Raw genomic sequence first — 276,066 nt, 5'->3', positions numbered from 1 at the left:
TATCGACACTGCTAGCGTTCGCCTGAAATCACCGCACAATCACACATTATAACAGCGCTTTTAACAATTAATCTATACTATACTAAAATATGCACAATATACTAGAAATTATCTTAATGAAAAACACTAAAGGAACAACAATCAAGTAAAAAAGTGACAAGGGGCTGGATATCCGATGTTAGCTTAGCACAACGACGCACTAACATATACAAACTAAAATAGGGCCTCAGCAGATAAATTCGGTGATATCGGTGACATTTTTATTTCAAACATCCTGTATTGACACCGAGTGAATTCAATTAAATATAAATAAAACAAAGATTTTAACAACCTCGCTACAAGACGCCATCTTCAGGCTCGTTTTGTTTTTCAGAGGATAACACGGAAGCTTGACGTATTTACCGGAAATGACGACGCCCATTTGCAGGAAATGACGATTGGGGGAAAAACAGGCGATTTTATAATTTACTTACTTTTACTACAAATTCAGTAGATTTCCATAAACAGTTGTCCTTTATAGATTAAACTCTGATTACTGTACGTAATAATATTTCTGACTCAGCTTTATGGAGAATTCGAATTCTATACTTTTTCAGTTAACTCTGTGGCTTGGACCAGAATTAGATGCTTTCAAAGTATACAGGCATCAGGGACAGGGCTCGAATTTGGTTTTGTGGTGTCCCCCTTTGTCCAACAGCTCTTTCTTGTAATCCTGCCTACTGTTTTGATAATGACGACAACCTATTTTCCCCCCTCATCATCAGTCTGCCAAAACACTACATTTCAAATACCACATTAATGATCCATTCATGGCTTCTTTTTTTTTTTTTTTAACCAAATTCACCTGTCCCATAAAGGCATGTCTTTGGACTGTGGGAGAAAGCTGGGGTCCCCGGAAAGAATCCCACAAGCGTGAAAGGACAGTGCTACTTAAAAGGGCCCAGTAAACATAATAGACAGTATTTAAGAAGCCTTTGTCTCTCCCTTCAGATATGGAGGGGGTGTGTTGTCATTTGTTTAATCCAACAGCTATTTCATATTTTCTGTTTTACAACTCAGCTGATTGTATTTTAAGATAAGGAGTTACGGTTCTAACAACAGTTTTTTTTTTAGCTCCTCTTTAGTTGTTTAACTGATATTATCAGTCTCATGGTTTGACTCACAGGTTTCTTGAATCATTTGCTTCAGGAGTTAGTGTCTGATCTCCAGACAAAACTCTACTGGTTGTCCTGGGTTGCTGGTACAAATAAACTCTGGAAGTCCCTCCCGGAAGGCTCATAGTCAAAGACATCTTTGAATTAAACTCCTAAAAACAAGCCCCCCCCCTGCCCCCCCCCCCCCCCCCCCCCCCCCCCCCCCCCCACACACACACACACACACACATATACAAGAAAAAATTATTCATAACTTTGGACTGGAAATTAATAAAGCCCAATAAATAATTTTGGACTGCAAATCAGTCAAAAATGGAGGTTAATTTATTGAAAGTTTATTGAAATAACCGGACGTTGCAGTGACGTGTATCAGAAAATTGCCCCATGAATCATCTTTTCTGAGGTTAATAGATATAAGGTATATAAAATTTGCTCGGTTAATGAGGTTTCATTATGGGCTAATTGCAAGGCAGCTAATGTTTTACGCTCATATTTTGGCAAACCTTTTAAAAGTAGACCACATTAGATCCTTCCTTGGAAAACTATTGTTAAACTAATGATAACCTGGGGAACAACGCTCTGCATGGATAGAGGGACCGTCCCAGGGCTTTTCCAGTCGTTCCCTGGGCCCAAAATTCCCTGGAGAATTACAATTTCTTCGACACCGCCATCACTGAAACATACACAACTCAAAGCCCAGTGAGGCTGCAGATTTTGGGGCACAATGGTGCCTCTGCACTGAAATTATCACCAATGTTTTTCTTGGCACAAAATACAACAATCAACCAAATGTTGGAGCATCTACCAGGACCATCAAATATGATTCTACGTTGTGATCAGAGGACATCAGTAAACACTTTCAAGAGCCATTTCGACATGTTTGACTTGCCAAAATGGATATGTTTGATTGCATTACACTAATAGAGCTCTTTTGGAGGATGTAATTAAATGGAGTTTATAGTCTTAGATTAAAGCATCCTCTAGATCACAGGCAATGTTAATGGAGTGATGCATTTTCTCTACAAACCAGATGGGAGCACATCACAAGAGAGCAAAGCACCAAGAGCTCCAGTAATGGGTATGCTCCTAATATGCTATGCAAACAAACATCTCGGTCATAAAAGATGAGTAAGAAAGAAGATGCCTTTGTCTCAGCACTGCGTCCATTTGTTGTGCTTTTCCAGCGTCGATATCAAAATATTAATGTCCAAATCTTTTCAAAAGCAACTTTAGACACATGCAGCCGGCCCCAGCCCCAAATCTGGCCAGATGACAGTGCCACACGGGACACGGCGGAGGCTGTTTTGACACAAATCTGAAACACAATCCGACTGCGTGACAGGCAGCGCGAGCATCCCGGCAGGGCGGTCGAGTCCGCTGCAGCCTGGTGTGGATCTCACGTGTCGAGTCCAATGAAAACGTGCCGTCAACAGACACTCCTCAGATATTTTTATACCGTGTGTACTTTTCCAGTTGGGAGGAAAAAAAAAATCAGACCTGATTTGGAGTAATCCTATACAGTATCTTTAAATACAGGACAGTTGCATGCATGCCCCCCCACTCAGTGGGATTTGTGCTGTGAGAAAAATGCTATATTGTTGCACACACACACACACACACACACACACACACACACACACACATGGGCTGTGTTGTCTTTATCTTAATAGGAGTTCCTTTTGATAGGGCACGGGGGCAGGGCCCCTGGCTGCGCAAGCAGCTGCCGCACATCTGGAAGTTAATGTAAACATCATGGCCAATAAAATCATTCCATTTCCTTAATTACTATTCCTGTCATTTCCGCACAAAGCGAAAAAGTTAATTCAGGGCCAACTCAAACAGGCGTCTACAATATGGGGAGCGACTCCCGACGCGTCGCCACCCCGACTACAGGCCGCTGTCACTGAGCTGGAACCGCAGGCTCCCGCCTCACTCTGCCAACGTGCGTCTGTGGACCCGTGTGTGTCCGCGGAACACGGGATGGCGCCGCGTTTTCCGTCTCAAGCAAATGTTCCCAGCGGTGTGCTGTACAATTATGACACACAAATCCCATCCGATTCCATTTCCCCTCTGCGTTCCCGCTCTCCTGCTCATTATCTGCCACTTTTTTCCCTCTGCAACTTCATTTATACTTGATGCTGTTAATGTAGGTGGATGGTTGAACAGCATTCAGTGTTTAGTGTGTCATGCAGCTATACATGCTCTAAACACTTTCATTTCCCATAGTATCATATGTCACAAAGCGCTTTTTCAACTGTGAAATCCAAAAAGCTTGTCCTGGTGTAAGGCACACCCAAAGGGCATGAATGGACAGACTGAAGCTATTGGGATGGAAATCTTTGTGCAAAGCCCCACACCAAAAGCATCTTTGTGTCAACACAAATGCCAGTGTATGTACAGTTATTGAGCCTGACTGACAGAATTATCGCCGTCCCCCCAGTGGGTCAAATGCATCGCGTGCTGCATCGTGATTTGCCACAGTCCTGGCCTCTTTGATTCCGTTCGCAGGCCAAGAAAGGAAGAGGATTTGGTGAGTGAAGCGAGACATCTACTTACACGAAAGAAGCCAGCATGCACTCAAATACCACCGGTTTTTTAGTCAATGCGTTTGCTCTACCGCACACACACAAAAGTCCCAATTAAAGGCCATTATGGCTTTTCTACTAGCAGCAACCACAGGCAGAGCAGCTCCCAGCCCATACATTGCGGGCACGCAGATGTCTCCCGTGTCGTCGTCCAAAGGAACTCCGACTCATCCGCAAACTTTAGAATCATAATTACTGATGAAGATTAAAGTGCCACAACAATAAAAACTGGATGCAATAAAGATGTTTGAGCAATTTCCAGGAACGGGGCCAAATGGGACTATCAGAGGTAAGTGTTTGGCTCACTGCTAGACGGACACAAGTGAAGCTGAGGCGACCCGGTTTGACCACAAGGGGGCGACATTTCCCCGACGGCGCGGCAGAAATATCAAATGTTAAAAAAAAGAGAGAAGCGTTTAGGCGTGGTGTTTCTGTTTCCCACAGACACATTCGCCTCCCGTTTTGAGTTCACACCACAGATGAAAGAACTGTGCTCTGTTTGGGGCTCTGAAGCATCCATTCACCACCTCACCCGCACACAAGTTCAATGCAAGTGTCTTCCCTTGAGCGGGGCACAAAAATGTCACGCCGTTCCGCTTCCCTTCCTGTTTCCCGGTGACCTTATTGAGAAAGTAAAGTTCTTACTTGGCCAAACAATATGCTCTTGTAGGGGGGTGTGATAAGCAGTGGCCAGTCAACAGCCTCTGGACATGCAGCTGTGGAGGCGAACAGCCATCCCTATCTGTCCCTGGCCAGGCACGCAAAATCAGCTGCTTCCCATGTAACACACACACACACACGCACACACGCACACCTCTTTCCCACCTAATTCTGTAGCCTGAGAACCAACAATCTGTTTAGAGCACCAACTGCAGCGGCTCTTTCATCTCACTGTCAAAGAAGCAGATGATCAAATTCCAAATCTGTCGATGAACCGGAGGAATATCGAAAAGCAATGTCATCACCACCAGCATGTGAACTGTCAAAAAAAAGAGGTCTTTCTTTGTGATAAGTGCATTTTATTCTCCAAGCTATTTAGGGATTAAAGGGTCTCTTTTATATAACGGACATTCCTTGTGAGGAAGAAACGCAGTAGTTTTTTTTTTCCCAAAGGGAATTAATAGATGTGTTCTCTAGTAGGATGTCAGATGTTCATGACTGTGATCAACAAATATTAACAAGACATTTACAGTTCAGAACAGCACAGTTGAGAAGTGGTTAGCACAGCCGCAGGAAGGTTTGCCCTTTGATTAGAGCTCTGAACTTTTATTTGGCGTTTGCATGTTCTGTAAGGGATTCCTCCAAATTCTCCAGTTTCTTCTCATGGTGCAAAGGAAAAAAACATTCACATTAGGTTGACTGGATGACTTATAATACAGTAAAATTATAGAATGTGCGTTTATAAGCTAAAATTAATGAATAACAGCATCCGCATTGATATTTTTAACTGTTCTAATAATGTAATCTATTATATACACATTTGTTTTTACACTTCCTGTTTTACTACTATATTACAAAGGTTTTTATGTGGTCATAAATCTGGTCCCCTGTGATTTTTTTTTGGTTACATTTGCATGTGATGGATGAGGCAAACGGGGAAAGTGAGGAGGACAGCGACGTGGCAGAAGACCAGACCCTGATCACCAAATATAACCAAGGACAAAAGGAATCGCTGGAGTCAAGAAGCTGAAAAAAAGATTTCCTCAAAGTGTAAAAATTTCCAGTCTGGTATTGGCGCTATCTGGCCTGTCAAGTTAAAAGGGGTCTGCGGGCGACTCGCCGTTTCAAAACCAGACACACGTGTGAAAGCGGCAAACAGGACACGGAAAGGAATGTCGGATATTCCAGAAGCGGGGAACTGTCTCAGCGAACTGCCAGACAATCCGCTGTGAAGTGGAGTTGTGTGTGAATGAACGAGGTGTTTTCCTTAATGTGGGCTATAATCTGAGCCTCACGGGAGGAGAAGAAGCAGAACTTTGGAAAAGATTCAGCACTAATTCGGATCTGAGGTCCATTTTAGAGGCTTTTACGTGCAGGGGAAGAGAAACAAAGTCACGCAATACATAAAAATCTATGCAGACGCACTGTGCAGAGGCTAAAGAATAAGAAAAGAAAGCATTAGCCACACGTAAACAGAGTGTAAAGAAACCAGATATGGCCAATCCTAAAGGTAATATACAGATAGAATGCGTTTAGCAGAGTCCATTAAAGCCAAAAGTCTCTGAGGGAACGGTTCTAGCCAGACGTGGGACTTTGATGGAGGTAGCTAAGACACTAACGCCAGGTTAGCCTTTCACTCTGAGTAATGGACCAGGGTGTTTCTAGAGTCTCATGGTCCCTCACGAGGCCCCGCTGAGCCCCCATGATGAAGTTAGCCGGAGCTGCACTAGCGCAGAGAGAGCGAGCCGTGCCCGTCTCCTGTTGCCCGTGGAATGTAATTTTGGATCATGTTGCAGTGGAAACACAACGGACGCAGGACGAATCTATCGAATTCAGCTCGGACGTCACAATAATATTGGGTCTTGTTTATAAACACACATTTCGGATGCTTCACCATCCAATGGCGAGATGCACTCCCGAGCTGCCGCTGCTGCTGGCAACGCAACTCTAGAATGAACCCTTCCACCGAATAAATATTTGCTATTTTCTATAACTTGGTTCTAAATAAGATCTGACTAGATGCTTTTATTATCATGGTTTTAATGTGAAGATTTGTCAGGACAAATATAGATGACAAATGCAAGAGTCTGAGGAAGATGTGGAGAATTTCCCCTTCTTCCCAGTCGCTCGACACCCCCCCCCCAGATACCCCCCACCCCCCCCCCCCCCCCATCCCCCCCCCCCCCCTCCCGCCCCCCCCCCCCGACCCCCCCCTACCCCCCCCCCCCCACCCGTCTTGTCCTCGGCCTTTAAACAGCTCTCGGTTTGCACCATCAAGTCCAACGCGATCCTTGTATAATGCCATCATTGCTGCACGCCAAACCATACAGAATGATGTCACTTCCACCCTCGGTCATGGTGGTTTGGGTTTGGCCACTGGTGCATGTGACAATTTGTGCCTCCCCCCCCCCCCACACACACACCCTCTCTCAGTTTCACAGAAACTATGCCTCAGCGATGCCTCTTAGTCTCATTCCCCGAAGGCCCCTTTGACTAGGCCCTTATTTTTGTGTTTACTTCCACTCAAATAGCCGACTCCAAACATTTCCTTCGCTGCTGTCTCTTGCTCAGTCATTATCCCGTAGATGTGGCCACATGCGTCAGGAAAGAAAAGAGACAACTAGAGCATATGGAAATGTATGAAACCCGGGGTGCCCGCTGGATCTAACCCACTCTGGACTGGGAGGGAATTCAGGGATGATGACAAGGGTGGATTGAATCCACAGGCGGCCTCTCATCATTGTTCACCTACAAGCCAGAACGGAGCCAGAAAAGGTGAGCAAAGAACCAAAACCTCCACAGGTGAGGGAGACAAAGACAGGTGGAAGCCATCAAGGCAGCAGACTGACAGGAAACGCCTGAAACACAAAACGTAACAAAACAGATGAAGCCAAACGCAAACGTGGAGGAAACTGAACTCAGGAGACAAACTAGAACCATTTACACAGAACCCCAACCATGAAAGAGAAGAGAGCAGAACCTGGACCCTGTCATCAGTGTCCAAAGTCCGGTTCTCAACACTGCAGGCTTAACGTGCACCCGCCCGCCTTGGGAAAAAAAAAAGAGCCCGATTGATTCATGGCGGTCCTTCGGTGGAAGTTACACGCATGACAGACGCGTCAGTATCTGTCACTGATGGAAAGCAGGCGAGTTGTTGCCGCACGTCTGAAATTCAACCATGATTGAAGGCAGACTGAATTTCATAGAGAACCCCCCCCCCCATCCTGCTTTACAGTTGAATGCAATAGCTTCAGCGGCGGCTTCGGTTCTGTTCTGAAGCGGTGGGTCTTTGCCAGTCAGCATGGTTACTATAAAAACCAATCATTCCAATTTCCTTGTATCTTATTTCATTCGTCTGCTTCAGTCACGGCCAACGGGAGGCGCCGATGCTAACCCACGAAGGGGGCCGTCCTCTGCTGGCACCGAGGTCTCAGAACTACTGGATTTAATGGCTCCGCGCCGGAGTCCAAGCGATTAGAGCTCATGGTGGAAAAGCTGCTCGCCCTTTTGATCTCCGCATCCAGGGAAACGGACCGGAGGGCGAGGACGGAGACGAATCACCTGCGGTTTGAGGAATCATTTAGAACGGAGCGGCTTTCCCAACTGATAGGGGGAGAGAAGGGTTTGATCTCTGTTGGATGTTTCTCCGAGCATGTGCGTGTTTGTGCGCTTGGGTTTCCCAGAAGATTAATTGACACGATTTCCTAGAGGTGCAACAGTAACGTCACGTGAGCGCCCGCCCCAGCAACATGTGGACAGTGGCGATAGCTACACTGCCTGGCACCGCGGCAGAAATACGGCCTCCGTCTGCTCCATTAATTAACAGTCGGTCAGACAGGAAACCAGAGCCAGCACTCCAGTCCAGTCAAACCTAATTTTTCATTATTTACCGTATCACTTCCAGACCGATGATCATCAATACTGTGGAAACCAAGCAGCGGGCGGACCGACGGTTTGAAGTGTGTGTAACGCTTTGCTGTTGAAATATTGCCCTGTGGTGCGTGTTGTTAGCGATACCCCCTGGGGGCTGTCACAGCACGACATAAAAAAGGCGGCCTTGTGCCGCCACACATTCAGGCGCAACAGTAATGAACCTCAGAGACTTTAAGAAGGGGGGGCGAACGCGGGTGTTTTATGATCAGGCAGTGCCAGGGACGACGCAAATAATCACCAGACACAGAGGAGCAGGTAGTTTCACTTAACCTCTGCTCGGGGGCCAAGCACGGGGCTAACTGGAAACATGTGGCGGGAGTAGGCATGAGACAGGAGCAGAGGGAGGCTGGTAACTCTTTTTAACAGTCCTGCCAATTAACAATCCTTCACACTGCCGGGAGGGAAGACGTTAAACCCACCGAATGATCCTCTCGTCTCCCAGTAGCTTCCACATTAGCCGGCACATGCAGGCTAGCATCAGATTACTCCGACTGCACAGCAAGTGTTAGCACACAAAAGACTGGAGGAAGTCAGAAACTTAGGTTGGGGCCACTGGCGTACCTGCATGGTCAAATGGAGGAGAAAGTGGACTGTGGTTTGCTGTTTACTGGATGTCTGTGGCCTGTGGCTTTGTCTCTCTCCCATTAGTGTGTTTGCTGTTGTGCGCGTGCCGACTGGCCCTGCAGTAAATGCTCCTTATGGTCGGCCACTCTCGAGGCCACTGCAGCCGCAGGAAACCTCGGGGAGGATGCAGGATGGATGAGGCGTGCACATCGCGGGCGAGTGAGGAAAAAAGTGTCAGGCCACGCCTTTTTCCGATGTATAAGTTACGATGCAGGACAGGCGGCCACATATCCCGCAATCTCGCGCCGGAAATGTGTCAACCTGCTTGAAATAATTTACGCCCAGCAGTAGCCGCGGCGGCGGAATGCACGGGCGTCCTCTGTGGTGGCAACCATCTGATTCCGGTTGCACGGCGGAGGTTAGCGTCTCCTCGGGCCGCTATCGGGTTCCTCCATGTGGTTCCGCTTAGTCCGCCTCCAGTTAAAGTCCGCAGACAGCCTGGACGGAGATAGAGCGGGCGCGGCGCGAGGAAAAGAGTCCGTGAGCGGAAACGCAGCAGGCACATCGTGGAACACACCTCATTGTGAGTGACTGTGCCCTGCGGCCTCTTCGGTGCCCGAGTGAGTTAAAGTGTCGCTGGCTACTGAGCATTCCCGGCTCCTTCTCTTCTACGGGATGATAAGACGGAGTGAGGAAAGGTCACAGTTGTTGTCTGGGCTGGATTAATGTCAAGATTAACGTATGATCTCGACAAAGAAAGGAGGTGACGCTGAGCTGCAGCCTAATAAGACAGAAGAGAGCAATAGGAATATTGGCTGGTCTGTCTGCCTGGGCAACCCTGTCCTCCCTTCCAAGGTCCCTCCAACCTTCACCCCCCCCCCCCCCATCCCCCCATCACCGCCGCCATTATGCAGTCTATCAAAGCATATTTTTATTGACGAGACCTGACAGTGGTACAGTTCCAGTATGGGCTGGGACATCTGATATGTGCTCCCCCCCACCCACAAAAATAACAAAGAAAAGAGAAATATTGCTAATCTCCCCCCTCCACGCTCTCAGTTGTGAGACTCTATTCCATAAGAGCGCTCCCTAATTTCTCTTTCCAGTCATGGAATATGATAATTTTCTTATTTGCAAGAAACATCAATTGCTCAAGGCGGACACATAATCATTGGGGAGGAAAGGAGAAGCTACCTGTGTAATGCGCTTAAAAGGCTAACCCATTTAGCCGCAGGCGCTGTTTGAAAATGAGAAAGTGCTGATGGTCAAAATCAATTCTCTCTGTGTCCAAATTACTCCCTGCCTGGCTTAGAATTTCACCTAAATGGCCAAACCTTAAAGCACTGATACTAATTCTATCAAATTAGAGCCTGGTCATATAGTTGAAGCTATTGCTAATGCTATTTTGCTGTATTTATTGATGTAGTGAGATGACTAGGAGGGAGCGGAGGGGTCCGTTAGTGCATTTGTGCTTGTGTGCGTGGCCCCTCTCAATGTGAGCGCTGTGCACGCAGGCAGCAGGTTCTAACGCGGCGGAGGACATTTGTTGCTCAAAGGTTCCCAAATCACAGACATCACGAGGACGGTGCACGAGGCCCGTGCTATCGCAACACAAAGGGGGCTATATCTTTCAACGCCTATGATAGGATAACAATCTTCGTTTCTGTCCAGCCCTCTAAAGTGCTCTGAATGGCGAAGCCTTCAGAAATTTCACAGCATTTATGCGTTAGCGCGAGCATGAACGGCTCGGCTGGCACACTGGATCCATTTATCTGAAATTGCTGTGAAATTGCACACTTTCTGCCAGAAAATGGAAAGCGTGTTAGAAGATTTTATAAAAAGAAAAAAGAAAATTTAAAAAAAGCTGTGCGTTCAAATGCCTATTATGTTTTTTTTTTTTTTTAAGTAGCTTGGGAATTAATTTTACTTGGCAAATGAACAACGGGGGAACACAGCGACTGCGTTTCCCCCGTTACGGGAGCTCTCCGGGGTCTACCCTCGTACGTGAGGAACCTCCTCATCCCTCACTGGTTCCATCCTAGATTCTTCTGATTGAGACTTTTGACAGACGCGCTGCAGCGACGTTGCTCCGTGCTGAGCTTCCGTCACCCTCCGCTCTCTCGACCCGCTCTGATGAGATGCTGCAGGGTTCAAATAAACTCCCCATCCTCCAGCGGATCTCTGCTTCATCTTTTCCATCTACCAATCCAGTGTTGTGAGAGTTATTTCCAAGGAAAAACATTAACAGATCTTATGAATTCCATTAAACCAACCTTTTTTTTTTGTTTTCATATGTTATATAATACCTTTTATGCAGACTGTATAATTACAAGATATTAAAAGAAGGTTGAACAGACTGGGAGGCCTTTGACCACCGAGCTTCATGCACTTTAATCAATTTCAAATTTGATATATAACACTGCATCCTGTGGCGTCATCGTAAATTACTGGTTACATATGAACACGGATTAATTTGAAGACACCACAATCAAGACTACGATCTTTAACTTTCTCTCTGGAAGGGAAAAGAGGTGGAGCGTCACTGGCTAAGCGACCAGCAAATCTGTTAATGTTTTACAAGTCATTTCTCCTTTCTCGAAGTCGGATTTGGGAGACTCGACTCCAATAAGCTTTGAAAGCAAAAGGTTGAAATCCGTTAAAACCGCACTGTAACATGCAATTTACCTATGACTATACTTTTCTTGGACCTGCTTGAAAAGAGCCTGGATGGAGCTTTAGACTTGCCGGGGCAGCCCTGGCGGACTTGGCTCTGCTGCGAGCGGCTTAGAGGGGGCTCTGCCCAGGACTATAGATCTGCGGATTCAGGGTTAGGTTGACTTGCGGCTGTGGCCGGTCCACCTGGACCTCGCCACATCATAAACAACAGCGGCGCGTCAGCTCTGCCTCTGCATCAGCGTCGCCCCCACGGAGCCGCAGAGACCTATTAAAACCCAGGAGACAGCTCCGAGGTCAGCCTTCAGAAAAGTCGGGTCCCTGCTGCTGAACAGGACAGCACAGATATCTGCAGAGGGAGAGGTGAACCGGGTGTCATCGCGGGCCTCCCATTTAATGATACCGACCATTACGGCCTCCTTCTGCTCTAAGGAACGACATCATCCGGGCATCTTTGCTCAGGCACGGTTTAGGCAGCCGACCAGGGTCCTGAAGTCAGAAAGCCAAATCAGAGAATATCTACACATGAACCCTCCCGATTCATCGGTTCTTCTGCAGCTCTAACACGTCTAGAGGAGTCACGGCCCTAAAAGCCGTCGCTTGTTTGACCTCGACCTTGAGAAAAGACCCGTGCTGAAGTTGATGCCGACACTGAAGGAAGCAGGAACCTCACATAAGAATTATTTGTGTGGAGCGAATGCATCGGTACTGTATATCTTTAGCCTGACGGACTCATCCGCTTGGATCACGACTCAGCCCTAATAACCTTTGTCAGTTCCTCAGGCGTGAAGAAGGTATATTGTAACCATTTGGGCAGAAACGGGCCGGCTTTCCCGATATTGCCTCAAACACACAGAGGGGAGAAGGAGGGGAGGCGTGGAATAAAGTGACACTAATGGAACACTGATGACAAAACAAGGCGCGCACGGGGACCACTTTCTGGCGTTTTCAATTCTTAATGCCATCGCCTCGGGTTTCAGCACGTCTCGGGACGAGGCAGCTGCTTTTGCGCCGGGACGGATCTGGCACGTGGATTAGGATTTCTTTCGCGAGGAAATGGTCACGTGATTTACTGTTGCCGAAGAGGCGCTACAGGTGTCGGCGCGGGAGGAGGGGGGGATTGGATGACCGAAACGTCGTCTCTTTGGAACCGCACCGCGCTTCTCGCCCCGCTCCGGAATCAGCCCTGTCGTGACTGGGCCGAGAGAACGGTGCGTCACCCTATACTTTGAAAACACACTTTGATGGCAATTAAATATTAATACGGGGGAATCATAGCCTGAGAGCTGTATCCACATTACATGGATGCATGCAAATCGCTCCAATCAGTGAGCCAACTGAAATAGCATCTGGAGAGCTGTATAAATAAGACTATGGGAATATTTAATACTATTAATATGGATTAAACCAACTGGTGAGGGAAAAATAATATTAAACTGGGAAGGAATTAATCCAACGGAGAACATTTTGTTTTCATTCGCACGCGTGATGCGTCTTCAACGGCTGATGAAAACAAAAGCGTTTGTTCGTCCGAGCGAATGAAAACGGTGTTTATCTTGGTTAAACGCGTACGCGTGCGTTTCTGTTTAAGAGTCGTCCGCCGTTGCTCAGGGCTTCGCCGTCCCTCCGTAGTCCAAAATCAGCCTGGTTTCCTCCCCATAGGAAAACATCCCTCTTTCCTTATTGCCTGCGTCTGTCAGCGATTCTGTGTGGGCCCCGACTCAACTCAGCCTGTCGCCAAAAATATCCCCACATGGCTCCTCTGAATGGGACAGGCCACATCGACCGCAGGCACACCGCCTTAAAAACACAGCGAAGCTGAGCTGCCCTCAGTCATTCATTAGCAATAACCAGATGCAGCGACCATCAGAGAGGAACGAACCCACGCAGGAGACGCTCGCACGCGCGAGGTGATGCAACGCTAATAAGCCTCCATCTTGCTGGGAAACAATGGCGGTCTGTGAAACCACTTCAGATCTCCAGTGTGTGATAATCAGTTATGTGCCCAGAAATACAGACCTAATCTCGCGTTGTATAAATATTTTGCGGCGTCGGTGGCGTGGGAGAAATTTGTCACAAATCAAAAACCTGTCTTTGGGATATTATCCATACGCCTGGGGCTGCTTCTCCCAGACAACCATCGTCTCTTCTCGGTGCCTCCCCCCATCTCCGAGACAGAAGGCCTTTCGTTACTGCGGCATTGTTTGGTGATGACACGGGTTTGTTTTTCTACGTCTGCATTCCTGTCCCGCTCTTCGCCCGGCCCGCTCCCACGGTGCCAACTGGAACGTTAGGCGGCTGCGCGATGTGTGGGCATTGCTACCAACGCATTCCTCAAATACGCCAACAGGCGGAACAGGCCCGGGCCAAAATCGCACAGTCAGAGCGCGTGTCTGTGTGTGGTACCGATGGGGTGGGGTGGGGGGGGGGGGGTCTAATCCCTGCGCTATATTTGCAGATCCGTGTGTTTTCACGGCAAATGAGGTTGTATAGATTTATTCTGTGTTTATAGGTAGCCGAGAAAGCATGCCGCGTATTTGTGCGCGCCCCCCCTCGCCCTCACCGGTGCGAGCATGCAAGTGTGTGTGTGTGTGTGTGTGTGTGTGTGTGCATGTGTAAACAGCTGGCAAGCCTTGCTGTGGTGCTGTGTAAACACAAACGAAGGTATTCTGGCTGAGGTTCCGAGGCGGGCGGGGCAGACGCAGGGTGGCGGCGGTGTCGGGGCTGAATGAGGCATTTAGCGCTGACAGTTAAAAATATTCTGAACAGGATAAGAAATGCTGTTGCAGAACGACCCCAAGCAAACACGCACGGACACACACATCCATCCACTTCACCTGCCCACTTTAAGGACGACTTGAGCCTCACATGCTTGAACCTACGTTGTAAGTGAGCGCAGCACTGGGCGGCGTTGCCGACCGATCGGGGGTTCGAATCCCCTGGTGCGCAGGGTATTTTCTGCGTGGACTTTGCATGCTCTCGCCGTGTCTGGGGGCTTTGGCTTCTCACCACGGTCCAAAAACTGCCTGTGGGCGGGGCCATCTCGCTGCTTCACATCCTCACTGGAGGATAAATGCAAGTGAAATGGCAGCATTCTCTCACCTCAGCCTGGCAACACGCATCACTACTGCCGCGACCGTGGGGTCAGGGTGTAACTCTCGTTGAGGCGGGTGGGGCTATTGTGCAGCCCGATGCTGCAATAATGCGCGTCTGCACTTGTTTTATTACGAGCAGTTGACAGATGAATGGTTGTAGATCCAGCAACCTGCTGGGAGGGAAAAGCGTGTGTTTTTTTCCTCCACTACCAGCTCGTCATGCATCTGAGCTTCAATCTGGGCTCTTCATGGTTGACGTGTGTGGGGTCGCCATCAGAGGTGACCATCGTCCTGTTTTAAGTGGTGAAGTGATTAAAAGCATCCAACATCATTTGATCTGGGTCATACGCAGCTACCTTTTCCATATTTACGCCATATATATTTACTGCTACTGCAAAGTTGTGCTCCACTACATTTTTATTGCCCTGTCTTTATTTTATAACTTGCTTTATGGGCTAAAACCTATTTAAGTGATTTTTTTTTGTTTTTCTGCAAAATATAAATAGTGTAGGAGCCACCAAATAAAATGTGTGTGTCTTTTAAAGCTTTATAATCAGAATTATAGATCTTTTAATTACTTTGTAGCTCTTTGGTCACTTTATACATTGAGAACAGCTGCAAAAGTCTCAGAAGCCAAATTAAAACTGAGCAGTTTCCCATCGGCTGCTTATAGATTTCGACTGAAATAATGGCTTAATTTCACTGGTTTAGTGTGGCCATTAAATCCCTTCAGCCAGAGGCAAATGGAGAGTTGTTTGCTGTTTATCGGGCTGAAAAGCTTCCTTGCACTCGTTTAAATGATATCATTACTGTAATATAGGTGTTTACGATAGGTGTGGGGCTTATTTAGAGTTAATACAACGTTCTCTTTTCTTTGCAACGACGGATGCTGTTTGACATAAGTGCTTTTTGTTTGTTCTGTTTGGTCTCAAGTGTGAGGGGAAGACCATTAACTTCAGACAAACATTTTTACCAGCGGTTTGTGAAAGCCTCCTCACAAACAACCAGAAGAAAAGCACTGATGGATGCCGCCTTACTGGTCCCAGCATCATTTCAAAACAGATTTTCACCTGTAAATGCAGGGAATTTAGATGAAAATGAGGATTACGTGTAGGTATAAGACGATGCCGCTGCTGTTAAAAGGCTCCAGTGTCCAAACCGAATATGTGTTTTTATATTAAATTGGATAATTTTGCCCCTTGGGGTTCCTAGGCTGAAAAAAAAAAAGTAATTTAAAAATCTCAGCAGGACCGCTTCAAACATCTTCAGGACAGGACCCACGTTGTTTGGCGGCATGCCTGAATGTAGCCCTGACCCCAGACTAGGCCCACAAACAAGATGTAATCTGTTTTAAGTGTCATATAATTACCAAACTACACAAGTTTTAATATATTTTTTGTGTAAATAACAGATGGAACCTGCAGTAAAAGAGGTAAACATGCAAAAGTATGTCTATAATGTTAAATGGAAGAGAGCGAGAGATGGAAAGGGAGGGAGGGGAACACACAATCAGAACATCTGACTGTGTGCCTTCATTAATTTGGTTAATAAAACACATCCACTTGTGTTTTACTGTTGATGGCGATGTGCAGAGGCAGGGAACTGATTTGCTTCTTCTTGGATAGAGGAGTGAAAGTTAGAGTGAAAAAAGGAGTAGGAAGAAGTCAATTTTCTGTCGTCCACACTCTGAGCTGTCCATGAGGGTTATGGACCCACCTATAGACTCCTCATTACTCTGGATCCTCATGCCGGTGCTGACTGGCCGAGGTCGATATGGGAAATACGCTTTACTTCACAGATTATCAAATGAGATGATGATTTACGCTATTATTCTCCTTGCTAATGACAATAACCCCCCCAGGATGACATAGTTTGTCTGCATCAGTGCTGGGACTTGACCTCTAGGGTCAGGAGTGCTCCATTCTCAGGCTTTGGAAGAAAAATTGCTGCTTTTTATTTTCTATTAATCCTCACTCAAATATCAAACTGTTGCTTCCCTCCATCCATTAGATTCGTTTACAGCAAATTGTCCAATATTGTGCTGAATTATGACAAAGCGGTAGCAGAGACCCTCAGCTCAGAGGCAGCCGTGCGCCTCCTTGGAGACCGAATGTTATCGTGCCAGATTTGAGGCCTTGCAACAATTTCAGTGAGCGCCAGAATGAAGCATAAAATTGCCTTGAGTCATCAGATTCCTATTAGGGAAAATGTTTGTGGAATGACTGGCAGCAGCACAAGAACCACTTTCAAATGGCCAGAAAAAGATGAAGGAGGAAAAAGCGACCGAGGCATCAGGTCCGTTCCAAGTTTAATCTGACTGTCAACATTGTTAGGCAGTGATCCGGAGCCGCACAGCAACACAACGTGCACACCGTGCTTTTCAGCAGGGGCGCAAGGTGATGGCAGCAGCCCAACTGCGCTTCGATGGACAGTTCGGAACACCCGTGCTTTTATGTTGCTTGTTCGATAATGTGGAATTAACGTTTCTTTTTTGGCTCCCTTCACATGCTCTTCTCTTCCTGAGTATTGACTCGGCTCCAAAATGTGCATTTCATTTGCAGCCTTGACCTGGGGAGCACATCATAATTTCCCCCCTAAAAAAAGTTCACTCCTCGTTAGAAGTGAGAAAAGTGATGGAGCAAAGAGGGAGCGATCAAGATAAATGGGACGCGGGGCGTAGCGCGAGACACGAGGAGCGCTTTCGGCCGATCCGAATCGAATGACAGGCGTTGGGACAAAAATGTGAAAACTTAATGGGTCTGGCCTCTGAAGTGGGCCTCCATGGTAAAATGAAAAGTCTGTGGAGCTGGCTGCTTTGATGGATGAAGCGTCGCGCTCGCCGGGCTGTGACAGGTTCTGGGAACGGGCCGTAGCCGTCTCCAGACCTGATAAAGATATAAGAGGGTCGCTGTTGTTCGCCTCACTCCTGAGGTGACGAGAAGAGTTCTAAATTGTGGCCGATTTTCTCATTTTCTTCATTTAAACAAAATATCTGGAGTAAAGATTTCATGCAAACCTGAATGTGGTGGAAAGGACATTTTCCATAGGATGCTTTAAATTCCCACGGGAGGGTGACGTGGATCAGGGGTCTTGTTAGGCAGCTGTGGGACCACTACAGCCTGAATTCCCCCCATCATTGAAAACTTCTATCTAAAAAGCAAGCTGGATTATAATGGACACTGACCCAGTTTGGAGACGGTTGCCATTGGGCCGTTTAGTATTTCAACTTGAGAGGTGCATCGTTCTGATTGGGGGGGAGGACCGTTCAGTGAAACTACCAGTAAACCACAAAACTGAACTGGCCCAGTGTTGAAAACTCCCTGCTAGTCACACAATACACGCCAGAAGCCTTTGAACCATAAACATTCCAAGTGCAAAATGAACCCCCCCATACCCCTTATAATGCGGTTCATATATTCCATAATGCATTTATTCCAGGCAGCTGGGTTTTCTGTCCTACCCGGCAGAAAACGCTTCCTCCAAGGAACGCGGTGAAAGCAACGTCTTCCTGGTAGGAAAGAAAAACTGGCTCCTCTGTGGCCCTCGAGGACTGGATTTAGGGACCCCTGCTCTATATAGTGAGCAGGGATTAGGGAGCGAGGGTGTGCTTGGAGACACAGCCCTTATCTACAGTCACATGGGGTCAGGTCGAGATCATTTGGCAGTATTTTGGAAATGCAGTGATAATCACGCCTCTGTCAGATCATTCTCTCTAGAGAATTCCCGAATCAATACGTTGGTGTGTTGAAACAGCCTAAAACATTTGTGGCGATATCAGAAAAGGTGTGATCTTTCTGGTTGGGTGATGATTGATCCAGATACCTGAGAATGGATCATTCGCCTCTTAATAAATGGAAGACATAATATGTTAAATAAGGTCTTAAAGAGTCCGTCAGACCTTGTTTTTGACTCCCCCTTTCTGCTGATTTGTTTATCGTCTTTACACAACTGTCCAGTTGGTAAAGTCTAAATCAATGGCGTTCGCTTCACCTCAGACAGCCTTCATGGTGGCTGTGATTGATCCACAGGATCAGTTGAACCTCCTCAGGATAGATACCGTATTTTCACGACTATAAGGCGCACCTAAAAGCCTAGAATTTTCTAAAAAATCTACGGTGCGCCTTTTAACCCGGAGCGCCTTTTGTATGGATTACGGTAATATTGGTTAATCGCGGCTACCGTAGTCAGTAGGCGTGGCTCCTCCAAAATGGCTCCTTGCAAGAGACACGCTTACGACGCAGAGTTCAAACTGAAGGCTATCAGTCACGCAGTTGAACACGGAAATAGAGCAGCGGCAAGAGAATTTAACGTGAACGAATCAATCGTGCGGAAGTGGAGGAAGCAACAAGACGACCTGCGCCAGGTAAAGAAGACTCAACGGAGCTTCCGAGGAAACAAAGCAAGAAGTGGATTAACAAAGGAACTGCAGCCGCTAGATATTTGTGTCAACAGGGCATTCATACAAGGCTGGTCATACTGTGAATATGGACATTACCGTTTGAACAACGTTGTTATATTGCTATCGCTTTGCACTACTTCGAGAGTTCGAGTTACCGTATATTGTGTTTGCACTAACGTTTGATTTACCGCAACGGTACTACGTGATAAAAATGTTCCACTATCCACTTAACTAAAAATGTTGCACTGCCTGTTATAACTCGCTGTTATTAAACGAACGCGTGTTACGCGAAAACACTACGTCACTCGGGAAAAATAATAAAACAGCTGTTTATTCATTGAGAGTGGAGTTGTGAAACGCCGGTTTGTATTCTATTAATAAAGTTTGACTGACGTATCTGACTGTTTTATTGACATTCCTTTTAGCGCAGCTCGATCTAGTGAATGCGTCATGAAACCACAGGCACTACGCAGTTTCTATGCTATGCGCCTTATAACACGGTGCACCCTGTGTATGAAAATATTTCTAAAATAGGCTGTTAATTGAAGGTGCGCCCTATAATACCGTGCGCCTTATGGTTGTGAAAATACGGTACATTGATTTGGCCCCCAAACGCTGTACTCTGGTTTTAGTGGAGCGGTTTTGTGGTGGATTTGAACTCTCATTAACGCCTTTGCAAGTCTCGCCTTTTCCAAACGTGCTTCGGCGTGACCAGGACAGAAAACTGCGTCCTGGCGAAGGTCGAAAGCTCTTCAGCGCCTCGTGGATGCAGACACACAGAGGCGAAGACACATCGATCCCCACAGGCTGGTGTTCATTACAGATTCCTGTTAGGATCCATCCACCTCATTGATTTAAACATCTCCTCTGATTAGGCAATTGAAGGGAACATTTCAACGTGGCGATGGGCTTGGTCAGGGAGACGTGCCCCAGAGGAGAGCCAAAATAAATAAATAAAAGAGACAGGAGGAAAAAGGTCAGATATGTGAGACGTCAGTCTTCTTTGTCACTGTGGTTCACCTGTAAAAACATCTCACGTCTCACTCTCAAAAAGTCAGTGTTCTCGATGGAGGCTGTCAATCGACGTTAAGGTTAGTTGCATTCATGGTTTAACTTCTTCTACAATGAAACTGGAAGACACTGGGCAGATATTCACTCATTTCTTTGGTATCACAGTTGTGTAATGGCACCTTTACTAATAATTTAACAAAACAGGTTAAGGCAGTAATAACAGGTGGAAGCTTCACTTTCTTCAGCCTCAAACATTTTGAAATGATTAAAAATTGCCGTGTTTGAATAATTGAAAGCAATGCAACGGCGTTGAGAATGGCTGCTAAGCTACTGATAAACAACCTCTGCTGGCGAAGGTGGGGGGATAGAAAATGGTGATTTATGCAGACTCCCAAAACAAAGCGAGAACAATTGCTGTGTGTCTACATTGGTCCAAAACAAAGGATCTGCGGGATATACAAAGCAGCAGAACACGTTCTGCTCAATGATTTCCAAGCCAGAGGACAGAGCGCAGACACGCAGCCTGTCTCTGACGACATAGAGCAAATGCAGCGACCTGGAACCGCTTCTAAACACACAGCTTATACAGCAGTAGTGGATCCAGTCGCAGTTGCAGAGGAAAACGGTCCAGACGTCCTCGGTCGCCTATGTCAACAACAACACACCTCAGCTCAGGCTCATCCCCGTCGCTGCTACTGCCCTGACAGAGAATGAAAGAGCCAAAATGGGCTCAAGGTCCAGAACGCTTTATTCGAAGCTCGCCTTTGGCGTTCCCCTTGCATTGAGACTCTGTCTGACGCGTTCTGGTCCCCTTGCTGTTTCTCCTCAGAAGGATAAAGCAGCAGTTGAAGAAGTAGCCCACCCTTGGGGTTGAAAGCGTGTAGCCCATCCAACCCTGAAAGCTGTTTTCACTCAAAACATTGTCAGCGTGCCCAAACATGTCAGAGGAAGTTATTTGTAACATGAGGGATCGGCAACTATCCTTTAGATCTGTCATCGGGCTCTGGAGGGGAAGCTGGTCCCCCACTGGCTGCACGCCTCCACCAGCCAATCACAACGTGGGGGAGAATAAATAATTAATAAGAGGCTTTGTCCCTCAAAAGACACCAGTCACGCCAGTGGTTGGGTACAGCGACACCAGTGTTTCCAGTAGTACTTGTCAGCTTTGAAACCAACATCAACCAAAAATGTTAACGCAGTGTTACGTAATCTATAACAAAGTGAACAACAACAATAATAATAAAGCAGGATATCATCTGCGTAGCAGTAGAATTGTTCGTTATATGATTGGAAAATACTGTCCAGTGGAATTGGCTAGATAATGAAGGGACCGATCACTGAACCCTGGGGAACACACAAGCGGGAGTGGTTGTGATTTCACTGATCACATTGATCTTAATTCTCAACATTTAGACCTTATACATTATCCACTGGAAGTATAAAAGCAGCAAAGCAGTTACTCTTTACTATTGTTTGTGTCGGAGCAGTGCTTTACTTTCGGGACTTTCTAGGAGTCACACTGCATCCTTTCTCTGGGTGTAAAAACAAACTTTATTAAAAGATCACAGGCGCGGAGGCAGACAATAAAAAGGATCATCAATCAGCGGCCGAGCTGTCATGGCATGCATGGCACGGTGGGAGGCGTCTTTGGAAATGCATCACAGAAAATGACTCATGCCTTTTTCCAAATTTGTCGGGTGCAATTCCCTCGCGCCGCCTCCTCCCTCATCAGGAAGTTCACATCAGTGGAAGAAACAGTCAGAGGCTGATTGCTGAGAGTGTCAACACAGAAATTAAGACAAACACGCAAATGCTGCTCAGCAGACATGCCAGAACTCGCACAGAGGAAAACAAAAAGAACCCACAAACCACACGCAGGCAAATGTATGTAATTAATAAGAAAATTTACCAGAAAAAGAAATACACGCACACTTTTGCCCTGTCACGATAGCACACACGTGCCAAAAAGAGCTCCATTCATGAAAGCTGCACCCACTCAATTGTAACCATTATTTAACATATGTGGCTAATTTGTCCCTGGCAATTTCCCTCACGGTTGGGCACTGGTCTACAGAGAGGGATAAAACCATCACATGACCTGTCCTGGCCTGACCATTAGAGCCACAAACACACAAGATAAATGTTGCCACTTTAGCCAATCGGGCCTCCCATCCTGCTCCCATCAACACAATAATACCATTACCGGAGCTCCTCCTGAGGGCGGACATGCTAACAGCAACGCCGCCTTGCATGTGTGAACCATCTGATTTCGGGCCGGAGCTCATTAACAGAATCAAGACGGCTCCATCAGAGGCGGTGGTGGGAAGGCTACAAAGAAAAGAGTGAGTACCTTCCCGTAGATTTCCGTTTGAGATTTGCAAGAGGGCAGATTGACAAATGCATAAAAGTGCACACAAACACTGGGCTCCGTGGGTATCGGCTGCTGCATGGGTGTTAGAGGGGCGCCACTGTGGTCACTCTGGGCTGTCTGGGAACATAAAGTGGCCTTCTCACGGTTCCCCTCGAGCCTGGGTGGTCTGACTGGTGTTGGTTTGTGGACAGGGACGGATATACACTTGTGCCGCGAAGGTGAGTTGAGCGAATGCGTGTGGTTGCGAAGGGTGCCAGCGCGGGCCAGAGGGTGCCCACACATGGAGGGCCACTTGACCATCTTAATAAAGACACGATCGCCGACCATGCGGAGCAAATATTTTGACAGAGACCGGCAGACGATGCGGCGTCTCCTCTCTTTAATTGGGTCACGTCTGATGTTAGACCGGACTCAATGCAGGATCCCCAGACAGGACCCGGGCCGACCTCAGCCAATTTTAGCGTCAATCGGCCGCCGCCAAAAACCCCCACCCTGCCCCGCCTCCACGATGACTTACACTAACATTCGCTAACACAGAACCATCAGACAGTGGAGCAACGAGGACAGCAGACCTTGGGTTTCTAAGATGTGGCCAAAATGAGAAAAATAAACATTTTTTCCCTTCCAATGAGATTTCAACAGGCAGATATACCGCCCGTCACCCTTCCAGCTACATTGAAAAAAGTGTCATTCTTCCTCTCTCTCTCTCTCCAGCTCACTCGCTCATCAGTGCCAGGCTATTTTGGTTTCTGAAAATATTTCCTAAGGCCTGAAGAGCTGCTTTTATATATCTGTCGCCGTTGCTGTTTGAGAAGGTCAGCTGAAAAGGGCCATTCAGGGGCTGGAATCAAAGAATCAAAGTGTGCTGACCAAGAGAAAATGGTTCTCTTTTGAGGGTGAGGGCCACCGCAGGAAAAAAAAAAAAGTGACTTCGCTGTCCATTAACTTAATCGCAGAGTTGTTGTTCAAATAAAACAATCCAAAACCAGCACGAGGAGCCGTTCACGATGATTCCGCGTGGCCAGTTTGCTTAAAAATGGAGGATCTGATCCTTTGCTTTGAGGATTCAGGGTGGCTGCTAAGGCAGGCTGAGGTTTGCCGATTGCGTTGGCGCCGACCCGCGTGAATTTGAGTGTCTATTTTCGCCCGATATGACGACCGTGAGTCCAGTATCCAGTTTTGTTTTAACTCGGTGGCGTGTTTACATTGTCTGTCTGTCATTTGGTTTCAGGAAGGTAGCCTGCAGCCAGTCGATCTGGGACTTTCCAGTGAAAACAGTTGCCCGCTGTGGTTGGAAATAACACAAAATCCGAGGGCCGACTTTGAAGGTTTAAGTTGCGGGCTGCAAAACTTAAAACAAAAAGCTGGAAGACGCGAAAAAAAATCCCAAAAACCCTCCGTGGAGTTTAGACGCACTGTTAATTCTGTGTATTTGCCGCTGTAAGCAATGCTTTTTCAAATGAAAGGATAATGTGACCCGCTGTTCATACGAACCTTGTGGGGACGCTTCTTCACCGATACATGTTTAATTTACATGTGTGCAGACCACTGAAACTTCCTCAGCCCGCCTGTCACCACGAAACTCTTAATACTGACAAGATGCTTTGATGTTTATACGTTACCCCTCTGCCTCATCGTTGTCTGCAGGCGGCGTTAAGGGAGCACATTTATTATTGATTAGGCCATTTCCAAATGTCCTTATCGAGTAATAAACAGTCGTTGGTAGACAGTCGGTGCATTAGTGTCAGCAGGAGCACCAGGCGAACAACAGAGGCCTATCAGTCACAATCACTCCCAACCTGGTGAGACTGATTATAGGTGATTATTAACTGCACTGATTACTGCCAGGGGGAGCCAAGTGTGCAGGAGAGCAACCGTTGAGCTGGATAAGATGGGACATTTACGGCTCCCCCGCACTACTGAACACATGCTCCACATACTTCTGGACACTTATTGTCACGACGTGCTGCTTCGGCTCCTCTGTTTTTCTGCCAGACAAACTAGTTTAATATCTAATTCAGCAGGGTTTTCGGCTGCGATCGCCAGAAAAACGCCGGCTTTCCGTTTGTTAAGTAAAACTACTGCAGCCGCCAAAGTAACCCTAAACGCCAATCTTCAGAGAGCTGACAGCCTTTGGAAGTCATGTGGGTAACCGTCCTTGTCCCCACAGACACACACACACACAGACACACACCCAAACACACACACACCCGCTAAACTAATCATTATACCCATCCTGCCCTCAGCTCAAGAGTCCTTGGGTCCACAGAAGATACTTAGTTGTGGTTGAAGAAGCACTTAGGTCCACTCAGCACTCTGCCCAATATGATGCCGTCCTGGTGGGGGAGATCTTTTTTATGAACTTCCTACAATCATCCATCAGCCCGCTAAAAAGAAATGGGTGGGTAGGGTGGCCGCAGTCTCTAACCTCAAGAACGGCCTAATGTAAGGAGCCTTTCCAAGCCGGCCCCACGGCCACTGTTGCGTAAGAAGTGATGCCATTAATTATGAATGCTCCATTGGGTTTAATATTTAATGGTGGCGACATGTAATTTACACTTACACCAGAGAAATCACTGGGTACAGACCAAAATAAACAAGTGTGTTTGTTCCAAAGGGTGCAGAGGGGTGTTATCTGAACCCTTTCCGGTGAACTCTGATTTCACTAATCTTTCCCAATAAATCAGTAGATGGGGTCTTGATTTGATTCCTATTGGTTATGGTTTGGAACAGACCAATTTTAATGCATAATTAATCGGCATGAACAATATAAAACAGAAAGAAACGAACCAGAACCCATCATTTCTAAACAAATCATTTAGAAATGTATTATTGCAAAGGCTAAAAAATACCCAAATGTGAAAAGAAGAAGAAAAAACTGCAAGAAATCACAGTTTTGACACTCTGGGATGTGTCATACAGGTTGCATGGTTATTTTATGACTGCAGAGGCTTCAGCGTGCTGCTCAGACTCCAGCCTGTTTATTCCTGGCTACTCAGCCACGTTGTGGCAGTAACGGGCGTTTAAACGAGGTGGTGAACCTTCAGTCGCCGCCGTTTGAGGGTTACAGACGATGCAAACATATGTTGTGAATTCGGGCAGCGGCACACAACTCCAACAGACTGGGGTGACCTCTGACCTCCGTAACACCTCCTAATTTGTCCCGAGGAGAAGTTAAACGATGCTTAATGGGGCGAGGGCCGTTAAAGTGAGGCTGCTGGAACTAGTTGGTGCAGGTAGGTGTGGAGTTAGAGAGCAAAACGCGACATCAAGACAACATTATCGCTATGATACCTTTAGATCTGGATCCAGAATGTATGTCGTAATTAATTAATTAAGAGTTCTCTTAATTATTTAATCTTGAATTTAACTAAAATGTGATAAAATAAATGAAGGGCTGCTACATAAGAACTCACATGTCAGGGCATAGAAAATGTGAGATAGGTATAAAGTTAAAACTTGAAATCTTTGCTTATACAGACCAGGATGAAGAACCTGCATGAATAATGCGCATGAGGCGTGTGCACGGCTGATCTTAACCTGTTTTGAGCAGAAAATGCTGATAGTTCAGAAGGGAATAACACAATTTTACTTGGTGAAAAGGATGAACGAGACCAGGAACCCACGTCTCTAATGATCATACGACTCTTCCTGAAGTTCACCTCTCTTGCACCCAGACAAACCACACCACATGCTTCCAGGGGTAGTGTGCTTACCACTGATAAACATTCTTCAAACTGTGGTGGAAACTCTTTTTTTCTCGTTCTTTTCTGAGCTGCCTCTGACGCACCTTTGTCAGACAAAAGCTCCTGACTATGACGAGTGGGACTCCAGCTCCGGAGGCCAGTTTAACAGCTCGCGCCACTGGGGGGCGCTGTTTCCACCTGGCATCGCACAGAGTGCTCTTTGTAGGTACTTGTCATACTACAGCAGATTTCTTTCAGCTAAAGATACATATCAGAAATCCTCATTGCATTTAAAAAATACCTTCCGAAGCTTCATGAAAGAAGCAAAGGTTGCAAAAAACAGTCCCTCAAGAAGCTCAATGCGTGGTCTTTTCATTAGAAGATGACAGTTTTAATTCTTCCTACACTGTTGTAAGGGCGGGGTGCAGACGGACACCGGAACAATCAGGAGCGCTTTTCCTTTTCAGGATGAATGTGGAGCGGAGCACTGTGCTCTACAAAAGGAAGAACACCACGCAGATGCCACACAGCGTGAAGCCTTCTGTACCACAGGCTCGCAGCGATGTTTTTCTATTTCATATTTTTCTTTCCTTCTCAGGCAAACGGCAGGAGGATTGCCTATATTGGCGTGCTACTGGGTTTGAGTTGTTTCAAATTAAATAGCTGGGCCTCAACACCTCCACCCCTTCCAGCCACAATGTCACAAACACTTACATTCTTAGTGGAGGGGGGGGGGGCACACTGTGCAGTGGAAGTTGATGGCGATAACATGCAAAAACTGACTCAGCTGCAGATGCACAGCAGATCTGCTGACTCATAGATTTGGAGATATTATAAAAATGTTACAAGCGGCACTGAAGAAACTGAGGTCTTCTGAAAAGATGGCGGCAGAATTATGTTTTATCTGGAGAAAATTTTAAACACACATGAAACACAAAATGCTGTATATGATCGAAACCACTTTTTGAATGTATAGTATTTATATACATCGCAAACATAAATTTCCAAATTAAGTTTAGTAATTTGCTACAATGCCTGCAGAAGCCCTCGCTTCACTGGAGGTGGGCAGATGTTCAAGTTTTTCTTGACGCTCCACCCAGAAAGCCACTTTTATGGTCCTGTTTACTAGCTGGGGCTTCCAGAGATCTTTATCCAGCCCGCCTTTGATTTGCCAGAGCTCTCATCCCACATCCCATATGCAACGGCAGAGACACGGGCCTTTCAAGATGCACAAAATAGAAATCTGGCAGTCATTTTACAGTCACATTTTTTGGTATCCCCCCCTTCAAACCCTTCATTTTATTCCTTCATACCCCCACCCCTCCCCTGATTCCCCGTTTCTCCACATTTCCACATATAATTATGGAGGCTCCCTGCAGATGTTCCTCCCCCCCCACAATGCACAATTTAGGAGATAAGTCATAATGTCATGTGACAAACCAGGCGACAGACAAATCATTCTGGTTTTACGATGAGAGGGAGGAAAAAAAAAAGAAAAGAAATAAAATGGCAAGAATTTCACTGCCCCGAAAGGCACAGCAATTTCCACAGTAAAGTCCTAGCTGGGAAAATGTCCCTCTTGAGTCCAGACCGTGGTATTTTTACAGGTCATCAAGCGCTGAAACTTGGTGAGATGTTGCACATCAGACCAACAAATCAACCCTGACACCGTCGGCATACTAGTGGCACCAATTCCTTAATTATTGACCGTTCAGTTTCCTCATAAATTCTCTTTCATGATAATTTAAGTTTCTATTTAAGAATCTATGATTCCTTTTTAATCAGGGCACAATTGAAAATGCTTGCATCGACAGCAGGAATGGTGGCTTCAGTTTTGAAATGGTAATTGCATCTTTAGTAACTTGTATGATTGCTGTATGAGCTGCTTCTTGTCTTTCTGCCCTTTCCCCTGCTCTCCTCCCCCCCACATGAACCAAGTCCAGCTCAAGGAGCGTTTCCTTGCCTGTGTTGCTTGTTTGGGGGTCAGGCTCTGTGAAACTCTTCTGAGACAATCTGGGGAAAAAAAACTATAACAAAACAGCAAAAAGACTATTTTCCTGCCCGATGAAGGTTGTTGAATAAGAACAGGGTCAAAAAAAAAAAGCAAAGTCAACACAGGCGCATACATTTATAGTAGATCTGTTTCAAGGTTGACCACCGGACAGGGTACAATTATCCTGCGTTGACACAAAAACACATGAGCTGTAACATTCCTCCATTGTTAAGACTGAACTCTGCGGGTAGTCAAGACAAAGTCATTGCAAAGCAGGGCCAAGATAAACCAAACCTGTTCAGACGAGCCCAGAACACCCAATCGCAACGGGCCACTGCCAGGCACGTCACATGACTAGGGTCAACAGGAAGTCTCAGAAAAGGAGAAATAAACAGAGCCCTTGGCAGCCCAGGACACGAGTGAGTGAGTCTTCCTCTCACATCGCCAATATTATTTTATTTGCTGTTCATCATGCCAGAAGCAGCTGTTATATCCCAGCTCGTCAGACAGGCAACCCTCAGGTGTGCTGGCTCAGCGACGTGGTCCAGAACCAGAGAGCAACGTTCGTACAGCTCTATTAATATACAGCAGGGAGCGGATTTGGGCAAGATGTTCTCTCTACGGAGCAATTCGTTAACCACCGTGGTGCAGGTGAGAGGTGCGATTTGGCTCCAGGCGGGTGTGGGGGTGGTGGTTCTGCGTGGTAGCAAGAGGCAGGAAGCTCCAACTGAGGCTGAGAGGTCTGAGGGGGTCAGCAAGTCTATATAACAGTTTCTGAGAGAGAGCAATGTTTAACTGAAACATAGTGCCCCTCGCTCGTAATCCTGCTGTGGTTTCCTTCCTCGGTTTCTTGGCTCGAAGCCCCTCAACACACACACACCCCCGCACACAGCCCACTCTCTCCCTCAATCTCTTTTTCTTTTGTGGTATAAAAGAGACGATGCTCATGCGGCTCTGGCTGGGGTCCGGGCTCTGCTGCTCCATGGGAGGAGATGTGGTTTCTCCAGCTGCTCTAAATCCTGCGATGAAGGTCTGTGCATGAGGCTATGCTTAATTTGCGTGATCGAACCTGCGATATACCCTCTCGCTGCCGCCCTCCACCACAAAATATCCTTATATCGATCAATTTAGTGTGTAAGTACTGTACATTTGAGGATACACTTTTTGGGGGGTGAATATTCTTATCGTATTATCTCTACAGCCCATTTCTATGTCTTTCTTTATATATTTCTCATTGGGGAAAAGAGTCAAGTAGATGGGGCCTGAAAAATAGATCTGCAGACACCCCGAAGTCACTATTTAGAGGCACTTGACCAGAAACCTCAGCACAATAATCAGGACAAATGATCTTCACATTTTAAAGGCTTCAGAGATGAAGCTTATTAGTGGACTCAAAAAGTCTCATGAAAAACTCAGCAGAAGCAGCCTGAGGACGCCTTGTGCTATATTCAGGCAATAATTAACCTTGGACTTCTTTCACTGTCAAAACAATGGTTCTTTCCAACCAGCCTGATGGTGTAATTGAACTTAAATAGAACTCTGGATGCTGAGAGACCAACTACACATTATTAGCGAAGGAAAAAGTGCAGACAATTGGAGCCGTTTCAAATAAATGAGGATCCCTTCATGCCCAAATACTGTACAAACCTCATTTACATCGCCCACGCTAAACACTGCCTACTGGACTGATGAAAACATTACGTAAGAGTGGTGTTCTGGTAGGTTAGGAAGTCTGGCTGGGATCCATATGGTTTCTGAAGGCCCTGATTTTTCTCTGTACATTAGCCAGGATATTAAAGGAAATACAGGCCACCGCAAACTCCACTGCTGTGGTTTGCCATCAGCCGGAGCAAATCTGAGTTTCAGTGGCACGGTCGCTACCCGGTCCTGACATGTGGACCGTGTGCGTGTGTGTTGTGGGGAGTGCGGGGGAGTCAGCAGGACAACTGCATGACCACTGTGTTCCACTCACTGTGGCCTGTCAGCAGTTAATTACTACATAATGCTCTCATTACACAACAGTCCAGGACACAAAGAAGCAGGCAGATGAAAAGGATCCCCACCTCCCATGAGCACCCCCCCCAACACACACACACATACACACATACGTGCTTCTATCGTTGTAAAGACTTTAACAGACGTAAGACACTCCTCAAGTCTCAACCCTCAGTCCTTATGTTGTGTGTTGCAACCCTAACCCAAAATGTCCTCACGTCTTTCCTTTTAAGTGACATTTGTACTCACTGTGCAGCATGCATGTAGCAACTACACACCCACCACATGTGTTACGCACACATTAACCAGGGCCATTATATTTTAGCCTTACAGGGTTTGTCATCTTAATTGATTCAGCCTTGACCATTCACCTTAACCCTAACGAGTCAAAAAAGACAGACTAGTCCTTTATGATATTTCCTACCAAGTAAACATGGTGACCAGAAGAACATTTTGGAGGTATGAGTAGAAACTCTTTCCTCCAGTCAGAAACGTTTCCCATCTCAGCACTGTGCTGTTTTATTTCAGCGAATACCACCCAGCGGGAGAAATGTGCCCGTGAAAACGTTCACATTCATTAACCGACAACTGTGTGAGCATCCATATTTATTAGGTGAATATATATGTGTGTGCATGTCTGAGGGGGACTGTCTTTTAATATAGTTAAGCTGTTGAAAAACCCCAACGTCTCTGTTGAAGTCTTGCACACACACACTTTTTTTTACCCCTTCATCCAACATCTCACCAGAGCCATTTATCAGAGCAGAACAGGGGCAACGTGTGTGTTTTAAGTCTTTTTGGAGCCACAAACAAATCAAGCGGGGCTCCCCACTCGAACGGCGGTCACATAACGGTTTACTCAGGCGCTGTGTGAGAGCATGTTTCAGCGGGAACGGCTTCTGATTGAATACATCCATACGTAGCGAGGGAGAAAAAGGGGAGCTTGTCAAACTTTTGGCACTTCTTCATATGTCATAGTTTTCAGAAGTAGCAGTGCTGGTTCTCGGATTTAAGAGCAGGTGTTGGATCCCTGCAGTTTTATTTTGAACTTGTTTTATTGGCCTAAATGTGATATTTCAGTTTCTAATAACTATGTACACACCACAACTCATCTTCATCATCAGAAGAGGATATTTCAACTGTATAAGTTTAAAGCTGTTTTAGATTTTCCACTGCTTTAAGGTTTTTTCTTAAAGTGCAACTCAAGGCACGGATTCAGCCATCATTCCCAGTAATAATTACTGGGTATTAGTGTCATAATGCGGCTGTAATTTAATGCACCGTTGGATATTTCTACATCGCTTGTCAGAACATCAGCGGTATAAAGATATTCATGCAATGACACATTTTAACCAAGTTCTTAATACGAACCCAAGCCCAGGTACGACCATTTCAACACATCGATACAGGCAAAACCAAACTGTTGAAAGGGAATAACTGGAGCAGAACCGGAGCATGGCTTCATCCTAATTGGCCGGTGTTACCAAATCGCTTCGTTGAAGCGTGACAAAAAAAAAGGAAAAACTCCGCAAGACAACACTTGACTTTGCAACATTGAGGTTCAATCTCTTGTCCATTTTGGAGAACCTCCAGGTTAATAAGTGGACTGGTCCATCATGGCTCAGAAGCGGTAGGGCCCTGGGCTTTACCACAGAAGTGTGACGTGACTTCCTTTTGAACTGGAGGACAAGTAATCGATAGCATCAGCTGCCACCCTGCAGCTAACAGGAGACGTCTTTGTTGCCGCGCGACCTTCCTCTTCTGTCACAGACCCGACCGGTGCCGACCGTGACCGCAAGGGCAACGGTGAGGACCCATTTACAATCTGAGGGTGCGCGGCCCTCACAAAAGCTCTGGTCAGTGGGAAATGCTGAAACAGACGGCGCGGGGGACTGAACCTTCTGCTCCGCGGTCGCGCTACAGCTGGGTAAGTTGCGCTGAAAACTTGACCTTCACCTCTGGACCTGATCGTGCCTTTGGAAGATGGGGATGGGGGCCGTGCCCTGCACTCACTCCTGTCGTTCTATTGGTAATGGCATTGATTACTGCTCCCGGACACCATCACATGTTAGCCATTGTGTGTTAGCGAGTCTTACAGTCAAAACAAACACATTTCCTGCATTAATGAGGGCAGTGTGGACGTCGTACAGCTCTGTTGAGTATTTTGAATGACTCATACTGATGTAAAAGATATAGTCCCCCTGGTCCCTACGCCACCTCAGCTCCATTTCGCACCCCCTCCCTTGTGAAGGACAAAGGGGCTTTTAGGGCTCTGATGAAGATGCAGTTGGAGTCACGGGGTGATGGCTTCTCTGTAGCTCAGCTCAATTACTGCTGTCATTAAGCGCCGCGTTGAAGAGGTAGCATAAAGTGACACTAACAGCCCATGTTGTCATTCGTCGTAAGTGCTTTTTGAATCCTCAAAAGCTGATGAGCCTCGTCGATCTAGAATGGCACCTCCAATGACACCTTCAGTTTGTTTTTGAAATACATGAGATAGAAACTACTTCTATTAAGCCAGCTGAATCACCAACAAGGCCCAGGCCACAAAACAAGCTTACTTGAATATTTTGTGGCTCTTTTAAAGCTCTGCACGTTGGAATTATTTGATAATGCCCACTTGTTGAACGGTGTATGAGAGATACACTTGTTGATAATTTCCATGATGGGAGTTTGTCTAAATACAGTTCAGTCCAGGACAGTGTGACTTGTGTCCATCCTGATGATGGGCTGTAATTTGAAATGAAGTGTATACTCATACGTAGGCCTGGTCCCGCAGGAACACTAGTGCACATTAGGAATGGGCTGTAGCTCAGAGTACATGAATATTTAAGGACACACTGGGACTCTTCCATTTGACACCCCGGGAAGGGGGGGGGGGGGAGAGACGCAGGCCCCAGTACATCCTCGCTCCTGCACTTTCACCAGTCCTGACCTTTGCCACCTCTGGGTGCTTCCATTCTCCTTTTTCCTACTTTATTTTTTCGCAGATATCGGACGGTTTCTCCCGCCGTCTCGTGTTTCTGCGGTTTCTCAGAGCTCAGAAGCCGCTGTTGGAGTTGAAGGGCCCAGGCCTTGTCTTTTGTCTGTCTGGTCCTGCCAGCAGGCTGCCAGCGTGTGGAGGAGATTGAGATGCGGTGGATGATGCAGCAGCTGGTTCTTCTTTTGCTCTAATCACTCCCAGAGAATCAACAGTGGTTTGATTTGAGTTTTTACAGCCCGGCCGTATTTTTCACATCAGTGATGTGGATGTCTTCTGAAACCTTCCCCCTATGCACTTGATCAAATTTGCACCATATGCCTTTGAAGGGAGATGAACCAACTGGCAGGCGTGCTTCTTTTTAACTCTCTGACCCAGCGTAAGTGGTTTGATCAGACCCCCGTCCCGATGGGGCGAACTCCCCAATCCTGAGACCATATTATGTTCCCAAAATTGCCTGACTGAAGATAATGAAGGCCGATTATTGTTTCTTTCTTTTCTTTTTTTTTTTCCTCTGGGGAGGAGCAGCCTTCACATGCAGAAGCAGGAGGAATCAGGGACCTGACCGAGGACGTGCTCACCAGACCGATGCTACCAAAATCAACATCCAGGAGTCGAAATATGCAGATATGGACATCAAAGGAAAGGCCACATCCATCTAATCACCTTAGACTTAATGGCCGTTACTCTACACGTGCTGATTCTCCCTGGCCTCTGTAGCCAAAAGGGATTAAAAGTGGTTTATTTCACCTTGAATTACCACTGTGCGCGACATGCAGTGTAATCCATATTGAAAGATTTCTGGGAAGAGTTTGGCCAAATGGGGAAATGAAAGGGAAAAAAGAGGACGGTGGACTGATTGCTGAAATGAAAGCCGCGTCCCCCCCTTCCACCACCCCATATCTTTATCCCAATGAAATCCTTCCCTCTTTACGAAGCAGAGCCAATCAATGCCCTTATCAACTGTCTCATCAGGTCGACTGGCTAAATTAGTCCTTAGAAATTCACAGAGCGATGCACAGTTTGTGTAATCAAGCAAAAATCAACGTCTAGGAAACAAGAGTAGCCAGTTGGAGAATGAGTGGCAGAGTTCACCGGAGAAATGACCGTTGACACGAGCAAGAAACAGAGGAAGCCTGAAGCGCAGCCAAATGACAGGAAGGGCAGCGAAGTAAAGCTTTTAACGCACCAGGCAGGTGGCGTTCAGGGTCGTCCAGAGCCGTCGGATTTTCCAAATGTTGATTGTTGAAGATATTTTAAGAAAACATCGCTACAACGTTGGGAGAAGTGAGAGGAAAGCAAATGCGTTAGCAAGTTTAGGCTAATAAGAAATATTAGAAATCTGAAATCTACATTTTTTCTTCTTTGACTGCCGTGACTGAACTTAATACAGTATATACAAGTACTTACAGCATTATAATCCAGTGGTAATAAGTCCAGTGGTATTATGTATTGTAAATACGGTTGAAAAAACCATGAATGTTACATGTTTTAGTCTACGCGCGTTCTCTCGGGATCAGCTTCACTGTCTTCACTGGTTGTCATGGAGCGATTTTTACAACTGGACAATTGTTGTTTTTTTTTGCTTATATGCACACGAACATCTTGTGACTGGAATCCATGCTGACGTATTACATGTTGAGTTAAGGGCCTTGTGGGAGAGTTGAATGTTTTAGTGGGAGAACAGCAGCAGCAGCGGGCTGATCGCGAGGACAAATACTTCTGTATGGTTTGGCTTTTCTACTCTGCCAGAGATGATATCATTAGATGTCTGTTTTTCGTATATGTGACTTAAGAGTACATAAATCTATCTATTCGTACGGAGTAGAACAAGTACAAATACTGCCATGTGCGAGTGTAGTTAACCATCCAGCTCTTCTGACTGCAGCGGGGCTGGGAATCATTAATGATCACTATTGAACAGTGAAGAAAACAAAACAGACACGCACGTGTGCCCGTTTATGTACGTGAGCAGAGAGCAGCTTCACTATACTGCATGCAGCACGCCTATCAGCCGGCCATCACTATTGATTTATTAATGCTAGAGAATGCTGCTGCGCTAATTGAATTGAGATCCAGGAAGTCAGTTAATGTAGCTGACAGCGATACAGGAATTTAATCTCCCCAGTGCACAGAATTATGACTCTTCCCTATCTTCGCTGTCAGATGGATAAATAGTAAATCAATCTTTCCTACAATGCTCCCCACTCTGAGCTCGTGCTGGATGGATCATAACATTCACTCTCTTGTCTTAAGCCATCAACAGTCACTGCTCAGGCTGTTCAATCGGTTCCTTGTCTCAACCCTTCAAAAATAAATCAAAAGTTGCTGCTGCAGCAAAAGATTTAGTGTTTTTGAAGCCCCGTGATGATAAATCCTGCAAGACAATCCACCCGCTATGACCAAATGACCTCCAGCAGTTTCCAGACAACTAGTCGGGACAATCGCTTTTAAGCAAACCCTTCTAAATGCACTTCCTAAAGTCCATTTGGGTTCAGCTGGTCCTGCTCCATCACTCTCCACCGCAGCACGCCCTTGAAAGACTGTTGACATCAGCGATTTCTTCGCGTTGGACCACCGCAGCGACGACAAACCTCTGGACGCGCGTCTCCAACATCAGATCCTTACTGCAGCCTTGGTTTAATGTATATGTGTTTGCACAGCTGCTGTTTAGCTGCCGTATGGAGGTAAAACAGAGCTGTCTGAGCCTCTGACAGCACCGTCAGGTGGACTGTCCAGAGGAGCCGAGATACAGACTCTGGCAGGGCGAGCGAGGCAAGGGCACGAGGCCAAACCACTACAGTGAACTCCAAAGAACCACCACCCAGCCAGCCAAGGTGTGTGGGCCCGGGGTCTGGGATCAGATGACCCTGGATAGTCGGTGTGTAGATATTACGCACGCTACAATATACATTCTGCGTGACAAGCCGACAAAAGAAGCAAGTCAGCAACTGGGATCACACATTACATGCTTGAGATAGATTTGAGGACAGATATAGTGCTCTGAATTACAAGTCAGATTTTAAAATATATTTCTATTTGCAAGAGAAGGAAAGATAAACAGGAACAAGGAAAGAGGAGATGGGGATGAATACATTTATAATCTAAAGCGAGTGGCTGGGTCTGGATAGAAAAAAAAACATTCCTCTGCTTTTTCTGCTTCTCTTTTCAGTGGTTAATGGATACATGACTTATATACAGTATACTTATTTTAGTCCCTTTAATCATGAGATTTTATCGCATCTTCTGCCAAGACCTTCCACCAGTTACTGGCCATGGCTGCCAAAAGAAATGAATGAAAATATATGGAGAAACCAAATATTGTGGAGCCATGGAACAGAAGTCAAAACCAATCTGTTTTTTCCCCACTCGAAGAGCTCAACTATGAAAGCAACACCTACGTGGTACCAGGTATTTAGTTCACACTACATGGGGATTACACACAGTATTGGGGAGTTGGCGTGGTTACTATTACAGAATAATGCCTTATGTATAAGCTATGTAAAGGTAAAACAAATCAGCCTGTCAGCATTTTAACTTGCGTGGCTTAAGAGACAATCTCATTAATCTTTTCTTTTTGACATAGCTTGATCTCTATAAGCTGCAGATGAATGCCACTTAGCAAAGTTCTCATAAACCGGTTTGAGGACTCAAATAAATGAGGAAACACAGGCCAAAGGGTAAACATCCCCAGGGTTTAAAACCACTGCAATGATCGGAGGTGTCAACCATTAGATGTGCCCTTAATGGATGGAAGGGCAGCAGAGTGGATGAGTGGCGCTGGTCAGATCTGATACGTGAAGCGGTTGCATTAGCTGGGGCCAAGGCTGCGGCCGATGGAGCTTTCAGGCCTGAAGAGTAGTACTTAATGCTGGAGGAGAGTGGGGGACCTTTCTGCCCACAACGGCCTACCCTGTGCCCCCTGGAAAACCACAGCTGACCACCAGGGCAGCAGCAAATGAAACCAAGGAAACCACTGGCTAGGCGAGAGCAGCCAACACCTAGGCGGAAAGAAACAAAGACTCCAGCCTTCTGGCGGCTTGGTGGTTGCAGCTGATGGAGGTATTAAGATATTAATTGCTTTTTGACTTGATTTTGTTAAGGGAGGAGGGCAGGCCTGCGGCTTCTTACACAATGGCGAGTAATGGTGGATGGGCCTGACAGGGCAGAAAAGGCCCAGGATGCTTCCGTTCTACATCAGGAAAGGCTCCAGGTTTTACTGCACGCTTGACAATTATATCACAAACAACCCAATATAGATTAAATGATGAATTAGGAAATCAGGCAGCAATGAAACTGGTTTTTAATTAATTTGATGGTGCAAAACAGGGTGAAACAGGCTCAGTGATAAATGAGCACTCCTTGCTGTTGGAAGCCGACACACCTCTAAGACGTCACCGTTCCTTAAATACCAAAGAGCCCTTTTGTGCGTCAACTGGATGTGCAACCTGTGCACGCGACAGCAGACGTAAACAGCAGCGCTGACGCAAGGTCGTGGCCTCACACACATGCTCAAAGAGGCCAACGTTGCAGTGGGAGAAATGAATCACCACCGTTGGTGATTCGGGCCACAGAACCTATACTTATGGGCTGCTGCGTTGGTGAAACTGTACTCCACTGTATGTGTGCACGGGAGTGTCCGGTGCATGAGCGTGAACGCTGCAGGCAGCTGCCTGGGGGAGGGCCAGGACCATTACCATCAGCATCTCTGTGGATCAGAGAGAAGCCTCCAGTAATCCTGGCCTCTCTCCAGGCACACCCCAATTAAGATTAATCCTTCCCTTTTTCCTCTTAGCAGCAGCACAAGAGGGAACATTTTGTGTGTGCGTGTGTGTGTGTGTGTGTGTGTGTGGCAATAACTGACAATTAGCCAACTTTGCATTGAGGTTGTGATTCCCCCCTTTAAAACCACGAGGAGACCACTAGGATGTGGGACTGTGGGATAGCTTGTGCACGCGCGCGCGTGCACACAGACGTACACACACATGAAGGGTAACAAATTGACCAAAGTGGTTGCGATATAAACAACTGTTTGACCAGTAGCCACATAATTGGCTGTAAAGACTTCGCACCATCTCTCCACAAAACTTCATCACCACAGAATTCATCACCGTGGAGACAAACTGTTACTATCATATGCGTCCAGCACACACCCTCTGAAAACAAAATAATAATATACACACATACAGTGGGTTCGCACGGACGTTGACGTCCTCTTCTCTGGTCGCTCCGAAGAATGATTACGGCTTTCGTTCAGTTTGACGGATGAGCAGCAAACAGGAGAGGTGCTACTGCTGAGCGCAGATTAAACATCTGCAGGGCCAAATCCAGCGGCAGGGTCACAGTGCAGGCACTTAGCACTGACAGAAACTACACCCCGGTGTATTCGGAGGCCAGTGGGCTTGGACCCAGAACCGCGGAAAACCAGAAATCTGCAGTGTGTTGCGAGACCCACTGGCTGACAGCGGATGGGTGCAGGATTGGCGGTGCGTGTGTGGGCCAGCAGACATGCTGACAAAGGCACTGATGAACGGCTCACGAATCACACGTGAATATTCAGTTGAAAAAAGTGCTGATCCGAGGAGAGGCGTGTTATATGTTATGTGACATGTGGTTGCGGCTCACGTTATTTTATTTTTTTTACTCCTCTTGGGACGCGTTAGAGGTGATTCGCTTGATTGGCTGAACTGTGGCGGCTATCTCAACCGAACGCTTTGACACAGGAAGATTTTTTTAACCAAATATCTGAAAAATACGTGCTGTTTATGCATCAAGTGATGCTACCGCTCAGCTCACGAGGATGTTTACATCCACTTCAGAAACGCTTCAGTTATTTGCAGAAGAACCTTAAAAAAACAGCAATTTTCCCCTCTAAGCTATTATTGTATTTCCCCCATAATAAAAAAAAAAAAAAAAAAAAAAAGTCAGCGAGTGCAAAATGTCCCCAACAGGCAGCTGCAAGCTTCAACTAAAGCGTCAAAATCATTTCCAGACCGCGCCGCTCTGGATCAAGGGGGACGAGAGGCGTGGCGAGAGGAAACCGAGGCAAAAAGAAATTAATTGCAAATGTATCGAGGTGGGGGTGAGGTAGAGGGGAAGGAGTTGGGCTTTGTGTTGACTCTGGGTGACATGACCAGTAAGCTGACATGATGTGTGTGTGTGTGTGTGTGTGTGTGTGTGTGTGTGTTGGGGGGGGGGGGTCACTCAGGTTTGGCTGAATTGTGGGTAGAATAAGAGAATAAGAATGAGAGAGTCCTGTTCGAGGACATCTGAAAGCTCAGGAAGCTCTGTTGATCTTAAGAAAGCTGGCTGGGAGGCGGAAAGCGAAGAGGGTGGGGGCCAGCGAGCGGGGGAGGGAGAGTGGTTTGATTTGGGCTGTAACTGTGACAATGATAAACGGCCGGTGGAAATCAGTTATGGAGATCAGAAAAAACACCTGCCCTGCCGTGCCTGAGCGCCGCACAACTCAAACAAGATGCGGTAGCAGGAAGCACAGCGGCATGGCAGCTCAGGGATGGGGGGGGGGTTGTGGGGGTGGATTGTGGGGGTGGACCTCTGCTACTGCCTCCTCTCCCTTTGGCTTTGGAGCTGCAAAGCCACAAATACATGGAAGAGTTTTTTTTTTTTCAAGAGCAAATGAGGAGCAGGCGTTTTTACAGGACTCATGCTGCAACAAGAAGAGTCAAAACACCATTTATCTGTCCTGGGGGGGGGGTTCCTGCCTCTCACCCCAGTCTCCAGTGATCAATGTGTGATCAGACACGATGCATAGATCCGTCTGTATAAAAGGTTTCAGTACAGATCAGCATCTCCATAATTAAAAAATAAATAAATAAACAATCTTCTGCTGTAATGCATCTGGTAACATTACTGTATGTGAGTCTTCCTAAGTTTTCAGATGAGTAATAATTTATGAATGAACGCGGGTAAACATTTAGCCAAATGCTGCAAAGAGCTGCTCCTGGAGCCTGCACGTCCTCCCGTGTTCCTCGTCCCAGACGTAACTCAATTAGCGCTTGACGGCAAATAATTTTCCGCGTTCGAAAAAAAAAAAGTTTTATGTGGATTTGGGCCTGAAAGTGACTCACAGTGGCGCTCCAATGGGAAAGAGACAGGGAGGAAAACAGTGAATGAAAACAAATATTTGGTGTCAGATGACTCGACAGGAAACACCAGATTCACAAATTTAATAGAACGATTGATGCCTCTGATGCATCAACAGCCTTTAACGTTTACCTCTGACTGCCTGGTAGTCTGCATATTACATCCTGTGTATTTAACCAGCCGGTCGCTGATCGACGGAATTGCCAAAGGTGTTTAAGGTCCAAACAGCATCCCGCCCCCCCCCCTGCCTGCAGCAGACAGACCTCCCCCCAGACCTGCCAAAGTGAATTTACCTGGCTAAATGAATTACGGGGTGATAAACGATACTTTGGCAGCAGTGCAGTAAACTGCTGACGGAAGCCAAATGCTAATGTGATTTCTCAAGAAGTTTATAAGCTGTAAGTGCTGCGATGAAATGACTGTCTCCACTGGACGGGATAAACACCAGGCCGGAGGGCTTCGCAGACGGATCCACCACTGGGAGGTCAGAGGAGAGGAAATGGTTAACGCCGTCTTGCTGTTTTGGTTGTGTGGGGAAGGGGGGGGGGTACAGTATCAGACTATTTAGCAGCTCAAGAGTGCTGAGGAAGGCATTTCTTATGAATAAACATTTTTTGGTTTAACCTCTTCATTTTCACAGGGGAGGTCGCATATCAGAGGAAACTAGAGCCTAAAAATATCTCCCCGCGCTTCTTCCAGACTCAACCCGACCTCCGTGGCTGGACACACACACACACACACACGCAGGCGATTTCCTCTGCACACACTCCATATCAGTGTAATGCTGTGGGAGGCTGAAGTGGCCTTTGTGGACCGAGCTGGATATCTGCGTCCAGCCTGGCAGCCTCTCACAGCTCCGACTGCCGCCATGCTCCCTCAGCCCCGAGCGCGGGCTGCCAGGCGGCCCGCCGAACCGTCCTCCCCTGAACCCCTGCCAAGCTCCTGACGCCACCCTGGGTGGTCCCGCTTCATGCGGCTCTGGCAGGGCCCAGACTCGCTTGGGCCCCCCCACCTCCCACTCCCTTCTGTGGCTCCCTCGGCAGCCGCAAACAGCCTCGCTGTGTTCCCAATGTGGAGCTCCACTGAGAACCAGTCAGTGTTGCAAGTTATATTTTTACCATGAGGGAGGATGTGGACGTACTGTATTTTTGAGGTTTTTGGAAAAGGGAAAAGTGAGAAAAGAATGTCGGTAGGCAGAGACATTTATATTTAGTCTGCGTATGAATTTGGGCCTATATATTTGCGTGCATTTTTTTTCAGCTTGAAGTGTTACTGATGGTTGACTAAATGTGAAGCAAAGAGCCCTTCTTGTTTTAATCACATCAAGCTGAGACTCTGCCTCTGAGGGTTTGTATGTTTCGGTCCTGTTATTACCCAACTCTCATAAAAAACAAGCAAAAAAAAAAAAAAAATCTAACCCATCAGGACGCGGGACTGAAATTATCCGGCGCTGGGGCAGGATGGCAGCGACGAGGAGGAACGCGACGGTCAGATTACACGACGAAGATTCTCTTCTGTTACTGATATCGCAGCGGCAAATCAAGGCAGCCCGAGTCAGATCGGAGGATCCCTGCTTAAGGAGGGATGTTGGGAGATCTGGAGGTAATTGTGCCACGCTAATATGCTCCCTTCGTTTGGGAATCTGGGCCCGGATCTGGACGAAGAACAGAAAGTAACAATTATCATCACATGCCAAATTTCATTCAGATCATATAAACAGATCCAGACTGTGGATCCGTGTGCATCAGCCAGTTCTTCCTCTTTGTGAATTTTTACATTTTTTTTTCATTTTCTTTATTTATACATCATTGAGCGGTAAATTATCCAACGTCATGACGCACATTGATTAAATACGGCATGTTACGGTGATTCTTGTCTCCACCTGGACTGAAATAACAAAATTTTGGGAATAAATCTGTAAAAAAAAACAACAACTAAAGTAGAATCATGTAGGTCAACAGTTGTAAAGAGAGGACAAACAGAGAACAAATCCATATGACAACATATTACCCAGTTGGATTTACAGTGGGTTTTTCATTGTTTGTTGTCTTACAGAACTTTTCTGAGGGAAAAACTACTTTGCATCAACTAAAGAGTGTTTTTCCAGTAGTCTCACCCTACTAGTGTTTATTATAAGACTAGTCGACCTGTGGAACTATACAGGGAAATAAAGGATGGATTAATACATCTCATTATAAACTCATGAGAAGTTCACAATATTTGTGGGACTGTTGGATTAAAATATGAAACTACTGATTCCTTTGGTGCTTGGACACGACAATGGATAATTCTAACAATCAGAGCACGTCATCAAGTGTGTGGCTGAAGTCTGGGGCGATGAAAAGAGAGGGTGCTGGTGGAGCTCGTCAAGGTGGGACGACAGAGGGTGACTAGTATCTCTCTCCCCTTTGACCTAAACACGAGCATTACAAGCCTTCGGGGACCCTAATGGACCCAAACACACAATGGGCAAAGCCGAGTCCACACAAATCAGCGCCACCGCCAAATGACACAGTAGAGTGTTGGAAACGTCTTAATTTGCCATGTTAGACATGAACAGAGCTCTTCGCTGGGCTCAAAGGACTCATTTTTTCTCCAGTGTTTTGAGCAAGCTGATTAGAGAAAGGCAACCAGACAAACGGCGTATTTACAAGAAGCGAGCCCTGTCCGCTTTAAGAAAATACGCTCGCTGTCTAAAGTGTGAACAACTGCCCCGCTCTGAACCCAGATGCAACGCAGATGTGCCGAGCAGACTTCGAGCCACATTTGAGGTCCAACAAACACGAAAAGCTGCGCCGCTGTTATTTTGGACCCTGGCTGTCCGTTCTGTCAGCGCCTGGAGTGGCCGGACAGCTGCCGCGGCGGCCGCGTGCTCTGAGTGGATCGCTCGGGCCTGCGGCATGAATAATACATGCTGTTTATGAGTGTATGTTTTCCATCTGACCCCTGGGTCCACAGTGAAATTACAGCGGGCCTCTTAAGGGGCTGCAGCAGGGCAGACAGGGAGAGTGTCAGAGACAGATGAAGCTCGTCCCAGGGAGGCGACGGGTCATTCACTGCCCAGGGATCCCCCATCAGCCATCAGTGACATATCCAATCAGGGCTTATAATGTTTTACACAGAAACATTCTCTGCTGGTGGGCAACACAACACAGCGAGAGCCTTTAACCCAGGGAGCCCAGCGAGCAGCGTAAAGAAAGTATCGGAATACTGGAGGAATCAGGTAGGAGTGACGCTGCACTGCCGGGGAAAACCTGCTGACTGACCCTGATAGAAGGGAATGAACAGAAAGCCGATTAATGAACAGGCTGCCAGGGCCCCTGCCTTTGGGTTTAGCCTCCATTCCACTCATGGCAATTAGGCGAGGCAGCCGTCAGAGGTGGCGGGCCTCCAAACTAACACATCTAATCCAAGTGGAAGCCTCCCTCTAACACTGTCACTAATGCCCCAGACGTTGGAGAATGTTTTATGGACAGTCTGTGGCTACTGACAGTTTTCTCACGTGCCGGGCGGGGTGGGTGGGGGGGGGTGGGGGCGTCAATTCTGGGGATCGAAAGCAGAAGAGGAAGAGTGGTCACAGACGTCAGTCGGGGTGTTAAACCCCCCCCCCCCCCGGTTCTGTCGTCTGTCCGAGACTTGTACTTTCGTCTACAGTAAATGTTGCTTGGTGCAGTACCACTAGGTGGCGTGGTCACTTTGGTCACATGGAAATCATACATGATGACAACTGCTGATGAGTAAGGCAGAGATAAAAAATGCTGACGCGGCGCAAAAACCCAAAGACAGAGCGTGAACTCTTGGAGTCACCTCCCTGAGTCGGCGCTAATTATTTTTTTTTGTCTACACCTGAAAAAGATATCGCCGCCAGGACCGATTAGGAGCACCTCCATCGGCAAAAATGATGTCAACGTTTGAGAAAAACCAAAACCCCAGCGCGTCCCCGCGTGAGCACATCTGCGAGCGTGTGTGTGATCACAGTTTTAGCCTGCTGAATAATTCAGCATCTCCCCAGTGCCAACACTGACATTAACTGAGGGGAACCATTAAAGATCCGGGAGGAGAACATGACACGGCCTTCTCGCCCGCAGCTGTTCCCTCCCGCTTCCCGGGGGTGCGGCGCCCTCTATGCGCAGGGGCCACTAAGCCCTCGTCGCGAGCTGACTGAGCCGCTGCAGGAAACGAGTCGTGGGTGTGGGTCAGAGGTTAGCCAAGCAGAGGCACGGCCCACAGCGTTATCGCACTTGTAACACTTAGAAAACGCTTCGACAAAAGGTAAACAGGTTCCACGCTCACGGAGGACCACGCAGAGGCGAACTTTGTGATTTTTAAACGCATTTCTAAAAAATGATTTCCCATATTTGAACATTTTCATTTTACCTAATGAGTAAAATTGAAATAAGCACGGGTATTATTTGAGTGGTAAATCATTCAGGGCGGAGCATTTGCAGCAGTCTATGGATGATACGCATCATATGCTTCCCCTACGCAGACATATGACTGTTGCACGGTCATGTGGAACTCCTCAGAGGGAGCCCAGGGCAGCCTGCGCAGTTAAAACAATTTGCTCACATTTGAGGTCCCTCTTGGCGGCAAATCCGATCAAGCCAGAACTGCGATAACCCTTCGTCCAACAGCACGATAACGTAAGAACCGAACTAAAGTCGCTGACTCAAGCCGATTTCCTGCTGAGTTTTCACATGTACGCAAATGATATATAGGTTTCAAAAGAATGCATCTGACTGGAGTTGATATTTATTTGAATATTTTAGTAAAGAAGTCCAAAGGGAAAACCCAGATTTTAGTTTCCAGGTGCCAAAGGTCACTCCCAGGCCTCAGTGCTGACAGGTCAGAGTCGTGTTGGCCAATCAAACATCAGACAGACGCTTTCAATGTTACGGCACACTGGTATTTTTACTCCACCTCCATTTCCTTTGCCATAGTTGTGGTTGTCATATTGTAAAAAGCTTCTCTAAGGGGTCATTCTGGTATCATTCCCGACTGATGGCTGGGGGGTCAGAGGGTCAGCCGGGTTCAGTGAACGGCAGCTGTCATGTGACTGATGATCAGTGTCCACCGGAGAGGTGTAGATGGGTCTCCAGGAGGCGGCGGACTGTGTGGTTTGCTGGGAGGTGAATGATGGGCTGGGAGTGGTCTGGCCCTGGCTCTCAGGCTGCAGTGGTAGCCCAGAGCACTGAGAACTAGTGGGCATTATCATTTGTTAAGTGCCCTTTCGCCTCTGGTCAGGAACACTTAACATGGCCTGTGGTCACTAAATGCTGCTGGACTGCCGGTAGCAAGGTAAAATATTCATTGTCACGGAGTGGTGGTTTTCCTCTGCAACAATGTTAAAAGCTAGGTTTGGTTTTGAGCTTTAACCAGGGCCCTAAAACCAGGCGGCCAGAATCAGCCTTTTACTGGACACTGTAATGGTCCTCAACATGATCCGTGGACCCGACCACAAAATCACAGGCAGTAAAAAAATCAAAACTAAACTAAACAACCACACTCTGGATGGAGGATCTGTAAATTGTAGAGCAAATCTGGCACGAGCTGTAATCAAGAAAAGTAACATTTCTAAAGAAATCCGCTGTTTGCAAGGACCAAATATGCTAGCAGCTAGCAAACGATATGGTATCATTTTTGTTTTAAGAATGTAGTATAGGCACCACAAATGGGAAATCTAAACTCCAAATGTCCACGATACGTGTAGTTATCTACTTTTGTTTCCATTCATGGCAAGCGAGTGAGTCACCTGTGGAACATTTTCTGTTGCTGCAAGTGACATTCAAGTGTGGGGTCCCAGCTTCGAGAACAGGGGACTTTCCAGAAGACCCTTGCAGCATGCCCCCCCCCTTTAAGCAAACCACATGACATTTATCACCACGTCAACACACTGAAAGAACTGAGGAAGTTTAGTTTTCTCCTGCCGGCTCGTTCTGCATGTTGTGGTCACTGCCTGCAGCATCGCTGCCTGTCAAGTCAGAGCAGTTGAACAGATTTAGCATTTGTCCTTGTTTTTAATGGGGTCGACAGAGGAGTTTGCACCTGTGGCGAGTCTGGCATTTAGCAGCCCATAAACTCCTTCTTCTCTCCTTCACCGCCCGACTCCCCATCTCTCCGACTCAACCGTGCACTTAAAGCTGCACCCCAGCTCCCATCAGGTGTTTGCTTCCGCGCAATCTGCTGCTGGTTTCATCTCCGTTCCAGTTTGGCTGCAGCCGACGGTGTCTCAGCACCACAGAACCTAGTTAGAGGCGAGGGTGGTTTCTCCCCCGGCAGCCTCAGACCGACTGCCGCTCCGGCTTTCAGTCGGGGGTGAGGCCTTGAGGGTTGCGGGGTTCTGGCTGAGGAAAGTCCTGCCCCCAAGGGTGCTTGGCGGCATGCTTGGTCAACCTAAGCGCAGCTTACAGGAGGCTTGAGGCCAAGCAGAAGCCAGGCTGTGGCAGGTGTGGCTATGGGATGTGAGGGGAAGCAGCCGCACGCACAGACACATGCACTGGGGAAATGTGCTACACCGAGCAGCGGTGCATAATATGGCAAACTGATCATCGGAATTCATGTCATATAACTGGAATTTCTTTTGATGAGGGATGAGGATAAATAAAAATGGTGCTGCCGAACTAAAAGTCTGCGGCCTGCTGGCGTGAAGGTAAAGTGAAAGAGAAGCTGATCTCATGTCTGCAGAAGGAATAAAAAGGAGAAGTGCAGACATCAAGATGAAATTTCACCGCTGTTGTAAGATTTTCTTTCCCACAGACATCAGACATGAGCCAGACAGGCACGAGGTCTCATACGAGCAGCTACTGAGAATATTTCCGCCATGTTTACATCACGTATATATCTGTCGGCGGTGGTAAAAAAAACCCAACCCAAACACTTTGAAAACCCTCAGCGTGGTGTTAAATCTTTTAAGCACCTCTCTGAGGGGCCACACAGCTGATATAAACCCAAATCCAACTCTTAATAAAAATAAAAACTAGTGAACCTGCTTGGTAGCAGGACGCTCATATCCAAACGCAGCCTCCTACAGCGGCGGAATGTCAGACGTCAGAAACTGTGACGTCAGACGGAAAATTGCCTGACCTTTGCGAGAATGACATCGGACGTGGTTAACATATATGATTAAAAGGGAAGCAGGATGCAGGCGCAGCCCGAGCTTGTCCCTGAGACAATGTCTGCGCCTGATATGTGCGCTAACCTGCCAGGCCGATTCCTGCCCCCGTCCACATGTTGGATGCGGGTCAGACAGACGTGGTGTCACCGCCACCCTCACAGAAGATGACATTCCCACACGGGCTGCCTGTCGGAGCAGCGCATGGGCCGAGTCATGGTATTTCTCATGAAACCACGGTGATGGACATCAAACAGGCGCTAACTTCCTCAGCGCGCTGCCTCACTTCCGTCTTCTGCATGTGAGGACCTGAGGTTGCCATGGTTCCCGGGCCAGCATTTGCGTGCGAGCAGCTTAGACAGCCGTCTGGGGTTTCACACACGCATAACAGGAAGACAGTACTCGTACTTCTCAACCGTTTCTCACTTCTGCCTTCTAGATATAGGGAAGGCTGTGAAGTTGTGCAGACACAACACACACTTATGGTGAATAAAGTTGCCGCCCTGACCAAACAGAAATCTCTAAATTTTAGCAATTTTCCCCTTTCGAATAGAATCCACTTATTGTGTCAATGTCGAAGTTCTTGGTCTGCGATTGCGACGTCACACAGGACTGATTAATGCTTTGTCAAATATGGCGGCACGTAAAGGTTTGACGTTGTATTTAAAAACAAACCTGTAACCATTAACAGGGAATCACGTCTGACAGCCGTTCGTCACGAGTCATTAAAGACAATAATAACGCCACTCTAGGGGGTTCTACGGAGCCTTCGGGTTTAGCAACATCACCGGATTACGTGTGTGGGTGTGAAAGCACGTCCAATTTTCCTCATTTGCATCATGGAAACACACACCTAATAACTAAGGCCGCCATGACAACGAGGGCTAAACAAGCTGAGTCATACCTGTCCCCACAGCTTTACATTGAAGACCCAAAGCTATTAACTAGAGGAGAGAATTTTATTTAGACGTTGCCAGTCAGACAGTCACTCACACACTCCACTCCCAGCGACCCAATTAACATGGTTTAGCTGAATGAAGGGAGAAACCCAAGTGAGGAGAAGACCCCATGTGAAAAGGCCCAGGTATCCACGGTAGCCACCAAGGAGTCGACGGTCTGTCGGTGTAGTTTTGTGCTTCCGTTGCCAGTGTTGGTGACCAAGTACAAGTGTTAAGCAACCATATGCTCAGCGCTCAGATGCTCAGTGGCTGTGGGAAAGTAGCAGATCTGGTGCATGGTTGAGAGTTTCTCAAAGTAGAGTCTGCAAGCCACTACAGAGGCAAGCTATATTGTAAACTCATAGCGGAACCCGTCTGCGGCCAGAGCCGTGCCAAAGCAAGCCTTCCTCGTGCCAGCAGCTCTCTGATTTCACTCAAGTATCCAAGGCAGGCCTGCAATCTACATACAACCAGCAAACCTAAATTTCATTCACACACCACGGGAGGAAGGGGTGGGGTGAAATCCCATCATGAATATTTGATGCTACGGCTTATTTGGACAAAAGGGTCAAGTTTCCAGTGATGAATATTTGGGATTTACATGCATACTCTTCCTGTCATGTGTTGCCTCATCCTAAACCTGCTGCAGCAGTTACAGGAGAGACGGACTGAAACGACCCTGCAGAGGCTTATTTTAACGGATGATGGTGACCAAAAAACTCGCTGGTAAATGTGGCAATATTGCGAGATGTCGTGAGGTTAATGCTGCAGTGGAAAAACATGCATGGGTTTTGTGGAAACCACTGCTCAAAAGTGAGCTCATGGCCTCTTTACTGTCGTACGTGACTTTTATTAAGGTCATTCTCTGTCTTTGGATAAAATGAACAATTTACATTTACATTTACACACAAGTTATATGAGGACAAAATCACTGTTTTTGATACATTCATATTCATATTCTTGGTGACTCATGCAGGCAGCACATGGTGGTTTGTGTGAGGGTGCAGCTCCAAGCGTTTCAGATGCTGAGATGACTCAACTTAGCAGAAACTAGCCAACACGTCTGGGTAAAAAAGGCACGGCTAACCAGCACCATGGGAATGTGGCAGAATATGTCCTGTTCTGTGGCAACATCTGCCTCAGTCCTGCATGTTGTCAGCGAGAACCTGGTTGAATATACACAGATCAAAGTTATTTGTGCCATATAATAATAATAATAGTAGAGAGAAACCACTGCGTGCAGCACGCACAACTGTTGACACGTCCGAGTTAGTAATATCAGGGATTAAATCACTTCTGTTCTGTCACTGATGTATCACAACCACAATGCATTGTTTTATTAAGTGATCTGTCTTCTTACCACATGATAAACCAGATATTTAGACAGTGTTTTGCGTCTTGGTTCAAGTTTTATCATACCACACCCTGGTTGTGTGCCCACAGACCAGTAGTACCGCTTCAAGCCCGTAGGCCGCAGTGATGTTTACCCTGGTCATGTGACACTCTGCCACCACGAGCAACGTGCCAAGCCTGCGGAGAATGGCAGAACACTATCTACTCCCACTCCAACCATTGTTACCCTTTGTAGTGAGGCCGCAATAAACTCCACATGTGGGTTGGAATGGGAGGCCTTTGAAAAAGCGTTTTGGTGCCTTCTGTCCGCTTCTGCATTTCTAAGGCGCATTTTAATGTGAAAAGGGCACGTGGACAGTAAGAAAATTTTTAAAAAAAATCGCTATCTGCACATTTAGGGTCCCAAGGAACGCCAGGAAAAGCATCACGCTATAAGATTGAAACAAACTGCACCAAATACGCGTTCAGATGCACTGAAGTAGCACTGGAGCGGAAGCCAAAGTCCCCCGAGCCTTGTCACGAAACACTGGCAGCCATGTAGAACAGCATTTATACTCACGCTGTATAGACACACACACACACACACACACACACACACACACACACACACACACACACACACACACGTACAAATAAAGAGAGATAGAGATACAGAAAGCAAGCAAGCCACCAACCACAACCACAAAGCCCCACAGCAAGCACCTGGCTGTACCCGCTCCCAGACAGCCCGAACACACACACACACACACACACACACCACACACACACACACATACACACACGCACACACACACACACACACACACACACACATCCATGCACATTCATTTTTCCTTTCTAAGGAATGAGATGCACAAAGCCCCTGCTTCTATCAACACCTTTGCCATGCACGGTATGCCAGCGGAGCCATGCACGGAGCGCAGTGTGTGTCAGCGTGCATCGATGCAGGTCTCTTCAGTTATTATACAGCCGTGCAGCATCTAGGCCTATTTAGAGAAATAAGCGTGGGAAACAACGTCAGCAGCACTGCACAGTACTTTTACTCTACTTTCATCCTTAATAAAAGGGGACACACACGACACAAAACAGCTTGATCTAAAAGTTGCATCAAGTCCTGTACATTTACCTATACTGGTTTTGGATTTGCAGCCTACATTACTTTTTAACTCTAAAAGGAGTTTGACAAAGTTGACTCAAACGTGGGTCAAACCGTCTGACACAGATTCGTCCCAGGATGGTCCCAGGATGTTCTCTGACACGTCAGGCTTCGTGAGGGAAACTGGCCTTCAGGTTGCAGGCGATCTGCCAGTGAGTCGCCTCAGTGCAGAATACCTTTACTGATGTGCACCCCTGGAGCCCCCCCACTCACTCAGCCTGCCAGCCAGTCTAGGGGGCCTGGGATGCATTAGAGGCCGAGGGAGAGGCCACCCGGTGTGGCCTTGGTTAGGAGAGGCGCACTCCTTATTCATACACACACACGGGCGCGCACACACACATACACACACGCACAAAGGAAACACTGTACGTCTCCCCGAGAATAAAAGCCAGCCCGCGATCATAGATCAGACATATGTAGCGTCTGCAGAATCTGGTTCCTGACCCGCCAGCACAGAGGGATTCAGCTGCACGCACACACAGACACACACACACACACACACACACACACACACACACGCACACACACACACACACACACACACACACCACACACACACACACCACACACACCACACACACACACACACATACATGGAAACTAAGCAGGAAGGACTGCAATTGATGACAGAGAGCAATGATCTCTGATATTAAAGACTGAACAAGATGGACAGTGAGGTAGAGATACCGGCTCACGTGTGTGTGTGTGTGTGTGTGTGTGTGTGCGTGCAGCAGAGTTTAGACTGCAATACAGGCCATCATGAGTGCCCCGTGTTTCCATCACCTCATCAAGCATCCTAATGGTCATCACTCCTATTTGTCAGAGAGGGAGAGACAAATGAAAGAGACGCAGCGGCGAAGGAGAAAGTGAGAATGACATTCTGGAGGAAAAATGGAGTGCGCTATTATGTTACTGACTTTCAAAAGACCATAGCGAGCTTACGCACATGTGCCTACATTTACCATTACGTGCACACACACGCAAGCACCCCCTCCAGCCCACCCAACCAATTTTTTTATTCTGTGTCAGTAAAAACCCACCAAAGGACTGAAATGTGTGTACTGCAATATGAAAGCAGGTCACTGCTGCAGGCGCACACACACACACACACACACGCACATACACCAACAAAAAAAGAGATGATTAAATCAATAAAAATCCTGAACTGATAATTGTGATGCTTTTGTTCCTATCTGCTTTATCTTATAATGTTCGACAATCTCTCAGCAACAGCAAGCTCATTTTATTGATCCGAAAAGAAAGACTTTTGACTGGTTTTCAAATAATTCGGGTACTTTGTGAGACCCGCATCACTGACTCTCATGCAAAAAGCGTTTTGCGCACACGAGGTGCACCGACTGTTTGATGCAACAATGCGATACTGCTCTCACGCAGGCAGTGTCTGTATAAACCACTGTGCAACTGCTGTAGAGGAACATCCTGCCCCCACACAGAAGGCCTGCATGCTTACAGGCTCGTCTGTCACATCCAAAACCCACGTCTGAACCACAGGAAGCACGTTTGTGCACTCACGTAGACACCAATGCACAGATGCACACACACATAGGTAATAAAACATGGCTGAAATAGCTGCGTTACTTTCTAAATGCAACTCAGCACATCGACATCCTCGACTGTACTCGACATATGCAGACGCACTCATGCGTGCTGTTTCTGAGACGTTACGCTAAAATACAAAAAACACGCAGCAAAATCTCACAACATCCGTGTCAGCTGAAAAAAAAAAAACTGACGATGCACCGAGGCCAGTGGGATCCGTTGGATTTGTGGCATGACCACGGTCTGCTCTATTCTGGTCGGGCTTGGCTGGGTTTTGTGCGTGTGTGTGTTTGTGTGCATGCTTAGCTTTGGGGCATTTGGGGTAACTGAGGTCTCGGGTTTACGGGTTCTTTTATGTGAGGCTGCACTTCACCCTCCAGCTGCTCCGAATCCATGATGTGGTGCCTGCACGTACCTCAACAACGAGTGCAAATTCACCACATTGGTGAAGACGAGCAGTTCAGAAAACACGAGGACAAAACACGAAACACGACACGATGGAGAGGACGGTGCTCAGACAGAGCGCTGCGCTTAAACTCTCGCTTGACATGTATGTTCTGCAGCATTTACCAACATTTACAGCACCAATTTCCACTTAAATATAACCAACACACAGACACACAACTGCTGTGTAATCCTGTTCGCCTCGGGGTAAATCCTGCCGGTAGGATTGTAAAGAACTGAAATCTATTTTAATTCCTTATAAGGAGATGAAATCAGCCATGAATTGTAGAATAAGGTCCATGGAAAGTTCTTCACAGAGGTGAGGAGCTTCTGGAAAGGAGCTCAGCAGATTTACAAAGCATAAAGTGGATAGATTTGTCCTTAAGTGCCGCGGCAGGTGCGTGAGCTACAGTTTAACACTGAGGCTGATGAGCGAGCAGCAATGTTAATCTGCCGCCTTATTTGTGTTCACACAGATGTCGCCATTCATCGCTGGTGACACTGCTCACCGCTGCGTGACTTCCTCCATAAATATCCCGACTGGAGCGGCGCCGATTCTACTGTAGCAGACCGTTGCAGACTCTCTTGTCTCGCTCCCACCACAGTTTACTGCTGCGATGCATCGCTCCTGAGCAGCCCTGCGATACGGTCTAGTCAGTGTGTGGCGACAGAGCACGCTCCCCTCCTCTCTGTGTGGTTTCCACAGTCAAGTCTCCATGTCTGCTGGAGCCAATAAATAAATAATGGGCCTGGTGATCACTTCCAACCATGATACTTCGAGCTAAAACCGCTGAATCTGGGAGTGCCTCGCTTACAATGACAACAACAGGATAGAAACACACCAACAAAAACACCCAACAATGAAGATTACAGCGTACATGCTCGTTAAAAACAAATACTTAGCTTTATTAATTCCATAATCACATATTTATTAGATTATCTTGTTTGTTTTTTAATCACCTCATGGGAAACTTTTCTTATAGTCTGGGCTCTTAACTCCAGAACCAAATGTAGACTTCACCATTGGCGGACAACATCATCAATCATTGGCTTGAGCGCCGTAATGTGATTAAAATAAAACGGTCGACGGTATGAGGTGTGAGTGAGCTGGTAGGACGCCGGAGTCGGCGCACGCGGCCCAAAAACGGGCTCGGATGGCCTATCCGAGAAGCAGGCATTACCACGGTGTTTGATGCAATGACGGCCACTTCATTATAAAAGCCTCCTCAAGTCCCACGCTGCATTCCACGTTTATAGGGAACATATGGAGAAGCCTGCAATTTTTAGACCACAAAATAAGCCCCTTTGCAGCTGGACGCACGACCGCACTGGGTCCTTTTTGCCTCGCGAGCCACACCCGAGAGGCGTAGGACCACTGACAGTGATTAAACCACCACAGTTTTCTCAGCAAAACAGAAGTTATATTAAGCTTAAATACAGGGGCTTGATAAACAAGGCCTGGGCAGGGGAAAAAAGAATGGACTGAACGAAGGCCACAATAATCTTCAGACTATTTTCCCCTCACGGTCATGGGCAATGCAAAGCAATGAGATACATTTCAAAACACGGAGCAGATGTTTACCTAGACAAAGAAGAAAAAAAAACACAAGACCGAGGGAAAAGGGCCTCGAATGTCTTCAAATGTCACGTTTGCGCAGCGCTATGGCGGAGTCAATTCCTGTTCTTGCACAATGCCGTGGGACGGTCTTACATTTATTTGAGTTTTCTCTATTCCTCATTGAAAATTCAGGGGAAACGTCTGGCCGCAACTAGCCAAAAAAAAGTAAATCATAAATAGGGAAACTGACAATAACCTTAAAAATGTTCTCAAAAAAAAGGCAAACACAAATAAATATCTTGAAAACGAGACATATTCATTACCAGACGGCACACAAACAGGCACGTAATGATTTGAAAGCGAAACAAAAGAGCTTAAGCGGAGCTTGAGAACAGGCCCTGGATGTTGCCGCCGCACCGAGTGTTGACACGAGGGAAACTCTGCAGCAAATGACTCACTGTTTTATCATAAGTCAGCACAAACGCTCAGCCACTGCGTCCCTGGCCCGTGCAACAGAACCACCTCATGCTCAGCAGAGAGAACCCCATCTGTAATCTGTCCCTGGGCTGGCAGGGCAGAGCGAGGCCATGTCGGGAGGCAGCCGAGGTGTCAGAAGAGGAAGCCTCGCTGTGCGTGAGGTTAAGTCGGAGGCCTGTAGCGGCTGCGTGGACACACTGATAAAAGCCCTGGGGCCGTGGCTGCGGCCTCAGTGTTCGGCCACACTTGCCGACACGCCGTGTCATTTAGGCCATGCTGCCGCCTAACTCAACGGCAACTGCTCATTTACAGGGCAGTGCGGGCTACCAGGAAGAACGGCACAGCTCCCGCTCTCTTACACACACACACACACACACATACACACACACTGGTCATAGCATGGCACTGTACAGTATATACACATACAAACACACTGTGGTCCATGAAGCAGTTTGTCCAGCAATTAGCGCAGGACACCGTGAGCCGGCATTCACACACAGGACTTTCTCACACTCACACACCCACACAGACACACACACACACATTCTTTTCTTATCAAGACTATATGAGTGATTTCCTGTTTCGTTTTGTTTTACTGAGAAGAGCAAACAACGAGCAAACATCGTCAGTGAATCACATTTTTCAGCTACCGTTTAAGGAGAAAAGGAACCCAGAAAATAAAAAAGTGCAAAAACCACATTTAGGTTGTGTTCGCTGTAGGAGGCTTTTGGGTCAGAATAAAAGGCCAAACAAAATCCTAAATCAATTGGTCACACATGTATAAGGTGGACATAGAGAAAGGCAAAATTGCACAGGAAATGGAGGCTGAGTCGACAGAATGGAGAAAAGAATGACTTCTAATAAGACTATGATTATGATACTATCAAGTGGTAAGCGAGGGTGGATGTTTTGCAGGCATAAAACCACCAATTCATACAAACACAGATGTGCTGTGAGTCAGACAAATGTAAAAGGACATCCGCAGAGTCAGGAACAACATGCACAATGCTGTTCAGCAGTTACACTGATACGTCGGTGCCTCCTTGGCAACGCTTAAAGTTGCAGTGCTCTTCCATTTCCTCCTCCTCAACAGCTCTATTCATTTGATTGTGTTTGGATTTAAGGGTTCCAACGCCTCTTCAGCTCTACAGATCCTTCAAAGCTCCCTGCAAACCTCAGCCACAACAATTTAATGGGCTTCTGCACGGGTTTCACCCCAGAAGGAAGACGGAATGCTTCCAAAAGTTGTGGGCAACAAAGTGAAAATTGAGAGCGAAGATGGAGGGTCAGGAGGAGAGATTCAGAGAAACAACGATCAAGTAAAGAGAAGGCAAAGATGATAGCTGGAGAAGGGAGGAGAAGAAGGTGGGAGGGAGAGGCCCAGTGACCTCACTTGACATGTGACGTGGGTTCGACCACTCAGAGGAGTGTGTTTCTGTGTGGAGAATGGCGAGGAGGATGCAGATACACTGTGGCTTTTAGCTTCTTACTAACACTAATGCTCTGGTGAGGCAACCGCCATCGTGCAGAAGAAACATACAAAGACACAGCAGACTAGCCGGCTAACCTCGTCTCCCCGAGTGACAAAGGACCACAAACCCAGGCTGACTTACACCTCCCAGGCCCCCCTTTCATCTCCTGCCCCGGTGAGTTCCCCGCAACACCTGCAGACACCAGTTCTACCGCTGCAAATGCTCTCAACTGCTCTTTCTCTCCTCTCCTTTCTCTCAAATGTCTCCTGGTGGCTGCCGCGCTCGGTGCAGGCTTGTGGCTCTGGATTCCTGTGGTGGTCACAAACCGATTCTCGGTTGCGCGCCATCTCTGAGCTCAAGAAGTTCTCATCCCCTCCGCTCTCCTTGCTTTTGACTTTTGCCTTTCTCCTCTGCTCCCCGAACAACGCGTAGCCTGACTGAAGCGAGGGGCTCGGCACCACTTGGGCTTCCGTGTCATGGCATCCAACAGCATCTTTGACTCCCTCTCCAGCTACAGCAACAGTCTGCTCAGAGGTGAGTAAAGATATGCCTCTACCACCATACCAACGCCACCACCGGTTCGGGTTGTTTTTAGTTATGTGTGTGGATTGTTCTGACAAAATTGTCCACCGTTGTGACCGTTGGTGGGTTCTGGTTTTGCTCTGATGCGTAGGGAGACGTACCCTGTGTTGTCTGCAGGGTCGATGGAGTAGCACTATAGTGGAATAACCACAGACCTTCATTATCAAGTGAATCCTTACGCTCTCACTGTGAGAATACGAGCTCAGAGGGTCCATGTGACTTAGCTCTTCCTGGAACACAGCAATACAATAAAAGGTACATATTAGTACCTCTCATACTGCTTCAGGAGGTACTTTTGGTCGGTGTGGTGAGGTGAGTGCACTATAGTTGGCGGTGCAGGACACAACCCTCAATATAGAAGCCATTTGTTGCCATGGCAATTCCAATCAGACGGCTTTTACTGGCAAATAATGGGGCTCTTTGAGCAGAGATGAGTCGAAACTTTTGCCTCATTTTGATTTTAACAGTTTTGTTGAAGTGGAGAAAATACAAAACCATCGACTTGTATTTCCCGAATAGCTGCCGCTCTGTTGGCTGGACTCGGCTGTTTGCGCTGGTTTTAACGCAACCGCCAAAACGACCACCAGAAAAAGCAGCCGAGAAAAACAACCCCCCCCCCCCAATTAAGGCCTTGTTGCTGCGCTAATACGATGCAGCCACTAGGAGAAGCACTTCCAGCTCCTAATTGTTTGCAGAGGATTTCTTAACATCTCTGGAGCCTCGCTCGCAGACGTCCGAACACACACTTCGTACATCTGTCTCTCACATGAGAACAATCCTTCGATATCCTGAGTGCAACCGCAGCGACAAGGGATGATGTTCCAGTGTTCTCACAACTTCGACATACACCCAGGCATTTATTGTTTCATTCTGACAAGGCTAACCCTCCTTTTTTCCATCACCGCTGGGTCTGGGTCTGCATCCCTTTATCTCTTCACTGCCTACAGATCAGTGTCAGAGACGGCAGGCTTAACGCACGCCATTTATAAGGCCTGCGAGAGGTTTCAACCTCCAAACCAATGCGCTTTTGTGCGCCTGATTTTGATTTAAAAAGTGATGGGATAGGAAAGAGCAGGTCTGGGAAGAGGGAGAGAAAGAGGGAGGAAGGGAGAGAGAGAGAGAAAACAAGCAGTTAAAGCTGTAATCATCCATTGGAAATCATTAGTGAATATACAATATCCTTCACAATTCATTCTGTCGGGAGACTGAAACCGAACTACCGGGGAACAAAGACCAGCAGTCATTAAATCCTCCAGTTCAATTTGAAGGCATTTCAAATTAGGACTACCTCATGTAAGAAAAATACCCCAGTGGTTCATTTAACAACTTGCATTACACAGGCAGAGCAATTTGGCAAGATATCCATTTTCGACTCAAATCAAACCTAAATTAAGAGGAACGGTTACAGAAAATCAGAAAGACTGCTGAATGTCTGGGCCTCGGAGCTCTGGCTAAATTAGCGTGGCTGCTCTGTTCTTGGTTCGATGGGGGAAAAATACCTGGCAACTGGGCCCTCAACGGCAGACCTGTGGGCTTCAGGGCGGGGCACTAGATCTACAAGCACCTTGTCTTTGGTGAAGCTTCCTCTGGTCACAGGGGGCAGTTTAGAGAGGAAGTTTCAAAACATGTGGAAATACTACATTTAGCATGGCAAGTTGGGCAAAAAGAACCTCCACCACTGGTAGACCTGTGTCCTGAGGTGACCTCCCCACCCCAACACTAGAGAGAGATGTTGATCATAGCCTAGCCTAGCCACACAGTATCTTATTCCGTGCACAACAATTTGGGTTTCCAGACTATGTTGATAGCATGTGATCACATGTGATCGGCAGCATCAGATACTCATTGCATGAGAAGTGAGAGAAGGTCTTACCTCAGAAACCTCAGTCCTCCAGACAGAAACATACAGGTAGTGCATGTGACATGTGCAGCTGTCCTTCCTGTGGTGTGTGAGTGCACGTAGTCGGAAAAAGAAAGACAGAGAAAAATAGATGCAGAAGTTTGTTAATCTGATGGACTCTGGGTTTCTTGCTTTTGTAGGTTATAACCAAACTGGGGCTAAATCTGTTAGCACTCAGTGTTTCAGAGACGGCTTTTGAATCAGAAATCTCCGCCGAAGCGCCAGACTTTCCCCCGTGAGGCCCAATCATGTCGCCTGTACAGACTGATGGGATTCTGACGTATTGGCAGGCTTTACGTCAGCTAGGCAACCTGGTTTATAGCAGCTGCGGTGGGAGCCCGGGTGATGATGGTGGGTCATATTCTTGGCTCAGTTTCTGTCACCGCAGTTTCCCTCCAGTGGGACGAAACCAGGAAGTTCACAGCGGGCTGTTTTACGCAGGGGTCCGTCTTTTTCAGAGCCCTTCGTTCCCTTTGTGGCTCAGGAAAAGAGCGCCGGTTTATTAGGGTGGGAATGGATTTACATGTTTGCCTTATTGCGCTCCATGAATGGAAGCGAGAGCCTGCGTGTGAGAAAGCACGGCGCCGCCGCACAGTTGTAGCCGGGTTATTTTGGAGGATTTCGGAGGAGGTGGTCTTTAAATACATCAAAATAAGTCATTAACAGTTGATAGATGTCAAGGCAAATTTTAAACGCGGAACCACAGAGAAATAAAATGGTGTCGTGCAGTAGCTCCCAGAGAGAGCGAGGCTATAAATTTGAGTGAGCACACGGCAGGCCCCTGGTGAATTTATTAACAACAAAGTCATATGGTAAAGATATTTTTCCTCCTCTGTTGAATGAACTTGTTCGATTGGAGCCGATTCAAAATCTCGCCGAGTGTGAGGCCCCCCGAGCGACGCCAAAACAGGGAGCCTGGGTCTGAAATCTGTAACCAGATATTAAGAGTTCCAATATTCAAAAGCGAAAGCAAATAATAGAAAACTTATGACAGGCGCGGAGCAGCACAATCCTGTCTCCAATTTAACTGAATATAATATCTATTTATAAAACTCTGGAGGCATGCTGGAGAGGAGGAATGCTCTGGACTTGATTAGGGCTGTAAACGATTCGAACGTACTTATTTACTTTTTGGTTCGTCTCACCGCTTTTACCGTCTGTCAACAGGACTTTATGGGGAACACTCTCAGGGGTTGTCTGCGAGACGGCTTCCAGGTAGCGTGTGCGCGGAGTTGTGCTGATTATGCGGTCGACTAATCCCAAACCTGCCCCCGCCCTGGGATGCTTTTGGTTCCAACCACGCCGCTCCGCGTCGCATCGGTCAAGGTTGAACTCGTGTTAAGTGCAGTCGTAAATACAATTTTCTGGTGGTCGGCGTGCAACCACAGGGGCCAGATTCTTTACAGCCCATCTTTAAAATATGGATTCATGCAGGGCAGCTTTCTCTGAGGTGAGAGCAAGGTTGTCGTGAAGAAGGTCGTCAGGCTGAGCAGCCTCTGACGAGCAGAAGGCGCAAACGTCTGCGTTAACGATGGCACACGAATGTGTCAAATGATGTAAGAGGATGGTTTAATGTATGCAGCAGTTCAAGTGAAAGAGGAACATAGTACATGAGAAATTAAAATGACTTCTCGTCAATTGTTTTGAAATTGAAAAACTAGAAAAAAGAATCTTACGTCCGTGCCGTGTTTGTTACTGTTACACTGAGATTTGAAATAATCCCTTCAACTCCAAATAAACAGCTTCACATCCCCTCAGACCCACTGTAATTCTGAATTAAATAATAAAGAGGTATTCGATGGCAGGGTTGCGCAACTGTGTCTAAAACATCATCTGAAGCCACAGAGTCGCCGTGCTCAGAACCATGCTCATGCGTTATCATCCTGCGTTTAGTCTTTGGGTCATAAATGCAACGTGCAATGTCATTAAAAGTGCACGGAGGGAGAAATGATTCATTTTCAAAATTCAACTAACGCCTCTCAGGGGTAGGTTGCTTTCGTTCCCGCCTGCTGTGAGCTGAACCTGACACAGATGTACGTAGGGACCCCTCCCCATCATGTGAAACAACATCCTTTCTATAGAACTGTGCAGGAAAGGCAAAGAAACCCGCCTGTGAATGAGCACGACTGCCGTGCACTTTTGTTTTTAACATTACACTTGCTTTGGAACCCACAAATGGCTTTAATGGGTGGGCACTGAGCTGGTTGGCAGCACATAAAGTGACTCCAACTTATGGAAATCCCACATGTTCAGGAGCATATCAGCAAAGGACTTTTTTCCCCTGCTTTTTTATAAGATTGGGCACCAACAGAAGGTTTTATTTTATCATATGTGAAAGCTTACCAAAGATCAGAGGAACTCATTCTGTCTCCACCAAAGGATTAAAAGAAATTTTGATATATAAAAGGGGGAAAAAAATCCTCCAGACTCTCTTCATGTCATTATGTACAGCTTTAATCATGCAAAAAACATCCTTATAACCTCTTCCTCTTCCCATAAGAAATATAAAAAAACTTAATTATGGTGAAGGGAAAAATGCAGATAATGATATGTTTGAGAGGCTGAAGGCTATGAAATGTTTTCAGATTCTCAGTTTTCTCCATTTTTTCCCATTCAACTTGTTTACATACAGCTAATTGCTGTTGCTGCAATAAAACATGTTTTGGGGCTGCTTCTTCACTCTGCTCATCCATTAACTTCAACCACAGGGGTTTCATTTTTGAGGAAGCTACATTGGAAAAAAATAAAAGACTTTATCTTTGGGGGTGGGGGGGTGTAAGAAATTCTACTGTGCCTTTCCACGTTGGAGGAAATGTCCCAAAATCTTAAATTTAAGGTAAAACATTAAAACAAACCAGCATTCTGTCACGCCCCTCTTAATGCCAATGCCAGCAAGCTAAACTAGAACATTCTTTAAACTTCATGTGTAAACTAAGTGCTACCTTATGTCTGCTGTGAGTTTGTTGGGACGTTATTTTACAATCCGCTGACCACATTGTTACTTTTAGAAATAAATGCATTCAGGTGTCCAAGTGGGCTGTAGTCACGTCCCATAAGTAAATATCCAATTCGTTTTTTTCTACATGGGATTCTAATCTAGATTAGCTGTTCGAATTTGACACGTGTCCATGGAAACGGGTATATTTTAAACTTCAGGTGGCTGAACAGCAAAACCAGTATGTAGCTTTGTGGCCAAAGCTGGTACTGCAACCTCATCACTGCGGAGCGTGTATCCCTCCGCCTCCCCCAGAGTCGAGGTCGCCAATTACATTGCAGAAACGTTTAGATTTGACCGATGCACCGTGTCAACTTCGTTTCATAATGCCATAATGATCGTGTCAATGCTGGAACGTTTTCAGCATTATGCCGGAGAAACGGGCTCTGGTAATTCCTTGCTAATGTTAGCAATGACGAGTGGCCGTTTTTATTTCTGAAACAGCTGATTGCTGTTCAAATCGATGAGCGACCTGCTAGTGTACTATAAACAAGCATGCATAAAGTTACATGGAGAATATTTGAAGTGTCTGTCCCTACATGAATTCGAATTAAATTATCCAAAGCAGAATCTTACCTGTCAAGGAGAAGATTGGATCGCTGAGGGGGCGGGGCTACACACCTGGAATGTCGTTTTCAGCGATATAAGTACATACGGGCCATTTTATGATTACTTTAAATACATTTCTTACCTATGATTCTCTTCATTGCCATTTCAGGAGAAAAATATCATTTAGAAAGGACGTTTGGGGAAATATGGTCAAACAAAATCTCTTGCACGGTCTGTAAAATGTGACATATTGTGTTGCTGAGGTTTCTCCTGCCCACATTCCTCATGACTGCATGACATCTGCAGTTACGGATGTGAACCCTCAAATCTTTAATAAGTCACAATCGTGGCTGAATGGTTGAACGTGGAATTTTGCCCTGGAAACAGTGAGCAACATGACGGAAACTGTGGTGCGGCTAATTAGTGCAGCTCCCCAGTTGAAGGCGTCTCTTTATTGTGCAGTTGCAAAGTTGTGAGAATAATAATAGCAATAATAATAATAACAAAAGTAAACAGCATAGCATGAGTTATAGCAGAACAGAAGCATTTCTCTTTGAGGGGTTTTTGAGGTCATTTCATCACTCCTCAGGGTAGTCTGAGTCAGAGAAGACCGGTGGATGTCAACATGATGACCGTGACGTTTTCCCACTCGAAATGCTGTCTGACCTCACTGTAATAACTGGACTAACGTATGGTTTACCCAAGCCAGTATGACCTGACAGTGACAACACAGAGAAGGACTTCACTGAGACCAGTGAAATGGCAGTCTCCTTCATGATCGTATCTACTGATAATGGGTTATTATATTTAAAGTGGTATTTTAAAGATTTCGGTGTGCTTGAACTTACAGTCGCTCGGGGGGAAAAAAACTACAATTGTGGTTGTTTTGTTGATTTTAGTTCCAGAAAATCCTCAAGAAGGACCTGGAAAGAGATTTTGGTTTGTTACAGAACAGAAGCTCAAAAGAGCTTCACCTTTCTGCTGGAGGGCTGTTTTAGCATAATAGCTTGTCATTCTAATGCTGCCGCACCGGCAGAAAGATGTTTGTGTTAGAAGCGCTTAAAGGATTTGAACACACGTTTCACCCTTTAATTAAGTTGATGACATAAGTCGCAGACAGCGGGCCAGTCATTCTGCCAGTATGAAGTTTGATTAGTCTAATCACCGGGCTCCGGGCTACTGATTGGGTTTACAAACGCTCCTTGTCATCGTTGTGTCATTAGCTTGTCGTTAGCTGCGGCTGTGTTGACGTGGAGCAGCGACGCGCTGCCCCTAAACACAGCAATCAGGGGATTAGTGTGCAGTTACGGCAAAGCCTCAATGGACGCTTGAGCCTCTGAGTCAAAGAGGAGAAGGTCCGGCGTTATTATGCGAATTCAATGCGGCCTGCGCGCTCAGTGTACGTGGGCACCACCACTTCTGATTAGCAACGCCGGTAATAGGAGGAAATATTCAGTTGGACATGTGGATTTCCAACCTTTTTCCAACCTCTCTCTTTTTCTGGGCTCCGAATAAACCAAGCCTTTGGCCAAGTCAGCGAGAAACTGAAATAGGTTTTGAACTCCAATTGGGTTTGTTTAATCTCAAACTGGGACTCCAGCCTGCAGACTTCACAGACACAGCTGGATGCAGCAGAGCGACTCTGGAGTCGCCGCAGAGACACTCGGTGACATTTGGAGGTGATTTATTTGCTTTTTGACCTAACTTTAAATCGACGGGAATGACAATAATCACTTACTGTGCAAAAAAAATTGGATTAATGAAGAGTGACAGTATGTTTCTAATTTGTCTCCTGGGAGTTGCCACGCCCTTATTTCCATAAGTTGAAGGAGTCTAAGCTGCGAGGACCAGCCAAATACTCTCCACAAGTTGTCTCCTCTGAAGAGGAAAGTAGCGAGGACGTTTGACAGGAAACCAGTGCTGGATTCCTGCTTAAATCGAGCTGCATTCTGTGGTGAGTCAAATGGTGCTTGTGAGTCTGAATTCCCTCTGAAGAGGGAAATAATGCAAATTCAATCTTTGGGCACACTTTGAAGTCCATTTGCCGACGTACGAGTGTGCCAGAGCCTGGAATGAACCCTGCTGAAAGAGAGCCTGAAAGGACTGATAGCAACAAAGACTGGTGACGATAAATACACGTCAGTGTTGTCTGTCCGCCAAAGTGCTCGTACTGTTAGCTAATCATGGCACTTTCAAACACAGAAAGCACGCTTTAGGCAAGTTTGCCTCCAGAAATGTCACTATGAAGACGAGTGAGTGTACGAGTGTAAAAACTACTTATCTGGCACTGCGCCAGCACCCCCCCCCCCCCCCCCCCCCTTAATTTTATGGTTAGCATTCATGCCATTCATATCATACGCTACATTCCTGCCCAGTCATTTTAGGCAACGATGCCCTGGACTTCAAAAACTAAAAACATGCAGCTTATGTTGCAGAGAGGAATGAACAACAGCATTCCAAGTGCGACCACATTAAAGCTTCCCCTCACCACGGGGTCGCAGACCATCCCGATTGCCTCTCATCAGCCTGAGATCCGAGACCGACACTTTACCTGCGTAATCTAATTTCTCTGTGCAACTCCCCTGGACTCAGCGTGGTTCTACTTTCGAGAGGGCACAGACGCACGGCAAGCACAAAGGGACATTGTCTGCTGGCGCAAATGTGGTTTACAGCCTCCGTTGAAGGCACCGCGGTTGATGGAAGCCATGCACACTTCCTAATATTCAACTCACATGCAATTTCCAGAGGAGGAAAAAAAAAGCTGTGGGCTGGTTTTGCCCGTGTACGAGTGATATGTCTCACAGTGAGTTTACTGAGCCACCAGGCTCGGGCAGCCCCCTGCCCCCCCCCCCCCACCAGGCTCTGGTGGCACTACTATATTTGAGTGGGATCTAGAGTAGCAGGCTGCGTTGCCAGTCAAACGTGTTTTGGCTGTCAGACTGAACGGCTTCCAGCTCTGCCATTCGCCTCCTCTCCTCGTCAGTAGGAGCTGTTTGATCTGACAGAGAGGCTCCATTAGAGACACGGGGAAGTTCAGCTGCTGGGAGGTTGGATGACCTCAACAGTCAGAGTAACAGCCCAGAACGGAAAAAAAGGTTTGCACACACAGTCTGGTTACAATCTTGGTGTCTGTGCATCTATAAATGTCCCTGACTATTATATGTCCTTATACTAGGTAGGTGGTTACATGAGGAAGAGTATAAAAGTGACTGACGTACTAAAACTGTCGAAACTGAAGACGCTGAAGGCTGGAACACGGCTGCCATGCGCTGGCGGCATGATTTATGAACCAGATTCATGATGGAAGCAGTGGTTTAATGGCTCCACTGAAGCCCACTGGCCACCGCGCTGGTGTCGCTCGATGAATTTGCATCACCGGTTCAACCGCTGACTCCATCAATCAGGCGGAACACTGACAATCTGATTCTCCTGGAGGAACAAACACGGTTGAAATGAGGCTCAGGGCAGCGAGCTGCTGTGGATGTGGTGAAAGTCTGGCATGATCTGCACGTGGCAGCTGGGCCTAGGTGAGCTCCTGGCATCAGGGGGCTTTGCGGCAGTTAAACTGTCACACGCGGGATCAGTAAATCTGTTGCAGAAGGTAAATGCAGCACAAGAGCCGCGCAGGTGTGCGCGCATGTGTTCCCCAGTCGCGAGCTTGTCAAAATGTTAGCGCTGCTCGTCGGTGCGTCTTTGTCTCTCGGCTCCTCTTAGCGAGACACATTTGGCAGAGTCAAAGTGAGTCAGGATACGCTTGTGTGTGTGTGTGTGTGTGTGTGTGTGTGTGTGAGGGGTGGGGGTGCTGTCACTTTGGCAACGCAGCTCCACATATTGCAGTGATTACCACAGCGGAAAAATGTTTTTCTGCAACATGCAATTACTACAGATTACAGATTGCCATCCTTGCATCAGAAGCTTTCGCTGGTAGAGAAGAAACAGCACATTTGTGTATGTGTGTTGTCACACGCAAATAGATGGAGAGACAGACACAAAGACAAAGAAAGATGAGAAATGATTATAGCTCACACTATAAACCGCAACTGAGACCCAAAAAAAAAAAAAATGGGGGAGTTGATGTATTTATGGGACTCATTTGGATTTAAAAGTTACGCTAACTTCAAGGAGTAAATAAAGACCCTGGAAAAGAACACAATCTGTCCCTCAGCGAGTTGGCGAAAAGTATTTTGTCCGTCATCGGCGAGACTATGAAAATCCTACATCATCAAGAAATGCGCAAGTGGCCAGAAGGAGTCGTGGCGTTTCAGACCGCTGCAGGTTACAAATCGCCACAAGTATTAAAAAGCTTCCTTCAGGTCACACAAGACAATGTAGCCCAGCGGCGGTGCCCCACAGCAAGGCAGGGCCCGATTCACTCACCCACCAGATCAAAACTCCAACCAAAGTGCTCCTATAATAGCTCCGAGGCCCTTTGGTGCGCTTCCCGTTCAATGCTACTTTTAGTGGGTTTTCTGAAGAATAAACAGGCCCGGGAACCACATCACAGGGTGCTGACTGTCATCGTTGGGTGAGTGTACCCGATGGATGATGTGAGGGCGGTGCGCCCGTGACACAGGGGGTTGTGTGGCGTTTCCCCCCTGGGACTGCCACGGGTGTGGTGTGTGCCATTGAATTGCCACTGGAAGGGGCAGGAGGGGAGCCTGACCACGTTTAACCCTAACGTGCTGATCCGAGTGGCTCCTGCACCTTATTGTGAAAGGGGAGTTCTCTTTTCTAGGTATTAGGAGGAGGAATATGCTGGGAGGCGACACGCTAAATTCTGTTTTAATTTTTCGTTTTTTAAAAAAGGGAACATATTTGATCCTTTAAGGTTATGTTAAAGATGTTTATCTCTTCTTCGGGTCAAGCAATTAAATATAAGCTGTTTGGCCGCGTTAAATAAAATACGACCCTATCTGCGGAGGTATATAAAATTACAAAGCTTTCAGACTCATTTTTTCTCCATTTTCAAGCAGAGTATAAACACCTAGATATTGAGCCACAACTGCTCATAAGGCCTTATGAATATAGGCTATTAATTACGCATAAACAGACACACGGCTTCCCAGGTAAGTTGAGTGCAATTGTAGTAGAAAGCTGCAGATAAAAAACAAGAGACAAGACCATTAAGAGCTGAAACCGACCTTAAATATACAAGCACATTCCTGCGACCCCTAAAACTAACACAGACAGTGCTGGCGGAGGAGAAAAACAACATGAATTTATACCACCAAAATAAACCAATGTGTTTCCTATTTTCTCGTATGAACATCAAAATGGACAAAAAATGACCACCAATTGTGATGTGCTGACATATTATGTAATCAGAATTTGAGAGAGAATCGGCCATCAGAGCAGCGGCAGCCTGAAACCCAAACAGTCTGGACCCACTGGCTGTTGTTTAAAAGCCCCCCAATGCACACACACACACACACACACACACACACACACGTGTATATAAACACTCCAGCGCTGGGAGATGATTGGCCTTTGAGGGGACCATCGCAAATGGATTGGGCGGCTTACATCATGCGCCGAAGTCTAATCACAGACACTTTTGTCATATTGAGGAGGAAAAAAACTTCCATTTCGGAGCAGGCGAGGCCTCAAAAGAGAGAGAGAGAGAGAGAGAGGGGAGGGTAAACAAGCCCCGCGTTCCACAGCCGCCACAGAATTCATCATTCACAGAAAAAAAAAAAAATACCCCAAGACCCAACGTAGAGCTAATTTAATCCAAGAGGAATAAAACTCCATCTCACAGAAGTCGTCCATTCAGGACACTCATATTTCCACTCCGGAGAAACCTCCGGCTGAAACTCGAGCAGACACTTTTCGGAAGGAATGCATTCAGCGGGTTGAGGGCCAAAGCTCGCCCTGTAATTTGTGAATGTACAGAGATGTGTGACCGCCGCAGCTCCTCTAAAGATAGAAATCTTTGTCTTATGTCATCGCCGAACCTCAAACTATTTCTAATTGCCCCCATATCCCCCATTTCCAAATGAATAGCTACCTATCCAAAGGCTTATGTGTGCATGTCTGAAAATAGCCCCAGAGTTTACACAAGCAGAGAGATCATACTGGGTAAAAACCTAAAAGGATCTTCTCATATCTGAGAGTGTCCCCGTCTTCAAAGACACTTTAAAGTGGCAACGGAGGCTGTGTGGGTGGCACTGGCAGTCAGAGGGGGTCTATACAGCCCAAAGGCGTCCTGCGTCCTCTGCTAATGGGGATCAGGAGGAGTCTTTTTCACATAAAAATGCAAAGTGAGTGGATTTTCCTTCATTTGGAGGAAGATTGCGCTGCAATGAAAAGGCTTCATAGCAACCCAGGAGGAAAAAAGGTTATTTGTTGACCAACCACGAGTGAAACCAGGATGGATCCTGGGTGCTGTCACATTTCAGCGCTAAGGGTCTCACGGGCGGAGGCCTGGTGGAGGTGGGTCCGAGGTTCCTCCTGCTGTCCAGTAATTTCAGGTGGAAGCCCCCCAGATCATTAAAAAGCAGTGGGAGCCACGGCTGCTGGCTGAAACCGTAGAAACTGCCTGTTGAACTGCAGAGGTCTAAATGTGACAGGCGCCCAGAGCTCATATTAAAGGCTGAGTGGGGAATGGTTGGTGTGTGTGGTCACGTATTAATAATGAACTGGGGGGACAATGCCAGTGACTAAAATATCACTGGTATTGTCAGTCCCAGTTGAGCTGTCCGTCCCATAGCAGCAGCCTGATGGTCCCACTGACCAGGTGGAATCTTTTTAAACAATTAGGGTGAATTATTGCTGCTTAGATTTCTGCTCATTTATTATTTTATTTTAAGTTTCTGCTGAAGTTATTTTACTAAAGTTTTTTAAAATAATTCGTACAGAATGTAATGATAATTTAACTGTACATTTGTATGTTTGTAATTTTTTTACATGCTTATGTTGGTGTAATGAGTTGAAATTATTTGAGTGTTTATTTTTGTTTTTACTTTTAGAAATTGAGTAAATATTCTATTTAAATATATTTATTATTAAGGTGATGAACGTCTGAAAATGATTAAAATCGTGACAAATAAACATGTAAAATGATATCATTTAAAATTACACAACTAAGTCTGTGATGATGTCGGGAATTGTAATATTATTATTTTAAAATCATTTATTTTATTCGCTGTTTCTCTCTGATTTGCCGGAGAAACAAACAGTCAAACCAGGCGCCTGGCATAGGTGAGCATTATTTAGTCTCAATGTCCAAAATAAATCACTTTATTATTATTAAAAAAGAAATAGACACTGACATTACTTTCAAATTACGTTTCACAAAAGCCCAAATCGACTCTTTCAAAAGCCCGTCATCTTACATGCATCAATAAAAGCTAAATCACTCGCTAATCAAAAACATGTGCTGACAATAATTTTACAGATGTAAAGAGTTTAAATAGAATCCGTCCAGTGAGACACCGACGATGCTCGCTGGCATTTCCTCAGCAGTTATTTATAGGTGTCCAAACAGAAGACACAAAATAAACCAGTAAATTCCCTAAATGTGAGGCTTTGGTGCGACGACAGATGTGACTTTATTAAACGAGTAAACGTCTGCGCTTTGATAATAACTCAATTTGGAGCCTTGGTAAATATTTTGGCAGTCTGGCGGGAGCGGAGAGGGAAACAGACATAAAAGTCACAGTCGATTTTTGAAATTAAATTATCCAAATTAGGAAGCCATTCAGTCATCCGGCAACAGATAAAAGTCTCTTTTGCTCTGCAGATGTGAAATGTCCGCCTCTGCCTGTCTGGAGTGACGGATTGAAAAGGCAAATGCGCCAACTAGCGTCGGAAGGCTGCGGCGTGTCTGCAGGATGCTTCACCAACCTTCAATATTTCAGATTTTCTGATGAGTTCAGCCTCCTACGCGCACGGCGGCGGGTCAGCCCCCCCTTCTGATGTGGAAGAAACACTTTCTTGTCTCCTAGAATCGTTTCATTAATTCAGAAAAGCCAGTTAATCTGTCACATGCCCGCAATTTCATTTTATAGGCCCAGTGCTATTTAGGAACTGCGGCTGTGGCGCAGAAAAAAACAGGTTTTGAAAATAAATAAAATGAAACGGCGGGGTTTTTGAGAATCATTATTACGCCGTGAAACAATTAACAACAGGTTGAAAAGCGCCTGTGGTGCGACATGATCACTGGGATTAAAATGAGGTGCACTTTCTAAATGTCTATACTGAATCAACTATACCTTTATTGTTAAATCGCCTCTCTCGTAGTGAGGGAACTATTCCATTCACCGCCTTTCAAATTAAATTAAACATTTATAAACGTTTATTCGCAGCCAGTCGCGTTTAAAGTGCATTAACGTATCGCAACGTGAAAAAAGAAAACACAAAAAAGGGGCCTTTTTTTTTTTTATTAAAACAACTTCCCCCCCCAAAAAAAACGTATAGTTCCGTCCGTCACTTAATCTGACTCCGTATGTTCCTGTGAGCATATAGAGCAGATCTGAATCCATAATTCAGCTCTTGTGTGACAACCGTGGAGCGGAGCCGAACAGCGAGGCGCGCAGCGTGATTGGTCCGCGGGAAGCCCAGCCCAGCGCGGCCATTGGCGGAGAGCGTCTCCACACTCCCAACCACAAAACACTAAAATGACTCGGGTAAAATAATATCGCGGCACTCTGCACCGAGTTCAGCTTCGCGGTTCCTTCTTGCGCCATAAGGATAAGTTGAAAGGAAACTCCTGAGCAGGAGCGACGGGACAGCTCGTATTTTTAAATGAATATCGACGGCAGGATCGGATCGGAGCAGCTTTTACGCACGGACAGGAGAGCGGTGTGCTCCGAGTTTAGCTCGTCTGTATTCATTCTGCTTTGAGACTTTTACGCTTTAGTCTTTTGTAAGACATTTGAAGTCGAATCTGACAAAAGTTTGACTTTTTTCCTGTTCATTTTTTTAAGTCCACCGAATAACAGAACTGTGCGTCGCGGCTGGATTAACTGTTCGCTGATCATCTGACGAACTAAGTTTTTAATTTTTAAATTTTTTTTTTAAAAAGATTGATTGACTGACTTCGAGTGAGAACTTGAGTAGTTTGTGGTGCTGAACCGTGTCAAATGACAAGTTCAGCATCGAGTTTGGGGACTGCAAGCAATTCTGCTGAAGTTATTGAAGCGTAAAGAGCCTCCACATGTTCCCTGGTACAGAGGAACCCAGAGTCGTCTGAGTTCGGTGTTTCTCGCCTCCATCCTTACGCTCACGCTGTGGACCCCTGAGCCCTTCCGCGCCCGGAGGAAACAGACCTGCTCGTCTGATCCAACCCATCCAGGTGGCTCTAACCCAAACTGTTGTGATGCATATTCCCGTAGAGCCGCCCACGACCAGACGGTTCACGCCGCCCTCCACGTCCTTCCCCTGTAGTAAGATTGGAGACAGCAACGGGGCAATGGCCACCCCGGGTCCCTTAAGGTCAAGACCGGACACCAGGAACATGGTAGACGTCCTGGCGGACCACGCCGGCGAGCTGGTCCGGACAGACAGCCCAAACTTCCTCTGCTCCGTCCTCCCGTCTCACTGGAGGTGCAACAAAACGCTCCCCGTGGCTTTCAAGGCAAGACACATGGCTTCTAATTACGCGGTGTTAGATTTTAATGACGCACAATGTGGTTTTTCTAATTCTGTAAAATGTAGAACAGCAGACTAAAAAAAAAAAACAACCTCTCATAGTGTTTGTCAAGAGTCGTTTATTTAGACTGATATTTTGTTAATTTATATTAGCTTTGTTTCAATATATTTCATTTGTATGATCCGAAAGATAACACCTCCAATCATCATGGAGAAAATCCGCACTGCTAAATCTATAACAACAATATATAACAAAACCACGTTTTGATATTTTTTCCCCGGAGTTTCGGTTTGTTATATTTGGATTTATTGACCTTTCTGTTAGGCCTAAAAGAAAACAGAGCGCCAATTAAACAATAAGAGCTGTGTTAGGATTCACTGTCGGTTGTCACTAATGGTTCGGTGATGGTTTATTTTAGACATGTTGGATAAACTGACCAACCTGCTTTAATATTAACGGATCCGGATGCGGTTGCGCGCGCGTCGCCTATGCGCATGCATGTGTCTCGGTGACCCAAAGTTACCGCCCGCTCTCCGTGTGCAGGTCGTGGCTCTTGGGGATGTGCCCGACGGGACTCTGGTCACGGTGATGGCCGGAAACGACGAGAACTACTCGGCCGAGCTGAGGAACGCCTCGGCCGTGATGAAGAACCAGGTGGCCCGCTTCAACGACCTGCGCTTCGTGGGCAGGAGTGGACGAGGTGAACACACACACACACACACACACACACACACACACACGCACGCGCGCGCACACACACACACACACACACACACACACACACCACACACGCACGCACGCACACACAGCGACTGAGCCTGCTGACAGTGCGTTATTTTCTTATGCGTATGGGGGGAAATAATTTGAAAATGAAATGTTTTACTTTGCTTGCGAGGATGGTAAAATCTATATTTAAAACTCTCTTTTTTTAACCTCTTATGCGCGAGTTCCCACAATCTAAACTGCTGTTTATGGCTGTCCTGTTCAAGTGGCTGCGTCCCGATGTGACTGGGATTTTTATTACCCAGGAGTATCACCCCGGTAAAAAAAAGAATAATAATAATAATAATGGCAATTGTGACGTTAATATTTGATTTCTAAAATCATGCATTTTTATTCTCTCGTCATCGAACCGGAGTGAAATATTGCTGTTACCAAGGCCGTTGAACTGTGGCGTATTTTACTGCGTAGATATTTTTAAAAATCAAATCCTCTCGGCTTGCAGGTATAAATCGTCCAAAAGAGACATTAATCAGAAGTAAAGCACAATTTAAAAATCATCCAGAGAGGAATTTCTGTCCTCCCTGTCGGAGCTTTTGTTGTGGATCTCTTTTTTTTCCTCCAGTTTTAATAAATATAATAGTCACGTGGTGGAAAATCAGCCCTCGGCTTTTAAAATGAAACGTAGACTAGTGGGATTAATTTCTACCCTGACTTGCACCCACGAAGTATCTATTTGACAAGATGAGAGGGGGGTGGCGGTCGCAGAAGAGGCGCGAGGCCGCTGTGATGCTACCCCCCCAACCACCATCACCATCACCATCACCCCGCCCGCGCACGAAGCTAGACGCACATGGAAGCAAGAGCCCGTCGCACAAAACCCGCAGTGTAAAGCTTTTAGGACAATCTGGAAGACATTCCCTCAATAATCTAAATCATGCACGCTGTCGGGCCATCAACAGAGGTGGTCTCAGCCGCTTTTGTTTCCTCTAATTCAGGGGGTGGGGGTTGGGGGGGGGGGGCAGTAATCGAAGCTGAACTAACGGTGTATTGTTGCGAAGTACGAGCGAAGAGATTATAATGCGCACATAATTCAAAAAAGACTTGTTTGAAAAAAGTGCACATGCGCGTGTCCCTGACGGAGCTGCTCTGTGCGCTGCAGGAAAGAGCTTCACTCTGACCATCACCGTGTTCACGGGGCCGCCGCAGGTCGCCACCTACCACCGCGCCATCAAAGTCACCGTGGATGGACCCCGAGAGCCACGCAGTGAGTACCCACCCAACCAGCCACACGCGCGCGCGCGCGCGCGCGGCCCTGGTTACGCGAGGGCGCGGAGGTGTTAATGTTCTCACAAGCGCACCTGCCTCTGAAACTGGTGGGCGGCACATATGAAAATGAAACAGACAAGATACATTTATGAGTTTAAAAAAAAAGGTTGAGAAGAGATAATTTGTTCTTGTGATACGCTAAAGCTCCTTCTTAAAAAAACAACAACTTTGTGGGATGGAGCGTCAATGTTGCACTGGCACTGCTTTTAATTTCGGAATTGTGATCTTGGTGTGTGTAGGAGGGCGGTGGGGGTGTTAAAGGAAAATGGAAAAACAGAAGGCTTAAACCGTGACCACAATAGTGGCATCTTGAGTAAGACCCGAGGCCGCAAGAGCCCGCCTCCTCGTCACCTTCTGCCCACCCCCGACCGTCCTCAGCTCTGCCCAGAGAAACAGAGGATCTCCACCTGCTGGCCACAAAAGTGGCGCCGTACCTTAACAGAAAGTGAGGCCCAAGACGCGTAGAGCTGGGCCGCGGCTGAGGACTGAAGGTGGGAAGCCATGGCTCCGGGGTTGCAGCTCCTGTGTGAAGTAGGAATATTTGGGACAGGGAGGATTTAACCCAGTCAAAACAGACCGCGGTGGAGGGGAAAGGGAAAGTCAGGGCAAGTGCTTGCATGAGGTGGGACACATGGCTGGCAGAGAGGAAACTGAGGGGCACCGCGCAAGGGGGCAGAACCACCCCCCCACCCTCCCCACCTGCCTGAACACTATTTTCAGAGCATTAAAGAGAACAGAGTCTGCAATGGAGGAGGAGACTAGATAATAATAAACACTGCGTGTGTGTGTGTGTGCGCGCATGGTTTCAATTTGATCGGGTGTAGTTAAAGAAGAAGGGGGAAAAAAAAGACCTGATGTGTCTCCGGGGGTTAAAGTATTCTCGTGCGTGTCTGCGTGCGCCCCAGCTGGAAATAATGGTGTACATTAAGGTTGTCTCCTGCCTGTCTGTCAACGCGTCGCGGCTACAGCCGGGGCGTCAGAGTGGCCGCGCTACTTTTACACCCACGCTGGGTGCTATAATGTGACACTGTTTAATATAGGGCGACAGGAATTTAGGGGGGCCAATAAAGTGTAGCATGGTGTGAGAGGGAATTCATAAAATGAGAAAATAAACCCCTCACAAAGGCTGTCGCTGCTAATGCATTTAGATGGCATTTTTAGGTACCAGGACCTGCAAGCAGGGGTTGTTTGCTCTGAACTGCCGGTGTGGTCTCATAGCTATAATGTGAATAAAAGACCCTGCAGTTAGACGCAGATGATCAAAGAGCTGTTTGGAGCTAATACAATAAGCTATTTGTGTTGCTGCACATGTAAATTCATCATTAGAAGGGCTGATTGAGATAAAACGATTACTCATATTTAAACAAGAGACAGATTTTAAGATCACAAAGATCATTCTTGTCCCAGGACGCAGGAACAAGCTCTGGCCTTCAGATGTTATTAGCGCCATAAAAGTAATCTGATTCTTTTGGAACCGCACGGCATCGCGTCAGAGGGACGTCTTTTGTCAACAAACTAAATTAGCAGCCTCTTTTCATAACTCATCTCAGGGATGTCAACACTGCTCTGATTCTTGTTTTTTAATAACTGGTGCCCCATGTCGGTCTAAACGTCGCGCTGGGCAGCCTCTGCCAGGGCGCCGTTCACCTGCCTGCTGCCTCGGCGCGGCTTTACGAGCTGTTTGAGAGGGAGCCTGCGTTTGTGTGGCTGTCGGTGGGTGTGCAGCGGGAGCTGGGAAGGACTGCAGAGGCTTTAATCAATGTTGACTGATCCAGTCAGGAGAACCTGAAAGACAGGGCTGCAGCGGTGCCTTGCCAGTGGCACTAATTCACCCAGAACACCTCTTTAAAACTTTAAATATACATATGAGCGTAGATTTACACACACAGTACGCACACGTGGGCATGCACATAGTGTTTTGAATTCTGAGCAGACAGCAGGCTGCATGTTCAGTTCAGTATTTTTGTCTTCTGTGCTGCTGGTTTCCTCATCTCACATCCGACGTTCATCAACAAACGTACACAGCCCCCCCCCACCCACCCTTGCGCTATCTGTCATATTATATAATCACACTTGGAATCACAAATGCTGCAGCTGAAACTTCTCTGTGTGCACGGGTGTCAAGCTAAGAAGTGAGCACCCGCAGCTGACAGGCCGACAAGGTTAGAATGTCAACGTGCACGTGCGCGCTGCTGCCGGTGCCCCGTGTTTCACCACCTTTTTGCTCCCCAACTTACACACGACAATAGCCGCTGTGTTCCTGTCCGAGGGGTCGTGGGACAAGAGAGAACTCTGCTTTTCAGACCGCAACTTTATGCGTTGAGAGGCTTTTATAGGGTTCACGGCATTTGAAGTTGGACTTTGGGACAGTCAGCGCTGGAGTTTGTGCGGTTCCGTCGCTTGATGACACCCCAGGGATGATGGCTGCGCCTCACCTGCTAGCATAACTCCAGGGTGTACATGCAGCTCACGCGTTTTTAAAGCCACAGGCCCTCCAAAATCTCACTGCTGCCGTGTTTTGTTGTCTCTGTTTACACTGCTGGGGTGTGTTCAGGCAGCTCCCGGAGGAGAATGGCAGGGATTGGGGGGGGAGTCCGAGACAGCGGGAGGTGCAAGTTGGAGTTGGCAGATTGATTCTATTTGCATTTGGCACACAGACTGTACAAAGTATGCAAATAGACACACAATGGGGTTTGCTGTGTTATTTTTCCAGTGATAGTGCAGTTTCTCTAGAAAGTCAACAAAACCAAGCACGCACGCGCTTCTGTGCGTATGAGTGCGTGCGTGCGTGCACAGTTCGTGCACCTGCCAGGTGTGTCCATCTCTTTAAGTTGGCCCAGTGAGCCACGCCCATGCTCCACAAATCACATGAAAGGCTCTCCCTCGCCGAGAGTTGGTCTCTCAAAGGCAACTTTGATGTTTGTAACTGGAGATGGGTGTATTTGAAGCAGGGCCTACAGGTGTATGAGTGCCAGGAGGGGGGGGGGGGGGCAGTGGCACGTCTGATGATGGGTGGTTTCCTGAATGCTATAACCAGCCGTGACTCCCACATGTAAATCCCGGAGACATGGAGGCCTGCGCCTGCACACAGGCTCCCTCTATCACATTCACACTGAGACAGTGTTCAGCGTCCGCCAACTCATGACCAACAAATGTATTATTTGCTAACGTTGATATACAGTTTGGAGAAGCCGCGCTCCGTGGCGTACCTCTTCCCCGGGGTCACTCCAGATGCGTCACGATTAGCCTCCATGATTAAGTGTAGACAAATATTGGCCAACTGATAAATCCTCTGGAATGCAGCAGGTTTGGATGGATTTCAGCACGTCGGGATAAAACATTCGCTGCGTTCTGAGGTTTGAGGCTTGTGATGGGTGGCACATAAGGAGAGTTGCCTCCAGTAGTCAGGCAGGATGTCGGCTTATTACAGCAGGCCAATCACGCTGCAGGACTTTTTGGGGGGGACGAGATCTTTATTCTGTTTTAACGTCCGATACTGTTGCTGAGCGTGGAAGCGCTGACATAAAAGTATCTGTAATATTCAATATCAAATGATGTTGTGGGAGAGTAAATAAAGGACCGACATGAAATCTTGTTGACCACTGTTGCCACCTTAACCACATCTAGAAGCTTTGAGGCCAACTCCCTTTTGAGGTTTATACAAACACTCGCAGACACACACACGCACACACAGCTGCTGGTAATCCTGCACAGGCTTTTGTACTTATAGACTCCTCTGTGAAAGCGACGCTAATTATTCAGCTACCTCGACTAAACCGGATCGGAAATTTCCAGCTCTTTCATTCGCCCGCTGCCCTGCGTGCATTTATTTTTGCAGCATCAATGCACAAGTTTCTTAAGGAAAAATAAAGAAACATTGTCTCAAATGTTCAAATGGGGTAGTGTCTCCTCCTCGGGCCAGTGGATGACTGCTGGAGACAAACACAATGTCCTCGGGGTGAAACGCCTTTTCTTTTCCATGCTGACAAAATAAAAAAAAAACCCATTTTTGCCAACGCTATACAAAATGAGAGGCCGCGGACAGCGCGTTTAATTCCTCGTGATGATGCAAGAAGAAGTCATTTTCTCAGAAGCAGCGTCATTCCCTCCCACACTATCTCCACCTTGAAACATCGGTCAAGTGTCCTTCCTGTTTACCCTCCTCGGGAAGTAAAATGCCCACCTCTGTGTATGTCTTCCTTATTTGCTCTGACCCCTTACAGCAGGGAGCCATTACGACCTTTCAGCTGTAATTCAATAAAAGTTCCGTTCTGCATTTAGAAAAATAAATGGCCCATGAGACATGGAATATTTTGTACCCTGCTGCATTAAAGCCCTAAACTGGTTTCTATGTTAGGGCAGCAGGGATGAAGGCATGGGGGGGGGCTGGTTTGTGGGAAGAAGACACCTGCTGGTTACTGGAAAAGACATGGTGCACCACCACCCTGCGGTTTTTGGATATTTATTTCTTTAGGCCTTAACGGTTAGGAACAGTGAGCAAATAATAGGTGTAGCGAAATCTTTCTTTTGCTTCCAGGAGCTGAGAAGGTTGTAATCCTCTGGGTAAACACAGGGGGAAACCATGGCTCTCCAAAATAGTTTGGCAACATCACAGACTAGGAAAGATCAACTATTGCAAGGCTGAAACCACTGCAGAGGTGTACGAAGCGGATACCCTCTGAGAAAGCACAGAAAACGCCCAAGAACATTCATGCATCGCATACTTGGCCCACCTGGAATATTAATCATCGTTCTGCAGAACTGTGCATTCAAACACATGTCCGTTGCACTGTGTTTTGCTCAGCTTAGCACGCACAGAGGTGTGAATGCAGAGCCGTTTGACACATCTGCTGGTGTCGCATTGATGTATGTGACAGCGACAGCTCGCCTTCCTTTCCCACAGCTGTGCTCTGCTCAGAACAACCTGACTACCGCGTACACATGAACAATAAAGCCATTCACCATCGGGGCTAAAATAGCACGCTAGGGGCGACTTCTTGCACTAGCGTGATCTGTGACTGGGGGCGAGTGGCTCCTCTGTGCCCCGTGAGGCAACGGCACCAAAGCGTACGCCGCATGTGGAGGTCGGGCGCGAGCAGCTACAAACACTCAGCCAACGACGACACAAAAGAGGGATGATTGCTTTCAAGGCCTGGGCGCATTGTTGGAGAATCCGGGTGCGCTGGGCCTTACTTTGTTACCCCTTCAGTCTCCTTGCTTGCCTCAACCTGCTTAACTGTAGGGGTTGCCTTTGTGTGGCTTCTGTCACACACTAACTCACATACACGTGCGCACACGCACGCGCACGAAGCAGTCTCTATTCCTTATCAGAAAAGGAAGGCTGCACTCGTTGGTCACATCTCATATAGCAACTTCTGCTGTTTTTAAATATACAAGAGGGGGTTGTCGTGTTCATGTCCCTAGAGACAGCAATGCATTTGCGCAAAGGAACAGATAACTAACCCCCCCCAGCTGAGGTCTAAGAAACCCAAGTACACGTCTCACTCATGCCAAAACATTTGCCAGGTTTCAACTTAAGCCCTCCGTGTAAATAAAGTTTGAGTAAGATAAAGGAAAAATATAGCCTCTCTTTCAAACTTCAAGATACTGCATCAACTCATTGATTAAATTTTAAAAAAAAACATTTGCCAAATGTCTGCATGTGGCTAGTATCTCCTCTTTTAGGCTCAGACTAAGCAGCCACAATTACCAGTCAAGGGTAAAACCCACATCCTTCAGGGTCAGCCTCAAAACAAGAACTCTGATTTGCCCCACAGTAAATACCCAACTGGTATCCCTGGCAAACAAACACGCGGCTGCAGAGATGCGTTGAATGAAACAGGAAGTGTGAGGGGAAAAGGTGTGGTGGGATCAACAGAAATATATGGTGGGTGGGGGGTTCGTGTCAGGGGAGGGAGGAAGAGGAAGACAGGTGTGCACAACTTTGCTCAACAGATGTTGAAAGCTCCTCGGTATCTGTTGAGGATGAGCGGAAGTGTGCTGGCAGGCATGCGACACCCGCTGTAGCACGTGTCTAACTGTTGCTCTGCATCGTCTCTACAAGCCACTAATGGTTTCTGTTCTGCTCCCAAACTTTTCAGTACCTAACTTTTGCTACATTAATAACTGGAGCGGCGGGCAGGTGCGGTCCAAATCGCACTGCTGTTTTGACTCCTGAACCGCAAAATTCTGTCATCACAGTTTACTTCCTTTTGTATCCGCACTGCCGACTATTTTGCCTGTAATCCTATGGCGGACATGACACCGCCTGCATAGTTTTTAGGGCGACACCTGCATTCCACATCAATGCTGGCCTGTTATCAGGGGTCTACCAAGTCCATTTATATGTTGAATGCAAATATTTGCACTACTAATATATTCAGCGTGGAGTAGAACCGTTGCCAAAGCACGTATTGGCCTTTGCTGTCCAGATAGGATTTCACTTTGCCCCTGAAAAAGCACCCAGCCCTTCACTAAAGAGAGCTTATGTTCAATGCGTCTGCTTCGGATGGGAACATGTGTTTCTTTCTCTCAACGGAGACAAAAAAAAAAAGGGAGAGCAAAATGGTGAAATACAGGGATGAAGCAAGGAAACAAGTCGGACTGGGTGATCGCTCTGCTGCAGCGCCGGCGTTCAAGGCCTGGCTGTCACCTTGCTGAGCAAACACTGTCTCTGTGTTGAACTGATAGAGGCTTTGTGGAGGCAGAGCTGGGTAGGAGTGTGTTGTTCGTGTGGTCTGGAGCACTGAGTGCAGTCTCAGGAAAGTTAACTTCACACTTCACCTACGCGTCAACTTGTCTCGGTGTGCTTCAGAACACGAGCGCCATACGAGTGAAGTGTCACCTCGCATTAGACAGAGGCGCGGATAAAACATCAGGAAATAACGACACAGGCATGCACGCACACAACCAGGACACACACCCATTTCTTCAAAACACGGCAATCGCTTATCAGTAGACTCTTAATACCAGACATTTTATATCAAGCGTTTTATTTGCTCTTCATACACTTCCATAATGATTGGAGATGCTACTCTGAGAGGAGCCTAGTAAATCTGGAGCCCTTAGCATCAATTCTCAGCTCAGGGTGTGTATTGAGTGCTGCAGTTTTAGGCCTCATGTGTGCATTGGCCCCCATCTCCCAGCTCTATCTTGTGGTTATGATATCATAGACAGAAAAACAAGGGCATTCTTTCCTAAGTGCACCCTGACACATTAAATATTCATCCAACCACAGAAACCTTTTTGAAATGGGGCCAGTATGGTGTGCCTGCACCCCTCCGGCCCTCGGACCTGCAGAGTAGAAGTCAAATGTTGGCGGTTGGCACAGGAAAACTGTGGCTACAGGTCAAAGAGGGAGCGTTAAAGTGGGGCTTAACTGGGCAGTCCAGGTCTGACATGTATAAAGGCTCCATAAGAATCCCGGTATGTTTGAAATCCTTCAAATAAGTCTCACGGCACACTGATGCCCATTTAAACACGGCAAAAAAGTAGAAAGCACGTGTCAGTCTGCTCCTCCTGAGGTTTTTTTTTTAATTATCTGAGAAGAAAATCATAGAACTGAGCAGGGGAGTTGAAGCGTTATGAAGTGTCTCCCTGTTGATTAGTGGTGTTAACAGCAACTGTGGGTTAATAAGCTCCAGGCCTCGGCTTAACGCAACCTCTGCTCCCCCCAAAATCATCCTCACGCTCCTGCGAACAGTGTGTCAAATCCAGTGTGTGTCCCTGCCAACTGGACCTGGGCCACATCTCAACTGATCACATTCTGAATGATGGTTTTATCCCTAAAGAGCCAGCTAATTTCATCTTAGTCCACCAGCGGCCACTGAAAGGCGGTGATCTTTTTTTTCATGTGTCACAATTCGACCCACAGAAAGCACCAGGATGTCTCTTTTCCCTGTCCTCAGACATTTGAGGTGGTGTTAATCTCTTAATAAGTACACCAGGACACAAATAAGAGCTATATTTGGATTGCTTCCTCTGGACACCCCCCAAACTGTCCTAGTACAGAGAGTAGCCACAGTGTCTGCATATGTGTGTGTGTATGTGTGTGTGTCTGTGGTTCATAGACAGCACTTCATTCCTTCCGTGTCATTTTAAAGAGTGCGGATAAAAAAGATATCACAGAGTGTAGCGTACGTCCCCGCGTGTGTCCACCCAGGACATGTTTCCGAGTAACGGCACGGAGCAAAAAAAAAACGGTGAGTGTGTGGAATCTCTGTCTCACACACACACACACACACACACACACACACACACACACACACACACAGGGTTCTTTTCCTTTGACGCCCAACATCTTGATGCTCCCAAACAGCTGGAGAGCAGCAAAAAGAACCGAAGCAGAACTCAGACAGATTAGTCACTGCCGAGTCTTTAGTTCCCTGCAGAGGCGGCGGAGTTAGTTTTAATCAGCGGCTGTGAACAAAAGTGTTCAGTATTAAAATCCAAGTTGTGCCAGCTGGGGCGCGTGCATATTTGTGAGGACCGCCGCTGTCAAATACTCCTTAATAATTTGGAGAACAGAGGGGAGGAGGTGGGCACAAACAAATGGACGGAGCGGTAAACGAGAGAGAACTTTACCCATGGGTCAGCCTCCGAGGGAAGATATATTGCCCATGGGTCAGTGGATAGAAAGGACGGGCAAAATCCATATTGGTCGGTCTGCCTTGCCCCCTTTATATAGTGATAAAATATTCAAATCCAGCCATTACTTCACATTAGGCCACTCTGTCGAGATGCCAGGGAGAAAACCACAGAATGTATACATGCAGGTTTGCACACAGTTTTGGAGCATTGATAGTTACATTAAAAATCCCTTTCTCCCATTAGGCGTAGCCCTCATCCGGACTCATGTCTGACATTTAAGGTGTGTTCACACGCAAGAGCCCAAGCACATGTGTGCTGTGCGTGCACGTGCGTGCGTGCGTTAAATGAGTATTGTCTACATTAAAGGAATGATCAGAGGTCTCCCTAAACGGGACATCAAAGTGATATGGGCGCCGAGTGTGGTGGTTAGTCTTCCAGGTCTGGATGAAAGAGATGCGCCAGATACACTCGACTTACTTAAGAGTTAACGCACAACCACACACAACCACACAAACACGCGCGCCCACTCACCCCCACACACTTTTTTGACTGTCGAAAAAGGCACCCTCTTTCATTTTTACCCGTTATAATAGAAACTGATGACTGTGTCGTCTGTAGGCCTCGTCTGGGTGTTTTCTTCTGACTAAGCACCGTGTCAGTCGGACCTGAATGTGTGTGTGGGTGTGTGTTTGTCAGGATGGCCCGAGCTGTTATAACTTTCTCAGTGTGCTACTCGGGGTGAGCAACATTAGCCTCAACAGACGTAAGCATGCCTTGTGTACTGAGTCAGAGGTTATTATTTCATACAGTTTCAGGGGGAGAAAAAACAGAATTCCTCAAGCTATCATTTTTAGCCACTATTGTTATCCGTGTTATCTGCGGGTGACGTGGAAGCAGGTGCAGCTTGGGTAACACTTAGTGTCTAGCCAATGTATTTCAAGGTCTGCAACCATTTTGAAAATATTTTTGTGTTTGGAAGTGGAAAACATTTTGATGATCCTCCTCTCTTTAATTTCCTCCCCTCGTGTGTTTGTCGAGTCGGAGCTTGCGTTCGAATTCAAGCTTTAGCTCCTTACACCCATGGGAGGAGGAAAGGTTTGTTGCCCCTACTGTCGCTGTCCTTGTAGAACTCTGGAAATAGCCAGCGCTCCTTCTGAACTGTGCTCTTCATGTCACTGTTTCAGGACACAGAGTCAAGGTTGAAGATTCCCAGAAGATGCAGTTCTCCGACCGGCTGTCTGAGATCGAGCGCTACCAGCGAAGCATGCGTATAGGTACAGCGAACAATAACCCCAGGCCCATCCACCAAGCTCACCTCAGCACCACGCAAGGTGAGCTGAAACATGGCACCACCATTGTCTCACATCACCAAATCACCCCTTGTCTTGTGAAATGTAACTTTTATTTAACTCGAGGGTAAGTTCTACCATAAACCTGCTACATACCACACACCTGGAGTTACACCAGGCGAAACTTAACATATTTTGTCCTTGGGTGCACCGTATCAGGAGGTCTTCAACTCCTGCGATGGGGGTTGAGTCTGTGGTCAGGGGGCATTGCGAGTGCTGCCAGCCGAGCTCGGCCTGGGCGCCGAAGCTGGCCTCCGCTCTCTGCAGCCTCAGGAATGTAACACGCACCTGTTACCTTGGCAATCACGTCACAGTCAGACTGGCCGAATGTGCGAAGGTGGGGAGGACAGAGGGGTTGTGGGAGCTGAGACTGGTGTGTGTGTGTGTGTACGCTGTGGATGTGTGGGAGATGACTGTAGAGAGGATAACTGTTCGCTCTCTGTTATATCTTGGAGGCTCATTCACTGGCCGCCATGTCTGGTTGTACGCAGACTAAACACACACAGGCACACGTTTAAACACACAAACACACACCGTGCCATCTCTTACCCACTCAGTAGTTCTAGTGCCAAGTCATGAATCTCATTACCTTTGTATCAGCATGTTGTTGTGTACAGGAGAGCTTGTTTGGGAGCTGAGGTCCGTGTGGGTGGAAACCTATATCAGCGCCTATCGCAGCCATTCACCGCGTTTGGCCTTGTGCTCAGCTTAAACAGCGCTGACTCACCAGTATGGGCCTATCTAAGAGCTGACTACGGAGAACACGGGGTATTCTACCCCACTCCCCCATGTCCTTACTTGCTGTTTATATTGATTTTGCTCTATTGCACAGGCAGTACTGGGTAGAAAACATGTCAGCCATTTTAGGAGCCCCGCTGAGCCGTTACGCTGGAGAAACGTTACGATTCCGACAGTTCAGGTGCGCAGACCTGGTTCAGACAGGAGTCGAAAAGCAGCTTTTTGCTCCGCTCTTGTCTGATTTGTGCAGGATTAGGGCAGGAATTAAAGCGTCATAGGCCTGTCAGGCTTCAAAAGGCGGTGTTGCTACACACATGTACAGCACTCTGTACGCAGACGCAATACATTACCATCGTTTGGAGCTGTCAGACGGCAAAGGCCTTAAAGCCGCCAGTGGCCGCGGGCCATCGGAAATGCCAGAGTGCGAGTGAGGCAGACGAGGAAAAGACTGTTAAAACCACACACCTTAATCTGTGGTATTACCATCATGATGGCAACCCACAGGGGAAGAGCAGCAAAATAATTAAAAAACGGGGAAGAGACATGGGAGGCGGTCTGGGTCTTTGAGTATCAGACTGGAATTTTTTTTCTTTTTAACTGCGGCAGCGCTGCTGTAGAACACCGAGGATTAAAAACAGTCGCGAACAAAATTAGACTTGCAGTAAAAACCCCTTCAGAGACACGGGGTGTTTACATATCAACAGGACACATATCTCTGCTCTTGGCAGCGCTTCCATGCACACTTGCATACGGCAGATTTGGCCCATTTGTTTGAGAATTGCTGGGTGATAGATTGCCCATCAACAGGCTGTGATTAAAGGGATTACCGTCCCCGTGTTTCAAAAGATGTTTTTCATGTCGCCGGGTTAAAACCCCGCATTTGCCTCTGGAAGGCGACCGAATAAGAGAAGAGTGTCATCTCCTCCAAAAGCCTCCCTGCTTCATTCTGTCTCTGAGCTATGAAACACCGTCTCAGTTGTCTTGTCAACAGACGTCTGCTCGCAGCTATCGTGGATGGCTCGCACGCGCAAACACGCGCACGATTGCGCCACAGGTAGGCCCTAAAATATGAAACACACAAACAGCTCGGCACTAGTGTTGCAAGTGTTGTGTTGGTATCCCAGACAGACGGGGTAATTAAGAGCTCATTACAGTGCATGCAGTGACAGGATTCCAGCACTCTGGCAGACGCTGCGTTCACTGCTTGTTTTTGTTCTTCTGTGGTCACAGGTAAGCCTTCTAGACATGTGGAATGATTCTCAGCCAGGGTGGAGGGTGTGTGTGTGTGTGTGTGTGTGTGTGTGTGTGTGTGTGTGTGTGCATGTGGTTGAAAATGTGTGGTTCAACCAGTGCAGTCGGGCAAATCTGATACTCAGACAATCAAGTACAAAATTGTTTTTTTGGTTTGCAAAACCTCAAGTGAGGTACATGTGTATACTGTATATGTCTGTGGGTGGTAGGACTTTTTTTCCTTTCTCTGACACAGAATATCGTTCATCCTTTAACGTCAGCGATGCTTAACTGGCCAAATGGGCACAGCTCTTTGCTCCACGAAGGAGATTCCACTAAAAGTTGGTTAAAAAACAAGTCAGGACCCTTTCAACCGGAGACGCGCTTCAACAGTCAGGCGGAGGAAAACGGTAACACGGCAGGGATTTCACCAATTAGAATAGAATCGCCGTGTCCGTTTTGAGGTGGTATCGCTTAGCGTGTTATTTCTTCCAGCACCTGTGAGTTCCTCTCTGAAGATGAGTATCAGATACCAGCGTAACGTTCCACCATCAAATCCAGCTTTGATAGAGCGCCCGGAAGGCTGTGTGCATGTGTGTATGGCTGACATTTAACAGAGCACATTTTTGATAATTACACCAGCAATAAATAAAAAAAAGACTCACTGCCATGCAAGTTAGTATCTCTGATCTTGTACAACATGTTTGGAGCTGTGGCCCTGTGGAAAGAACTCGACTCAGGAGACTGCAGTGCCCCTCCTGCCTCGTCCACAGTGACCACACTGTTTACTCCACATAAACAAGCCGGCCGGACCCCCAGGTTGGAAGCGGCACCCTGCCACTGCCACAGATGGGAGGCTGACACTAATTCGCACGTCCAGAATGACACCGTCAGCCAATTAGAGCAGAGAGCAAAAGGGGAAATTAGCGCCGTCAGGTCCTGCAGGCAGATAGCCGTCCTGTCGGGCTTCAATGCCGAATTGTGCCAAACCCCAGCAGGAAGTTAATACGTCCAAAACGACCAGAAACCTGGAATCGTCCTTTGGACATGCTGTTTTACTTCCACCCTGCTCTACTTGCATAATATGTCAATGGCTGCCATGTAGTTTATTTGTTAGCGTGGCCGAAAGCTTCAGTTGTGGTTACAATTTTTATGCGACCATGAGATGAATAATTCAAGCTGAAAAATATTACTGTTCGGTAACAGCAAAATCTTTTGAAGCCACTTCCTGGTTATGAAAAAACAGGAGAACGAAAAGAGAAGTGAGAGCAAGGAGGAAAAAAAACAGGCTCGACTGTTTGTGTAAGTTATAATTTCACATCAGAGTCTGGGCTGAGTTTTACATTTCAGCAATTACAGAAACTACATGTGTGCCATGAACAGTCTCTATTGAGTCTGGGGGAAGAGGCGCGGGCGGGAGGACGACCAGCTCTCAAAAAGAACACGGGATTTTTTAGCCCATGTGTTTGTTTTCACTCATGTTATAAGTGAGGGCTCAAAAGACATATCAAATGTCCCACATAGCTGAGCCAAGGCCGTGTTCTTCCTCTCCAACACACTCTCTTTCTCTCTCCTTCCCTCGCTGGCGTCTTTCTTTCGCTCTCGCTTGCTCTTTCACATTCTCTCTCTCCGCTGCGACGCCTAAGGCCTAAGCGAAACAGGAAGCCAGCACAAGGACCGGCATTCACTGTGTCTCAATGACACGCTTCATTACGGCGGGCGCATTACATGTCTCAGAGGCGCTGCTGGATCCGGAGTCACGAGGATGGATGCCATTTTGGCTCCAGCGTCTCCTCAGCCACCCCTTTCATCTACACTTGCACTTCAAAGGCAGCGCCCGTGTTTATTTGCGTCCTTCTCAAAACTACACTGGCACCACCCCAAAGCCACTTGTTTGTGACGCAGTCGCTTCTTCCTCCCAATTTGGTTCCTGTCGCCCCCCCCCCCATCCTTAGCTCCACCCATGGGCTTGGCCTTCTTATTAACAGGGGTAATCTGTGCCTCTCATATTGATGTTGTCTGCTGGCCAATCAAAATATTTGAAGGAAATGTTTATTTTCTTGAGCGAATCGCAGCAGCTGCTTGGAAGCTTTTCTGAATAAGGCCATTTATGCGTAAGAATTTGCCATTGTGAGCCGTAGTGCTGGACTCTTGGTGGCTGAGTGCTGATTTGGGCCTTTTAGAAGGAAGTGGAGCGGCTCCAGGGGAAGCAGAGATCTTACACATACTGAGCCCAATGTGGCCATAGGTGAACACCCAACACCACCTCCTGCTCTGCTTCTGGCATCCTTCGAAAGTCCTAATTGGCCCGACAGGCGGTTAGGAGTTTACTATATTGTGGTATCTGAGCAGTGGAGGGCAGAGTCAGAGTGACACCTCGCAGCTGACTGCGTCTGTAAAGGGAAAAGTTGGTTGTATTACACGCAGGTTTCTCATGACTGAAGATATTTATGCAGCTTCATTGGATGAAGGTCTCGCTCAGGAGCGTGTTGACTTGTCTCCACTCCAGCCCCACAAAATCCTGTGTGCATGCAGACATGGAACAGCTGCGTGGTCGCCAATCCAGAGCAGTCACCCCTTCTTTGTGTCACCCCTCCTGCAGCCCTCCGTCGCCGCGTGCAAATGCAGGGTCCCACGAATTGTGCCAGCAGCTTCTCAATTCCACTTCCTGACAGCATGGCTGGACAGGCCTGGGACTTCACAAGTCTCCAGCACCTCGCCTGGAAGACCCAAAAATATCTCCCATGTACCCACCAAGCATGTTTTCTAAACCGAGTCCCACTCTGGTGTGAAAACCAGCCTGCCTTTTCCCGGTATTCACCGTGCAGTCAAGCAGGGGCCAGACTGGGGCAGGAAGACATCTGCAAATGGCCGTTTTGACGAGTCCGTCATGAGCAGTTTGAATCCCGCTAGAGATTCCTTAAATCAGACGTTTTGCTTCCTCGTTCGTGAAAACGAGCTCCCACTTACTGGGATTGTGAAATTAACCTGTTGACATCCTGTCTGTTACAACAGCCCTGTGGCAGGAGCAAATGGACACCCCCAGTTTGAAGACATGCAAGGTGGAGGAAGACCTCAGACCCTGGCCAGGTGAGCTCCTCCTTCGCTTCACGTCACATTTGGCCCTCAATCAACGACTGACACGCTCAAGAACATTGTCTCTCTCCAGAGCTTAAATACTAAAGAAAGGCATCAGGTTCAGCCTGTTGCCACGACGCCTTCTTAAGAAAATTGTTCTCAGTGTTTGCGTTGTTGGCACATTAGAAGTGCAATCCAGGTAAGAGGCACGTTTACTCAGGCTAATCAGCACGTGAAGCGATGAGGGGGGGAACATAAATACCAGGCCCAAGTAAAAGGTCACGGAATCATTAAAAAAAATTTAATTAACAGATAATAGGTTTTTTTTTTTAAAAAGTGACGAAGGTGGGTGACTTGTTATTGTGACAACTACAGCGTCTAACTTTTTGCCCGTAGGGCTGTTCTACACCCTGCAACATTCCCAGGAAGCCAACACCCTGCCTGCCTATTTATTCCCCCTTCCACATGCCTTTTCATTAGTATTTGTTTTATTTTACTTTTTATTTATTTTGGGGTAATTTGGGTCTTGGCTGTGTCACAACCCCCGCCCCCTCGAATTCCAGTCCACGCCATTTCCGTAAGCCATTACACTGCAACACACATGCTGAATCATCCCCTCACTTAACTAAAAAAGAATTTTAGACTGTTTTGCAAGACCCGAACATCCCACTTCAATGTGGGAGACAAATTCCATTTTTTCACATTGACCCATGTAACGTGCATATTCGTCTACAGGTCACGCACAATTTAAGAAACGACAATAAGAGACATTTACTTAAACAAACCTATGGATCGCGTCACCTTGGGTGTCGGGGCATTAGGAAAATCACAGGTTTTCTGTCATCACAACCCTCCACCGGCGCTGCTTGTGTCGCCTGTCAAAAGTCGGAGAGCATGCAAAAATTGCCCGCGCTGACCTGGTGGTGTGTATAACGTGGACGGGGCTTTGAGGCGGTTGAGCGTGGCGCCACAGCAGAGAGGTGATTATCATTTGCATCGGACATGATGCTGCAGCCCCCGATGCCTTGCCGCTTAAATAAACAGCTGGAGATCATTTGTGTTCATTTGGGTCTCCTATTCTCCGGCCCGTGCAGCAGCGGCAACAGCCGGCGCTCCGCTCTGGCACCATGCTGCTCCGTCTCCCCGTTATCCGCATTACTCACGCTTACACACAAAAGATTCACAAGTAAGGTCTCCCCTGGAGGAATTAGATCAGGATGAGAGAACTCTGGTGCACTTAGCGTGATGAGCCAGGATGTTTTATCTTATTCTCTTGCCTCCGCTCATTTGCCTGAGACACCATTCCCTGGGCGCTGCCGTCACAGTTTGCATCAAGCTTGTGTAAACATTTCACAGGTGAGCACTTGGATTTGCATCTCTCCATTGCTGATCACCACAAGTGTGTGTAAACGCAGACATGCGTGCGCACAGGCCGGCGCACACACAGACAGCATGAGATCACAGTCGGAGTCGCGACCGCCATGAACTTACTCCCGTGCTAACAAGCAAAGTCAGTTTCTCCTCTACCCAAATGAGGCAAACCTCCGTCGTATCTGGGTTACACGCTTGACTGTGGACTAGTGGACTTCTTGAGCCTGAGCAGGGAGGAGGACTCCACCCTCGCCGTTGCCGAATGTGTGGCGCCAGGCTCGAAATGTAGAGGAGGAAAAAGAGGGCTGGAACACTGTGTTCTCTATAAAAGCCCCGATTCCGAAACTCCTGGGAACATCACAGACAGCAGGCTGTGCCAGCTGGCCCTCTGGGGTCCATCCCCTCTCCTGTCCCTGCAATTTAGTCAACACGTTTCAGATGAGCCTAATGGAGATCATGTGTGGTTTTGGGCCACAGAGGTTACAAACAGCTACTACAAGGCTCAGTCAGAAGGCCCCCACTGTCGACGCGGCCCAGGTTACGTTCGCAATGCTACATCTAGAAAGAATTCTGAAGATAGTAACTTTAAATTTGGACATTTACTGCCCCGGTAAAGAAAAGTAAATGCTGGGACTGTGCAACACGTTTGAGAGAATTCTAAGACAGTCAGAAGCTTTCGTCTCCCTCTTGCGCAACAGCCCCATCCTCCAGAGGGAGCCGCCGTGCTGCAGCGACTGGGAGGCGGGAACACACTCCTCCTGGCTCCCGGCCAGCAGCTTGATACTGCACAAGTCCATTAAGGTGTTGTGATAAGTGTCCGGGCCAGTTTCCCCTGACGGAATGCAGGAGTCGATCCCGACCGCAGTTTAGCCAACACGTTTCCACCAACTCCAATTAACCAGAGCTGACATGCGGGTGGGCTGCAGCAATGAGCGCCATCGCGGCCCCCCCCCCCCACCCCCCCCGTCCTCGGGCTCAGCCTAAAATCTAAATTTAGTGCAGACAAAGAGAGATGAAGGAACAGACGGTACAGAAAGAGACAGACAGGGGTGAAAGAGAGACAGGGAGAGGGCTTTCTGGGAGGCCAGTCGGAATTAGTAGGCCGACTCCACATCACCCGAATTAACAGCAGCTGAAGGACTGGATTTTCCTCGTGTGAAATCAGATATGCAGACTGACTGCAGTGAGTCTGGAAAAAGACCCACCGCCGCCGCCACCAAGCTCCCTCATCCGAAAAAAAAAGCGAAGAGGAAATTCAACAGCAGAGATGTGCAGTTTGAAGAAAAAGCAAGAGGGGCCGTGGAAATCGCAAAGGATCCGTTTCTTTTGTGGATGAGAATGGACCCCGTTCTCCAGACATGAGGAAAAGACATTTCAACGAGATCGTGGCACGCAAGTTTGGCATTCTGCCTCCCTCGGGGCTGTGACGTGCAAGCGCTTGCTGTTTCACAAATACAAGCTCCCTTTTCTCCGCCATCCAAATCCACATTTTACACTTGCAGTCATGAGGGCACGATGGACCCGTGAAAGCCGCATGCGGACAAACAATCACGGACAGACGATTCTGTCGGCGTACAGATGAGGACAGATTGAGGGAAATGAGCATCTGTATCAGGACCATGGAACGCTCCCTCCAGCTTCATAAGAGCGTTTCCAGGATCAACCACCTCAAGGGTTATCCTGATCCTGCAACGTTTTCCTCTTATCACTGTTCATTTATCTGCTTTGGTGTCAATATAACTGAGTTAAGGGACATAAATGTCCGCAGAATGGTCCCGAACAACCGCAGAGGTTTGGAAGGAGCCACATCTCAGACTCAGGATGTGAGATCTGCCAAAAATACTCCTTAGTTAACTGAGAGGGGCAATGTGGTGTTTGACTTAGGGAGCTAAGAAAGTTGGTGACAGTAGGGGCCCCAGATCTCGGAGAAGCAGGCCGCCAAGTCAAATCCGTGAGCGATATTTTTATTTCCCTTTTGTCAGCTGAATAAATGGGAACATGTCAGTGAAATTGAAATCCTAGCAGCTGGGGCTCGCGGCGCTCCGTTACTCTACCTGTGAGCTTACACTCAGCAGTGGACTCTGACAGCTCCTGCACTGCCAGACGCATTAGTCCGCTGGATACCCAAGCTGAAACATTCGCCTTCTCCCCCTTTTGTTTTTTTCTCCCTTCCTTCCTTCATTTCATTTCCTTCCCCGCGTGTCTCCGATGGCGAGCGTCTGTCGCCGAGGCGTGATTTACGACGGGCCGCGTGTGGGCGCAACGAGCCGCCCGCGTTTTGACAAAGACTGACAGTGCAGCCTTTTCATTCCTCTGCATCGACACAATACTGTACCCCGGTCTCCCTCTGCAAGAGTGGGGGGTGGGGGTGGGGGTGGGGGTGGGGGTGGGGGTTCATAATGTGGGTCTTGTGCACGGGGCTGTGGGCTGACATGCTGTCAGTGTTTGATGACTGTTATTAAGCCAAAAATGTCTCAGTTCATTACCTGAGTAGGAGCTGCATGTCACAAGAAATCTGAGCTTAGAATCGGGGGAGTTCGCCTTTTTTTTTTGTTATCGTAGAACGTGAGAATTTTCTGAGTCTCAAATAAAACTCAACGTTCTGTTTTGTTCAAACAGGAACTACAGATCTCTTCCAGCAGAGGACCCCCTTCCCGTCTCTGTCGCCGCTGACGGACCCCCGGTTCTCAGACCCTCGCATGCACTACCCTGGTGCCTTCCCCTACTCCACCAACACCTCCAGCACCGGCATCAGCGGCCTCAGCATGTCGGCCTCGTCCAGATACCACACCTACCTGCCGCCGCCCTACACTAACAACCAGACGCAGAACTTCCAGTCCAACTCTTACCTGTATTACGGCACGGGCTCCGGCTCCTACCAGTTCTCCATGGTGGCCCCGGGGAACACCGGGGGGGAGCGCTCCCCCACCCGCCTTCTGTCCTGTTCAGGGGCCACGGGCACCGGAGGAGCAAACAGCTTGATGAATCCAGGCCTGAACGCCCAGAGCGAGGGCGTGGAGGCCGACGGCAGCCACAGCAACTCCCCCACGGCCATGAACGCCTCGGGGCGCCTGGACGAATCCGTCTGGAGGCCTTATTGACTGGCAGAGAGGTAGAAAATCAAAGGTTACAGCAGGAACATCACATCTGATTAAGAACAACCAAAAAATACTGAACACCAGAGAAAAAAAAGGCGAGAGAGAAAAGCTGCATGTTTGTCTATTATTTCTCAATCGCTCATTTCCAAAATTGAGTTTTGCGAACTTCCTGAAGACTTTGTTGCATTATACATCTGGAGAAACCCCCTGCACTGTGTTGAAACTCTTTAAAAAGAGAGAGAGAGAGAGAAAAAAGCCATAAATATGTCGAGATTATCGTCAGCTTAAAGTGTAAATAGTCCAGAGAATCCAAAGTCAGAGATCATTAAAGACAAAGACGGGAGCGACACCAACACTGGACAGTCTAACCCGACTGACCAGGCGGATCAACTCGCCGGGAGGGTGGAGCGACCGGACCTCCAGTGGCTCCGACATCCTTCCCAGACATGTAGCAATCCGGTCGAGGGTTCGTTTCCCAGTTTCTTGTTTTGTTTGTTTGCTTAAAAAAAAAAACAACGAACTTGTCGGTCGACGTCAGCAGTTGCGTCCAGGGCGGGTTGACAGCATCTGCGGGACTTATTTTGTCTAATTTATTATCTGAACGGACACATTGGCGTTAGATATGTGCAGTGGACGCAGAACAACTCCGATCAAACCTTCCCCACCGCACTGGCATCCAGCTCCGGCAGGACGACGGCTGATATTTAAAGGAATGTAAAGAGGCTGTTTATTTCTTTTGTTTTAATGTCCTGTTCTGTTGTTTTTCCCCCCTTAGATTTCTTCTTTTTTTAAGCCTGGAAAAGATAAAACAACCTTCCTGGTCTGATATTTTTGAACTGGATGACACACTTTACTTTTGATATTTATTTGAGCCAAAGTTGTGAAGAAATATGAGCATCTATCTGAAATTCTTAAGTATTTCTCTTTAGCTTTGCCTTTTATATGCAAACAGTGTACCGTAATTTTTTTGTTGTTAAGTATAAATTTGGAATCTGTGTAATATATTGCAACTAAATTATAAGAGAAAAAAAATCCAAAAACATTTAATGTAATTATTTTCTCTTCCAATGTAGCTTTGATGCACTAAAAACCTTTATTCCTTATGAACCACATTCAGCAGATTCTGGTGAAATTTTGTATCTAGGCCTTAAAAAACAACATTTTAACTGTTTCCAAACTGCCTTCCTGCACCAAATAAGCCATTTGCTTAATTTTTTTTGCACTATCTTTTGACTTACTTTTTCGGTTCATGTGTTTAGCTGAAGCTCTGCTGGGATTTTAAGTGCTTTTTAAAAAAGTGTCCTTAACAAGAAAAGTGATTTTAGAAGCAGACATTCCCCGTGTCCCGAGACCCCCCCCCCCACCCCCTCACACACACAGCTACACTTGATCCCACCTTCCCTGGAGGAAGAAGGGTATGAGGATGAAGGGATAGGAGGAGGTGGGGTCAGGCTGGTATCTTCTTACCAACACCAAAGACAATAAAGCAGAAAGCAGCCCCTGCTGTGCACGTATCCCATTGTTCTAAATAATCAGCAGATGCTTTGAAGCCTTAATGGTTCTTGACCTCTTTCCCCCCCCTGATCTGATTAAATAATCTGTACCTGAGGTGATCAGGTCACCTGGATATCTAGACCAAAAAAAAAAAAAAGATCAGGTGATGCATTCAGGAGTCTTCAGTTGCTGTCCAACTGAGATTTAGCCTTTCCAAACAGTTTTTCGTCTGCAGCTCAGGTACAAATAAGCTTTTTTCTAAGAGTTTCACAGCGTTAAGACAAATGCCCTCTGCCTTACTGCCTCTCCTCTGGAAACCTTACGGGGACTTTATTATGGGCAAAAACCATGCAGCTAGAAGCCACGCATGTAAGCGTATTTGTGTGGTTCCTTAAGAAACCAAAGATGTCCACCGATGCCTGTAATACTGTCTGGATATCAGCGACGACACACTCCTCATCGTCGTTATGCAAAAGAAAGTGACATGTTACTATTGTACATTGGATCTAAAAAGCACAATGTTACTGTTGTTTCCGTCCTCCTATACAACATATTAATCTCTGCTCCTTCCATTTCTTTTTGCTCAAAGCATGTACATCTGAAACTGATGTTTATTTAAAGATCTCATCTACGTATGTAATGGTACTGTTAATGCTTCCATACTGAGTGCTTGTAAAGTTTGCTGATAATGTAGTTTTTATTCATTTTAATTAAAAAACATGTGTCTCAACATTGTCCTCCCAACTGTTTCTGAGTTGCGTCTGAGATATTTCCTGGCATCCTTCAGCACCCAGTTATCTCCTCTAACCACTATCCTCTAACGTTAATGAGACTCTCATATTCGATCGCCTTTTCTCATGGGTTTGAAAAATGCCTGTCAACACGGAATCCAGCGCCGCCTCGGCAGCGCGTGCGTTAGTGCGCGTCAGCAAGTCGTCACTTGCAGGAGGGGGAAAAAAAGAAAACAATACAGCAGAAGTTTGGAATGCTGCCTGCCTCTTTTACCTGCCATGTTATTGTTAATTTATGCAGCGCTGATGGCATCACTGCACCCCATCACGATTACACCCTTTTGATGTCGCCCGGTGGTCTGGGTTCAGGCGCCTGTAACGGGGTCAACCTGAAACAAAACGCCGAGAACCCCTCCGTCCTCGCACTTCAAAATGATGCCACGTGTTGCTTTCAATCTTCAGCCTTCCCCCCACCTTCTTCTGGGTTATTCTTTTATTGCCCCGGTTCATCCTCTCCTGCTTCCTCCTGTGTGGCTGCTGCTGTGGGGGCAGCGTTGGCAGCACAACAAAGCCTCAGGACGCACACACACACACACACACACGCCTGGGTACACACTGCATTCAATTAAGTCTGCGCTCTCAAAGCATTTCCCCACACGCACCGAAGGAGGCTTTCTCTCTCTCTCTCTCTCTCTCTCTCTCTCTCTCTCTCACACACACACACACACACACACACACACACACACACACACACACACGATCCCGTGCTGACAGATCTCACGCCGACCTCCACCCAGACAGCCACTTCACAGTGAACGGGTGACAGATCTGCGCCGTCTTAAACACCGCCAACTATTTATTCCAGGTCTCACCCCAGTTGCTCCCCCCCACTCCCACTTCCACCTCCACCCCCCTACCCCCCCCACCCAACGGCTCAGGAAGCACAAAGAGAAAATGATAAGCTTTCAATTAGAGCAGGCTCAGGGGAATTTTCCAGCTGTCTTCACATGCTCTGTGAGAGCCGACCGTCCCGTCCACATGTGTGGAGCAGAGGAGCTCTCATCTGGAGCCCCCTCTGTCATGGAGATACATAAGCCGCTCTTTCTCTTCGCCTCCACCCCGGTTCCGCTCTCCGTGCTCTTCTTCCTGAAATTGGCCAAGGAGGGGGGACGTTTTCTCTGCTGTTGGTCTGGATGTAATATAGTCAAAGGCACAATGAGTTGTTTATAAGATTGCACTTTTAAGAGGATGTCAAAAAAAAAAAAGAATTGCAAAGGGTTTTCTTTTTAAAAAAAAGTGATATGCGAAAAACTAAATCCCTGTTTATGAGTTCAAATTTAGAGGCACTCAGAGGGAGAGAGAGAGATCCTGGAGAAAACAAGAAAAAAAGAGGGGGAGGATTGTTTGGAAAGCGTAGGGACTTGTTTAAACACTGTAATTTCTCACAAGCACTGTATCCATTATTGCTTGTGGTACCTGCGTCCCAAACCCACTGAGCCCTCCTCTGACCCCTCTGCTCTCAAACCCGTGAGAAGGAGCGACCCAGAAACCGCCTGGTTTGGGTGCCTGGTATGTCCTAAACCAGATCGGTGGTGGGAACAGAGGCTGCCGTCCAAAATCAGGGTTCCCACAGATTGACCGAGAAACACAGGGGCCAAGGGCTAAGAAACCGCCAGAGTTGTGATGCAACCGTTCTCACACTGACAACTGGCCGCCGCCGCCGTAGCAACCGGGGAACAGAGAGACGGAGGGAGACAGCGGGCTCTCCCGGTTTGAAGGGATCACCAGCAAAGGTAGTTTCTCATCCATGGTGGGTCTACAGAGACCACTCTGGGATGCCGTACAGCGGGCGACTCCCGGTTCCCACAGTGGAGCACCTCTCAACGGGACTCCGTTCCCGCCAAGGCCCAGAGGATCAGCGAAAGCTTGGAAAAGGCTCCTACAGAAACAGTGTCAGTGAGAGTCGCCATAAATTTGGAGACATTAAGCACCAGCTTTATTTTCTTCCCCCAGAGCTGCTGCGACATTTAAAACAAACAACTCTGGAACATGACGAGCTGTGATGTCACCTGGTTTGAAATCAGTCAATTTTAACGCGAAGTGGCCTTTGAAATTTCACGCGAAGACAGGAAGAATAAAAATAAAACTCTTTCCACAATTTCAAGAGGCCTGAAATTTAACCACGCTTTATCGTTTCTTGGAAGAGCTGCTGAAATGTGCAACGGAAAAATCACACTGGGACCAATTAACGACGACGACGACAAAAAAAACCCCAACCCAGTTCAGATGAGGAACATTTGCGCCCGGTAAAAATCTCAAACTGAAGAAATTATCTCAGCCAGTCCTCAAAACTAAAGCTGTGGCTTGAATTCAAACACCCTCTCTACAGATGAGCAGCTTCTGTTGAGACCAGTCATCCAGAGAGGAGACATGTAAATGCGTCAAAACCAGCAGAAGACCCGCCGACCGCTGCTGGACCTGTGGCCCAGACCACGGTTAGAGGCTGTTCAGACAGAGACCGCAGTAGCGAACCCTCATTCAGTGGTTTAAATCCGGCTCTGCGTCTGCCTCACCCATCGCGGCCTTAATTTTATTAGCAAGGAAAGTAAATGAGAACATCTGAGGAGCGTTGCAGCAATTTTCTGTTGGCTGAAACAACAAACCGCCGTTGTTCTCAGCGTCTGTTTCCTCCTCGGCCGCTGCGCTTTTATATTATGTTTTACCGAGAGACTTGTGCTTCCCAGAAACAATGATGTGCGTTTCCAAGAATGAGAAAAAAAAATCATGAGAAATATCTTTTTTGTTGTCCTCCTTTCTCACAGTGAAACTACATGCAAAAATCAACTTCCTCTATAAAACAGGAAATTAACATCACACGCACACAATGTCTCTGCCAGGCTCTCCCCCATCACGGTGGGGTCCTCAAAGGAGTCGGGGAGGGGGCAGCAAGTCGGGGAAACAAGGATCCCTGTGGACCAGGTCTGCGTTCACTTCCTGCTCTAGCAGGGGAACACGCTAAATTGCCGGTTCACATACACACTTTCTATCTTTCCATCTGCCTTGTTTTTATACGTTTGTGCACAACGAGTGAGTAAAACAGGGCCGAACGCTGTGAGTCTGTTTTGGGTCATGTGGGAACACGAATGATCATTAAAAGCTGGCACCATCCTTCTTTTTCTCTCTCTGTTCCCACTACTTTAGAACAAAGGCAGGCAAATATGCTTTTAGCTGCTTGTGGCCATGTAAGTCAATTCTAGCTCCGACCCCCCCCAGTGATGAGATGGTAGAAAACCCACTGAAGCATCAATAATGGACGGAAACCAAAAACAACGCTGCCGTGCAGACGGCAAACAGAAACCGATCGACAGACTGGGGCATCTTTTATTCTATAGCAGGTTCCCATACAAATACCTTCAAAGAAAAATTCCAATCATATTGTTGTGAAGCACGATTCACACACACACACACACACACAAACACACACGCATGTCCCGACCTGCGAGAGGCATAAATAGCAAGCAGCAAAATCACTAAAGTCAAGTCTAGACAATGTTTAGAGCTGTGGGAGATATTGCCACATCAAAGTGAGGTTTATTAAATAATTACCTAAAAGGGGGTTGGGAGCTGCTTCAACTCTAAAAAATTGAAGTTAAAAAGAACATAAATTGTGTGAAATGAACAGGTGAGGCAGGAAACCAATAGTAGCCAAGCTAGGGTTGCGACCACCTGTGGGGTTTTGTGACGCCGCCGCTGTTTCCAACAGGTAGAGTTGGATTTTTTAACAATGCTAATTTATCGCCGTGATCATAAAACAGCAGTGACAAGACAATTTAATCCATATCCAAGTAACTCGTGCTGGCTATACAGGTGTGGTGTTTATTAGTTGTTAGCCTCGGCGGCGTGTGTGGCAGCATTATACACTCCCCCTGTCTGACTGAGGCTGCCCTGCAGGCCTTTCCCAACCAGTTCCCATGGTTCCACAGTTCCACACTGAAGTGTGGACTTCCTCGGGGGACACCTCCCACTCACTGATTTGTTTTCATCCTTGATGCAAGATCATTTTACACTCTTTACGGTGTGTGTGCCACTTTGTGTGCATGTGTGTTCTTTCACAGGCTACATAGTGGGTACCAAAATATGAATTTTACTATATGAGGACGTTTTTGGGGATGTGAAAGCATCTTGACTGGTTGGGACTTAGCTTTAAGGGCAGGTTAGAAGTAGGTTTAAGTTAGGCTTAGGGCTGTGGGTGTATTTTGGTCCTTATAAAGATAGTGTAATGCAAAAGGTGTGTGTGTGTGTGTGTGTGTGTGTGTGTGTGTGTGTGTGTGTGTTATATGTAATAGCATGGTAGACGTGCACACCGGTTTGCACACACCCAGGCAAAAAGGTGTCTTAACCCCCCCATTTTGCACCTTTTTTCGCCCTTGAGGCAGAGAGCACAATGAAGGGAGAAAGCTTTGGAGCGTCTGGAGACGGTCATATTTGGGAATAATTGGTTTTGAGTGCTAAAATATAACAGCCAAATGGGCTGTGGAACAAAGAAGGCCTGTGGGGGGAAGAAAAATAAAGCGTTTAGATATGGGGGTCTGGTAATGAGGGGGTTTTCCTGAGAGATGACAGCCAGGAGGAGGATCAGAGGGAGAGAGGTAAAACAGAGGGACTTCATCAGATCAAGGGGTGGAATTTACAGTACTGATCCCAGGCAAGTGTTTTTTTTAGCTGTGAAAATGGTGTCTGACACCCCCCCACCCCTTCCCCCATTCCCCAAGGATGAGGCACACACACTTTAAACTCTGCGGTACCTCAGCGGGGGCTTAGGTCTGCAATAGCCGCGTAGTTAATAGCGCGCAAAAGTAGCAAAAGTAGCCTCTGATAAGAGAGCACTTTAGTCAATAAGGTTTCCAGCAAACAGACCAGTGCTCAACACTTTAAACCAGCTCAAATGATGTCTGCCTGTTGCCAGTAGGGACGCTAAAGCCCAAACTCTTCACGTGGGGCATCGATCAGAGCGAGCCACCTGATCTGGTACAGCTGATCCCAGGTCAGATTGGATAAAATAACCAGCCATTAAACTGGTTAAAATGTTTCCTGGGACAGAAACACATTTTTGAGGGAGTAGTTTTACAGCCTTTTTATTTATCAGCGATATTTTATATTTAGATGACCTAAAACTGGGCGTAATGAGAAGCCTCAGAAGACGTGATTTCTGCACGTGTTTTCCTGCTCCACGTGCTCCCCCTGTATTTGGAGCGGCCCTGCAGTTTTCTTTTTGTGGTTTTTGGAAATGCCCCCACTTTTCCGGCCCTGCTCCAATTTTCTTTAAATACAACCGTAATTGGTTTGATTTCCTACCTCCGGCCTGGTGGGGAGAGGGCGGAGGGGCGGAGGGGGCGGCAGGCGGGGGGAGACCCAGCCCACAGCACCAGGCGGTCGGCACGCTTGGGTGGCAATAAGTTTAACGTCTGGACCTCGGCCCTGGCTACTCCTCTCACATTTACAGGCTGTTTATGAGCAGCTCCTGGAAGGTCGTCCGGCTGAAGAAACCAGCAGAGAACACGCACGTCGCCCCGCCCAAAACAACCAAATGTGTATTTTGTGAGTATCTTGATGCGTCATGACGGCAACCGCACGCACACAAAGACTTCCTGACATTATCAGGGAGGCATTCCGGCCGCCGAAATCAAAACCAGCCTCTCACAAAAAGTCTTTGTGATTTCTGTCGCGGGCAGGCAGACGCAGAGGAGTGTGAGTGGGCCGCTCATCAGGCCGGAGTGAGTAATCAAAAAGGATCCCCGACGTAGCGTCTGGGAGAGGCCATGCGAGCCTCCACTGATCTGCAGCCAGCGCATTTTTCTGCCCTCCTATTGTTTCCTGCTTGGATGTGAGATGACAGAGCGGCGGCTCCGTGAGGCGTCGCGGGAAGCAGCGTTGACAGAGGACACTTGTGGAACGACCCTGGAAATTATGATGGGAAACGTGTTATAGGTTTGGGGTTAAAGGTTACAGTTAAAGGTTATAGCAGATGGAGCGTAGGTCACAGTCCAGGGGAGCCAGTTTGTTTGTCTTATTTTCTTATGTAACCAGTAGCGGCCTAGAATATCATGGTATGGCAAAGGCAGACATAAACACTGGCTGTTAATATAGGATGTGGCCATGGTTGAGGGGTTTGTCTTCTTTATGGTGGCTGTGGGGGAGGAAAAAAAACAGAAAAAAGTGTCCAACCCAAGCAAGACAGGACCCAGAAGCTTCGTGACCTCAACGCCAGCGCAGAAAGAACACAGAGTCGCTTCCAAAAATGGCGCAAGTGCCCGCGCGCACGTACGCACGCACGCACAGCGCGGCTCTTCCCGGCAGGCCTCCGTCGGATTCGTGGAAAAATAGGGTAACCGATGCAGCAGAGACCAGGTCTTTGAGGGCTTGCAGGGACGGCACGGGCCGGCGTGTGTCTCCACAAACAACCGCAGGGAGAGGAACACATCTCACTGAACTCTCGTCTTCATCACCTCCACAGCTGCTCCTGCGGAGGCATCAGGAAGGAAGTCACCATTTTTCCCTTCGTCTTCCGGTTTTAGCAGCTCGTTTCAGCTGCGTGCCATATCTGCTGGATTTGACCTCCTGACCTGAGAACATGGCTTGTCGAAGCGGGAAGAGAGGAGCATATCGACCCCTTTCTCTCTGGACGTCTCCACTTGTCCCAGTGAGGCTTGGACATTTGTCCAAGTACAAATTGGATCAAATGGTCCCGTTTTTTTTTGGTTTTTTTTGCCTGTTGACGTCAGCATCCATGTTTGACAAAATCCAGAAGTCACTGAACGTCTCGCTGATGCTTAAAGTGTTGCGGAGGACTTTTTGTGACTTGCTTAAACCTCTGACACAACCTAATGGACGTCAAACGTCCATTAGACCGGAGGGCTTAGGTGACATAAGCCAAGCACGCAGGCTTTGCAGCTAAAGGCAATCAATAAATCTCCTCCCCCTCCTCCTTTTCTTCGTCGCCCACTGTTTTTGCTGTACGTCATATTTACTGCTGCTGGCGAGTAATAGAGACACCTCGGCTTAGATCAGAGAAGGGCAGGGAGGGGGCCCGGCACCTGCAGTGTGGGCAGATCGGATACGTCTGTTAACACCGGCTACGACTTAATTGCCTTTTTCTGCAGGCCGAGCCCTCGCGGTGGTTTTTCCTGCACGGCGTGGGACGGCCGGGGCGTCGGTCGGATGCTGGGGGCTGCTTCTGGTGACTGTTTTAGGGAGAGCAGAGGGCCAAAGTCGAAACAGACACGGGCCCTAATGTGAGCGTGGGCACGGGAGTGTAGTCTGTTGTCGTTTAACCGTGGCGACAGGGCCGGAGAGGAACCCATCGGGGGCATTTCTTTTGAAGGGGCCCGGTGTGCGGGGACAGACTGGCTGAGACGGTTGACGGAGCCCCACGTGCCACAACAAGGAAGCCTGATTATTCACATCAGTACTTTCAAAGGCGCACCTAGGACGTCAACAGTCATTTCCTGGTGCATCCGCGAACAGGAAGCTGTGCAGTTAATGACATTTAAACACATGATTGCATTCAAACGAGTTGAAATAGTGACAACTCTGTACGGTGAACATTGCCCGCAGCCTTTTTATTCACAAACCGGTAAATCCTCTTTGTTCTTTTAAGGTGTGGCTGCCGACTGAGCCAAGTGCCTTCAATCTGACAGTCTCTCAGTTACAGACAAAATAAAACGGCTATTGTAGACCCACAAAGAGACAACACAACCTGGACAAGGGCCCCGTCGGGCATGGGACACCTGACAACACAAAAGCTCCCAGTTCCCCTTTTCTCTCACTTCACATCCAAGCCTTATCACCCTCACACCCCCCTCACACAAGCTTCCTGTGCAAGCACGTCCCCCGGAGACCAAGACCCCCATCTTCAGTCCGACTGTAGATGAGTACCCTCTAGTGGTACGTCCAGCGAAGGCCAGGCTCCGTACACGGATCCGTTGGTCCCTGAACCCTCGCTGTGCCTCTTCACCAGCCGGCAGCCGCAGCAAACCACATGGGGTGAGCTGTGAGCGGGGAAGGGGGTTAGGCAGCTTTTTGTGGGCCGCCCAAGGGGGTCCACCACAGCCCCCTATCTCCTCACCACAGTAGCCACCGAGCCCTGGAGAGGGGGGAAGCCACCACACCGCATTTTAATCAGGGCTAAAATAAACAATGAGAGCACACAAAACCCGACTGGTTGACTTGATGATTCGGGCTGTTTTTTTTGGTGGTTTTGGAGTTAATTGTTTGGAAGATGCCGCAGTCATTTCCCCCATTAACTCGTCTTTACTGGTAACTTTAGAGCCTTTTCAGGGTTCATATAAGGGAGCAGCACATCACAGAGCACGAAGCCGCTTAGATAGTCGGCTTTGAGATATTTATGACATAGATATTTATCTTTACCACTCCTCCAACCGCTCCAACATACCTCCCGAGCTGCCACATTGTAACATTTCTAGTTGTTTTTCAGTGACGTGTGTGTTTATTTTATTGCACGCGTGGACTGACAGAATCGTCAAGGCCGGCTGAAACTCACGTGTTTCGACGCTGAGGGCGGGTGGGTGGAAAGACTTTTCTCGGGTTTCTCTCCTCTGTGCCATTCGGCAGCAGCATGTGTGTTCCCCTCGGAGATAGAAACCGAGCCTTCCTGCCAAGGAAAACACGGATGAGATGACGGCTAAATGACAGCTTTTCTCAAATTGGAAGACGTTTGGCGAGGAAAGCGCCGCGTTTGAGGATCAGCGCGCCCCCCTGGGCGTAAAACAGTCGCACACAGGCGTTTCTGAAGGTGGGGAACATTGCCAACATGTTTTCTGAATAAAGACCGCCATTCCTGGAGATATAAGGGTATGGGGAGCATTAAGGAAGCTGTGAGTTCAAGGAAGGCTGATGTGAGTGAACCTTACCGCTGTGCAGCTACAGCCGTGGTCACCATGTGGTCCACGCCACCGCCGCCACCGCTCTCCTCCGCTTGTTTCCTTGGGCGAATAATCTACCGCCCGTTGTCGCATTAACAAGCCACCGTTTGGTGGTTTCTCGCGCATGCTGAAACAGAAACTGTAGTCATTATGGTTTTAGTTCAGGCAACAGGGAGGCCTCCTAGCCCGCCATTTTGAGAGTGAACCCATAGGGGAGCCGGTTTGGTTGGCATTGTTTTAAAGGCCCTGGTGCGTTAAAAGAAGGGAAGATTCTGCTGATATTCATGAGAAAACCTGCAAATTTAACCTGAACGGGACAGAAAACCGATCACAGGATATCAAGCTAGCTTTTAGAGCACAGCTAAGCTATCTTTTAATCCCATCCAAGCATTTTTTTGTTTCTGGTCAATCTGCATTAAATTTTGATACAGTTTTTTTTGGCCCTCTGCAAAGTATTTACCGGTAGTTACGTAACTGTATGAAAACAGCGGCTAGCCGCGCCTGGCTTCGTTATTTGGGCATTGACGTGTCAGCGTTAGCCACATCTGACTGAAATCTGCCAGTGAAAATAACGTTGCCTTTCGGCTTCAACAAAGTTGGCTCGCACACAGGAATTGTGTATCAAGGGCGAACTGCAAATGAAAATATATTCACAGCACAGATGGCCCATTTCAAATTAGCGGGATGCCAGCCGAAATTTTCTGTATTTCTGCCTTTGCGATGTCAATCATCTGGCGCAGGGTGAATGTAAGCCAAGCTGCGTGTAGCTACACCAAATATCAGGTGCACGGGGTCCATATGCAAAGTGGCTTTTTCGCACATTGTAGATCCAAAGCCCAGTTGGGATATCACCGTGTACCCTCGAGTGAGGCACTTTACCAGAGTCAATATTTAGTCAGCTGTATAAATGGGTGTTGTGCAGAACCTTCAAATTCAACTCCCCACTGGAGACAGAGCCGGGGCCAAACAGAAAAGGCTCCAGCGAGCATTTCAGCCCTGAAAAACACACGTTTGATTGATTAACCTGTTAAAGTGAAAGAATGGCGGCGGACGCCAGTGATCAAAGGCGAGGATCGTCCTCCTGGGTGCGCGTGCTGGAGGATTTTCCATCTGGACCAAGACAGACCGGCCCAGACAGAGACTGGACCTGTGTGCGTCCATGGCTTAGCTGATTTGTTGGCTCCCTCTTGTGTTGGGAGCCTACACACACACACACACACACACACACACACACACACACACACACACACACACACACACACACTCAACAATACTCCTCCTAGCTCACCTTCATTACCCAATTACACTAATACACTCACTCTGCTTGTAATGGGTGTGTGGTCTGAATAACAGCCAGTCATGTTTTTGCCCCCCCCCCACACACACACACACACACACACACACACCCACACCCACACATGCTCGCGCAGTCTTGTCGATGAATTACACATGGGGGTGTCAGACAGCAGAGGGTGTGGGGCTGAAACATGAAACCTTAATGATCTGGAAAGCACCCAAAATCCCCCCCCCCCTTCCTGTGAAACTCTGGCTGAGCTCAGCTCCGCAGAATAGACTTGTTTATGCCGAAGATTGGAAAATGGAGAAACATCATTAAGATGACAGCCAGAGGGTATCAAGGGGTGGGGTGGGGGGTGGGGGGGCACCAAGATGAGACAGAGCTTCGGCGCTGTAAAGGAACATGCTCTGCCTCAGGGGTTTTTGGGGTGGGGGGGCAGAAAAGAGGAATGCAAATCTTCTGCAAACAATTTTCGTGCACATTAGGTTGATTGGACTCTAAATTGCTTCTTGGCGTGTGTGTGTGTGTGTGTGTGTGTGTGTGTTCCTGTCTGTCACCTGGGGAGCACAGGGACAGACCCCAGCAGGGGGTAAAGAGGAAACAGTGGGGTGGGAGGAACAGAGGGCCAAAAAGTGAGAGTGAAGAATTTTATTTGAAATCAGTCAAGTTAAAAAAAAAAAAAAAAGGCAATGACATAGCTTTGATATTTTATTTATACATCAATCTGGCGCTGTCATGAAATGAAAACTTCAAATAAGGCAAAGAGGAGGCGTTTGGTCTGGAACCCGAGCAGGCGAGGAACGGCCCGTCTGCCCCAAAAACCCACCTTAAAAATGTACACGTAGAATTCTGAGCAGGCAAAACAAAAATATTTACAATTCCTTCGTGGTTTATTTTTCTTTGTTTGATGGAGTTTCATTCAAAACCAAAAACTGAAGACCGGAACAAGTCCTGCCTCGTCTCCGCTAAAGCACTTTATGGAGTAAATACGTCCTACATTCGCTAGCTACCAGATTAAATCATCCATGGAGGGAGGAGAAAGCGAAATTTGACCCGGTTCCGTTGCCACGCTCCTCGGATGCTAAATATCTTATCTAAATATCTTTAGCGTGCCCCCCCCCACTTCTGAAGAGACGGACAACAGGGCCCCAGCTGACGTGGCCCCCGTTTGGTTTGTGATCCAAACTGCTGCTACAGTTAAACGCGGCCAGAGAGAAAGAAGTCCAAACGAGTGACGGCAACGCGGCGAGAAACGTGCTACATCTGTCCGAGAACTTCGAGGAAGTGAAGCTAAGTCAGCAGGTCGCTCCACCTGCAGTTGTGATTTTATGTATATATTAAAGAAAATGCTCAACATTAAAATAAAGCTCATTTAGACGGTTTGGATTCTGCTTAAACCCGTCAACACTGTTTACATCTCGATAAGACGGGAGGGAAAAAACCAAACAGCTTCTCAGTGTTGCTTTTGTAGCAGGACGTGAAACAGACAACAGCAAATCAACACACAAATCAGCTCTGGCTTCTCCCCAGAATTTGAGGGAAAACCAGTTTAAAGGTCACTTATTTTTGAGGAGCCCCCCCCAGCTTCCCGTCAGCGATAAGCACTTCACGTCTGGCTGCTCAACATCCTTCGGATTTTTCAGTATTTAGTGACGGAACAATCGTGAATCTACTAAAGAGGCGTCAGTAAAAATCAGAAGTGAGAAGGAAAAGAAGTCCAGGGTGGAGTTTCTTTGTTTGGTTATTTCTTTCTCTCATCAGTCCCAGGGCGGCTTGGCAGAGGGGATGAAGGGCGTGTAAATGAAAAGGTTAGAGGGGGAGGATTGAAGGGCGTCGAGGGTGGGCGGGTCTTATTTGACCAGCCGCTTGGCCACGTCTTCGTAGGCGATCTCGATCTCCTTGTCGCTGGGGCAGGTGTTGGTGAACTCTTCCCGCCTGTAGGCGTTGTTCAGGTACTTCCACACCGCCGTCATCTCTTTGGGGATGTCGAAGCCTCTGTACTTCTTGGCCACCACCTGGGGAAGAATTACCCGACGTCAGCGAGCGTCAAACGTTCAGCCAAGAAAACCAACAAGACAGATTCTCAGTGTTCAGTTAGACTCAAGCTCGGTGGTTTCCGAGGCAGGGGGAACCTGGTTCTGCAAACCTACCTTGACTATATGCAGCTTGGGCAGCAGGTTGCAGTCCGCCAGCGTCATTTCGTCCCCGTCCAAGAAGTTACGGCGCGAGACTTTGATGTCCTCCATGCTGTTGTGGTCGATCTCGTCGGGCAGAGGGGAGCGAAGGTAATCGTCCAGTTTCTGCAGCGTCTTCAGAAGGCCACGCTCGAGCGCTGAAATACGTAAAGAAAGCATCGCTTTGACTTGATATCATGGACGTGATAAGCCCCTTCAAGCAGAATTGACGTTATTTTGAGCTGCAATATATTATCCGGCCGCACGGGGGCAGCATTTCACGCGGAAACCTTCTAGGCAGAACTACAACAGGGTTGTGAAACAGGCGTGACGTAGTACAAGAAATATCCAAAGAAGAAATAACACTTACACCCTACTGATTAATAATTTACACTTAACTGTTCCAGTATGTGTCAAAAATGTCTTAATGAGTCAGCAAGTCCATACCTGAATGCACAATACAACGTTTGTGGCGAACAATTACCACTGATCCAGATTGGGTCATTGAGTTTTACATCCAGCGAGCCAACATTCAATATTTTCACAGGGTGGAGCGCAGCCAGCAGCACGAAACAGTATCTTGGAATTTTTATCGCCGCCGTAAACACATCGCCAGGTATATAATCCAGTTATTTTCTATTTTAATCATCTTCTGCCAGGAGGGGAAAGGTTAGTTTTGTTGTTTAAAAAGGCTGCGCGTGGGTGAAAAAGCTACAATACTGACATTTATTTTAAAAACTTCCCTCAACGTACCTTCATTTGCGTCTGGTCTCGGGTTCTTAATGAAGGCTGAAAACTTGGCAAAGATGTCCATCCCAGCCGTGTTGGACTCTGGGTGTCTTGCAGCCAGCTTGATGTACCTGCACACAAGGGTCACACACAGATCCTGAAGACACGCCCTCATAGGACGTATCGTCTCCATGGCATCGGCGATATTTTTGAAAGCGCCTGGGTTAAACTCCGCCGTGACATTTAGCACGTCAGGCCGGGCGGAGCGGCACGTTGGTGTCACCATGATGCTCACTTGGGTGGGCAGAGGACATCCTCCAGGAACTCTTCGATCTTGTTGACGTCCGTCTTGACCTCGCCGTTAAAAGTGATGAACGGAGGGTGCGTGCCCGGCGCCAGGTTCTGGAGGTCCGCGGGCTTCCTGGAAGAGAAGTGCAGCTGCTTCAGATCACTGGTGGAAACTGGCCGTCATCGTTTTAATAATACATGTTTGTGCTTTTTAACTCTGGACGCTCCTCTAATCGTCCGGCCCTCAGTCTAAACCGTGTCTCGCTGCACGTGCGTCTCTCAGCAGCCTTCAATCCTGCACATTTTGTACCAGATGTCCCCGGCAGGCGGATGACACCAGCAGGCGCAGGCAAAAATGAGCATGTGCTGAAGGAAGAGTGTGAAGGCAACAAATAAGACGTGGAAAAACACGCCCACGTGGCAACAACAGCGTCGACTGATGGGACCCTGTTAGCAGTGTCATGGAAATGCTTAATCCAGCAGCATTTGTAATTTAAAAAAGGACATCAGAGCTTATGATAAAGGTTTTCCCAAGATAAAGTCATCTCTTCACTTTTACACTTTATTACACAACTAATTTCGCTCAGGGAAGTTGAGCTTCCCTTTAATACAGCTTCAGTAAACACAAACTAATCTGTTAGAACAAGAACATTCTGTGTTCTTCATATAAAACACAAGGTCTCCAGTGTAGATACCAAATCTGTGCCTTCTAGATAATATTAAGAGATCCAGCTGCAGCACAGAGGGAGACAAACAACTGGAACCATCCCAGATGATGTCACCCTGCGGGCTCTTCCATCTCCATGGAAGAGTGAATCCATCCTTTCATGTCTCCCTGCCGTTTATCCTGCTTTTATTTTCTATTGTTTGAAGCTTCTACTGTTCTAAGTAAACGGAACAAAATGAACGGAGCACACCCCGTATCAGTCTGTGACCTATGAACGTTAACAGAGCGGCTGGTGTGACCCGAGTTTAACGGGGGGGTGGGGGGCGATGTCCACAGTCCTGGCACACAAGAAAAGAAGGGAAATTGTTCCCACCACATGCAGGGAGGAAGTGGCCCATACAGCCAATAATATCAGAACAGTCCTGAGAACAAGCTCCCAGCCTAGGAAATAACAAATATTACCCCAGCAGCCGTGACCTGAAAGAACCGAGAAGGCAAACAGGCGCGACAGTGAAACACGTGATCATTTTTTTTTAAACGAAATACTATAAAAAATATGTCATCTGCTGTTTACTACACATTTAGTGATGATAGAAGCCTCTGAAATAATAAAATAGGTGCAAAGGAGCAACTCCAGCTGGACAAAGGCCTGTTTGATGAGTGGCTGGTAACATGATACGGCCACACAGGAAGTCCCATCGCCTCCATTTAGAGGTTACGGTCAAGATTTCCCTACAAACAAAAGACTACGTATGTGCAAATACACTGCTAAAAAGATCTCCTATAGAAGATTCTCTTTTTTATTATTTATACAAGTTGACAAAAATATTCTCATCCAGGAAGTCGGGGGGTGTGGGGGGGGTTGGGGGAGCTAAAATAAGCCGTCTAGCGTCTGTGTGTTTAGGTTTCGTCAGCCTGGAAAAAGGTCATGGGAAAGCCAAATAAGCAGCGTGGAAGCAGTGAGACGTCATACAGCTAAATAGGCTTCAGAGGAGTCCCGCAAATCTGTCTTCTGCCTTAAAAACAAACAAACAATCGATAGGAGATGTAAATAATGTAAATAGAGCCCATTTATGGGGCTGAGCCGACTGAATTTTAACATTTTGGTCGACGATTTGTTCAATCGCAGACAAAAAGATGAGAGATTATGGAAAGCTGGGATTCACCTCTTGAGATCCACCGTGGTGACGTTGAACACCACTCCTTTGAGCCACAGGATCATGAAGAGCCTCTGAGAGAAAGGGCAGTTCCCGATGCTTTCTCCATCGCTCCCCGCCTTGAACAAACACACACAGCAAGTTAGGAGCAGATCAACTGTCGGCACGTCGTGTTCCTGAGCAACCAAAACAAACATGGACGCCTCACAGAGAGGGTGGAATCCTCACACACTCCACGATTGTTCCATTTAACACAGCCCTTTAAAAGCCCGGTCCACATCAAGAGACATAAGATACCTGCAGGAGTAAGAGACACCAAAGCGCTGCTGCAAGAATGTTCTGGAAGCCAGTACTGGAGCGCCGGCCCGTCCCAGACAATGGCTCTTTCATGCGCAGCACGGTCTGCTCTTGAGGAGATACTCCAGCTGAACCCCTGCCCTCAACGCTCCAGCGCACTTCCTCCTGGTTCCAGGAGACTCCCGAGGCGAGTACCAATCCAGGGGGCCTCTCAAACGGCAACGATGGAACGTGGAGCAACCGGACCAACAACGGGGCCAAATCCGAAGGCTCGGGGCAGCAAACGGACATCTCGCGTACCTCCGTCTGGAGCCAAATGGGACGAAGACCGTCGGATCTCGGGGCCACATTAGCTGTGCTCAGCTGTGCTCCTCACCCAGGGACGTAGACGCGTGTGGAGGCCACTCGAGTATAAGAGCTCTGGAGCAGATCCACAAAACCGTGCTCCCCTCCCCACCCACATTCTTACATTCTTGCCTCTGCATCCAGCTGTTAAAGTCACTGGCTGGAATGTTTTGCACCAACATCTGTACTTTCTGACCCCAACAGTGGGTTTTTCTGGAGCGTAAGGTCACCCCCGCCCTCTCAGACAGGCGGGCTGCTGTTGTCCTGTGTGGCAGCCAGCGGGATGGCTCCTTTGATCCGCGTTCTGGCTCCCATTGTACTGCTGATGCTGCTGCCCCCCCTCTGAATTCAATATCTTGGATTAGATCACAGCCTTTGTTTGGCTAAAGAAAGGCTTCTTTAACTGTATATGATTCAATTTTATTTCAAAAATACGGCTTTGTTCGGGACGCGTTCATCACACTTTGGTGCCGTTACCGGCTGATGTTCTGAAAATGACCCAATTAGCGCGTTTACCTGGACAGACCCAGAGAGCGCCCGCAGTAACGGCGAGACGCCTCAGACGGGATTACAGATTCACAGGCAAGCAGAAAGAAGCGAGCCGCTTTTGTGCCGGAATACAAAAGCGAAACCACGGCTGGGCTCATCTTTAAGAGCCTCGAGTGGCCGAGATGAAGGCCGCTGCAGCTGAAACAGACATTTCATTCTTTGCCCTCGCACTCCAGGCGCGCCGCTGCTTTTCTGTTACCCTCAGATCTCTCCGCAGGCAGAGGAGGCCCGCTTGACAGAGACATAAAACAGGGAGGGAGGGAAGATCACAAGTAGCGTTAATCCCCACGACAGAGAAACGGCTGTAATAAACGCCAATTAGGGACGAGGAGGTGAGATAGAGCTTCACAGGCTTGGTTCTTCCTCCCTCGGCCCTTACTGTGGGCCTCTCTGCAAGAGTGTGGGGGGGGGGGATGGGCACGCAGGGAGGAGGGAGAAACTATTCCAGAAATGTCCTGTTACTCCCTGCAAAGTGCTTTGTTTGGGTTGGAGAACGACGCCGAGCGGCGCAGCATTTCCGCTGCCGGCGACGCGGCGCTCAACCTGCGAGGGTGGAGGTGATGCCGAATAACGTCCGTGGAGCGCGGGCCGAAGCCTGGCGCTGGCGTGGACGCACGCATCCCACTCAATGTTTCCAAAGGAGTTTTATTTAGCCCCCCCCTCGCACCACAATTACAGAAGCGCCCGCGGAGAACCTTCGAAAACAGAAAACAACACAAATCTCTCCGGATAATGTTCTAGGCGTTTGGCCAGGCCAGGGAGAGGGTGGGGATCCCATTAAAACACCCCAGCCGGGGCTTTTTAAACGTAAACAAGGTACGGCAGTTAAAAATAAGGACTCAAAGCGGCGGACTGATTCCAACACCGTCAGAAACTGCAGCTTTTACCTGGTGTTAGAATGAGTCACATCGTACACAGATGTTTCGGACATTTCCAGAGGCAAAGGAAATTATTAATGTCAGGCACAAGAAGATCAGAGGCCGGCAGGTTATCCAGCTCTTTATGGGCTGAATGGAAGGACCGTGAGTCAACACACGCCTGTTGGTTTAATACAAACACACAGCGGCCCGTGAGTCACGGCCCGAGCAGGATGTTATCTTGGAGTTCTGGAAGTGGCAGAACAATCAGACCTGGTCTGTCCAGGGTGAAAGTAAAACACTTTCCTCCCTGCAGACAACGTGAAGTCGTACTTTATCACCTCCCCTGACACTAAGCGGGAGGCTTCGTGTCATGTGAGCGCGAGCACTTCATGGACACACTTGAAGACGTGTGCACTTTTTACCGGGCTCAATAACATTTTACAAGTAGGCAATAAAACAAAGACAAAAAAGCAGACAGGAGCTGCAGGATCAGAGCGCCAGTATTTCTACCACCTCATCCCTCTCATCTGTGTTACGCGTTCCCGCCGTCGCACGTGATTCCCAGCTCATGCCAGTCGGCCGCTGAGCACAATAGATGCTGTTCAGACCTTCCCAGTCGCCGCTCGCTGCCTAAATTTAGCGCCGCTGCGGTCTCGATCCTTCACCTCTCCCGTTTCATATTCTAAATTGGGCGGGCCGCTCGGCAACTTCGAGGCACACTTTGACCGAATAAGGAACTGACGACGTGTGAAGCGCCGCAGCCGTGCTCCTCCTGCACAGGCACCCAGCAGGAATGTCTGCTGGAAAGAGGGCAACCATGGCAACGTCATAGCCGCAATGCCTCTCCCCGTCTCCTGGACAAATATGCACGAGGGCCGGGGTTCCTGCCATGTATAGGCCGGGCAGCTGAAGTCAGGGAAATGGGCGCAACACAAACTAACCGGTGGGATATGATGACGAGCGGAGAGGTGCATGATGGGAGTGGGACAAAATCAGCATATGGAATGCCTTTACTGCTGCTTCTACTTTTATTACTGTAGATAAAAACGGCTACGGGAAATCAATCAACAATCTGAATATTTTCATACTCAATAGCGGCGTGTTAAATTGGGGGATCACATCGACTTAAAGCTAAATAAACGCCGTCGTCTATAACAACAAACTACTCATGACATAATTTGGGGAGGGGTTATAAAACCAGATCTCCAAGCAGAGTTCTCCTTTCTTTGCTTGAGTTGATGCCATTATTCCAGCGTAGGGAGCGACCCAACAGCTGGATGACTGTAGCTGCGTGGGCGAGACTTTGAGCCAGACCACAACACAAGATATGAGTGTACTGACCAGTCTTTAACATGGAAACACCGTCACATCCTTGGTGTGGCTCTGACTCAGGCTGACGTCGCCCGGTTTAAAATTTAAGGCCTCGCAGCCACGGAGGCCAACTGTACTGTAGCGCCCGAGTTATCCCTCTTTACGGAAAGTTGGAATGGAAGTTTGGGGCTAAAAGAACCTACTGTTACTGCTGGCAACACGCACAGAAGGGCCGTTTGCTAATGATCGTGTGAAACAGAACCGGGCTCACGTCACGTACACCCAAAGAGCGAGGAAGATTCTCCTCAAATCACCTTACGATGATGGGAAGGATCCCCTTTCCTCTGCATCCGGATCTGCTAGGGCGATAATTCCTGACATAAACTGAACAACTTTATTAGCCGCCACAGTGACCTCTGAGCAAACGAGACTCAGTCCGGATCAGCTCTTCAAAGCTTCTGATCTGTGCTGCTCAAGGGTGGCCCCCACTTCCTCTTCTTCAGCTCAGAGGAGAAATGCCTCATTAGCCACCGGCTTCCTGGCGAGACAACACAAATCAAGCAAGGTCTTCCTCCACCCAGCACGCAGCTGGACCGGACCTTTGCTCTGGATGTACTGGCACATTTTGTGCAGCGAATTACAGCGTAAACTTAAAAATACAAACATGGAAAGCATAAAAGCAAAAAGGACGCGGGAAACCAAACAGCGGGCTTAAAAAGAGGCCGGGATTCAAGCAGCAGAGCGCAAGCTCGTATATTTACACCCCAACACACGTTTGCCGACCGCACCGTTCCTGGATGTTGGGGAAACGTCAAGTCTTCAACTCATTTTTCTATTGAGGCCAACACAGAAGGTTCTAGAACGCTCAAAGGATTGTTGATCTGCCTATTTTGAGACCGATAGACCACATGGAAAAAGTTTTATTTAGCCGCGCGCAGTGTTTTATGCAACAGAGCAGTGACGGCTGGAAAAGGTCAGCGTTTCCATAAAAACGCCGCGTCACAAGGCGTTTGTCTGAGCGTCACATGTCGCGACTGATAGCCGCGCACCAGCTCTTCCCAAGGCCTTTTGTACAAGCTGTTTCTACAGAGCTGGACCGACGCACGTTATCATGCAAAGGTTGGTCACGTTCCACTGCAATCACTTGTGCTTCGACTACGGCATTCGTAAATGTTCCCGATGCCCTCGTGAATTTACCTTTCTGAAAGAATAACATCTTTTTGGGAGAAAAGATGTAGCAGGGGTGCCTAAATCTAGTCCCCTCGGGACTCGGTCCAGCCGGGTTTTCTGTCCTACCAGGCAGAGACAGTGGGACCCCAGGTCCAAGCGTTGGCTACCTGGTAGGACAGAAATCCCGGTCGGACCAGACACCCCCAGGGACTGGATTCGCCGCTACCTCTTTCCTCCCAGAAAGATGTTTTTCTCTCAGACAGATGAATTCAAGTAGATCACAGCTCATCGCCATGGTTTCCCATGCACAGGCAAGCTTTTGTGCCACGCCGTGTTCTCTGGCTCTGTGGCGACGGCTGGCAGGAGCGTGGACGTGTGGCGGAAACAGAAGGCTCTGCAACCCGTAGCCTGACCCCAGCGTTCAGGCGCTCATGCAAATACGGATAAAGCCCATCTGTCTCTCATCTCATTTGTATTCTGCCCATCGTCACGCGACCACAGGCTGATACCGAACGAGAAGCGAAATTAAAAACAAGGGTAGTTTAATTACGGCAAGAACACAGACAAAACCTCTTAATGGTCCCATCAAATCTGCCGTAGGGGTCAAGGGTCGGCCCAACCTCTAGCTCGTTTGGAGACAACGACGCAAACCGAAGATGGCAAACGTCCGAAGCAGAGCCTGTCAGCGAGGTACTGGGGGGAAATGCAGCCAGGGTAACATGACAACGGTTGCTATAAACAACGTTGGTTGATACGTTGCCTCGCAGTGTCAGTGACCCGGCAGATATGACACCGCAAAGGCAAAGCCCACACGCTGCTATCAGCTGTTCCCAGAAGCCCCGGCTCGCCTATGGCAACCAGCGTGCCTACCATTGTCCCTCATCGCCGCGGCGCGGTAAAACAATGGCGTGAATAATGGATTCGGCCATGTCAGATGCTGGCCCGTCTAACACAGAGGGGACAAAGTCCGTCCCAAAAAGTGGGGAGGTGCTAAATATTGACCCAAGGTGGAAATGCTCCACGCCTGGGGATGATGCAACTTCTCCTGCAGGCTGCGAGACGGAGACGGGAGGGACTCGGCCCTGTGTCTCTTCAGGCAGATGCTGCCAATTCATGGACGCACACAAAGGCGTGCACACAAACGTGCTCCGAGCGCCTCCAGTCCTGCGTCTGATTCCCAGCGCCAGCCCTCTCCACCACCCGCGCTCTTTCCCCAAGCTATTCAGCACCCAGCAAGACCCCCCTTCCCAACCACCACCACCAACTCCAGGCCCACACTCCCCCTTTTCCTTGCTTTTCCCATTTTCCCGCCCAGCCCAGCCACGGACAGAAGAAAGGGAAACAAGCCTTCTCCACCACCATCACCACTGCTGCTGGATTCTGCACAGTTGATGGGGATCATCACTGCACGTGTCTCACACCCAAGTTTCCATTCATATTCCATGAGCAAACTGATAAAATAAGCAGAATTCACGAGAAAAGAAACATCTGCATCGAGTGAGGGGGCGTCTGGGGCAGCAACTGTAAGGCTTTTGTTGGTCAGTTTTTCCAGCATGGCAGCCTCGTTCTCGGCGGTGAGGGCGGGGAGCTGAATCCGCCCCAGCGACCGCCGCGGCGGGCTGCACATGGCCACAGGGGCGCTGGCGCTCGGAGGTCACATCATCACAAAGAGAAAAGAATAAATCAGCATTTCACCGTAGACCGGCGCGCCAGTGAAAGACGGGTCGTTACAGTCGGGGTCTGTCCCCCCCGAGGGGGGCAATTGAAGCGTGTCATCACAAAGCGCTGGGGTCGGAATGGGAAAGTTGCTCCTGCGGTCTTACCTTCACGAACAGCTCGATGAGCGGCTCGTTGTCCGCCTTTACTCCGTTCTGCGGCACCGACAGCGACATGGTGGGCGCTGCTGTTAAAGTTTTCTGGTGGAGGGGGGGGGGACACAAAAGTGCTCTACCACGCCCGACTTGGCTCGCTTCTCTCGTCTGCGTTTCGCCCTTCTCCGCAGCCCAACGGGCGCTTCTGTTCTCGGGGAGAGGGCGGATCTGCTGCCGGCAGCGGGGTGGACGGTAGCCGCGGAGCTAACGGAGCCCGCTACATACAACCGGGTCAGCTACTTCGGGCTAGCTAGGCTAAGCCGACACGGGCTCTCTATGCTGGCTGAGCAATGAGGGAGGAGGAGGTCTGGGAAGAAGTAACGGGAATATTTAAAGCCGTGATGTCACCTAAAGGAGGGGATGTGGGAGGGTTCGAAGGGAGGATTCATGCTGGGAGGGTTCAGCCCCCCCCCGTCCCAACCCCCAGTTGAAGTGACAGAATTACCAGGTTTTTCCCCATTAACCCCCGAGTTTCGTTTTAGACTCAACTTTCAGCTATAACGTTCAGAACCTTTATTGGCAGGGTCACAAAATAGCTTCAAAACCATCTCAGCTTAGATATTTAGAATCTTTAAATGGACCTGGGCAGCCAACAAAGGTCGAACGTGTCTGAATGTCTTCACTTTGCTTTTCATTTTACCAAAACTGTCCAGCCAGCCCCCCCCAGGACAAACAACTTACAATCAGTCCAAAGCAGATTCTATAAAACACTTTAATTCGAAAGGATGACAGTATGACAAGAGTCAGGGGTACTAAATACAAATCATAGCAGTTCCACAGAGATTAGCTTGGTGCACATTTGTCAAAGTAAAATCTTACTGGGGTCTTTTTTTTTTGGAGGGGGAAAGAGAGGGGGAGGGGGGGCAAAAGCAAATGGGGTTACATCAGATCTTTTTTCAGTCTTGGAAACAAAATGTCCAAATCAAGTAACAGCAGGTTAAACAATGCCAAATACCTCTATTTATCGACGACGTGGGAGAAAACACCGTTACGGGCCGCCAGGAGTTCAAACAGCTGCTTGAACTCAAAAGGTAACAGGTGTGCTTGTTTTCCTCTGTATTTCCATAATGTTCATGCATTAGAGACAATCAATGCTCATGCGATCCTTTCTCAAACGAAGCTGCTGTTAGGAGAGACCTTTAAACCTCTGAACCCTGCTCGACATGTGGAAAATATGGATATAACGCAGGTTGTTTTTACAGTTTCCAGAAAACACCAAAGAACAAACCTAATTAACACACCCTTCAGAATGTAGCAAACAAATTCCTTAAAAAAAGAAGAAAAAAAAAAAGACCTAACAATTTGTACATTCTAAAGCTGAACCAGGTCATTAATGTGGAAACAATGTTTTCAGGACATCTGGGATGGAGACAGCTGGGCCTTTCTCATGGAGCGCAGAGCCTTTTCCCTCAGGTGCTTCTCCAGATCGTCCAAGCCATCGTCCGCTTCGCTCTCAGAATCCTGCAAAACCGGAATTAACAGCCAATGAGCACCGGTGTGAATGTTCACCGTCCAGATGATTCAGGATTAAAAGAGGACCTCTGACCTACCTTTCTTGAGTCTCCGTCCTCCTCCGCGGGCTGGACTTCCTGTCCATCCCCAGCTGCGGCACCTCCGCTCTTCTCTTTCTTATGCTTCTTGTGCTTCTTATGCTTCTTGTCTTTTTTGTGTTTCTTTTCCTTCTTCTTCTTCTTCTTCTTGCCGCCTCCCTCAACGTCCGAAGTCTGGAACAACAAACCTTTAGTTAGTGGCGTCCCAGCCTGAGAGAGAGCAACTCAACAAGAAGGGTCCGCTGACAATCGTTCCACACAACCAGGGACTTCTGACGCCCACTGGGAACACTGGGAATATCTAACCTTGCTTGGGGATCGACTCCCTGAGCCACTGCTGGCCTTTTTGGCCGGCGGCGGCGGAGAGGCGCTGGTTGAGCGAGTTGGTGACGGGGAGGCGGATGCAGCCGCTGGACGTTTGAGAGTGGCTGGTGGAGGCGAGACAGATCTAGAGGAAGCAGTTCTCATGGGCTGAGGACTTGGAGATTGTCTGAAGAGGGAAGAACGGGAAATTCAAGAGCGACTCTGGAAAAGTACGTGTGCTAAAAGCGTCGGCGGTGAGCTTACCTGGGGTTGCTGCGCGGCTCCGGGGTTCGCGACACTCTGCGGATGGGTTTGCCACTGTGGGGAGGAGATTTTCTCCTCTGGCTGAACGGAGACGTGCCGGAGGAATCAAAACGCCCTTGAGGACTGGCGGAACGCCTCAGAGCGTGGCCGCGGTTTGCGGGGGAAGGAGAGAGGCGGCTGGGGGCGGCGCCCGGGGATCGGGTGTCTCGGCTCCTCCGGGCAGCCACCGGGCTCCTCCTGTGTCTGGGTGGAGACTGGGAGAACGGAGGCGAGCGCCTTCTCTGAGGAGGAGAACCCCGGCGCTTGGGAGACCTGGAGGGCCGACGCTTGGCCATGGGAGGGGAGCGCCTGACGGGAGAGCTGGACAACCTCCGCTTCTGTGGCGGCAGAGGGGAGGGGCTGTAGCGACGCTGGATGGGGGGAGAATATCGCCTCGGTGACGGAGAGCGACGACGGGGCGGCGGAGACGGAGACCTGCAATTCGGATTCGGTCAGATTTGAACGCGCTGTTATAATGAATCCCCGCCCCTGGAGAATGTATATATGTATGTACATATCCATACCTTCGTCTCGGAGATGGAGAGCGGCGGCGGCGTGGAGGTGAAGGAGAGCGCCGCCTTCGTCCAGGAGAAGGAGACCGCCTTTTCCTAGAAACACAAACCCCGAAGGATGAGTTTTGAGCTTAACTGGCACCGTGGCAGAGCAGCGAGGCGAATCATCCAAGCAGATCGACTGACCTAGGCGAGACGTCTCTATGGCGCCGCCGCGGGGAAGGCGTACGACTACGCCTCCTTCTGACCTCTCCGTTTCTGGCACTTGGCCCAGATTTTGGCCTACTGGGCGCCTCGTCCTCAGAAGAGGATGATCCTGTATCTAAAGAGAGACGGATAATCAAAAGGTGATGCATGTGATGAGCCTGTAGTCTAGGCGACGGCAGGTTTGGGGGATGGAAGGGATGGCGATGCAATTCTTCCCACCTGAGGACGACTCCTGATTCTGCCTGCGATACTGGCGGCGTTGCTGCACCGAATCCGTCGCTGCTCCTTTCCCGTTTTTATCCTCATCTGAAATGAAAAGTCTCCCATCAGTGGCAGAAGAACCAGGCAAAGCGGAGCTACGGGAACTGGCGATGACGATTCCAATCAAAGGACCATTTAGCATTGTTTAAAAGCCAACTTGAAAGTTGTTTTTTTACCAGACTCGGATGCGTCGGAAGGTCGAGCCTTGACGTTATCAGAGGAAGAGTCGCCCCTTTCTGGTTTTCGCTTGAAACCTATGAAAAGTTTTTGGGTTGTTTTAATGAGAAACATTCTTCTGCGCCATAAATTCACACCAATTCTAAAACCCCAATTTACAAAATTTAGCAAAAAAATTATAATCCCCTAAATCTTTGAGATGAAGCACTTTCTAAAGTTTGGTGTAAATGTTTGCCAATAGGGCAGTAAAAAGATTGTAATGACCCTACCAGATGATCTGGGGGGGGATGCAGAAGCTCGGCCCCTCCTGGCCCGTGGTGAAGGCGATCGCCTGTCTTTGCCTGAAGGGCTCACAGAGGCCTCAAGATGATGACCCTGTTTGCGAGGTGGTGTGCTTGATACGCGTTTCACTGCCTTTTTAGGTGAGGGGGAGCCGGAGGAGCTGCTGCCACTTGATGAGGCGGAGCGAGAGCGCCTCCTGCTGGAGAGATCATGTAAAAACATTTAATGATCCAAATTTGAACCATCAGCAATTCATAGTTTAGACAATGAAGACATTCTTAATATCAATTACATAAACAGTCTACACAGGACATCTTTTCACTCATTTGGCTGCAGTGTTTAAAATATTTATAGAAAATAATTGAAAACAGTGAAAGCTATAACTCACTTTATATTTACATTGTTCATTGAAAATTATGAGTCGTTTTTTTTTTAAAGCATTAAAAAGACATTTGGAAAACGGCCTACTCTTTACACAAGCAGTAAAAGGTAATTGTCTTTAGTTGTGTCACCGACCTGCGGACAGGAGAACGTCTGTGTCTGTGCCTAGAGGCCGTTGGCCCACGTCTCGGGGGGCTCCTGCGACGAGGAGACATTCTCCTTCTCGGACTCTGTCTTCTTCTCGGAGAGTAAGACCTGGAAAAGTGATGGATTAGTCAGAGTAGATCAGAATTTTTAATTTTATAAATAAGCCTGGATGTTACCTAGAACGGGACCGTCGGCGGCGAGAGCGGGAATGAGAGCGAGAGCGGTGGTGTGGCCTCTCTCTCCTGACGTCCCGCTCCTTTTCCCGGGAACGCGGCGGTTCTTCTTTCTTCTGCGGCTTCTCTGGAGAAGCTTCTTTGACTTCATTTAAAGCTTCTACTTTCTTCACCTCAACCACTGTGTCACTACAGGCATAAAAGAAGAGATTAAAGCCTCAACATTTGTATTTTTCTGAACGGCAAATCCCCAAACTTGATGTCAAGTATGTAACAAACCGGGTAGTGTCTTGGATAACTGGTTCTGGTGAGGCTCTCCCGGATACTTCGGGCTCTACCAACTGCTCCACTGGTTTGGTGGCCATCTGCATGAGTGGTGGTGGTGAAGCAGCTGCAGCTGGACTGGGTTTACGCCTGGGAGAGTGTGACAAGCTGCGCTTTCTTTCCCGCTTTGCTGGCGACCGTCGCCGTGGAGATGGTGACTTTGTCTTTCGTCTGAACACAAGGGAAAGAGCTGTTTAATAGTGCATTTGGAGACCGGCTTTGAAAACATCCACATTTAAGTGCCGTCTTTTTACCTTCTTGGGCTCCTGGACTGGGCCCTCTCTCTCGTGTCCTTTTCCTTCTTGCTTTCATCAACCTTTTTCAGCGACGCAAGCTTCTCCTGTTCAATCTTACAGGAAAAACAAACAGACTCATCGATTCCAAGGATGCACCTCTACAAACGGGACGTTTGTCCTTCACAAACACGTTTAACTCCAGCACGTTATTAGACCGATGAGCATTTTACCAACCTGTCTTTGTCTAATTTCCTCTTTCTTCTGTTCCAGGAAAACTGAAGGGATGCCTGCTATGTTCTCCTGGGCACTGAGCAACAAGGGCCACAGATCCTTCAAGAACTCCCGAGCATTTTTGCCATTCAAGAAGCCCGTCAGATTGATCTGCATCATCTTGGCATCTGGGTGCTGTAACACACACATTGAAAAGGGAGAAAAAGCAGCATATGAGCATTAATTGAATGGAAACTATGACGGGGAGAGGCTATAGTCTTTGCTAAACTATTCATGTCACTGTGTAGTTACACGGTCTTGTTTTGTTTTAAAAAGAATACTTAGATCCAATTACCTAGCAAAGCCTCATTAAAAAACCACAACAAAAAGAGAGTGCGAGTTTGTGGGGGGAGATATATCTACAGATATAGCCTGCATGCAGCTGATATCAATGTGACTGTTATTCCCCAAATATGCAATCAGAAAACTCTTATTAAACAAGAACTATTATTTCCTCAGTACTATCCCAGTAACTGCCCAATGCTGTGTCCCACCCCACCCCTTGTTGTCCAAACGTCAGGAGTTAAACAAATAGCCACAATACAGAGTGCTTTAAAACCCAACACTGCAAGTACAGTTCCGGTGTCTTCAGTGAGTCCCGTGGGATCAGTGGGCACGGAGCTCCCTTGGCTTGCTTCCGCCTCCCTACTGCTTGAGACTCAACCACCATGAGCTTAATGTTATATCATTTATCTAAATTGCAAGAGATGAACAAGCAATAATGAGTACACAGTTATACAAAAAGGTTATAGAAATAACACAACAGTGCCCTTTAAACTTAGCTTCAACAGCCCTCCCAATACCCTAAAAAGGCTAAGACAGAATCAAAAATATCACCCAGAAACAGCATTTGATTTGACATTTCTAAAAAAGAATTCATCTATTAGCATTGCCTAATCAAACCCTGTGTTCCATCTTTTTCCAAGCTCAATCCTGTGTGATGGGAATTACCCATCACCCGCCTGTCAAGTAGTTTGACACGAAGTTAGAGAAAACGATTAGAAACAAAAAGGAATGTTTTAGTAGTTGCAACTGTAGATTTTATCAATATCCTCATCAAGACATTATCACTCATTGTCAACAGGACCAGCAGAGCATCTCACGAGCCTCATTTGTTCATCAAAATAGTTTTAAAGGTCGAGTCAAACTGAAAATATATTCTGCAAGACATCAAGTATGTCGCAACACTACTGGTACGGATCAAAACACTGGCACTTGCTATTGGAAATACACCGAGGCTGTTTAAGTAGCACCCTGCGCATGGTCACAGGGTCGAAAGCAAGTTTCAGTGTCCATTTTCTGTTGGACACACTAGCAACATTTAAAATTCTCTTTAAAGAATACAAGCAGGGGGTCCATAATGATGGTAAAAGCAGTCGCATTTTTATGAACGCTCTCATTCCAATCCTACTTTAATGATGCTAGGAGGAGGCTGACCAATGTTAAAGGTGCACTCCAGATCTATGCAATGCAACATAGGCAACTGTATGTAGAATAGGACTCAGGTGTTGTGTCTCTCACTAAAATGATATAGGTGATCCCTGCTTCAAACTCACCTCAAACCACACACTGCATCATGAAGACAGAGTTGGGCTCAGTGACTTTGGGCTCAGGAGAGAGCTAATTAGATGTTGGTGCTATACTTCTGTTGCAAGGTATAACATCCATATTGGTTGAGGCCTTTTAAATCATAAATCACATCATCATTAGAAGGCTGCTGAATAAAGGCATGTTGTCACATAACAGCAAAACATGATCACGTCATTCTGCTTTACACCAATTGTTACTTTACCCATTGAATTTGACTAGGATGTGCTACTTTGTGCTTGTATCCCTTCCCTATGTAATAGCCTCAAAGTTCTGACACGTCTGGGAAAAACCAAAACCAAACCAAAAAAACCCACTACGAAAAAATAAATAAAAATATGACATTACCTTCTCCTCAAGCTGGTTAAATATAAACTCTATAACGACATCATCCTCGAAGCCTAGAATGTCATTCACTCGCTTAGTAATCCAAGGTTTGATGACTTCCAGGTTCACTTTGGTCATGTCAACCTGAACACAGAACAAGCAGAGAGAAAGGTTGAGTAAAATATTAGTGTTACAGTGTTGAAAAAGTGGCAGGTTTCACAAATAAGGGTGTCACATTTAACACTGGTGCACACACACAATGCACTCCAATGCATTATATCTGGTTTCATAATGGCAAAATGGAACTGTGATATTGTCCAAATACGTCTGGTCCTGCTTAAGCAACATGCTACTGTCAAAATCTAGCGTGTAAATTAGGCAAAGCAGCAAATGATTTACCTTTTTGTCCAGGCATTCTGCAAATTTCAGTTGTTTCAGTAGTTTCTTCTGCTTGTTGCTGAACCGGTTGTCTTGCTCCGCACTAGTGCCCTGAAAACAAACATACAAATTACAACGAATTACAACACAGAATGGCATTCTGCATCGAATATCTGTCTTTATTTCGGAAAAACGACGTCTTCATCATGCCGATCGCAGCGAGTCAAATGAGACGCAAGTCAAGGTAAGCTAATGCTAAGGAAACTGGGCAGACTATTACCAACACATTACTAGGTCACATTTGACCACTTGCAGTACAAATGAAACCAGGAAAGTCTTCCACGAGTATATATCAACATTAGGCATTACCAAGTCCAGCTTTAACGGGCTAAATAGCGATCACGGATTTAAAAGAAGACGCTCCGTTGGACGCCATCTTTATCATGGCGAGCAAACCTGCCACTAGCGGGAGAAGTGCAACCACTGCTATCTGAAGTCAGATAGCGATTTATTTTGAGAAACTTTTGCATCATACTTATCTATAGAATAGCATGCGCCTCTAGTTTGTAATATTGGGTTAAAAACAACACCGAGGAAACTCAAAACGAGCCGAATGTTTCATCAAAGGATAGACGGAGCCCACGCCGTATGCTTCCGAATGCGAGGCCCTCATCCGCCGCGGAGGATTCTGCATTTAAATGTCATAATATCGAGTCTAGCTGCATTAACGTTTTCGGCAAGACAATACTGCATAATGTTAAATACTTACGCGGAAAAACCCCGCGTCCATATTCGGAGAAATGAATATTAACTGTGACTACTCAGAAAGACGTGTTTCACACTGAAGACGTTTAATAGACCGAGAGCCGGATGACGGGTGCGCCTCTAGCGGTAGAAACGGGAATTACGCCCATACTCCGACCCAGTAGGTGGCGCTAATGGGCCGAAACGGGGGTTGACAATGGAGAGCGTTTCAATCTACAGGTCGAGGCGACAAAAAGAAAGTAAATGTTGACGTTGAGCAGTAATACATTGATCCGGGAGGATTCAGGATGTGGTGTCGGCCAGGCCACATCAATTGGATGAGCTTGATTGTCTTTAAGATCATATATTAGACAGGTGTTCCCAAAGGTCAAGGGTCAACTTCTTTTGATTTCCTCATGTGGCCAAGCATGCCTTCCACACAGTTGATTTGGTTTCTAATTCAATTGCTGTGTCCATGAACCACATTTTACCCAAATATGTACAGAAAGCGAGTGATTGGATTCTGTACAAGTGGGTGTTGAAAATTCACACTTTTACAACACACTGAAGACTTCAACGTCAGAATTAATAATAAGACAGGATGTTGAAATCAACGTGAAGATCAACAGTTTTGGTATTGTTTAATATCTAAAGCAGTCGATATTGTGAGGAAAATTATTTTCTAAAAAATAGCTGATTGATTAAAAAAAAGTTTTCTTTGAAAAGCTTTTTCAGTGTAGCTTATATGTAATAAACGCACCTTTTTAAGTGAAGGTACTTTTAATTCATCCCTCTGACAGGCTAGAGCAATTGGTGGTGCGACGACACCGTGGACACAATCAACAGATCTGTCCATTATTTTAGCAATGATCAATCAACTAGTAACCAATTTAATATTAAACCAAAAAAAATGACAGAATAGAGGATTTCCTTCCAAAATCTTCAAGGCTCACAGAAAATTTATTCACAACAGAAAGGCAGCAAAAGGAACAGGTTTGCTAAAAAAAAAATGACAAAAATGATCAATCAGCCTTTTCAGAGTTAATGTTGAATAGTTTTGGCAGCACTATCACTGATCTAAAAAACCCCCACAAACATGGAAGTATTAAGGTGCTTAAAATAATCTATTCTTTGATACGTTTGTTGTCATCAACAGCATCAATGCCTGTTGTTGTTAATAAGTAGATCCACATCTTTCCTATTTTTATGTGTTACCACAGATCTAGTAAAAAAAAAAGGCTTCCTCTGTACTCATAACCAAACTCACACATCTGGCAAAGAGTAAAATAAAGGTGTGTTGTTATGAGAGTCCACAGCAAGGGTAGGTCAGTTTTATATGTTGTCCAATTTTCCATTTTTAACGCTGATTTGATAATACAATGTGTCAGGTCCATATTGTTATGACTAAACAGCGATGAGCACAACATTTGCACGATTCTGAACATATCAATGTGCAATAAATGGTGAGGACGCCGTCAAGAAGGCTAAAAAAAAACCAAAGACAAAGGTTTGTCAATAAAGAATCCCTGAAAATACTAAAATATGCACAGGTGAGAGTTGCCCTGTAGATCAATAAGCTTCTTCACAACCCCGAGGGGTGATGTTCCAGAGCTACAGGACAGTCCATGAGGGTGAAGGACACGTTTGTCCGGTGGCTGCAGGCCGAAGGTAAAGTCAAAGGTGCCGTTTTGCTAGCTGGCAGGCAAACCTTCTTTTGCCCTCCTGCTCTGGATGGAGTTTAGCATGTCTGTGACCAGCTCCTCCAGGCCGAACACAGGCGTCCATCCCCAGTCTCTCCTGGCATTGGAGTCATCGAACCTCACAGGCCAGCTGTCTGCTGTGAAAGAGGATGGATGGATGGACAGATGGGTGGATGGACGGACGGAAGGACGGACAGACAGAGAGACAGACAGACGGATGGATGATGGATGGCTGGTGCAGCCTCTCACCAATGCTCTGGCGGACTACATCAGGATTGTAGGTGACCTTGAGGTGAGGCAGATGCTTGCGGATCTCTTGGGCCACCTCCTCGGGCGTGAAGCTCATGGCTGCAATGTTGTAGGTCCGCAGCGTCAGCTGGCACTCCGGCGCCTGCATGAACTCCACCGTGGCGCGGTGGCAGTCGGCGATGTGCATCATGGGGAGGCGCGTTTCGGGACGCAGGTAACACTCGTGGTGGCCCGTGCTGAGAGCGTCGTGGAAGATCTGAACTGCATAATCTGTGGAGACAAAGGTGGAAAGTGCTCCTACTGGGCTGGTTGCGCCGAATCATGTGGGGTGAAGAATCGGTGCAGCACCTGTGGTTCCTCCTCCGGGAGTTGTGTTGACCGATATAACACCGGGGTAACGTAGGCAACGGAAGTCAAGACCATATTTATGATGGAGATACTGAAAAGAAACAGGCAAGGACCAATGAGACAGGGGTACATGAAGGGCTTGTGGATGTGTGAATAGCCCGGATGACTGTCTCACCTCTCCCATCAGCTCTCCGTGCACTTTGGACACACCGTAGATAGTTCGAGGCCTTTGCACGCAGAGGTCAGGGGCTGGGTCACGTGGGGAAGATGGCCCAAAGGCTCCTATGGTGCTGGGGACAAAGAGGCGCAGGCAGTTCTCCAGAGCCAAGTCTAGCACATTGTGAAGGCCTAGATGGACAACAGAACCTCAAAGTGGAGTGTAAACATTAAAATCCTACAAAAGGCCCTGCGCGTTGATGGCGTGTGCATTCAGCAGACCTGTGATGTTGATCTTGCGCGCCAAAGCCACGTTGGCCTCGCCCACGGCGCTCAGCAGCGCGCTGTAGTGCACCAGCCAAGTGATGCGGTTATTCACGATCAGCTCCCGGAGAAGTTTGTAGTCCAGCACGTCGGCGTAAACAAACGGGCCTGATGGACAAAGAAGGGGAAATTTAAAACTGCGAGAAGGAGGAGTCAATTTAGAAGGTTCCTTTTATTAAAAACAAAACAAAAAAAGTCTCATACCGCTCTTATAAACATCAGGCGAAGGCTTCTTGATGTCGGAGAGGATCACATTATCCGTCCCGTACTGCTTCCTGAGGCATCATCACAGATAAGGTGACACTTTTGCTTGATTTCAAGGTCCCTGGAATTCCAGGATTTCACAGTCTCACCTCAGCATCTGCGCCAGTCCCACACCTAACTGCCCGAGGCCACCTGCAGAGACCGGCACTGATTTTTAGTCAGTCAAAACACCCCCCCAAAAAAAGGAGAGTGGAAAAAGAAAGGCACGGTTCTGGCACGCGCACGCGTCATCTTGCTTTGTTTGCTCCAAAGCTTTATCCTGGCACCGACAGCAAGGCTCAGGCATTATTCTGCCCCGCAGCCCCTCAGCCGCTCTTTTATGCCAGCGGGAACTGCTTGTGTGCGCCCCTTTTGTGGTGAGTCAAAAAAATGTACAATGAAAACAACTCGAAAACAATAGCACGTGTCTGCCGTGCTCCATTCATGCCTCTGACGCTTTGATAGCCTTCCGTTAAATTTCCAAACTATGATGCAAAGTGGAAATGATTAAAGATGAAGCCCTTAAAAAAAAAAAAAAGCCTTTAGAAATTCCAGAACAGCGGCTTAAAACTCGACTCGAGCAAAACCCGACCGTGAAAGGAAGCCGCGGGACGCAGAAAGTGCACGTGAGCAGGAGAGAGCCAGGAAAGTACCTGTGATGAGGATCCGGGGGGCTTCTTGAGGAGGCTGTGGGCAGCAGTTCTCCTGGTCGTTCCACCTGCTCATCTGCCTGCGCCAAGAACTGAAACCGCCGAACCTGAGACAGCCCTGGCAAGACAGGCCCAAGGCAGCCGCCGCGCGGACGCACGCCGGTGGCTTCATGTCCGCCAGCCGCCCGGAGGAAAGTCGGAATGTGTCAAAGGGATCAGATGAAATCTCGGGTCCTGATCGGCGAGCCGTGAACACGCAGCGTTAAAAACAACAGGGCGCGTACGAAGAGGGGAGAGAGAATCGGGTTTTTACCTGGGTTCTGACCAATCTCAGGAATCCCAGACGGGTGGGTTTTGGTCCAGCCGGTGTCACTTTGCTGAAAAACATCCAAAACGACTAGAATAAAAGAAGAAAGGAGACATCTGACATCCGAGGAGAGCGCCGTCGAGGCATTGAGGAAGTCAAGTTTTCCACCCAGTAAACACTGGGTAAATAAGCCGAGGTAGAGGTTCGTGCTGGGCTTTGTTGTTCTGCTCCACTTGTTTAATCACTGGGGGGCCTGTGGCTCTTGATTGAAGAGAACTACAGTCTCCAGCCTGCAAAGCTCCGTGTGCGCAAACATGCTGACTAGCAGAGGGATTTACATTGTGATGGCAGTTTAGCTGAGCTTAACAGGACTGGGACAATGTCCTGCCATCCTCTACACATATTTATCATCAAATAAGTGTCAGATAGTTGGATTTTCTTTCCCTTCGTGTTTATTAATTAGAGCGAGTTACAAAAAGCTCCGCGCAACACAACTTTACAATAAGCCTTAAAAACGAAAGGTTATGGCAAACGATCCGTTTTAAAGACACTGGAGGTGGTGAAAATAAACAACCACTGTTCCATTTTGAGATTTTTTACAATTAAATACTGCTGTTTGGAACGCTGTAAAACTTCCTGCTCACGGGCCGAGCGGATGTCAGCTGAGTGCCAGCTTCCCCCAGGCGAGGACCATGTTCCTTATTTCCTCCTGAGCCTGTTCCAGGTGGCGAGCCTCCTCCGTCCACCTGAGGAAGAAGCCTCGAGAGCAGAGGAAGAAGCAGGTTTCAGAATCAATGGCGCAATTCTACAAATTCACATGTGACTCAACCTCGACAGGCAACAACTGTAGAGTTGCACAAGAAACCCACTACCTGTTGGCTTCACACCCATCACTGCAATATTTAAGCATTATTTCGAAACACTTTCCAACTAAGTGTTTTGCTGTTACATCAGCTGGGGTTTCATCAAATGACCTGTAGTACGTTCTCAGAGTGTGGTTTTGTGTGCGGAGACTGCATCCGCTTGCATGGCTGAGGACGCGCGCCGAACACTTAGCATTAGCTGCGCACTTTCCCCTCGTCTACGCAGTTCTAAACCATAACCTTAAAGAGTCAGTGAGTGGCTGCAGTTCATCTAGGTGCATCTGATGGAAACACATCTGAGGAAAAACATTCACAAAAATATATGCGGACATCATTCAGCACGCCACCGGAAGCCCACGCGGTGACTCCAGCTCGCTTACACGATCACTCTTTACCTCTCCAAAGCTGCAGGGACTGAGGGTGCACCGAGGGCCAGATCGCTAGCTCAGTACGCTCATACAGCGGGTTGGAGTAGGTCTCCCTCTCTGTGGGCTTCAACAGGGCTTGGAACAAGCAGTGGGTGTTCTCCATCACCCCCAGGGCACATCTGAGTGGAAGGGTGAATCAGAACGACAGGTCAGATCAGATCAGGTTCTGAGTCTGGGTCCTGAGCCGGTGAACTCACCGCTCCTGGTGTCTGTTGCAAAGGAAGGTGCCATAGTTGGACGCATAGGCCTCGTTGGCCAGCTTCAGCAGCAGCGCCTCGGAGAAGCCCAGAGCCAGGGGGAACTGGTGCCATAGCTGCCAGACACAGTCCAGCAGGAGCAGGAAGGACGGGGATTCCTGCTGGATGCGGGCGTGGGAGTAGGCCGAATGTGCACATCGCCGCTGGAACGGGTGTCCTGCCTGGGGAAACGCAGTTTTAGACCTACGTGCAGCTTCATGCAAGTCATGCAAACTCCACAGCAGAAAACAGGAAAGTGCTGTTTCCTGAATGGGTCAGACTGTGAGGCAACACCACCATAGAAATGGCTGAGCAGCATCTTTAAATGTTTTCAGATTTGGGGACACGATCCAGGCGCGCTTCCCCGCATGGACACGTGCATCACCTGTATCCACTCCCTCTCCACCAGCGCCAGGAAGCCTTCCAGAGTGCGACAGCATGGGTCCATGATGAGCTGGGCCAGAGTGCTGATGACCAAGGTGGAGTCTGTCCCATCGGAGCCGTGAATCAGAACTGAATGACCGTCTCTGTAAAAAAACAAAACAAGCTTCAGGGTCTCCCAACTTGTTTTTTTTTAGCAGAAGGAGTCTTTGTTTGTTTGTTTGCTTGTCTTTCACCTCTCCACACACTCTGCCAGTAGCCCAGCTGTGGACAGAGCGGTCTGGACGTTAGTTAGCCACCGTGAATTCTCCAGCTTGCTGAGCCAGCGGTCCACGTTGTGGGATCCGTCTCCGCAGGCTTCCACCACCTTGATCAGGCTCTCCTGCAGCGCCTTACCCCTGAGCACGCGTGTGACATCACAAATAGGCCTGAGCAGCGGCCCAGTCGGGCCCTCCCTTCCAAATCTACTCACTCACTTTTCCATCGGTCTGTGGAGCCTCTTCCAGCAGCTGTAGGATGACTTGGATTCAAACCCTCCGCCCGCCATCCGCGCCTGCTGGGCCTGCTGGCTGGAGCGCGTGTCGATAATATAGCCTCTGTCGGCGCCGTCGAGCACCGATTGAAGGAGGTGTTCGTCCTCTCCGCAGCGCCTCCTGTTGGGTCCGGTCAGCGGCTGGCTGCTGCGCACGATCACCTGTCGGACCAGAGGCTCGCTTCAGTTGGCAAACCCGCATATTTAAAATGAATTTATAGAAAGCACCTGACCGTCCCGTTCTTCCTGTGATGATAGCAGAGGACAGGGAAGCGTCCCCCCTGTCTGAACTTGGCCACCTTCCTCAGCATCTCGTCGTCCACGTCCTTGGGGACGATGACGGCTGGAGGGTAGGAGGGACACACCGAGTAGTCTCTGTTGACCGTGCTCAGCCGCCACCTGTCCTGCTGCAGACGGAACACATTCAGCCACACAGGAGAGGAGACAGCTGCTGCTTTGAAGGGTTGTCCTTAAACTATAAAGCAAACCTTGACTCACAAGGGAAACCTCTAGCTTAAGCGTGGTTAATATTGGTTGGCTGGGTGTTTTTCTAAGGCCATAAACTTATCTGAGCTCGTATTTATTGCTCAGCGCTTGAAAGTACAAAGAAAATCTTTGATAAAATAAAAGGCGGTTCTGTGTAAAAGGGCAGCGACATGGCAACAGATGTTGGAACATGGTTCCTACGAAACAGGCCAAACAGTGGTGCCTCCAAGGTCTCACCCTAGCAACATGCTAGCCCCACAGGAAGGTGCGAGTGTGTGTTTTAAATACACACACAATCAGTGAGCGGGACCTTCTGCAAAAATGAAAAACAAATGAAAGCTAAGCCATAAGGATATCCTGACTCTTGACCCCCATGTTCAGTTTCCATGGCGTTTTCCTGCCGTGTGGATGTCGTATCATTGGAGGAACGTTGCCCCTCAGACTCTGCAGACAAACAAGTTTAGATGTTGCTTACAAGCTCCTTCATTTGGCTGTAGAAGGTTTCAGGGGATGAGAGGCCCCACGGGTCCTGCAGGCTGAGGCCGGAGGGTCTGTAAAAGAACGGGTACATCTCTGACACGGTGTCCAGGGAGGACAGGGTCTGGACAGAGAGACATCGGTGTGAATAATCCATAAAACACGGGGGGGGGGGGGGGGGGGGGTAAAAAAGGGGGACAATTAGATCTGTTATTGTACCTCAATAGAGTGGGCGATGTTGAGACACCGCTCCATGCCTGGGATGTCAAGGTGGAGAACCTGGAGGTCTTTACACTTAATCTTAATGGTCCCGGAAGATCCCAATAGCCTACACACACACACACACACACACACACGCACACACATACACACACACAAATTGTGAAAACAATGCAAGAGGGCAAAATGACAGTTTTGTGCTTTAGCGTGGCAGAAATTTTTACTTGCAGCAGAAAAACAAATCTGCGCGCGTGTGCGTGCATGTGTGTGTGCGTCTGTGTCCAACTACAAATGGCTGTTTGAGTCTTTGTTCTAGGTTTAAGGTCAAGGTTAAGGCGGGTATGTGGTTGCTGTAGGTTAAATGTATTTAGGTTATTCTGGACAGTGGGACAGAAAATTGATACATAAACATGGATTAATCATCTGCAACTGGAAGTTTTTTCGTTCTCTTTCACTTTTCCCGATCCCAAACTGAAATAGCTCATGAAAAAGCCTTCGTTAGTATAGCAAGCCCACGCTGTGAGTGTGTGCAGGAAAACAGAGCTGCTGTTAGCAGATGTGACTGAGCAGCAGCCGCAGCATCAATGAGGGTGTCCAACCTTTCACTCTGGGCTGTGTTAGAGTAGAGGCCTGAATAGGCCCAGAGGTTTTCCACACTGGTTCAGAGAGTTTGAGGAATAATTAGACAGTAATTAGACGGTGAGTGGAGACAGAATCATCTTAGCAATTAGTCCTATAATAGTTACACGTTTACAACGTCATCATTGCAGACTTGATTTGATTTATGCGGCGTTATCATTGTTGAGGTTAAGCAGTGGAACTTTAAGAGACAGCGATGCTCTCCTCCTCTCACCTTTTCTCGATGGCGTCCACGTTTCTGAGGAGCAGCAGGACCTGCCGGGAGCTGCCCTCCGCTCGCTCCGAGAAGAGCAGGTGGTGGCCGGTGATACACAGCGTCCCTCTGCAAGGCGGGTGCGGCGGCTGCTGGAGGACAACATCCTCCACGTTGGCCGTCTTGATGTGCTCAGAAAACTCCATTCCTCCTTTTGGGCTTCCCTCCGGAACTTCTGCTACCGACTTGAAATCACTTCCTCGAGTCTGGTGAGAAAATGAAAGCGGGATCCCCGTGCGTCCTCTCGGCTGGGTACGACTGCAGATGCGCTCTTTCTGTCGGCTGATAAGGGGTCTATAAGTAGGCGTTTTTTTCTGCGCATAGTTGAACTACGCCTGTTTCCACACATGTGGCTCAGCACGAAAGGGTTCTGAAATGTAAACGTGAGCCACAGAAGACGGAAGTGCAAGTTTCCTGTGAGGCTGACATGTGTCATGCGTTGGAGGGCGAAGTTTTTGAACACTGCACAAAAGAGGAACTAGAAGTGATGTGATGTGTCATATAACAAATGGCCACTAGGTGGAAGCAGAGATGTGGGGTGAATTCGGTATGACGCGCCCATAATGATAATAATGATTAAACGGCAGGTTAGCCGACATAAAAACTCATTTATCAGCTATAACACGAATCTTTGCCCCCCGCATTATTCTTTTGACGCATTTTTGTCGTATCAGTATGATACAGAACAATCCACCCGTTTAAGGCTCCAGGTTTAAGGTCCTTTATTTGTCATATCAATCAACACTTGCATGAAAATTATTACTTAGGTCCCAATTATAACCAAATTAAAAGAAATATAGGCATTGAAACTAAATGGATAGAGAAAAGAAGCCAGTGGTATATATAAAGAAAATTGTGTATAGTTTAAATTAGAAGAAAAATGAATTAAAATGTCGCAGATTCATAATCCCGACGTTTATTTTAAGTAAAAGCCTCAAGCAAACTTGAACCTGAAAAAAAAAGATTTACTCATTTTTACAATCATTCTAAAAACGGTCCTTTATGTCATCGATATAATGAGGGGAAACTAGTGACCTCGCTGCTTCTAAATAACTCCGAAAGAAACGATCCAGCCTCAATCCGGCCTCCGACTGTGTGAAATGGGCGGTCCTGTCTGCATATAAAGGAAGGCAGGAGACCTGTTGCGCTCCAAGCAGCCGATCCTCACGCCGGATTCCCAAAAGAAGTGGTCGCCTGCGCGCAGATGGATTTTCAAGAGTTTGGAGGCGAGTCCTCAGAAGGAGACACGGAGGATCTGGACAGCCTGAAAGCGCTCACGGAGAAGCTGAAGCTGCAGACGCGCAGACCCTCCTACCTGGAGTGGCAGGAGCGGCTCCAGAGTCGACCCTGGACCGAGAACGGTGTGGACGCCGGGCAGGTCTCTGCTCCCCGGAGAAACGAGGACGCGGACGTGGTGGTGGGCAACATCTGCGGCTTCGACACGATTGACGACGCTTTGAAGCATCTGAGGAAAGAGCTGGTGAGGGAGGGGTGGTGGTGCGCGCATTCCCCGTACACCTGGGCGGGATGTCAAACACACAACCCTGTACATTTTACTGATACGCACTTTTCAAAGTTTCCCCACCTTCGAGTATTCCTGTATCCACAGAGGGAGATGCAGGTCCAGGATAACCGCCTGGCCCGCCAGCTGATCCGCCTGCGCGGGGAGATCCACCAGCTGAAGGTGGAGCAGGTTTGCCACCGGCACAAGGAGATGCTGGACGACGCCACGTACGAGCTGGAGGAGTGCGAGGAAGAGTCGGATCTGCTGTGCGACATCCCCATGAGGGCAGCTTTCGCCCTGTCCAACCCGCTCAAACACCTGGGCCTCACCAAGATGAACCTCAACTCCAGGCGCTTCTCCTTGTGTTAGGCCTGCCCGGGTGCCAGAGGTCATGTCCACCTGTGGGCGGCTGTTTGGACCTGGTGTCCTCACATGAAAATAGCTTCTTCAGGACTGCCTGGTGTGGAGACGTGGGGAAACACACTGCACATCTCCTCCAGGAGAGTCCCGGCTACTCCGGCTCTTCAGTGTCGAACAGCCAGTGAAAGGTTAAATCAGGAAGCGCAGGCGATTATTATGGATTTGTGATGCACAATCATATGTAGTTGTGATTTAAAGACTGTCTGGGAGCATTTGAACACAGGAGTTTTTTTCCACTTTGACACAAATCAGACAGAAATAGAGAAGCCTCCCTGCAGCCCTGGTAGAGACGAAAACTAACAAGGAGTCGAGTGCTGCAGTAAAAATCCAGAAATGTATATTTTTGTATATTATGTATTTTGTCTATTGGTTAAAAATAAAAAAAACTGCTCTGAACTTGTATTTTCATCTTGAATCGTGATTATTTTTTAAGAATCTGCTGAGATTTTTCCCCATTAAACGACTAAGCGATGCATTAAATGTGCCATAACTGTCACTCCCCCTTTTCTCCAGATGCTGACCATCTATGTTGACTACCCTGTACTTTACCCGGATAAGGAGTTTTATTTTGGTTCTCGATGATTAAAATTGCCCATTTTTCCAGCTCTGATCACTAATTAATGAATTGTTTCACTACAGATGTTGCATAAGGCGTTAAAGCAACTCACACGATATGAATGGTTCCGCTTAAGTCCTGCAGCCACGTTCATGCACGATCACATTCCATCACAGTGAGCAGACATTTAGTTGGTCCTTTCAGATCACTCCGGGCAGAAGGTCACGTTAGGTCATTTTAGGAGATGGTGATCGCCCAAGTGCATTTTTGTATTTGTGTGCAGGAGTAAAAGAAATACATGAAGGTGGTGCGTTAGACCCAGTCTGGCCTGTAAACGACATATTTAGCACGAGCGTGAATGTTTGCACATAAATGCAACAGTTTGGGGTGGGACTCAGAGCACATGCTCTGGCACATTTCCCCCGTGTCATCCCTTCAAAGCCGCGTCGACGCCACCCCGCACAATAGTCTCCTCTTTCCCTCCGTGACCTGCTGTAATATCCAGACATGTGAACGGGGAGCCGGAGGGTTGCACCGAGCGGCGGACATTGTGAGGCGGAGAGGAGCAGAACATGAAACCAGACCCGCATCGGCGCAGAGGGCAACTGTGTGAAATGAGAACTCCTCCTGGACTGTTCCACATTTAAGGACGTGGACGGCCTCAAGAATGGAAATGGAGATCATATGGAAAATGCAGGACTGAGGTATTCCGCCTCCAGGCGCTTCTCCTCAGTGGATGCTTTTACAATGAAATGCCACAGACTTGTGTTTCCCATGCCCCTTGAATTCAATGTGAACCTTTCCCTACATGATAACACGTGATTCTGTAGGAGTAGAAAGTGCTGTTTTACTATCGAGGCAGCCTGAATCTGTTAACAGCAACAATAAAGGGCACACATGAGGTGAGCGTCAGGAGAAAGAGAAGGTAGGCCAGCACCTGCAGTGTGAGGGAGGCAGCGGAGGGGTCGGAAAACCATCTGCACGTCGATGGTATCAGTCCCCAAACTGCGTAACAGAATGTGATTTAAAACTACATTTGGGGGAGGTGTCAGCTCACAGGGAAACCCACCAAAGCGGAGCTGCAAAGGTGCTCGACGGGCCCAGGTGACCCCGCGGGGTCAGCCATCACTCATCCCTTTAAACCTAAAATCAGTTGCAGTCCCGCGGCATCGTTGGAATCGGCTGAGCGGATTTGGAAAATCTAAATTGTGGAAAAGCGCAAGAACACTTCAGGCGCCCACATTTCAACCTGCAGCGTCTGAAGTCAAACGCTTTCATGGAAATTGAGTCAGCTCAGGCGGTTTCATTGCAAGTAACACACGGTACGCTGCAAGAGGCTTCAAAACGCACCTATATGTGCACTTCCTGTGATGCTAGGACCAACTTCCTGTCAGTCAGTGCAGGGGTGCGAGTAGACACTTGCCACAACAGGAGAGAGGCAGGCCACTGGGTGAACGAGTTTAGAGCGGTCTTGTAGAGTCTAATAGCGTCTCTCTTTGGGGTCAGTGTTACGTCTCTGAGCTATTTTTGTCCCCATTTGTGTGTTTCGCGACAGATGTTTCTGGCCCCCAGTCACAGACAGCAACTTTGACACATTTGACCTTTGACATATTTACTTGGAGGCAGGAAACCACCCATCAGGGCTGGAATGGTGCATTAGTGTGGCTTTGTTGTGGAAAATAAAAAGTAATAAATAAAGCACTGCACCGACTGCTGCGCCTGTCTGGCCCTGCACCGACGGTGCTCCTCATCCCAAAGGTCACGCACTTGCACATGTTACCCGCAAGAGAGGTGCAGTTGGAGCCCCTCCGTGCATAACGGTATTGGAACATTCATTTTTGGTGACGTCCTGACCCGGTAACGTTCCCCCCCGGCTCGTGCACAGCTGCAGCGTGAAGCACCTGCTGAGGCTAGCAAAGCAAGCCTCAACCCTTCAACGACAGGAAATGCCCCAGCTCGCACTCCACCGCGTCGAAGCGCTGAAGATGCAGACGTTTCGTTAAGACAGACAGGCAGACAATGACCTGCTGGCGCGTTGGTCGAAAACCTACAAACCTGTGAAAGAAACCTTTATAAACCAGTAATTACATGGCAGCGCGCAGAATCTGACAATATTGGACGTCGAATATACACTTTCTATCTCTGGAGGTAAGTTTAATGCTTGTTAGACTGCATAATATAGATAATAAACAGGTTGTGAGTCAATGTGAGCGTTTATACAATATGTTTAGTGTTAAAATTAACACTGCTTACAGAAATAATGTTAAAGATAGAAGCAGCTAGAAATGACTTTGGTAAGGGAAGCGAGAGGAAGCACATGAGATCAAGGTTAGTAGCATCTATATTCACAGAGAAAGCCTGATAACACACCAAAAAGGATTCGTTTTCATTCTATTCGTAGGAAACACACAAAGTAATGAAGCTTTCATAATCAGCTTTCATTTTATCTGTCTGAAGAATCATGTCGCTGACGACGATGGCATCAGGATGTGAATGGCAAAAAAAAAATAAATTACTTTTCTGCAGCACTTAAAACCTAAATTTTAGGTAAATATTCTACTTAAGGCATTAATTAATATGATTTAATCACTGATCATTACTTTAATGTTAAGATAATGTGTAATTACTACTAAATTACTAAACTCTACTAAACTCCATGCTAATAAAGGGAATGAGGTCATACTTGAGAGGTTTAAGGTGCTGAATATATTTCAGACGACCCCATAAAGGACAAAGAGGATCCATATTATGGTAAAATTAAAAAGAGGATTCATAAATGTTTATGATTAATACGCAGGAGTGAGACGCTCCAAGAACTCTTTGTAACTCGTGAGTAACGAATGAAAATAAATAGTTTCGCAGCAGTTATTCATTGTCATAATAATTGAACGAATTACGCCATCGTCCAATACTTTGCAGACGTCCCCCCCCAGATATAAGAGGAGCGACCCTCCGAATGGAAAACGCTGCCTTTGTTTGTGTGACTGAGTTCTGGCCCGGTCCGCCGACCGTTTCCAGTAAAAGAACTGACTCCCCATCACGCGGCGCTCCTCGCCTCCTCTGGAGCGTTGTTGTTGCTGAGGGGGTCACGGTTGCCGGGTCGGGCCTCAGATTTTTCTCATGGCTCTCAGCCTTTGGGACGGACCGCTGGGGTGCTTAGCCCAGTGACCTCGTTCCACGAGGGGTCCGACGAGGGCCAAGAGAGCTTGAGAAACACAGAGAAGCCTACTGTATAACTTTATACAGAACACGTGCGGATGCTGGATCAGGCAGGATTAGAATGGCTGGACTTGGATTCGGATTTAATTGTGTGAGCCTCTGTGATTGTCCCGGCTGTGATCAGGGAGGTTCTTTGTTCTCAGTGTGTTTTCTACAGCTTTGATCGAACTTTTCAGGCCTTCCTTCTCCAGCTCGGGTCACCGCCGGCCTCCATTTTGTGACGAGGCCCCCCGGTGACATGTTCTTCACTTAGAAATAAAAAAATAAATCCCCTTCCTTCTTTTCCCCCTCCTGTATTTTACCGATGCAGCCATAACGCGCGTGCGATGCACTCGGCTCTTCATAATTTATTTTCTTTCAGGAACGATGGGATGCAACTGCAGCTCAGACTATTCCGACGGCGAGTGGATCGAGAACCTGGATGAGATGTGTGAACACTGCAACTGTCCCATAGCTCCCCAGTCCTGCAATCCAGTGAGTGTCTACGCACGTTCGGGGGAGTCAATGTGAGCGTCGGCTGCTCGTGTGCGTCGCGCCTCATGATGCACCACGATGGGAAAAGCAGCCGTCATGCGTCTGGAAAAAAACTCCTGGATCTTCTGGCTAGAATGTCTTTGAAATGTTTGATTCAAACCTTTTGAGAACTCATCCAGCATGTTCTCTCCCCAGTACACAGATCAGCTGATTCCCATTCACTCCCCCCAGCTGTCGCCTCCTTCCTCACCATTACCAGGTAATGACACGCTTTCAAAATTCACTTTTGCTTCACATCCTCCATCAGATGGGACAAAAGCCGCCACTTAAACCCTAAAGAATCCAAGGCGATGTGTGCAGAACTGTAGCTGCGATGTTGCATTTAACGATCAGCCTCATCACGAACTCACCCCTGCGAGCTTTAACTGCAGTCATTTTTCAATACGGCACCAGAATTCAAACACAGTGGGCGCAAGATAAACACTGGTTCTATTTCAGTCACGCCTGTAAGCGCTCCCGAATGCATTTCACACATGTTTCAAATCATTTTAATACTATTGTTGTCAGACAACCTGGTGGTGGCCATATACAGCTATGAGCCCAAGCATGACGGCGACCTGGGCTTCGAGAAGGGAGACAAGCTCAAGATCATCAGCAAGTAAGCTGCCGATTAGCACCTTAGCATCAACTCCACGAACACAAATGTCTTTGATCCTAATCCCTCCGCAGGCCCGCAGGCATTTGAGCTCCAACATGTTTGGGGTCGTCCTCGCTGGGCGGAGGCAGAACTCAACTCTCAGACTGAACAATTGTTGCTTATCAGGCCTGTTTGCTGTCTGCTCGTGTTTCCTGCGTGTCTCTATTTTCTCCTCACGGACAATAGGGAAAAGGGGCTTGGGCAAATGACGGTGTAGGTTTAAAGGAGTAGAGCTGTAAATGTAACTGCAGCTTCTCGGAGGTCTGAGGTTCAACGTTATGCGCGCGGTGGTTGCTGTCTCTGGGGCGTCCGTCAGACAGCTACAGTGAAACACAGCTGATATGTAAATAATCATGGCACTGCTGTCGTGTGTTTGCTACCTCAGGGAGGATCCGGAGTGGTACCTTGCAGAATCCCTCACCACTGGCCAGCGGGGATACGTCCCCTACAACTTCGTCGCAATGTCCACCATGGAGATCGAACCGTACGTCATCACGCCGATCCCCGGCTCTCACCGCGCACGCGTGGGTGTCGGAGGGAGGGGATGTGGTTCGCTCCCAGTGTGGATCACGCTGTGTGCTTCTGCTGCAGGTGGTTCTTCAAGAACATTTCTAGAAATGAAGCCAACAGGCGCCTCCTGGCTCCCGGGAACACGCAGGGCTCCTTCCTGATCCGGGAGAGTGAAACGACCCCAGGTGAACCTCATGCACAACAGGGGAGCCTGGAAACCAGTTCCAGTGTCCTTTAGCATCAGACTGGGTTAATCCTGCCTCCTAAAGATGACTTGCTTCCCCATGAACCACTTCCTGTTTCCTGTATCACTTCACGCCCTCAGTTTCACTGTGGCTTTTGCTGCAATTCTACATTCTTTGTTCGTTTAAAGTAGCTGCAGGCGTTATGGTATTAAAAGCAAACAGAATTCCCCAAACTAGCCAAACTATTGTGTAACTGTGGAACTGTTGTCTGCAAAGAAATCATCCTTGTCTCTGATTTCATTTGCACCCATCTCCATTTTAGGGTCCTACTCCTTGTCCATCAGGGACCTCGACAGCAACGTCGGTGACGAAGTCAAGCACTACAGAATCCGCAACATGGATAACGGCGGCTTCTACATCACGGCCAAGATATCCTTCAACGCTCTGAAGGAACTGGTCCAGCATTACTCACGTCAGTACGGCTTCACGGGGGCATTAATCAGGGGCCTCCATCGCGACTGATTCCCAACCCACCCTCTCTCCAGGTGACTCGGATGGCTTGTGCACAAAGCTGGTGAAGCCGTGCCAGTCCAAAGCTCCACAGAAGCCCTGGTGGCAGGACGAGTGGGAGATCCCCCGCGAGTCTCTGAAGCTGGAGCGCAAACTGGGAGCGGGACAGTTTGGGGAGGTCTGGATGGGTGAGTGGCGCAGAGATAGATGAGGAACTGGCCCAGTTAATGTGAGATTAAAGGTTCCCCGTTTCAGCATGAGGAGAGTGAACAGCTCGTGCTGTGGGTTCGGCTGCGTGTCCGTTCAAAGGTTTTTAAACCGGGCTTTTTCTGCAGCGTGTGCGGAACAGTTTCCTCCGTGCAGCCTTTAATTGCAGGTTTCAGTCTGTAGGAAGAGACAGAACCCCTATTACGCAATAGCACCCAAACTCCACGAATCAGCATCTCGCAGAAAGTTCTACCGAGTTTCCCAGATGCATAAAGTTGAACAATGCTGAAAAATATGCTGACATTACGCGGATAACGAAATAATCTGCCCCAGTTCAACCTCCAAAACAGGCCAGTCCATTAACACTGGACTGAAGCACGTTTCATAGCCGCTCTCTATTTACAGAACCGCCCCGCTCTTACAATACATTCTGGGCACCGTATTTGTTCCTTAATCCAAACACTGGGTATATTTGAATAACTGGAGCAACGTCTGTTTGCTCTGTTTGTTCTGTTGCACGGCGGTCGGCCTTCTCTGGAGAGGCCGTTTCGCTCCATGGAGAAGGGGAGGGATGGTGGGACCAGAGGCTCCCAGTGTGCTCCCAGCATTGCTCAACTCTGGTTTTACACGTCTGGATATGAAACCGGTTAGGTTCGGTCAGGTTGGCACAGCTCGCTGGTGTGTTATTGCGCCAGAGCTGGAAACGATCGCGGTTTAACGGCAGTCACGTGGATCTCCTGCTTGCTTAAGGAGATATTTGATCACGGCTCCTGATATACTGAGCGCGGAAGCTTTACAAGCTGAGGCTGAAGGCTCATCCTGTTCCGCTTCACATGACAAATTTGTTCTTGAGGGAGGGAAATTGGTGACCACAACAGGGAAGCATTGAAGTTGGTGCGCAGGGGAGGGACACCAGGAGGATGATCTCATAGTTTTGCTGCATTTCTGAGGCCGATCTGTATGTTTAGAGGCGTGAATCTGTCGGTTTTGTTTCTACACCCAGAGTCCGTGCACCCCGACAGCCCAATTCCAGTCTTTACTCTTTGATATCTGCTGTCACTCAAATCAGTTTAGTCACTTTTCTCCTTTCAAAATGGAGGGGAAATCCTTGAAAGACAGCTAAACCTACACCGCCTCTGCGAATGGCGCCACCTGCAGGAGAATTCCCTTCTGATATGTGGGTGCAAAGTGCCTCCCCCCCAACCTGTTGCAAACGTGCGGCAGCTAAATCAACTCACAGCTGCTCTCTTCAGCCAAATGTCCTTCTGGTGTTTTCAGGCATCTACAACAACGAGAGGAGGGTGGCCATCAAGTGCCTGAAGATTGGCACGATGTCGGTGGAAGCATTCTTGGCTGAGGCCAACATGATGAAGAACCTGCAGCACGTGCACCTCGTCCGCCTCTTCGCTGTGGTTACCCAGGAGCCGATCTTCATTGTCACGGAGTACATGGAAAATGGTGGGTGCAAGCACTCAGCTGCCACCCTCAGACCTTCAGCTGGGAATTCCAGATATTATGATTAAAAGTTCAGGAACTTCTCCTCAGAGGGTGGTTCCCTGAAATGAGCTGCTGGTTTTTCTGAAATGAGTCCACCTGTGAGTGTGCCAGCGCCAGCCGGTTTCGCTGAGTCACATAAATGTGTCTACGCTTGTCTGGAGCCATCGTTTTCTCGATCTGCCCTTTCCCTCTAACCCCCAAAGCAGCTCCGCCTGGTGATCTCTGCAGGGGTACAGCAGAGTCAGGATCGAACATGTCGAGGCCAGATCAGTGTGTTTCACCTCTTGAGTCACGGTGCTTTCAGACGCCAACCGCTTCCCTCCTTCTGACAAATTTGCCATTTCCTCTCATCGCTCTGCCTTTCCCTCCCCGGGTTACGTGAGTTTGATGAATAACACGATGACCCGTGACCTGTATTATGCCGCCGTGCGCGCCGGCCTAAATTAGGGAGCAAACTCCTTTGCCTCGCCTCCCAAAGCACGCTGTCCCGCTGAAGTGGTCGGGCTATTTTCGTCCTGTCCTCATCGCCCTCCTCTGTTCGCCGCTCCGTGTGAAAAAGCAAGTGTGACCTTCGACTTTCTCTCCCTGGTCAGATTGTCAGTGTTTGCCTGCCGAGACGGAAGTCTCTCCCGCGCTGTCTGAAGTGAGACGGTGGGTGGGCAGTTAAGGCGGAGGAGGTGATTCACCGATTATTGTTCAGCGCCGATGGAACCTGGCTAGCTTCCACGGTCGGGCACATGCAGAATGTTGCGGTGGTAAACAATCCTCAGACAATAGCAGTCTGGCATCAGGCCACTCCGTTTTGCTCATTGCTCGTTGACTTTCTAAAACACAAAAACACCAGCAAATTTTCACCGGGGAACCGCAGACGCGAGAGGTGACAGATTCTGAAAAGAGTGCGGGGTCCTCTTGGTCGCCAAGGCAGCAGTGGCACAGAAGGGATCTGGTTTCTGTTTGTCCGAGGAAGACGCATAAAACGCAGGTCCCTCACAGAGCAGATGGCATCCAGCTCTTTGTCTGGGCCGGGACGGGACAACAAACGTGGCCTTTGTGGTCGGGAGGAACGATGCCTCAGAGTTCCTGTCTCTTCAGTTTGTCCCCTTTTTTATTATCATAGATAACAAAGCTGGAAAATAACAGGCGTGTCGGCCCGGCTTTCCTTTGTGACCTTGACAGGGAGCTTTTCCCCCAGCTCCCTGTCTTCAAAAAGGGTTTTCCTGGTTTCAGGCCGGGGAGCAAAAGGCCTCATCTTCCTTGGCACAGTCGGTCCTCTTATGGAATTTCCTTCGGTTTGACTTTGGGCACAAACACGCAGATGTATTGTTCCTCGCTAATCAGCAGAAAGTCGTGTGCACGTCGTCGTGACTGATGGTTCCTGCCTGGCTGTGGCCTGAAATGAGCTGCTCTTCTGCTCCGGTGTGGTTTATTTACGTCCCTGGGAAATCTGTCACCTTTAAACACAGCTTTTATTTGACGTGATCATAAATTGAAGGTCGTTTTCTTTCAGGCAGTCTGGTGGACTACCTTAAAACAACGGAGGGAAGCAGTTTGTCCATAAACACCCTGATCGACATGGCATCTCAGGCAAGACGTCTCTTTCTTTTACATTTCCTTTATTGTCTTGCTTCCTCTTCCCTCAGCGTGGTCCTCGCCGTCAGGAAGGTGTCACTGCTAATCTTTGCAAAACAGGATTTTGTGCGTTTCATCTTCCGTCATCTAATGCAGACGTAGCTAAACCACTGTGAAAGTGAATAAATGAGTTAGCAACTAAAACCACAGATAAGTTCCTTTACATCTTAAACAGAGAGACGACCTTTTCAGGTTTTGTAATGGCAATTCTAGTGTTACCTAAGCTTCAAACCTGGAAACAGCCTGGCACACACCTCCTTGTCCTTCTATCTTTGTGAGGACTTTCATGCATGCATTGTATTCCCCAGCACCTAACTGACCCTAACCAGCACCACCAATACCTTGACCCTAACTCTGACCCAACCCAACTCTAACCCCAACCTTGGATTAAGTCTTAACCCTTAAACAGTCCTTTGAAGTTGTGAAGACCGGTCAAAATGTCCTGGCTAGTAGACAGAGGATTTTAGCAGTCAGTATGTAGCAAGTGCAAGAACACACACACACACACACATACAGTTGAACGAGTTTAGTGGCTTTGGGTCCTTTATTTAAGATTAAGATTAAGATTTGAGATAATAGATGAGAACTGGATGATTTTTATTGTGAGCAAATGCAAATCCACGTTTTATCTCTATTGTTTAGAACATTATGTAACAGCGTGGCTTCCTGGGTTTCGTCTTTTAGCAGTGTATGGGTCACTAACCATTTAAAAGTTACAAGTTCACTCCTAAAATTGACAAGTTTTGATTGTTTTTACATTATTTTTTACAATATTTTATAATGAATTGCAGTCATGGCCACAGCTCATGTAAAACAGCAACTTTAACTTGCAGTACATGTAGGGTAAGTGTGGGAATGGAACACACAACCACAGGAAGACAAAAGAGTTTCTATGCACGTCACCTTGGTGATGATGTCTATAACTGAGAGGAAGTGATTTTACGAAAGCAACCTAGGTTACAATTCCTTTTCTAAAGGTATAAAGCTTAGTAAAAACCCGTGTATGCCTAATAACTTAAAACGCTGATGGAAAAGAGCTCCAAAACAGGATGTGAAAGCAAATATTGCAAAATAATGATTAATATAGTGATTTATTATTTATGTTATTTATATCGTGGAGGGTAAAGAAGTGTAAAGGTCGCAGTATATGTGAAAAACACGTCCCACTCGTACGTAAATCTCACATTTCTGACGAGAGCCCGGGGCCCCTCGGCCCTGAGTGTCACATTTTCCTGGTATGTAGCTGAACATCTGACCCAACACAATATTCATACAGAAGCAACAGTGAATTTCCCCTGACAGTCACATTAATCATCTTGTAAGGAGGTGGTCGATTTCCTTTTGCCTCTTGATTATTCAGAACCCAAATGTGCCCTTTAACAAATCCCTTATTTTAACATCTGTTGCCTGTCTGACGCTGTGCTGCCCCCTACAGGTGGCGGATGGAATGGCCTTCATCGAGGCGAAGAATTACATCCATCGCGACCTGCGAGCAGCAAACATCCTGGTGTCTCATGAACTCATCTGCAAGATCGCAGACTTTGGCCTGGCGAGGCTCATCGAGAACAACGAGTACACGGCCAGAGAAGGTAACCAGAGGGAGCGGATAACAGGTTTAACTGAGGAAGGAGTCCGAATCTCACACGGCGCTTTCACGCTTGCTTTTCTGCTTCCAGGTGCTAAATTTCCCATCAAGTGGACCGCCCCAGAGGCTATAAACTACGGCACCTTCTCCATAAAATCAGATGTGTGGTCATTTGGGATCCTCCTGACAGAAATAGTGACATATGGACGCATACCTTACCCTGGTAGGTGACTTTTCTTTGTCCAAACCCGTTCATTCTTAAGATCACTCACTACTCACACAATATACTCCTTATGTGTCCTTCAGGGATGTCCAACCCAGAGGTCATACATCAGCTGGAGCAAAACTACAGGATGCCAAAGCCAGAAAACTGTCCCGACGGGCTCTACAACTTCATGCTGCTGTGCTGGAGGGAAAAACCGGAGGACAGACCCACATTTGACTACCTGAGGAGCGTCCTGGAAGACTTCTTCACCGCCACTGAGAGGCAGTACCAAGAATAGTCCTGCAATCCTGCAAAGAGACATGGAAGCAAACCATACCTGTGGGAAAGGCCAAAGGAATAAGACGTGCTTTCACAGAGCACTGACACAAACCGTCGTTCACCTGATGGTGACGTCCTGGAACTCTTAAAATGACTGGTTTGTTGTACAGCCAGCTGAGCCATCACTGATTTTTGTTTTATTAAAAAATATATTCTGGGAGTTGTTCTGATGTAGCTGCAGTCTGAGTCCATATTAGAGTGTAAATACTGTATTATTAATCTGCTTCAGCTATGTATTACCTCTACGGAGAACGTTTTCAAACTATTTTAACCAAGCTTTTCATAGTTTTTGCCAAATAAAGCAAAAGATATCACAACGTGCTGCAACACTGAATAACCCACCATTATTGATCACTCGCTTGGCTGCTCAACACAGCAGTCGGGGCGACAGTGAACAACAAGGCCGTGCCTTCAAATCAAATATGGAGTCTAAGGTGTGCTTAAAAAGAATCTTACTAGCATGAAACCATTGATTCCAGCCTGAACAGTTTGTACAGTTAACGTTGGGTCCCGGCGTTCACACCAGAAACTGAACTTCAACTCAATTCCGCTGACACTGTGCAATCTGTGGTTAGAATTTCCTTCTGCTCAAGCTGTTACATGAATAATCTCTATCTCTTTAGCAGATCGTGTACGCTCAGGATATTCAACGATCTAAATTATATTAAAACCAGTCAATTTTTATTTTCCTACATTTCTGACAGTCAGCAAAATGTGCATGACACGAATCTATATGTAGAATATCAATACTTTTCCACACGCACCAAAACGACGGTGTCTTTGGTGGAGACGTTGTCGCCCCCTGTCGGCCGACGCCAGCACCGCACCCCGGTTGACACAAACTCTCCGCCTCCGGTCGCGGCTCTTGTCTCCTGCCGTGCGGTGAAAGCCAACCAAAGAGCAGTAAAATGGCGCTTACTTCCCAAGGAACAAAGAAAAAAGTTTGCTACTATTATGATGGTGAGTGCTCGTGTGCTCGGGCTCTAAACAGCGTGTGCGCTTTAATTTCCCACCACCCACTCTGCACGAACGCCGCAGTTTATTTGGCCGCTTGGCTACCTAGCACGTTAGCTAAAGCTAGCCTAGCTAGCGTAAGTAGCAGGCGGTTGTCATCTCATTAAAGTGTCGCTCGGTCCGCTCAAAACCCTAACGGTCGGTTTTGTTCTTAGACCCCTCAAATGTGCCGAATGTCCTTTAAACCGCATTTAGTTCGTACCCGTGCCCGTCGCACATTAGTTGAGAAACTAGCCAAAGAGCTAACAAAGGGGGTTCGAGACTCGTTAATTCATTGCACTGGTAATTATCGTTGGTGCGACACACACCAGCATGAACATGGCTCCTCTCACTAAAGTGAGAATAATGTTGGCTTTCACCTCTTAATAGACGAGCGTTTCCAACGCGTTACTCTGACAAATGCAGTTTGTAATAGTTTCATCGACAGGAAGTCATTTACATATTTTTTTTTTTTGACTGAGCAGGTTGTGAGGTGAAAACAGTCCATTAAAGATTCCCCCCTCCACTGTCGTCTTGTTTGTCCAGAAGTTTAATCTTTGGTGTTTTATTTTGTTCCAGGTGACGTTGGGAATTATTACTATGGCCAGGGTCATCCGATGAAACCCCACAGAATCCGCATGACCCACAACCTCCTGCTCAATTATGGCCTCTACAGAAAGATGGAGATTTACGTACGTCACATTTAAGTTTTTTGGGGAATTTCTCCCACCCGTTTTTTTCCGTGCACCTGATGAACTCGCCTGTCCCCTTTCAGCGTCCGCACAAAGCTAACGGAGAGGAGATGACCAAGTACCACAGCGACGATTACATCAAATTCCTGCGCTCGATCCGACCGGACAACATGTCGGAGTACAGCAAGCAGATGCAGAGATGTGAGTGTTCGTCTGCTCTAGCCGGCTGGCCAGGTGAACGGCGCCGCTGTTACTCCCCTCTTGCTTTGCAGTTAACGTGGGAGAGGACTGTCCGGTGTTTGACGGTTTGTTTGAGTTCTGCCAGCTGTCCGTGGGGGGCTCCGTCGGTGAGTCTCAACCATTTCCCCCCCCTCGTGTCTGCTGTCGTCGGCACAGGCAGGCTGACTGTTGTTGTTGCCCTTCAGCTGGTGCTGTGAAGTTGAATAAGCAGCAGACAGACATCGCCATCAACTGGGCCGGAGGGCTTCACCACGCCAAGAAATCCGAGGCCTCGGGATTCTGCTATGTCAACGACATAGTGCTGGCTATTCTGGAATTACTGAAGTGAGTTTGTTTAATTAATGAGCGGTGGATTGTGAAATCGTCTCTTTAGAATGTGGAGTCAAGGGCGTCTCTTTCCCAGATATCACCAGCGAGTTCTCTACATTGACATCGACATCCACCACGGCGACGGCGTGGAGGAGGCCTTTTACACCACGGACCGCGTGATGACCGTCTCATTCCACAAGTATGGAGAGTACTTCCCTGGCACGGGCGACCTGAGGGTAAGCTGAAACTGCCTGTCGGATACACGCCGCGTTGTCGCGGTCACCCAGCGAGCTAAGGCGCCGTTGTGCCCCGCAGGACATCGGCGCTGGGAAGGGCAAATACTACGCTGTGAATTACCCTCTGAGGGACGGGATCGACGACGAGTCCTACGAGGCCATCTTTAAACCCGTGAGTCAGCCCACCTCTTGCGTGAGGCGTGTTCGGAATCTGAGCGTGACCAATGTTGCTCCCCGTGTAGATCATGGCCAAGGTCATGGAGATGTACCAGCCCAGCGCGGTGGTTCTCCAGTGTGGAGCCGACTCGCTGTCAGGAGACAGGCTGGGATGCTTTAACCTCACCATTAAAGGTGACTGGACCACTTGGTTTCTGAGAATGAAGCAGCTCGAGTCTCTGGTTTGACTGTGCTGTGCTGCGTCCTCAGGTCACGCCAAGTGCGTGGAGTACATGAAGAGCTTCAACCTGCCGCTGCTGATGCTCGGCGGAGGAGGCTACACCATCCGCAACGTGGCGCGCTGCTGGACCTACGAGACCGCCGTGGCTCTCGATGCCTCCATCCCCAACGGTGAGCCTTGTGTCCATTGTCTCACACGTAATCACACGTCGTAAAAGGAGAAGTCTATTCGAATGGCGTGCAGTTTAAACGCGCGACGGCTCTTTGGTTTGGCTGCACGCCGAGCGTTGGGCTCTCGTCTAGCAGCGAAGCGGGTTGCTCACATTTCCAGCCACAGTCGTGGCCGTCAGGCACGAACGCTGTTTCCTGGCGGCGGTTTCCTGCTCGGCGTCAGATTAAAGGCAAAGCGTCGGCGCTCAGTATGCAGATGAGATGAACGCGCGCTCTGCTGCGGCGGCTCTGTGTTCTTGGGTTCCTCATCTGCTCAGTAGAACCACCATTAAAGTTAAAGAGCACTTCAAGAAACACCAGTTTGCAGATGGGAACGGTTTGTTTGAACTAGTTTGAGGTTTTTATTGTTCATTCTTTGACGACTTTCATTAAAAAACAACTTAATAAACTGACTATAGAAGCAATGGCTAAAATGTGGACTCAACTCTTCAGAACTTCCATACAACGACTACTTTGAGTACTTTGGACCCGACTTCAAGCTGCACATCAGCCCGTCTAACATGACCAATCAGAACACCAACGACTACCTGGAGAAAATCAAGTGAGTCCTGGGAAAATCCCATTTTCAGTTATCTGTGACTTCCTGTCGCGAGCCTGGTGCCGTCCTGTGTCTTCTGGGACCTTTCACGTCGTGTGAATCCACCTCGGGTTTTTGTCTTCCAGGCAGCGCCTGTTCGAGAATCTGCGCATGCTTCCTCACGCCCCCGGCGTCCAGATGCAGGCCATCCCCGAAGACGCCGTGCAGGAGGACAGCGGAGACGAGGAGGCGGAGGACCACAACAAACGCATCTCCAGTAAGTCCCGTCCTCCTCGCGCACAGGCGGAACCCTCCGATCCAGCTGTGACATTTGAACCGTCTGCTGACCTTCAGTCCGCGCTCACGACAAGAGGATAGCGTGCGAGGAAGAGTTCTCCGACTCCGAGGACGAGGGAGAAGGAGGCCGGAGAAACTCGGTCAGCTTCAAAAAAGCCAAGAGGGCCAAAACAGAAGGAGAGAAGGAGGGAGAAGAAAAGGAGAAGAAAGGTGAGGAGGAAACAAAAGGTATCTATGATTTTCTTCTTCATCAGCATCATCATCATCATCTCAGCGGACTCGTTCCGTCTCATTAAAATGGGAATGACGTGATTTTATGTTCATGCAGAAGTGAAAGAAGAAGAGAAGGTGCCAGAGGAGGAGAAGATGGACACCTCCAAGTGAGCAGGCGCGCAGTCAGGATTATCCAGGAGCTTTTCCAGAAACAATAATCCTCTTCCTCCCTCCGGCTCCTTTAGGCCCAAAGAGGAGTCCAAGACACCGTGAGGCCGTCCGCCGGCGCTCAGGACGGCCCCTAAAGCTCTGGCGCCTGGCGAGGTGGCGTTTGGAGGACCCAGGACTTCACCTCTGTCAGGAGACCACCCGGTTTCCCCACCACACCTCCTCCACCTGGCCGCTAACGGCCCGAAACGACGTTTTCTTCTCTTTCTAGCGCTCCCCTTTTCTACGCTCTGGTTTCCTTTCGTGAAGCAGCTCTGCAGAAAGACGGACCAGGTCTGCTTTTATATATCTGATGGATTTAATTTATTTAAATCAGTGGATATTTTGGTAACTTTGACTCCCGCCTTTGTGTCTGAAGATTTATTTGAAGCATGTTTTGACAATAAACGCCTTTGTACCTATTTGGTTTTCCCCAAAGTGGTTAGAGGATTGTGTACAGACCATTTAAATGTCATATTTTAGACCGCCATTAGTATTTGCCAACGTTTTAGGGCTTATTTTTTGCATTCTTGTCAAACTTTTAAGGATCCCATGCAGAAATTTCACTGAAGCAGTTTCTACAAACGGACGTGATGGATTCGTTTATTGTATATATATTTGTACGTTTTTCACAAGAGAGCATGCAGGTGTCACTGAAACTTCACTTTCAACTCCAATAAAAACTCCATGAAAGTTCGGCTTTATCGATAACTTGGTTTTTTCTTTTTTTTTTTAAACACACAATAAAAATAAAAAACGGCTGCGGCCTTAAAAGCCTCTTTTTGACAGTTTGTGCGTCACAAATGAAGCTGTGTCCGGGTTCTGCGGGTCAGAGCCAGTCGCTCTGCTCCGCCGCGGCGCCGGAGTCCAGCAGCTCCTCCTGCTCTGCAGGCTCAGCCGCCGTGTCGCTGTCCCCGTCCTCCGCTGGGGGGCGAGGAGGAACCTCCACTGCCTTTTGGATGCGCACCTGGGGTTTAGGAACGAGAAGCAGACGGCTGAGACGGCGCCATCTACCATGCGGGTGCCCGAATCCAGTCCCCCAAGGCTGAAGTGAAGCCGGGTTTTCTGTCCTGCCGGGTGCTTGCGGGATCCCAGTTAAAGTCCGCGGTAGAACAGAAGACCCGGCTCATCTTGGAGGCCTGGATTTGGGCCCCCTGATCTTCAACATCCTAACCATCATTTTTAACACCCGATAAAAATCATTGTTGGTTTTTGTTCTGATTTTGGGATTCGCTGACCCACCACTGAAGGATGTTCTCTTTTCTTTACAATCTCTTCAAAATACAAGTTTTGTTATTAAACATTAACTAAAAACTATTAAACGCCCCAATGAGCGCACTATTTAGGGAATAGGGAGCGATTTTGGGCACATTTGTGTTTTTCTTCTGATAATCTGACTCCAGAACTTTGGAATGTCCATAAAGATGCTTTATTAATTTGTATCTGTCCTCCATGCATCACACTCCCCTCATCATCTTCACCTATAAGACCAATGATGAAGAGTCTTACCCTCCTGGCCTGGGTAGGTTTTCTCCTGCATGGACACAGGTAGAGGAACGAACAGCAGACGGCAGAGCAGCGGAAGGAGAACACCATTTCCACTACGCACATCAAGATGAGAGGAACCCACAGGATAATGGTGGTGCTCTGGTAGGGAAACAAGCATACCCCATAAAATTCGATCCTGAGTCTTAGTTTTTTTAAGGAAAATTTAAAAACTTACGTAGAGCCGTGTCGGGTCAAAGGGGCATTCGTACGTGATGCTGGAAGACGAGTCGGCGTCGTCAGAATCCTTAAAGTTGCACTGCTTCAACAGGCTTTCTCCTTGGTAAATAATGGCTTCCACCACAGAAACCGACAGGGCCACGGCGGCGGCGAGCGCGATGAGGCCCGCCAAGAAGCCAAAGACCAGCAGGACCCACTGCTGCGGGGGCGAGATCAGCGGGACATTCATGAAATCCACCTTGTAGGTTTAAAAGCCATGTATCTACCGGAGCAAAGTCCGCAAGCAAGTATGCAACACACACAGTCATTCACAAACAAGACGAGTTCTAACAGGAGCCAGGTGAAGAGAGAGAGGCAATATTTACCAATGTCCTGTTTTTCTTGTTTTTGGACAGAACAATGGCCACTATTCCACTGATGATTCCCTAAAGGTAGAAAACATCAAGTCAGTCATTTATTCATACGAAACTACGCTGCAGCATGTCACAGTTTAAAAGATCACAACCCTCACAGGCAGAGGCCACGCTAGCTTTAGTTAGCTAATGCTAAATCTAGTCACTTACCAACAGGCCTGCTACGATGGCGATGACATTAGAGACGGCATACACCATCATGGGGGCCTGAACTCGGACGGTGATGTGCCTGTACACGACACCGTGCACCAAAGCTCCCAGCAGGAAGTTGACGTGGCCCACCAGCACCAGCCCCAGGCCCATCTTCATCAGGGCCTTGTTGTCCTTGAGGTTGGCGCAACATATTCCTGGAGGAGGGGGGGGAAAGGGGGTGACCCCTGGACTTAGACAAGCGCCTGACCCCACGTTCATGGAGGTAAACTTGTTACAAAGGGGCTGAGACATTTGCAATCCTGTTATGTGTACGGTGAGAAGCCCCCTGGCAGGGCTGAGGGGGCCGCAGCAGAGAGGAAGTAGACCCGTGCTGAGCGCATCATGACACCGCCGGAGAATGACGGCGTGACAACTATCACCCCGCCCTCCCTGCGGAGGCGACGCATGACCTCACCCGATGCACAACACCAAGGGCCACAGACACATTGAAGAGCCTGGCCCATGTGTGTCTGTGCTGCGTGAAGCTCATTCCTCGGTGCAGAGATAGATCCCCCCACCCCTCCGTACACAGAGAGAACAAAGCATTGGGTGTGGTGTTTCACGTTGGGCATCACCATATCTGTCCTGAGGGGTGGGGTGGAAACCTTCTCAACCAGGCAGGTGCAGGAAAACTCTGTTTATGGTCATAATATTGTGTCGGCTAACACTCTGGTCCCCATGTTGGTGTTCTACAATGTAACACTTTGATCAAAGAACCCCATTAAAGTATCACTCACTCTTTTCAACAATTATCAGGACTATAAGCTGCTATGTCATACCTGATAGTTATTACATGCTTAAGGTAAATCTTAATGATAAAGTCGAATGGAACACCTACCACTGTGCTACTCTACATATCGATCAAGTGATCAGGCTGTTACATTCCATCGTATCAATGAAAATACAACGGGCATTAATATAATGCTTAAAAAGACTGCTGTAAACATGAATGTGACGCAATCAAAGATATTTGAGAGCATATCAGTTTCAGCGCGTATCTTCCGAGAGCCGCGAACGCACCACACCTTAAAACTTCACGTGACGTTTCCGCTCGTTTCTTAGATAACACACAAACAGGCCAGAAACTCACCGGACTGTACCATTATTCCTCGAAATGAACCTTCACATCAGTACGGCTCTATAAGTCTCATTTCTGACAAAGTCGGTGACGTCCCGCTTCTCGGAGGGCCGTTGTCGTCTCTCCTTGCTCACCTGCGGGCAGGTAGGCCCGCCCACCGCCTCCGTTCACAGAGGCTCCGCCCAGAACACAGTTTCATACCTACAATTCTGAATTCATAGAGTCAAGAATACGAGAAAAACACGTATTAAAATCTGGTTTTGTGTGTGTGTGGGTGTGTGGGTGTGTGTGTGTGTGTGGGGGGGGGGGGGTTGTTGTGGACATTCAAATATCTAACTAAAGGGACTATTTATATTAATCTGTTATTATAGCTATAATATGATTTATAAGGTGGTTTCTTCCTAATACAGGTAACAGAGTACCCATACTGAAGACATTAAAATGTACTGGTTTTTTACACCCCCCCCCCCCCCCCCCAAATAAATAAATAAGTAAAATACTGTAATTTCCTAGAATATGATACTTTTACTTAAATCTTGGGGTTTGGGGGACTTTTTTTGATTTATCAGCACAAAATTGGAGATTTTTTTAAAATTCAAAAAAGCAATAAGTTACTCTGTCAAGCTTTTGCTAACAATGTGCACTTAAGAAATTACATAAATGAAATTAACTAGCTGTTAATTAGTTGCTTAGAAGAAACTATTTCCTTCCTGACAAATCGGCATTATAATCTACACAGCTGCTTGTGATGCTTAATTGGTTTCACCTGTCGATGGCTCCGCCCACCACACCTTATTTGTGGCCACCAGCTGCCAGCTGCTGACCAGAGACCCTGAGACACTTTGACTTTTGCCATGGGGACGGCAGAGGTGTTTCTCTGTGTTTTTGCCGGCTGTTTTGTCGCTGCTCGCGCAGTGATAAACCAAGATGGAATGTTTCCTCTGCATCACCCTGGATTTTTTGAAAACCTCTTTCTGTTTGACCAAAACTTTGACTTTCCCCAATATGACACCATCTTCAGCTCCAGCCAAACTCAGAGGCCCGTCTTCCACATGCTGGGGCAGCTGCCTTCCATCTCGGGCCTTCCCAAAGTCGAGGTGTTCTGTGATGAAGCGATGCTAAGCGTGCTAGTGGAGAAGAGAGCAGGCCATGTGGTGCTGACTGCAGATGCGCTGCAGCTGGGCGATAACTGCTATAGCAACCAGGATCTACCAAACCAGCACGCCTTTATTTATGGCGTCGATGAGTGCGGAACCGCTCGAGTGGTGAGTGGCTCAAACTATTTCTGTTAAATTTCCCAACACTCCAAGTTTAGACCCAGCTGTGTTGCAGGTGGAAAACGGCGTGGAGGCATTCACAAACACACTCTGGATAAATTGGATGAAACCCCAAATGTGGGGACCGGTTTCTTCCTCGGTGCACCTCAGCTGCGGCCACAAAAGGTGCATTTATTAAAACATCGACGTCAAAGGCCGTAAATAAACCATAAATAACTGTCTTCACAGGCTGTTTCCTCATCCAAGCGTCTTTGTCTCAACACATCCAGACGAGGGCGCTATGACAAGATTTAACTTTAGGGCTATGAATGGTTCGTGGTCAAGGTTTTGATGCGTTTAGGTTGTCGGCACAAATCCAACATTGTTGTTCTTCAATCACAGCTTCCTGGACTGGCCAGGCAGAGTCTATCATCTACGAAAGGGGACAGTTGATCCACTTCCAGATTTCTGCCAAAACGGGGCCTGAACAGCAGCTTTTCATCCAGTCCTGTTTTATCTCTGCCTCCGAGGAGCCTCATTCCCGAGGGAGACATGCCATCGTGGCAAATAAAGGGTATGACCGGTGCCAATGTTCGCTTTTGGTTGCAACCACCCGATACTGTTCCTGTGCTGCAGGTGTGCAACTCTGCTGGATTCTTCTCATTCTGCAGTGCGGTTTGTGGCCTCCATGAGGCCCAATGTGACTAATTTTGTTCTGAACACATCTTACATCATTCCTGAGGTGAGTTTATCTTAAAAGGTTAGCTTTGTTTTTGGTCTCCTACTGTTGATCTGTGATCTCTCCTTCCAAAGCCATTCATCCACTGCACCGTCCTCGTCTCAGACCTGGGCACCACACCTGGCTCAAAGTCCTGCAATTATGACGTGACCCAGTTCAGGTGTCTGTATGCACTGTCTTCCTTCCCCCCCCCCCCCCCCCCCCTTTGCTGCTTTTAGGTAACCCAAGTGCTTCTGTTTCAGATGGGAGGACCTGAGCGGAGCCAAAGATGTGTGCGCCTGCTGTGGCTCAAGGTGCAGAGGCCTGTCACTCAAGAACGTTCCCGATGGTCCGTATCGTAATCCTTTGCCTCAGTAAATTATTTCTCACCTGTTTAACCTCATGTCTACCCTCATTTCAGAGGCGAAGGCTGTCCTTACAATTGGCCCATTTGTTGTTGAAGATGTAAAGAGTCCCCTGCATCCTCCTGAGACCTCTGAAGCTTTTGACAATGACTTGATGCAGTCTGACAGTTCAGCAGCTGTAGATTGGGTCGGTTCTGAGGTATCAGGAAACCGGTTTGCTGGCACACCTGGGGACGTGGTGGTCGTAAGTCAAAATCCAGCTGCCGCACTGGCTCTCTGGCTACCTGGAGAGCTGAAGGAGGGTTTGGAGCAGGCAGATGACTTTAAGGAACAGGTGGAAAGTCATACGCTAAAAAATGACCCATTTGGGGAACAAGACTCGGTCCAAAAGCAGGAGTCTGAGAATTCAAATGCAAATGAGTTTGATATTTTTGCCAAGTTGGTAGAATCCCCAGCAAAAATCTGGCGGGCAAAGATTGACTTGTTTGGTAAAAGGTCTGCAGGAGAAGATGGTCTGCCTCCTGAGGAGGAGGTCCCTGACATGGATGACTCGGAGGCTCTCTCTGAGAGGCAGGTCGGGCCTGCAATTCGGTCCAAGCTCAGGTTTTCCAAAGGGACGGATGGATCACAAACGCTGAGTTATGAGGAGGAGGTGCTGAGAAAATCTGACGATGAAGGTGATTGTGCCATGAGGAAACGGGGCCGACGAGGATTGCGATCAGTGTTCCTGGATTTGATCAGGTAAATTGACAAGTTTATTCGATGAAGCGAAGGATTTACAGCAACTGAACGTGTTGTTTTTTTCTTCCTCAGGAGACTTGACAAAGCAGAGTAAGAAGACTGGCAGAAAAGTGAAATAAACTATTAATCATCATATTTGTGTTTGGAGTTCTAAGTTTTTGAAGGCTGTTTGCTGGGACAATGGGAGCCTATGGCTGACATGATTCTGAATAACGGCATATAGATTCAATGAATCATTGACTTGAATAAAATGTAATGTAGGTTCCACGCTACACCATTGCATCTCACCCTTAGTTTCTCTCATGCAGAATATTTATATTTAAGATTTGTCCTTGAGCCACCGATGAGTGATTCACCCACGTCCCGTTAATGAGGGGGAAAAATGACACTTATTCCAGACGCGTTCTCCAACAATTCCCGTTTGCTCCTCTGAATCTTGGCTGCATGCTCTCTGCAGCTCTCCCCACCCAGATGTCGCTGTAGGGATCCGTGCTGTGTAGTTGGGGCGGTATCTGCGGTGCGCTCTCCCTTTTACGCCGCATGCTCCGTGCGTGCGTCTATGCACAGTTTGACCCCGGTCACAGCTTCCTCCACACCAGCCCTCCCTATAAAGTCCACACGCGTCTCCCCACGCAGTCTCTTTCGCCGGCTCCAAAACAACCGTGAGCGTCGAACTCACCGTTCTTGAAAATTTTTAAAATAAAAACTATATAAAAAATATAAAATCTCCAAAAAATCTCAATCTAAAAAAAAAAAGTACCTCGGATGTTAAAAGAAATACAAACGTTGAAAAAAAAAATAGCAAAAGAAATAATTACATTAAAAAAAAAAAATCTAAACGAGATCAGGCTTGACCGCGGAGGTGAAGATATTTGAAGAAGACGTGGTTTCAATTCAGTTTTGCCAGGTTTGATATTTTCTCACCCAGCTGTCGGTGTGGACCCACATTTTAAAAAGACTTTTGTTGAAGAAGTCTTTGCTTTTGTGAAGACCCTGATATGAATACAGCGGCGGGGAATTATCCGATGGCTTCTCTTTACGTTGGCGACCTGCACCCCGACATCACGGAGGCTATGTTGTACGAGAAATTCAGCCCAGCCGGCCCGGTGCTCTCCATTCGGGTCTGCAGAGACATGATCACCCGGCGCTCCCTCGGATACGCGTATGTGAACTTCTCCCAGCCCGCTGACGGTATGTAGAACACGCGTTGTTCTGAGCAGATGTCACGACCTGTGTGTGCACTCCGACACATCAATGCATTTAAAATATTAAAGTAATATTACGCAGCCCACAGGACAGTGGTCTTTCAGACGACTTGACCCACATAAGCTCGCCCCAGTTCTTGTATATTCTTAGTAATATATGTCAGTGTAGTGAATGCAACTCCCAGTTTTTTTGAACGTTGCATGCAGGTTGTAGAATCTTCTCACTTATTCCGGCGCCCATTTAAAGGGTGACATTGAAATCCTCTGCACTGTTCTGTAAAACCAGGAAAAGACACAGGAACAGCTGAGCTGTAAGCACCACCTGCTCGTCGTTTACGCGCATTGTTCATGTGCAGCAGTGTTTTAAGAGCTTCTCCCGGCTGTGTTGGGCTCAATTTCAGCTTTAATGTGACCCGGCGTGATTAGATTTGTGATCCCCAAAACACAGACTGGCGGCAGAAGTGGGGTTGACTTGTGGTCATGACGTTTGATCCATTTTCTTTCCAATGCTTCGGCGGCACCGAAGCGGTGAAGAGTCGTAACAGGTGTTGCTGCTGGATGGCCTCTGAAGTTGCCAAAATAGTGCAAATGTCCCATTTCTTGGTCAAAAACCTAAAGACCTGGGACAATGTCTGTCAGAAGCCCACCAAAGGTTGGTCATAGCAAATAAAAAAAAACCCCAAACCAGTTCCCTTCCAGGACAACAGCGAGTAAATATAACAGTCACAGCCGTAATGGTGGGACACTGTGGGGGAGGGGTTTCTGTTGGTGGGCTATTTCACACATCGACCTCTCAAGAGCCTTTTGGGCCTTTTACTTCCACCCTAGAAAAGGTTGCAGGAAGTACAATCAGAATGGTGGGCGTGCGTCGGGCCGTCCTCGTGGGCGGCGGGTGGCAGCGGAGGAAGCATCAGCTCGCCTCGGATCGCTCCTCGTCCAGGCCGTGTGTGTAAACACTCCCTGGTGATTCTCATTCTTGTTGAACGTATCTCTTCCCCATCAATGGCAGAGAACGCTCTCCACGCACCCCATGCCAGCAAATACCTCTCAGGACCCCTCTCTAAATATAGAAGACTTGTTGAGCAGCCTCAAACCTGCCTGACCCGAATTAATTCAAGCCGATGCTAAAACACTTAAAATGAGTTTCCCTAGCGCTATTTTATTCGGTGGCTTTTGATGAAGAATTCACGACTATGTCAGTAGTTACACTGCTTAGAAGGTCTCTCAGACCCGTTTTAAAACACTAGAATCCCACCATGGACCTTGCAATCGTGTCTGACAGCACTCTCACACCTTCTCTGAGCACCCTCACGCTGTGAAGTCCAAATGGGACCAAACTGCCGATGTCAGCATACGCAGGGCAGATCTGTTTTGTTTACCAGACATTTTTTAGCTGGAAAGCTCGGCCGCGTGTCCGTTACTGTGGAGCGACCGAACAAAGGGATGTTTGGCACATGCGCCCCTATGGAGGTGGGAGCACATATGTGTGTTAGAGCAGGGGGGGTGAAGCGGTTAAACTAGACCCATGACACCCAAACCCATTTGGTGTATCAAAGGGCTCCCTGTGTTCCTGCTGGAACCGGCTGAGGTGTGAAACAGGAACGGCAGCATGTGGTGAGTTTGAGAAGGAAGCCATGTGTTGCAGCTGCCCCCCCCAACAGCTGCTCCAGCACCCACATGTCTGCTGTGTGAACCCTGCCCCACGTGCTGTTTTTGTAATGTACACAGAGGACAAACTGCAGTTGGACCTGTTTTTCCTCTTGGAATGATGTTATTATGAGGTAATTACAAGTGTGTAATGTAAAAAGATGGTGTTTAAGACTTGGACACGTATCACAACAGCCTGTGCCTCACACACCTATGGCTGATTGACTGTTTGACGCGAGGCTCTTATGAAAACACTCATTATTTGTTCCCTCCTGTCAGCTGAGAGAGCCTTGGACACCATGAACTTTGACGTGGTCAAAGGGAAGCCGATCCGGATCATGTGGTCCCAGAGAGACCCCTCCCTCAGGAAGTCCGGAGTGGGCAACGTGTTCATCAAGAACCTCGATAAGTCCATCGACAACAAAGCGCTGTACGACACTTTCTCTGCATTCGGCAACATCCTCTCCTGCAAGGTAAGAGCGCCGTCAACGAGGGACTGTAAAGTGTTGAATGTGTAAATATCTACATTTTCCAGGGGTTAAAACTGTCCTAATTGCATTGTGAAATATATATCATACATACAAAAGGGGATCATTTTTCATTTTCAACCAAAAGGTGATTTATGGGTCTATGTTTTCTCACGTATCCCTCCGCTCCAGGTGGTGTGTGATGAAAATGGATCTAAAGGCTACGCTTTTGTCCACTTTGAGACTCAGGACGCCGCCGACCGTGCCATCGAGAAAATGAACGGAATGCTTCTCAATGACCGCAAGGTGTGAGTGTCCGATCATGTAGGGAACCGGGGAGGGGGTGTTTACTTTAGTATTCCAAAGGTATCGCGACGCTGATGTCTTGGTGGAAAATCGGCGGCTTCTCAACCTTTTAATCGTGGTCAATACGCATTTTTCATTCGTCAGTTACTAGTTAGGAAGTAGCACCGTGTGATTTCATCCGCAACACAAATTCAATTCAGTTACACGTCAGAGAGGTGAGGGAAAAGGAGGAACGACCCAGTTTGGAAAGCTAAAGTCAGAGAATTTAGGCCCGCAGCAGTTATTGGATCACCAAAGTAGTTCCTCGCTCATTAAGTGGACAGGAAGTGCAGCGTTTACTGGGCTTGTGATACTAGCATTCATTTTTTTAATGAAGTAAACTGACTGTTTGTTTGTGTCTTCTTTCAGTTGTTGAGTTTGTGTGTGAATAATCGGACTAATAAACTCATCTCTGGCTGTCTCCAGGACGACTTCTAAATAACTTGATAAATAACAAACTATAAGCTCTGGCCCGTTCTTATCTTTCCTACCAGACGCCTTTTCTGTTGCCTCATTTTTCCACTCGCTGGCCGCCCATCTTGGAGCGTCTGTTTGTGCGTGTGTGTATGTGTGTGTGACCATGCTTGTGTGTTTTAGTGATGGATCCAATGCAGCAATGCAATACTGGATGGCAGAAGGAGAGAAAGGTCATCACGGAAAGGTATATAAGATCATTTGGTCATGCTCAGCTTTCCTTTGTACTGTGAGACTCTGTCCCTCCTCTTCTCTCCATCCACATCCTCATCAGGTTTTTGGACCAAGATATAAGATGGTTGTCTCTGTTATGTGGAGCATGTTGAACAATCTGCCTGCCTCAGATGACATTAACATCATTTTTTGGTTGGGTCACCCCTAAAACGATGAATCGCGGACTGATAGCAGCTGTTTGTGTATTTTTTACCTGTTTTTTGTTCGGGAATGTCTTTTTACTCACCGTCTTTGCCTGGTCAGGTCTTCCTCTGTCATTTCTGTGCGCGGAAAGATGGATTAGAAGGGTTTTAGATCGCAGAGTACGGGTTAAAGGAGACGGCTCCTTGCTTGGTTTCTCCTTCTCTGTCTGGGCTTTTTCAAAAGAATGTGCGTGGCCGCGTCCCCGCTCTCTGCAGGTTCGTGGGTCGTTTCAAATCTCGCAAAGAACGGGAGGCCGAGCTCGGCGCCAAAGCCAAGGAATTCACCAACGTCTACATCAAGAACTTCGGAGATGACATGGATGACGAGCGGCTGAAGGAACTCTTCGATAAATACGGTGAAATAATCGGACGCTGTCGCACTCTTCTGTTCTCTTACGTGCTTTTACTTGACGTCTGTCGCCTTCAGGAAAGACGCTCAGTGTGAAGGTCATGATGGACCCAACTGGCAAATCCAGAGGCTTCGGATTCGTTAGTTATGAGAAACACGAGGATGCTAACAAGGTACTTTCTCCTCTTGGAAGTCTGTATTTTAAAATTTCCTGGGAAACACGATTTTTCTTATGTAATTAGGCCGTAGAGGACATGAACGGCACAGAGCTCAATGGCAAGACCGTGTTTGTCGGTCGGGCGCAGAAGAAGAATGAGCGGCAGGCGGAGCTGAAGAGGAAGTTTGAGATGCTCAAACAAGAAAGGATTAGCCGTTATCAGGTCTGAACGTGGCCAAATGCGTCTCAACCATGCGACACTTCGGTCCCTTGCTGTTCTTCTATGACAGTGTCCACTGTTTCAGGGCGTTAATCTGTACATCAAGAACTTGGACGACACCATAGATGATGAGAAACTCCGTAAAGAATTCTCTCCGTTTGGGTCGATTACAAGTGCCAAGGTAAGTGCTAATGTCGCCTGTGGCGGATGCAGTGTGAGAGTGATGCACGTTGGACGTTTTCATGAGACGAATAGTCTGCGTTTTAGGTCATGCTGGAGGAGGGACGCTCTAAGGGCTTCGGGTTCGTCTGCTTCTCCTCTCCCGAGGAGGCCACCAAAGCCGTGACTGAGATGAACGGTCGTATCGTTGGCTCCAAGCCCCTCTACGTAGCCCTCGCTCAGAGGAAAGAAGAGCGCAAAGCCCACCTCACCAACCAGTACATGCAGCGTATCGCTGGCATGAGAGCCATGCCAGCCAATACCATCATCAACCAGTTCCAGCCCACCAGCGGCTATTTCATGCCAGCGGTCCCACAGGTGTGATATGATAGTCAAACTGTTTCGGATCTGTGGGGCCGTTTTTAAGGCAATTGTATGTTTTTTACTAGCAATAGGAGCTGGCTGAGATAAAATATGTGAATTTCCCTGCTTGTATCAAGCAGGCCCAGAATCGGACCACGTACTATGCACCAAATCAGCTTGCCCAGATGCGTCCTAACCCCCGATGGCAGCAACAAGGTGGTAGAGGTCAAGGTGAGTGTGGGCGACTTTACGGTCCTCGTGTTGTTGATGGACTTCAGTGACAAGCTTTGTATTGTTTTCACTGTTTTTTGCCTCTTCTTTGCTCTTAGGGGGTTTCCAAGGGATGCCCAATACACTGCGGCAGCCGGGACCCCGCGGCAACATGAGACAGATGACTCCTAACAGCAGCTCCCAGGGTCCCCGGGGTGTGTTCTCCAACATTTCCTTCAAATCCTTCAATCTTACTGTCAGAAGGCTCAAAATGTACATTCTGCTCCATCCAGGCTCAGCTCAAACTATGGCTCCTCGCCCCTCAATGGGGGTCCCCGGCCCCCGCAATGTGACACCTTACAAATATGCCACTGGCGTGCGTAACCCCAACCCTCAGGTGGTGCAGCCTATCGCCCTCCAGCAAGTATGAACAACAAACCAGTCCTGTCCACCAATTTTTTTTCCAAATCAGTGTCCTAAGACAGTGATCATGTTCCCATGCTCCTCTCTTTTTCAGGCTCAGCCAGCTGTGCACGTTCAGGGACAGGAGCCTCTCACACCCTCCATGCTGGCTGCCGCCCCCCCTCAGGAGCAGAAACAGATGCTAGGTAATAACATCAAAATAGTGTAATACGTTTGATAATCTGCTAAATGGTTTCTTTATTTTTGTTTCTAGGTGAGCGTCTTTTCCCTCTCATTCAGGCCATGCATGCTAACCTGGCAGGAAAGATCACCGGCATGCTGCTGGAGATCGACAACTCGGAACTGCTACACATGTTGGAGTCTCACGAATCTCTACGATCAAAGGTACTCGGGTTTCACCCTTTTCATCACTTTGACATTTAGCATTTAAAAAAACTCCACTTTTGTCCTCCGGCACAGGTGGAAGAAGCGGTTGCTGTGCTTCAAGCCCATCAGGCAAAGAAAGATGCCACTCAGAAAGCAGGTAACATGGCACCTGCAGCTGCTACTGCCACATCCTGAAGATGAATCACTGGAGTATTTTGGTATGTTACTATCTTCCCACTCTCTGTCAGGCTTTTTCATAATCTTGCACATGGTGTTTTGTGTTGTTAAAGTAATTATGATGTTTGATTCCAGAATATGAGACGAGAGCCTTCACAAGACTCCAAAACACCAGACTCTTATGCAAAAACAGAGAAGAAGAGACGGCATGCAATTTTAAAATCATACTTGAAATAATAAATGATTGCATTTCATGATTTGCTTATTCTTTAATAATGATGAAACCATATATATACTAAAAGATATAGTGCAAATTAATCTTATTGATCCATTTACATCATGGGCGCAGAGAGAAACTGAAATGAAAATGAGCCCTTTCTTTTGTTGATCTTTGATTTGAAATTATTGACTTCTCCATCTTATCTCTTCGTCATGAGTGTGCGGTATTCTCAATAAAGGAGTGGCATATGGAAGCAGTTTGATTTGTGTTTATTTTGAAATCCCTCAAGAAATATCAATCCTCAAGAAATATCAATCCTCTTGACTCAATAAAATGGCTGTCTGTGATAACCCATAACGCATTTAACCCATATGAACTTTGTGGGAATTTTCTTGTATCACTGAAATCTTAAAGATGACATTAAATATATAGGTAATTTTTAAGAATTAAAAATAGAAAAGGAATTAATATGATTGATCATGCATCAAGGGAATCAGAGGAATGACAGTAATATGAGACTTTACTATCAATATTTTGCATGATGGTTGACCTTCGTCCAGCAGGTCTTTTACCCACATATTGTGACTTATACCCATATTATATATCAAGGCAGTAGTAATAAAAGGTCACATAACATAGTATGTTGCTTTATAACCAAATGTTTGCTAAAAAACAAACAACAAAACGCCTGTTGTCACATAAAGAGAGGAAGGATGTTGTACGCAAACTCCTCCGACAGGGGGCGCGAGCCATAAGTGGGCGGGCTCTAGTTATTCTGAGCCAATCACAAGCTGCTGGGGTCAAAGTGGAAAGGTTAAATCCAAGATGGCGGCCAACAAACGAGTGCTGTATATCGGTGCGTTATGGTTATTTTACATTCAAAAATAGCAAATTTGTGATTTTTAAAAAGGAAAAGTGCTTGGGCTCGGTGTACAATTGCATCGAGTGCAACCACATTTACGCCCGTATATTACTAAGACAAATCCGTAGCAGTGTAACCGTTCAACACGAAAACGCCGCCCGAATAAAGCAACTCTAGTAAAGAAACTTTCTAACCACTTTGAGTTTTTATGATGTGGCGATAAGACATTCCAAAATTCCACTAGCATGGCGACAAACTTATTTTTATTAACTCGTGTGTCTTGACCGTGGCTTGTAAATGGTTTCCGGTAACGTCACAATCTCAGTTCTGTTGATTCTCAGGTGATGCTTTTGAAAGGTAAAGATGTGTTTACCTGCCTGATTCTGACAGGTGGCCTGGCAGAAGAGGTCGATGAGAAGGTGTTGCATGCAGCTTTTATTCCGTTCGGAGACCTGATAGACATCCAGATCCCTTTAGACTATGAAACAGGTGAGTCCAGCAGTGATGAAGGTAATTGTGCTGCTCCTGTTATCTAAAATAATGTGTTTTTGCTCTTCTTTCAGAAAAACACCGAGGATTTGCATTTATTGAATTTGAACTGGCTGAGGTGGGTCCTGAATTTATTACTTCAGTTTGCATAAAGGTTGGATAAGGAATGGACAGGGTGCTTTTTATATAAACATGCTTTATTCAAAGGAGTCATCATTTTCTATTGTCTTCTGATGACAGAGTTGATCTTTGTTTCGCTGTCTCTTTTTTACTGTCTTTCCCAGTCTGAAATATGCGTTAGCTATATAATTTAGGATTTAGGTTTGTTTAAAAAAAATCATATGAGACTGAAGTTGTCTAAGCAAGGATATATTGTCTAATTCAACTCCACCACTTTTATGGACAAGGCTGGTTTATTTACAGCTGATGTAGCACGTTAATGCAGGATAATATGTACATGGTTTCACATAACAGCTTTCATTTTGAATGTTGCTACCAGTTGAACAGAACCTTATATATTTTATAAGATGAGATATTGACAAGATTTTTTTTTAATCCTCAGGATGCCGCTGCAGCTATTGATAATATGGTCAGTGGAAGAACAACACTATAAAAAAATTATTTCCTATTTTTAAAAATAAATCTCAGACCTTGACTGAGGTTCAAAGCGTTAATAATCGTTGATCCCCCTGTTGCCAGAATGAGTCTGAACTTTTTGGCCGAACCATCCGAGTCAACATTGCCAAACCTATGAGGATCAAAGAGGGCTCCTCTAGACCAGGTGATGCACGGAGGCATTTGCTTTGGCAGACCCTTAAAGCCTCGCCTCAGTTTTTAACGGTGCCTTTCATTTCAGTGTGGTCTGACGATGACTGGCTGAAGAGGTTCTCAGGCAAGACACTGGAGGAGGCTGAAGCAGAGGCTGGCGAAACAACCAAAACAACAGCACAGGAGGTTAGACAGATTTCTTTCAGAATCAGAATCAGAAGCAGATTTATTGCCATTGTTCATGTAATACACAGTATTACACAAACTAGGAATTTGTCATGGTGTGATGCTGCGACATTCAACATAAAGAAGACCACACTAGAATAAGATAAATAAAATAAAATAAGACTTATATACAGTATATACATAAATAGTAAGTGGTAAGAGGTAAGTGGTAAGAAATAGTGCAGGTCCATGCAGGAGTAATGTATTGTTCGTGAGTCCGACTGGCTGCTGTACAAGGTGCTTAATTGCTAAGTCACTTGGTGTTCAGCAGCCTGATGGCAGAGGGGAAGAAGCTGTTCAAGTAGCGGGAGGTTTTGGTCCGAATGGACCGTAGTCTCCTGCCTGAGGGGAGGGGGGAAAACAGTCCGTGACCAGGGTGGGAAGGGTCGGCCGTGATCCGACCTGCACACCTCCGGGTCCTGGAGATATACAGGTCCTGGATGGATGGAAGCCTGCAGCCGATCACCTTCTCAGCCTCAGTCTGTCCCTGACGGTGGCACCAGCAAACCACACGGTGATGGAGGAGGTGAGGATGGACTCGATGATGGCCGTATAAAACTGCGCCAACATCCTGGGAGGCAGTTTGAGCTTCCTCAGCTTCCGTAGGAAGAACATCCTTTGCTGGGCCTTCTTGATGAGGGAGCTGATGGTTGGCTCCCACTTAAGGTCCCGGGTGATGGTGGTGCCCAGGAAGCTGAAGGAGTCCGCGATGGTGATGGGGGAGTCCATGAGGGCAAGGGGGGGCAAAGGGGCTGTGACTTTCCTGAAGTCCACAATCATCTCCACTGTCTTCTGAGCGTTCAGCTGCAGGTTGTTGTGTCCGCACCAGGACACCAGTCGAGCCACCTCCCTCCTGTAGGCAGTCTCATCGCCATTGGAGATGAGCCCGATGAGGGTGGTGTCATCCGCAAACTTGATCAGTTTGACAGACTGGTGGCTTGAGGTGCAGCAGTTTGTGTACAGGGAGAAGAGGAGGGAGGAAAGTACACAGCCCTGGGGTGATCCAGTGCTGATGGAGACAGAGTCCGAGACAGTCTTCCCCAGCCGCACATACTGCCCCTGATCCGTCAGGAAGTGAGTGATCCACCTGCAGAGGGAGTCAGGCACACTAAGCTGGGACAGCTTGTCCTGTAGCAGAGCGGGGCGGATGGTGTTGAATGCAGAGCTGAAGTCCACGAACAGGATCCTCGCGTAGGTTCCCGGGGAGTCCAGATGCTGCAGGATGGAGTGAAGGGCCAGGTTGACCGCGTCGTCCACAGATCTGTTGGCTCTGTAGGCGAACTGCAGTGGATCCAGGAGGGGGGTGGTGATGGACTTGAGGTGTGGCAGGATCAGGCGCTCTAAGGACTTCATGACTACAGAGGTGAGCGCCACAGGTCTGTAGTCGTTAAGCCCGGTGATCCGTGGCTTCTTGGGGACAGGGACGATGGTTGAGGTTTTGAGGCAGGCTGGCACCTGGCACGACTCCAGGGAGGAGTTGAAGATGTCTGTGAAGACAGGAGTCAGCTCCTCTGCGCAGTGCCTCAGGGTGGAAGGAGACACGCCATCCGGGCCAGGGGCCTTGCGCGGGTTCAGCCTGGCGAACTGCCTGCGCACATCCTGTTCACTGATGGTGAATGAAGGGGGGGAGGAGGGGGGAACTGGTGGTAAGTGATGGGGGGGGACTGATGGTGAGTGGAGGGGGGGAGGAGGAGGGGACTGCCTTTGATGGAGTGAGATCCATGGGGGCAGTGACACTGGGGGGAGGGGAGGTGTTGGGCATGGCTGACGAGGTGTCAAAGCGGGCATAGTGGAGGGACAGGCTCTGACAAAGGGCTTTGTCGTCCTGACCCTCTGGAGCCTGAGGCCTGTAGTCGGTGATCTGCCTCAGGCCTCTCCACACAGAAGCAGAGTCGTTAGCAGTAAACTGCTGCTGAAGTTTCTCCAAATACACAGATTTAGCTCTCCTCAGTTCCTTGCTAAACCGGTATTTGGCCTCTCTGTAGCAGTCTCTGTCTCCACTTTTCAGCGCTGCTTCCTTTTCTTTCCTGATCTGTCTGAGTTTCGGTGTGAACCAGGGCTTGTCATTGGAATAACTCACCCTAGTGCGCGTTGGTAGAATGCGCTCCTCACAAAAGTGGATATATGAGGTCACAGTGTCCGTGTACTCATCCAGATCATGTGTGGCCCCTTTAAACATGTCCCAGTCAGTTGTATCCAGGCACGTGCGCAGCTCCTCCACAGCCTCACTGGTCCATCTCTTCGTGGTGCTCACGGATGGCTTTGTTAGTTTAAGTTTCTGTCTGTATGTGGGGATCAGGTGGACCATCACGACAGTCCTAGCGCAGCACGGGGGACGGCCCGATATGCGTCCTTCACTGTGGTGTAGCAGTGATCCAGCGTGTTCTCTGCTCTGGTGGGGCATTTGATAAACTGTTTGTATCTGGGGAGCTCGTAACTCAGGTTGCTCTGATTAAAGTCACCAAGCACGATAACCAGAGCGTCGGGATAGGTCCGCTCCACTTGTTGAATACAGTCCGCGAGCGTGCGCTGAGCCTCGCGCACGTCCGCATCTGGCGAGATGTAAACAGAGGCCAGAATGAATGAAGCGAACTCACGTTGGTGCTTTATATATTTCTAACCATTGGTGTGCAGGTATAGTAGTGGAGAAAAGCTGATTTAATGTAACTGTAAAAGTCATGAAACCTGTATATATTGAATAAATTGGCTTTAATGATGTGAGTATGATGTCTTTGTGTAGGGTGAGCCCCCAGCTAAGAAAGGCAGAGTTAATCCTCAGGTCTACATGGACATCAAGATTGGAAACAAACCAGCAGGGAGGCTCCGCTTTCTACTGCGTGCTGACATTGTTCCCATGACGGCAGGTGTGTATCTATGGGTTGAAATCGATGTTGGAATTTGTAGCTTTCCAGGCTGATCGTACCACATCCGACCACGTCCTTCTCCGTGCAATCTGTAGAGAACTTCCGCTGCTTGTGCACACACGAGAAAGGCTTCGGCTACAAGGGCAGCAGCTTCCATCGCATCATCCCTCAGTTTATGTGCCAAGGTGGCGACTTCACCAACCACAACGGCACCGGGGGCAAGTCTATCTACGGCCGCAAGTTTGACGATGAAAACTTTGTCCTGAAGCACACGGCCCCAGGTGAGGAGTCACTCTTTGGTGCTTCTTTTGCCGATTGGTGACGTGGTTTTTGTTACTGAGAAGATCGTGTGTTTAAGTAGCCAAACCTTCTGTTTAACAGGACAACTGTCCATGGCCAACTCTGGACCCAACACCAACGGCTCTCAGTTCTTCATCACCACAGATAAAACCGACTGGCTGGATGGCAAACATGTGGTGTTTGGAGAACTGATGGAGGGGATGGATGTGCTCCGTCAAATGGAGGTAGTGAGATGATGCATACCATGATCCTTAATGCCACCTCCTGTTTGTGGCACAGCGACGTGACGGCCTTAATAACGGTGGCCAATGAACCACAGACTAGCAAACATTGTCTAGCCACACATGGAAATCATCAAGTTGTGTTTAATTTGTGCCCACAAAACCCTGCGGCCAAATCAAACACCACTTGTGTCAATAATGTCACATTTTTAACAATGGTGCCTTCATAGTGGTCATGTCCGAACAATTACGTGTGTAAACGGTAACATGTGCGTGTTTTTAGCCTGAATACACGCCGGTGCTCATATTTGTGCACGATCAGGGAGGTATTGTAATTATAGCAGGTTCCCACCGATTGTGCTCAAACAGGAAGGTAAACGGCCCGGACAAGCAGCGCACCAGTACCAGGCTTGGATTTGGGCTTTTCTTCCTCTTGCTTGTTAAAAACACGGGCGTCTGTTTGGCGCTCAAAGGATCGATGGTCAAACAGAATGGTCATTCGTCTTTTGCTAGAAATGTCCCGGTCTGTAATTAACGGGTGGATTTGTGCCTCTTCTTTTCCTCTTCCAGGCTCAGGGGGCCAAAGACGGCAAAACGAAGCAGAAGGTCATCATTTCTGACTGTGGAGAATATGCGTGAATGAAACTAGGTGTTTGTGCAGCGTGTCGACGGCGCCGCTGTGGTTGTCTGAGAATGTATTCATACTCTGTCAACATTGTCTGCCATGTAAATATTTAAATAAATTTTTTTTACGTAAAAAAACAAAGCATTATGGGTCTCATTGTTTATGCTATTGACAAAATATGTTTCGGTGGTTATTGAAACATTAATGGCGTCTTCTTTTTTTATCTATTGAGAGGAATATTTTTAATGGCTCCCAATGGAGATATTGTCAAGAACTTAGTTGTAACATTGTAAGATATTCGGGTAAAATGAACCCATTTGCAAGACGCGTGGTACGAAAAGTAGATCCAGATGCGCGGCGGACGCGTCATGAGATAAAGATAAAAATGTTTTTTGTTCGAGACCTGAGAGGTGTGTGGTTGTAGGATCGTGGGTGCCACACCTGATCAGGTTTACATACGAGTAGAAGTGACGGGGCTCCTCCTCCTCCACTCCGTCCTCTGTTGGGAAACGTTCCGAGGGACTCATCGCTGAGAACTCATCCGGCGCCTCGATCCTCCGCTCCGACACCGACGCTCCCACTGTCGCCTTCACACAGTGAGTAAACTAAAACCTCATCGCAGGTCTTACATGAGGGAAATACGGATCGTTTGTCATGTTTTGCGTGGCTTTGATTGCTTGTGGAAATGATAAAATTCCATCACGGGTTTAGCGCAGGCTTTACGCACAGCCTCGCTCGTTTAGCGAAATCTAGAAAGTTGGACAGATGTTAACTCTTAGGTCGGTTATTGACTTTACCACTATCTACACAGTGTTTCTTCCATAACTGACAGATCTTTACGTTGAAGTTGTTTCCTGGCGCTCCCTCCAGTCACGTGATCGTCTCTTTTTCTCTCGTAGTTACCGAAGTTTCAGCTCTGTACTTCTTCAGCTGAGTCGCCCCTGTCTCCTGTCAGCAGGAAGAGCCCCCGGTGAACTAACGTCACCATGAACTGGGCATTCCTCCAGGGCCTCCTCAGCGGGGTGAACAAGTACTCCACCGCCTTTGGCCGAGTGTGGCTCTCCATTGTCTTCCTCTTCAGGGTCATGGTGTTCGTGGTGGCGGCTGAGAAGGTGTGGGGCGACGAGCAGAAAGACTTCAAATGCAACACGGCTCAGCCCGGCTGCCACAACGTCTGCTACGACCACTTCTTCCCCGTTTCCCACGTCCGGCTGTGGGCGCTGCAGCTCATCTTCGTCACCTGCCCGTCTCTCCTGGTGGTGATGCACGTCGCCTACAGGGAGGACAGGGAGCGGAAAAACAGGCTTAAATATGGCGACGACTGCCGCCGTCTCTACCAGAACACCGGGAAGAAGCGCGGAGGCCTGTGGTGGACCTACGTCCTCACGTTGGTCTTCAAAATCGGCGTCGACGCCACCTTTGTCTACCTTCTCTACCACATCTACGAGGGTTACGACTTCCCCTCGCTCATCAAGTGCCAGCAGAAGCCCTGCCCGAACACGGTGGACTGCTTCATCGCGCGGCCCACCGAGAAGCGGATCTTCACCATCTTCATGGTGGTCACCAGCCTGGTCTGCATCTTCCTCTCCATCATCGAAATCCTCTACTTGGTGGGCAAACGCTGCCGTGAGTGTTTCGCGGCCGGTCACCACACTCACCACCCCATGACCAACAACATCTCGAGCGGAAGCCACCTGATGGAGTCCAGCACTCTAAAGAGGGTTCCAAAGTGCACCCCCGAAACGCCGGCACCTTCGTACAGCTCTGCCATATCCTGAGAGCCGACAGACGGTGGCGAATAAAGACTATCGGCAGAATTTCATCAGCTCAGACTCTGACCCGCGCGTCAAGTAGATCTTACTTCTTTTTACTGTCGGAGGGCTTGAATTTCTGGTGGGGAAAGACCTCAGTGATGTGGGTTTGGGTCATGCTAAATCGAGACTTTAACATTCTGAAACTGCACTGAAAAACAGGGTTAGGGTTAGGTTAGGGAAAAAAAAGCCCATCGGATCCTGCCCTGATGCCAATTACGTGAGTCACCGTGGTCGGGAGAGCGGTTCTACATACACACACGCTCTGCTGTGTAAGATTTTCCTCTGCGCCCAGCCTCCCTCGAATGTTTAGTCCTGGCTGCTGTGGGTCTGTTCCGTCTCCTCCACAATTACAGAGCCGACTCCTCGTCACCACCACGCCGTTCATCCTCCATCAACTTTCAACAAGTTTTTTTGTTGCTGCAAAGCCGAACTCAGAGCAGTGGAAGAACGCCGGGGTGCGCTCAGGACACTAATGTAAAGTGACTTTTTGTTAATATCTTCCTTGTTAATAGTGATTAAAGTTTTTGAATTTCATAAAAGAGGAAGTGTCACCTCATCTTTTTAATCGCTTTAGCCCTTTCGGGGTCATGGGCCCTATGTGAGCATTTGGGGGGTTTGATACCTTGCTAAAGGGCCCCTTGACAGTGCTCTGAAGGTGTTTTAGCACCTTCCCCTACTACCGCAACAACTGCCAAAATTCTGTAATAGAGGAGGTGTTGTGACTAAAAGATAAGGAAATAATCTTCACAACTCTCCCACAAGAATGGTTCTCAACAAACTCTTAAATCTAAGTTTCCGTGTGTTTCATCAAGTCATCCTTACTTGCTGTCGTGCTGTTGCCAGGGTAACCAATCAATGTTGACAAGTCAACCACGCACAGCTGTGCTGATGGATATCGGTCCACCCAGCCCTGGAATTTTAGCTCTACGTGCCTCCAGTGAAAGTCTACCTTTCGATAGGAGATGGTAAAAGTGAGAGGAGATTATCTCAAGGCCAATCGTCCTGATTCCTGGTGCTTGCTTATGTTTAGCCATTCATATTCGTGCTAAAAATAAAGGTCAGGATAACAGGAAGCCAAACGAGGGCAAAGTGAAAATACCTTGACAGGAGATTATAAGCAGAAATCAAATTAATTACATCCTAAAATCCTTCCCGGGGTGTTTAGACAAGAGCCCCATCCATCTTTTATACAGCTTGTTGTTCTCTTTGTTCCTATTTAATAAACTCATACGAGCAGACAACTCTTGTTCTTGTATATGTGTGTGTGTGTGTGTGTGTGTGTGTGGGGGGGGGGGTGTTAAACATGAAATCTACCTCAAAGAAAACTGTTAATTTCAATCAAAGTGAATAAGCTCCCAGGACTGTTCAGATTTTCCACAGGAAGTGAGGAAGTCTCGTCCAGTGAGTCGGGGTGGTTCTGTAAACAAGCCAACAATCTCTCCCATTACTGGACCCTCCCAGCTCGCCTTTTTTCGCTCTTGTGTTTTTTTCCCCATGGTACACTTCTTCCTTTTCTCTGTACCAGCGGTGCAGCCTGTCTTTGTTATGCTGTGCCTGTCGAGACCTGTGAGGACCTGAATCGCAGGCTGCATTCCTGCAGGTGTGTCTCAACCGACCGCCCGGGCCAGTTCTTCACGAAGGGCCAGAGGATCCACTGATCTGATCTGCTCTGAATGCTCTAAAGCCAACGGTCACTCACCCCAGCGTGAGATTCCTGAAAAGCAAAACAGAGCTGGGAGGAAATTTCTGAATCCCAGGAGCAGAGGTTCATTCCATGATAGACTTTGTGGAAAAAGTTGAAAAGTCTGAATATCTGATACTGAAGCCTAATGGGATTCGGGGAGTGTTGGTTCATTTCGCTTCCTGTTGGGTTAGTGAGTGAGTCAGTGCTGAAGAACTGCACGTGGCGGTGGAGGGAGCAGCAAATAAACCCGACTTGACTTAAGGTTGAAGCGCGTTTTTCATCCTCTAATGTAAATCCGGGACGTCAACGGTTCTAAACACACACAGGGTTCAAAGAACAGGCGTCAAGCGTGCTCTGGCACTTGAGCCTTGAAGAGCTAATCCAATCCAGCAGAGACATGCTCGCTGTGGTAAAACATTCCCTGCACCATGCAGGAAAATAAGCAAGAGATAATAGATCCTTTAAAGGGGACAGTGGAAACAAAGGCCCAGACCTGACCAAGGGGGTGTCACCTGAGTTGAACACAAAGAAACGCGGATGAACGCGGATGGGTAGAACTCTGTTATGTAACCATCAACCTGTCACATTCTATTGATGAAGATGTTGGAGCAGAAGCACTGGAGAACGCGCACGACCGCAAACGTGCCTTCTCTTTAGGGTGTGCCAGCCGCTCACCCCGTCTGATTGAGTCAACAGCTTTGAAACATGTTGGGACAGGACGGCTGCAAAAAACTGACACATAAAATTGGATTCTATCAGTCTGCCCTGTCTCCCGTTTCCTACGAGGGCTCACGTCGCCACATCTGGCACTGACTGCGCGACCGGGTCAGCTGACACCCCAAGTACATGGAAACGGGGTCTGGGACTAGGTTTACCGGGGGAAATGGGCTTTGTCAAAGCAACATGGGCTGATTGAGAGAGGCCGAGAGGGGAAACATCTGAGCAGCTCCGGTCCTCCTTCTTTAACCACACCCACATGCGCGTTTCCCAACACTGCATTTCTTTTACCTGACGACGGAAGCCAAATCTGTGCGTTAAGGGACTAAAACAACTCCGGAGCGGCGAGAAGGACGCAGAAAATACATCTCAGGTCGCGATTTTCGTGTGATAATGGACTAATATTTCTTTGGGTGAGTTTGAGGAACTTTTGATCGCTTTAAGACGATGGGGAGGGGGAAATAAATCTGGAATCCCGGCGATCGAGAAGAGCGCGTTCGCTCCCATGCGAACACCACCGAAACGGAGCCGCAGTTTCGAAGTGTATCCAGTCAGCCTTTAGAATCATTTGGTTCCAAATAGCAAAATGGCACAGCCTCGGCGCCCTTAGGTGACCCGAAATTCTAATCAGCATCTTTCACTTGCAAGATAATTATTTGGAAACGTTGATACAGATGTGCTGTAGATGTGCTGACGGCTTGTGTGTTACCGTACTCCTAAAGGTTGGTAAGTGAGGTGTGTGGGATGTCTTTTTTTTATGATAACATATTTTAAGATAAATAAATGAGGTCAGGATTCAGAGGTATTTCTGACAGATTTATCAGATTGAAAACCTCTTCATTCTTCCGTCTTCCTCATCAGGTCCTAAAAGCTAAGTCACCAGGAAAGAGGCTGAGTTCCAGAGAAGACCTATTTGACTGACACTCAAGGCCATGGACTGGAAGACCTTCCAAGCCCTCCTCAGTGGGGTGAATAAATACTCCACGGCGTTCGGGAGGGTCTGGCTGTCGGTGGTGTTCGTGTTCAGGGTGATGGTGTACGTGGTGGCGGCAGAGCGCGTGTGGGGCGACGAGCAGAAGGACTTTGACTGCAACACCAAGCAGCCGGGCTGCGCTAACGTCTGCTACGACTTCTTCTTCCCCATCTCCCACATCCGCCTGTGGGCCCTGCAGCTCATCTTCGTCACGTGCCCGTCCTTCATGGTGGTCATGCACGTGGCGTACCGTGACGACCGCGAGCGCAAATTCAGGGCCAAGCACGGCGACGGGAAGAAGCTGTACAACAACACGGGCAAGAAGCACGGCGGCCTGTGGTGGACGTATATGCTGAGCCTGTTCGTGAAGACGGGCATCGAGGTCGCCTTCCTCTACATCCTCCACCACGTCTACGACAGTTTCTACCTGCCGAGGCTGGTCAAGTGCGAGGTGTCGCCCTGCCCCAACCAGGTGGACTGCTACATCGGCCACCCCACCGAGAAGAAGGTCTTCACCTACTTCATGGTTGGAGCCTCGGCCCTCTGCATCATCCTCAACATTTGCGAGATCATTTACCTCATCGCCAAGCGCGTCGTGCGGTGCGCCAACAAGGTCAAGAGGCACCATCGCAACAGAGCGCCGGAGAACTACAGCGACGACCCCTTCAACAACTGCAACGTGACGATGGCGAAGCCGGAGCTGAAGGACAACCCCCCGTCCTTCAGGACCGCGTGCAAGTCTACATATAAGCTGGACAGTCTTCGGATGAACGACAAGATCCGGGCCTCTGCCCCCAATCTGTCTGCATGGCCGGTTGCGGGGCCCAGTGTAGGCATAAACGGGCCGACAGTGGTTGGACTGGAACCCAGCAGGAAACCCCTGAACGCAGACCAGGTGCTGGACTTCAGGTCGTTGTGTAAGAACCTGGAAGCGGAGTCATCCCGGCTGGACTCTTCGCTTTGAGCGTTTGACTTTCAGTTTCCAAGTCAACAGTCACAATATTTACAAGCCTCCCCCGGAGCCTCATTGATTTGTTTTGAACCGTGTGCCTTTTTTTTTTTTTTTTAAAGAGAAATAAATACAATAAAGGCCTGCTTGCCTCACTACAGTATCCCCTCAACCTGTGGAACATTCCAGAGCTTTTTGTCCGGCCTCCCTCGGCTGTGGACCTCTGACACACCAGGGGAAGGAAATGAAAGGCAGCGGAGGAGAGGCGAGGACACGCCTGGCAGCGGCATCCTCTCTGCCCGCCTACGTCTACACCGGTCTGTCGAGGTCTCGCTGAACATTCCTGAAAGGAGTCGCCGCAGTCAATGTTTCAAGCCTCTCAAGCCAGTGGTTTGTTTGTCTGGGTTAGGGCAACGCCTCAGATTCTGTTGAAAAGGATCTGATTCCTCTCCGGGCGTAAAAGTCAAACGCAAAACTGCTGTAATTTAAAGAATCGCAAATGTTGCGTCTGGGCCTTTTGCTCAAATGACGGAATAGGAAACTGTTGCACTGCAAAGTCATTTGGAGAAGAGATCAAAATCTGCCGTATACCTAAATGCTAAAGGAAATGTGTTTAATCGGCATCTATTTTTGCCATCAGTCATAAGGCCAGAGTGATGCTGCTGCTTATTTGACCTTTTCTGGAAGGAGCAGAGGAGAAGCTGGGAAAAATGCTGGACATCAGATGTGTGTTGGTCACTAATCCCTCACTGTTCTGCACCTATACTGTATATACAGATTCCTTTTTTATGTAAAAGTAATAAATATTTTGAATAGGAATGTGTCTGTCCTGCTGATTGTACGTGGGGTTTAGAAACACTGCATGAGTCGATCCGTCGGCAGTAACATTTCCGTTCATTATGCTCGGTCTTCATCTTTTGTCTGATTAGTCAGCGTGACCAGGCAGTTTAGCGTAGACGACGAGAACAAAGGTCTGAAGAATCCCAGTCTGCCCGTCGGTCTTGTTTGGCTTGTTTTATCAGGCGTGGCAAAGGCAAGTGTTTTCCCCCTCAGATTAGCTTTGTAGATTGCTAAATGGCTCCTTTACAAAGTGTGTGTGTGTGTGTGTGTGTGTGTCCAGTCAAGGAAAGTGTCCAGGGACACACAGCTAACATCCACGCTTCGTTGTCGTCGGCACCTCTGTTCAGACATATTTTGACTAACGAATTTAATAGGGATGAAAACACACGTCAGCTCGACAGCGCTGGTTATGAAATAAACTTTTATTTTTCTAGGAAGAGAGTGACAGTTGTATACGGCTGTAAAAACAGCCCCGTTGCTCTAAAACGTTCGCTTTGTTTAAAACAAAAGGTCACGACTCTTCGCAGGATCGATCAAAACACATTCGGCTCCCAAAAGTAGGGAAATATGCACCCGTTTCTTCAAAACTAGAAGTACTACATGTTAAAACAGGTGTTCAATCCATAGTTCTAAACCACGTGATGGGGCTGATTCAGGATCCGCAGATCTTAGCGATGCAGCTCGTTGGGCTCAGAGATGATAATCGCTGGATAAACGGCATGATAGAAATCAAAGCAACACTTCCACCTCTGTCCCACATCACCAGCGAGTTTGTCCCCGCCTCGGACATTTTAACTGGTTAATTTATTATCAACAAAGTCTTCGCCTGACTTTGACTTGCCCGAGCGGCCGGGGCTTAATGTAAGCACACTAAGAACCAAGTGACGGCACATCTTTGGATGGGATCAGCGATTGCACTCAGTGTACATAAGGCACCGTTTTTACCATAAACTCAACCTCTGATAGGATTTCATGGCACCACAGAGCACAAGTGGAACTCAAGCACGGACCAGTGAAGGTAAAGAAGATGGACGATCAGTGGAAGCTGGTGGACCTTGGACTGGTGGCTACAGCTTGCAGGTGGCCTGCGCCACTTTTGAGTTGGACTTCCTGTTGAGGCTTCGGCAGATGAAAGCTCCAGCGTCCATCACCTTGGACAGGTCCACCCCCTAAAATAAGAACAGCAGTTACACGCCTGAGGTCACGTCTCCATTTTATTATTCTAACAAACTGACTTTCATTTTGAATTCATTTACGTGTCAGTTTAATTGAACTTTGTTGACACAGCGTAACACAGCGTTGTCACAGTCAAGGCTCATTTTCATCTTTATAAGTACAAGTTTCTAATAGTGTGTCTGTATTTCTAATATCCACATTTGATGCTTAAAGTAGTCCCTTAACAGCACAGATGGCAACACCAAAAACATCGATTTTCCCTGGATCTGAGTGCAAAAAATTAAGCTTTAAAAGGTAAATTCCTAACATACACAGGGGGGAGAGAGAGATAAATTGCTATCTTACTGTTTGAATGCCCAGCCCGTGCAGCATATATACTACATCCTCCGTTGCAACATTCCCGGAGGCTCCTTGTGCATATGGACAGCCACCCAGTCCAGCTACCGATGAATCGACAACACTGACTCCCATCTGCAAAACAAGGGAAGCTGTAAAATATGGCACCATCACCACCCCAACGCAGTGAAATAACTGGAAGCGGACTGACCTGTAAAGCCACAAGGATGTTAGCCAGGGCCTGTCCGTAGGTATCGTGGCAGTGCACTGCTAAGGCACTGACCGGCACCTCCCTGCTGACCACCTTCAACATTTCACACATGCTCCCAGGAGTCCCCACTCCGATAGTGTCACCCAGAGAGATCTCGTAGCAGCCCATGGAGTACAGGCGCTTGGCTACCTGTGAGACCAGGAGATCAAGTTTGAGGCTTTGGATTAATCGCTATTGTGCATTTTAACCTAACAATGGAAGCATTTTTACATGTGCAACTTTTGCAGGTTCCACCTTGCCTTCATACGGACACCCGAGAACACACGACACATACCTGCAGAGATGAGAGACAGAGTTCATCTTTGATCGACACAACAGCTAAGGTCAGAGAGGGGCGCCGGCCTGTAATCATACCCCCTAACCGGCACACCGGCTTCTTTTGCGGCTTTCATAACCTCATCGAAGCGCTGTAAACTCTCATCCACCGAGCAGTTTATGTTCTTCTTACTGAACAGCTCCGATGCAGCACCAAATATGGCCACCTCCGAAGCTCCTGCCTTCACCTGTAGTCACAACAAGAAGAGAGAAATTTAGGGAAAGTAATTAAATAGCTCTAGAAAAGCAAGATGTACAGTAAATATAAAGCTTTCACGAGAGTGCTGGATGATATTGCCTCATACTCACTGCAGCCTGAAAGCCCTTGAGGTTGGGGGTGAGAACTGGGTAAGATACCCCAGGTTTCCGACTAATCCCCTTCATTACCTCCACCTGGTCTGCCATCTAGTAATTAACACAATAACTTGTGACTGCAGAAAAAAAGGCCAAAATTTCACCTCATCGGCAATAACAAGCTCACCTGGGGGACCCATTTTGGGGACACAAAGCTGGTGGCCTCAATGACTGGCAGCCCCGACGCTGACAACATGTCAATCAGGTGAATTTTTGTCTCCAAGGGCACAATAGTCTAAAAAATCAAAGCAGCAAAACGAATAAATAAGTGGTGGAACTCACTATCAATATATAAACAATGCACTTGCACTGTAGAGTGTTTATGCTTCACAAAATATTCTAATGATGCTATTATATTATTAACAAGTGATTCACAATAACGTTACCTTTTCATTTTGGAGTCCATCTCTTGGTCCTACCTCCACTATTTTTACCTTGCCTGGGAGGGCTTCACTAGCTCTTACACCAGTCTAAACAGACATGTAATGAGGTAGAATTAATTTTAACTCCTCATTAACTCACCTTATACTGCCAACAGCAACAGCAACAACAACAACAACAACAACAACAATAACCAGTCACCTACATAACAGGCTAACAGTTAGCTGGCTAGCATAGCCAGATAAACTGATCGGTAAACGAGACATCAACATGTAGGATATGAAGCATGAACACTCACTGACTGCAACTTTGCTGAACTAAAGGCCAGATAGTGCTGACACATTGCTGCATTTAAAGTACTTCTGTTGATGACTCTCATGGCGAGAGCTGCCATATCGGTGCAACGTCCACTATGGCGCACACCGTCCTCAAAGGGGAGAAGAAGAAAAGCAAAGTGCAGCGAGGGCGCCACCTATGGGCCAGGAATAAGAATGAATATTGAAATCATAGGACAGGTATCCCAACTTTCTTTCCAACAAAATGTTCAAATTTAACACTTCAATCACGATGTATATATTTTGCAAATACGCATTTTTGTTACACTCTACATGCTGCATTTATGTGCTTCATGACATAATTATATACACTGTGGGCTACTGTTGTCCCTAATGCAATTTGGTTTTTGTTCTGTAACAGTGGAAATGACATAAAGAGGCACACAAATCCGTAAAAAAAATATATTTAATGTTATTATAACAAAACGAATAAATTAAAATTAGCTTTATACACAAACAGAAAGACCATTGCAACGGTGACACAGAGGGGGGGATTCTTCAGTGACTTCATCAACACAGTCGGGCGTCAATATTCAGTCTTTTGTTTGCCTAAAAGTGGGCCTTTATCAAACCAGTTACATAAAAAGAGCAACAGTCTGCTGTCGTGCATATAAAAAATATCGAGTATTGTTGAGTAACTATAATTGGAGCAAAAGAATACTGAGTATGCATGCTTTGAATACTGTATATATATTTATGAAGCTTAACAGAAGCATGCCATTTTGCACCGCGTGTCAATAATTTCCTTGAAAGTAAACACAAACCAGATTTCCTGAACTCAACCAATTGTAAGAAATGAACGTATTTTCTTCAGAGGGTGAAACATTTGATGGATAAATTCTCTTGCATGGCTTCAGCACGCGTGCTTTAGTTGGTTCAGTTCACTGCAGCTCCTCGTCACTGTCGTCCACTTGTTGGATGATGAGGTCGGCCCCCGAGTCTTCAGCCAAATCGTCGTCATCGTTTACCATCCAGCTCCTCTTGGTGTCCCCCTCCTCTTCTCCATCCACCCCGAGTAACAGGGATGGCTCCTCACCACTGCCCTTGAGAATGTCCATGGGGATGCTGTCACAGCCCACTTCCTGGAGGCACGAGGTGCACATGCGGTAGCGCCGCGTGCCCTCGCACACGACGTGCCCCGTGTCCTCCGTCACCTGACTCTTGCACCGCCTGCACACCAGTTTCCTGGCTTGATGGATCTGCCAAAGAAAATACAAACGTAATCATTTTTTTAAACTATCGGAGCTAAAAAATTCTCATTTTATTCAGGTTTTATTACACCTACTGTCTCAAAATGGCTACGAAGATGCTCCAGACGAGTGAAGCGTTTGTTGCAGGCCTGACAGGGATATGGCCTCTCGCCAGTGTGACAGCGCAAGTGACGCTTCAGATCGGCCTTCCTCTTCACTGTGTGTGTACAAAAGGGGCATTTGAAGCGCATAACAGGGTCTGCAAAGAGGAAGAGAAACCATTGTCATTTCCTGAATGCCACCACTTCAGGATGCTTTAAAATAAAAGAACCATATGCCAATTTGCGATGAGCCCTTTTATTTTTCTCAGAGGCGAAGCAACCATTACCTCACTCACCTTTATTAAAGTGTTCGATAACGCCTACGATCGTAGGCAGCGAAGCGTACAGCTCCTCGGCCTTCTCAGCCTTCTGCGCCCTCGCCTCCTGGATGTCCAGCTCCTCGTTCTGGTTGGAGCTATTGCCGTTAGGTGCCTTTCTCTTGGTCCCTCCCTTGGCTCTCCGCCGCTCTGATCCGGGTAAGGTGTAAAGCGGGTCATGAGGGTCCGTCAGCTCATCTACCTCTGTCTTGACTTCATTAACGGGGCTGCTGCTCTGGTTACTTTTCACGGCCTCTTGATCTGACTCCTTCCCCACAAAGCTGGACTGAGATCTGGAATTGTCCCTGGTCCAGAGCGCCGGCGGCGGGCTGACCGAGCTGGGTCCCTGCTGTTGCTGCTCTGAGTTCTCTTCCCCTGCTCCACTGGTGAAACTGCAGGTCTCGGACAAGCTGAGGCAGCGCTCGCTGTCTTCATCTTTTACGCTGATGTCCAAGGAGGATTTGATGAAGTTCTTACAGTAGTTGATAACATTGTTCATCTGCAGGTAACTAGCTGCAGACATCACCTCGATCACATTGTGACTGGACAGATCCAGCTGGCCGGAGTAGATGAAATCCAAGATGACGCTGAATGTCTCAGGGCTGAAGACGTCGAAGCTGGCGCTGACAGAGTCAGACAGCCCATCGGGGCTCTGTGACAGCAGCATGCGAAAGTAGCCACTGCTGGCGAATAGGACGTTGCGGTGGGCCCTGAAGAGCTGGCCCTCCACCAGCACGCTGCAGTCACAGAAGAGCTCCTGCCGCCGCTGCTGGTTGAGCTGCTTCAGCAGATTGCTTTGGTGAGACACTGTGATGTCGGCAGTGTTGAACCACCTCTGAGGCTGCCTGGAGGAGAAGACACGACAAAACTCACACTGAGCGTGCGGACCCTCACAAGAAAGAAGGTGTGTGCTGCATCAGAACCTCAATTAGCAACTCAGGTGGGAAATTTACGCTCGTGTGTTGGCGATGTTGTCACCTAAACTGACTGAAAACTTCAAAATAGAGAGTTTCAGATTGAAATATAAACCCTCCAGATAAAACTCTATTGACACAAAGGAAGCTGCAGCTTGACATGTGGAACGTCCCAAGAATTACACCCTAATATTGAAGCTGCCACTTATCTCCCAGTCAGCGTCTGCGGAATGTGCCCGCCCACAACCACTTCATCCCGCGCTCTGATTGGCTGAGTCAACCGTCAGTCACAGTCTCCTATTAATGGGCTACACCCGACTTCAGTCAGAACGCACTGGGTGACAAAACCCATATAGCCGTTGCGGGAGGGGGCAAGCTAGATACAGGAAACGCTTTATTCCACTGGGGGGGCTCTGGAACCTATGTCCGAATTTGCCCCCCAAAGACAGAGAAAACGCCGCCACCCCAACAATAGTTAATGTACAGTAAGCAGGCGGTGATGATCTACTGTCCGCACAATTCCACGCGTTTATTTTCAGTAATGCGACACTCGGCGACTGCTGCGCGTCGCCCGATAACCCCCAGTGTAACACCCGCCAAAAAAGAGCCCTTCCCGCCCCGCTGGACTCCCCAAACCCATCCGAACACAGCGCCTGAGCCATCATCCGTTCATCCAGATGGGCTCGACCCACAAAAGCACACCGGAGTGCTGCAGTCCTCCGAGAGAAAAGCGGGCAGCGGCGCACCGGAGCAGCCCCGTCTGTCCTAGAGCGACGCCCACTTCAGGCTCCAGCAGCCAGCACACAATAGAGGCAAAAAAAGGAGACACGGACCTCCAACACGCTGCGAAGTGATAAATACACGTTTGAACGCGGTTTGTCATACAGAGAATAATACGCCCGTTTCCACCCCCGCTTCTCCCCGGAGGTCCGGAGCGCAAAGCGAAGAGCGGGGACGATCCGCTTGCTGCCCAAACCCAGCGACTCTTTCCCAGGCGTGATGTGTCGCCACGACCCGCTTACACCCAGCACCGTGATACCCCTGACAAAAACCCCCTTTCGATACTCACTGGTGGCTCGATTCACCCGACGCCCGATAGAGTCGGCTCGCCCCCAAGTCCGCCACTATATCCATTTTTTTTCTTTTTTTTTTTTAGCCCGTTTGTGTCGCTTTTCTCGTCCGGGTTCCACCGCCAGCCACTTCCTGCTCAGCCCTAAAGACCGAAACCCGGCTCAAGCGACTGGAGAGCCGTGCTGACGTGGGTGTTTATTAACATGGTGCCCGAGGGTTCAAGGAGCCATTTAAAGCCCTAGTGCCCCCGTAAATCCAGCATGTGGACAGGATATTGGCAACCACCAAAGACTGATCCAAAGATTCCACTTTATTTTTGCAGGGTGAAGCTGTGGCCAGTGTTTTCTTTCCACTGACCATCAGAACCCTCATCTCCATCTTTTCCGAGGCGTCTGTGACACTCACACTTTGGTTCTGTGCCGCTTAATATTATTCTCATATGGGTCAGAAAAGCACTTAATCGCCTAGTAATCATTTCAATACAGTGTTATGAGGAATTTATTTCAGAATGATTTGAAAGTACCAACAAAAACCTGGATTCTGCTGACTCCAGGTAGATAGAAAACCCGTTCATTTATAGTGACGCTCCGATTAAGCGTCATCATTTATTCTTGGCGGGAACAGAACTGATAAAACTGGGTTTCAGCGCCGGTGGCCGTGTGGCATCAGGACGCTGTCCCGTTGGAGAATCCTGTGGGGTTCTTGGACTGCCAGCGCCACAGATCCTCACCTGAGGAAGCACAAAACATTATTGTGGAAAGGCCGTGAAGAGTTTGGGGGGGGGGGATTTTGATAAACGCAAACAGGCCGAGGAGCCGATGTTTCCGCCCTTACACATTCTTTCCAGGTCAAATTCAGCTTTCCAGGCCAGCTCGGTCTCAGCTAAACGGGGGTCAGCGTAACACGAGGCCACGTCTCCGTCCCGCCGCGGCGCGACTTTGTACGAAACCTGCAGAAGCAACGGCGAGTTCACCGTGGAGACGACGTACCGATGTTCTACACACTCCCCTGCGTGCCAGATCCACTCACCTTTCTGCCTGACGCCTTCTCCACGGCTGTTACCATCTGGAACACAGAGTAGCCCTTCCCCGTTCCAAGATTATAAGTCTGCAGAGAAACAATGTCCCACAAACGCTTTAACGGAACCAGCCCGGAAAAGGCCTTCCTCGCGTTCTACCGCCTACCTTACAGCCACAGCTCTCCTTTAACTTCCTCAGAGCTGCGATGTGTCCCTTCGCCAGGTCCACAACGTGGATATAATCCCTCACACCTAACAAGGGAAATCCAGCCTTGTTTGCGCGATCATTTAAAAAAAATGGTGCTTTATTACAGGTTATTACAATGAGCAGCCCCCCTCCCTCCACCAAAGTTACCTGTCCCATCGACCGTGTCATAGTCGTTCCCGAACACGCTCAGACACTCTCTCCTCCCGATCGCCACCTACCGGAGGGACAATTCGGGCACGATCAGTAACGAAAGGTGGCAAGAACCTGCCTGTGCTGGTAGTCCAGGTACCTGGGAGACATATGGCAGCAGGTTGTTGGGGATTCCCTGAGGGTCCTCTCCGATCTGGCCGGAGGCGTGGGCGCCGATTGGGTTGAAGTATCGCAGCAGAACCACATTCCAGTCCTACGGAGCAGGGGATTGTAACAGCACGCAGGCGTCGTTTGTTCAAAGAGTCGTCGTTGTTCTTCCCACCTTCTCGGCTTTGCAGTGGTCCTTGATGATCTCCTCAATAAAATACTTGGTCTTGCCATAGGGGTTGGTGCAGCCCCCGACGGGGTGCTGCTCGTCGATGGGGAGGTACTGAGGGTCTCCGTAGACCGTGGCCGAGCTGCTGAAGACCAAATTGTGCACTCTGTGAGCCTGCATCACCTGAGACACATGCAGATGCAAACAAACACGGCACACGCGTACAGTCAGCGGGCGGTTTGGTAACACTCTGAAGCACACACACACACGCACACACACACAAACGTCAGGGTAAGCAATGATCTCTGACAATGTTAACAGGGATGCAGTGTGAATTAGTCGACGCGCTACCAGACAAGCACAGGTTTTCATGCACAACACCACAGAAGAAGAGGATCGCCAATTTAGGACGAAGCACAGGCGTCACTGACCTCGAGGAGGTTAATGGTGGCAGTTAGATTGACTCTGTAGTAGCGCAACGGTTGTTCCACTGACTCCCCGACAGCCTTCAGGCCCGCGAAGTGCATCACTGCGCCGAAGGAATGCTGCAACAACACAAAGAAGAAAGAAAGAAGAGATGATGCGCAGCGGTTTACCGACGCCCTTGAATCCTGTAATAATATACGTTCTTGCAACTTTCTGACCTTTTTGAAAAGTTTTTCCAAGCCAGCTTTGTCCAAAAGGTCGAGGTCATGGAACTCAATGCTGGTGTTCAGAAGCTTCTCTATCCTCTGGATGCTCTCCGGCACATCTGCCTCGCCTACATTTATGGCAAGAAAAGGTCACACAAAAGTCACACGCACATGCGCACACACACACACACAGGGTATGTACAGAGGTGTGTACAACACAAACACAACAATGATACTCCGCTCCCTTCCAAATCAAAAGAAAAGTACCTTTGACGGCATTGCTCAGGTTATCCACCACAACTGGTTTGTAACCGGATTCAATGAGCTCCACCACGCAGTGACTCCCAATGTAGCCGGCTCCACCTGTGACCAGCACCTTCTCAGCCATTTGAGGACCTGTCGGACACCACAAACCTCGGTTAGAGGGTCAAACCTCCGTGCAGGAATCCTGTGGTGGTCATTTGGGCGGGGTTAACGCGCCGCGGCGTGACTCCTGACTGCAGCTGCAGTTTAACAACCATTCTCCAGACATGAGAGAGGATCAGCTGTTGACCGTCCTGTAGAGCACACCTGAAAGATCTGAGACCAGCCCATATACTGTTAGGTCAACAAGTGGAGAACTTTATCTGATGGAACAGGTAGAACTACTGGGGCACATCAAGAATTGCTCTATTCTGCTGGGATGTAGCACAAATGGGTCAATAAAGGGTTCAAATCCTGTTAGAATCACTCTAGACTGCCCTACAGTGGACACTGGTGTTTTCATTCTATTTAAACCGTCATCATCAAAAACATTTCAGTGTCTTTTATCGTAATAACAACTGTGCTTCTGCGACCAGCCTTGCTATTACAGTGGTTATAAATATCTGCAAGACATCAATGACCCGTGTAACAAGTAAATTCTAATAAGAAGCAGTAAACACACATGCCCTTATACATTTCATTTTAGTTCATAGAAATATACATTTTACTGTGATCTCATCTGGTTAAGACAAACCATGGACCGACTCAACCACGGAACAAGATGTGAAATACAGCTAATATCTGCGGGAAACTTACTAATTTTCCCTGGTTTGCGGGAGAGATGCGTGTTTCTCCGTTGAAGGCAGGTAAAAGAGTTCGGGCTGCTTGAATGAAAGTGTGCCAGTCAGATCATTTACAAGTTTCGCTCTCTCCACTCGACATTTCTTTACTTCCTGTAAAACGTGGAACGAGCCAAGTTAGCGTCATCCGCCGGAAATCCGGGTTCTCTCACTTCAAAATAAAAGCCCAAACGTCTCTGATTCGTCACACTCAACATTGTTCTAAAGAATATTTAAGTGTGGAATTCTGCCTTTAGCTTACAGTCGCGACAAAAAAACTAACATGTGTTAGCTTTGCCGCAATGGAAGCTTAAATTTTCGCAAGATGATCGTTGTCAAACTAAACACGTCCTTTTATACTGAAGTTTAAACCGGATTAACGACAGGCACCGAAAAGGCCTTCAACTTCTGAACGTTCCGACTCACGGATGACGTCAGAGACGGTGCAATAAAGCCACTCCTCTGACCATTGGTACAGAGGGGCAATTGTACCGAGTCCCCTACAGAGACGATCACAAGCAGATGGAGAGAGAGAAGTGCCACGTTTCACTCTATTCGAAATTAATTTAATACGGTGCACAAAGACACAAGAATCAGTTAAGTTCTACCTAACATTCATAGCGGATTGGGGCAAAAAACAGGTTAATTGGATAAAAGCACTGGAAGGATGTAACTAAGTTGGATGTAACTAATCTCATGTGTCACATTTATGTTTCGTCCTCTAGTTCCTCTATTTGTCTATTCTATTCTAAATTTGAAGACAATAATGGAAGAGTATGTGAAACAAGTTCCACATCCTGCAACATTACAACTCAGATTGTAAATATAATTAATAATATAGTTAAAGAATCATCAAACACTTGTCATGACTACGCAATAAATGTATGTGTATTAATATACATGTATATCATTATTAATATTACTACTTTAAAAGCACCTAATTTGAATTTGACTGCCTAAAACACCCGGAGAGCACATTATTTAGTGAAGAAAAGACAGAGATTGTTACACTTAACACTGTATCCTGCAAATGTGCAAAGGCTGGTGAAATAAAATGGCATTCATTCAGCATCTGATCCAACCATTGTGAAAGGACAGAGAATTAGAAACAGAAGGAATCATTTCAAACTCAGAGGGGAGAAATGTTGACTCGCAGCCTTTTGGCGTATTCAAAGGTTCTGAAAGCAAAGGTTGTTCTGTTAGAGCCAGCCCGCCCTAAATCCACTGTAGTCCCACCTTCTTGGTTGGCGGCAGATGTGAGGTGGGACGATGTGGCGATGAAGATGATGCTTAGATGGATGGTTAACCCTAATGTGGCTCCAGGGTCCGATCTGCCCACCCAAACCAGCATCAGCTTCTGCATGTGGGTCGGGGGAAAAGAGACTGTGTTTAATCAGGATGAGTGAAAGTCATGAGAAAAATGACCACTGACAACAGAATTTTTACGCTAATTAGCCTCTTTCGTTAAAATAATTCTTTCATCAAGACAGTTGGTCACACAAAGCCAGTAATTAACACGCGACATAGGGGCGGTTTCTCCATCTTCCACATCCCTCGCACTCATCAACAGTTTAGTTATTGGCTGTAAAGTCATTTTCACTCATGCCCCCACGGAACTGGAGCTGGATGGGTTTGGTGCCGCAACAGTAACGAAGTGAAAGGCGGACTCGTTTTGATTTCATTTGACTCCAGGACAAGCAGAGGCTTTCCCTCCCGTGTCCAGGAAGCCTGGGTACCCTCCATCTATTCACCAAGAACTGAAAGAGTGAAGGACGGGTGGAGAGAGAGAGCCCCCCCCCCTGTCTCCCCACCTGAGTGCCAGTTAATCCTGCCCTCATCCCCTCGCTCCCCCAGCTGGACGCACCATCTCAATGAAGGGCGGCCTGCATTAGCGGCAGCAACTTTCCCCCGCTGCCTGCTGGTCAAAGCTGATTGGACACGACCGGCGTGTGCTGAAGAGGCAGACCTCCATCTCAACCACACAGTCACATTCTCTCCATTGTCTTTCCCTAATCCAAATCCAAACTCTCCTCCTTTCACCGTCACCGACTTCCAGGTACAGCTGTGGCCCCGGCCAGGGCTGCCCTCCTCACAGCTGAAGGACAGGAAAGATGAGGAGGAGGATAAAGGAGGAGATGATAAAAAGCTTCCCCTCCTGAGCAGAGCCGGGATGATGTCATGAGGGCATTTGTCCTCCTGGTGTGGAGGCTTCCCTTCCCCTGCTAATTACCTTGTACAAACTCGAATCTGATACGGCGGATATGAGGCCCAAACACAATTATTGTGGGCTAACAAAGAGATATTGAGATTCGGGGAATGAGGGAGCGACTGCAAGTGAGATGGAAGGAAAGGGACACACACACACACACACACACACACACACACACACACACACACACACACACACACACACACACACACACACACGCACAAACACTTGTCCTTCCCCTCCATTCCCTCAGATAGGCTAATGTTATTACTGGGGTAATTATCCTCATTACTGCCAGCAGCTGTAGAGGGCCCATTGCTTGCTGTTCAGGCTCCAGCCTGAACCTCTTTGTATACTATAGATCTCATTTATAGACTTTACATGTCAAGTGCAGAGGTTGATGTAAAAATAGAGCCCCATCAGATATCTAATAAGCCAGCGTTGTCCCTGTTTTCTGCACCGCTTCAGTCTGTTCTGTGCATTAGTGCCGGCAGCATAACGGAGGCTTTTATTAACAACGGCTTTCACAGACACAGCAGCTCAGACATGTTGTGTTTTTCCTCACTGAGACTGGTGAAAACTGTTGAAAAGTTGAAAATGTATTATATTTAAATTTTCCTTGGCTAAATTTAACCAGAGATAGCAGCAATTACATCTTTGAACAAGGTGGAAAATTATTATTCTTATTATTATTGTTAATAATAATAACATCAATAGTAATAACAATAGTAATAATAATAGTAATGATAATAATAATAATAATAATAATAATAATAATATAATAATAATAATAATAATAATAATAATAATAATAATAATAATAATCCTATTAGTGTTTGAACACTAGGTGTCACTGCAGAGTCAAGTAAAGACTAGGGAAGGCGCTCCTCTTTCATACTTACTTTTCATTCAACATCCTTTAGCATCCTGTATATACGGTATATATACTCTGTGTGTGTGTGTGTGTGTGTGTACACTCCTGTGAGCTCAGAACCTTTCAGATTGTTATGATAAAAAAGTGTATTTACTGAGGACAAGAGTATAGTATGTAGATAATAACATGTTTCTTATCTTCTTATTTCTTCTTACATTCATTTTAACTACAGAGCTTCACAAAATATGGAGGAAACATCTTTTAATTAACACATGCTCTCGTGCATGAGAGTATTTGGCAAATTCAATCCTGTAAAGATCCAAAAGAGTCGCTCTGTTCCCTGATTTATTTATTTTTGCTTAACTTCACACTCTGTCCCCATCTTTAAACACAAGTTATGGGATCAAGAACTGAGGCGGGCAGCTTTACACAGCGCGTCCCCACCGCTCCATCTGATTGCCTTCTGTTTTATTGCCAGGGGCTGTTGCAGACAGTAGGTAAGCTGCACGCTGCTAAGCCTCACATCAGGCGCTAAATGTCATGCATAGCCTGTTTTTATTGGCTGATATAGCCTGTTGTGCCCTTCTCCTGTTCCTGGAAGCATAGTTAAAAAGCTGGTTGTTAATGCTGCTGACCAGATGGGCCCGTTCTCCCTGCAGCTCTGTCGGGGAGCGTGTTTACCATGCACTGGACTGTGGATAACAGGTGAGACTGCTGCTGCCTTGTCAACCAATCGCAGAGCGGCAGATGTCTGCCTGCCGCCCGTAAACCTTTATCTGGCATTTGGGGTCTTATTGGAGCAGGATGGGATATAACTCTGGTCAGAATTCATTTGGATTGTGTGTGTTTTTTTTAAATCCGGTAGACGTTCCACACATATTCAGGCCCTCTGCTCTTAAACCTCTCTGGAACCTCGGGATTGAAATGTTCCTCAGCCCCAAGAACATTTATTAAATTCAAGTGCCTTTTTAGAGTTGGACCAAAGCTTTCAAAGGCAGACTATTCCATTCCGGGTCCAGACATCATCTGCGGGGAGGCTTGCTCGCCTCTTGTCTCGTGTAACAAAATGTTTCCAGAATTATCCGAGCAAACATCAAACATTCCTTTCCCGTTTCTCTACGGACCGCATTGCAAATTTCATGGCAACGGCAGAGGAAAAGGCCCGGCCCGGAGTCCTTTAATGGGCCGAATCAATCTGCCTTAATGGAAGACCTCCAACATGCATGTATGGATCAGCCAGGTCGGAGCACCTGTCCCTGCTCTGTCAACAGCGGATCAGGTTACAGGCTCCACGTTCACCTGGTTGACACGGTTTCCTCTCTTTTACGACACGCCGCCGTGCGCAACTGTTAAGGAGGTAAACGCGCGAAGAGCATCAAAATGTGCAGCAACGCGTCATATTCCGTCTCTGCGTTTGCTTGGCGGTCAGGTGGCCGTCCCGAGGCCTCTCAGGTTGGTTTTGGAGCTAAGCTAGCATAGCAGCTCGCTGAAGCGAGGCAGAGATTGTGCTTAACGTCCATCCCAGGGTGGCTTGGATCAGTCAGAACTCAGTCAAGAACTCTGAAGTCTTCTCCTGGGTGGTGGGATTTAAAGATTCAATTGTTGATTCCATTGTGGGCGGTGTTGTTTTCCGGGTGTAAGACATCGGCAGCCTGCTCCTGCTCAGTATGCATATCTGGGGTCCTGCGATGGTTAGCAGAGAACTGGGAAATTAGAGCAGCTGACAGGATATCAAGCATGTCTTCTTCACACTAGACGTGTTCTCATTTTCTTAATCAGGCCAGGGTTTTCTCAGAGCACAATATGGGGGGGAAATCCCTGCAGATTCACGCTGGGTTCATTTCAAATCAGAAATGAGGAAGCCGATCGTTTCCAAGCAGCCAGCTCTGTCTTCCCCTCGCGTGTAACCATTAACTGATGTTCAAACAAACGTCACTTAGCCTTCTCCGCTCTGATAATTGGTTCCAACATGTCTTTACGCATTGCGTGCAGCTGCTATTAAGCCCACTCGCGATGTCCCTAAACTGCTGCTGCTACTTTACATTCGCTGTCGTCTCCATTATCCCTGATGATGATGCGATTAGCTTTTGACTGCTATGCTAACCACAAAGCCGGAGCAGTGATGGATGGCCTACGTGATAGACTCGGACGGTTGGGTGGGGGGCTTTGACCAACACCTACTTTCTTTTTGATCCACCTAAACCCCTGATTGGCTTCGTCCTGCCCCCAGATGCAGCCCAGTTACCCCCACCAGCTGCCCATGACCCTCCATCATAGTCCCGCCTCTGCTTGCCATGTGCTGGGAGTCAAAGGGTCCCCCCCTATCGTTCATCAGAATGAAACCCCGCCATCTCCTGCCCCGCACACAATCAATCCCTTTGGCAGACAGAGATGGATTGGAGCCACCCATGACCCCGTACCTTCTGCAGAGGACCCCCCACCCCTGCAAAAGGCGGCTGTCACTAATATATAATAGAGGTGGTGCTGGGAGGAGTGAGCAGGTCAAGTCTACCGCGCCTGGAAGGAAGTCGACACAAGGCAGCGGAGGGGAATTCTCCGCTGACATGGTCCGACAGACGGACGCATGTCCACACACACCGTGGATCAGTCAGGCGTGTCCCACAAATGTCCAGGTGGCTTTTCCATCCAATTCAAATCCATCTCAATGGAAGTCTTTGGATGCTTGAAGTAGATTCTCAGCAAGTTTTACTCTCTCCCACCATTGAAAGGTTGTTTTATGTTGCAGTCCTAAGCCCCCCCAGGACAGCAGGCTTCCTCTTTTGTACTCCACACCTCACCTGATGCTCATTCAGTCACTCCCAGGGCATTGCCACGACAACAATCCCCTTTATTTCTTCAATTCTAGCTAAGAAGCATCACGTTCTGCCCAAATTCTCCTCTCCGCCGACTCTCCTTCGTGTGTTCTGGTCCCTGAGACCAGCCCAGACAGGTAGAGAAACTGTAACAATCCAGAATGTTCCGGTCCAATCCAGCGATCACCTGGAACGTTCCTACATGACGTGCTGGAAAACATCAGGAACCACATGACAGGTGTGAGGGAACCACCTGGATCACAGCCTGAACCCGGCGAAGTGAGGAATGTAAGGAGCGACAGGACGCTCACTAATGGAGGCACCTTGACTGTTGTTCTATCAGTACCCCCCCACCCTCCACCTCCACCTCCACCCTCCACCTCCACCTCCACCCAACGACAGTCTCCACGTTCACGCCTGCATCCTCCCTCATACTTGAGATGTTTCCAACCAGCACTTCCTGATTTACTTAACCCCAGACTGTGTGATTGCACCATTCACACCAGCATTGCCAACAAACATCATTCAGCGCCCCCCCCCCCCCCCCCCGATGCCATAACATGATGATTGTTCGCCGTGCGCCGTCGAACGCTCGAGGAGGATCATTCACATGTAGATGTGTCCTTGTGAGAGCGCCTGGCCTATACAATTTCCATTTAGATAAGGTGTATACACAAATAAAGGAAGGACACCGGGTTCTTCATTTGATTAACTAATCATAGTCTTTGTAATTCCGCTCGGAGTCCTCGAAGAGCAGTCTCGGGCTTTGTACCCTGATTAGCCGCCGCGTGATTGCCGTAGATCTTTCCCAGTAACTCACCTCTGTGCAGTAGCTGTGATTAAACAGGCGATTAAGACCGAGGAGAGTTTCTGTCCGTTTAATCCCTTTTCCCGTCGTCTGACTAAACGGATAGCCGCCGTTTGGTCCCTGATCAGCAATAACTGAACGCCACAAGAAGCGGCCTGAGAGGTGATTAGGGTCTTTAAAGCTCCCCCGAGCCTGCACGCAGGTTGTTTGTGATTAGCTCAAATTTAAAGGGACATTTGGTTCTTATTGCCTCTCGTCAGAACTGGGAATTCATTATCTGACATTCAAGCCGCGGAGGGGAAGGAGAGGGGGACGCCGGCGGCCCCGGGACGCGTGTCGGATCTTCGGAGGTGGTGCGAACATATATGATGGGTTTCCGGTTGGCAGTGAGAGGAGGGAGCCAACAAGGCACTCGTGGACCGGGGACTGGAAGTGCTCTAGCCCTCTTCCCACTCCTCTGCCAGCCCTCTTCAAACTGTGCAGGGGCGTGCGTGCATCATCTGAGGGCTGTATGGAAACTCTGCGGCTCCTCTCCATGACTGATCTCTTTTGATAGGGCTCATTATGCAAACTGCCCCCAACTCCCACAGCATAATTACTGCTTAATTAATTTGAGCGAAATCTTTCATCTGTCTGTGTCCGGCCAGCTCCTTCCTTCCATTTACAACACGATATTAATTTCGGGTGGGGGAGGGGGCGGGGCAACAGCGGCCCTGCTGATGAAAAGGCTGATATTATTAATCAAGTACTGTATCTTTTCCTTTCATTTCTTTCAGGAATAATAATAAGTGTGATGAGCAGAGTCTGATTAACCCTATTATGCTCCCTAATTAGGGTGATCATTTAATAATCAAGGAAGCAGCACAATTATGAGAGAATGCAAATCCTGCCTTCTAATGAAGAGTGGGTAAATTCTGGGCATTCTTCATTTTGGAAATGCGGCATTCCAGCGTCAAAGGTCAACAAAGGGCTTTTCTCTCAATATACACATGAAGGAAGCGCCTGCGTGTGCCAAACATTCTGGGAGATTATTAATTTTGGTCTTTTTTATTTAAAAAAAACATCTTTGTTGTGCCATTTAGAGGAGGCTTCATTTAGAGAAGGTGATCCTGCCTCCGACCACAATCTGCCTCCTCACTGATGAAGAATATTTTAAAAAATAACCTTTAAGTTTTAGTAGAAAACACAATAATTGCAACTATTTCTGTGTTTAAACATACATTAAAATTGACCTACAAACGCACTTTAATGACACATGGCAGGTCAAAAGCCCCGTTATTGTTGCTGATTAGGCCATCTCGCCGCCACAGGCAGAGATTATTATTTTTTAGAGGTTTTACAGAGCGGATAAAAACAAACGATTAAAAAAGAACCCTTCAATTATCGCCCAGAAAATTCCAATAAAGTTAAATGTCACATTAAAAACGCGGTGGAGCAGGTTCAGGACCACAGACAGCAGCCCGAAACAGCACCCACAGTTAGAGAGGTAAAAAACGCATCAGACAAACAAATAAACAATTAACAAAGAGACAAACAAACACAGCAGGGTCCGGCTCTGATGTGCAGGTCAGTGAGCCGAGCTGCAGCTGGTTTGAGACCAGCGTGTTGCTCCACACGTCAACAGAAGGAGCTCATTAGATCTGCCAGAGTCTCTCTTTGCTGCCCGTTGATGATCCGGCCGCCGTCCACACGTTCATCAAGATAATGGCGACCTCATATATGGACTCGGAGCAGTGGGCCTGATTTCATTTTTCAAACTTGCGGTCATTATCTATATCATTACAATCTCCTGCCGGCCAGTGAGCAACACAGGGTGGATTTTTGTGTGTGTGTGTGTGTCTATTTGCAGGAGTGTATCGACTGCAAAGGAAGATCCTTTATACTCTGGTCTGTGTGTGCGAGTGTGTGTGTCCTCCACTTCGGCACGGTGAGCTGCATGCATGTGTGTGTGTCTACATGAATGTACCTCAATTTACTCCTCTTCACCCCCATAGTGCAGCTGTGCCTCCGAGGACTCTTGTGAAGTAATTGAATGAGGCTGAGCAGGGGGAAACCTGTGGCAGCGAATGTGGTGCCCGCTGGCCTTATTATCTGTAATACGGCCGCCGCTCCGCCTGCACTTTCTCCTCCGCTCATGAATACAGAAATGAATGTGGCCGACGTCAGAGGTGAGCTCAGAGGGGAGAAGCGGGCCGGAGCTGTTTCTAATCAGCTCCGGGATAGAACAATCCCTTTATCCACCTCCACGGCTCCGGGGTGAATTAGTGTTTAACATTCCAGGGCATGTTTTCTGACAGGAGACGCAACCCCAAACAACCCCCGGACCGCAGGGACGATTGAGGGACACGCTGATGTTTTTGATGAGTGAATTAGAGCTAAATGATGCCCCCGGGACCGCAGCCGCCAATACGGCCTTTCCTTTTAACGAGGGTCACTTTGAGAGAGGAGGCGGCCCCGCGTTGTCCCTTTGAAGCTTCTGCTTCCCTCCAGAACTTCGCCGTCGGCCGATCTCCCTGTCTGATCTTTACCTGAACCGGGGATCGGGGGAGATAATCCCGTTCCAGATGTGCAGCAGTACGCCGCTAATGTGCAGCTACCCGGAAACCTATGGGCCTTTTCTCAGAGTCATCAGCATCGCTGTCATCCGACATCAGGGACGTTCCCGGTCAACACCAGGGTCCATTAGTCTTAAGCACTGAGCTGCACCACTTTGCAGAGCTTTTCAGAGTAACCCGGTCTCATGGGTATGCTCCTAAAGTACACTTTAAAGTCTAGACGCTGACCTTTGTGTAGCTCTCATGGACAAACGCTGCATTTCCCCATTGATCTGCTGAATACTACAGCCTGTCGTTGCGTCCTAAAAGCTTACTTTCCCCGTCGCTCTTTACAAGCCCGTGATGGCTGCTGTTCCATGACACGCCGACCCCTCTGAGACCACCTGCAATGGGTTTTGGTTTTTCCAGATCTTCTGAGAGGCCAGTCAGGAATCAGCAGAGGAGGATGCAACGGGGACCACAGACAGATGAGCTAGGTAGAATTAGCCAGGCTACATCAGCTGATAGACAGCTTTAATTGTATTCAGTCAGGATAAAGACACTTTCCCACTTAAAGTATATCAGAGGTATTTTTTTAAATGAGTCATAAGCATCTATTTTTAAAAACAGTATTGGAGGATTCAGGTTTAGAAAAACTCTCTTTCCATGCTTGGAAACAGCTGATAATACATTCCACATCGAGGCCATCGCGTGTAGAAATCCGAAAACGTGCATCTTTTCAGGTTTGCTGCTAAACAATAAAAGCAAAGCTCCCGTTTGTAGCTCCGGCCTCTCCAACTAATGACGTCACGGAGCTGGGGCGCATTTACAGTTCGTGTGTGCATAAATAAAAAATGTTGCTTTTGTTGCTGCCTGTGTGCTGTCACCTCCGAGGACAAAGGCTGGAGCGGAGCTCGTGTTCTGGCCACATTCAGCCTGATTAAATCTGGGTCCCCTCGCTGCCTCTCTCCATGGTGCTGAAAGAGCGCTCTATCAGATTACACCCGGCCAGAATAGAACCTCAGCTAATCCATTACAATAATTGATTGACGATGCATCGGAGGTGGCCATGTAGTGAGCACCAATTACAGTCATGTCCTATTGCACTTTCAAATTGGCTCGGGGGTTGAGGGAAGCACATGCGGACAATCATTCTTCTGGGAAGCAGCGCAGCCTTACTGCGCGGCCGCGGCGGAATAAAGCTAATCTAATCTCGGTAAAACAACTAAACTGCTCCACGGCTCCCCTGGTAACCCGTTTAATTGTTGACAGAGACTACAGGCGATGCTTTAGGGGCCGGGAATAAACTTTCCGTTTGTGCTCAATATTAATTATTTAACCTGTAGGTGGTGCAGCGAGGTAAGAACTGGTTCTGGCTCAGGATTTAATCGGGTTATTGAAAGGAGTGTTTGCACAAACCTGCTGTAAAATAATCCCGTACCACGAGAACTGAGCAACAAACCATATTGTAAATATATATTAACTTTAACCTGCGGATGTTGACAGTAGAAGCAGCCGCGGAAAGGAAATAAAAATATCTATAGCATGTGTGGAGAGGGTGTAGCCGGGGCGGCTGCAGCTGTATGCTAATTAGGCGCCAATACGCCAGGGCAGCACGCGCCGCTGATCAAACACGCGCATGCGTCTCGGTGGCGCACCGGCCCACGCGCCCCACAGAAATGACGAGGGGGAGAAGAGGAACTCGTTAAAATGCCATCAAAGCGTTCAGTCCCAACAAAGCTCGACTAATAGATGCGGAACAACAAGTAAAACTGGAGAGCCGGGTGGCTCCAGAGCGCGCAGAGGAGTCTGGGAGAACAGAATTCTTATATAAACATCAAACCCCTGACACACAGAAAATTATAAGCCATTTCTGAATTGTTTTTGTTCAACTTTAAACGGTTTTCAGTTTGTAAAGCTTTGATGTCTGGCCTTAAAACAGCGCCAAGGTTTAAGTAATCTGGGACTATAAATCTAAAGAAGCTAACGGTGTGCGCCCGGCAGGTGAGAACGCACACTGGCCCATTGAAAGGAAGGCGCAGGCCTGCGGTTCAGCTCCGATTGTGTAATTATTTGACTTGTTCATACTGCAGCTTTATGCAAATGAGGGGAACAATGTGCGACGATGGAGATTAATTCCGCCCTGGTCTGCGGACTGAAAGGAGAAAGAATGCGCTCTCAGCCAAGTGGCGCACTATAGGCCCGCATTAACCAACGTAACGAGGGGAAAAAAGCCAAAAAAGACCAAGAAATCAAACAAACAGGCCCATAGAAAACCACGAGAACGCGGGTAACATTTCAGGAAAGTTGATTGAAGTCAATAAAAATTCCAGGCAGGAGGTTTCATCTTGATCAAAGTTCTCTTCTGGAGAACTTTGGCGGCCCTGCTTTTGTCTGGACCCCTGATTCCGCCCAGCACGCGTCTTGCTGCGGGCCAGATTGTTCCTGAGTCCCGTTTCACACTTAAGAGGTCAATTTGCCTTTCAAACGAAGGACACATTTAAAAAAAAAAAAGCACAGGGACATCCAGGCAGCGGCAGACGCAGCCATTGTGAGGGCAGAGGGCCTTCTTATTACTTATGTATGCAGCGAGATGACTGATTTATATGTCGAGTTAAACTACCGCGACAGACACGTGCCTCAAAAAGAAAGAAACGCTCCTCGATGATGTTTGTTGGACGCAACTCTATGAAGACATCATAAAACAATCGCGCAAAGCGTTGAAGGCCGTGCGTAAATACGCGCGGAGGCGCGAGAAGATGACGAAGAAACAGAAAATACTCGAGTGTCAGATTTGCTGTTATATTCGCTTCAGTCGTTGGGTCAGAGCTCCCGGTTTGGATTTAATCAAGCTTGTCTTATCCTCATCATCATCCTAAACTGTGATGATGGTGGCAGTGACGGACATTTCCTTTTGGCAGCTCCGGGACCCCCACAGGAGAGCCACAAAGCCGTGGCACGTGTGCGGTTGTATAGGGGTCCATCAGACCGTAAAAAGAGGAGGGTCCCGGCGTGTGCCTCGGTCGGGGAGGGGCCGAGCGCACGCATTAATGTAATAAACCGCCAGCGCATCTGCTGAGCTATCTGCACATCCTCCAACGAAATCCACCAAACCCGCTCTCTGAGCCCTCCCACAATCAAATCCGCTGGGATCTTACTTTCACCCGATTGGTCGGGGACGCTGCAACAGGGGGGGCTAGAACAATAGCATCATTCCGGCATAAAAAGAGTGGAGCTATGCTTTGGCGACGAAAACATTTCAGCAACAGAAGGATCGATAGCGGGGAGATAAAGTCCCACAAGCTCCTTTTAAATAAACCTGGATACTCGAAACATCAGCCACCTGCCTGAAGTGCCTTTCCGCCCATCGTCGCCAAGATGCCCAAAGGATTCCTGGTAAAAAGAAACAAGAAATCTGCACATGTTTCCTACAGGACGCGGTCAGACGAAGATGACCTCCAGGAGCCACCCACCCCCGCTGCCTTGCCGTGCCAGACGGACCCCTCCCCGCCGATGTCCGTGGCGTCCAGTCCGGACCGCGCTGCGGCTTCGCCCGGTTTCGCCGCGGCCGAGGCGCCCGTGCCAAGACTGGGGAAGCCCGAACAGTTCGGCAACCCGGAGGCGGTGTGCCAAGCTCTGTACAGCCCCACCCGGCCCATCAGCAAGGAGCACGACAGGGAATATTTAGAGCGAAGTTTCAATCTGGGCTCACCTATTTCTGCCGAGTCATTCCCGACTCCCGCCTCCCTCTCCGGCCTGGATCACCTCGTGTACGCCCCCGTGGACTTGAAGATCGGCACTAGCAACAGCAGCCGCAGCGGCACCTCCACCTCCACCAGCAGCCTCCCGGCACCAAGCAACCAGGTCGGTACCAAAAGAGCCGCGGCTGACGGCACAGAGCGCAAATCAAAGCCCGCCTCCAAGAAACCCAAAGCCATCCGAAAACTCAACTTTGAAGACGAGGTGACGACTTCTCCCGTGCTCGGTCTCAAAATCAAAGAGGGGCCGGTGGAGGTGAAGCCGAGGGCGCACACCTCCGGGGGGAACAAGCCTTTAGGGGAGTTCGTGTGTCAGCTGTGCAAGGAGGCGTACGCGGACCCCTTCTCTTTAGCTCAGCACAAGTGCTCGCGCATCGTCAGGGTCGAGTACCGGTGTCCCGAGTGCGATAAGATGTTCAGCTGTCCCGCCAACCTCGCCTCTCACCGCCGCTGGCACAAGCCCAGGACCACCGGCGCGCCGGCGCTGCCGCCCGCGCAGGGCGTCAAACCCGAAATGGCCAAAATACCAACGCTCGGCGTCAAATCAGTCTCCGATGAAGCCAAAGACACGAGTGACAGAGACACCCCGAGTCCGGGCCTGTCCGAGTCGGGGTCCGAAGACGGCTCATACGACTGCCAGTTCTGCGGGAAGAGGTTCAAGCGACAGGCATACCTAAGAAAACACATCATGGGGCACCAGGCTCTGCAAAAGAAAGTCCTGGAGGAGCACGGGATTCAAACAGGCAACCGCGTGCCAGAGCAGGCTTCGGTCTCATCCTCTTTATCCTCCTCCTTCTCCTCCTCCTCCTCCTCAGAGGAAGCCTCAAACCAAAGCCCCCTCAATCTGAGTCCGGTGGATTGCCTGCTGTGCCCGGTGTGCGGGGAGAGCTTCACCAGCAGGGCCAGCCAGGAGAGACACCTGCGCCTCATGCACTCCTCGCAGATTTACCCGTGCAAATACTGCCCCGCCACCCTCTACAGCTCGCCGGGCCTCACCAGGCACATAAACAAGTGCCACCCGTCGGAGAACAGGCAGGTCATCCTGCTGCAGATGCCGGTGCGACCCGCCTGCTAAGAACCCACAAAACTCGTGCCTTTCGCGGAGAGGAATTTCAACCATCAACAAGACAAAAAAAGAATTAGAAGAAGAAGAAGAAGTTACTGTAAAAAGAGTGTGTGATGTCACTGCCATAAGTTTAGGCCACTGAAAGGCAGAGCGGTTCGATGTTTAAGTGGTGTCTTTTCCATGCCAATCAGTGATTGTTCAACGCTTCTCTCTATATTTAAACTACATATAGGCCTATTTTGAGATTTCATTTTCTCAAATTAGTTTATCGGGAAAAAAAAGAAAAGAATACAAAGCGTTAGTTTGACTGTTAAAGGGTATTTTTTTAGGACAGCACATGTGTTCGACGATAGCTTCTAGACCTAAGAAATGTCTCCAGACTCTCAGACACCCTTCTCCCCCCGTCAAAGCCTTTTTTCTCAGATTCACCGACTGTGATTGCTCTTCTCAGTGTAGCTTTACAGGTTGGGAACGACAGAACTTATCAACCTTGGGGGGACAAGCGTGACTGAATTAGTAGAACCACAAATGCCTTTAGTAAATAGTCCGACAGCCTACGTACACATCCAAATCCCGCTGTAAAACTGCCTTAAAAAATAAATTCATAGACTGTTTTAATTTTGGATGCTGGCACATATTTTATTATTATTCTTGAAGATTGTTGCAATATTTTTCATCATATGCTTATTTATTTATTTATTCTAATTATTTTATGTAACTTATTGTTGTGTTGTGATCGTTTTCCCTGTGAATCGTTCTGGGAGTTTACATGTCGTATAGCCAAAATGTTTTGCTTTTTCCCCCCCTTTCCTTAATTTATTTTTTAGTTCTTTTGAGTCGAATTTACAGTATGAGTTGTGATCTTCGTCGTGGGTCGGGTTGTACTCTTCAATCTCCGCAGCTCTTGTAAAAAAAAAAAAAAAAAAAAATTAAAAAAATATGAACGTAAAGCTCTTACTTTAGATGCAATCTTTTTTAAGGACGAGTTATTTTTCTTAAATGTGGCTTTTATAGCGCTTTGATTGTATGTGTATATTGTTGTTGTCTATTGAAATAATAATAAAATATTTTCCAAAGGACACGTGGCTTCCGGTCGACTTCATAAACGCAAACCGAATGATCAACTTTAAACACATTTTTGATTACTGCACATAGCTCGATTTTTAAAAATAAATAAAAACACTATCACTTTAATGACCTCGCAAAAAACCTCCCACCTCTCAAGTTTTTAGGACCACCACTCACTTTTCTTCCTTTATCTCAGTCTTCCTCCGCATCATTTTAACTGCATAAAGATATTGTGAAGCCCCCCCCCCCCCCCCCTCCCTTCCCCTCCCTCCTCCTCCCCCTGCCCGACCCTTCACCCCCCATTCTGTCGCTGATCAGACTGATGGGCGCTAAATCACCGCTCCGGTGGCTCAACAGACGCCGCTCTGCTGCCACAGAGATGCACTCAGGGCCCCAATCATAAATTCCCTTCTTAATAGAACCATCATAGAGGGTGTGTGTGTGTGTGGGGTGGGGAGGGGGGTGGGTCACCTCTGCAGCAGTAAAACATCTGTTTGTCTCTTAGAGTCCTGCAGCTTTGGGTTGCTCCGTCGGGTGACTTGACGTGACCCGGAACAACGCGAACGGAGCTTCGTCGTCCTCGGAGGGGCCCCGGCGACAACACAAAAAGGACACCTGACGGGTGAAAATAGGGCTTTGCCTCGGTGTGATAGAAGGAGAAATAAAACGTGTCAGTAATGACAGAATGTCATCCTGCTCTGCTGTAAACAGTCAAAGACGGCAGCGCCCAGTCAGGTGAAAATGAGGCAGCATTAGGGCCCCTTTGCTCACGCCGTTTTAGGGATCCAATTACGGTCAAGTGCTTTTCTTGCGTGCGTTTGTGACCCAGGTGGAGCAGGGCACCTGTAGGTGCGACGACCGGTGCACCTGTACCCCCTGGTAAGGCTCCATTATCGCGGCCTCCCTGAAGCGGGGCTGAGCAGCAGGGGAGGCAGATGGGAGGAGGGTCAGGTTACTCCTGCTGCTCCCGAGGTCAGGAGGCACATGGCGACAGCAGCACACACACACACACACACGCACGCGCACGCACGACAGGAAACGCACAGAATTTCAAACTGATTTAATGAAATGTTTCCATTTTTCACATTTCTAATAAAGATCGCAGGACTTCAGTTGTTAAAAACAGTTTGATATGTTGACACGTAATAATGAAACTTTCAAGCTTTTTTCCCTCTTCTGTCTCTTATACAAACATTATTTTTACAAGCATTAATATATTTATATATATTTGGGGGGGGGGGGCACTCAGATCTGACACACTGTACAGGGATTTCTAAAAGGACAGGATAAAAGGAACCAAACTGATCTAGACTAATGCTTCACATATATTAAGACACGTCGTTTTCTTGGTCCAAACTAACATCTCCAGCATGTTGGCCGGCAAAGGGACAGCAGAGACCCCGTCCACGGACATCATGGACGAGCTACAATCTTGAGACAAGTCTCAGAGGAGGGGGGGGGGGGTCACTTTATACATTCTTCAAATAGGAATAAAAACGGATGTTCCCTCTGAGGGGGTGTGTGATAAGAACAGAAGAGTAAGGCATAGTAGTGCAACAGATGGGGATAGTGTTGCAGTCAGGGCGGAGCCCTCGGAGGGCAACGGTGTGTAATGTGTGTGTGTGTGTGTGTGTGTGGAACACCTGGCTGCCATGACAACTCGAGCGGGCGGGTCGGAGAAGTGAGAGCGGCGGCCTGGCTGTTGCTAAGAGGGCTGGTGGAGTTCAGCTCTGGCATGCTACATACCCCCCCCACACATCCGGCGTCCCCGCCCTGTGCTCCTCAGGAGAGCGACGTGGGAAGAGGATCATGGGAAAGAAGAGGAGGAGGAGCCGGTGCCACTTGATTCCATTCACAGATAAAGACGGTGCCGCACGCCACCTATAATGAAGACTAAACAGGGGACCCCTCAATTCAAAATCCATCTGTTGTTGTCGTGCGTGTTTGTGGGAAACAGGGTGAGCGCGAGCTTCAGAGGGACGGGGGCGGGGACGGGCTTTTGTCTCCGCCCGCTAACGAGGGGGACGCAACGCCAGGTTTCCACTGGTGCCTCCAACGACGAGCAAGTGAGAAGACAGAGTGATCACGAGGAACATAAAGAGGGTGTGGGACAGGGTCTTAGGGGACGGGGGCAACAAACAGGCACCGTGTGAGACGTCCTCACAAACATACGAGAACACACCTGTTCACCTGAGGCTGTGGCGGCGTTTTTTTCCTCTTGACAACGCGGACAGCAAAAAAAATAAAAAATCAAAAATCAGTGTTTCCTACCTCAAACCAAGAGACCAGTGGGGCTACAACAGCCGAAAGAAAGAGACCATCTGAGAGGATCGGTGATGGCGAGTGCAAAAACAAACAGCAGCAAAAAGGAAAACCTGGGAAGGGAATGTTGGAATGTGACCGGTAGCAGAGGAGAGCAGCAGGCGGGACTTATTGAATTACCGGACGTGAGCCCACGTTAACGACATCAGAAAACAATTACAAACGCAGTCTTTTCTCATTGTAGCAGGGCTGCATGAATCAAATCCTGACAAAAATCCATCGGAATTCATTTAAAAAAAAAGAATCATTGCAGAGAGAGGGGGGGGGGGGACCCCCTAAACAGATTTAGAAAGTTACACAGACAGCATTGATTGTCCACTCTGGGATTAAGACATTATTAAAAAGCCACTGACTCCACATCCTGCGGAGGTCAGTCCCCATACATCAGTCTGCGCCTCCTCGATGTGGATGGGGGGGGGCGTGGTCCCAGCTCAATCATGCTGCGGGTGTGGTTGAAGGTAGAGTGTTACGCGTTCCTTCCAGAGAGATAATCCTGCGAGATTACAGCAGTTTACAGCTGCGCCAGTTCAGCAGCTTCCTCACGCTACAGAGATGAACGACAGACGGAAAAAATGAAGGTAAAGAAATCTCCCACCCCCCCGCTAGAGTAAGAAAGGAATCTCTAGTGCAACACTTCTGTGCTGGAGAATAAAACGATAAAAGTGAGGCTGGTTTTTTTAGATTTCTCAGTGTAAAACCCCCCTGGCATCAACTTAAATAGCTTGGTCACATATCGTCCTCGGTTTAACAGCAGGAGCTGAAATGTATCACCAAAGTTAGTGATTATCGCATAAATTAAAAAACAAAAATAATCCTGCTCGAGTGTTTGTGCGACACAAACTGAAGCGAAGAGAATCGGCCGAGCGGAACAACCGGGAATCCGGCGCCGTCGCCGCCGGGCCTGCGAGCTGCTTCTCTCCGAGGCGCGTGCGTCCCAGGAGCTCAGTTGGAGGATTTGCTTATAGCGCTGGCGGAGCGGCGGAGCTTTCCAGAAACTCGGTTCTTGGTGGCGCGGGGCATCGTCGGGGAAACCTGGTCCACGCAGTCGGCCGAGGCTCCGGTGTCGGTGCTCGTGCTGCCGGTGAAGGAACCTGGAGAGGGATGGAGAGACGGAGGGGGGGTGGGTACGCGGACAGAACCGGAGGTGCTGAGACGTGACGCGGGGCTCGATGGGCTGTTAATCCCAGCATGCTTTGTCATGCAGGTGGCTGCTCCCATTACAGAGATTACCCAGTCTGCCGATTCTACCCCGGCGTTAACAAAACCGACGGCGTCGGCTGGAAGAAGGTGTCAGAATTGAGTCTTTTTTTTTAACCCCTCATAGCTGGGAAAGAATGAAGATTTAAGAGGTGGATAAAAGGCTCCAGAAATAAGGTGCCCTCCACATGCTGGGCAGAGAATAGTGAACAGAGAAACCCTCTCTCCCTCTCCAAATGTTTATGTGCTTGCAGTGAGTTTAGGCAATTTCAGCAGATATAGAAAAGCAAACATTCCCTTGGCAACGTGACGGTAGAATGCTGTGAATGGCAATAAAATGACGCATTATGCTCTTCAGAACATGCAGAGCTTGCCCATTGTTAAAAAAAGGGCTTCACATCCATGATTACAAATTGTAAGCCTGGAGGTGGGCATAAAATACTGGGAAGGACAATTGAGTGCTGTGAATAGCGCCCTAACTTCCCTGACCGAACCCTGGACTGTGCCCCCCCCACCCCCCACCCGCCTCCAGTTTAAACAACGTGGCTGCTTTGTCAATATGGCATCTGCTCGCCTATTTTCTTTCCGCTCCTTTTCTTTGCTGCCGTTTTTCTGAAACATCTCAAGTTGCAGCAGCTAAAAGGAGCGGCAGATGGCTGCAAGTAACAGACACTCAGCAGCACAGTGGACACTGGCAGCATCCAGGGCTGCAGGGAGCTGGCTAAAGCCCTGCATGTGCATTGTTAAGGGTGATGCGGGGGGCACCTGAGCGGGCACCCTCTCATCTGCATGTGAATACAGGCAGGGTTAAAAATGCAGGCAGGCCAAATGGGTGGAACAAATCCTGCATTCCTGTATTCTCCAACTCATTCCTCTAGTAAACGCTGCATTTTCTTAACCCAAGTCCAGAACGCAGCCGCCCATTAAGGCTAATGTACAGGGTAACGGTGTGGTTCCATCCATCAGCCGCCCGACAGCGGCCATTAAAACACGCTGCTCAAACAAAAAGTCATTGCTCCCGCGTGGCGTAATGATGGTGGTGTTCACTGTAAAGCCATACGTGAAGAATGTTCTTATGAGCGGGTAAAACGCCTGTCCAGGAGAGGCAAACTTCACTGCTATCGTCGTGACGACTCCTGCTCGGTGCAAACTGGTGCAGCGAAGGTTGGCTTAAGAAAGGAGAGACTGAGAGGAACCGAAAACAAAGAGGGTCTTTAAATGGCCCCGCTATCCCATTGGTCCCCTCTGCAGCAGCTCCAACAAGGCTTTAGACGACAAAGACGTCTTCCAGTGCGGCAGGTGTTAGTCTCAGAGTCTGCCCCAGGCAAACAGGCACACTCCAACAGGAGGAAATGAGGGAGGGGGGGGGGTGGAGGGCTTGAGCAGGGGGGAGAGGAGAGAGAAGTGTTCGGTAGGGGAACAGATAAAGGCGAGCCACATGCAGAAGCAAGGGCCAGAAGTGCAGCCGTATTGTTCATGCTGCTACTTAGTCAGGTGCTAATTGTCCCCGTCGTGCATCACTTTCAATTACCAGCCTGGGCTAAACCACAGGACCCCCCCACACGTAAACCTGCCTTCTCTTTGTCAGAAGACTAAATAAAGCACGTTAGTACTGAATGGAAAAAAAACAAAACAGAAAAAAGGAAGCGGTCGGCTAGGATGAGTGAACGTGCGGGGTGGGGGGGTCCATTGGACGGTTTGACTGGGGCCTTACCTTCACTAAACAGTGTTTGGACCTTTAAGATATATATTTTTTTAATCTAAAAAGGGAAAAAACAGAGTAGAGCATCATGAGAGAGGATTAGACAGCGAAACAAACCACACTGTTGCAGAAAACAACACAACGGAGCTGAAAATCGAAGGATGGGGGTCACATATTCAGACGGCGAGGGTGCTTCTGGGGTTCGCCGGCGCTAAAAGGGTGAAAGGCGGAAGGAGGTTAACTGATTCATCTTAAGACATATCAACAAGTGCCGCTTTGATCCAGAAGCCTTGAGGCCATTAATGGCTAGCCGTTACCTGAAAAGAAAAAAAGTCTCTCCAAATTTATGATCTAAAGACTGAAAGGTGGGCAGTTTGCAACAGTTGAGGTCTAAAACCAGCGTTATTGCTGCAGATGGTTACAGGGTGAGACAGGAAAACAGTGCCGGGGATGCTGAGAGGAGCTTTTAAGTCATTTAATCCACTTGAGACAAGTACCAGGGTTCTTGTTTGCTGTTATTCGTTTGGGAGAACTGTTTTTGAAACAAATAAGAAGGAAAAACATGATAATACAAACACTGCAGAGCAGAGGGGAGGGACTCTGCTACACAGAGACTAGCTCATGCAAAAAGCCATTAGTGGCAGGATGAGGGTGAGGCTGCATTCAGGAATATGGAGGATGAGGCCGTGAAGGACGATCAAACCAAAAAGAAGGAGGGCTGAGGAGAACGGGAAGACCAGTGAGGGATCAACATGCGGCAGCTCTAAATAAAGAACCGCTCCCTGGTTACTTAATTAAAGTGAGTCATCAGTGGCCAAAATGAATGAATGGATGGTTGGAAGGATGTTAGTGGGCATCATGCCTAGTGTGGAGGAGGCAGGCAGAGTCTTACAGTCCACTTTGGCCCAAGGGTACTCCATGTCCCAAACCATCCCCGGCCAACGCCTGCACGCTGTCATGGAGCATGGATGACATGTTAGAGGCACTAATGGGAGCCAGAGCAGGATGGAATGAGCACAACATAGCATACGGACGCACGCACGCACGCACGCTCTCACAGACGGGAGGGAAGGGGGCATGTTAGGGCAGGAGCACGCAGATTATTGCAGAACGGCAGCTGTGGCGCCCAGCGATGCTGCGCCATGTATGAATGATGGAAGGTGACAAGGCCAGGTTAGAACACTGGTGGACAGAATTCTGAATGGAGCAGCCTTAAGGCCAGCTCAACAGAGAAAATTTATAATAAAAAAACACCCGAACGTGACAATAAAGTTCCCTCCGTCGGACTCGTAGCTGCTAGGACGACTGTGCAGCATCATCTGAGGGGCGTCTCGGTTAAGATATGAATGGCCAGACTCACACAGGCGCCCTCACATTAATCTATTTACGCTCCCGGATTCCGGAGAATTACAAATGGTCGTTCGGAGCGAGTTTCCGCAGCAGTGAGGGCGACGCGGCAGCCGTACGGACTTCATTACAGAACATCCTCTCACATTAGCTGCCGGGTTTGCCGTCATATGTTACGGTCTGCGGTCTCGGAAACCCCTTGGCATACATCGATTCATCGCGATCGCATGTTCCCCTTCATCTCTACCTCTAACCGGCTCCGTCTGCTCTTAAGCCATCTAATAGAAGAGGCCTGGGGGGGGGGGGGGGGGGGGGGGGGGGGCAGAGGCCATTCTGGGTGAATTCACACCCCTGCAACAGCGGTTTGCTAATGTGGATGACTGTGTATTCCCTGCCTGAATATCACACCTGCTGTCAGAGATGCTCGAGTCCTCCACGCACACAACATTCAGACATTTCATTCTCACATGCCAGCAGACAGGGGAAAAAAAACCATAAAATAGGCTTTAAGTCACCAATAAAACCTACAGGTGCTGACAGAGGCGATAATGACACGGCGGTGTGAGATTGTGTGAAAGCCATTCTTGTCAAGGCGCAATGTATGCCGGGACCCAATAGAGTGGAAAAGTGTGATCCCGTATTGATTTTAGTGCCGTTGTGGATCGATCGGAGTTGGTACAAGTATGGAGAACAAGATAAGATACATTTTCCATTCTGTTCGTCCTGGACTGATAAGAAGGCTTTGCTGACATCTGCCAGCTGCTGTTTGTCGGTCGGATCACTTAAGTACCGCGAATGAGCTCATAAGGGCGAGCGTGCGCACGCACGCGGACGCGCACGCACGCAGAAGCGCATGCTCTGTATCGCCGCTTAAAAAGCCTCCTTATATTCATAGGGAAAGTAATTGCAGTCAAAGTAGCAGTTGGCAAACAAGAAGAGACCAACGCAGCAGCACGAGGGAGGGTTGAGGAGGAGACGGCAGCGTGTTTGAAGTCGGTCGGACCGTCCTCGTTTGATATTCATCGGCCAACGTCGGCAACCAGGGGTGAGACAGAGGTAAATGGGAGTGGCAGATGTGGAGGACGTGAAGAAAGGGTGGCAGGACGAGAGATGAGAAGGCTCCGATCTAACGGCTAAAATGGAGGCGACCTGGAGTAATGACGTGACGGGGGGAGGGGGGGGAGGATTTCTCACCTGTCCCGCTCATTGGATAACCGGGAGAGGGGGAGAAGACCTGCGAGGCGAAGTCCTCAAACGTCACGACTTCTCTGTGGTTCTGCACGATGGCGTCCAGGTACAGCGCCCGCTCCTCATAGCTGGTCCAGCGGTGAAGGATATAACGCAGATTAGGAGGTGGCGGAGTTACAAAATGAGACTCGTTATTTCAGACTGCGGAATTCTCGTGAAACAAGTCGCAGCGACAGCCAAAACACATCACATTGTTTCACTGCTTCACCGCATTCATTTACTGTGAAAGTAGGCTAGAAGAGCGAAATTTACTGAGCAGGACGCCTCCGCCATCAGCGGTGGAGATGGAACAATCAGCCATGAAACACATCCCTAAATGAGAAAGCAGTCTCCGAAATAATCACAAAAAGAGAGAACATGGCTACTGTTGTGATGCTCTAAACCTCTCTGCTCCCACCTCTTTTTCTCTAATAGGACTCCCGCGGCAGGCAGCGTGTCTAGGACCACCCTCTCCGACGTGCTGCCTGCCACTTCTCTGTGCCATCAGGGGGAAAATTGGAGCCATTTGAAATTCAGAGTGACGAGCAGTGACTGGAGCGTGGTCAGGCAGCATGCAGGGGTAGATGGCTGGATTTGAAATAAATAAATGACTACGTCGCCAAAATGGCTGCTGAGTGAGACAAACACTGTGAGCGCCATTATCATATCATTACTGGAGATGTGTTGTGTATTTCTGCTGCGGAATGGAAGCCAGTGCTGGGGAAGAAGCTCCTGGGTTCCATCTAAGGTTCTATCTGATGATTTGAGCCTCTTTTACCGGTGATTGACCAGTGTCTTGCCTTCCTCTCGCTGCCGTCAACATCCAGACAACAATCTCCCCAACTGCTCAACATTCTCACAACACACGGGAGGTAACCTGCCCCCTGCTCTCCTCACGGGCGCCAGGGCGGGCTGGAAGCGGGCTGACGACTACGCCAAGGCTGAGCCAGGCTTAGCTGAGATAGGCTGGAGCTGGGCTGACAGAATCTGCTCTGGGTTACATAGATAGGATGAGACGGTGGCTGGGCAGGAGCCATCTGTGGGCACATGCCACCACAGACGGTTCCAAGGTAGCCGTGACCGACGGCTTTGAGGAAACGCGGCGTGGGGGCTGGAAAGCGCCAGAGAGTGCCGTGGCCGTGCTTTTCTTGGTGACCGAAAACCGCGGACAATGGCTACCGAGACAAAGCGGCAGAGGTGTGAATGGAGGACTTAATGCAGGTCTAATTCACTTTACTGACAGTAAGTTCAAAGCGGCTGAGCCTCACGCAACAAAGAACAGTATCAATCTCTGGAGTCCATTGAAACATGTGCAGCATGGTTTCATGGAAAAAGCACTTACGTCTACAGCCTTTTCTGCTCTACACTTGCAGCCAGACATGCAGCGTCACTGGTTTCTGTCACTGTTTTCTCTCACTGGGAACAGCACTGGACAAAGTACGGGCATCCCGGTCTGTGCTGCCATGGTTACCTGGGTCACAGCTCTGCGTGGTGGATCACATCAAGGCTTTTATAGAGGATGGACAGAAACGAGGGATCCTTGTAAGGGGATGAAAATGTGCACAAAAAGGGCTTAAGTGATAAAATGAGGTAGGAGAACTGGAGTCTGGGTGTTAGCAAGTTGGGAAGAAGTGGAAAATTTGAGGGACGCAGAGGGAGAAGGAGAACCTCAGCAGAGTGTGGGTCAACAGAGCCATATGGCCGTCCATTATCAGAGATGCAGATGACTGCAGGCCTGTTATTGAGATTCCCAAAGCAAATATTGACTCCAGCTGGAGCGGGCGCTCTTTCGGACTCTGGCACAAGCCTCTCCTCCACTATTTCCTTCCGCTGCTATTTATTTAAGTTGGACAAATGGATTATAGTGCGTAAAAAAAGGGAAAAGCGACAAAAGGTTAGGATGAAAGGATGCACTGTCCGTATAAAGGAAAGAGAGAACATGACAGGTGCCCTGACAGAGCGAGACAAAACCCCTCTGGTACATTTTCAGTGCCGTGTTCTGGTAAAAAATTGCTGCAGGCAAATCAGAAGCTGATGCCCAGTGAGAGGCAATCTCGTATTCGCTCTCTCGCTCGCACAACCGCTTCTTTCTGTCTCTAATTACTAAGCCATGGGCACAGCTTGTTCCCCTTCATATGCACAGATGTTGTTGCCTGCCTGTTGTAACTTAATCAAGGAAGAGTGACGCAAAGGCTATGGCCATGTCATGCACACCAAACTCATTGACCCTGACCTAGTTGTACAGTTAAAAAATAAAAAAGGGGCAGCCAGTCCTGATTGAGCCAGTGACGTTTACACTCTTCAGAAGCCTGCACAGAATATTCTGAAGTCCGACACGGTGAGGAAGCCTCTTCGATGGAACACTTTGACACATTACAAGGCTCAATGGTACAACAGTTACATGTAGATATGAGACAGTGTTTTAGTAGCTAATGAGACGAGACCTGGTCCGTCTGTCGGTGAACTAGCACCTGGATCCATTCCAAACAGGAGGATTGTGTCCCTGTTAATGTTCAAAAGCAGAAAACAGTCTAATCAGAATCAGTTTCTCAGACCTGGGAAAGTACATGTGCATATATTTAATCATTGGTGCGCATGCATATAAATCTGTGGGTGTGCACATATGTATACATATGCATGTGTCCTGTCCAGATGGTGGTGGTGGAGGGGGGTGTTAGCTCTGGGGGAATGGTGGGGGTCAAGCATCTTTATGGATCAAAGCCAAGGTCAGGGCAGCTGCAGTGGCCCATGTTCAAGGTGAATGGAGGCCTCAGATGGCTCTTCATTAGCAGGCTGCTACTTCTCTGCTGGACCCCATCGCCACAACAGACACCGTCCCTCCTCATCATCTTCCTTCCTTCTACTTCCTCTGTCTAAAGGGACCTGTCCTGCAAAAGCTTGTCCACTGGGATCCATATTGTGCCGCGCATAATCCCGCCCAGCGCATGTGGACGCATACACATGGTCACACATCCGCATTCGTGCATAAGTAGGCACAACGGATCCGTTAAACCCCCGCACCCGCACACGCTGTTCCCTTAAAGAGCCTACTTTGACCTCTGAACCAGCCTCTCTGGAGAGCAGCATCCTCAGGCTCCAGCTCCCCTTTATGCCTTTCAGTTGCTCAGTGACAAAAGGCCTTACGCCACCAATGCCCTCTTCAGGGAGTAGCCTTTCACAGTCGTTCTGAATATAATTAATAGCAATTATTTTCTTCGCAGCTCCATTATATTGTAAAGCGTAAACGTCGCAGCCACCAACTGTCGGTCAGAGGAACGCCATCCATCACCGCTGCAGTGTTTAACTCTTCATTACCGGTAAAAGTTATTTAACTTGGAGGGTAAACGCGTCAACTTTAAGGGGTTTGCTAGTAGATGGCAAATAAAAATCATTTCAAACAGTCACGGTGCTCGAGGGAATACTAACATGACTAATGCACTGAATACAATTGGAACATATTCTAATATCCAATAATAATCCAACCTAATAATCAACCTTTATAAGCATGAACAAATCAAGAGTAAATCCTAAATGGACCTTCGTCATGCAACCTGAGAAACTCCCCCCGAGCTACTACGATTGCCACCGAAGCAGCCAAGGTTAATCCTGTTTGCAGAAGTACTAGTGGAAAAATGGGCTCTTGTGGTAAAGAGGGACAGTTTAGCCATGAGGTGGAGACTGCCGCTAGGTGCTTGACACCCCTCCTCTCTCAGACCCACGAGCTGCCCATTAACCTGGGCCAATCAGCTTGACCTTGAAGAGGAGAGGAGCTCAGGAGTAGCTCACAGTGCCATTGACTTACAGGAGTCACGTAATTGGCCTGTTAAGAGGACGGCGTGCTGGTGGAGCTGGTGGGTACTCGGTTGTGCCGGGGGTACCATTGAAAGTATGGTTAATAAAAAGGGTTTTTGGTTTTTTACCCCCTGAAAGTACTTCGCCTTACATTGCTTCCACAATGCGACACAACGACTTCCCGCTGACACGAGCTGAAGACAAATGCTTTGGATTTTTTTTTTACTTACAATTTATCTTTTAAATTGCAACCTATAAACGCATCTGATTTGTTGACTTTTTGACAAAATAAATGTAATACAATAGAAATGAAACAGTTATTCCCATCCAAACACATCTAGGAACGATAGTGGTGGACTTCCTCTAAGACAGGAAAAAGCAGAATGAGTCTTTTGAAGGGGAGAGATGAGAAAATGATGAAAAGAGGAAGGGAAGAAAGAGGGATAAAGCCAAGCAGGTGTTGATTAGAGAGAGGCCAGCGAGTGAGCGCCAGCAGTACCTGTAGCTGCAGCGAGGACAGAGGTGTGAAGCTTGCCTCAGCAGAGGACCTTAGAGGTGTGAGGTGATTATGGGAAGCAGGGAGGACAACAGAGACATTTGGATGGAGAAATACAGAGGGACACAGAGATAGGGACAAAAAGAGTGAATGTGTCAATAAAGCTGACTGCTGGAAATATGCCAGAGTGGGAAGCAACAACAGCTTTAGCTGAATAAAGTGAGAGCACGGAAGTCGGGAACTAGTCGGAGTAGCGTGGGCTCCACCAGCACTACTCAAACCTCGGGGTCTCATTAAACGGCGTCTTTTTGACAGCAGACACTGCAGCAGGCCAGAAAAAACACCAGAACATGTCACAAATGCATTATGATGAGTGGTGTTGTTTTGTGTTCACTTCCTGGGTGTGCATACACCCCATCAAATGCTCCTGTGGAATAGCTGTTTTTAACAAGTAACCTAATTAGGAGCGGGTCCAGGAAACTGGAGCTCAGGAACCCCCAAAGGAGTAGGGTCACACTATAGGCCCAGGTTAATGACATCTCCAGAGGGGTGAGTTTCCCACAGCAAGAGCTCTCTGAGCTCCAACCCCAACACCTCTCCACCGTCCATCTGGCATTCAGACAGTAGGATGAGGAGTAATGGCTGTGACATCACGTCTAACCTGTGACATCATCACTGCCCATCAGTGATTTCACAATGGTTTGCCGCAACCGTAGGCAAAATCTGACGTCTGTTAGCTTGCATGAGCAAATAATTTATGAGCTTACTGGAAGAAACAGTCACCCATTCCCCCAAGTGTCTCGCAGCCCACCGTCCCTCTGAGGGACACTAAAAATCGATTTCTGCTCCGCAGCAAATCAACAGCTCAGGACGCACACCAAAAGTCAATGTTGACCTCTAAACTCTAAGGACCAAGCGATTGTTGGTTAGCGGATTATAAATGGCGAAGCAACAAGTCATTGTGAAAGACCGGACAACCCTGAGATACCTGGTGACATCATAATTTGTAGCAGCAGAGTTTGTCCGGCGCTGTCATGCTTTCAAAGGTTGTGCCATTGTGGGCTTGTGTATTCAGATGAGTCTGGAACCAATCTCCCTTTCAAAGCCCTCTCATCTCCAAAGATGAGTCCTAACACAGCGGCCTCAGATGTGAAGCGCAATGGATCAACATGATTAATCAAACGCAGGCCCATTATGGCCAGACGGTGACACAGGCCTCCACCGTACATTAACGGAAAGTCATAATAAGATGAGCGAAAAGGCTCGCAGGGATGAAGATTAACAGATACAGTTCTGCCACAGGCTGGGTGAGAGCGTTCTCCGGAGGTCCCCTTTGTCAATGATGATGACCAGAGTGTCATGAATGCTTTGGCCTTCTGGAGACATTATTAGGCCGGGACAAAGGTGTGCATCTTATGAGCTATCCGAGGTGACCATGCATCTTATTTGTCCTTCGTTTCCTGATATTTGAACTGAGACGGGGGGACAATAGCGTCTATCTGATGTCAATTTGAACTTTTTAATAAGAAATTTCAAAGATGAATCTGCAAAGGACTGATTAAAAATCCATTTGACCATTTATAGGGCACCTCGTCTGTCTCCCAGTTTTATTGGTGAATTTTTAGTATCATTGTCGTGGAGCTACAGACACACCATAGCAAAGAATGTTTCCAAGGTCTGCTCATCCATTCATTTCAAGTTTGCCTGAAATTTCAGCTTCCGACGATCACATAAATCCTCCACGCGCTCTTAAAGCTCCATTATGTCTGTTTATTACATTTACCGTGCTGAATCCAAATTTCAAGGAGAATTACAGTCCAAATAAATCCAGTAATCTTTTAAAAAACATTTATCTAAATAAAGGTCACCTTTATTTCTGCCACAACTGGTGCAGCCCCTGCACAACGCATAGCAGCAATCATTTCACTCTGGAGTTCTGTAATCTATTTGACATGAGGACAAACAGTCTGACACTGGGTCATGCCAAATGACTCTAATTTAAACCATAAGTTAACGCTGTTCAGACAAGCACTGATGAAATATTAACACAAAATGAACACGGGGTTCTGAAATTTTAATGATGCTTGTGGCACGTGCAACAAAATAGCTTTGATGCCTAAACGGCAAGCATCCCCGTCTTCTCTCCCACTAAGCGCTCCCCCCTCTGTTAAAGGTCCATTTGTCCAATTAGGACTCCCGGCCTTATGCAAAATGCTCGGCATTTGGAGAGAATGATAATTATTATTGCTGGCTTACATGTAATCCTGACTGCAAAGAGCAAGGCTGGTTAGTTAAGGGGCAGGAGTGGTTTTGTTTAACCTCATCTTTTCATCGGATCCTAATTTAATCACTGCATATTAATGTGGTATATGAGGTATTTAAAGGAAAACTAACAAGGCAGGCTGTTGTTTTTGCCACATAAGTTTGTTGAAACTGTTGATTTTATAGGAATGAGATGAAAACCAAGGACAGGAGGCTTTAGGTAAGAGGATGCCATCTGCGTAATAATGCACAGTACATAAAATAGGCCTAACATCCTTATTATAGTCTGTCTTTTTGGAATTCAATAACACACACATACACACTCATGCGCAAATGCATGTACAAAAGAAGATAAGCACCGGCTAAAAAAAAAGAAGAAAAAAAAGAAAATGGACTTCAGTGTTGGAAACGGCTTTTTCCTAATCCTCACCCCTGGGCTATATTGTGCAGTCAAGCAGCCTATTACATGGCAACAATAAGGGGGGAGTAGATGGAGCCCAACACCTGGTCGTCTTCTATTCTGGCCCTTCAGTGGCAGCTGACTGTACAGTTTCACAGCCAGGTGGCCCTTCATCAATGACATTAGCAAGACACTCCAGGGTTAATCAGGAGCTCGCCATCGTCCAACGAGCGCGTATCGAGATTCGTACAACACAGTGGGAGAGGATGGAGAAGACAGGGTTGTTCTAAAACAACTTGCTGTGAATTTTAAGACAGACAGCCTGGGCCGTCAAAAAGAGGAGCTCGGATCTAGTGGATTTGTGGTCAAAATTCCACGTGCTGTCTTGATTGGCTGAAGTGCAGCTAGCAGCACGTCAACTGTGCACCCAGCAGATTATAATGGAGCTTTTCATGTGTGGACAAAAACAGATGGAGGAGCGGAAAGTGCTATACATCTATACAGATGGGTGACGGCGTGGGGGGAGGCATACTGGCTTGTGTCAAAGTTGGTAGATACAAAAACAAGTGGGTGTAGCTAGAGTGACTCGACTATGTCTGCCTGCACAAAGCCCCATTCCAAAGCCCCCTGGCTGAGAGATCTGAGAGTAAATAACGCTCATTTGAATAACAAAAGCTATATATTTGTCCCCAAATCAGCCAGAGTCTCATCAATAGTAATTAGAGCTTATACATAACTAATGAAGATGTGTAGACCACATTAAACAAAGGCCCAGAGAGCAGTTGTGAGGAGGACGCGCCGCAACACGAAGCTTTTGTAATGTTTAAATCACAGCGATAAATGAAATGAACGGGGAACACAAAGGCTTTCATTATTTCAATTAAATGCCAAAGTGACAAAGACAAATGTTTTACTCCTTTAGAAATCCAGATCCTGGTGGTAAATGTGCTCCTGACACCAAACTCTTCCCATAAGAACTGCTGCTAAGATCTGGCCAGTGCCGCGCTTTCAGTCACAAACACCACTCGACAATGAAAAACAATACTAATGTTAACAAATCAAAGGCAGCTTTCCGTAAGAAGAGGCGAACAAAGCAGTGATGCGTACTTGAATGTGTTGTGTTTGTTGTCCTGCTTTGTTTTCCACGCCATGTCTGTCAAAGCAGAAAATTCCATTTATTGCAGAAATGCAAATGCTGCAAGGCACAAGGACGCCCTCCAAAAGAGAACAATAGCCACAGGCCAGCCGAGGAGCAGACGCTGCCTTTGAACCCTTTAAAGAGGCATTAATGCACAACTTATAAATAATCAACTAATTCCTCCTTAAAACAGCCAATTAAGTCTGTGACATTAAAAGCAATGCGGTCTTATGGAGAAAGAGCAACACTAGTCTGTGAATTTTAAAAGAGAATTGAAAATGTAACGGCCATTTAGGGACACAGGACCGCAATAATGTCTTCACAAGAGTCCCCAAACCCAGAGCCACATCAGAGACCAAGAGATTCCAGCAGAGAAGGATGAGTGACATTTCACTGACATTTCCCAGCAGCATTCAATATGGGGCCACCTCAAAGCAGCATCAGAAATATCTCTGGATATCCTTGCATGCGACACCGGCGTTAAGGGACGCTGATCTTCCGGGGGACGGCCTGAACTCTGGGGACGGCGATGAAGAGCACGGACCCGGGGAGATTTAATGGTAATCACTGGAGCACAGATAATGGATGATTGAAGGCTCTTTCTGCACCGCGGTTGGATTTCAATATCAGAGAGGCCCTAGAATTGGGATTCTTATCAAGGGCGGTGTGTCAAACAAAGGAGGGCTGAGCGTGAAATATGGGGTCCGAGTCAGGCACACGACCACGGCGATTAGCGCGAGGATAAAAAAGGCTGCACAAACAAAAGAGGGCAGCTTTAGCTGGACAAAGGACTGTCCACTGCCTTATATACACGGAAGGAAGAAGGCAGAGAAAGGAAGTGTACTCGTGGTTAACAGGGACAGGGCAAGAGTTACGCTGAGGTGGTTGGAGGATGCACGCTGACGCTCCAAAGTGCATGAGGAAACACTGCCCATCGGCGAAATGCGCTACAGAAAGGAGAGCAGTTCATGCAATATTTACAGCCAAAGGCCAAATGGCCCAAATTATAAACAATATGCTGTAGCTAGCCAGAAAAAAGCTGACTGACCCTCCCTTTGAGAATGTGCCGACAAAAGACAAAAGTAATAAATGGAAATGTGTATTTTTTGGGATAACCTGAGAGGGTGAACAGCTTTTGTGGACCAGAGGAGGAAAAATCATTAATTACACAGGGCTGGGGGGAACAGATGGAGTGGCTAGCTGGATGCTCATCACTAAAAGCAGACGGGATCTTTCCCCCCCCACTTGCTAGAAGCACCGTCAGCACACGCGTCTTCACAACAGCCACGCAGTCCATGCTAACACAGCCACGTCTGGACACACCAGCATCTTCTTACTTTGGAAAAATCCAATCCTGCTGAGCAACAAACCCAGTTTGTGATGTTTAAGAGTGATAGCAGCCACATGCTCCAGTGTAGATGAAATTTAATGAATGTGACGACGCCCTGATGTGCCTCAGTATCAGTGTATTACTGTAATTATCACTTTACCTGATCCCCCGAGTGGGACGGGACGGAGGAGCCTCCGCAAGAACTGGCAGCATTCGGTGGTTTTCACCGCGCCGCTCACAAACACACAGATGTCAGACTTGAATGCACAACAGACGGAGAGGGCAGGGGAGGGGTGCGAGGGTAGGGGTTCAAGTTTAAAAATACACAGACCGTGACATTCTTTGAGGAGGCTGCGCCGTTTTCATGCGGAGGATTGAAGTTTTAAGCAAAACGATTTAAAGTGCCCGAGACCAATCGACTCAGGGGGGAGTTTCCATTAAAAGAACACGTTTAGGAAAGACGATGCTTTGTGGCGCACGCGGGACTCACGGTGACATGCTGAAATCCAAGCATGTCACAGCTAAAATGTGACTCTACCTACAGACACGAGTTTGACAGCAGCCATGTGTGCCTGCTACCCGGGGGGGGGGGGGGTCTCTGAGTCCCTGCTGTTGGCCGTCTGCTTGTGAGCCTGCGCTACCTGTGTTTAAACACGGAGGCCCCAGTGGAGCGCAGACCTCAGAGTGAAGGCTGGGCCGGGCCGGGCCGGGCCCCCAGGGGTTTCGGGGTGTGGGTGCCATGCATTGGACGCCTTTTGTTACAGGCTGGGTGGCAAGAGGAGGAGGCACTGATGAGGGGTGGGGAGGGAAGAGGGGGGAATGAGTAATGCTATGAGTCATTCTGCATTAGCAGTATGGGAGGGAGACAAGAGGGGGTTGATGGGGGGGTGGAGGAAGAGAATACTTTTGCATGTTGTATGAAGCTAGACGCCATATGCCATTCGAGCTGGGCTGCCTGCTCAGTCAGAGCTCTCGGGTTGACAGGCTTGTTTTTGCCTCCCCCCCCCACCCCTACTCCAAAAGCTACCCCCTTCTCCCCAAACCAACACTCCAGTAATGGGCTGGGCAACTGCCTGGCTGTGCATGGTCTAAGCAGTGCATGGGTGTGTGTTGGAAGTGTGTGTACTCAGTGATCTGAACACATCGGACATTGTCATGGGTCCCGGCAGGAACAGCTGGTCAGCTGGAGAGAAGAGTGGAGGGGGGGGGATAAGGAGGGAAAAAGATGGGAGGCAGTGCGCTACACTGATAATGGGATTAGGTTAAAACATTCAGGGGTGGGTGAGAGCCCTTTTCTCTGCATAGTCCCTCCAAATACTGCATAACCTCCACTGTGGCAAAGCCATTGCCAGCCGGCACGGCCAGCTCCAAGCAGGTCACTTACACCAAGAAACCTGCCAATCTTACGCACCTAATCACGTCCAACTGCCTCCAAGAAGGCTTCAAAAATGGTTAAAATGGGCATAACCTCAGCAAATATCACAATTTACAGCTGTTTCTTTAAGCCTCCCTTTTGTTCATCAGCTTTGTTTTCCATAAACAGGAAGCTGGCTAGTTATTCTCACATCAGCTCATTTAATGACTAGCCCGGCGTCTCACTGTGCCCAGTCAAGCACACGCTTCCACGGTGATGTAGACTGCTGAGTATTATCTATGAGACTGCCGACAGTTATGGCACAACAGCTGGCAAATTAGACCTATCAAAGATGCTAAATAATTCATGTGAGACAACACTAACATGGCAGATCCCATTCATGACATCCTATCATGCATACAGTGGCACTTTCATCTCGGCTAAGTGAAGAATCTTACAGCGTACAAAAGACCGCCCTCGGCCAGACACTGAGTGATACAGAGTAACTAATGCAGGGGTGTGAGAAGACATCGCTTTACAACAACGATCGGGTTTAGTCGGACGAGGGCGCGGGAGCCATTAGGTTTTCAGTTTGCATCCAAAGGTACTCGGCACATCTGCTTTTGGCATTAACAGGACTGCAGACATGCTCACATGAGGGAGCACCACAGCATCCCTCCTTCCACCACTACTACTACAAACACGTGCACGCGCGCACACGTCTAAAAGCTTGGCTTGCATGACTGGCGATGGGCCGAAACAGATTATGGTTATTGATCGGAGCCTGGAGATGGATCTGTGTGCGTGTTTATGCGTGTCAGAACAGAGGATTGGGACTAAGGGCGGTGTGCAAAAAACTATTGATTGTGTCCAGTAGCCTATGTCTCTAAATCAAGGTCAGTTCTGCATGGTCTCACCTATTGGAAACTCGGTACCAAACCCTAAAACAACACGCATGCACGCCTGCGCGGTCGTCACAATGCGTCATCCAAAGGCGTCTCCGAGGAAATCAAAACGAGATTTGCGTATTCTTCTCTGTCACAGATGAATTAACAACCATAACACTGCTTCAGGAAACACCCAAGATGTTCGGGCTTGAACAGTTTGTGGTCAAAATTAGTCTAAATGGTGCTGTGAATGATGGGCTGGTTGCAGACAATACACTTAGAGCACACAAAGCCAGACCAGCTGCATTTTCCATCAGTCATATAAATAATAGATGATACATTATGCTTTGTCTAAGTGAAGCTTCTGATGGTTTTGAGGCTGTGGTCAGAAAAAAACATAATTGGGAGCTGAACACTGTATGAAAACTAACGAAGTAGAAAAGAAGCACAAAAGAAGATACAAAGAAGGGATATCTTTGAAAACAACTCCTGTATCCCATCTGTGGGTGTATTTTTTTTGTTGCTTGTGGTAATTTTTAATATCAAATCCTATTAGGTAGAAAGAGCCAGTGAGCGTTGCAGCAGACTGCTGGAGTCCTCTCAAGCCTTGTGCCAGAATGAGAGAGGGGCTGCAGTGCCATACTGGCCTTTTATTTGGACACACAGGGGTCTTATAGCTTCTCTTTGAAGAAATATTCAAGTAATTACCCTGGAGAGCAGACTCACAGTCAGACAGCAGACTGTGGATTGTTAAGGCATTGTTAAAAGGTAAGCTAAGGTAAGGATTTTTATTCCTCACTATTGGTAAACATAGGAGGAAAAAGAAGATCGAGCCATTGTTCCAACTTGTCAAATATGAAGAGCCACATCATCTGAGAAAATGGAGGGACGACAACCGCAGAGGGAACCGTGCAAAAAGCCGGTGTAACACCGTCGACCCAGGGGGGTAACTCTACCTAGCGCTTATTTACGGCTCACGCCGCGGCAGGTCAGGGCATACACATACACAAAAACATACACATCAAACAAGCTGAAAGCGCTCCTAAAACCCTCAGACGCTGGTGTTGGCAGAGCAGTTTGCCTGGTGCACTCATTCATCCCCACTCTTGTGTGGTCTTGCAGCTTATCAGTGCCAGAACTCTAGAGACGGCGCTTATCTCCTTTCATAAATCAAGCATTTGTGCTTTCTGCTCCTCTGCTAAGGAATGCCAAGTAAAGCTTTTTGGACCCCGGCACAAACACACTACTGTCCCACAATCGCCCGACCGTCCCCTGAGGCACACAGAGGAAAGCAAGCCTGTGGCTAGCTGCCCGCCCCCCCACCCCTCCGGCAATGAGAGTCACACTGGTGTAATTCAGTTGGCGTTGGGTAACAGACATCTGTCACTCAGGACGCCCCTGGGGACACGCAGGCCAATATATGAGTGGGGTGGGGGACCAGGGAATGTGACGTACTGTAACCGACACATACTTACGCACGTCCCACAGAAAAATCTGTTGTAAAAAAAATAAAAAGGGTTGTAAATATCATAATGATATGATGTCGTGGAACCGTCCAGTTTCCCGACAGCGACATAAACAACTTTCTCCTAAATATCTGCGTGCCAATGTCTTTAAAACAATAGATTCTCATCTTACAACCAAATGAAACCTCCTTGGGGGATGTCTCTATGGCAACCGCCAGAGGGGCAGCGTTCTAGCACTGGTGAGGCGGTATCGTACGTGCTGTCCGAGAGCACAGGGTGTCGAGGGAGATCAGGTTTCCCCCTCCGGGAGCCATCCCAACTCTTTCCCCACCCCCCAAACTGTGTTGTTGGCATTCACATGCTAATCTATCTCCATTGGTGATTACACTGCCTTTAAACCAACTGACAACTACAGCTGGAGTCAGGCTCTTAACGGTGCGTTGCAGGGTAGATGGGTGGAGGGATGAGAGCCAAGAGTAATGCGTGTGTGTGTGTGTGTGTGTGTACTTGTATGTATTTATTGAGTGTGCCCTTATTTTGCCTCTCCTTGTGCGCCATAAAACTGTAGTCATAGATAATGACACATTATCAGTGTTCCTGCCCAAAACAGCAGCACGCAGCCTCCTGTGATGCTCCAGGCTGTGAAACAGCCCCGGCTTAATAGCTGTATGTAAATCAGCTAGCCCATAAAGATCAGTGTCAACACTCAGCTGTGTACATTGGCTGACGTGACAAGCACACCACATGTCTCAATGAATTTATCCAAATGGGCCACTGAGGGGGGCTGAATGTTTAAGTTGAATTGTGTTATAAATGTAATTAAAACTCTTTTAAAAATGAGGCGCTTATACTCTCAGTGGTCGCAGGCGTGGGGGTGATCCGCAGCCGTCTCTGCATAGGATTCCACAAAGGAAAGACAAAAGCAGGAGGAGCAAAGGATACAAGCTCTGGTAGAGAGTCAGCCGGGACTTCACAGCTCTGCTGGCGTTGATACAGGTGGCCCGCACCAAGCTCGGCAACAGAGTCCCAGTTATGATAGCGCCGTTAAACAGAGGTCCAAAGAAAGGAACCTGGGGAAGTTGAGGAGGGAAAAAGGGAACAGAAAAGAAAATACCGTTACTTCAGTGCCAGTTTAATCAGCCCTCTGTCAAAGGAGGTGTGTGTGCCCCCCAAAAATTGGCAGATTAATTTTTTTTTAACTGTTTCTCCATCTGTTTGGGGCAAGAGTTCAAGATTAAATTAGATTTTTTTTGTCTTCTTACCTATCTTTGCATGACAAGCACACGAATCTTATGTGAATCAATGCTGGGCCGATGAAATTAAAATGACAATCAATACTAAACAATGCCCTCACATTGAGACACTTAACAAACACAAAGGGGCAATATGCATTTTAGCGGTGCTGCGTGAGTGTACGTGTGCACGTGCGTGCGTTGTATATTGGAAGGGGGCCCTTAATCACTAAAGCTAAATGGTCATTGACCTGGAAGTTGATGTGAATGTCAAAATCTCTCTCAAAGATCCTGCTGTTTTCATCTCGATAGTTCAGGCTGTATAATAACTACGTAGTCAAATTGAACAATAAATTACTTTTAATCAGAGGTGATAGACAATTAGCTTAATTACCAGACAGACACATGGGGCAATGCTGTTAAAAATACTACCAGAATCTTGAGTAGCTTTAGAGGCTCCGGGAAGAAGAAACGACAAATGAATAAAATTCATGAAAGAGTGTCGAGTGCGACTTAAATGGCAACATCTTGTGCTTTTTTTCAGGTTTCAGGCTATTGACATCCATTAAAATAAATGAATGAGATTTGCTTTTGTACAAGATCGAAAATCATCATGTGTCAAATATAAACATGTGCGTAGAGACGTAATCTGCAGCTGTTTCACTGCCAAACTACTAATATATATAAAAATTATATAAATAAGTAATGTTGCTGAAATAATAATATCAGGAAAAAAAGATACGTCATGTACAATTAAGAAGATCTGAATGTGAGTGAGTACATCTTGTGGGAAATTAGCATAAATTTGATTGGATATGGTATATGATATCCATCATTGGATCAGAGATTTTTGCCCTTTTGGACCAGAAATTAGCAGGAAAAATAACACACTCACTTGAGTGGAAATGTAAAGTTGTTGACAAAAAAGAGCCACACTGTAGAGCAATGTCCCTAAAATAAGGAAAAATGAGCTCACCTGAGGCTTCTTCACAATCTGAATGAAATACATGTGATTTTTCATTGGGTAAATGATGATCAGCACATCTCCAAAGTCGGTTGGGATGATTCCGGGTCTGTAGTCCCTGGTGTGCTCCGACCAAACTATGTGCACTTCATCGTTTCCCAGGTGACGCAGCTACAACACACAAATAAGGCTAATCAAATGTTGGGTGGAAGAGCAAAAGGGACACAATACGAAACACAAAAGTTTAGAAATAACGATGTGGCCTTTGCCTCTCCAAGGTTAGAGAATTAAATTTAAAACCCTGCATCTGCAAAAGTAAAGCTCATTTTTGAGCCAAGTGACGGAAACTTTTTGAGGGATGATCTAAAACAATCTAATGTTTTAGGGACATTTAGAATGTGAGGTCAGCAAGAGTCTGTTGTGATGGATAAACATGAATATTTTCCACCAATTTGCATGATTCCCCCCAGATCATAATATATTGAGTCTAATTGTATAATTTATTCAGATTGAAGCATTTATTCATCAGAATGACATCACTTCTAGCAATGAACTGGGTGTAAAAGGTATCGCTGCAGTACGAGGCTCGTTTAGAGTCTGGCCACAAACGGGGCACAAATACAGTAGAAACTTACATAAAGAGGGAACTTGGCTTCAGTTAGGAGTGTTTTTGGCCTTGTTATTACACATTCAAATTGCAAACACCAAATGCATAAAGAGAGCATTTTAAAATCAAATCCAATTAAGTTGACCCATCAAAGATTAAATTGTTTCCCATTTCCACACTGTTCACAAACACAAATGAAACTGCAAGATGAAAAATATACGCTAAAATGACAGGAAATTGACTGAGGCTGCTTTGTAATAGAAAAACAGCTGTTTCCTTTGAAAACAGACGAACGCCGCTACATTATATTCTTTTATAGGCAGCCCATAGTCAACTGATGTTTTCTCTTGTATCATTACACTAAAAAGTGAGCCTCTACTCAGAGGACAACATCTGCCAATGTACTGTGGACCTAATGAGCCATTAAAAAACATGCCCTTGCCACAAAAAATGCAATTAGCACATTCTATTATAAGCCCTTAATTATGATAATATGGTAATCTTAAACAAATCCACGGCATGCTGATTACTGCAGCTCGCCAGTTCATTCTGTCTGTCCAGGGATCAGCAGGTACCAGCCAGGTCAGTCACTGGGACGATTTCAGAGAAAATGTTGAATATGCATTTGTGGCAGACAATTAGCGCCGAGATGTTAATTTGGGTTAAGATATTAGCATTCAGATGAGCTTAATCACAAGTTTAATGAGGATGCTTATGCTCTTCTCCGTCTTCATCTGCAGCAATCTATTTACTTCTTTGATAATTACATCCAAATGTTTGAGACTTGTTTAATAAAATGTGATTGGAGTCAAAGGCTCTTGTCTAATTAGCCCTCTTTGACCTCCCATTCCACAAATTGGCTTCATGCACATGGAAACTACAGAGCAGAAGACCTCGGAACACAAGAAGCTCCTTATAAAAACAACCTGCCGTAGCCCAGTTAAGCTGTGATGCCTGGGGGTGAATGTGATAGTTGAGGCAGACGTCAATTTCCCTCTCTCTCTCTCTCACACACACACACACGCGTACACACACATTCTCCCCGTGGCCTGACCCCAACTCTGCAGGTCACTTCTATAACCACATTACTGAAGCCAGCTGCTACTGCTACAGCCTGCACTGCCTAAAACCCACAATTGGATTGAGGAATTCATGGTTTTCCGTCTTCTAGGCTTGACTGTGCACCCCCCCACACACATTCAAACGGGCAATCTAAGCAGCAAGAGCTCCCTCATCTGCCCTTCTTCCACACCAGGCCTCTATGGTTACAAGCAGCAAAGTGGGGGATTGAAAGTGCTATTTTTAAATTGACAAGCCTGTTTCTCATTCCTTCTTTCCCATCCTTTGCTGAGGCAACCATGCGTGGAGCCAGCTCGCCAAATGGTGCAAGGACCGGCAATCACATAAATTCCAGGTAAAATGATAGAAGGAGAAGTAGCAGCACACTCCGTGGAGAGTAGATACACTCTGGCCAAAATCACCAGCTAAGCTGCAACTTCCCTTTTCATCTTTTAAAAACAGGGAAAAAAGAAAATCAGTATTCAAAGCTCTATGCCAAATTTCACTCAAACCTACATCTATCAGTAAATTAATTCTTTATATACTACGGTGTATGTGCTTATCGTTTTCTCCCTTTTAGCTGAGTCAGCAAGCTAGACTGGAGACTGGAGACCAAAACCAGACACTACAAGTGCATACCATCAAACTCCTGAGCCTGGTTCGTTAAAGTCCAAACCTTTTTTCCAGTCTAAGGAACCTCAAGTCGCAAAGTTTGGAATGAGAAGGGTGTTATTCCTGAGGATGGCTGTGTGTGTGTGTGTGTGTGTGTGTGTGTGTGTGTGTGTGTGGGGGGGGGGGGTCGAAGGGATTGGACAGGAGCAGAGCTTGATGAATTTCCCTTCTCAGTGGGGTACAGCATGAGAAGATTGGCAGCATGCGAAGAGACCTTGCAGCTCATTTCTTCATGTTAACTGCTGCTGGTGCGCTACGGCTTAGAATCCTGCTGCAGAACCCGATCGATCGCTCCTGTGGCGGCAGCAGGAATTGGATAAAAGGATCCTGCCGGCATCCGGCAGGCGCCTGCCCTAGCAGGGAGAGCTAATGGCTGAATCCGGGCCCTGGTCACAGCACGCAGGGAGGGGGGCCAAAGCCAGCAGAATCATACTCATTACAGCAGCGGCACATGCCCTCTCCTCTCCCACACGCCTGCAACTCTCTACTGCTCAGGCTTCCCTGACTGGGATCTCTAATCAATGCCCGCACACTTAAGTCACACCTCTTGATCAAAGCTTAACACAACTAAAGGCTACAAAACATAGAAATGGAAATACCAGCCTGTGCAGCCATTTCACTCGAGCAAATAGGCACAATAGAATGTATGTATGTGTATGTAGTATGCAGTTACGTAATGTATGTTGTATGCAATTCATTTGCAATGAAGATAGCCTAAATGTCACGGACATGCAAGAACGATATTGTGATTTAAGGGTTAAAACAAGGAGAACGTTCAACCTTTTTAGTCAGGCAGTCATCAGAATCAGACGGCATGCGTGTAGACACGTGAAAGATGGCTTCCACAGTGGAGGTAGCGTAGTAGGGAGCTGTAAGACCTGTGCTGCCATTCCTCTGGAGTCCTCCCATGAAGCCACAGTGTGTAGCGAGGTCCACCTGAGGGACATGTGCATCATTTAGAGTGGTCTGTTGGTGACTGGACATCTGCGTGTTCATCTGAGGATATAGTCGTCCGCACCTCCCATCCAAGTCCAGACACAAAGTCTTCAAAGGCCTGACTGCCCGAGCTGTTAGACAGGATGGAGCACTTGTCCTCTTGGCCTTCTCCAATGTAGAACACAGCAAACTTGTGCGTCTCTCGGCTATAATAATAATAATTTAAAAAAAGAATCGGTAAAAACAAACAACCAAATCAATACTTTCCCAAAACTGAGTTAAAGAATAATGTGTGAGCCAGTTTGTCCATATAGATCAGTCCAAAAACCTGAACTAGATGTTCTATAACTGTAGATTGAATTTACCACTGCCTGGAATCCAAGTTCTTCAGCTCCCTCAGAAGCTTCGAGTTCTTCTTCAACAAATGGAAGCTTTTCCTGTTTGTTCAAAAACAAATGTTTGAACCATATCTTCCAAAATCAACACAGCTACACGATACAGTAGTATAGCCTATGCCTCGCCTGCCCCGTCCTGTCAGAAATATGGTTCTATTGCCAAATCTTTCACACTTTCACAGAATAACAAAGACAGCAACGGCACAGGTGCAAGCAGCAATCTCCTGCTAGCTGTGCACAAGTTGCACCACCATCATTAAGAGGTGTAAGCTTTTAATTTACTGGGAAACAAAGATGTGGCTCTGCACGGTAGACCTCGGTGAAAACAGCTGGGCACCCTTTCCCTGCGGAGAGGAGATTAAGACACTCCAGACACCAGCAAGCTTTTAACTTAGCTTTCACCCTGAGTAACGGGCTGCTCACAGGCCGAGTTACTTTGAGGTTAAAAGAAAGAACTTAGGGTTATAAATTAACGATGTTATGCTGTAACTTAAAGAATTATTTCAGTCTTATACATTCATGGTGCCAATCAAAAATTTCTATAATCTCGTATGACCTCACTTCACTGGCAAACCCCGACCAAGCCCACTTTCATTAGTGGAGTACCTGCGATCCCAGGAATTCATTCCCAGGTCGTTAAGCAGCAGCCGACAGAAGTAGAAAGGAGCTTTAGGTTCCTGTTGCGAGGGTTTCCCCTGGCACGTGGCTCTAAAGCTTACATCAGTGTCCCACGTTCGGACTTGTTTCTCCTCCTGCTGAGTCTGACGCAGGATGGCCTCCAGGATGCTGCTCTCTTGCTCTAAGTTCATGCCGTTGGGAGAGGGGGCTGGCTGGTTGAGTCTGAGTTGTGCATGGGGTAGACATTCTGGGCTGCACTGGCCCAAGCACTCCAAAAGCTTGTCGAGAACATCTACCTCGGCCTTCTCGCAGCAGTCGGAGGCGGAGTCTGAGCGCTGCATCTTATAGGATCCGCTCGTTGGAGAGTTCCTGCTGTCTGTGACACTGCTGCTCGTAGAAAGAGGGGGGTCAGGTTCGTTAGAAACACCCACATCAGTGGGGTCATCCTGGCTGGTGCAGTAGAGGATCGCTCCATCCCAAGAATATTTGCCCGAGATGTCCCGCACGATGACGCGGACTTGATAGGAAGGCTGGGGGGGGCGCCCGACAGTGTGGCTTTCAGAGGGGATCTGCAGGTAGGACACCAGTGTGCTGTCATTGAACACAAAGAGCTGCAAGTTGGGGCTTTTGAAGACTTCGGAGGAGAGCTCTGACGACTCCACATAGGGGTTGTCATGGTTTTCGCTCAACAGGCTGTGGAGGAGAGCGGGGCCACCTCTGAGAGGATGATGGCCCAAATGGTTCACCAGGTGAGTCATGACCATTCGTGCCGTCAGGGGAATCAACTCCATGTTCCGCCGTCTCTTTTCTGGTCGAATAATGAAGACAAGAGAGTGAGAAGATATTATTTCTGAAAAAGTGTAACGCTCATCAATAATGAAGTTGCTCATGGGGTTAAAATGAAGCCGCGCAGGAAGCGATCTTTTATAATGGACCTCATAAAGGGACGGCTTTCAAAAGGCCTACATTTGTGTGTAGACATGCTATCATCACCGTTAGCTCTTTTAAGCAAAATCAAATCTCATTTACAATTACTAATAGGGATACTTTATTCTTTCCTCACAATAGTCCGGCGAGTGGACCTCTAAGTAGGTAGCATCTAATCATATGAGACAACTTTGAAAAGCCCATTGAGTCATTTTACAATGGACAAGTGCAGAGAGTGGCTGAGTGCTAATGAGAACCACTATCTTTCTAGGCTGCTTAATAGGACCCTACTTAGTGAATTGCATTTATGTAAATGCACAGGTTTTTCCTCCCAAGTGAAAGGCATGCCGTGCTTTATTCTGCTCAGATATGGAGGAAAACAAGAAGATGCAATCTTGCATTGTGACAGTGCTATCAATACCATCATCCCCCATCAAAGTGGAGAAAGCTCTTTAGAAAGCAGGCCAAGCTGCATTAGAGATGTGCTGGCCCTTTGATGTGACTTGATCAATATGAGGTAGGGGCATGAATGTAACTACGCCGGCACTCTTTGGTTTGCCCCTTTGATAGTGTTTTGTCATTTCTACAAAACCTCATTTGGAAACTAAAAAGCAAAGATTTTTGAGATTCTCCGAGCAGAAGCCATTGCTTCGAAGTTCTGATATTGTTTAAGTAGGCTAAGCCCAATTTCGGGCTTTAAAGACTTCGTGAAAGTTGAGAATGCACGACAGAGAGCGGAATACATTGCTTAATGGAACCGCAAGGTCACATGGAAAGCCCTTGGAAAAAAAAGAAAATCACATTTTTCTCTAAACCCCATAATGGCTCTACTCTCTGGGGTTGAGCATTCCAGTCCCTGTGGTGGTTGATTTCCTTTTCATACTTTTAACAAGATATTGCCATTTAATGGAGAGGCTCTAAACTGATGGGCTACTTAAGAGTTTCCGGCAATAATTTTATTTTTTTTGCAGACACATCTATTTCTACAGTCAGGACGTACGGTAAGGGGCTTCGCTCACATGAAGAACTGTGCTCCCACTGGTCATTTAGAGATTATCTACGATCATGTAGCAGCTAGATGAGCTCGTGTTTACGGGCATTATGCATTCACTGACTGGATAATTGTGCCCCGAGCCTGAAGCTAAAACAAGGGGCCGAACGGCAGCATTTCTGTGCTCTCGTCGGATTCTTACCCTCGGCGACAGTGAGGAGGTTACCGAACTCGCCGACGGTCGTCTGGGAGGGTGGCGGCTCAAAACTGTTAACCTGACCCAACATTAGGTCATAGTCAGAGGACAAATCTGACAGGCTGAGGAGGTACCGGCTCTGTTGGGTGTGCAAGGTAGAACCGGAGACGCAGCAGTGTAACACCTGAAAAAAAAGGTAGAAGAAAGAAAAAAGGTAGCAGCGGGTGGCTGACTGAGGAGTTCGACAAATTAATGAACAGTAATTGCGGCCTCTCAGATATTTTGAGCTCTGTTCTACAGTATCTTGACACAATTCAGGCACACATGAATATACCGTATGGGCCATTTACATCATAAGACGATTGGGGGATGCATAGGAGAGGAGAAAAGAGCCTCTTTAATGCCACTAATCCATTTCTCTAGTGATGTGTGAGTGTATCAATCTACATAACAGATGACAAAGCATCCATTGGCAGGGCGAGATAAGGCGCACTGGGGCAGTTGATTACAGCTACTGGACAGGTTTACACTGTTTGATTTAATTAAGACTTTATCCCTCAGTTCCTAACGCAAACACGCACCCAGACACGCGCTCACACCTGTATGATGCACAATCTGGGTGAAGGTCACATGGACCACATCAATGGCCAAAACATATGCCTGAAGTATGCAAATGAGGAGGTGCCTCATTCACAGGAGAGCAACATGGTGAAAGCCATGCAACAGCTAATCCCATTTAGGGCGCGCGCGCGCGCACACACATGCACATGCTCAAACTTGGCTGAGTGACACTTTGAGAGGCAGCCTGGCCCTGCCATCTGAAACAGTATTGTGTGGGGCAATGTAGACAGTATGGATGATTCTGCTCAACAGACCTCTGGGTGCACGGGGGAGGGATTGGAGTGTTGACGCTGAAAAGATCTGAATCCAACAGCTGCTCTGCTAAAGCTCCTAAGAGGTTCCTCTATGGAGAGGTGGAGATGCAGAGGGAGGGGGGTCTACCCATAGCTGTGCTTGACAACTACACTTGACTACACTTCACATAGCAACAGTTCTTGGAGGATACTGCACACTGAACAGAGCATTCTTGGGATTAGATAAGTATAAGTATGACCCTTTCTCCCATGTTTGGGGTCCTTATGTATACACGTGTAAATGCAGGAAGCGCAGCAGCATATGGACAATCACGAACGGCTAGGAGCAAAAACACATTTCCATTTCCTTGTTTTTTTCTTTTAAACTAACTACATCCTTTTATTCGCGGGAATCTGTGGCCAGTTGTGCAATATATTTTTTTGATGAGAGAAAAAATTCAGGGGAATGGAAAGTAGAAAACGCGGAATGGCCACGCCCTGCTAGCATGTCCCTGACAAATGTCAATGACAGAATAGAAAAGATGTGTTTTCAAACCAAAAAGTGATTCCCTGCTTGATATGGAGAATAATTAGTGTATCTGTGCAAGTGGAGATTGTGGTCCCGATATGGCATTTATATTGTCAAACCCAGTGAAACCCACAGGGGCCAGACCTTTTGTGCGCCGATGGACGACCAATCATGCCTAATTGTCTTTGGCTTCGTGGCAGCTGCAGTTGCTCTCATATTAAGACATATTCCATTCAAATCTTTAGGACAAGCATTTATAGCCTGAGCTTATCAAATGGACAAAGACTCCCGTTTGAATAATTGGACCATTTCTTATCAGGGGTGACATCCTTACAAAGATCTGCCGTTGACCGCATCTGCCCAGACAGAGGGGAATGAATAATACCACATTCATCTGTGCCTGAAGCCTCACCCTTCATCCTCAGGGTCAGACCATAAAAGAAATGGGCTACTGAGAGATATTAAACAGTATTTATAAATAAAACAGTGCAAATTGCAACTTTGTTGCAAATCCTATATGATATAATCATGAATGTCTCAGCAGGGAAAACTATGTGTTGGAAAAATCATCAACAGGCGCCTTTCAAACACCTCACAGCTGTCACTCAGACTACCCACTCTATAGATATAATCCAGCAAAGGAGCTTTATGGGATGTGCGATCCTCCAAGAAAGACATAGTGATGGGTTCCAGCAGCAAACTCAGGGGGACGGCCATGCACCAATCCAGCAGACAGAGCAGCAGCGACACCATTAACTGATGAGATGACACAGAAAGCATAATTACATTTCCCAGTATGCTTAACAAACACTAAAAAAAAAATCCAAAATAACAAAGTGCAATGCTGATGTAGCTGTAAAGTGGGACAGTTGCAGATAATAACAGTTAATACAGGAGAGCAGAACAGAGAGAAAACACAGAAAATACAACAGCAGAGACAATAGAAACATTCCTCTGCAACTAAACCACTCCAACATAATAGATCAAGGGGTTTTCAGATCTCAGCCATTTCACATCACCTTCTTTCCAACACATACCTTTTTGTCTGCTTCCAATGTTGAGTGCTCTGCTCCTGGCAACAAAAAGGCTATTGTCGCCACAAAGATCTGAGTTGGGACAAAACAAGGCGAAAGATAATTGGATGACACACTCCTATTCATCAGCTAAGTCAGAGCTGTGTGCTAAAATGGATGCCATGCCACAGTGTTTGGATGATACGCACATCATCTAATCATAACAACATATTCCAGGCTGCATTTCAAATTCAATAAGATGTGATCAAAATCACAAATGCTAGCATTGACAATTAACAGAAATTATTAATAATCATCCATTAAAAGTTACATCCCAAGCAAAATGCAGCTTAAATAATAAATACGTAGTTTATCGAAGATTATCTGTGGAATCAGAGGTCAGTATAATGCTGCTTGGGTGTTTCTGTTACCTCAATGATTTTCTTGGGCATCGTTTGGTCAAACCTTTGGAGTCTTTCCCAGTGAGTGATGAGCAGCTGAAACACATCGCAGGCTGCTTGGGCCACCACTTTGTTCCCAAACTGAACAAGCAAGGACCATGAAAAAGGCAAGAAATGATCAATAATTACTTTCTTTTTTAACTGTGTGTATTATATAAATGATATATAAATATATAAGACACAGTGTGATGTTACTCAAAGAGGATGATGGCTGAAAAAGACGCCCACTGTGATAAAATTCCGAGTAATTTCCCTCAAATTCAGGTTTTTCAATTACTCTTTCTAGAATCTGCATCATTTCATTTCCACTCCTGCTCATTTTTTTCCAGCCTTATTGGAGTAGAGAACTCAGTTGTTGACAATTTTCTTTCAAAACGTGGATTTCTTCAGTGATTTGAAATTCTTTGTAGAGAAAATAGAATTTCCCATTTCTTCCAGCTGAATGCCTCTCAACATGTAACAAGAGCAGACATTGTGGGGAGTGCAGAAATGGCCATACACAAAAAGGGGCCCTGAGAGTTCAGCACCTGCTTTTAGAAAAGAGACTCTCAGTGCCACTCTTCCCCCTAGATCCTCCATCCAGCCTGTACCCTCTATTTTGGGGCTGGCTGAGTCTGTGTGTCAAGTTGTGCAGGGGAGTGATTACTGCTCCATTAGAGAAGGGAGGGGCTGCTCCAGCAGAAGCCCGGGAGATGTGGCTGCTTAAATTGGCCCACATCTACTGAGAGGCAGCAGCCTGACAATTATGCTACCACCCCAAAATCCCTTTCTGTGAAGGGAAGGGGGAAAAACAGCCGTAACCGGTTCTCTGCATCCCTTTACTCAGCTTGTGAGGGCTCTTCCAACCATGATTAGACATGTTGGTTCACCCTCACACCTTCACTGTGTCTTTAGGCTTCAACAAAATGAGAATTTCTGGATAAAAATGGATCAGGAGGGAGAGTTAATAAATGGGGCTGAATTAATAGTTGACACCAAGGCGTAACTGCATTTCAGAACGAACGAAGGGTCCTTCTCTGAGAGGGTTACTGACCTTCAGTGTTACACCCAGAACATTGATGGCATCTGTAACCTGCTGGTGGATGTTCTTTTGCATCAGCTCCTCACACACCCACAGACCCAGGCTGCACACAGCGATGCACCTGAACCACACGAGCAGTTAATCTCACGTTCAAGAATAACACGGGATGTGACCTTTCTGAAATGTGTTTAAAAGCCTTAACATTCATGATGTGCTCCCCATACACTGATTTCCATTTAAATATGAATTTAAATGATGTTAAAAAGACACACTGGACAGCGCTGGCACCATACCTGGCCTCCTCACAGTGTTCTTTAGTTGCTGTTTCTAGCAAAATGTTGACCAGGTAATCCTGCCCAGCAAAGACAACATGCCCACATTTTACACCAGCGTCAAGTCCTTTGAAAGAACGACGTGTTTACAATTAAAATGTGCCAAGAGCGGAAGGGAGGGTTTCCTACTTTGATATCCTCATTGCACACAACGACATCATCTGAGGCAGACACGTGTTGCAGCAACGGAATCTGGTGATAAACGTTAGGGAAACACACAAGGGAGCCCAAGATTGTCTGAGCTTCCACCCTCGGCGCCTAAAAACAACACGGACAACAAAAATGAATGTGACCATTTTTAGTTCCGACAAAAGGAGGCAATTATTCACAATATCCATCAGTGCTTTCCCGCTTTATGACCATCTTGTTTGATATTCTAGACCACGTGCTGGATTTTTCCATGTACCTCTGAGGAATAGGAGCTGAGGATGCAGGCAGAGGATGTGATGAAGTCTCCAACAAGCAGCGTGAAGCCAGGCAGGCCAAGGAAGAAGAAACGAGAAGAACAGGAGCGGATGATGGTGTTCAAAACATCCTGAAGACAAGCAAACACATTATTGGAAACAAAGAGCGATTTCCACTTTGATATCATTACCCATCCATTACTGTCTTAACCTGATTGATTGGTAATAAACAGCTGTTCTCCCTCAGAACCAAAACTGAATCTTTTTTGAGTCAACGCACACTCTGAATTTGGATGTATTTTATTTTTTTTATTAGCGTGGACAGAGGAAAGCCAAATTAGTGTGTAAATGGGACATTGTGTGAGAGGCATCACGGGGAGAAAGCTTTTCCCTGCAGCAAGCGGGCTAAGCATTTTAAGTGTACTGATGAGAGTAAGGTACTTATGTGCATGTCCCTAAAAGACAGACCAGGCGCGCAGGGAAGGGTGGATGGTATATGGACCTTAAAGGGGACAACAAAAGACCATCCATGTTTGTAGCCAGGATATCCAGTACACAAAAGTAAACCTATAATTAAAGCTAGGCGTAATGTGCTGTTCTATGGTAGAGGAGGCCAGTTGCGAGTCCATGTACAGTGTAGTGCAATGGCAGAGAGCACCATTAGATAGGGTCAAAATTAATGGGATGCTTTGTTCATTTTTCCTCTGATACATAAAAAAATGCACAGACTGTATACTGGTATGACAACGGAGCGCGCCAATAAGCCAGGACGATTGTTCTCTCTGAGATGTGCGTTGGTCTGTGTACAAAGGCAAGGTCCAAGCTGGAAACACCTGCCTTATTAGTCATAAAGCTGCGTAAATCGGACCGTTCAAACATCATCTTGTTTCGAGCTGAAGCGAGGGGCACCTTAGCAAACACACATGCAGACAATTTCTCTCCCTCCTGCTCTGTTTATTGCAATGACATTAATCACCTGAAGCTTTGATAAATAGGGAATGCAGGTGAACAAAGGGGAAATAGAATAAGCAAGCAGAATCAAACCAACAGGATGTGCTGCATGCGGAAAATTGGTGGTAAGAGCTTTAGGATTGAGGACCCATTTTACCCTCATTTTGTAGGTAATTGACCTCTGAAACATAATGTGCACTGCTGTCAGAGGTAATTAGCTTGCAACAAACTGTTGCTTGATTGCCTCAAATGAGCATTTTAGAGGAGACCACAAATGTAAAATGCAAAGTGTTTTCTATTGTATGTGAAAGTAGAGGGAACCGGATTTATAGTGTGTATAGAAATGACAATTGAACCCTGCATGTGGCACTGTGTGCACAGTAGGGATGGCCCCAACAACAACAAAAGGTACATTAAAGTAAGTCTGAACACAACAACCTCCTGTCTCTTTACTTGGCCTCATATTCAGGAAAGCACATGTTGTCTGCATGCTAGCACAGAAGTGACAAGTTTCAGCTCAGGATAACACGACTGGCATAAGATCAGAATAGGCTGCTTATATTTAATATATGTATGTGCATTTATGTCTATAGGATCCTCTCCTGTGGTGTATATATAGGTAGTTTTGTATCCAGCGTGAAATGGGTTTTTTTGGTAAATGAGCTGTTTTTCCCTCTTTTGCAGCAATTTTTTAGTCACTATAAACTATTTCATCTGACAGCAGATTTGGCCTTAACAGAAAAGATCACAGCTCATTTGTTAATATGTGACTTCCTGTGTGGCTCCAAAATAAGGAAATGTTCGCCTTGATGACAAACTGGCTGAACGTTGCTAAATCTATTGAGTGGAAATCCATGTGCGCAATAGCTTCTCTCACTTTTGCAAAGCAGGGAAGAAACCTTAAAGATGAATTTGTGTTGACAGACAGTAGCTATGTTACGCAGATCACTGCTAATGTAATACGCTTGAGCCTTTGTGTGTTGACTGATTGAGGACCCACAATCAGGACAATAGCCCTGACCTTGGCTCTCTGTCAATTGGAATTATAACCCCTCCAACGAAATGTCACCATTCTTGTATTTAAAATAAATTTCGAGGAGTCCCACTGATCCTATTTGGTGTGTTGCGCACATTTTTGACACTCACCGAAAGCACAAAATAAACAGAGAACAAAATTAAACTTGAAAGCAGCATTTTAGACCTAAAGTAGGCGTCTATCAAAATCAAGACATGAAGCAAGGGACTTGCAGCGACAGATTCTCCGCGTGGATGAAAAGTTTTGCTGCGAGTTATTAAATATGTTTAATCCATCGGGCATTTCTGAGAGGGGTTGGGGCGGTGCAAGGAGGCAGCGCCAAAGGGGGGAGGGGTGGGGGACTTTCTTATGTTAAGCAGGCGTGCGGCTGTCCTCTATTGTGTGGCGTGAGGACTCTTTTCTCCGGCCAATTTGAGCATGCTTCAGTGGCCAGCCTGGCTCTGGCCCCCCTGACGCATTATACAGAGCAACAACAAAAGCCGGAGTATGTTGCTTCGTCCCTTGGTGCCCCCCCCCCCCCCGTCATTGCTCTACTCTAAACTACGTTCCCCACGCTCCCCTCCCGCTCCTTCACACACTTGCATGCACACAGGCAGTCAGTCCAGCCTACTCCGGGGCCTTGGCCGCCGTGTCACTCTAACGGAGCACGACAGACGTCAATCCTTAATTAATCACGTATACGCGACGGGGGCTCAAAACATTATTTAACGACATGGAAAACATTCTAATAAGCTTGTCGCTCTGCCAAAGTGCAATAGAATCGGAGCCAGGAGGGCATACATATACACACACAAGACACTTGCAAGCAACCCCCCCCCACACACACACTTTTGTCCCTGTTCTTTGTTTTTTGAAACTCCATTTATCTCCACTCAGCGTCGCCTGGAATGAAAGGAGCCAGGCCAGATTAAAATGTGAGAAAGGGTGTGGCTAAGGCAGGTGATCACAGATTTTTCCTGACGACTGGTTAAATCTTTAACTAGTCTCTGCGATCACCGTCCCCAGTGACCCCAGTCCTCACTTCTGCGGGCTACAATATTAGACCCTGGTGTACGTGTTCATGATGAGTCAAATATAAATTAACCTGAATCAAACCAACAAATAGGAACACGCCGGTAGTAGAATCAAACCTTCGCTTTCATGCTTCCTTATGGGTCGCGCATGCACAGAATGTGAGTTAAACTGCGCTGCCATCTGTTGGTGGGCAAGAAAAACATCTAGCCACCACCTGCGGGCTGTACCTGGTCATTGCTGTTGATGCCATTGTGCATAATGTGATAGAGGTGCACTAAGAAATCACTGTTGGGAAGTACATCCTGGTGCCTGGTCATCATCTCACAGATCAGCTTGTAGGCCTGCAACTTGCCAGCCTTGTATTCATCAGACAGCATGGTGGCCTGAGACGGGTATAAAAAGAGATGGAGACGGGCATAAGATTCATCACTACCACAATAACACGAGATGGGGAACAACTGTGACCTTTTAAAAGAACAAAAATACAAATCAAATTTGAGAAATCTCGATAGTTGAGTTAAAACCGAAGGTTTTCATAAAGAAAATGTTTTCCTTAACATTTCCATGTGACATACGTGTATGCTGACTGCGGGCTTGTGGATCCCTGTGAATCTGTTTATGAATCTGAATTAGAGCGACACCTACTGGTTATCGTTGGTTATTGTCATCATCCAAAAATTATTTGGACGTAAACAGTCATTTTAATGCTTTGTGAATTTATGTGGATCTTACGAGCATAAAGTATTGAAGTTACAGTGCCTTTCGCTCAATAAATGTTTCATTTTTATTGTTTTACTCTATAACTGACATGAAAGGTGTTTGATAATTGCGAATATGAATGGTTATACCTTAAAAAGCCATGATGCCAGCATTCTAATTGGAGGGATGAAGACGGGACGAGGTGGAGAAGATTGGTTGTCAACACTAATACCAAGGTTGTCCCGGATCTGAAAGCATGCATCATCAACACCGCGCTCAGAAACAAATGTACCCAATAAAACCGGTGAGTTTGTTCTGTAGGCTTACCTTGGCGAGCTTATGCCAGAGCTCATAAAGGTAAGAGAAGACCTTGGCGTGGATTTTGGGGCAACGAATGTTGTTGACATCTCCCAGAATGCCCAAAATCCTCCTCCAAAGGACGAAGGCTGAATCGGCATGCCAACCAGTCAGAGTCCCACCAGCGATAATGCTGACATCATCAGCAAGGCATTCGCTACTGTCTGCATGGTCAAAAAGAGCAGGGTTAAAGGTGGCGGGCCACCAAACAAATAGTTCAAACCTACTTCTGGCTGGACAAGCCCAACTGAAACGAGCATTTAAGAACAATAAGGAGAATAAGATTAGATTTAGACTGTGAAAACTATAAAAAGGTCACTGTCACCAAAACTTAGAGTATGACAGCTCCCTCTTCTGGGCATTATGGAAAACAACAGGATGGAGAGGACAGCAATGGAAAATGCAAGTGGCGCATCACAGAGAACATAATCATGGACTTCTGTGCCCTTAACAAAACTCTTGCTTGGCAACATAACCTGATGTAATTAATGTGTCAAACAGGTTAAACACCATCTGTACAGAAAACTCTCAACCAAAGGATGAAACGTAAAGAAGTCTGGGTGGATGGATACTGTGTTTCATATACGTATGAGCGGGGGGGCAGTACCCAAGTGGTGGGGCATGTGCAAGACAGACTGATGTATGGTGTCATCCAGGGGGTAGTCCCGTGGACACTCTGTGTGCACCAGCAGGGCTGGTGAGGCAGGCGGGTTCTGGGGATAGTGGTTGTGGTAGGACAGGGGTGCAGAGTGGGAAGGGGAGACACAGTCAGGACCTAAAAACAACAAAGGGGAAAACAAAACCGGGTTTGAGGACGGAACAAAGGAAGACTGACAACTGCATGATGACAATGTAGGAGCGCACAAGACAGTCCAGGTTGGGCTGAGGAAGGGACAACGTGAACGCAACAAAAACTGCCTTAATGATGGGTCTAAATCAGAGAGCTCGCCATGGACACACGGGCAGTGATGCGTGTGTGGCCCCGGTAGAAAAGGAAAAGCCCACATCAGAGCTAGTCAATGTGTTAAGACAACTACACGCAGTTAAATTTCAATACCTGCTAAAGCCTCATTGTGGCTGAGCAGAAGACTTCCCTGACTGTGAGGGTCAGTCATCACGTCCATGTGGGTCGACTGCGTGGACTGGGTGTCGGCCTCCTCGTCAAAGGCCGACCAGGTCGCTTCAGCTTCGTTTAGGTAGCCGTTGGACGTCTCGCTGCTTATGCTCTCACCTTGGTTGAGATGAAGTGAGGGTGACAAAAACAAACAGTTTTAATGTAAGAATTCAAAAAACCCGTTAGCCGAAACAAACAGTTCAGTTTGTTTAATGTCAAATGTTTCTGATTGAGGTGCAGATTTTTCACTTTAGTTACTCGGCCTAACAAAACTGGCATTTAAGGTTCAAAATCAGTGTCCACAGAGCTTCGCCAGCTGCACTAAATTCAAAATACAGGCTGACAATTGAATTCAAAGACCCGACTGTATTTGTTTCCATGGGAACTGCTCGGCTCGCGAGGGTCAATTAAGATTCTCATCACAGAAAACAAAACCCAAACGAAGAAATCCTACACACACACAAATACACTCTATTAGAAATCACAGGACACAAGTTAAAACTAACTCTTCTCTCGGAGTTTGTGTCTGGTGTAATTCAGGCGTCCCTCGATATTGACTTCTGTCTCAGATGGACAACTGCTTGGCTGGATGAGAATCTAGAAAAGAGAAAACGGGGAACTGTGTAAGTTTCAAGTACAACTGTGCTGACATCGTAGAGTAAAGGACGACTCTTCTCACCACTGGGAGCTCACTGCTGTCTCTTCTCCCCTCTAATGTTCTGCTGTCACACACATAGGAACTGGGAGAACACTCCGTCTTCTGGGCTGAGGACAGAGAGAAAAAGGTTCCGTCTTCATTGGTACCACAATAACAGCAATTTATTAAAGGATTCTTTGTGATTCCTTCCTTTTCCTCATATTGACCCATAACATTAATGAGTCAATCAAGAGTATCAAAATAACTCAAATCCTAATTGCACTGGTAACTGGTCAGTCACATTAAGCAGCTAAATTATTCTTCATCGTATATTAATCGATCACTTCCTATCTTTGTTCTGGCATTAGCTGCATGGTTGACGACTTGTTCCAGATGAAGAAATGTCCTCCTAATTACATCTATTCAACACACATGAGACATTTTACTGTGTTGTTACCTGGGAAATGTTCAGACAGTTGTTGCGTAATGTCTGAAGTGCTGCTGCTACGAGGAAGAGGGCTTTCTCCGCCTCCCAACTCCTCCTCGCCACCACATTCTGACAGCTGACACTCCTCCACGTCTAACAGGCACGAGAAACCAAAACAAGGTCGTGTGCGGTTACGAGGCTGAACAAACACATGCTTTCGAGTTATCTAAGGGATTATAACACGTACGTGGAATGTTACGTGACATACTCATGCAGTAGTGATGCAACAGTCAACACGTTAGCCAACATCGATCCGTCGATACAGTTCTGACCCAAACACAATCTCAACCACACAGAAACTAGTGAAATGATGTCGTAACAGATGGAGGAGGAGGAGGAGGCAGATGCACAAACACGTGCAGCTCTCAGAGTGCACTTTACCTGAGAGTCTGTGAGAGCAAGCAGAGTTACCAGAAGAAATACCAGGCAAGAAAGAGCTCACAGTGTGGAGCAGCATAGGAACGCTTTTAGCAGTGGGCAAAGCTTCATACAGATGAGCACAGTTGCTGATGGACTGGCTCCGTTTAGCTTCCATCAGGGAAAGAGAAGGAAAAACAGTGGAAACAGGAAAAAAAGAGTAAACAAGTAGGACAGTATTTAACAGTAAAGCACCATAATCTGACAAAACAACAGTTCTGATCAGGCAGCACAATAAAGACATCGTAATAAGGGGAAAAGCACGGCTGTGACTGTAAGAGCTACCTTTGAAGAGCAGAGAAAAGGGGTTTCCAGCCAAATAATTTATTCAGATATTAGTAAACCAGGACTGATAACTACCCCAGTGGTGCGCGCAAGTTTAAACTGGGCCTTTGTAGATGAAGAACCTCATTGAGATATCAGCCATCTTCTCAATGACCAAGAGAAGATCTCAGAACAATGTCAGCCTGTATTAGCATGTTCAAGTACATTCAAGTTTTGACAGTTGTTAAAGCGCAGGCATTGCCATTGTATTTGGACAGCACTTCAGGCTGTGTCCCAGCCAGCAGTGAAAGGAGACATTTCTCTTCGCTGCTTCCAGTGTGCTTTAATTATGCCCTTCAATGCGCAAGATACATCGTCTCTGCCCGCCGCTGCTTCCAATGTATGCATATTAATGAGCATTAATTACGCTCTTAATGAACTATCAAATAGCGCCGTGCAATTTATGTGTGTGCCTTCTCTTGATGAGGAGGGGGAGGTTCACTGAGCCTTTGAAGATCAATGTGGGAGAAATCCAATTAGTGGAAAGAAAGGGAAGAGATTTTGAAGCAGTCGTATTCAATATCCATCTTTGTTCGTACGCAAATAAAAGAAAAATAGGTGCATTAAATTGCACAGAAGCCATGTCAACATGAACGCACGCAACACAATCAGTCAGACGCAAATTCCAAAGTCTATTTAGGCACAACCATGTCCGCTCCTCCCTCTCAACCAGCTTGTCATTTGGAATTCTGGTGGAAGTGAAGAGGCGGAAGGCCAAGAAGGGAGAAGGGTTTGTCTTTAATCCAGCACATTAAGATTCTGTCTAGACAAAATGAAGACAAGCGCGGCAGGCGCTGCGGCGACTTTGCTAATATATTGGCTTCCTGCTCAACTTATAATTAGCCTGCCAGGTTCTCATCAGATAAGAGGTGTTTGCAGTGACTGAATTGAGCTAATAACAATGACTGTCCAAAGCTGGCCTTTGACATGCCATCAGGGGGATTGTGCTGTATGCTTGCTATTGAGCTGACATGGGAACATGTTGACACGGGCCTGCGACACACGAGGGCAACAATGGCGGCCATCTGCTGGCCTCTTTGTCTTTGGTCGGTTCTTTCAACGACACCTGGGTTAAGCGCCCACGCGGGGCCTGTCTGGCTTTAACATTCAATATGTCTGAAGCCAGAAGCTTATCAGGACTGTGTTGTTGGCTCGCACAAAGCCAGGAGATTATAACAGCGTGGATAGAAAAAAAGCAGACACGGTTAAGTGACAGGCAGCAACAATTCAGCCATCACTGATATTGCAGGTCCTCACCGGAAGCCTTCTGTCGGACGTTGTTACGTGCCTTCTCCACCCCGGGAGCTCCTGATGTGGTCGCAGAACGGATCCTCATTGGCTCCTGAACTCCTGGGCCGCCTGGCTCGCCTTGGTTCCTCCAGCTCAGCGAAAAGGAACGGGCTACAGCGGCAGCCTTCTGGGAGTCCTGGAGTACTCCTGTTTTAAAAAGTGTCAGCATGTAGACCTTATCATTGCAATTAGTGCCACTGTGGAGTTGTAATTCACTGGAAGCCGTGGTTTGATACGGTCTGGGAGAAACAACCATGAATACAATCAACAAAGAACCCCCTGTGAGTTTTTTATCTGACAAGAGAGTCTCTAATTCACAAAACGACTATAACTTTATATTCAATTATATAAGAAAAGATCTTCAGGACAATAGTGGTCAACTCAACAATCACCAAAATGTCCACTCATTTTATTCTTAACCCCCTTGGCCCTCACCACGTCCTCTCTGCTTCTTTTCCTTCTGCTCGCTGAGTTTGTCCAGAGGCAGGTTGGCCATGTCCAGCCCATAAACGGAGCGTGCCAGGACAGCTGTTAGTGAATCCATGATGTTGGCCCACTCCGTCACCAGCTCCTCCCAGTAGGTAAGAGAGGACAGCACTGCCAGCAGTTCGTCCCACAGCTCCCGGGAGATAAATACAGACAGGTTGGCTCGCACCCACGCCACAATGATGGTCTGAATGTAGAATGAGATGAGCAGAGGTGATTTAGCACCGATTCTCCTGGCTGCAGCTGTCAGTTTTCAGCCCTGGTTAACAGCTCTGACATTCTACTTTTAGAATTAAATTCCAGAAACCTCTAAACAGTCGATTCCAATCTTTCCAGTGACACGTGTCTGTGAGGCAATTATGATGACAATAAACATACAAGACACTACATTTCTAGCTATTAGCGTGTCAGCGTACCCTAAAAAGAATCGATGCTAAACTTTGCGCAAAGCTGTCCTTTTTTTGGTTTTCCTGTGGCCTCTTCATCACCGCCTCTGTGACCCTCAGCAGCACCTGTAGCAACTGCTCCCTGAAGCACACAGATATAAGAGAGAGAGGCGTCATGTACCTTCGCCAAGAAAGAATCACACGCATCATTTAAACTGATAAGAGCCGTCATTTCCACAGCACTAACCACGTCTGTGTGTCCATGGTGTGTTCCATGATCATGTGACGGTAGATGCTGAGGACGCCTTTGCACACTTCGACCTGGTTATCTAGGAGTTTAGGAACATCCTGGCATGGCTCCAACAGGAACACGTTAGATGAGTTGGTTAGGAACACCTAAACATAGAAAGCAAGCAATTAACCTGGAAGCAAACACAGGGAAAGACACCAAAACCCACCTGCAGAGCCGGCTGGATCCCCGTCTTCACGTCTGTATTACGCTCCTCGGTGAAAAAGCCTCGACTAATGGCACTGCTGAATGAGTAAGTCCTCCCCCAGCTGGACGTCCGCCTGTGACCATGACTCTGCAAGGACTAGCAGAAGACACAGTAGGACAGTTGAGTCAGTCGAAACCAGCCAAAGCATCCAAGAGAATATATGAAAAAACAGACTTGCTGTTTAACTTATTACATTATTATTAAAGCAGGTATGCCAGTACTTGTTTTGGATTAAATAATAAGCAACCAGATTGTGAAACTTTTCAAAATACAGCAATATTAACATTATTTGCAGCAATAACGTAATGTAGTCATCAGCAATTAATATTTGATAAACAACAAATAATCAATTACAAGATTGTGTCTGTTGGGGTTACCTGCATGTGTATGCTGATCTCTGTACTGCGTGTCTGTTCACAGCTATCTACTTCATGGGAATGTATGTTCTTGTCAGGCTCTGCCATGAAGTTGGGCTTTTCCTGAAGAATCCACTTCCGGTACACTTTGATCACCTTCCTGGTTGCTGATGCCTCACACGATGGCAGCAGGAAGGCCTGAAAAACGCACCTTAAATTTGAAACGGAAAAATCCCAGGGGCATGTGAAGCTTTCAAAACTAGCTTGGAGTATTAAAGCTAAACGGCCAGCAGAGGGCGACACCGCACATGCCATCCAAGTAAGACGCATTACAACAATCTGTTCCTGGTAAAATTAAAATGTCTAAAATACCTGCAGTGTAACTAATGGTTTGTACCATTTTTGAATGAAATGTACCTGGTGGAAGACCTCATTGACAAAATTCACATTTTCCCTGGTGGACAGCAGGATGGCGTGCACCATCTCATAAACATAGCGGTGCTCCTCTTCGATGCTACATAGACTGGAATCGCTGGGCCTTCGATCGGACAGCGTGCTGCTGTTAGAATGACTCTTCTCGGGCTCGCCCGCTGGCCCAGCCACGTCCCCATCTGATAACTTATCCTTTTCCTTCTCCTGGCTGCTACTGGGTGCAGTGACAGTCTGGACGCCAGAGACAGTCAAACTTAAAATGTACCCTTTCAGAATACGGCTTCCATTTGTACACGCTTGAATTGTTAAAATAATTTGATTTCTTTGAGCCTAGCAACGGCACTGTGACGCTCACCTGGATGAGTTTGGGAATGACCTCAGCACCATTCTTGGCGCTCTGCGCTGCTGCAGCACTGTTGACATACTTCTTCTCCAGGAAGAAAGTGACTAACCAGCTGATGAAAGCCACCCGAGGTGCGAGGTACTGGTCCCTGGTGCAAAAAGTGCTCTCATTGTTTCTTGTCACTGGCACATACAAGGGTTTTGGCCTATGATGAGGGAGGTCTGGTTGAAAACAAGAGAAAGAAAATGTTACAACCAGCCATCAAGATATTCTTTCACCCAATGGAAAGCTACTTTATTCTACAGATTAAGTGTAGTCAACAGTTTATGTTCGTTCTGTAGGAGGGATCTCACCTAATACGGGCTTGTAGAGATTCGTGAGCTTGGGGAAAGAGGGGAAAAGATGAGGAAGGTAGTACTTTTTGAAAAGGTTGAAGAGAAACCTGAAGCCAGTGTCCTGGTTCTCTTTATTCTTCCATTCTAAACTGGACGCCTGTCAAACAAAGCAGAGAAGCAGACGAGGTCACTGCAGTGAGAGCACTTGGTTCGGGAGATTGTTTGCTACACAACACTTTAAGCAAGGTTGGAAAATATCCAGACAGGAAAATCAGTGTCTGAATCAATAACTAAGATCGTCTTTGGTGATGAAACCAACTGCTGTCCATCTAAACCAGGAGATATGAAGACAGGCTAAAAGGGAGCTGGCAACATGATGGAGCAGGTGCCATGAGGTTAAAGACAGATCGCACCTGCAACCTCAGGCTGCAGCATCATCAGGTTGATCTTTCTCCTGGATCTCACCTGAATGACCATGTACTTGAGAAGTGTTTCTAGGATGTAGCAGGTCTGGTCATCTGCAGCCTTGTCTCCTGCCACCGCAGGAACCAGTGGGGTAATCTCCTCAGGCACCACTCTGTCTGCTCAGACACACACAGAGACACACACCATTTCACTGTCTGTTTAGGATCCTGACGATGACCTTGGTGACCATATCACTGGTTTTCACGATGGAATTACCATCGGGAGAAGCGGAGAAGGGGTTATAAATGATGGTGTCGAGGGTACAGGGCCCCCTAGAGGAGGGCACAGCAGGGAAACCTGGGACCAGGCAGGCAAAAATAAGGAACTGCTCTTCGGCGCAGTTGTCCCTCAGAGCCTGCAGCCACAGCAGGAACAGACGGATCCCCTCACAGCGTATCTACCCACAGGAGATTGGGATTAATTAATAAACACAAGGAACAGCCACAAAGCAAAACACGGCCAAGTCTGAAGCCAGTTGTACCGTATCCACATTACGGTTACATCGTGATATTGTTTTGGCATGAAAACAGCACCGACCTTAAAAGAATTTCCAGTGTGTAGAAGCTTTTTCAGAATGGAACCTGGGAAAAAAAACAGCAGCCACAGGTAAGATGGCCTGAACCAGGAGACAGGGAAGAATCAAGCAGGCAGAGTGGAGGGAGCTTAATGGGAGCTGTTCTTTTGAGGAAAAAAGCAACAACAGCTTCATTTAATCCTGTTTTGACGTTTGGAGCGACTCATAATTCCTCAGTCTTGATCGGGATCCTAATCTGGATCCCCCTCTCCAGGATTCCAGTGGATTTCTTGTCTCGACTGAACGGGGCAAGATGCCGCTCTGTCTTTTTGACTTTTATTCTCTTAATCCTACCTGAAAACTAAACAGTCAGACAATAACGTCAAACTGATTGTTCTCCCCTCACTGCACGGCCTTGACTGACAAACAGAAGAAATAATTGGGGTTATCACACATGCGATTTTTGGTGTGTGTGTGTGTGTGTGTGTGTGTGTGCAACTGAAATCACGCCAGAATATTTCAATTACTTATTTGCATTTCAAATGAGGTTCTAATTTGCATTTCCCATCTTCCTCCCCTTCCAGCACTAATTATTTTCTCTTCATTACAGACGGGTCAGGTATGGCTTCCGTGACTCTGCGCTACGGCGCGTCGGAGCTTTGTGAAGTCTGGGAGTGAAGACGTGTAAAAGCCGCCACGGACCAGGTGGAAAAGCAACCCGCCAATTAGCATTCACGCCGTCTTGTTGCGCACGTGCTCGGAAAGGTAGCAAGACTTACCTATACTGTGAAACTGCCATCGATTGTAGATTTTCTCTGGCAAATTTTGTAGAATTTTCTGAAAAGAACAATAAAAGAAGTTGTAAATGAGCTTTTTGGGCTCAGTGATCACAGCAAAGCTAACAGGCCGGTTTGGAACAAGTTGTGTGAATAAAGCTTTTACTGAATACATACGATCTATATGGAAAAACGTGCTCTACATGACATGGATTCACGTTTAAGGGCTAAAAACGGCCTTTCCTAAATATGTTTTGATTAAAACAGATTTTTTCAAACATTTGGTGACATTTAAACATAACCTTAAATGACTTAACAAGGAACAAAAATGACATTAAAGCAGAACGACGACACAAGGAGAAGCTTTACGTAGGTGAATGGCAGCAGCGTAGTTTTAAGGAGCCCTTTTCCTCCCCCAGGCCCGGCGTGTCTGCCATCCCAGCGACAGGACAGCAACGAGAAATGTCATCACCTCCCCAATAACCACTTTTACAACTCAATTAGAGTGCCCTGACCTTTCAGCAGCCTATCATTATTCTTGAATACAATGACAGGTTAACTGGGTCCCAGCCGAGATGGGAAGAGCGTCCGGGAGGACGGCGGGCGTATATATGTGTGCAGCGCCAGTCGATAGTCGCAGCACTGTGAGCGCTGGCTTCCTTTAAGGCTCACCTCTCATCAAAGCCTAATCAGTGACCCAATAAGACTTTGTGATTGCAAAGTCCAGGTCAAGTCTATGCTCTCAAGCACACCACGGCTGTGGCCGGCATGACAAGCTCATCGTCCCTGCAGACGGAGGAGAGGACAAAGACACAGCTCTTCCCTGCTTTCAATTTATCACAAAATGTGGCTCAATCATAACAAATGGGGCGACTGCGCGTTAGAAATGCTAAATAGTGAATCTCACAACACTGTTTGGGTCAGCAGTTGCCACGTTGCTGGCCGTGTACTCCAGAAGTCGTCTCGTGTCGGAGCATCTCCGTTTGTCAACAACTTCCTGCTTTCCTCGATGCTCCTCAACTCTCCTTTCTTGTCCTCTGAGACTAAATCCCTGTCATTAACCTTGGCGGTGGGATAAAAATCGAAAGACACACATCACTTAAACCGGGGCGCCGGATGACTCCTGTTCTGTTCAATTTCCCTCTGATCCACGGATGTGATGGTGCGCACGTATAGCTGCGTGGCGCTATTGTCTTATTGATCCTGCATGGGATTATTTAATCTCTGTGCAGGCTTTCTTTCGGCCTCCTTCACTCGTCTCCTTGGGGCCGCAGACGCATTATTCTAGGCGCTACCCCAGCAGGGCGTCCTAGCTTAAGCCTTTCTGTGCGTGTACGTGTGTGTGTGTGTGTGAGAGAGAGACTCAAGACAATAATACTGTCATTCTGTCTTCTTCCAGAACATCGGGATGGCAGAGAGGGAAAGAGATGAAGAAGCTAACGAAGAAAGACCCCCCCTGGAGCTGGGCAGCTCCAACAAAGAGGAATTTACTGGCTGGTTTGAGACGAATGCAGACTCTGCCGGAGTGAAGCTTGGCGGAGTTACTCTAATCTGCAGCTGTACTCCAGCATAAAGATGGAGGCATTACTGCGCTGCAACTATAGCTCCAACACATTTACATGATCCACACTTAGATTTCCAGTGGCAGGGCCTGAACATGGCATCGAATACGCTTCCTCCAAGAGATCTACAAGGGCTTTTAGATTGCAGCAACAGACCTGGACTCCAGATGAAATTGAGTCATTTGCATAAATCTCGGGGATGATAATACCACCTGGGGGGGGACATTGAAATATCAAGAGACACGACGACACCGGTGGTGCAAAGCTCTCACCGTACGTGTGCTTTCAGAAATCAGGAAATGGCCAGAGTATGAATCACATTACAAAGCTCCTTTACAACACAGCTAACATAAAAACAACCTGAAGCTATGTCCAACCACTATCTTTACATTACAGCCTAATAAATAAGAGGACTTTATTGCTTAAAGCATTTAGGTAAATTGCAGCCAGACATCCTCATGAGCCTCAAATTTAAAAAGAATGCCTGAAAGAAAAGATAAATGACCAGATATAAAAAAGGTGGGTGTCCTTCCCCTGTCCGACCAGTGGGTGGCAGCAGAGCACAGTGAAAGGAACAACGCTGCCCTATGGAGGAAACAAGCTGCTGCTTCCTTCATTCAGTTATAAATACGTTCACATTTGAACCTAATTTGACAGAAGAGTGTAAAAATGTCTATCGGCTTTACATTTGACACATTTCCAATCTCAAATTCAGGCCAGAGCACGAAACAAAACACAGATTAGCAATCTTGTGTCTTCATTCAAGATTGGACATCATTAATCCAGGTTTACGGAGCCTATTCATGTTTATAATAAAACATACAGTTATTATTGACCACCACTGACTGTTACAGATGTGTGATATGACTGATGAAGGAATAATATACCAATCTGATATACTTATAAGCGCTTTTAATGTATCCCTGAGCTAAACTATCCTTTTAATATAACCCTAACCTAACCCTAACCCTAATATAAACATTTAAATAAATATCACTTATAATAATAAAGAGAACATGTGCAAAAGTACCCATATAAGGCAACTCGACATGCTGTGTGTGGACGACGAGGGGAATTCTGAATGCTGAGTCAGGTCCTGGTGACAGATTACAGGTCAAGATGAAGTCACATCCTGAAGAGAAAGTGGACGTTTGCAGACTTCCCTTTGAGCTGTGTTCGTCCCAGAGCTGGATGCCCCTGCTGTAACCTGTCCCACAACCTCAGAGGAACCACATCTGACCCGCTGTCAGCTGACACAAGGTCGGCCTCAGTAAACCTGGGGGCCCATCTGCACACGCGACGCTGCGGACCTTTAGCATTTTTCTCAGAATACTCTTGAAATCTACCTGTGCAACAGCAAAAGGGAGGATTGAAGACATTTGTTTCACATTTCTGACACTACAGATTAAGTTTGTAGTGAAGCAGCGCCACGCCAGACTGTGATTATGCCTGACGTAATTTTTGGCTTTTGCTCAACATTACTTGCTTCCTCTCATCAGAATCAAGGACACATGGCTCCCAGTATAAAGAAATAACGTACGTTTTTGCTAAAAAAAACAAACATATTTTCATTGTTTTCGTGCACGGGATCAATAAAAAAACCTTGACGGTGTTCAGCAGCACTGAATCCTCACAGAATTCCCATCGGGAAATCAGATGAGGAAACATCATGTGCTACCATGGAGGAGACCTTCCCAACAGCAGACACAAAGAGGCTGGAAGAAAAACACGATGGCTGGGTGGGGGTGGGGGTGGGGGTGGCGGCTTCCAGCACAATTGCTGGGGGGGAGGGACCAAAAGATTACCCCCTCTGGATATCAATTACCAAAAAAAGGTTCAGCATCAGGGATCATCCTCCACCATCGAAGTCCATTAAAAAAATGGGGTCACAATTCATCTAGGTCAATTTGAAGACACAGGTCTGTGTGTGTGTGAGTGTGTGTGTGTGAGTGTGTGTGTGAGAGAGAGAGGGCTGATGTACAGTAAAAACAAGGCTGTTTTGGGCCCCATGTAGCTGGAAGCATGAGGGTATAAGCTGAAGTTTTTGTATTGTAATTCCGAGCCTCAAGAACACCCATCCACCCATCCTGTCATCTACACCCGTCTCTATTCAGCGTTATCTTCTATTTAACTTCCATCTCTGCCTGCCAAACATGATTTTATTCCCCCCAAAAAATTTACAGGATACTTGATGATATGTACTAACACGGTCTGTTTGTTCTGCACAATCCAGTTATCTGAAAATATCATGTTTGCTATCTTTAGCCACACAAATCCTGTCAAATCCCCATCTTACTCCACCTCCGTGTTTACATGATGAATGTGAGCAAAGCAGAGCCGCCACAAACAAATGTGAAACCATTACTGGAAAATCCATCCCAGACACAGACGAGCTCAGGAGAGTAGCAGTCCAGTACACACCAGTTGGGACCAGCTTATCCCCTGGGTTCAGGGGTGAAACCCCAAGTCATCACTCTCAGGGGGCCATAAGGGGGGCAAATGGGGGTTAAGCTAGTTCTTTCTAACAACCATGACTCCATAAATATGAAGGAGGCATGAAACCAGGGCTTATGAGCAGGGAATGACTGGATAAATCTGCTCCCAAACTGATGCCACCAAAGCTGATTAAAGATATACAGACACAGATGAGCGCCACGACGCAAAGATCCCCGGAGAAAACGGCAGCGCGCTTCCAAACACGCGCGACGGCCCCGGGTCTGAACTGCACCAGAATGCCAAATGTTCTGTTTCTGACCCGCCGCCGTCCTCTCGGCTGTGCCCTGAACAAATGTAACTGGAGAATGGCTTGTTTGTACTAGATACTGGGACTGCCTTTTCAAAACAAGGTAAAGGACTGTGGGGAGAAACGGAGGGAGGGAGGGAGGGAGGGGCGGACAAACAACAGCGTGTTGCACACTGACGCACATTTTTCAATTTGCATGCACGCCCAGTTCTCCAGAACAAGAAAAGAACTGAACGCCGCCACCTGTTGAAGGTGAATTATGCCGTTTGGGTGACGGGAACGCCGTTTTTGCTGGTCGTGCTGGAGGCGCTCCAGAGATTAGTCACGACCCCTCTGGAGCCGGAGCTGCGCGATAGCAGCGCTTTAAACACGTCACCTCCCGTGTGATAAGAATCCCCGCGTAAAAGCGTTGTTTTTGGACTCCGTGGTGGGGCGGAGGTTCAGAGCGAGCGGGCAGCGACCGAGCACATTTGATACCCTCCGATATTCTTCTGACGCCCCTCCCTTTAAAGTTAGAACTTCACAAATGCAGTGTGGCGGAAAACCGAAGGCGCCACGCCCGCTTCAGAGTCCAGAGTCCACCGGACTCGAGAAGACGCGAGAAACAATAAAATCCAGCTGACTTACTTCAAAAATAAAGAGGATAGAGTCCAGCTCCTCCCTCTGCGATTTGTTCCCTGAAACACACAGTTGGCTGCATCATCCTCATCAATATTCCATCAATAATCGGTGCAGGATTAAAAAGCAACGCAGATAAAACCACGGCGTTCCGGCCGGGCAGACCCACCTTTTTGCTTTAAGCTGCTTTCCAGCGTCGTGAAGTTTTCGTAGAAGATAAAATAAATCTGGGAACAGTTGCTCTCGAAGAACGTCTTCAGCTCGCCCCTGTCGATGATGTCTGTGGAGAGAAGGAAGAGTTGAGTGGAGGATCGTCTCGCTGTGTTTAACGTTACATTCGAAACCATCAACCTGCTTCACTTCCCCTGGCGTCCCTCAGGGCCTCCTTACCTACAGTCAGAGGAATCTGAGGCTTCTCAACGTGTTGAGAAACAACTTTTCCTTCTAATCTGATCATTACTCAATCGGATTCTCTAAGGGGAGAGATGGCAAAACCTCTCTGCCAGTAAAGAAATAAACCCTTCAAACATTTGGACAGGAATTCCCCCAAGACAGTGAAGGAACGCCTCCGCCGTTCCCATCTTGTGCTACCCGTCGCCATAAATGCTGACTACACATGTGACGGGACACGCGGCACCATGACGGACCTTAAAGGTCAGCGTCTCCTTCCACCGATGTCCCGAGGTCACTGCCAACCACCAGATGGACCAACACCTTGAGGATCGGACTTTTTCAGCTAGGAGGGGCGCACGTCCAACGTGCACTGGGTTGGGCCTTGGGGAAGAGTTGATTGCTCAAGAGGTGACTTAAGCACCAGAGTTATGGTGAAAAAGACGCCTGCAGCACAACAGCCAACACAGCACAGGAGATCCCAACGCTCCCAAAATGGAAAGAGGTTCAATTCTATTGTTGCCGGGGCAACACCTCGGCAGTCTGTCTGTAATAGTAAGTCATTTACACCATTTAAACAGAGCAAACTCTTAAAACAGCCACTAACGGCACTGGATTGGCACTCAGTAGCTACATGGAATGAAAACTATTCCACCACACCAAAACGGACCATTTCCTTAGATGAACGGGAGTTTTTACACAAACACTGGTGGAGTAAAACTACTCCCCCCACTTCAGGATGGCCACTGTAGCAGGATGATCGACCAGATTTCAGGAGAAAAGCGACTAAAGCGGATCAGGGAGGTGTGGAAGCAGGACCCACACACTTCCTTCAGGCGTCTCTGTTCACGCCATTCCACTGGGAAGACACAAAGGCTTCTGTGAGTCCTGCGAGTGGACAAAGACACTGTGTCCTCCACTCATTGAGCAGCAGAACCTTTGGGTTTTTTGTTTGAGGAAGCTAAAATGAATGCCTGCGGGTCCCAAGAGTTCCCAACACCAAGAGAGGCAAAAGGGAATCTTTAGGCAAACCTGGCCAAAAAGTGTGAAGGGGGGGTCGCAGGTTAAGCCCAAGTCAAGAAGGAGGAATAAACACGTGTCAAACGGAGCAAATGTGGCACATTTGGGTGGGATGACACCGTCTATTGTGATATGTTTCCTCTTCACTGTCAGCAAAGGGCAGATGTTCCAACGCAATGGGAGTGGACTACCAGGAAGCCACACACACACACACACACACACACACAGTCTGGAGGGCAGAAAAACACACCTGTGGTGATTGGTTTGACCAGACTGTGGCGTTCACACACACACAAAGAGCCTTGTTTGTTTTTCCTGACCTTTGGCTGGATAAATGAGGTTCTCCCTTCAGCGAAGGTCGGACCGGGCCTCGAGGGTGAAAGGGTGGACTAAAACTGCTGAGTGTTGCACAATGTTAGAAAGCTCCACGACATGTTGTTGCTCTCTTCCGTCATCGTGGGAAAGGGACAGCACCCGTCTCCCGTGCAAAGCTGCAGAAAACCTGAGCGCTAACTGCTAATTAGCCTCTTACCCCGCTGCTTGCTCTGCTAATAAACTGCTGTTAAACTGGGTTTGTCCAGCAAGCAGTGAGAGAGCGCACAGCAGTGCACATGAACAGCAGGGTTCCGTAACCATGGGCGGGGGGGGGGGCATCTAGTTAGCTTAAACAGAAGACATATATGCATAACTCAAACCAAACCTAGCGCCTTTGAGCAAAGCTTCAGATTCAAACTGAATCGGCATCACTAAAGCTCTTGTTGAATGGAGACAGGTTTGGACCACAATTTATAGCACCGACACCAGAGAGGAGCAGGAACACTCATTTGCATTGGCTCTGGGCTGGGCTGGGCCATATCCGCAGGTGCATCACATTCTTGCCAGAAAGGAGGACAGAGGACTCTTTAATGGTCCCAGCAGAGGGGTATGTGGATCTCAGAGGGGACCTGATTAATATCAGAGCACGATGCACGATCAACAGCTTAGATTCAGCACTTAGAAGAGCCCGATTGTTCCATCTACACGGAGCAGATCCACCAAGAACAGGTCAAGTCAGCAGAGACGGAGGCGTTTGACATTTTAACGATGAAAAACTGACCCCGAAGGTCTAGAGAAGCATCCACAGGACTGTTGAAGGCAAATGGAAGCCTCTCATCCAGGAGGTCAACACGAAGGAAGGATCTATGTTTACATGTGTTGCTCCGTCCCAATATTTATGAAGATAAGGAAATAAACAAGTGACAAATCAGCTAGCAACAAAAAGTCCTTTCAGCGACCAACACGTTGCACTTTATATCTGCTGTATCTGTAACTCTGTAGCAGTCTTCCATGTTGCCAAAGCTTCAAACCTAAAAACTCCGCGACAGCTTAACAAAGGCTTAGGCGTTGGTAGCAACATAAGACTTAAGTCCCACTCCGAAAACCCTGATCTAAAGTGGTGTCACAACACGCTGCAGGTCTCAGATGAGGCTGAGCCAATAGGAGAGCAGGACAGGTAAATGGTGCAACTCAACAGACTGGTTTTTCATGTGCCGCGTCACACAGATATCATCCACCGCGGAACACAAGAGCGCCGCTGTTCCCCCGGCTCCTATTCAGGCCGGCAGCGGCAGAAAAGGGGAAAACGCTGCTCATTTATCAACATCATGTGATGCGCTCCGTGCTGCGAATTCAGGCTTTTTAGGGAAGTTCGAACACGCGGCAACCTCGCCGGCCGTTCGGCAGAAACAAGATCTGGGACGTTGCACAAGTTCGAGAGCTCAACTGATGAATAGAGGACAGAAACTAAAGACATCAGGAGCGCGATGGTGCGAAAAGAACGCTTCAAAAGCTTCTTTTTTAACGTCCAGCTACTGGAGGTTCCTCCCATCTCTCAGCTGGAGTGGATCACAAAGGGGTGTGTGTGTGTGTGTGTGTGGTGTGGAGTGAGGGGGAGCCTTCTTTCAGCCGCCTGAGAGCCCTTCCAGCGCTGCCGTCTCCGGTGCTTCACCTTGAGATTTTCCTTTCACACAGCACGCTGAGAGCAAGGCCCGCTTCCACGGCAACATCTGGCTGCCAAAAGGGCGTTTAAAGGTGCCCCCGTCCCTGCTGTGATGACCTGCGCAGCCACTTTGGGGGGGGGAGGAGACGTCGCAGCACCTGTAACAGCTTCACGGCACTGAGTTAATGTGTCAACCTGCTGGGGCCGAGGCCTCCGCTCCACGCCTGTAAAAAAAACTGCTTCTCAGTTCTGCGGCACGTGTCCCGCTCAGGTGGTGCCCTATGGGGCAATAATGTTGCCAAATCATTGCGCCATATGCTCAGCATAACTTTTATTCCCGTTTAAAGTGTGTCGAAAAATAAAAAAACACAACCTGCAAAGCTGCAGCCAGAGGGTCATGACCCCGGCAACCGGCGTCGTTAACAACAGGGACACAACTGAAAAAGAATGTTTCACCCACACGTCTGCCTCCGCTGTTGAATAATAAAGCTCCACAATTGATGCCGCTACTTTACATTGTAAATGGGAGCCTCTATAAATAGAGTCTATAGATTTCTATCAGGCGCTAGCCCGGACACCTAAATGCCTGTCTGCTCAGCACAACTTCCACAGGTAACTTGTTATTTGATGTATAGGCGGCGAAGAGAGACACGGCTTTAAAGAATTAACGGCCACTATTACAGTTTAATCTGAACATTCCAGCCTGATTTAAGGATTTGACGCTGAGAAAATGAGTGTGATGAGTTTAAAGACCTGACTCTGTTGTCCCCACAGGGCTCAAGAGGTCGGAACAAAAGGAAAATGGAATAACAGTAGAAGCGTGCTTGAGCTGACGGAGGGGGGTCCTTCACCTGGAGGACCGTGACCGATCCAAACCGGAGTGATCTTCAGCTGACCTTCAGGAGGGAATCGGGCACTATTCCTAGTGGGAGATTCCCAGGCCAGATCCAGGAACTTTTAACCACGGGAGGGAGTGCTGCACGCGTGGCCAAGTGTGGTTTTATTTAGAGAAGCGGCGAGCGATCAGGTGATCTCCTGGGCTCCTGTAATTAACAGCCAAATCCAGTCAGGCATGACAGGCGAATTAACATGCAGCAGCTTTCACACTCTGGCCAACAGAGCTGCTCAGTGGGCAGAAAACCAATACAGGGCCAGGCTGGAAATAGCTCACCCCGCCACAGATCGCCCTTAAACAACAATACTACAACCGCAGTGGGTTGGAAACGCTGGTTTCGGGCCGCCCGATCCAGTGATCCAGCTCTTCCATTAGGCCTCCTGCGCTTGACCTCCGCGGGGCTTCCTGTCCACGCAGGAACCTGGCAGCCCCAGGAGGAAATCCTTCCTGAGCTGAAGGCAAGGAGAGAAATGCGAGAGGCTGACAGACGGGAACGCGCAGGTCCAGCAGCGGACAAACATGCCAGCCTTATCTCCTACGCGCACATGTGGGGAAGAGAACACGGGGAGGGGTGCTCTGGTTCGGCCCATGGTGGCACCGGTCTGGACATTGAACCTGACCTGTTGACCGAAAGATGCATTCGAGTCCTTATTGTCGTCAATCTTCAGAGGCGAACCGGGCGACCTTTTGTAAACTTTACAATTCCATCCCATCACTTCTTTCAGCAAACACCAACCCGGTCCATCGCCTCTGTTTCGGTGCCGCAGAAACAAAGCACACATGCCCGTATTGTGAGCATGGTTCATCAGAAAAAAAAAAAAAAGCCTGGACACAAATGCATCACAGAACACATCAGGCTGTTGCAGGAAAGAGCAAATGTTCCACTGAACTTCTCTGTCAGGTCAAATGGACCAAGAAGTCCAGAGCTGCAACAGTGCAAGCCACCAGGCTCTATTCCAGGCAACGTTTCTTACAAAAACAGGCAAAATTCACCCGTGGAGGCAGCGTTTTCTTTAGAGCACTGTCAGAAGGGCGACAGACTGGATGAGAGGACGGTTGTGGTGCCGGACATCTGCGATTCAATGATGCGCTGCTGTGACAGGAGCAGTTAGCATTGACTCGCTACCTAGCACAGGCTAGCTCCCGTTAGCCACCGTGCTCAATTACAATGAGCGCTCCTGCATAGCAGGCAACGATAATAGTGACAGAGGTCAATGGGTGACCACCGTTCACTGCGCAACCAACCGTCTTTTCCTGGAAAAGGGCGACTTTGTGTCACCTCTGACCGACTGTCAAAGCGGTGACAGCCAGCGAACCCGACGCCTTGTTTGATCTTGGTTAGCCGCTAGCTTAGGCTAGCTTAGCCTCGGTGATGCAGCATCATAGACCCGGAGCACAAACTCACCTAACATGGACCGAAGGTGCTTGAGCCGGGTCAGTACATCCTTCTTTGGGTCCAGAACTTTCTGTATAGATTTCTTGACGTCGCCATGCCCCCTGCGAGTGAACATCCCGCTGTAAAATGCAACCGTGGCGGCTGGAAACACCTGCGCTTCACCATGCACGCAGCCTCCGGGGCGACTGTCACTGTCCTCACCACCTCTCTATGACTGCTCGGTAAACATTCGCCCAACGGTCGCTGCTGTCCTCTGTTCGGTGGGTGTGTAAACACGGAAGCGCAACTTGCACGAAGAGGGCCGGTCAGCCCTTAAACTCACGCCTCCGTGTTTAGAACCGTTCCACCTTGCACTTTCAGTGTCACTTCTCTGCACATTTCGCTGCATTTGAACGCATCACCCCACCTGCCGGCATGTTTGGGCTCCACACTCGGCGCGCATATCGCGCCGTGCAGCTGTTTTCGTGCGTGTCAGACCCAAATACACCCCCCCCCCCACACACACTCTATGTGGAAAAACGGTGCAACTTATTTTGGTCTTGGCATCCAATCATAATCTACACGGACCATATTAGCGATCTGTTCTAACCCTTTTTGCTATCGGGAACAGGGGAGCCCCCCCGGTTTGGTGGCTGTAAGAGCTCATTTGTACCCCCTGGTGTTGAAAATAGACACTAAAGGAAAATAAAATAAAATACACGGTTTTTTTTGCACGTGTATTAATAGGGTTAAGGATTAAAATAACAAATAAAAGATTCACCTGCAGGTGAAACTGACGCCCATCAAAACAGAACTATCCAATGATATTTATCTATTTTGTTTACCACACACATCAAAACAGAAATATTGTAATCCACTATAATTCAATTTTTATAGCTTGATATATTGTTTTGAATATTCCTTCGGCATTGGCTGATGTTGACCCATGCATGCGTGTGTGTGTTGGATTGGGGATCATTCTTCTCTGCGGATCCTCTGGAGCTCTTTCAGGGTGGTTGGGGGTCATCGGTGGGGTCACCATTAGGCCTGATCAGAGATGCTGGATTGGGTTCCCTTTAGGAGGGTGACCCTGTGCTGGGCCACCCAGTCTGACCAGTCCTCAGCAGGAAAACACCCCAACAGCATGGTGGCACCATCACCGGGCCTCACCCGTGCCTGAATTCAGGCTCACTGCTCATCCACACAGCTCGACACGTTCAGGACATCAAGAAACAGCTGCTTGGTTTCTTTTCCAACAGAAACGTCCCTCTTCTGTTCAAAGGAACCCACAGTTATATCAAAATGAGCTGATTAAACTGCCTTTGTGTCTTTAATTAATTCTCACTGTAATTTGTATTAAGCTAGACAAATCCATCTGGGCAAAACCAGTAAAAGTTCTGAGATGAATCCAAAATGTGAAGGGATCCGATGTGCCTTTTAATGGATTCTTTATAGAGGATCTCTTTCTTTAAAACGTCCGGATCATCTGTCTTTTTGTAGAGGCAGTTTGTTTCTTTAAAGAGCTCCTCCAAAGTTATGACGTATAAGTAAGAAATGGAATTTGAATTCATAAACCTCGAGTATAAATTCACTTTATATTGTTTTAGATGCCAGCCTTGGTGCTTTGAGGCGCAAATAAAGATTACAGATACACGCGTCATTAACATTTGTAGCTGTTCATTATGACAAAATAAAATAAATGACGTTACAGATACAGTACTTACTTTTCAGTGAAGGCATCTTAAAGTTATATTACCTGTAACTCAAATTTGGCATTAAGAAGGTCGAGTGTCATATTCTTTGACCCATTATTATTATTATTATTATTTAAAAAAAATCAACACATGACTTTTTGGTGCAAAAGAGAGCTTCATTCTTTTCTCCGTGTTTCGGATGTGAACAACTGACCAGCAGGTGGCGCCAGAAACGCCCTTTCGTTTCTGACTTCACGGAAAAGAAGAAGCTCCACGTCCATCAGTAAAGTGTTATTGGTGTTTATAACAGTGCCACTGATTGACTTATTATGTCTAATCCACCAGCCTGTCAAATCAGGCGTGTTGCCCCCCCACCCGTCTGCACTTTGTACAAGCTGGGATGACAGGAGATGGGATGGAGGGCTGGTAAGAGCAGAGACCGCAGAGGAGGAGTGAAAAGGAGGAGTGAAATCAGCCTTTGCCCTGCAGTTTGGTATGACACTCATTATCTGAAGTGGGCCATTCGGAGGAAGGAGGATGTTGCCTATCACAACAGATGTTGATTACACAAAACAGGCTAGTTTAAAAGACACACACACACACAACACACACACACACACACACACACACACACACACACACACACACAGTCACACACACACACACACACACACACACACACACACACACACTGAGGGTTATTGTTGGTGCTCTGTCACCAGTCTTAATTGATCGTAATCACCATTCCTTCTTGGCAAACCTCCCCTGTTCTTAAAGAACAGGTTTGCTCATTATCTAAGATGGCATCATCTATCAGCACCAAGAGGAGTGGATTTTTTTTCCCTTCTCTCACCCCGCACCTGGAAATAGTTTGGATGCAGCTCATTTCTGGGATGATTCAAGGCCATTCAAGTGTTATAGTCTGCTGGAGAGCGCCGCCGCTTCCTCGCTGATATTTCAGCGCTGCCTTAGACAACGATGTGTCAACTGTAAAATTATAGTTGAATGGGACCACCTCTTTTAAGGTGGGATTTCCGGACTGAACAAACCCACCTCATCACCATTTATTCCCTTTAACGGGCCCTGTCAGAGAGGTGAGGAGCGCGTCATGACCAAATGGTGGCGCTGTAGCCTCACAAATGAAGCTCGGCCTTCGCCCAGGCAGGCAGCCGTCTCATTTCCAATCCAAGGTTTGAAAAGCACACTTGTCTGCTCTAAATTGTTCTTATGAAGAGATTGGAAATACTTGACTTTTCTCCTTATGTGGTTATGGATTTCCTTTTTGTACAATTAAGGGCCATTAAAACCTCATGTGTCCCGTTGAGCCAAATGAAGGTGCCGGGGTGGACTGATACCGTCTTATGCATCTTGCGCACTAATTCTTAGCACTTTACCCCCTTTTTTAAAAAAAAAAATAAAAAAAATCGTGCAGCATTTGGGGGAAATTTCAGGATGAAACAAATGGTACAGGACTCGTCTGCAGAGCTGGGGAGACCACCCACATTCCTGCTGCAGAACACAAATGAAAAGATAAAAGAAAAAAGGCTGTCTGTGTTTGATTCGAGACCCTTAACGCGGTGTCTAATGTGAGAAGCATTTTAGCTCGGTTATACGTGTTTCATACTCACTTTGAAGGCGGAGAATTAAACAGGAAACCAGAGCTTTATAGAAAACAAGTTCCAGGAATGAGACACAAACAGCAGCCTGCAAATTACATCTCCCACCAGGGGTCGTCATGGTGCCCTCCACCACGAAGGTTAACTCACCATGGAAAAGTTGGAGCACAAAACTTATAAATTAAACCGCCTCTAGCTACCATTTTAAAAGGCTAAATATCCTAATTTTGATGCAGAAAACGTTCTATTATCTCCCTCTCCACCCCCCCCCCCCCAATCCTGTACTTCTGCATGTATATATGATATTATGGTATCTGATTCTAGTGTCTGTAATGCATGGTGCAGCTTGAAGCACATATCCACAGGGGTTAATGAGGGGGGCACTCTGAAGTAATTAAAACAAGAGCATTATAAGGCAGCAGTTTCACATAAGGCACTAAGAGCAACATACCCCATACTTAATTAAAGCTCTTCGCTGACAACATTTTGGATCGTCTCAGGTAATCTGCTGTGAAATTAATAAGAAAAGAGATTTGAATGACTAATGTTGGCTTTTTTTTTATTGCAGCATGCACGAGAGGGGTCACTCTCTGTGTTGTGTTATCCATATGGCACTGGAGGAAAAAAAGATTAAAATATTCAGGTTCGCACCATAATCTGATTCTAATTTCACTCGCGATGGATTCTCCACAGCATCACGCCGGGGATGTTTAATTGAGACGCCCGCGCTTTTAATTGGATTCTGTTAAGATGTGAAATTACCTGCTGAATTACGGTCTTGTACCTTTAAACGCTGATACGGAACGCTTTTCAGAGGTGATCAGTTAAGCTACTGAAATAACGCTCCCGTTCACTGTGTGTTAGAGCTGATGGAGCATTCTCGAATTTAAAGATGGTCTGCTCCACCTGGGGGCCTTTCATTTCAGAGACAGCCATTTATCTAGACGAATGAATTGTTTGCGTGCCGCTGATTAGCGATCCAAGCTACTATTTAACTTGTCTTATCGTTTCATTCCAATAGGCAGCACTTTATCATGATATTTAGACGCAGCAATTTCAGTCGCCACGGGCTCGTAGCCATATATCCACTGCAAGGCCGGGGAATCAGCCGTTCATGATATCATAGTTAAGCTGAAGAGGTTAGCAGCAGACTTCCAGCATGTTCAGGTAATGTGTGGGAGGAGAGGAGCTGTGCTTCCTTCACCTCCTCAAGAGTTCTGCTCTTCCCACCTCCTACATTGAGAATGTTGCACTTTTTTTATTTTTTCAATTCCGGGGGCCTTGCGTCACCCTGCTGTGGCTGCGCAAAGCACCACCCCCCAACCCCCCACCTACGCCCGTGACCCCCTCTGATAAGCCAGGAGTTCATCCTTTTCACCGATCAGTCTGCTGGCAGATTGAATGTGCCGACTTGTGTCACCGGCGCTGGCTCTAGGTGTGTGCTGGGATCAGCCGGTGGCTGGCACTATTTCCAGCATGCAACTGAGACCATTATTGATACGGCTCTGTGTGCTCAGGTTCCCACCGCAGTGAGAAGGGGAGGCAACTTCCTCAGGGATTTCACAGTTCTAGAAAGGAAAATGGAAGATTTTGGAAGAATATGCACAAAAAAATGTAGGTAGTGTAAAATTGTGAGGCCATTAGCAGCTTCTCTACCAAGCTGCCCTGTCTCTAGGACACTGCATGTGTGTGTGTGCGTGTGTGGTGTGTTTACTGTGCCACTGCCTGCCCAAGTTGCAGCCACAGGAGTGCAAAATAACAAGCACTAGAGGGATTTCACGCCTTTAAAAAGCTGACAAGGTATGCTGTTGGAAGATAGCTCGGTGCATTTCCATCCCAGACAAACTTTGTGCACTTTCCAAAACTCGCTGCATATCTATTTCCCTCAACCCCCCCCAATGAAACCCCTATACACTTAAACGACAGCATTATATACGGTTTCCCACGGGTATGGCGTGCCCTGGTTTGCTTATGCTACACCCCTGGCCTGTTTTATCGCTGTTATCAGCGGCACAAGGTGCATCGTTAGAAAAAGACAAACAGCCCCGTTTCCTTTTAGGGCGGCGGCCATGCTGACAGAAAATCAATGCTCGGTTTCCCATGAGCACCCAATTAGCTGGACACTTGTGTGGCGCTGAAACACGGGCAGGACCTCTTTGTCTAACGGGTCGATCGGGTGAAAACACACCGACGACACCTTCAGACCTGATAAAGTGTCGGATGCTAAACACACAAGTGTCACTTGTGCCATCTAGCGCATTTGCCCATCCGTGATTCTTTATATTCGGCTCAAAAACACAAAGAGAACCATTCTTCCTGAAGACCGCGTACGCGTGCGTTAGGAATTTTTGTTTGACATCAGTGTTAAATGCAGAATTTGAGTGCCACGCAGAGGGTGAGACTCAATTGGTCTCTCACTGGAAGTTCTCCACGTTCAACACCCAAAAAAAGGCGGGAGAGCAGCACAAATATAATCTAAAATGTCCAATCTTATTATATAACCTGTTGGAGTGACACTTGCGAATTTCCACTATGGCCATGGTGGCAGTACGCACGCAGATAGACGGGGGGGAAGAAAGGGGCCTTCTCGTGACAAACTTTCCCAGAAATGTCAGCCTTTCATGCTTTTGAGAAGACCTATTTCATATCTATTACAGCAGGCATTCTGTGTCCGATATTTCAGATTTCTGTCCTCCCTGCACTGCAAATCCTCTGCCAATCTTCCGCCCTTAAGAATCTCTGCCAGCTCCGACGCATTATTCCCCCCTGCCTCCTGTCTCCCCCCCCCACCCTTTTGATGTGACAGAACAAACCGCGACCTATTAGGATTAGGGCTTTGAAAAGATCTTTGAAGCGGCTCAAGGTTCCTTTAAACTGGGGGAACGACAATATGAGCTGTGTGGCGGCAGATGCTGAATGGCGCGATTGCTAGTCCTCCTCAGTGAGGTCTGCTGTCACGCCACACGGATGTGAACACGCTCACACATGCGGCGGTGGCCGCGTCTGCAAACACACACTTGCATCATGAAATAGCCACCCTGTATTTTTTACAGTGTGTGTGTTTTGACATGCAGTACCCACCCACCCCTTCCCCCACCAACCTATAATGATCTGGCTCTGGCTCTGTTTAATGCAGACCAGTCAGAGGCAGCATCAGAAGAAGGATGCTGCAGCGTGAAGGACGGGGGTAGACGCGGGAGGACGTGGGCTGCTGAAAGCTGACATGAAAGAGAAAAGTTGAAACCCACTTGTGCTGGTTCAAGACGCCTGTAGAAGAGCCAGCGAATCAGTTTTCTGTCTACTTAAAACATAATGTCGCGCCGTGGGAGCGGCTTATCTGACGGAAAAATTAAAGGAGTTCAAGGTGTCCCAAGTTTTCGGCGCGGCGCTTCTCGAAAGAATAGAAGAATTTTCATCGTTATCAACTCTCGTCATGCCCCGACGGCGACGGCGTTTTTCCGATTCCGGCTGAATTGACGGAATGCCGCACTGATTCAAGGAGAGCGAATTAAGTTAAAGTGACATTCTGAATGCTACCTACACGTTTCACTTCAGGTGCATATACGTGACAAACACCGCTGCTGTGCGTCTCCAGTCATCAAACACAAATTCAGCTTTCCTTTATCTAATCGCTCCCCTGAACATCCTTTATCACGTGTGCCCCCCCCTTCCCCCGAGGTAGCCTAGGACAGATATCAAATATTCAAACTAGGTGATGTCTGGAGAGATTTATCATGACAAATTTCACAGGCGATCCTATTTAGATATTCAGCGTCTGTTTTGTGAGGTGTCTGGGTTCAAACCCGCCCCGGTGTGGGGTGTCACATGAGACAGTCGCTACAGATAGCCAGGCTCTGGAGAAATGAAGCCGTGGGGCGCGCGGGGGTAAAGGCTTCAGCCAGAGAGACAAGTTCTCAGCGTAGCTGCCACCGTAGAGCACATATTGATCTGCCATTGCATCTTATCTTTGCGACTCTAGATTAAAATGCTCAACACTGGCTCGCCCTCTCTCCCTGCCAGGCTGAAGGCTTCTCTGTATTCCTGAGTGGAGGAACTCTAATCTCTCCATGAAGTAGTAGCAGCCTATCATGGGAAGAAAAGAAAAGGGCCATTCCAGACTACGCAGGAGCTCACAAATTAACCTGGCTTTAACTGTTTTCTATTTTAAAAGTGACTCCAAGGATAATCAGGTTTGAGGTGCCGTCGGAACCTTGTGGCTGGTATCGCCCTGCAAGATTTTCCTGCTTTTCCTCGCCAGCTCGCCGCAGTTTCTTCCCCCCGCCTCATAATCCGAATGTCTGGCTCATGCAACCGAATGTATTGGTCTAAGGGGAAATGGCCGGGGATCAGATCTGCCTGCGTCTCGTTAAATGTTCTGTCCAAACGAGCTGGGGAACAGAACAAAACGTCAAAGCCTGGGCAGTCAGACAGATGCGCCCCGAGGCTCCAGGGCTTTGACTTTGGCCAAATAAACATTTGTTTTTCAAAGTGTTTCTATAGTAGGTTTGATTGAGCCGGATGTAAAGCAAAGCCCACCCCCTCCTCGCCGCCACTGCCCGTCCGCGGCGTTGTCAAACGGTGCATTGAGGAGAGGCTCCGCACCTGTTAGGCCAGCAGAGAGGAGCGGGACCGGGGTGATATTGAGCAGGGCTTTGTGGGTATTCGAGTCAGAGGCAAAGATGTCAGCCAGGGCTCATTCATCTTTGATGTTCACTGATGAGGAAACTGGTGAGCCTCAACAGGCCATTGTTTCCTCTAAGTGGTGCCCATTGATAGCCAGAAAGCCACGTTTGTTTTTAGTCTCTGATGGGTGGAGCTCGTTTTAAAGGACTTAATGGCGCATTTAACCGCTCCCAAACACTGAGCGTTGGAGTCTTCCTTGTACCATTGGCTCCGACTTGTCTTCCTGTTTCCTAAATGGCTTATAAACAATAATAAAATGCTAATCACGTGTGAATGGCCAACACCGGTGGGCACGCATGCATCATTCAGCCTTGGCCTCCGCTGCACGCCTGCTGCGACAGATCCAGATCCAGAAATGAGGCTATTCGGCCGGCACCGCGTCCGCCTCCTGGCCCAACTCTCGGCTCTCTGTCATAAAAACCTGGACAGCCTTCATAAAGTGCATTTCTCATGCTATTGTTCGGCTAATCATATCCTCTCCTACAATTTCAGGATGTGACAAGATAAGATAGGGAATATTAACGCCATATCGCCTCCATCTCAAATTATGAAAATGTGCGGACGGGGAGGAGGGCATCTGCGGAGGAAACAGAAATCAATTTGTAGCACTTCCATTCCGTATATTGCCTTCAAAAGAAAACAGTCATTTTCCATGTTATCTACCTCAAATCCTATTAGAAACAGGTTAATTTGGTGGCACCGATTTCAAAACGTTATCGTCTCGTCCTATCACCCGGAGTCTTTGAGTGCTCTTTGTTTGTAAGGTGTAAATGTCCAATTTTAAAATCATGTCAGATACAGTATCAGACTGGCGCCTGATCTGGGATATCGTTTCCAGACCGGCAAATGAAGGGACACCATCCCGATGATGTTTTAATTCTATGATTATATTTACGAAATATAACGAAAGACTTTCGTTCCACCGTCACACAAATAACCACTCGTTTACCATTCAGTTATTAACCTGACCTATATGTCTTGTTGTTTAATCATTCCTAACATTCCTATCTCTACATCCCACATAATTAACACAGTTTAATTCACCATGTGTCCTTTCTAAGTAATTTGACTACTCCTAAGCTGATAGATGCTATTAAAATGGTTGGCGAGCTTCAAATGTTTTACCTCTCAGGGAGAACGCTTGCGCACGCATTCGTAATTTACCACTATAGAGTGTAAAATCATGAATATGAATGTGCCTTTCTCAAGGGCCCGTCGCCATTGTTACGACAAAAATCAAGGACTCTTGGCTTGTTAGAACAGAGGTGTATGGAGGACGCGCAGGCGCATCTCACCTTAAATAAGGATCTCTCTTTACACCTACAAAGCACAGGCAGGAGAAGCTCTCTCAGAGTTTCTTTTCCCTTCCCCGCATCATTATTCGCAGACTTCATTTGAGTATTATTGTTTAGGCGGGCCACATATTGGCTCCCTTCGAGCGTGAGCAGATACGCGAGCAAGCATTCTGTCTTGTGAGATAGCAGATGGAGAAACTTGGGATTTTTCACTCCTCATTTATGGTTCAATTGCCGGAGTGCGGATTGACTGCTATTCCAGAAAGAAAATAGATGGCTTTGTCACTCAGTATGCATAAACTGCTGGGTCTGTTTGTTGTACGCTGTCAATGGAAAATGATAGCGATTCTATTTGTTTTATAAGAAAGGCGCCGCAGAATAGCAGTTTTCACAAAGTGTCAGTTTGTCCATTCCGAGTTAGTTTTTGCGTCAGATGATGTGACATATCTCTGCCAAAGCTTTCAAAAGCTGACCCCCCCCACCACATCACAATGTGATACGTTAAGAGAAAAGCAGGAAATGACACATTGGTATTCGCGCACAGCTCCAGTTTTTCTTTCACTCTTGTTGACGGGTCAAAGTGGTAAAAGGTGGTAGAATTCAGGGGTACCGCCCGGCGCGAAACTTTGCGGTAATTATAAACCATTCACTCGACACTGGCATTACACAGCTCGGGTTACAATTTCCCTCCGTCTGAAATCACAGTCTGTCAAATGCACAGCCAGTGCGCATCTTCCTCGCAGCCTCATATCATTCAGTACTTGAACCAAACATATATTTCGATCGAGACGTGGCAAAATAGCTTCTTCCGTTTAGCACGGAGGAGGTGTGTCTCCCCCTATCTTCTCGGAAGAGGGAGAGAGGAAAAAGTAGGGGGGGGAGAGATAGAGAGAGAGAGAGTACCTCTCTTTTGTTCACTCCCCTCTCTAACTGGTAGTGTTTGACTTCCCCCAGCCAGGAGTGGGTAATTCTGGAGCCCTGTGTGAGGTTGTTAGATCACTGAGGCCCAAGACAGCACCATTCTTTGCAGACCCTTGACAGCAAATATGTGGTAATGATATTTTCTCCTGCTGGGTAATAACACACAATTCAGTCTGCCACATACTGCAGTCGCTGGGGAAAAATGGAGGGGAGAGCGGGAGAGGCAAAAAAAAAAAAAAGAAGAAGAATTACACTGAAGTACTAGAGGAAAATGACCGTAGAAATGTCTTCAACCTGAAGAGCTGATATTGAAAAAATTCACTCTTCTGGACAGTGCGGCAGTGACTGTTTTATTCCGCTCTTCTCAGAGCAGTGTGAAGGATGGCGACTGCTAAGAGAACTGAGTGGTTGCCATGCAAACATCCCCTTCTGGCCAGTTTGGTTTTCTTTTAAACTGTTACTTCTTTTTTAAATGGTAATTGTGTTTTTGCTCTGGCATTTTAAGCAGGTCTGGTGATTTAACAAAGGCGCTGGCTTCAAATGACTAAAGCCCTTTTCAACCCGTACGACCACATAGCTAGTGTTGAGTATAAACAGCATTTCCCTACTATGGAGACCTTCCATTGTTATCCAGACCACACTGGCAGCTTCAACCTTGACCTTTGTGTTGCTCCACTTGGTACTCGGCTTGTAACTGTCAACACCATCCATCACCGGCCAATCAGGGACTGGGACGGGGGGCCGGTCCCCCTGCTGTAGTGTGAAATTGTGGTGTGTAATCCTTAATGTGCGTGAAGTAGACAAGGCCTTGACACAATGCATCAAGCTTCAGGGGGGCTCCTCTCTGCTACTCTATTAGCCTCCCGCTGTGCCTCTGGCTGACTGAACGTATTCCTGGGCATAAGATGGAGTAACAGTGTTACGTCTGCTTCTAACACACTGACCTCAGCCTCGCTTAGGCTTGCTGTCAATCAAAGTACTGACCAGTTTGGATATATACATTAAGAGGAACGTCTGACAGATATCCCTGGGTTATAGAGGATGCTTAGTTCTATATAAAAGCCAGAAGACATCGTTTAACTTATCTTCTTGCATATGCTGCAAAGATACAGACCGTACATCTCTGTTGAATAAGAAAGAGTTGGAAATGTGGCCATCTCCCCTTCTTCAGGCATCCGACTGCCTGAGCAGCATTGTGAAATGGGCTAAAACAAGTGAGAGCACGGTGTAAAAGGGAAAAAAGTAAGAGACGGTAGCCTTGATACTGTGCAACTGGGTGAAAAAGGGAGAGACGGTGAAATGGAAGAATTCATCTTATCTATCCGCCCCTCAGCTCCCGCGCTGAACTGGGTATTCAAATGGGTTCAATCTCAGCCGCTCAGATTTGCATAACAGACAGATGAACTCAAGTGATTGAATTGGGCTAGATGGAGTGAAAAAAAAATTCCAAGCAAATTAGAAAATGATGGAAACTGAAAAGGGTACTTTATTTATTTTTCACACTGAAATAATTACAGAATTAACCTTCCCTTCCAGTGTGACAGCCCTCTAAACCCTCTTTGTCTGAGTGAATTTGATGTATTGGACTCTCTTGGAAAATTACTTGACTCCTTTGGCGAATAGAAATTGCATTAGCTATGAGCTCTGCTTTCCACATTTTACCTGTGTTTATTCTGCTCTTGGTCCAAACTGGTCAGCTGAACCAAGCCTACGATGCACCTGGGTGAGGTGTTTTCTTGCAAGGCTAAGGCCTGTTGGACTTTCCTGTGTAGCCGTGATCACTATAGAGTAACTCTGCAGGAGGGGAAAAGCAATTTCATGGTTCAGGCTGTGGTTAATGTGCAGCTATAATCTTTAGAGAGGCTTGTCCTTTTTTCTATGTTTAAGTTTCTTAGAATAAAGGGTTGGACTAACGTAAGCAAAGGCAAATTAATCACCGGGCTAAAAGGAGGCAGGAATGAGCCACTGGTGAAAGTGTCTTTGTGTGTGTGGGTGTGTTTGGTTGAGCAAATAAGTTCTTTCAAAGAGTCGGGCTTTTCACTTTGGTGTATGTGCTGGTGTGTATACAGTACATGGGCTTGACTGAGGAGTGTGTGCTCTCGTGTTTACTGAGGGAGCTTGTGCTTTAACAGCCGTACCTTTTGTGTGTTTGCGTGCTGAGTTCACACACTCAGGTAAGCTTCCCTAATTGCCGTGAGGTGCATTAGCACTCAGCCACCTCCTTTCCTCTTGCCGCGTCTTTGTTTTTTCCTCTCAGCGCCAGTCTGCAGGCCAGAAGACAATCAGACCAGAAGGGTCATTTTCTGCAAGAGCTCACCTCCCTTCTCCAATCCTCGCCTCTGACGGTCTCACGCTCGGCAGGAACCCTAAATTAACACTTGACGTCTGCCGAGCTTGGCCCTGATGAGGCCGCAGAGAGACGAAATGTCAGAAAACAAACACTCCATCACTTTTGCTTCATTTCCTCTGCCACTGGAGAAACAGGCTCACCTGTAGGGCTCGAGAGGGCTGCAGTGACATTCACTCCCCTCTCTGTTGCTATGGATCAGCCTACATGTGCCGAGGTGAGAGGCTGAGGCCAAACACAAATGGAGGGACGCCGAATACAGGCTGGTATTTATTTGGCTTCTTGGGTTCAGATCGATTTTAATTCCCTTGATTTAGCTACATTAGTCTTGAGACTGGAGCGTAATTAAATAAATCAAGCAACCTGTGTACAAATTCACCAGTACGTTTATTTTCTTTTGGCAAAAGTGTAATTATTGACCTTCATTCCGTCATTACAACACTTGCAGTGTTCTTCAGCTTGGAAGTGCGCATTGCCTGAAGTCAGCGTTGTAGAGAGGTATGATATTATTTGAAGCCTACTTCATGCACGGTGTCCCAAAGCGAGGCGCGTTTGCGCCCGTGTCTGGTTTGTTATTCGCTTCATCTCTTTGTTGCGTGAGAGTTTATTTGTTTACATGAAAGGGAACAGGAGATTTGGTGATCAGAGCAAATTGCAGCAGAAAGTACTTCAGATGGGAATGACAGCAATTAGCATGCTCTTAAATGCGGAACGCTCTCAGAATGTTTTTGTTTACGAGGGGGCAGCTGATCTGTGACTTGGTGCGGGGGTGGCCCACAGGCAGGTTAAAATCACTTGTTGTGCCAGAGATCATCATTATGAGCTTACAATTGGTCAGTGTTCAGGAACAATCAATGCAGCGCCAGGTAGACACTCTACAAGCAGCCAATGCTGCGAGATTTCCTGCGTAATTTTGTATTTATAGTTGTGTTTTCCTGAGTGGATAATTTGAAAACACAAGAGCGTTTATGTGTGCATGTTCGCATGTGGTCAGGCTCATGTTTTGCCTCTTTTTTATAAATACATATAAGATGTGCACCATATTTTTCTATAATCTCTGCTTCTGCACTGAAGCAAATTTTGCATGAGACTCATTAAGAGTAAATTGAGTATTTGCTGGTGTGCGCAGTTATTCAGTCGGTGATTATGTTTCACTGGAGGATAATATCCAAGTAAATTAAAATTTCAATTTAATTCCACCTTGGTTGTCACGGCATGTCCATTTCACATCATGAAACAATTGAGATCTTATCATGGATTAAAGTGGAGGATATTACACCTAATATAAAATATGTATAGAAAATCTAGAATGGCATTCACAGCTCAACCATGTTGTAATCCTGTGGAAGAAAGGGGGAAAAAGAGGAAAATAATTAAGCATCCTGCACATTAAACTCAAATGCCTGTGAGATGCAATTCATCGGATTGGCACAGCAATTCAGGGCGGAAACACAATTCTCGATAAAGATGAAGGGAGGGGGCTGAAGAGAAGGAGGCAGGAATTAAAAGGGAAAATAGCCAAAAGGAGACAGGAAGTTGGGGGACATTGTAAAAGGGGCTGCTGTGGTAGTCAGGTGACTGCAGGACAAAGTTTCGCTTGTTTAAAATGGAAATCTTCCCAGACTTCCTCCCTCTTGCCCCCCACCCCCCCGGAGACCAGTGCGAACACTAAGCTCCGGCATCTGAAGTGGCAACACTTGAGATGGTGAAAGTGACAACATCTTAACATAAGCCAAGGGGCCAAAGTGAAAGTCAGCGAGAACTCCCATCCAA

General features: G+C 47.5%; 20 protein-coding genes and 3 long non-coding RNA genes across 49 annotated transcripts in view; 11 read left to right on the top strand and 12 right to left on the bottom strand.

Annotated features, from left to right (window-relative positions):
* syf2 (SYF2 pre-mRNA-splicing factor) overlaps positions 1–448 on the bottom strand; it is a 4,082-nt gene extending 3,634 nt beyond the window's left edge. The window contains exons 1-2 of the mRNA XM_057011691.1: positions 332–448; positions 1–22 (exon numbers count right to left, since the gene is read on the bottom strand). The exon at positions 1–22 is cut by the window's left edge and continues 83 nt beyond it. Of these exons, the coding sequence (XP_056867671.1) occupies positions 1–22; positions 332–421 (112 nt within the window). The 5' untranslated portion in view covers positions 422–448. The remainder of the gene's footprint in view (positions 23–331) is intronic.
* A 55,808-nt stretch (positions 449–56,256) lies between these two features.
* On the top strand, positions 56,257–95,616 carry runx3 (RUNX family transcription factor 3). 3 transcript variants are annotated; one of them, XM_057058896.1, is made up of 8 exons: positions 56,268–56,446; positions 56,564–56,806; positions 71,634–71,875; positions 72,434–72,590; positions 73,773–73,877; positions 83,713–83,859; positions 88,861–88,935; positions 92,914–95,616. In XM_057058896.1, exons 2-8 carry the CDS (start codon positions 56,749–56,751, stop codon positions 93,393–93,395), a joined length of 1,266 nt encoding a protein of 421 aa, XP_056914876.1. In that variant the 5' UTR covers positions 56,268–56,446; positions 56,564–56,748; the 3' UTR covers positions 93,396–95,616. The 3 variants fall into 3 exon arrangements, with proteins under 3 accessions (XP_056914878.1, XP_056914877.1, XP_056914876.1); XM_057058898.1 differs by lacking the exon at positions 83,713–83,859 and having other exon boundaries at positions 56,257–56,446; XM_057058897.1 differs by lacking the exon at positions 88,861–88,935 and having other exon boundaries at positions 56,261–56,446.
* Positions 95,617–102,709: 7,093 nt separating this feature from the next.
* On the bottom strand, positions 102,710–104,735 carry LOC130540307 (uncharacterized). The gene is made up of 3 exons (XR_008954409.1): positions 104,548–104,735; positions 104,178–104,288; positions 102,710–103,760 (listed from the first exon to the last, which is right to left on the bottom strand). It is a non-coding gene; the product is annotated as an uncharacterized LOC130540307 (long non-coding RNA).
* Positions 104,736–106,489: 1,754 nt separating this feature from the next.
* On the bottom strand, positions 106,490–117,585 carry clic4 (chloride intracellular channel 4). 3 transcript variants are annotated; one of them, XM_057011717.1, is made up of 6 exons: positions 117,227–117,585; positions 110,881–110,990; positions 109,055–109,180; positions 108,784–108,890; positions 108,007–108,188; positions 106,490–107,871 (listed from the first exon to the last, which is right to left on the bottom strand). In XM_057011717.1, exons 1-6 carry the CDS (start codon positions 117,293–117,295, stop codon positions 107,707–107,709), a joined length of 759 nt encoding a protein of 252 aa, XP_056867697.1. In that variant the 5' UTR covers positions 117,296–117,585; the 3' UTR covers positions 106,490–107,706. The 3 variants fall into 3 exon arrangements, with proteins under 3 accessions (XP_056867697.1, XP_056867695.1, XP_056867696.1); XM_057011715.1 differs by lacking the exon at positions 117,227–117,585 and adding an exon at positions 111,169–111,547; XM_057011716.1 differs by lacking the exon at positions 117,227–117,585 and adding an exon at positions 111,080–111,166.
* On the top strand, positions 115,012–115,867 carry LOC130513122 (uncharacterized). Its single transcript, XR_008946621.1, has 2 exons — positions 115,012–115,352; positions 115,715–115,867. It is a non-coding gene; the product is annotated as an uncharacterized LOC130513122 (long non-coding RNA).
* Positions 117,586–117,967: 382 nt separating the features above from the next.
* On the bottom strand, positions 117,968–125,612 carry srrm1 (serine/arginine repetitive matrix 1). 2 transcript variants are annotated; one of them, XM_057011701.1, is made up of 17 exons: positions 125,462–125,612; positions 124,714–124,803; positions 124,336–124,458; positions 122,365–122,535; positions 122,149–122,243; positions 121,850–122,065; positions 121,574–121,759; positions 121,386–121,505; positions 120,857–121,068; positions 120,587–120,664; positions 120,369–120,455; positions 120,129–120,264; positions 119,955–120,038; positions 119,392–119,865; positions 119,131–119,314; positions 118,825–118,998; positions 117,968–118,735 (listed from the first exon to the last, which is right to left on the bottom strand). In XM_057011701.1, exons 1-17 carry the CDS (start codon positions 125,480–125,482, stop codon positions 118,625–118,627), a joined length of 2,562 nt encoding a protein of 853 aa, XP_056867681.1. In that variant the 5' UTR covers positions 125,483–125,612; the 3' UTR covers positions 117,968–118,624. The 2 variants fall into 2 exon arrangements, with proteins under 2 accessions (XP_056867681.1, XP_056867682.1); XM_057011702.1 differs by having other exon boundaries at positions 120,857–121,065.
* Positions 125,613–126,362: 750 nt separating this feature from the next.
* Positions 126,363–129,705, bottom strand: tdh2 (L-threonine dehydrogenase 2). 3 transcript variants are annotated; one of them, XM_057011712.1, is made up of 9 exons: positions 129,420–129,705; positions 129,110–129,340; positions 128,567–128,609; positions 128,418–128,488; positions 128,172–128,321; positions 127,909–128,099; positions 127,734–127,824; positions 127,386–127,655; positions 126,363–127,273 (listed from the first exon to the last, which is right to left on the bottom strand). In XM_057011712.1, exons 2-9 carry the CDS (start codon positions 129,276–129,278, stop codon positions 127,128–127,130), a joined length of 1,131 nt encoding a protein of 376 aa, XP_056867692.1. In that variant the 5' UTR covers positions 129,279–129,340; positions 129,420–129,705; the 3' UTR covers positions 126,363–127,127. The 3 variants fall into 3 exon arrangements, with proteins under 3 accessions (XP_056867692.1, XP_056867693.1, XP_056867694.1); XM_057011713.1 differs by having other exon boundaries at positions 126,363–127,270; XM_057011714.1 differs by having other exon boundaries at positions 127,909–128,081.
* Positions 129,420–134,479, bottom strand: zgc:154055 (uncharacterized protein LOC556036 homolog). Of its 6 annotated transcripts, none has more exons than XM_057011704.1 (12): positions 133,889–134,477; positions 133,635–133,691; positions 133,036–133,144; positions 132,815–132,940; positions 132,087–132,260; positions 131,798–132,015; positions 131,558–131,719; positions 131,326–131,467; positions 130,902–131,122; positions 130,672–130,823; positions 130,058–130,172; positions 129,420–129,483 (listed from the first exon to the last, which is right to left on the bottom strand). In XM_057011704.1, the coding sequence occupies exons 1-11, from the start codon at positions 134,071–134,073 to the stop codon at positions 130,072–130,074; spliced, it is 1,647 nt and encodes a 548-aa protein (XP_056867684.1). In that variant the 5' UTR covers positions 134,074–134,477; the 3' UTR covers positions 129,420–129,483; positions 130,058–130,071. The 6 variants fall into 6 exon arrangements, with proteins under 6 accessions (XP_056867684.1, XP_056867685.1, XP_056867686.1 ...); XM_057011705.1 differs by having other exon boundaries at positions 129,480–129,503; XM_057011706.1 differs by lacking the exon at positions 129,420–129,483 and having other exon boundaries at positions 129,843–130,172; positions 132,087–132,257; positions 133,889–134,479.
* A 587-nt stretch (positions 134,480–135,066) lies between these two features.
* fam167b (family with sequence similarity 167 member B) lies at positions 135,067–136,454 on the top strand. Its single transcript, XM_057011719.1, has 2 exons — positions 135,067–135,407; positions 135,537–136,454. Exons 1-2 carry the CDS (start codon positions 135,132–135,134, stop codon positions 135,798–135,800), a joined length of 540 nt encoding a protein of 179 aa, XP_056867699.1. The 5' UTR covers positions 135,067–135,131; the 3' UTR covers positions 135,801–136,454.
* A 1,872-nt stretch (positions 136,455–138,326) lies between these two features.
* lck (LCK proto-oncogene, Src family tyrosine kinase) lies at positions 138,327–147,781 on the top strand. Its single transcript, XM_057011709.1, has 13 exons — positions 138,327–138,555; positions 139,988–140,100; positions 140,296–140,359; positions 140,668–140,758; positions 141,183–141,281; positions 141,389–141,492; positions 141,815–141,964; positions 142,038–142,190; positions 143,488–143,667; positions 145,214–145,290; positions 146,771–146,924; positions 147,012–147,143; positions 147,227–147,781. The coding sequence occupies exons 2-13, from the start codon at positions 139,993–139,995 to the stop codon at positions 147,421–147,423; spliced, it is 1,509 nt and encodes a 502-aa protein (XP_056867689.1). The 5' UTR covers positions 138,327–138,555; positions 139,988–139,992; the 3' UTR covers positions 147,424–147,781.
* Positions 147,782–148,268: 487 nt separating this feature from the next.
* Positions 148,269–152,506, top strand: LOC130513116 (probable histone deacetylase 1-B). The gene is made up of 14 exons (XM_057011710.1): positions 148,269–148,424; positions 149,037–149,149; positions 149,233–149,350; positions 149,422–149,496; positions 149,575–149,713; positions 149,793–149,934; positions 150,014–150,106; positions 150,177–150,285; positions 150,361–150,501; positions 150,994–151,102; positions 151,225–151,355; positions 151,433–151,603; positions 151,704–151,755; positions 151,834–152,506. The coding sequence occupies exons 1-14, from the start codon at positions 148,373–148,375 to the stop codon at positions 151,859–151,861; spliced, it is 1,473 nt and encodes a 490-aa protein (XP_056867690.1). The 5' UTR covers positions 148,269–148,372; the 3' UTR covers positions 151,862–152,506.
* On the bottom strand, positions 152,383–155,373 carry tmem54a (transmembrane protein 54a). Its single transcript, XM_057011718.1, has 6 exons — positions 155,216–155,373; positions 154,084–154,280; positions 153,886–153,945; positions 153,519–153,719; positions 153,305–153,442; positions 152,383–152,762 (listed from the first exon to the last, which is right to left on the bottom strand). Exons 1-6 carry the CDS (start codon positions 155,226–155,228, stop codon positions 152,625–152,627), a joined length of 747 nt encoding a protein of 248 aa, XP_056867698.1. The 5' UTR covers positions 155,229–155,373; the 3' UTR covers positions 152,383–152,624.
* Positions 155,374–156,021: 648 nt separating this feature from the next.
* zpcx (zona pellucida protein C) lies at positions 156,022–158,416 on the top strand. The gene is made up of 9 exons (XM_057059356.1): positions 156,022–156,468; positions 156,536–156,645; positions 156,709–156,791; positions 156,862–157,033; positions 157,096–157,201; positions 157,273–157,358; positions 157,441–157,526; positions 157,599–158,283; positions 158,356–158,416. The coding sequence occupies exons 1-9, from the start codon at positions 156,058–156,060 to the stop codon at positions 158,375–158,377; spliced, it is 1,761 nt and encodes a 586-aa protein (XP_056915336.1). The 5' UTR covers positions 156,022–156,057; the 3' UTR covers positions 158,378–158,416.
* A 503-nt stretch (positions 158,417–158,919) lies between these two features.
* Positions 158,920–165,737, top strand: pabpc4 (poly(A) binding protein, cytoplasmic 4 (inducible form)). Of its 4 annotated transcripts, none has more exons than XM_057059353.1 (15): positions 158,920–159,190; positions 159,274–159,474; positions 161,415–161,608; positions 161,795–161,910; positions 163,054–163,193; positions 163,265–163,359; positions 163,429–163,566; positions 163,649–163,744; positions 163,831–164,100; positions 164,226–164,316; positions 164,415–164,719; positions 164,813–164,903; positions 164,972–165,102; positions 165,178–165,302; positions 165,397–165,737. In XM_057059353.1, the coding sequence occupies exons 2-14, from the start codon at positions 159,282–159,284 to the stop codon at positions 165,277–165,279; spliced, it is 1,962 nt and encodes a 653-aa protein (XP_056915333.1). In that variant the 5' UTR covers positions 158,920–159,190; positions 159,274–159,281; the 3' UTR covers positions 165,280–165,302; positions 165,397–165,737. The 4 variants fall into 4 exon arrangements, with proteins under 4 accessions (XP_056915333.1, XP_056915334.1, XP_056915332.1 ...); XM_057059354.1 differs by having other exon boundaries at positions 158,920–159,474; positions 164,223–164,316; positions 164,415–164,510; positions 164,589–164,719; XM_057059355.1 differs by having other exon boundaries at positions 158,921–159,474; positions 164,415–164,510; positions 164,589–164,719.
* A 514-nt stretch (positions 165,738–166,251) lies between these two features.
* ppie (peptidylprolyl isomerase E (cyclophilin E)) lies at positions 166,252–171,976 on the top strand. Its single transcript, XM_057059269.1, has 10 exons — positions 166,252–166,337; positions 166,734–166,832; positions 166,907–166,950; positions 167,395–167,421; positions 167,532–167,613; positions 167,689–167,786; positions 170,566–170,689; positions 170,785–170,970; positions 171,071–171,213; positions 171,781–171,976. Exons 1-10 carry the CDS (start codon positions 166,307–166,309, stop codon positions 171,847–171,849), a joined length of 903 nt encoding a protein of 300 aa, XP_056915249.1. The 5' UTR covers positions 166,252–166,306; the 3' UTR covers positions 171,850–171,976.
* A 294-nt stretch (positions 171,977–172,270) lies between these two features.
* gjb10 (gap junction protein beta 10) lies at positions 172,271–174,186 on the top strand. Of its 2 annotated transcripts, none has more exons than XM_057059270.1 (2): positions 172,271–172,431; positions 172,735–174,186. In XM_057059270.1, exon 2 carries the CDS (start codon positions 172,822–172,824, stop codon positions 173,611–173,613), a length of 792 nt encoding a protein of 263 aa, XP_056915250.1. In that variant the 5' UTR covers positions 172,271–172,431; positions 172,735–172,821; the 3' UTR covers positions 173,614–174,186. The 2 variants fall into 2 exon arrangements, with proteins under 2 accessions (XP_056915250.1, XP_056915251.1); XM_057059271.1 differs by having other exon boundaries at positions 172,282–172,431; positions 172,791–174,186.
* Positions 174,187–176,054: 1,868 nt separating this feature from the next.
* gjb3 (gap junction protein beta 3) lies at positions 176,055–178,791 on the top strand. 2 transcript variants are annotated; one of them, XM_057059433.1, is made up of 2 exons: positions 176,055–176,463; positions 176,912–178,791. In XM_057059433.1, exon 2 carries the CDS (start codon positions 176,983–176,985, stop codon positions 177,985–177,987), a length of 1,005 nt encoding a protein of 334 aa, XP_056915413.1. In that variant the 5' UTR covers positions 176,055–176,463; positions 176,912–176,982; the 3' UTR covers positions 177,988–178,791. The 2 variants fall into 2 exon arrangements, with proteins under 2 accessions (XP_056915413.1, XP_056915414.1); XM_057059434.1 differs by lacking the exon at positions 176,055–176,463 and adding an exon at positions 176,496–176,785.
* A 423-nt stretch (positions 178,792–179,214) lies between these two features.
* hmgcl (3-hydroxy-3-methylglutaryl-CoA lyase) lies at positions 179,215–182,102 on the bottom strand. Its single transcript, XM_057059154.1, has 9 exons — positions 181,944–182,102; positions 181,651–181,734; positions 181,392–181,499; positions 181,220–181,315; positions 180,950–181,098; positions 180,806–180,869; positions 180,536–180,724; positions 180,334–180,459; positions 179,215–179,981 (listed from the first exon to the last, which is right to left on the bottom strand). The coding sequence occupies exons 1-9, from the start codon at positions 182,037–182,039 to the stop codon at positions 179,880–179,882; spliced, it is 1,014 nt and encodes a 337-aa protein (XP_056915134.1). The 5' UTR covers positions 182,040–182,102; the 3' UTR covers positions 179,215–179,879.
* Positions 182,103–182,368: 266 nt separating this feature from the next.
* zbtb8a (zinc finger and BTB domain containing 8A) lies at positions 182,369–185,920 on the bottom strand. Its single transcript, XM_057059151.1, has 4 exons — positions 185,572–185,920; positions 183,568–184,433; positions 183,266–183,429; positions 182,369–183,179 (listed from the first exon to the last, which is right to left on the bottom strand). The coding sequence occupies exons 1-4, from the start codon at positions 185,634–185,636 to the stop codon at positions 182,862–182,864; spliced, it is 1,413 nt and encodes a 470-aa protein (XP_056915131.1). The 5' UTR covers positions 185,637–185,920; the 3' UTR covers positions 182,369–182,861.
* A 135-nt stretch (positions 185,921–186,055) lies between these two features.
* gale (UDP-galactose-4-epimerase) lies at positions 186,056–189,093 on the bottom strand. Its single transcript, XM_057059153.1, has 11 exons — positions 188,957–189,093; positions 188,165–188,293; positions 187,910–188,025; positions 187,697–187,810; positions 187,272–187,448; positions 187,089–187,202; positions 186,947–187,013; positions 186,758–186,843; positions 186,603–186,680; positions 186,408–186,522; positions 186,056–186,303 (listed from the first exon to the last, which is right to left on the bottom strand). Exons 2-11 carry the CDS (start codon positions 188,283–188,285, stop codon positions 186,239–186,241), a joined length of 1,053 nt encoding a protein of 350 aa, XP_056915133.1. The 5' UTR covers positions 188,286–188,293; positions 188,957–189,093; the 3' UTR covers positions 186,056–186,238.
* Positions 189,094–201,328: 12,235 nt separating this feature from the next.
* On the top strand, positions 201,329–204,120 carry insm1b (insulinoma-associated 1b). Its single transcript, XM_057059369.1, has one exon. The coding sequence runs from the start codon at positions 201,596–201,598 to the stop codon at positions 203,048–203,050; it is 1,455 nt and encodes a 484-aa protein (XP_056915349.1). The 5' UTR covers positions 201,329–201,595; the 3' UTR covers positions 203,051–204,120.
* Positions 204,121–205,154: 1,034 nt separating this feature from the next.
* On the bottom strand, positions 205,155–262,141 carry ralgapa2 (Ral GTPase activating protein catalytic subunit alpha 2). Of its 10 annotated transcripts, XM_057058116.1 has the most exons (43): positions 261,768–262,141; positions 256,249–256,359; positions 256,089–256,138; positions 251,160–251,217; positions 250,404–250,447; positions 250,083–250,263; positions 249,867–249,982; positions 249,420–249,558; positions 249,079–249,287; positions 248,709–248,954; positions 248,313–248,489; positions 247,897–248,031; positions 247,686–247,834; positions 247,469–247,580; positions 247,002–247,239; positions 246,534–246,713; positions 244,917–245,063; positions 244,506–244,628; positions 244,091–244,176; positions 243,918–244,008; positions 243,355–243,528; positions 242,905–243,072; positions 242,268–242,461; positions 242,090–242,188; positions 241,469–241,624; positions 238,243–238,371; positions 237,966–238,094; positions 237,798–237,856; positions 237,517–237,625; positions 236,454–236,564; positions 236,047–236,115; positions 235,628–235,765; positions 233,633–233,810; positions 231,501–232,320; positions 230,865–230,936; positions 230,582–230,705; positions 230,344–230,499; positions 227,238–227,396; positions 225,972–226,099; positions 211,872–211,993; positions 210,223–210,282; positions 209,343–209,388; positions 207,384–207,522 (listed from the first exon to the last, which is right to left on the bottom strand). In XM_057058116.1, the coding sequence occupies exons 1-42, from the start codon at positions 261,871–261,873 to the stop codon at positions 209,384–209,386; spliced, it is 6,057 nt and encodes a 2,018-aa protein (XP_056914096.1). In that variant the 5' UTR covers positions 261,874–262,141; the 3' UTR covers positions 207,384–207,522; positions 209,343–209,383. The 10 variants fall into 10 exon arrangements, 7 of the variants coding, with proteins under 7 accessions (XP_056914094.1, XP_056914098.1, XP_056914095.1 ...); XM_057058114.1 differs by lacking the exon at positions 209,343–209,388 and having other exon boundaries at positions 205,155–207,522; XM_057058119.1 differs by lacking the exon at positions 210,223–210,282 and having other exon boundaries at positions 207,363–207,522; positions 261,768–262,140.
* Positions 259,784–261,761, bottom strand: LOC130539644 (uncharacterized). The gene is made up of 2 exons (XR_008954187.1): positions 260,639–261,761; positions 259,784–260,510 (listed from the first exon to the last, which is right to left on the bottom strand). It is a non-coding gene; the product is annotated as an uncharacterized LOC130539644 (long non-coding RNA).
* Positions 262,142–276,066: the final 13,925 nt, after the last annotated feature.

The sequence above is a fragment of the Takifugu flavidus genome, chromosome 16 (genome assembly GCF_003711565.1).
Source record: "Takifugu flavidus isolate HTHZ2018 chromosome 16, ASM371156v2, whole genome shotgun sequence".
NCBI classification, from domain to species: domain Eukaryota; kingdom Metazoa; phylum Chordata; class Actinopteri; order Tetraodontiformes; family Tetraodontidae; genus Takifugu; species Takifugu flavidus.
The sequence above is the reverse complement of the archived record's forward strand: the minus strand, read 5'-3'. Positions and strand labels throughout refer to the sequence as shown.

Bases quoted from the DNA above. Each gene is read 5' to 3' on its own strand.
- runx3 (XM_057058896.1), top strand. From the start codon at position 56,749: ATGGCATCCAACAGCATCTTTGACTCCCTCTCCAGCTACAGCAACAGT. The intron at 71,876-72,433 runs GCAAGACACATG...CTCCGTGTGCAG, and splicing joins CGCTCCCCGTGGCTTTCAAG to GTCGTGGCTCTTGGGGATGT. The intron at 73,878-83,712 runs GTGAGTACCCAC...TCACTGTTTCAG, and splicing joins TGGACCCCGAGAGCCACGCA to GACACAGAGTCAAGGTTGAA.
- clic4 (XM_057011715.1), bottom strand. From the start codon at position 111,459: ATGTCCGTTTGCTGCCCCGAGCCTTCGGATTTGGCCCCGTTGTTGGTC. The intron at 108,891-109,054 runs GTGAGCATCATG...CCTTGTGTGCAG, and splicing joins GATGTCCTCTGCCCACCCAA to GTACATCAAGCTGGCTGCAA. The intron at 108,189-108,783 runs GTACGTTGAGGG...TACGTATTTCAG, and splicing joins GAGACCAGACGCAAATGAAG to CGCTCGAGCGTGGCCTTCTG.
- srrm1 (XM_057011701.1), bottom strand. From the start codon at position 125,482: ATGGACGCGGGGTTTTTCCGC. The intron at 120,456-120,586 runs GTAAAAAAACAA...TTTTCATTTCAG, and splicing joins TTCCGACGCATCCGAGTCTG to ATGAGGATAAAAACGGGAAA. The intron at 119,866-119,954 runs GTATGGATATGT...TCCGAATTGCAG, and splicing joins TCTCCATCTCCGAGACGAAG to GTCTCCGTCTCCGCCGCCCC.
- tdh2 (XM_057011712.1), bottom strand. From the start codon at position 129,278: ATGAAGCCACCGGCGTGCGTCCGCGCGGCGGCTGCCTTGGGCCTGTCT. The intron at 128,489-128,566 runs GTGAGACTGTGA...ATGATGCCTCAG, and splicing joins GGACTGGCGCAGATGCTGAG to GAAGCAGTACGGGACGGATA. The intron at 127,656-127,733 runs GTGCTGCACCGA...TTGTCTCCACAG, and splicing joins TCCCGGAGGAGGAACCACAG to ATTATGCAGTTCAGATCTTC.
- zgc:154055 (XM_057011704.1), bottom strand. From the start codon at position 134,073: ATGGAGTTTTCTGAGCACATCAAGACGGCCAACGTGGAGGATGTTGTC. The intron at 132,941-133,035 runs GTACAATAACAG...CTCTCTGTCCAG, and splicing joins ACATCGCCCACTCTATTGAG to ACCCTGTCCTCCCTGGACAC. The intron at 131,468-131,557 runs GTGAAAGACAAG...GTTTTTTTACAG, and splicing joins CTGGCAGAGTGTGTGGAGAG to AGACGGTCATTCAGTTCTGA.
- fam167b (XM_057011719.1), top strand. From the start codon at position 135,132: ATGGATTTTCAAGAGTTTGGAGGCGAGTCCTCAGAAGGAGACACGGAG. The intron at 135,408-135,536 runs GTGAGGGAGGGG...CTGTATCCACAG, and splicing joins AGCATCTGAGGAAAGAGCTG to AGGGAGATGCAGGTCCAGGA.
- lck (XM_057011709.1), top strand. From the start codon at position 139,993: ATGGGATGCAACTGCAGCTCAGACTATTCCGACGGCGAGTGGATCGAG. The intron at 146,925-147,011 runs GTAACCAGAGGG...TTCTGCTTCCAG, and splicing joins CGAGTACACGGCCAGAGAAG to GTGCTAAATTTCCCATCAAG. The intron at 147,144-147,226 runs GTAGGTGACTTT...TGTGTCCTTCAG, and splicing joins TGGACGCATACCTTACCCTG to GGATGTCCAACCCAGAGGTC.
- LOC130513116 (XM_057011710.1), top strand. From the start codon at position 148,373: ATGGCGCTTACTTCCCAAGGAACAAAGAAAAAAGTTTGCTACTATTAT. The intron at 149,150-149,232 runs GTACGTCACATT...GTCCCCTTTCAG, and splicing joins ACAGAAAGATGGAGATTTAC to CGTCCGCACAAAGCTAACGG. The intron at 151,604-151,703 runs GTATCTATGATT...ATGTTCATGCAG, and splicing joins AGGTGAGGAGGAAACAAAAG to AAGTGAAAGAAGAAGAGAAG.
- tmem54a (XM_057011718.1), bottom strand. The intron at 153,720-153,885 runs GTAAATATTGCC...TCGCCCCCGCAG, and splicing joins ACAAGAAAAACAGGACATTG to CAGTGGGTCCTGCTGGTCTT. The intron at 153,443-153,518 runs GTAAGTTTTTAA...TTTCCCTACCAG, and splicing joins TTGACCCGACACGGCTCTAC to AGCACCACCATTATCCTGTG.
- zpcx (XM_057059356.1), top strand. From the start codon at position 156,058: ATGGGGACGGCAGAGGTGTTTCTCTGTGTTTTTGCCGGCTGTTTTGTC. The intron at 156,646-156,708 runs GTGCATTTATTA...CTGTCTTCACAG, and splicing joins CTCAGCTGCGGCCACAAAAG to GCTGTTTCCTCATCCAAGCG. The intron at 158,284-158,355 runs GTAAATTGACAA...TTTCTTCCTCAG, and splicing joins GTGTTCCTGGATTTGATCAG to GAGACTTGACAAAGCAGAGT.
- pabpc4 (XM_057059353.1), top strand. From the start codon at position 159,282: ATGAATACAGCGGCGGGGAATTATCCGATGGCTTCTCTTTACGTTGGC. The intron at 163,360-163,428 runs GTACTTTCTCCT...TTATGTAATTAG, and splicing joins AACACGAGGATGCTAACAAG to GCCGTAGAGGACATGAACGG. The intron at 164,317-164,414 runs GTGAGTGTGGGC...CTTTGCTCTTAG, and splicing joins ACAAGGTGGTAGAGGTCAAG to GGGGTTTCCAAGGGATGCCC.
- ppie (XM_057059269.1), top strand. From the start codon at position 166,307: ATGGCGGCCAACAAACGAGTGCTGTATATCG. The intron at 170,690-170,784 runs GTGTGTATCTAT...TGCAATCTGTAG, and splicing joins CATTGTTCCCATGACGGCAG to AGAACTTCCGCTGCTTGTGC. The intron at 170,971-171,070 runs GTGAGGAGTCAC...TCTGTTTAACAG, and splicing joins CCTGAAGCACACGGCCCCAG to GACAACTGTCCATGGCCAAC.
- gjb10 (XM_057059270.1), top strand. From the start codon at position 172,822: ATGAACTGGGCATTCCTCCAGGGCCTCCTCAGCGGGGTGAACAAGTAC.
- gjb3 (XM_057059433.1), top strand. From the start codon at position 176,983: ATGGACTGGAAGACCTTCCAAGCCCTCCTCAGTGGGGTGAATAAATAC.
- hmgcl (XM_057059154.1), bottom strand. From the start codon at position 182,039: ATGGCAGCTCTCGCCATGAGAGTCATCAACAGAAGTACTTTAAATGCA. The intron at 180,870-180,949 runs GTATGATTACAG...TCATCTCTGCAG, and splicing joins GCCGGTGTGCCGGTTAGGGG to GTATGTGTCGTGTGTTCTCG. The intron at 180,725-180,805 runs GTAAAAATGCTT...CTGGTCTCACAG, and splicing joins AACCTGCAAAAGTTGCACAT to GTAGCCAAGCGCCTGTACTC.
- zbtb8a (XM_057059151.1), bottom strand. From the start codon at position 185,636: ATGGATATAGTGGCGGACTTGGGGGCGAGCCGACTCTATCGGGCGTCG. The intron at 184,434-185,571 runs GTGAGTATCGAA...CTTCTCCTCCAG, and splicing joins TCGGGTGAATCGAGCCACCA to GCAGCCTCAGAGGTGGTTCA. The intron at 183,180-183,265 runs GTAGGTGTAATA...TTTCTTTGGCAG, and splicing joins TTCGTAGCCATTTTGAGACA to ATCCATCAAGCCAGGAAACT.
- gale (XM_057059153.1), bottom strand. From the start codon at position 188,285: ATGGCTGAGAAGGTGCTGGTCACAGGTGGAGCCGGCTACATTGGGAGT. The intron at 187,449-187,696 runs GTCAGTGACGCC...CATGTGTCTCAG, and splicing joins CCACCATTAACCTCCTCGAG to GTGATGCAGGCTCACAGAGT. The intron at 186,304-186,407 runs GTAAGGGCGGAA...GTGCTTCCTCAG, and splicing joins ATTTGACCTGGAAAGAATGT to GTGAGGATCTGTGGCGCTGG.
- insm1b (XM_057059369.1), top strand. From the start codon at position 201,596: ATGCCCAAAGGATTCCTGGTAAAAAGAAACAAGAAATCTGCACATGTT.
- ralgapa2 (XM_057058114.1), bottom strand. From the start codon at position 261,873: ATGTTCACTCGCAGGGGGCATGGCGACGTCAAGAAATCTATACAGAAA. The intron at 247,835-247,896 runs GTGGGTTTTGGT...TTCTATGTTTAG, and splicing joins GGATCCAGCCGGCTCTGCAG to GTGTTCCTAACCAACTCATC. The intron at 211,994-225,971 runs GTATCCTTTGCT...CCGCTGGACCAG, and splicing joins CTGACTCTCTACCAGAGCTT to CTATGAGGAGCGGGCGCTGT.